Below are 282,161 nucleotides of genomic sequence, written 5' to 3' on the forward strand. Positions count from 1 at the left end.
AGAGCTCTGAGCCCTCAGCAGCTGCTGGGTCAGCCCAGCCCACCGTGGGCCACCACAGATCACCTTGGACAGTCCTGCATCCACTGGCATGAGCCTGGCTTCCCAGACAGGAAAAATCCCGAGATCTTGGCACCAATGTACACAATGGACTGGCCAGTGGGATTAGTGCTGCCTTTCCACTTTGGATTTAAAGCCAAGCTCAGGGGAGAGACTCTGGTAACCAGTCAGCTAACAGACAGAAGAACCAGAGGTGCAGTATCAGCCCTCGCAACCTGTGTGTTCAGCCAGTGCCCAGGATCTTCCTGCCTGGTTTCCAAGAGAAAGAGTAAAGTAGCTTCCCATTTAACTGAAAAATGTGCACACAAAGCCATTTTTCTCTGACTCAAGTAGAAACAGAAGGAAAATTCCCTTGCAGATATTTCCAAGTCTCAATTCGGAGCCAACGCTCTGCCTGAGAAACCTCTGGTTCTCTTGGCATCATCCTGGGGCACAGCACCATCCTTCCTGGGGGTTTTCCCGGTCTGTTTGCCACCTCTGACACAGATTCAGCCCCTATAAGCCTGCTGGGGTTCCAGCTGTGCACTCACAGCCACACTCTGGGGAAAACCTTCAGCTGACTCCGAGCTAGTTCAGATTCAGCTCTTCTGCAAGGCTGGTGCTTTCATAGGATGGGTTGGGTTGGAAGGGACCCAACCCTTTGAGTGGGGATTTCTATTGTTCCAGTTATCTTAGTCATAAAAATAAGGTTTAATTGTTTCTCTCACCAAGTTGGTGCTCTGAGCAGAGCAGAGGAACCTCCAACCCACTGATCATGAGACCCACTGTGGAGTCTCCACCCTAATTAGCAGTGACTGATGCTGGAAGCAAAAATGGGAGCAAGTGTGGGGAAATGCCATCAATTGCAACTCAGATCTCAAGGAATCACAGAATAGTTTGGGTTGGAAGGGACCTTTAAAGGTCATCTAGTCCAACCCTCGACAGCGAGATCCTAAAGAGCAGATGCTGCACCTCACACAGCCCAGCTGAGCAGGACTCAGCACTTGAGGCTCTCCCACATGGACAGTGTCTCTGGCTTATGCAACTCCACAGCCCTCATGACTCCCTTTGGCTGATGCAGCCTCCTGGATCCGAACATCAAATCCCAGCCATTGGAGTGAGTGCAAAGGGAACCCGACAGCAAAATAGAAATCCTTCATCCAAACACATCACCCTTCCTAAAAATCAGGCAAACACACCCAATTCCAGCAAGAGCCCAAACTTGATGTTTATTTAACATGAATTCCTCCATCTCATGAGAGATTAAATCCATCAAGCTGGACGAGCACTCCCATAACACAGGAAAAAAAGACAGACTCTGCTGTCCTACAGCAACAGTTTGGAGCACCAGCAACACAGGGTTATAAACCTCATAAAAGGTTTAATTCTTACTAGATAAAATATTTCTAATTATGTTCAAAAAACAAGCACCACCACTACCTCCCCCTCTCCCCCAAGCTGATTCCCAGCACAGGTTCTCCTACAATGCCCACAGAGCAACCAAAATACTTGTCACACTTTGTCATCACCAATTCAACGTGTCCAAATGGGGTTCATTTGTAGGTGCCTGTGTTATTGGACTGGTCTACAATCATCACAGCATTTCTAATCCACATATTGGCCTGGAAATGGGTTGATCTGTTCACATCTAACCCCATATAAAATAACATCTATCTATAAAGCAGGTAAGGGCTTTAGGTTGGGTCACTTCACTCAGGTAAGTCCCTGGACAAAGAGACCCAAACTTCGATAACTGAAAGAGCAGCCAGGAGTAAAATGTGGTAAGAGATGGAGAGAGAACAACACAATGACCATCCCTGCCATAGGCTGGACTTGATGGTCTTGGAGTCCTTTCCAGCCTTTAACGATCCTATGATATGAAGGACACAATTCATTGTACCTCACCAGTAAAATGATCATGGTTTTGCATTCATTTACATATTTTGAAAGCAGCACACAAAAGCCTCTCCAGCCATCACACCACATTCAACACCAGGAGGAAAAACCAAACCTGTGCTGACAGGTCGGTCTTAATTTTGTCCTGACACTCCAAAAACCGGGTCTAGTCTGGAAAAGGCTTTCTCCTCCCAGCTCCCTGTCAGCACACGAGAGGGCACTGTTCTGTAGGCTCAGGGGAGGGAGAGCAGCACAAATCCATCATGTGCTGCACATGCAAATCCTTGTGCTCGTGCCAAGCAATTAGAGCTCCTCTGGAGAATTCAGTGCGTAGCAAGAACCAAACCTGCCAATTAACTCGGCATCCTCAACACCTCAGGTGATTCTTCATTGCAGTATCCTTGTTTTGGGTTTTTGTTTGGTTTTTTTTTTTGCAGAAAATGCAGATAATCAAGCTATTTATGTTACCCCAATTATCAGCTGACTCCACCCAGGATAGCTTCTTGCTGTATTGCATAAACCAGGTGTGATGGAGACAACACACAGCTCAAAGACCTTCAAGAAGGCTCCCAGGTCCAGCCCAGGTGGGATAACCACTCAGATTTTGTATTTCAGGTTTAAAGACATGGATCCAAGAACTCTGATTAAATCCAATGGTGAAGTAACTGTTTAGAAATTGAAGTGACACGAAAGCTCCTCTGACTTGTGATTCCAACAGGTGCCAATACTTCAGGTGCCTTGTTCTACTACAAAGTGTTTCATAAGAAGCAGAAGGGACAGGAGCAGGGTTTTAGCCAAAAAGGCAAACCAGCCAGCAGGTGCAACAGGGCTTACAAGGCACTCAGAGCTGCATTTGCTCCAGACTAAACACTGCTGCAGTTTGCCCATTTTAGCAAAATCATTCCAGCTTCACCTTGCCATGAACCACACGGGCTGTGTTTGTTTTCATCCCCAAACACCCTTGTTACCTGTATTTCTAACACACTCTCTGCCCTCTGAGCATAAAAACAGTGTTCATTACAGCCTCCCCCTCCTACTCCTGCAAGTAAATTAACAGGAAAGGGTGTTTTATTATTTAAAACCCAGTCAGCTGCCTGATGTCAAGTCCTGGTTTGAGGCTTCTGTGTTTCTCCTGCAGCACGTGCTGACAGATGCAACATTCTGGGGGAAACACACAGGCCCTGAAACATAAGCAAGGCAGGAAATTGCTATCTGTGGGTATCAACAACAAAAAAACATCTATGCATGGCTCCTCCGAGGACAACAATGTTCCCACTGAGGAACTGGGACCAGCGCCTCCAGATCAGATTACCTGCACGCCAGAGCAGTTGATTTCCCTCCTGTTCACATTATAGCTTTCAAATCTTCGAGCTAAGTGGCCAAAAAAAAATATCAGTCTAGTCATCATGTCTGCTTTTTGTGTGCTTTTTCTGTGCTGGATGAGGGAGCACCACGTCACTCCAGCAGCACTTGGGAATCCCAAAACTGCACATTGTGGCAGGGGTACAGCCTGCCACTGCCATCCCCGTGGCCACTGCTCTGACATCCCAGTGGCCACCACTCCCTGCCATCCCCGTGGCCACAGCCAGCTCAGAACATCCCCAGGAACCACTTGGCACCAAAGGGGCTTTGCAGCAGAATAAATATTGTGTAAAACCTCTGGATTAAAGCCATCCTGTGAGTGCCAAATTGATTGTCAAGCGGAGGCTTCTCTTAACTTCAATAACCTGGAGATGTTGTCAGCCCAGCAGGGCTGTGTTACCAAGGACAGAGCGCGCTCCTGGAACACAAATCTCTTGTCCTTAGGTAGCCTGTGAACTTCCTGAACTCATCCTGGGAATCAGGAGTTCATCTCCACATGCCACACTGAGGGATATTCATGTCTCCCCTGCCAGTGTATTACTATGGAGTCATTATATCATCATCTGCACTTCACAGAGATGTTTCAAACATCTGGTTGGCTTTAAATGCTCGAAACCACATGCACGCACCGCTCGCTCTTCACGGTGAGCTGCTCCTCCCGTGGCTACGAGAGGCCAGAGCACGTGAACCTCAGTGACTCCCGATCCATGATGGACATTCCATTTACATTTCAGTTGACGACACCAAGGGGTTTCCTTTCCAGCTGCAAACAACCACAAAAGAGGAGAGAGAACACCAGCAAAACCCTCATCACGAGTCAGGGACTCGGCACCCGCCGTCTCCGGGCCACGTGAGCTCCGGAGGTAACAACATCACAGCATCCTTCAGCCACATTCCAAAGGGGTGCAAGATGCAGAACAGTATTTTACCTATTGCTTAGGGGCACTTAACCTCCAATCTGGAAACTATTTAACACAAGAGAGATAATTAAACTTGCTCAGTTTTATGGTAATAGAAGCAAAATGGAATTGGACTGAAAGGCAAGATGAGCACGTCACAGCCTGCAGGAGAAAATGGGACTCCAGGGAATCACTGGGATCAACCCCCCAGTGACATCACAATATAGCAAAGCACTGGATTAGAATGGGAAATCATCATAAGTCACATATCTGACCTGAAAACAGTTTTCTCCTGGTTTTTGCTACACGGGTCTGGAATACTTGCTTTCCCAAAACTTTTGGTAAGTGGAGAAATGGGCTTGGTGGGTGGGGGATTTATCACCACCCCCTGCCTCATCAGAAATGTCTCTTCTGGTGGAGCACTCAAACCACAACAAACAGAGTGGTACCTACAGACATGTCTTAAGATAAATCAGACAGACAGGAATGGAAGGAGAGACAAACACTGGGTTTCCTTTGCCTCAGCAAAACCAGTTTGCCCTTTTCAGAGCTTCTGGAGCAGGGCACTAAACTGCCCTCAGCTTCCAAAATCCATTCTGTAAAAACACCTAAAGACAATTCAGTAATCAACTGTTTTCCTTGCCCACTCTTTCATCTAAACATTATTTTATGTGATGCTCAATGAGAGAAAACTCATTAGAGTAATGAGAGAAAACTTATTAGGGTAATGAGCAGCAGCTGCAGCAGCTCCCTTGATGAACATACCAGGGAGAGAGAGGAGCCAGGGTGGGCTGAGTCAGCACTGCCTCTTGGGACACTCCATCCAACAAGGACATTATTGTGGCTGCAAGTCTCAATCTCTCCTTTAAATCTCCAGGAACAACAGTCCTTTCCACTACAATAGAAGAGGATTTTCACCTGCATTTATTCAGAAAGCTGTGAGCCCTGAAGGGACCATGATTTCATCTGGTTTGACCTCCTGCATCACCCCAAGCACTACATCTCACCCACTCACCTGGCTCTACAAAGCCCAAGAACTACGTAAAGCCCTAAAATTAAAGCTCCTCTGGGGTCCTGGCTAAGCCCCCTCCTGTGCAGGCCAGCCTGGTTTGCTGAGCACCAGGAGAGAGTGAATCCTCTGTGGCATTCCCACTGGGAAACACGTGGTCTGTATCTAAGTTAGAATGTGTCAGGGTTTAGCTTCCAGCCTGGATTCCATCTTTTCCTTTTGTTTCCAAAGTTTCCTCTCATGAAACTATCCCAGTGCACAAATACCAAGTCACTTCATTTATTATTTTTTTAGAAATGCAGTAGATTAAGAGTTTTTCAAGATCTTTCTTCCTCCAGCTCTCAATTTTTTAGCCCTTTTCCACACTGCCTTCTATTTTGTGACATCTTTTTGAAAAGAGATAAAAGGACCAAACCCACACAGGGCTCCCCTGCACACCCATCCCAGCATCACAGTGACCTTCCTGGGCCAGCCTGGATCATTGGGAATGGCAGGATGAGCTCCCAAAGGCATTTATTTCCGTGGCAGTGCCATCAGAACCTCTTGCCTGCCTTGTTCCCAGATGGAGAGCTCCATCTGCATCATCAAAGCCTTTCTGATTTCCACGGGCTGAGCTTCCCAAGCCTTCCAGACCACACGGCTTCTTGACTCACCCCTGCACTTCCCAGCCAAGGCATGAGCTGGACAAAAGCTTCATCAGCGGGAATGTTATCAGGACTTTAGGCCACTGATGAGAGGATGGAACAAGACCAGGCCAAGATCCAAGGAGCCCAACAACCAGCCTCTGATTTCACGAGGGCTCCCCAATGATGACTCTTTTTTTTTTTTTTCAGATGTGTCAGCCAATTCTTAATCCCTTTGCTGTCTGTTCTAGCCCATGAAACACTAATTGCTTTCCTCAGATACACATCCAGCACTTCAGAAGGACATCCAACTTTATTTCAGCTACCTTTGTCAACCAAATCCTTAAAGAATGAGGCAACTTTTGTTTGACAGTTGACCTCCATTTCAAAGTGTTCATCAAAAGCCACATTTGTCTACAGAACTGCAGTAGTTTATTAGTGCTTTTTCCTCCACTACAGGAAAATGGAGCAGTCAAGTGACACTTTACTCAATTGGGAAGCTCAATCTGAGCACTGAAGGCAACAGCTGCTTTTCCTAGTACTTTGCAAGGAGAGAAGCAGAAAACCAGATAAAAGTATCCATCCGTGCAGGGCACTGGGGGAGCTCTTGGGAGTCCCATGTTTTCTGCTCCATCATTCAGTAACAGCTCTCCAGGAGCACAGGCATTAACTGGTAATTGCTTCAAGAACCCTCCAAACTGAAAGGTAAACAGAGTCCTCACATTTCCCTAACATTGCTCAAATAACGCTCCGCTCATTTATCCGGCAAATCCAGCTCTTAGGATAAGTCATAACAATCCATAAACTCACTCTGAGCCTTCCAACTATTCCTCCAGCTCTGCTGAACAGCCTGAACAGACAGACCCGAGTCACCACAGACAGGAACGAGTTGCTCCGAGTCAGGGCTACCAGTGCCACCCCATTAGTCAACCCAGGCCCGATGATTTCATCCCCATCCCAGCCTCAACCATCAAAGGCTTTGACAAATTATGAGTCTTCCCAACTTTCTTGCCAGTTGCCCACCAAACAGCTATAAACACGCAGCGAGTCTCTTTGGTGAGTAATGGGAACAGAATTTGCTCGGCGGCCGCGCTCCGCTCCCGGCGCGGATCCTCTGGTGGATATTTATCCGCACAAATATGCAACGTGGTGCTGCTTTCCCACAACTGTTCCTGCCAGCGCGATTTCTTCGCTCATCCAAAGCGGTTGGGGAATAAACAGCAAAGCAGATCAGCGAATTCAAGATGGAAAAATATCCATCTTGGGAGGATCATCCCCACCACGTGAGGAGGAGCGGCTCGGTGCCGACGCGCTGGATCAGTTACCCGTGTTGGGCAAGAGGGTGAGTTGGACTCGCCCCCTTCTCCTCCCCTCTGTACTTTTGCAGCCTCATTTATAAGCGGAAATAGAGGTAACAAAGTAGTAAATACCAATAAAAACCCATCTGAAAGCGATCACGTAAATTGGTCAAGCCCTTCCCAGTCGGATCGCGGAGCCAGAGCTCGGCATCGCCTCGGGCTCTGCGGTCACCGGCTCATGCCATAACTCCAACATGATGAAAAGGGACGGGGGATCATCTTGACAAAAGTATTAAAGTATTTCAGACACTTTAGACATGCAGGATGTCTCAGGTCACACATGGGGATTTTCCTCCTGACATGTTACATCTGGGATAAGAAACAGCTGGGAAGGCGATTGTGTTACACGTGCACAGTGCTCGCCATTGTGAGCACAACCAGAGACACCCAGGCCCTCCTTCCAGCCCTCAGCACGTGCTCCCTGAGCAACTGGAAATACAGATCCATCCCGTGCTCCCTGAGCAACTGGAAATACAGATCCCGGGTGTTGCAAGGCCTCCAAGTACCACTCGATTCACTCTAAATGACAACATCCAGTCCCTGTTGCCAAGGCCCCCCAACACCACCCAAGTTTCAATCCTCTTGCAATTCAAATTTGCCCCCCTCCCCGCTGGCATCCCAAATTATGGAGCCCAGACCTCTGTAAGTCAAATTAAAATCCAACCACAGTAATTCTTGCAGCGTTCAAACCTCTGTGAAGTGGCATTAAATGGGAAGATAACACAAATATGCACTGAAAGAAATGAAGTACCTGGTGCAGGTGTTCAGGAGACGAATTCACACAGGACAGAGTCAGCGTGTTCAATCAGTAATCCTGCCTGGAAAAAGAGAAGAAAAATTAGGATATTTTCAGAATTTAAAGAACTTCTATAATTGAACAAAATGAAGATAGTTAAGTCATTAGAACTGTCAACACTTAAGCACACTTAGTAATCAAGAAAGACTTTGTGTTTCTTTTTTTCTTTACACCATTAACTTCTTTCTGCCCAATAAAAGAACAGTTACTAAGGTTTATAAGAATAATTATTCTGTCTTATTCCCTCCAAAACTATTTTGTTCTAGCAAATAGAAGGCCTGGGGAAAAAAAAAATCTGAAATACTCTTTTAAAAACCCTATAGTGTGAAAGTTTCATGAACAGGCTTCTTCAGCAGCTGGGTCTTTCAGGCACTGAAGTCGGTCAGGGAATTTCTTGTAGTACAAATACTAGCAATGGCCACACATCCCATTTATTCTGCAAAAACCTTATTGAAAGACCATTTCTTATTATTTCAATCATCACCATTTAAAGAAAAATTAAACAAAACATTTAAACACTTAAAACTTCAGGCCATAGTTGGCCTCAATGATCTTAAAGGTATTTTCTAACCTAAATGATCCTTTGATTGCCATTCCCAGCACTACCCATAAGAATTAATTGGCTTAATGACCAAGTATTTTCATTATGGCAGCAAGCACAAGGTTTAAAATCCAAAATCCAGCTAAGGTCCTTACCATTTGAGCCAACACTGTCTTTCTTGCATCTAAAGTGAGGGGACAAAAGAGAGTCTTCCCTGGGGAGCCTCCAGGCACCAGGGAAGAGTAAAGTCACCACCAGGACAAGCCCTGCTGACCCCACCCTTCTCCCTGAACTCCCTAGGCCAGTTTGTGTTGTTTTATCTACAAAAAACTCCAAACATTTGATGCATTTTTTAAAGTCTCAACACCCAAAGGCTCCTGTGTCAGTGAGTATTTCAGTTATTGCATTACAATTAAAGATTAAATACCAAATTGCTGGAGTTGCAGAGAAATCAGGAACCCAAGTACTGATTTCAGCCTGGAAAAGGTTCCAGAGAGACCTGAGAGCCCCTTCCAGTGCCTAAAGGGGCTCCAAAAGAGCTGGAGAGGGACTTTGGACAAGGGCCTGGAGGGACAGGACAAGGGGGAATGACTTCCCAATGCCAGAGGGCAGGGTTAGATGGGATATTGGGAAGGAATTCTTCCCTGTGAGGGGCATGAGGCCCTGGCACAGGTTGCCCAGAGAAGTTGTGGCTGCCCCATCCCTGGAAGTGTCCAAGGTCAGGTTGGATGGGGTTTGGATCAACCTGGAATAGTGGAAGGTGTCCCTGTCCACGTGGAATGACATGAGCTTTAAAGTCCTTTCCAATGATTCAGTGATTTTACCCAGAACCATGACTATTAGGAAGGAAGCCAACCCCCCTCCACGTTCATTAATTCATTATAAATTCATGATTTTTAGCAACCAACTCATGATTTCTATGTGTGCAGGGCTGGCAGAGCTGCAAATCCTTTTGACTCATAACATTCACGGGGGAAACCCCAACTGGCCTTCACTCCCCACCCACTCTCGGTGCTGATGCAAAGGCAGCTCCTACCAGGTCCATAAATATGACTGGAAGACAAGACCCCCCCCATTCCTGATGGTCACCAGAGTTCTCTGTCAGAGTATCTACAGCAAAGCTATTGCACAATGAGCAACATAAAGCATCCTATTAAATTACAGCCAGCATTTTGAAATCAGACAAAGAATGCTCCAGATATAAATATTTATGGGGGTTGATGAACCACTAATGAAATCAAGACTCAAATGTGCTTGGACTGTCCTTCACCCAAAATGAGTAAGACTGGAGTGTAAATATTGCTGTTCAATGAAACAGTTTGTGCACTGGCTCCAATGGCAGGGAGAGCACACATGGGAGATCAAAGGAACAGAGTGGAATCTTGGTTGAGCTGCAGCAAAATACTCAATCAGCTGTACCAACCACGTCCTCCTGAACACCCCCTGGCCAGCACTGACCACCTGTGCTGATGTCATGGTGCAGGTGAACACCTCAATTAGTGCTAATCCAGATAAGTGTAGCATTGGTTTTGGTTCCATTTCCCTTGGTTTGGATGCTGCCCAAGAGGCAGATGTGGAGAAGAGCCCTTCTGGGAAGGGGAGATGACAATCACAGGGATTACAGGGGTTGAGCAGAGGAAACTCTCGTGCATTGTGGTCAAAGGCTGAAGGTGGTGATTTGTCCCCTCTGCTCTGCTGAGATTCCACTGGGACACTGCATCCAGCTATGGGCCCCCAACATGAGAATGGCTTCCCACTGCCAGAGGGCAGGGTTAGATCGGATAGTGGGAAGGAATTCTTCCCTGGGAGGGTGGTGAGGCCCTGGCACAGGTTGCCCAGAGAAGCTATGGCTGCCCCATCCCTGGAAGTGTCCAAGGCCAGGTTGGATGGGGCTTGGAGCAACCTGGGCTAGTGGAAGGTTTCCCTGCCCACGGCAGGGGATGGGACTGGATGACCTTCAAAGGTCCCTTCCAACCAAACCATTCCACGATTCAGCAGCCAGGGATCCCCCTGTTCAAATCCACAAGATCCCAATAACTCCCATGCCTGATTTTCCACCTCAGTTGCATGTCAGGGAGACCAGGAGCAGCAGGAAGCCAAACCCTCCAATGCTCTGAAACCTCCAAACTCTGAAAGAGTTACAAACTGTGGAGCAGCACCAAGACTGAGCTCCTGCCCAGAGAGCCCTCACTGCAAACTCCCAGAGCAGACTCTTTTGCAGACATCCTGCTTTTCCCACCCTGTAAAATGTTATTCCAGAAATTCCATATAAACGCCTTTCACATCACATTACATTCCCCTGGCAGAAATAAGCCAGATAAGGAATGTCTGCCCATGAGTGTTGTGATCAGGCTTTCAACACATCTGAACTTCAAAGGGGCCAAAGAGGAAAATCTGCTCATCCCAGCAAATATTTGCTACAGATGCCACTTCCAGTGTCTTTCAGGTGTCTGATCATCAAATTAATGGATTCCCCCCAACCCTTCTAGGGGGGCTGATGAGCTTCTGAACTCCTCCAAAACAATCAGTGAGGGAAATTAGAAAAAAAAACCCCAACCATATGGTTTGAACACAATGGTTTTTAAAGGAAATAAAAGCTCTCTGTAGACTCCACATCCTCTAAATCCACTGTGAGAAAAGATAAAAGCCACATTGTAGTCAAGTCTCCACCTAAACAACTCAAGCAGAATCTAGGTCAGCGTTCCCTCCTGGGAAATGATGGATTAATCAGTGGTGCTTCCGAAGGGATTTTTGACTAATGCAGTGTTTTTATATAGGAACTGGCAACCACCACCTCCTGCAACTCAATATTCTCTCAAAGCCTCCAAGAGCCAAAAGTTACACTTGAAAAGTGCTTTTAAGCCCGCTGGAAAAAAAAAAAAACAACTGTGCCCTTATTCCAAGTAGAAACAGAAAGAGGAGATTATTCTTGGTAACAACACTTCCAACACCAGAGGTGTCCTCTCCTCCCAGGTGGTGACAATCCATCCATTCGAAGTTCCAGAGCTGCAGATGCAGGAGCCACCAGCCACAGCTCCTGAGCTCCCACCTCCACCTCCTGTTTGCACCATCCCTGTTAGAAATGGGAACCAGCCACGGGAAGTTTTCTGTGGCACTGGATTTAAGCAGGACCATCTTTGCTGGCTGGAAGAGAAGTTTCTCATCCCAGTTCTTTGGGATATGGTTCCTCTTGGCTGCACTGAAGGAACTTGATGTTTTCTGCCCAACCAGTCCACAGGGACACGTATTAATTCTGACAATATTTGGTGGAAAAGAATCCGAGGTCCAGCGTGAACCTTTTTGCTGCCTCCAGAGAGATGAAGGGAGGCAAAGTGGTGGGAGGGGGAGCTTTTCCTATCCAAAAACTAATGTTTTGACTCCATTCCATTCAGAAGAGGAAAAAAAAAAACCAACACCAAAGAACAAACCCTCCTGCTAAAAGGTCTTGTTTTCATTCCTCTGTGGAAATCAACCACAGTTTAAACCTTTATTTTTGTACCAAGCAGATTTTTGTTTTCTGGTCATTTTTAACTTGCCCTCCACCATCATCTCCCACCCTCAGAGTGCAGGTGACACCAAGGGGAGTCCCCAGCACAAGGGATTCCAGAGCCAGGAAGGGTTTTATTCCCCACCTGTCCCTCCAGCCCAAGGGATGAGTTATTTCCACAAGAACGTCAAAAACTCTGACTACAAAGGCAACTCACAAATATTTTTAGCCTCTGTAAAGACAAAAAGAGGAAAAAAAAAAAAAAAAAAGAATTGAAGGATAGCATGTCCCCTCTCCCTGTAGCTTCACCTTACAAAATTGAAATCCAGCTCTATCCCAGCTGAGCTTCCCACTCTCCTCCCTCTCCTAGGGCCACAAGTTTTTGGAGCTGGATTTGGGGAAGACACAGGTTTTGACCCTGGGGAGCTCCTGCACGAGCCACAGCACAGCAGCTGCAAGATCTGGGTCAAAGAAAGGCAAGAAAATGGGCACCAGGGGGAAGAAATTACATTATTCCTCAATTTTAGCCATTTTACAGCAGCTGGGGGTGCACATCTGGGGGTCAATTCTGCCACATCCCCGCGGCTTTTAAATCCCTCTAGGGATGGAGGATCCAGCACTGCCCTGGGCAGCCTCTGCCAGGGCTGGACAACCCTTCTGGGAAACAATTTATCCCAACATCCAACCTAAACCTCCCCAGCACATCTTGAGGCCATTCCCACTTGTCTCATCTCTGGTTACTTGGGAGAAGACACCAATTTATGATCTACATTATAAATGAACAAGAAAACAAGCCCTTAAGGGGAAACACCCCCCTCCAGCCTCCCAAAAGCAATGAAGAAGTGGTTGCACTCACACTCCCATCCTGTGTTTAGCAAATTTTTCCCATTTGCATCAATTTTATATCCATTTTGCTGGTTTTATTACCCATATCTCTGCCCCACTATCTTCTCCAGAGCCTGCAGTCTCTCCCTGGATGAGCCATTTATCTCCAAACCCAAATAAAGAACATTTTTAGGCTGTGCCATTGCATGGGAAAGATGCACTTTAAGTTAACAGCTTGAATTAACAAGGCAGTAAAACTTAAAATGACCTTCTTTGTAGTTCTTGGCATGAGAGGAAGCATCAAGTCCTCCCTTTCTTTGTTAGAATGGCAGAAGATGGTGAATAGAGCACTGCTCATGGTATCAAGTGATCCATTTCAGTTTTACTCTTTAACAAATAGAAGAAAAAAAAACCCACCTCCTTTTCTTTCCTAAAAGGGCTCCTCTCAGACAGGCTTTTACTGACTGATAAACAGGGTAATTATATTTTAACCAGGCTGCCCACAAAGAATCAGTATTCAAAACACCCCCTGTATCCTTCCCAGCTCAAAAGGTTTTGCAGGGACAATCAGGGAAAATGGAGAAACTATTAAAATCACATTTCAACAGGATCATAATGTTTCTCAGGGCAGCTCCATTAAAGAGATGGACTGATACCTCCATGTCCTGTCAGCATTGGGTTCCTCTACTTAGAGGAAATGGGATGTTCATTTACCAGGATTGTGCTGCAACCTGATTCTGAATGAAGTTCACATTTCCTCCACCTGGGAGCTCAGACCAAGTCCCCACCTGAACCAGCAGATGTGCCCCCACACCCCTGTGGAGCAGAGCCTGGCAGTGCCCACACTCAGCCACTGCCCCTGGGCATCACTCTGGGCCTTTTGGGCACTGCTCCTCCACATGCCAAGGGCAGTTGGAGCCCAGCGCGGGGAGATGGGAGCCCAGAATCCCCCTGGAGGGGCTGCCAGGACTTTGCACCACACAGGAGCAGCCCCTGCTCCAGCCTGGTCCCCTGCTCCAGCCCATCTTTCCAGCTGTTGATGCTGCCCTTTATTTAATCACCCAGAGATCTCCAAGCACTTCAAGTATTATTAAATTCAGTTCTCAGGTCCCAGTGCAGGACACATCCTCCATCACACCCACCTCCCAGACAAGGAGAAGGTTAAATCCTGGGCTACAACCACATTTCCCTCCATAACACAAGTGACAACCTCAGCCCCAGTGACATCACTGAGTCCAACCACCCCCTCACAGACAGGACAGGCACCAGGACAGTTCTGCCTCCAGCCAAGCCCATGCACTCTCCAGTGCCAGTATATCCTTGATCAAAGACAGGATTTGGATTCCCCCCCCCGCTCCCCCGAAGGATTGTTTTACTTCCAGTTGTGAAGGAAACACGTGCCCTGGAGATAGAGCAGCACAGGCTCAGCACAGTTTCCCAGCTGGAAAACCAAGCCAGTCATTCCCATCTTCAAAAAGCACTTTCAGGTGACAACCACAGCACAGAGTTTGATGCACCCCTGGGCTGCAGAGTTCTTGCTTCCCCTTTCCATGGCTCCCTCAAAACCAGCAGCTCCCCGTTCCAGTTCTCTGCAGTTCCATCGCTGTCCCACTGCTAATTACCAAATTAGTGCCTGCTTCCCTCCTCCTCTCAGCAGCAACCCCTGAAAGAACAGGAAACTTCTACAGGAGCTTAATGGAAAGTAGCTGCTGAGAAAACAGCTTTTTTCCTAGGAAAACATATCCAAGCACAGATATAAGCACTTGCTGCAGAGGTTCAAGAGTGCAGCCAAAAATGCCAGGAACCCTAAATCATGTTTTAAAAACTCTTCAAATACCTGACAGGTGAAGGCAAGTCTAAACTGAATCGACACAGAGGCTCTCGAAAAAGTAAAATAATTAAAGAAATAAATAAATCACAGCTCAGCTGTTGTTTAATCCTACAAACATTTAGGCCCTCTGGACACTTAGAGCAGATTTAAAGATCTCCAGGTATCCAATATTCCGCTTCCAGTCAGGTAGGATGAATTTTATTTGGGAGACCTCTGCAACTCAACCCCTATTTCCAGACTTGATTAAGTCATAATGATGGAGGAGACATGCAGGGAATGAGGATTTCCCACATCTGCAGAGCCCTGTGCCCTCATGCCAGGGATAAAATAGACACACAGCAGCTCAGAAACAAGCCTGGATTTGGTATTTCACACCCTCCTTTCCTCCTTTTTCTCTTCTATTTATGAAAATTCCCTTTGGAACAGAAAGTCAAGATTCAGGACATCCTGAGAAGGATCCCAAAAAGGCACGTGGCACTTTTTTCTTTAATTAGACCCAAAAGTGAAGGCACCTGTTTAGCCCAAGGGGCTTCATTACTTAATTGTCTGGGAGGAGTTGGGTGGTGATGCTCCCAAGTGATTCCAGCTGTGAGGAGAAGACTCTCAGCTGGGAAGGGAAGGCAAAAGAAATTTTGAAACAAAAGCGAGGAAAACATCACAGTTCCACTCCAAAGCCCATTAAATCCACGAGAATCTTTCAGGCAGCTTCCAAAGATTTTGGATCAGCCCCAGAAGCTGCTTCTCATCCACAATTCACAATGACTTTACTAGAAAAGGAACAAAAAGCCTTTTTGTTCACATTTTCCAGATGTGGAAACTGAGGAACATGGAAAGCTGGTGCAGAGCAGGTCAGGGTGGCAGAGCCTGGGACAGGATCACTCCTGCTCCCCAAAAAACAGTGGAGGGGAGACATCCAACCAAACCCATCCCCGTCCCAGAGAGCAGGAAAGGTTTGCACTTGTTTTCTCATTGCAACACAAAAAAGTCAATTTTTAGTGGCAGAAAGTTGTCTCTCTCCAAGGGAGAGCAGAGAAGCAGAGGGGGATGTGGTGGATATCAGAGACACCGCAGAACTAAAGATTCCAGGGGGCATTGCCCTCAGTCAAGTTTATGGATCACAAGGAGAGGAAAACAGCAACATCCAGCACAATAAAAGCAAAACATCTGACACATCCACCTGCCAACATTTAAAAATGACAAAAAGGGGGTTATAAGAAACAACAGACATACCTTTTGCTGCCACTGAAGAGCACAAGACCAAGAGGGAAGAGGTTTGGGCAGGAATGGAGAGGAAAAGCAAGAGCTGTTTTGCTACAAGGGAATACACCTCTGAACCAGGGATGGCTTCAATATTCTGAGGCTTCACAGCCCCAGGGCTGAGAGACTGGCACCAAACACTGCTCAGAACAAGGGGGGGGAAGGAGCAGGACGAGCTTTGCATCTCAGACAGCTCTAATCTCCCCTAACTCAGAGCAGCAGCACAGTAGCACAGCTGAACCAAGAGGGAGCAAAATCAAACCACAGCTCAGCCTCCCACCCACACACACACCAGGAAATCACAACCCATTAGACTCAAATCAAGGCAGTTTGGGGACACAGAGGAGAGAGGCACCTCACTAACCTGCTCAGGAAGGAAAGGACAATACTGGAAGATGTCCAGGGGTCCAGCCAGGTCCCAGGAAAGGTGACAAAATTTCAAAGCATAGCATCTCGAAGCCCAAAATCCAGGGGGTCAGGAAGACCAGTACAGACCCTCAGGAAGCAGAGAACTATCTTCCATCTTCCTTACGGCCCTTAGCAAGTTATTAAATTAAAAATAAACCCTCAGCTCCAGGCAGCACCTACACCAGAAACCCATCCCAAAGAGGGGAGCTAGTACTTATGGGTAATTTTAAACCCACTGCCAGCTGGGGAAAAGGGGCTGGGCTCTCCAATTCCTTTAATCTCCTCCAGCTGCCCATAGATGCTGATGGTCCCACCTGGGCAGCCCTGAGCTCTCAGAGGGGAGTCAGACAAGGGCAGCACCCAAGAAAGGGCTGGTGCCTCCTGCATCGTTCATCCCTATGGACTCCTCTCCTGGGAATCATTTCAGGACTTGTCCTTCAATGCTCCCTGGTTGTTTTTCCCATGGATGATTCCCTCCCTCATCATTCCCCTGGGAGCCTGAACACATCAGAGCAGCTCCCAGAGCCCCTCGCCCACCACGCAAACCAGGAATGAGGGGCTTGGCAAACAGTTCTGGCTCAGAGGGGTAAAAGGTCCATCTGTCCTTCCAACAACAGCGACCCCAGCAACAGTCCTGGATGCAAGGGGGACAGAGCTACACTTGGTTTTTCAGTTGTGGACTAAAGGAAAGGGAGACAAGGCAAAGCCAGGTTGGACAGGGCTTGGATCAGCCTGGGATAGTGAAAGGTGTCCCTGCCCATGGCAGGGGCTGGGACTGGGTGGGCTTTAAGGTCCCTTCTAACCCCAACCATGCTGTGATTCTGTGATCTCTGAGTCCATTCAGAGTTACAACAGGTATCAGTGCCTTGGGACAGTGCAGGGAATTCCCAAAATCTGACCCTAACCCTACCTTCCCCCGAGTTACGCTGCCATCATTCCTGGTTTGGGGATGGAGGGGGAAGCTGAGCACAGACTTGTGAATGTGGCAGTGTTTCAACAACACAAGAGCTGCAGAGTTGAGAAGCTGAGGGTTAATTTTCCACTGGAAAGGGGAGAGGAGAGCTCAGCCATGGGAATGTACAGAAAGGCAGCCCTGGCAGCTCTGGCTGTGTTGTTCCCTATCCCAAGCTTCCCTCCAAGTCCAAGTGCTTTGAAGCACAGGACTACACACTAATTAACTTCTAGTAATTACTGCCTAAACTCCAAGACTCAATGTATAGGGCTGCAGAGAGAACTTCCAAATGACAGCAAAGTGCTGCTTAAACTAAAACCCAAAACAAACCAGGAGGAGGGAGAGTGAAAAAAAAGGGAAAGAACCCCACATTTATTAGACATATGAGCCCTCATAATTCTGGACCAGCCTTGGGAGGTTGGAAGCCTGGTCTCAATTTATTAAAACCAAGGGCCAGCAATGCTGAGAGTGAGCTAAAACCACACAGAACAGAAGATGAAACATCCTCAGCTACTTGATGTGGTGGTAAATCCTTCACTTTGTTAATTAATTAATTTTCATGCTAATGGTGAGGTCAGGTGTACACAGAGCCCATGGAGTGAGTCTAAATGATTTCTGTGATCAAGAGCTCCATCTTTTAGGCTTGCAGCCTAAATAAGCCAATTTTTCTCCCTTTTTTTAACCAGCCAATGGTCTGGTTAAAGCTTTGCTCAAGGGACACACCGGTCCTGCTTTGTACTAAGCCCAGCCTGTGCAGGTCAGCCTTGCAAACAGCATCTCCCCCAGAGCCAGGCTGCACTCGGAAATGATCCTGTTTTCTGGGTGATTTCTGGTTTTATTTTTTTCGTGAAAAGAAGGAAAAATGGAGGCTGATGAATGTGGTTGTGTCTCAAGTGTTTCCTACCAGCACTGGGTTGGCACTGGAGGAACTCTGCCACCATCTCTCCCCAGTGCAAGGTCAAAAACCATTCCCCAGCTCCCAGACTGGTGCCATTGCCTGGATTCACCCTGCTGATGGAGCACAGCCCCACGTTATAGAGCCCCTTCTCTGCAGGGCCCTGTCTCTCCCACAAATCCTGTCCTTTCCTGCCAAACCCCTGTACAGGGAACAGGAATGTTTCTCCTTTACCTTCTTGCACCTGCACTTCATCTTCTCCCAGGATAAGTGGGAAAGCAGCTGCCTGTGTTCTGTGAGAGGTGAGAATGGTGTGGGTTGGAAGGGACCTTAAAGCTCATCCAGTTCCACTCCCCTGCCATGGGGACACCTTCCACTGTCCCAGGCTGCTCCAAGCCCCATCCGACCTGGCCTTGGACACTTCCAGGAAAGAAGCAGCCACAGCTTCTCTAGGAATTCCATTCCAGCCCCTCACCACCCTCACAGGGAGCAATTTCTTCCCAGTATCCCACCCAGGTCTCCCCATTTCCAGTGGGAAACCATTCCCTGTGCCCTGTCGCTGTGCTGAGCTCAGCAATCCTGTGGATGTGTGGAAAATGCATCAAAGGGACCCTGAGGGATCACAGAGGGAGAAGCTCTTTCTGGAAGGCAAAGCTTTTCTCCAGCCTTGCCTTTGCAGACCAACAATGGAGCTCCTCTGGAGGAACCTCCCGCCACCCAGCAACGGTGTCGGCTCTGCTTTTGGAAGAGTCATAAAACTCAGAATGGCCAAGATTCCAAGTTTTCCAGCAAAATGGGGCCAAGACAAAGCCAGCTGTGACACCCCTAAAATATGCTGTCTATGGATGCTGGAAGGCTCCATGGAAACTGCAGAACACACCTCTGGTATGTGCAGCCTGTGCATTTTTTTCCAAGATCGGAGCCCATTTTCATGGGATTATAAATCAGCTCTAATAAACATTAATTCTCAGCACAAAACACTCCCTAATCATAAATTTTAAACAACATATTTAAAAAAAAAAAAAAAAAGTATATATTCTTGGGGTCATATTTCCACAGGTTCTGCTCCTGAAACTTCCCACAGTTCTCTGGCCAGGCAGGGCAGGACAATACTGGGAATTCCAAATGAAATCTTGCAGAAAATGGGCTCACATTCAATAGTGTGGAGTCAACCTATAGGAAAATAGGAAAGGGAATGACTGCCCTTGGCAGGTCTGTTTTGATCCTGCTGTTGAACCCTGCAGAGTGTTCACTCACCACTGAGATGGGTGTGCTGAGTAAACACTGGGGAGCAAATCTGTGCAAGGATTAATGGAATTTCCCAACATATTCAGGCTCAGGCACTGGATTTTCAACCCCCCTCAGGAAATTCCAGCAGGGTGGTAGAATCCACGTTCTTCAACCTTCAGACACTTTAAATGACAGTTTGGGAATCAGCGTGGAATTTTGTCTTTTTTTTGTCTTTTTTTTTTTTTTTTCCACTCAGCAAATGAGGTCCCCAGAATTTTTCTTGTGAAAAGATTATGGGTTTGCATTATCACAGAATCCTGGAATGGTTTGGGTTGGAAGGGACTTTTAAGCTAATCTCTTTCCACCCCCTGTCATGGGCAGGGACACCTTCCACTAGACCAGTTTGCTCCAAGCCTCGTCCAACCTGGCCTGGAACACTTCCAGGGATGGGAAACTTTCAGCCAGAGACCCTGGGAATCTGCAAAATTACCTACTCCAAATGTGGGCAACTGCAAATTCCTGCTTCCAGCTGTCAAATCCCCCTTTTTTTCTCACCCCTGCACCTTTCTTTGCTTTGCTGGCAGACAACGACTTTGTCCTTGGCTTTGTTGTGTCCTTCCCACCTCTCCAAAAATAGTCTTATTTTTTCCACTTGGAATTTATTTTTAGCCATTACATTCCTTTCATCAAAGCAGGCAGCAAATGTATTTAAATATATTTATCTTCCTTTAGTGGCCTGACTCTGACCTTATACAGAATCACAGAATCCCAGACTGGTATGGGTGGGAAGGGACCTTAAAGCTCACCTTGTGCCACCCCCTGCTGTGGGCAGGGACACTTTCCACTATCCCAGGTTGCTCAGAGCTTCATCCAACCTGACCTTGAAATAAATTGGCAATAAACTCCCTGAAATCCAAGTATTGAATGGGGGTGACAGTAGCACCACCCTCTCCAGCAGGAAATGCTGCCACAAATTGTCCCAGTTTAACCTCACAGAGAAGAACTTTAACGCATCGTTTCTGTGCTTGGAGGCTGATTTGACCCTGTAAAATCTGCCAAGACTGGGGAAAATGGCATTTTCAGTCATGCACAAGTCTGATTTTCTGTTGGGAATATTGGTGGCCACAGTTAAAAAACACAACTTGCTCTACTTTAGTAAGTTTGGAGAAAATGCTTCAAACCTGGGAAATACAACATTTTTGTCTGAGAGATGAACAGCCTCAGCTCACAGGGAGAGTGCCACAGTTTGTGCTAATTCCATGACAAGAATTCCATGTGAATTTCATGTAAAAAGGCAAACATCAGGAAGGTTTTCAGCATCCAAACCTCCTCCAGAACCCTGTGCAAGACCCTCAGGAACAGATGTGAAGCAAAGGCAGCAGCTCCTGTTTTATAGCAGCAGCACCTGAGCTAGGTGGGTTTCCACCCACAGCAAATATCAGAGTTTTCAGAGAAAATGCCAAGAAACAGCAGGGAAAGGTTGAAATTCAAATAAAACTCAATACCCAGAAGGTGGGGAAGGTCAAACAGTGCCACTGCAGCACCATATTTTCTTTCCTTTTGGAAAGGAAGGCTGTGAGCCAGCCTTCCAGGAGGAACAGAACACTGGTGTCATCAGAGTTTGGCCTGATGCTCCTACATACTCACAAGGGTTTCACTTGGATGAGCTGGTAAAATTGAAAGGAAAGAACAAGAAGAGAAAGTTGAGTTGGAGGAGGAGGAAAAAAGCCTTTTTCCATCACCAGCCCCCTGGGGGTTCCCAAGCTCCCCTCTGTGCCAGCTCCAAAGCCCTGCCCAGCCACAGCCCTGCATCTCCTCCCAGTCCATCCCAGTTTAAACACCCTGGGAAGTGCCCTGAGTGCTCTGCCTCACTCCCTCTCTCCTCCCAGCTGGAATTGCCTTTGTGGCATTACAAAGTTCTGGCACAGGTTCCCCTCTCCCTCCCAGTCACCCAGCAGAGCCTTGGGAATAGTCCCTGGATCCCTCACTGGAATCCAGAAGATGCATTCCTAGAGATTTAGGGACTTGGAGAAGGGGGAGGTCAGCAATGGATATGGATTTCTTCCAACTCTGGAATCTTACAAAGGTGAGAAAACAGAACAAACAGCAGAGAAAGGACCTCTGTGATCTGAGAGCAAAACAAAGCTGGGGATGATTTCAAATTTCAGTGTTTGCATCATCCCTTCCTCATCTGCCCTTGAGCAAAGACAGATAGTGAAATACCTCTGAAATAAGAAAAAATATTTAAAATTTCAAATGCTGGGCAGTAGCACCAGGTATTTTATCTCAGCAGGACAAAAGGTCCATTAATCATGTGGCACTATTTTATGCACCATCTCTTATCTCCCCATTGCTCCCTGTGCTCCCTTTTACAGGACATCTGTGACAGCAGTAAAATATTGATTCATATTATTATATACCAATGGTCTTCACTGAAATTGCTGTATTATTTAGGAAGATTGGAACACAGGCATGAGTTTGCCCCAAAATGCAGCCAATTCCAGGGTGGGAGCTGCCCAGCAGCAGAGCATTCAGGATAAGAAATGGAAAATCTTTTAACAATGAGGAAAAATCAGAGAATAAAAGAATGGTTTGGGTGGGAAAGGCCTTAAAAGCCCCATTCAACCTTGCACACTTCCAGGGATGGGGAATCCACAGCTTCTCTGGGCATCCTCTTAAAATAGAAGGCCTGAAGGAAGGTGGGATTTAAGGACACAAGTAGGAATTAAGATGGAACTCCCCCCAAATCCCTTCTCTCTTGGGAAAGTGCTGCCAGACCTTTGGAGAACACAACTGAGCAAGACTCTGATCCTTCATTAGCTCCAGGAAATGGTGAATGTTCATTTGCATATTTTAGGGCTCAGCAAACAAGATTCCCCCAGCCATCAGTTTTTCAGTGCTTTTATAGCTTTTGCTGAATCTCTTGGCAAGAAAGTCCTTTCTCTGACATGTTAAATAGGGGGTGTGGTTAGGCCTGGGTTAGGAACAAGCAGATAAAGCTGATTTTTAGGAATCTCAGCAGGGGAAAACCCAAATTCCTATTTCCCATGAAACAACCACCAGCAGGGCTCAATCCAGCTGCAGAATCCCAGCTCACACCACAAAGGAGACGCTGAGCTCTGGGCTCAGCTTAACCTCTGCACCACCACCCCACTGCCAGTGCTTCAAACAGCTTCCCACTGCAGAGCTGATCCTGCAACACATGGGAATTGTTGCTTCTGGAAGGGCTTAATTGTATTCTCTAGCCAGGAGCAGCATCCCTGTGGCCATCCCTGGGGAAGCAGCTCCCAGGCTGCGGGGTCACCTTGTGGTAAAGCCACATGGAGCATGACATCCCACCAGGACCCCACCCAAGGGATGGAGATCAAGGGTAGGGATGGGCAAGTGCTGCAGGAAAACACTGGAAAACAGCCTCAGGGTTATTTACAATTAACAAATAATAGTTAATTCAGTTAATTAAATAAAACTGAAATTACTCACCCATTTCATTAATAATAAATTAATTAACATTAAATAATTATTAAATTAGTAATAATTAATCAGCCTTTGCAGTGCTGAGGCTGCAGCCTCACGAATTATTCTGGGTGCTCACACGTGGCTGCAGCAAAGGGGTGTTGGAACAAACATGGCCATGGTGGCAGGGCTGGGAGGTGCCACCAGACCCTCTGAGTCTCCACAGATGATCTCAGGAAGTTCGGAGCTATTTTTCTGGAGCACTGGGGAGATCCAGGTGGGATTGGGCACTGCTCCCATGAGATGGCACTGGCTCCACGCACACCCTCCGCTGGGAACACACAGAGCTGTCCATGGATAACACAGACCACTGGAATAATGCAAACTAGGGGCTTGCTGGAAAGAGAAATAGAGTGTTCGTGAAGTAATGACCTTCAAAGAGGTGGAGACTGATGCATTCTGGAGCCATGGCTGTGCCCCCCACCCCCACGCCTCCTGCTCGTGTCTAAACTTATGCAATGATTTATTTGCATCCTGCACGAAAACAAATGGATGTTTTACATATTTATATCATAAGATAGAGCAATATTTAAGCCCATCAAAGCCACGGCAGATCTGGAGGCGATTACAGCAAGTGTTTGCTTAGCTGAGGTCACGGCGCACTCGGTGCGGGTGAGGCTCCGGGTCTGCTCCGCACATGTGAGTGTGTGAGGAAGGTCAGCACAGACAGGCACAGGCTCCAAGTCCTGCCTTTCCAAGAGTGTGGACAGTTAGCAAGCAGAACTGAACCTGGCTCCTTGCATCGGGCCCTGGGACAAAATGTTGGTCAAGGGGATAAATGTTGTGCTGTTTGCAGGATCAGAAGTTGAGTTTGTGGAGTCCAAAGCTTTTTGTCTCCTGTGGAAAGGCATTTTGTGTCTGATCTGTAAGTCCTGACAGGAGCGGCTGAGGGAGCTCAGCCTGGAGAAAAGGAGGCTCAGGGGGGACCTTCTTGGTCTCTCCAACTCCTGACAGGAAGTTGGAGCCAGATGGGGATCGGGCTCTGCTCCCAGGGAATAAGGGACAGGATGAGAGGAAACGGCCTCAAGCTGTGTCAGGGGAGGTTCAGGTTGGACATCAGGAGGAATTTCTTCCTGGAAAGGATGGTCAGGCACTGGAAGGGGCTGCACAGGGAGGCGGTGGAGTCCCCATCCTGGGAGGGGATCCATCCATGGAACAACTGAATGTGGCAGTCAGTGCTCTGGGCTGGGTGACAAGGTAGGGATTGGGCACCAGGTTGGATTCCATGATCCTGGAGGGCTTTTCCAACCTCAGTGATTCTGTGATTCCATGAAACAAAGGGGCAATTCTGCCCAGCAGTTTCTGAAATCTGCCTCAGGACCTGCATAGATCCCATTATCCTGGGACTATGATTCCCTCAGTTGTCATCCCTCCGCTGAGCTCTGGTGACAGGCTGGACAAGTCCTCCTGAGCCTCTGGAAGTGGAAAGAAGCCCATTGCAGAGCACCCAAGTGACCCACCCCCCAATGGAGTTAGGAATTAGTCTGGATCACCTGGACTGCTCACGGTCACAAGGGTAGAAGGGTAGAAAAAGTAACTGCCAGAATCAGAGAGATATGACAACTTCTTCTGGTTTGGGATAATGCTCTGGCAGTTTTTCCAGGTGCAGGTTCAAAGTCCTGGAAGCCAGGGCTTGGATTTGAGAAGCTGAGAGCTGTCTACAGCACAGGACACTGATCCTTCACTGTGCAGACCTGGCATGCCCAGGGCTGGCCTTAGAGGGATTTTCCTCTTTGGCATCTGAGGTTACCCACTGAACCACACGGTTGGTCAGGTGCCCCTGTGGAAATGGGCACAGGATAAAGTGGATGTAACACTTCCCCTTGGAAAGCCTTGCAGTGCTGGTGGCTGGGCAGAGGCTACAAAAGCCAGGCATGACCAGGGATGATCCAGCTCAACAATAAACTGGGATAGACTGGAAATACTGATCCCCTGCCCTCCAGGCTGTGTCAAGGAGACTTTCCCAACATCCACCCCCATGGGAAACCCAGAGCAATGCTGATGTGGAGGGATGTCCATGGTGCATTCCTTGCCACTTAACTAAACATCATCCCAGTTTTATTTCTGTCTGCGCCTATTGAAACAGCAAATTCCTGCTCTTATACCAGAGCCCAGCAAAGCCCAATGCTGGAAAACCCAAACTCTCCCTTAAACAGAGTCAGGGCCTTGCCTTCTCCTGATTTTCCAGCCCTGCAAAGCCATGTCATGAGCTGCCACCCTTTCCACTCAGCATAACTGACTGTGCAAAGCCAGCTGGGATTTGCAATCCCTGAGAGAGGCAGAGCTGCTCTGGGATCTCATTCCCAGACACATCTGGGGCCCTGACGGCACCGGCACGATGCAGAACTGCTAACCAGCTGCTGGGCCGGGAACATTCCTCCTTCCGTTTAATGGGATGTTGAAATGAAAACCACGTCCTTATCTTCCACCTCCCCTGTCATCCCATCTCCCTGTGACTCCTTCCCTTTGCCCAAGCTCCTTCTGGCACCCGGGGGGTGCAGGAAGGGCAGTGCTTGTGGTTCGTCTGCACGGGGCACGTCACGTTCTCCAGCTGCAGCAGCCCAGCCAGCACATCCCTAATGAATCCCGTGTGTGCCACGGAGAAGACAAGAGGCTCCCTCTCCCTCAGAAGCCCGAGCCTTCATCACCACAGCTCCAATGTCAGCAGGATGAAAACACCCTCACCGAGCTCGTTATCAGCCTGTCTTGGGTGGGATCAGAGCAGCCGCAGCTGCTGCTCCAAAGGGGGGATTAACCACTGCTGATGGGAGGTCTCCTTTCAAACAGACTCACTGCAGGTGGAAAAGCCCCTGACAGCCCAAGAGTTCACAAACCACAGGAATTTTTGGCAAGTCTTTTCCTTAAGTGCCAGCCAAGGTGACTACAGGGCCACTGGCTCAATGCTCCGAACACCTCGGTGACGCTCTGGGATGGACACAAAGGGGCACAAAAGCTCTGCTCAGAGCTGCCTCCTCTCCTCTCCTCTGAGAAATGTCCTTGAAAACAGGAAAAGCCTGAAAATTTAACAGAAAAGCTGCAGGCTTGTCTTTTTGGTCTGTCTCAGCAGCACGCACAGGTTGGAGCAATCTGTCTGGGTCACAGTCTCTCTACCACGGAAAAGTCATTATTTGGTCTATAAAGGGATTTTGATACCAAATACGTGAAAGAACTAAGACTTCCTGTAGCCAAATTCCTGCATAAAACAGCAAAAAGGCAGGGACTTCAAACAGCATCTTTCAAAAACTTTCCAGCAGATAAATTAAGAGCCGTGTTTTTAAAGAAGCCAAGGGAACCGGGGCTGCCCCACAGCGTTTTGCTGATTTTATTTGGGAAATGTCATGTTTCACACCACCTACACTCACTAAGAAGGGCTCACCAAGAGTTTTAAGCAAATTTCTTTGCTTAAATGGCAAAAAAGGTGAATCCAAGCTGGGTGCAGCCAGGATTGGGGTGCGAATTCTCCACCTACCACTTGACACTGAGCCCTGTCATCCTACATCCCAACTCAGGAGACCGAAGATCCGTGTCTTTGGATAAGACACAGAGCTGGTGAAAGCAAGACATGTTTCCCCACTCACAGCAAAACCCCAGTGCTGACTCTGCAAATGTCCCTCTGTCCATCTCTACCCTGTTTTGGGGGAAAACCCCTCTCATGGAAGGTGCTCTGGTCAAACTCCATCACTCAGACATGCCTTGACCTCTCTGCTGAGGCTTTGGGCAAGGGTGTGTGTTGGCACTGAGGGTTTCCTGAGGTGGACACGAGCTGTGTGGGAACGGGATGGAGACCAGCATGCTTGGCTTCCCAAGATCCAGGGAAAAGAAAGACCTTTCAGGCTCTGCCCTTGTGCTTCCAAGACTTGTATCACCAGATTGTACCATCACAGCCTGTGTTTAACTGATCACACAGAACCACTTCTCAGCCACAATCCATTTGGGACATAAATGGGCAAATGACCTCAAATAAAGGCTTCACACCCATTTCCCCCAACCAACCCAACCCCTTTAAACATGTCCTTGCTCAGCCTCTGTGTTCTTGGCAAGCCTTGTCCCAGCTTCCCAACTGCATCCCCCAAACCCTCCGCAAAGCCCTCGGAAAAGAACAGATTTCATCGTTCTTATCTGAGCTCTGTAGACAACATTTATCTTCCCTGACAGAAATCAGCTTGATTTCTGAACGAGAAGACAAATTAAAAGGCCACGAGGCCCAGGAGGGCCTGGATTGTTTGAGCTGGCGCAGTCAGGGGTGAACTCCTGGAGCCCAGCATTTGTTTCCAGTTTGTCCCTGTGCACGTGGTGCACTGGGAACGTTCCAACACGGCGGTGCTGGCGGGAGACGGAGCAGATCCAAGCCCTGCACACGGAGCACAGACCTGGGAGGCTGAAAATGTGAGGTGTGGGAGATGGGAGCTCCAAGCCCACCTCATCCCAGCTCCCCCCACCCTCCCCACACCGCTATGGCTGCCCTGGAGCCACATTTCTGTTGGCTCCTGTGCCGGCTGGGATGCAGGACAGGGATGAAATAATCTTTGGACATGCTGGACGTGGACAGCAGGGGTTTGCTCACGGTAGTGCTGCAACAGCAGGTCCCACAGGGCCTTAGGGAAGAGAAGAAAGACCATTTGCCCCCTTTCATGGGTGGAGAAACAGCTCACAGTCCATTCTGACCTGGTAAGCCCCATTCTGGATTGCATCCTCTGCTGTGCCATCCTAAATGGTTTGGGTTGGAAGGGGCTTTAAAGAACAAGTTGTTCCACCCCCTGCCATGGGCAGGGACACCATCCACTAGAACAGGTTGCTCCAAGCCCCGTCCAACCTGGCCTTGGACACTTCCAGGGATTGGGGCTGGTGCCCTGCTCAACATGGGAATGATGGAACATGTCCCTAAAGCCAGCCCTGAAAGGGAAGAGGGGTTTGGGAAGTAATCTTGTTTGCCCCAGGTTTCTGGCAACCCCTCGGCTGCCAGAACCAGTCCCGAGCTGGTTTGCAGGGAGCAAACGGATCCCATGCTGGGCACCATATGGTCCAGATACATCTGTCAGCTGGGACAATGCAACACAAGTCAAGATTCAGACAGAGCTGGAACCTCACCATTTGTAGGATAAGTGTATCAGGGACAGCAAGAGAAACAAAGAAAATTCCCTGCCTGAGCTGGATATCCCAGTTTTTCAGCCTAGATCCATTCTTTTTAGGGAACCATCTGGCCCTACACAGCTGGATTCTGAGCAGGAGGGAAGAGAAGGACAAGAGACATCTGATGCACTCCCTGAGAACTATGCCTTAGTTGCCACCCCTGTTTGCATCAAATCCCTCTTGTTTGACCCAGCCTGAGCAGCTCCTGCAGCACGAACAGCCTCAACACCCAGCTCAACATGAGTCCCTCACACGCTCCGTGCCGTGCCAGAGATCTGCAAGCCAGGCAGAGCAGCCCAAAAAACACAGTGTCCTGCCACGGAGAGGGTGTCTCCTCTGACCTTACTCTATCAAAGCTTCCAGGTTTTGTTTGCTTGAACTCTCAGTTCCTTCTTTATGGCTCCCTGGAGGTGACACACTCAGCACACACTCCGCTCCCATCGCTCTGAGATCAAACAGCCAGACAGGCTCTGCAGGGGCCAAGAGAGCCCTGCCAGCGCCGTGCAAAACAGGTCCTGGTGGAAGCAATTCCCAAGGAAACAGCCCAGAAGGCTGCCCTGCTTTTAAAAAGCCCCTTGGGAGAAGTTTCTGAGCACATTAGTTCCCGTTGAGCGGAGCAGCCTGGGCTGGGTTTATATCCCCGTGGCAGGTGCAGCACATGGATCACACCCCACAGCCAGATCCAGAGCCTGGAGAGGCACCTGGAGGTTTGGCACGTGGAGCCCCAGCAGCACTGAAGTGTTTCTGCCTTTGGCTGAGCTCAGCCTCCAAATCCAGTCATCCATGGGGCCTTTCAGCCAGAGAGCTGCTCCCCTGCCTAACAGAGACCTTTTATTTCACTCTGCAATTAAATGAACGTGTGCAGGGCTGATCCATGAGATCAGGTCACTCCAGGGGGGGGTTTTCTTTCCTTCAGGGTACACTGCCTGGATTTTGGGTGGCACACACATTTTGCTCACACAACATTTGGCTGGTGGGTTTTGGCAGCAATTTTCCAAAGATCTGGAAAGGAGCAGGCACCAAATGCTCATAAACTGTGCATGAACAACTCAAGCTCCATGGAAAATCTCAGCTGCTACCCCTCCCTGCTGTGAGTATCGTGTCCTCTGAGCTCAAGTCAAGTAACAGCCCAAAGACTTCAACCTTTGTAGAGAACTTCCAGCAATGGGTTCCTTCTCCACCATCTTTTGAAAACAACCATCACCAATGCTGAAGCCAAGATACTAAAAAGATCCATGAGTATCTTCTAGTGGAGGGGCAGCTGAAGTCCCAGCCTAAGGGATTGCCCTTGGAAACATTTCCAAAGTAGACAACTCCAAGCAGTGGGAGTTCACCATACTGGAAGAGCCTGACTTAACTCCCCAAATTAGAAGCTGATTTTTTTTAAGGAGGTGACCTTAAATGACACGCTCAGTGCAACATATTGAATCCATCACAGAGCCAAGACTTGACTTGAACTCTCCTGGTTTCTGTTCCCTGATCCCACAGTCTTCTCCTCATGTTTGGTCCCTTACACATCATTATAACAAGAAGGGAAAGGCTCCCCCCCACCAGCAAGCTCAGCTCACTTGTGTTCAGTGTATTCCTTTCCCACTCAGAAACCTCAACTTTCCCATCAAGGGGTCACATTCCAGCCCCCAACTCCATGAAAATTCCCTCAAGCCAGCCCGAGGTTTGGCTTCCGTAGGGGTTTCCATGGGCAGATGTGCAGAGGGGGAAGACTGATGGACTCAGCTACCCAGAGGATGGAGCTTGTGGCTTTGGGGACCCCCTGAAGGACAACTTGTCCCCTCCCCTGATCTTTATTTAGAAATTCCATGGTCAGCCACCAATATTTCCCAACAGAGAGAAAATGGAGGGATATTGGAGTCAATCCCTGATGCCAACCCCATCCCTGGCAGGGGTTTGCCCAGAGTTAGTGGGGAAAGCCAAGGGAGGTCTGTCAGGACCCTCAGTGGCTCCCAGGGAGGAGCTGTGATCCTCACTTGCTGGCCCAGCAGGATGCAGGCCATGGTTTTCTGGAATGCTCCTGGGAAGAGCAGCCCTGCTGTGCTTCATGTGGAGCTGCCATCAGTTTTAATGCCATTTTGCAGAAATTCCCACTGCTGATAGGAACAAAAGCCACATCCTGCCATGGCTCCATTGGAGCAGCAGGAAGTGATGATGGATGTTCCTAAGGCACAGAGACCCTTTACAGAAAGGGCCAGGGAAGAAGAGGGAGAATAATCATCCCAGAAGGGTGTGGGTCAGGAATATGACATTGCTCAGGAATGGCAGAGACAAGAGGGATGCAGCTTCTCTGCAGGTTGGGAACAAACAGCACTTCCCACTCACTATTCTCCAATATTTTTTGAAGTGTTGAGGTAAAAAAAGCAACACTTTTAACCTTTCTCTATTTTTTACAAAGACTCCTGCAAATTCATGATTGTCAAAGCAAGCACAATCCAAGCCTGCCTTAGTGAACTGAACCAAGGATTCACTTGGCATAAAAATGACCCAAAAATATGTATCTTAAAAAAATTAACCCATATTCAAAGTCCAATCACAAACCCCAACAGCATCAGCAACAACTTCAATCCATTTCCCTTGTGTCTCCCCATTTCACTGGGACTTCCAGGGTTACCTCCACCCTCCCCAGTGCTCAGGGTTCACCAGACTGTGGCAGCTCCAACGTTGCTGGAGCGTCCAAATTTATGGAATACACATTTCCTCCTCCCTGCCCCAAGAACTTAATGCCTGGAGTAAAAGCAAAACTTCCTGAAATGAGGTTGTAGTGAGTTTGGGGTTTGTCTCTTCTCCCAGGGAACAAGTGACAGGACAAGACAGGGCAGTGGTGGAGTGCCCATCCCTAGGGGGATTTAAAAGCCATGTGGATGTGGCACCTGGGGACAGGGATTAGTGGTGGCCTTGGCAGTGCTGAGGGATGGTTGGACTCAGTCTTAGAGCCTTTTCCAAGCCAAATGACTTTGTGGTTCTACAACAAAAGAACAAACCATGCCTTTGGCTCAGCGTGGTCACCAACACCCCAATGCACTTGAAGTACCAGCTCAACCAAGCCTGATCCTGCAACAAACCATTCCCAACCTCTTGGAAGGGTAGTCAGCCCTTCCCCAAAATTGACTGAGGTGTATCCACAAAACATTCCATCAACTGAGCTCTGACCCAGGAATGCCAAGGCTGAGGAGCAGGGACTGCCTCGCTTTTGCTTTTTAAGGGCTTTTCTCCTGTTTTTGGACATGTTGGTTTGTTGATCCATCTGTTTGCAATTCTGCTGAGGTTTGGAAGTTTTATAGTTAATGAGGAATTGCTTGAAGCACCCCAAGCTATTATGAAGGGGTGGGGGCTCTTGGAAGCTGTTGCTGTGGAGAGCTGAGCACAGCACATTTCCTACAGGGCCCTTCAGGTTCGAGTCACAGCACTGGGGTCCTCCAGGGGATCTCACAGAAGTCTCTGCTCAGCACAGATTTTCCTGCCTCTTTACTAAGAAGGCCTTCCAGCTGGATCCATCCCTCCTGACCCAACTCATCCCAGTGCCACCTGGATGGGGATGGTTTCCCATCCTGCATTACCAGCCCCTCAAATGCCTTGGGTTTGTGTTTGCTACACACCCCAAACCCACCCACCACTAGTCCTGTGCTACTGTGAAAGGATTCATTGAGTTTATGACAATATAAAAACTAGAACTGTGATTCAAGATGAGGAATGGAAAGATCCTCAGCAACCCACGCACTTGTTTGGCTCCCATTGGCTTCTCCATCTGCATCCCACCCAGCTGAAAAGCTGTCTGGTAGCTCCCAGAGCTCTCCAGGGAAGACTGATCCTACTCAACTGCTTATCCTGGGTGTAGGATCAGCATAGCCTCTCCTTTTCTAACCATTTTCCTCTGCTTCATGAGCTTGATACTGAACCAAAATATGTTGGTTCTATTTGTTGAAGGATTAATCCTCTCCCTGCCTGGCTTTGGGAACGCTCGTGCCCCTCAGTCGTGGTTACACTGAGTCACTTCTTGGCCAGACACAAGCAAAACTCCGCTGAATGGACCAGCAAGGCCAAAGGCCCAGCTTGGGCCTTAATTTGATGACAAACAAATCATTCATCTGCTGTGACTGAAGTGTTCCCAACAAAGAGAGGGGAAAAGGTCCAGAGTCTGTGCACAGCCTTTTCCCTTTGGAAACTGTCCTTCCCACCACAGACAGCTGTGACTGTCACCTCTGTGCTTTGCACAGCTGTGTGGGACAGCAAGGACCTTGAGAGGCTTGATATGGCAGTAATATGGGAACTTGGGCTTGAATAACCTCAGATTTGGGGGGTCTGAGATTGAGCAACTCTGGGGTATTTTCTTGTTTTAAAAATTGGGCAAAATGCTGCAATTTCATCCACTGGGAGGTGTTCACTGCTGGAAAGGGATGGGAAGGATATTGGTGGGTCTGAAACTTTCCTTTGGCACCTCCACAAGGGTAGAGGAAGAGGGGCTGGAGGAGGTCACAGCTCTTAGTGCACAACCAATGAACCACCTGCACAACTCACATCAACACATCCATGGCTTCTGGGCAAAGTGGAGGAAAGCACTGCAGCTCAAAAACAACACACTAAAAATGCTAACAGCACAGAAACAGATTCCAGGAGAGAACATTAACCTGGCTTCATTTTAGCCACCAGAAACTGGGCATGTGGGTGCACCAGAGCTGCTACAGGAACAGAGGCAAGTCATAAATAACAGGGCAGAAAGAAACAAGAGATGTGGGCAAAGAACAGACGCACTTTTGGCTGAGACCTGGATGGAGGTAAAGGCAGATGCTGCTCCAGATGGCAGGAGCAGGAAAGAACAGACACCGGCAGAGCCAGCAGTTGGACTCAATGATCCTGATGGATCCCTCCCAATTCAGCATGTTCCAAGATTCTGTGACATACTGTCACCTGCTCCCTGGCTCTGTCTGGAGTTGGTTGGGCTTTATTTTGCCAGGAATTAATAGGACAAAAGAAAAACCTCACAGCAATACAGCAGTGAAGGGGAGCTTTCCCCATCAGTGGGAAGGAGACAAAGCCCCTCCCTGGACACAGCCTGTCTATCCCAGAGCAATTCCTGGAGGATGCTCCGTGTGGGGTGTTGAGGAACACCCAGGAGGGCAGGATGTGGGCAGGACTGGTGTGACTGGCAGCTGTCAGGGCTGCAGCCACACTCACCTCTGGCCCTGCAGCCCCCAAAGGATCCAATGGGATCAACAATCCATCCATCCCAAGCTCCTGCAAAGCCTCCTCAGCAGCCCTGGGGTTTCTCTTCCAGGAGGTTGTTCCTGGCAGCCCGCTGCAAACATGTCGAGGCAGCACCAGTGGGTGGGAGCCAGGGTGGGCTCTACATGTTTTGGAGACTGTTTTTCATGGCTTTTCTGGGGTGTTGAAAGAAATCCTCTCTTTCTCCTGCCTCTGGGAGCTCGTGGAGTACAAGGGGGTGCTGCTGGAGCTCTGGAGCTGATTAAATCCAAGCTCAGCAGTTGGAGAAGGCCTGCTGAGCTTTATTGGTGATGTCAGCAGCACAGAGGTGTCGGCTCAGCAGCTTTCCCTGGCTCCCCACGGGCTGCAGCATTCCCAGAGGGTCCCTCTCTGGATACCTGGATGGTTTTTCCATACCACCAATCCCTCAGTATTATGCCCAGGCTCCCTATGCTGTCCCTGTAAGGATGGGGTGGCACCAGGGGCAGCACATTCCAGGAATGACCCTGCAGTCGCAGCGGGAACGGAACGGTTGCTGGGAGAGGTCAGCGTGGGGGACTTGTAAAAAACTGGCCTCCATGACTCACCAAAGTGAGGGTTACATCAGAGCCTGGATCCAACCCCCTGTCCCAAATCCCAGGCCTTTCCCAGGCAAGGTTCTGCCTGACACAGAGCAGGAGCATGTGGGAAACACAAGGCTGTTTCACAAACTGGATCCATCTGTCGGGTGTCCCAGTACATCCCAGTTTATCAAATCAATCCTCCCCACATTTCCCACTCCCACTGAGCAAGTGGTTTTCCAGGTGGCACCAAAAAGAGAGAAGCAGATACCAGTTGGATGCAGTGATGGAGCTGCCCCTTGACTCGCTCGTGTCACCTCCTGGCCAGGTCTTTCCTACATCAACAGGGGCAGCTCCAGAGAGACCTCCAAGCTGTGCAACCAACTGAGACGAGGAAAACCAGAATTAAGAAAACCCCCTTTTTGTCCTGCTTGGATCCAACAGAGGGAGGTTGGTGTAAAAAGCATCAAGAACTCAAACAGAGGGAGAAGGTTCATTCCCTGCCAGTTGTGTTGTTCAAATCCAGCTCCCCCTTGGTAAGAAACACCCAAAGCCAAGACCATCCCTACATACATGTAGGAAGCAGGAATCCCCACACATCCCTATTTGCATTTTTCCAGGAGGTCCCAAACTGTGCCCACACCCACCCATGGCAATCACCCTCACTGCCCCAGCCACTGGGGACACCTCGTGCCCACCCTGTGCTGTCACCAGAAGGCAGGAGCTCATCAGAGACCTCCCTCCCTGATGGTTATTAATGTTATTAGAATTGTTGTTAATGATTTTTAACCCACTGCTGAGGAGGTGAGGCCAGCAGGGCTGTGGGGAACAGCTGTCTCCCATTAAATCCCCATCCAGGAGTCGTTTTCCTTTGGAAGGCCACAGCCAACTCTGATCTCCCTCTGGAAGACTGCAGTGCCATTGTGTGAAGGGGAAGAAAAAGGGGCGGGGGGTGGGGAAAGGAATAAAGAGTTCAAAATCTCCAGAGGTGATTAATTTATCATCTGCCTCTTGCTAAGGTTTGTCCACAGGGTGAACCCATCCCAAGACAGGGGAAGAACCAGCCTTTGGAAAGCCAAGCTGGAGATCTCCCCAAATCCCTGAGGAAAACAACTATCTGCTAATCTCAGAATCTCCAGGCCAGTGCTGAACATCCATTAGACTGGGGCAAAGCCAAACTCCAGCTCTAGACATCTGCTTTTCCTTTCTGAGATGGTTCTGTGCTGGTTTTTAGTGACTCTGCAGCACCAAACGCGTGTCTCACCCACTCACACACACCCAAAGCTCTGAGGCCACCACGACCTCGGAGGCACAGCCCAGATTTTCAAGGTCTCCAGAGGACAGAAGCTGATTCACCCCTCCAACACATCTTCCTCAGCCCTCTGAGAGCCGTGGAGACCTTCCAAAGCAGGAATTCCCCAGTGGAACAGACCACACAGATGTAACCAGCTGGAAAAAAGGGCTTGAATTTTTTTATATATATATTTTTTTTATGGTGTTGTTTTAACCTGCAGACAGTAATTCTAGGAGGTGCTGCTCATCTCCTTACATTTCCTTCTGCCCCATCTTAAATGGCATTCAGAAAACCCTCCCTGCTCCCTCTTGCCACCGACACAAACCACAAAATCCAAGGTGTGAAGCCCACAAAGGTACCAGCTCCAGCATCCCCCACAGCACAAGACCAGTCTGATCTCGCCCACAGACTACAAGTATCCCAAAACTCTCCTTTTTGCATGGAATTTTAGCTCATTTTTAAGACAGCAGTTGCATAAGCACTTTTGCATGTGGTTACTTGTAAAACTTGGCCCAAGGTTTCCCTCAACATGGCTCAAGTGTTATTTTAGGGGAGGAGGGAGGTTGTAGACACTGAAAAAACAGACCTATACAAGCTTCACATAAGTCTTTTTTTGTCCTGCAGACTAAAATTACTGGAGTTTCAATCACTGCTATTTTATGGAATAGCACCTGGGAGAAGGTTTAACCCTCTGAACAAGCAATACCTTCAAAAAAAAGGAAGCTTATTAGTTCTATTCTTTAGAGGAATATAACTGGATTATTAACAGCATTGGGGATTATTAAAAACTGCTGAAAGCAAATTAAAAACTAATTCTGTTCTCACCATTTCCTGACTTCTTGTGCTTTTCCCAACCTGGAGTGTGAGGGGCTGCAGAAGAGTGAATGGGGCATATTATAAAAAGGTGCTTCAAGTGTCTTCCCTGCCACTGACAACTCAGATTTTCCATTTCTGCCTAATTCCCTTTCTTGTCCACAAGTTCTGGAAAGGGAAACAACAGGAGCTCCCAGAGCCACAGGAAAAGGGTTTCAATTTCACCCCCCTCGCCTCCTAATTTGCATGAAATCCCCCTTTTTATGCATAAAGTAGTTTTCATAAAATAGAAAAGATGAGAAATCCAAGCTCTTGTGAGCAAGGAAAACTGATCACTAGGAGGAGACTCAGCAAATTAACTCCTTCTTGTTAGAGCAGAAACTTGTCATCAAACTTGGGATTAAACATCATTAAGTACAAGAAGCCCAACACTAAACTTGAGCAGGAGAATAATTTAACACCCAGCCCTGGTGTTGTTCCTTCTCACCCTGTCCTATATGGTACTGTCAAATTACATCATTAATAAAGCACTAATTACCTCTCTTGCAAGATGCAAACAAACTCAGGCTCCTCTTTCCATCCAGGATGGTGGACAGAGAGTAAATAAGGGAGAAAAGATTCCTCTGCTCACCTTGCCTTTATGAAACTCCTCTGCCCATCCCTGGGAACTCCCTTGCAGGGGATACTCATTCTCCAAAGGTAATTTCACATTCTGTTGCAGTTCCAAAGTTTTTTTTAAAGGATGGGACATAAAATCAACTAACCTTGAAGCCCTGAGGGCTGAGTGCTCATGTCACTCTGCAGCTCTCTCCCTCCTGAAGGAGTTTCCTGCAGGAAACCTTTTTTTTTTTCCCCAGTGGGAGAACCAAACTGCCTAAGAAGGACCAGGATGGGTTTGGGTGTTAACACAGCTCTGCTGGGACAAAGCTCCACCTCCAACATTAAAATAAAGAAAGAGGGGTTTAGAACAATTAGAATCAGGTGATTTCTCTTAAATTCTACAGGATTTTTCCTGGGCTGTTGCTCTCAAGACGTGCAGGATCTCCTGAGCCCAGACACGCAGGTGCCCTGAGTTTGGTGAGCACAGAAACCCCCATAACAACCCACAGATGCAGACACTCTGCCATCCCCACCTGGTTGCTTTTCACCTCTCTGCATTCACCAAAACAAGGGTTTGCAGCAAAGAGGCCATTCCTTGTGGAAATGTCCCATCTGTGGGATCTGGAGAGCAGGAGTTGTTGGTTTTTCAAGTGGCTTTCACAGCCCCTGTGATGGTAACACATAAAGACACCACGGTCTGTGCTGGCAGGTGGATCTGCAGCTCCATATGGAAAATTATGGGAGCACCAGGTGTTCCCAGGATATAGAACATGAGAGGATGGAAAATTCACACTCTCCAACTCTTTTCTTTATAAAATCCAAGTCACCCAGAGTTGAGCTAAAATGACCCCAGGCCCTTTGCTGCTGTCTGGAAGAGGATGCTGTGTGGTTTTCCTCTTCTTCTGTAGAGAATAAAGGGAAGTGTCCAGCCAAGTGTAAGGTCCCTGTGATGTCTGGAAAATAAAGATTAACAGAATTCTCCAAGGAGGAAAAGATGAATTCCCCAAGCTCACCACTCCAATCTTTTCCTCCTTTGTGCTTTTCTCACTCACAAACCCTTCCAGACAGGAGCTTGAGGGAGCAAATTTAGGGGGTCCTGAGCCAGACCCCAGTGACAGCACAAAAGGCTAAACCAGCCTTGTTTCCTGGCCTGAGGCCACTGAAGCAGCTGGAAGATGTTTATTTACCAGGATAATTATGAATTTAGTAAGGTAAAAGAGATGGAAAAGGCAGGAAGCCCCAGGCCAGCTTGGGGAGGGGGAGATGGGTCTTGGGGGGGACCCCCCAGCCAGGGGCAAAGCACTGAGAGCTGGGGGTCCCCCCTGGCATGGGGGACGATCTGCTGCCAAACTGCCTTCCCAACAAAAGCCCTACAAACCAAAATATACAGTGCAATTAAGGTGCACTTTGGGAAAACAAAGCTCTGCTTGGGGGGCACTGGAAGAGCAGCCAGGAAAAGCCAAGGCTGGAGCTGCAGGAGGCTGCCAGGACAAAAATGAGCATTATTTAGGAGCCAAAGAAGTCTTTTCCTTTCTTTTCTGTGCTTATAAAGATTACAAAACCCAGTCTGCAGAATGCTGGGGGGATCAGAGAGTTAACCCAGGTCGCTTCTTGTTAATGGTTGGACTTGGTTCAATGGTCCTGCAAATGTTAATTATTGGACTTGATGATCTTAGAGGTCTTTTCCACCCTAAATGATTCCATATTTACACATACTATTTTTTGTATGAAGCATGTCCTGGTGAAAGCCCTTCCCATGACTTTGGGGGCAGATGAGCAGCAGTGTCACCACATCCAGGCCTGGAGGGAACAGCAAGGACAAGAACTGCCACTTCCAGAATCCCTTTAGTTCTAGAAATCAAGAGATCCAAGGCTCAGCCTAAAGTGCACCAGTGCCAGTTAAAAATGAACTGGTTTCCATCTTTCCAAGGGTCCCAAAAAGCTGGAGAACTGGATAAAAGCCAAGAATGATTCCTCCATCCTGGAGTTACTCATTACAACCTCTGCTGAAAGAAATGTAATGTAGCCACTAATGTGGCTCCATCCAGGGACAAACTGGGGGATGATCCAGCAGAGCTGGGGTGGAGCCTTTGTCTCCCTGCTCTCCCATCCATTTTCCAGTTCTTTCAGCACCCACATCCCCGGGTGGGATCTGCTTTGATCATTTACTTCTTTACTGTGTAATCACCAATAATAATTTCTCCCCACGAGGACTATCAGGAATGTTTGCAAAGTGATTTCCCACCCCCAGGAGATCCTGCAACTGGACACCTCGTGGGCTAACCCCTGGATTTTCTGCACTCCAACATATCCAGGGGCCTGAGGCCTCGAGGAAATTAACAATCCAAACAAATTCTGCTGAGGTTTAAAGGATGAATTCTTTTAATAACACTGCACTTAGGTTGGATTCTGGGCTGGAGACAGCTCTCTGCAAAATCAGGCAAAACAGCCCAAAGAAAGAGGGGTTTGACCAAACTTCAGCTCAACTGTCACGTAGTTTTCTGCCTCCTTCCCTTGCAGTGCTGATTAACCAGATTACTTATGTCCAAGTACGAGTTCAGTCGCTTTTCCTTCTCCAGAAGCTTGTTCTTTCCATGAGTTCCAGAGAAAAATGAAAGTGAGGATTAAAAATAGAAGAAAAAAAATAAATAAATCTGCTATCTCCAATGGCTTTTACTTCTGGCACTTCCAGAGCTGTTCCTTGTTTTGTTTGCTTGATTTCTTGCCTTTTTGTCTCCCTCTTCTCAAGAGTGAACTGCAAAGGTCAGACACTACCACAGCTCTGAGTGTCTCCTGCAGCAAGAGCTGCTCTCAGATCTTGGCAGACACAGAAACCAGACAGTTCCTTGAGCGAGGTCACAGTCCAGGCTCGGGAAGAGCCTCCCAGAGCAGCACGGCGGGAGCAGGACATGGGAGCCCTGAGTCCCAGGCTGGGAGCTGCCCTGGCCCAGCTGGGTGGGAGATGCTGAGCAACCAGGGAAGGGGCACATCCAGGGGTAAATGAATTTGCAAAGTGTCTGTGGTGGGAGAAGAAAAGGAGCTCAGCTGCTCCACAGAGAAAGGGAACCATATAAATCATGGGCGAGGAAGAAGTTTCTGAACTGAGAATCCCAGAAACACAGAACTATTTAAGCTGGAAAAGCCCTCCCAGACCATCGAGTCCAACCTGTGCCTGATTCCCACCTTGTTACCCAGCCCAGAGCACTGAGTGCCATGTCCAGTCATTCCCTGACTGGACACCTCCTTGGGCAGCCCCTTCCAAGGCCTGACCACCCTTTCCATGAAGAAATTCTTCCTGCCCCGGGTCTTGCTGGGGAAGGGGAGGTTCAGCCATCGTTGCTGGAGTCCTTTAGAGCATCCAGAGTGTTTTCTCTTCAAATGGATCCCAACCATAGAATCATGGAATGGTTTGAGTTGGAAGGACCTTCAAGATCATCTCATTCCATGCTCTGCCATGAGAACCTTCCACCAGCGAATCACAGAATATCCTGAGTTGGAAGGGACACATCAGGATCATCAAGTCCAACTCCTGGCCCTGCCCAGGACACCCCAATAATCCCACCCTGTCCCTGAGAGTGTTGTCCAAACTCTCCTTGACCTCAGTCACTGAACAGTTAAAAACTTGTGTCACAGATGATGATTCCACAGTCTCACATCCCCCTTTCCCAGCTGTGGAGGGTGAGAACTTGCTGGAGCAGCCCAGGTTTGTCTCCAGCCAGCTAGAAGTGCAGCACAGCTCCAACCTGGTCCCAAACTGGAAGCAGATGGTTGCTCGGGGCTGCCAGCCCACCCTGCTTCTCTGCTGAAGGTCACTCCTACCCCAAAGCACTTCCCCCCTCTGCAGGGCTCCCAAAGTTCCAAAAGCTAAAAGAAACCAGCTACCCCTGCCCCGGGCTCTCTGCTTTGGTCTCAGCCTGGCACAGATCCTGGAGCAGCAGTTTGGGATCTTCTAGGAAAGGAAAAAGCTGTTCTTGTCAGATCCAGCTCCTTCTCAGCTCTCCATGATGAAGTGACAGCTGCCTACACACCCCAGGTTCTCACTGCTGTGGTTTTATCCCCAAACTCCCACACTGGTCCTTCAAGGTCTGTGGAGGAGAAAACCTTGGCACTGTCCTCGTTGGCTTTTCTGAAGTTCAGCTTTTCTAGGAGAAAAAATATTTTAAAAATCTTGTTTCGAAACCCCTGCAATGCAAAGTGCTGCTGTGAGGGACCTGTGTGACCCTGGGCTGCACAGCACAGCAAAGGGCTCAGCTCCAAAGTTCAGGGTCTGCTCAGCAGCTCAGGATCAGACAAGCTAAGAGTTGTCCCAGTGGCAGAAAAGAGCTCCCCAGTTTGGTCCCTCCATCACTGTCTATTCTGGGTGACAGCCAAGCCCCAAATGGAACTGGTGGCAGAAGACTTACACCTGCAGATGCCAAAATTTTGTCTTAGGAGGCTGAGGGGACCTTCTCCCTCTCTGCAACTCCCTGACAGCTGCTATTGCACATCACCGAGAAACTGGTGTTGATGAATTACAAAATGTAGGGAAACACTTCCTATTTTGTTAATGAGTAAAACAGAATCATGGAATGAAGATAAAATGGGAATTCAGCTGGATTCATGAGACTGTTAGTGGAGTGGAAGCTTTCACAGCTTGAAGTGAAGAACTCTTCTGGGAACACATGAAATCAAACCAAACCAAATTGGAAGTAGATTGCAGGAACCAGCTTTAGCTTAATAAAAGAATGGACTAGACCAGACCTAGAAGGGCTTAGAGGATCTGATAATGATGAGAAAAGACACAAAAATCATGGAAACTGAATTTTGAGGCCTGTACTTCATCCCTTGCCTTGTTAAAGAGCACACATGGTGAGTGAGCTACTGCTTCAAGTAGCTAAAACTGAGCTTAAAACACTGGGAGGAGTTGACTGAGTGTAGTTGGTCTTGGCTTCACTCCCCTGCCATAAAAACAAGTGAATTTAAAACACAGGATGAAAAGAGGGAGCAACAAGTGCAAAAGAAAGAGCGATTTCTGTGCATTTGCTGTTTATAGCAGGGTATGAGTCAGTCTGTCCCAGCAGCTTCCAGGAGGACCCTGCTCAGGCCTCCAGCAAATCCCCACCTGGAAACTGGAAAAAGCCTCTGTACATTGGATATAAATAGACATTTTCCAGACACATGAGGACAAGAGCTCAGACTTGCTGGACAGACATCGCCCCACAATGTACAACTGCCACCAGCTTTTATTATCATTACTTGGAATTAGACCTTATTTATGGCAAATGTGAAGAACTAAAATCATGGAAGAAAGGGAAGGGCTTGGAATGTTTATATACTACAGGCTTCTTTATTGCATGCACTTCACTGGGGTGTTGGTTGCTGAAGGTTTCTCTGCTCCCCCTCCCAAAGGATAAATGGATAAAGGTCATCTGTCCCAGAGACAGACTCTGCTTGATGTGGAGCCCAACAGGATTAACATCCCAGGAAGGCTGAAGGCCAGGACAGGCAGACTTGGTACCCAGTGATGATGATGATGATGATCACTCCAGTAGGAGTCTGGGCTTCTCCCATTGGAGTTTTCCTGGGCACTGCCATCTATCATGACCTTTTATCCCAACACTTGTGTCCCTTCCCCAGTCAATACAAGGACAGTGCTGCTTCCAGGTTTCTCTAGTCCATGTGAGATCATGGCTGAGGAGGATTAATTCTTCACTGGATCCAAGAACACACAGGTGATGGAATGAAAAGCCAGCTGCTATTGCACACTGAGTGATCCAAGCGTGGAGATCCTTGCTGAGCTCCCAAGGAAATCCCTCAGCTGCAGCCTCCTCACAAAAGGACTCATTATCCATAAAACTGAGCTTCCTAAAAAGCAGCTGAAGGAGTTCTGGGCTTTCCCTACAAAACCACAAGGCATTTCTGGGGTGTCAGTGATCCTGCAGTGCCTGCAGCTGCTCCCTGGATAAGCCATGGGCTGGGGAAGTCACACGTGGAATATTTGGAACAAGGTGCTCTGCTGGAAGGAGGCCCCATGAGGAACAATTCCAAAGGGTTGGAAACACATTTACAGGAGCACTGACCATGAATGCTGCACGTGCAAGATGGTCTTGGTAGCACTGACCCATCTTTGGTTCTGGGATTATTTATCTGGCTCTGTGAAACTACTTTACCAAAAGACAATCCTGAGAGGATTACCTTTTCCTGTGGGGAAAAGCTTTAGCAGAGCTGCAATCCACTAGAAGTGAATCCAACAGAAGGAATCAGTCACATGAGGAGCAGCTGAGGGAGCTGGGGGGACTCAGCCTGGAGAAAAGGAGGCTCAGCGGGGACCTTCTCACTCTCTACATTTACCTGCCAGGAGGCTGAAGCCGCATAGCAAAGGATAGGACGAGAGGAAAGGGCCTCAAGCTGTGCCAGGGGAAGTTCAGGTAGGAAATCAGGAGGAATTTCTCCATGGAAAGGGTTGTATGGAGCCAGCAAGAGAAGCACAAAGCATAAAGAAGTGAGGAAAAACTCGGGGTTTGGTGCAGAAAGCTCAGTCTGGCTGCTGGCACCAAGAGAGGCCATTTGTGAACCACAGAGCAAGCAAAAAAGTCAACAGATTCGTTGTACTCACAGGTTACTACAAGAAAAAATTCGGTGTAGGCAAAAATTGCACGAATATGTTCAAAAGAAACATTTTCCATTACCTACAGGGAAAGACATTTTTGGAGAGATGTCTCAGGCCAAATGTATTTCTGTGCTTGAGGCATCAGCTGCTCTGGCAGGTGCCCTGAGACAACAAAGTGCACTTGTGGGCATCCAACACTGAGAGCCACTCTCCTCTGCCTGGCACTTGGGCTGAGTTCAGCCCCAGAGGTGTTTGACAGGAAAATACAACTCTTTTGGGTTGGTGTAGCCAGGAGGGCTCCAAAGTCTACAGAGCTGGTGCTTCCAGCTGGGGAAAATCTGCAGGAAAGCCATGACAGGGAGCTCCAAGTCCTTGGAAAGAGCTGGAGCTGCTCAGCTAAAGCTCAGTTCCATAGACTGGAAATAAAGGAAAGATATGAGGCAGAGAAAAGTTTGGCAAGTGTGCCCTGCTGCCAGGAAAGAGGAGGAAATTCAAGGATTTCCTGGAATGATGATGTGCAAGCAAAGCTGCCCAACTTCAGCTGCTCAAAGCAGCAACCTGAGGGTGCTGACCCAGGGAATAAGGAGGACCTGCCCTTGGGTCATAACAACCCCTGCAGGGCTCCAGGCTGGGGGCGGAGTGGCTGGAAAGCTGGAAAAGCCCCTGAGGGTGCTGGTGACAGTGGACGGACATGAGCCCAGGCAGATGATTTTTGCTCAGTATGGCACCTGAAACAGTCCTTGTTGAAGGGCTCAGTCACCTGCAGCAAAACCATGGCCTGGAGTTTCCTTTCTCACTTGTTCCTCTTTCACTACCACAGTGGGCTGGTGTAAAATGCCAAAACAGAGAAGGACCTGCTAAAAAACAGCCCCAGAGCTGGAACCTCCTTTAAATGTTTTTATTTTGTTACTACTGTTGCTGTGTTGGGCAAGTGAAGGGGACTGGGAGCAGGGACACCTTTGAGAGGCACCTTCCAGAAGCAGTTGGACATGGCTGTGGTGCTGCCCATGTGTTCTTCAACCAGGATGAAGCCCTGAACACAACAGGGCTCTGCTAAAATCTGCTCCAAGTCCTCACTGACCAGCTCAGCTCCCGATTCTGCTGGAGCTTCTTAAAGCCAGAGACTTGAAAACATCATCCCTGGGAACGACTTGGTAGGAAGAGAAATTTTACAGGGCCTGTGGTGGCCCCCAAATATGTTGTTGATAAGGACTTGGCAGGTCAAATTTGTAAGAGAGGTTTTATTTCAGAAGATCAGTTGGTTTGATGTGCTCTGCAGGGCCCAGGAAAATTTTTACAGCAGAGTAAAATCCAGAGCAAGGTTTCTAATCTGTAACCTTGAGTCTTGGTTTTATTCATATGGTAACTCCAAGCTAATTAGGCTTAATCTTAGCCCAATTATAATGAAAATACAAACATTGTTTATGCATTAATGATCAAAGGCTCTGACCTGGGGACAAGTGAAACTCATGGATGAATTCCTATTTGTATCCTACAAAGAGCGGTAGGTGCTGCACAAGGAAGAAAGGATGGTCCAAGCCTCCCAGAGACAGGAGGTCCATGAGGACACGGAACACAGGGCTGGAAGGGACTAAAGGGCATGAAGTTTGCAGAGAAATTCTGTTCCTGCCAAGTGCAAGGAGGGGGGAAGGAAAAGATCTTAAATGAGCAGCAGGATCTGAGATGAGGCAAGGCCAAGAAGGCCAGTGAAAGACCAGACAAATTTTTGATGTGCTGGAGAAGCAAGAGCCAGAGGAGAGGAAGTTTGTGAATGGATCTGATTTGGGCAAGAGGCAGCATTAACCAAGGCCAAGAGCAAAGGATGTTGTGTTAATGGGGCTGTGGTGAGATAACAACTTGGCCAAGAGCTGGGAGGAAGAAAAGGTTGGATCCTCATGGCTGCAAACACTTGGGGCAGGAACAGGAAAACAGGAAGATGTTCACTGGCCAGAAAGAGGAGGAAAATCTCTCCCCACCACCTGAACTGCATCAGCTGAGACAAGTCCCCTCAGGAGACTTGCCTTCCCCTCCCACATTGTGCAGCTTCCTCCTTTAACTCTGCTCCCTCCCCAGCTCTCTGTTATCATTTGGATTCTGTCTGTCCTTCTGCACAGGACCTGACCCAGGCAAACCGGACTTGTCAACCCGCCCGCCTCCACGGGGCTTTTGATGTCTGGAGCACAGACAGGCTGCTGAAATTTATGGTTTCCAAGGAAGACTGAGAGAGGGAGAAATTTATGTTAGGAAAATGTGACTGTCATCTTCGTTTATCTCCCGGGTTTGTAATGGAAAACAGGCATTTTACAAACACATCCTCACAAAGCCCAGCGTGAGACGGTCTCTGAACTCCAACTTAACCAAGAACCAGCCCAGAAAGCCTGGCAATAATAATGGTAATAATGCAATAAATCACACCCCCAGCTGCCACATCACATCCCCATCACCTGGCAGGGGAGAAAGCCCCCTGTAGAGAAGCAAGGCAGCAGCATCTCTTCCCTCTCCCATCCTTCGTTCTGGATCAATCAGGAAGACTTTGGATCCTTCAGGCTGACCACAAACACCGTCCAGTCTTTATACATCACAGGCAGCAAATAAAGTGTAGAGCTACTTGGATTCCCTAAAGATCCTTCAAAGTTCAGGAAAGCCCATCCTCAACACGTGGATTACCTGGAAACCTTCACCTGCAGGAGGCGGATGAGGAGAGCAGCTCAAGCTGGAAGCAGTTAAGCCACTCAAACCGAAAGGCTCAAATTTGTATATTAAATACAGACAAATTTGCATTCCCACTAAATGTTTGTTTGCAGTCCTTGGCAACTCCTCTGGACTTTTGAATTTACAGCAGGAAACAACAGAGATTCTGCTTCAGACACCCCCATTCCTGGGGGCTGTTTGCAAGGAAACCTGCGACTTGCATTTAGGTAAAAGAGCTTCTCTTTGATCTGGCACCAAATAATCCCAATTCACCTCAATTTCTACAGTTCACACCCAACCATTTCAAAGTAATTAAACCAATTGCAAGCATTCAGCCAGGAAGTTTTTCCATACTCACCCTGGAGGAAGTGGTGGCACTACAGCTCTATGTCCTGCCCTACAGTAACTGTGGCTGTGGAGTTATTTATGTGCTTTTCCTGACTTCCTCTGCCACAGGAGTTTGGTTGCAGAGCTGCAGGATTACGTCTGCATCTCTGAATCCTCCTTTCTCAGCTGGAAAGTCTCAAGTTCCAAGCTGGGATTCCCTCTCCACCCCCTTCTCATGGACTTAACCCTCCTTCTGCTGGAAGTGTCTCGTCAACACCACCAAAATCTTGGGTACAAAAGGAGGTGGGATGGCAGCAGTTTATGAGGAAACCCCTATATTTCCTTAGATGCTCCCTGCTTATTAACTCTGTGCTGTACAGAAGCTCTTATTAATGATGGTATTTTTAATTATGGACCCTCAGAAACCAGTCCCAAAGGATTAGGAATTCCAATGCTTTTTTTAATTGTTTTTGCCTTGAATTCTTTCTCTTAGGATCTTGATCAGCCCCACCCCTCGTCCCTTAGTTCCCAGATCACCCAGACATTTGCTGTCATCTACAAACAAGGTCTGTGCACAAGAATCCACCACTTCTCTGTTTCACTGGTCCCAACAAACGCACTTTTAGACCAATTTAACCCTCACACATTGAGAACTTCAGACAAGAACATGTGAGCAAGTGACAGGACAACCTCCGACACCCTTCCTGATGTACTTGGTACCTCCATATGGGCATCTGCTTTCAGCTCATCACCACAGAGATGCCCTCTAGGAGAGGTTATTACCAACATTTCCTTAATTCAGGAACAATTTTTTCAGCAAAAGGGTTGTCCAGCCCTGGCACAGGCAGCCCAGGGCAGTGGTGGAGTCCCCATTCCTGGAGGGATTTAAAAGCCATGTGGATGTGGCACTTGGGGACATGGGTCAGTGGTGGCCGTGGCAGTGCTGGGACATGGTTGGTCTCCATGGTCTTAAAGGTCTTTTCCAATCTAAGTGATTCTACGAATTTAGGATATTTCATATATTATTGGCTTGTGCTTTCTGGCGTAGGAAGAGAACAGAGGGGATATTCCCTGATAAATGGATCCAGTGATCATGGACTGTGTGGATCCATCACTGGGAGCCTGGACAAGCTGCAGACTGTGGGAACCAGGGGTATCCCTTGGGATAACCCCTGCACACCTATCAGAGTGTGCCAGGCTGCCACAGATCCCAGCACATTCCCATTCCTGTCACAGGCACGTGGGGCTGCATTTGGGGCCAGCCTTGCCAGTGACAGCCAGTCAGGAGCAGAAGGTACCTAAAGGTGAGGAATCCACCACTCAACACTTGGCTCGGTCATCAATCCTCCTCCACACACTGTCAAACCCTCTGCCTCATTTTCCCACCTGGATTTACTGCCCTAAAGTTCCTGCAACTCCCTCCCTGCCCAAACTGAAGCTCTTTCCCAGCCAGTGTTTTCTCCCCAAGAGTCCAATCCGGGGCTTTTTAAACCTTACCCTCGACTTATCCAAATCTGCACACTGATCAGAGATTTAGAGCCAAGAGCCTCAAGCAGCTCAAATCCAAGGACACACTTCTTCCAGGCTCCTTTCTGTGCAGCACAGAGATGGGATTCCCAGCTGGGAATGACACAGGTAAAACCCAAAATAAAAGCAAAACCACACACAGAAAACCTGCCTCAAAATGTACAGCCACTCACTGTCTAAGAAGCTTTACCAGTGCCAAGCGAGCTGCATTTGCTCAAGGATTCAGCAGGAAAACTGTCAGTCCATGCAAAGACATTCCAAGTTTTCTAAGGGGATATTCCTACAAAGCTGATTTTCTGGCAGAAAAAAATGAATGCCTTCCACCTTTTACGAAAAGGAAAACAAAAGGAAATGATTCTTTTCACTCACACCAAGGTGCACTCAGCCCTTTGCCACACAAGAAAATTCCCATGACAACATAGGAAAATGTCAGAGGGGGAAAGTGTGGAGATGGACTATTTATTTTTCTAAAATTACTCTTTATTTTTCTAAAATTCTGAGACAGAACCTGCCAGAGAAGCTCCTGCTTTCGTTCTAATGGTCAATTTAATGAAACTCAGAGGAATTCCAGGCAAAACCCAAACCAGATGTAAATCCCCCCAGATGTTTACAAACTATTTAAAAACACAGTAAGGGATAAACAAAATTTAAACAAACAAAAAAAAAAAAGATGAAAAAAAACCCCAGATCTCCCCCTTGCCCCTGCCTACCTCCAGAGCTGCTGTTCCTGGGATAAACTGGGTATTTTTGGCACTATTGTGTGAACTTCTCCCTGGGAACCACCACGTTTCACTGCAAGAGGAGGGAAAGGCAACCTGAGCATGTGGAAAAGGAGGAATCAGACCAAAGCACCAAAATGCTCCTCTTTTTTTCCCTGGATTCCTCACTCCTCTTTTAGGAACATTTGGGGTTTTTTTTAAGTTCTTTTGCTGAGGAGGCAGGAGCCCATTAGAGCAGGGGGATTAAGAGAGTTGAAGGAGGATTGAGTAATAAACTTGCTGTTAAATAACAGGAATTATGCAAGGCACATGTGTCCGAGGAGAGCACGGCGTTCCGGGAGGGGACACGGAGCTGAGCCTCACAAATCCCACCAGTGGGGCTCGTTAAATCATTCCCAGTTGGGATGAGCAGAGAAGGGCCAACCCAAGAGGGCTGTGACAGGAATTTTAGGGAGAAACAGCATCAAATACTGAGTTTAGCGATGGGCAGCCAAAACTGGGGGTCAGCAGAATTCCCGGGAGCAGCTGCTGGGATTCACCTGGTGCTGGCAAGGGGAGTTTTCATTTTGCTGCCACGTGGGAACAGCAGGGAAAAATCTGATTATTCAGTGAAAATGTTATTAATTAACAGCAAGCACCGAAAATGTTATTAATTAACAGCAAACACTGAAAATGTTATTAATTAACAGCAAACACTGACTTTCCAACTGGGGCATTTTTGGTAACTAAGCCCAGCAAAGGAGCATCTTCCTGTGCACAGAGTTAAGGTCTAAAATGGCTTGATTTGTCCTGTTAAATGCAACTTAGAATCCAGCAGACCAAGAGTTTTAGAAATAAATAAATAAATAATTAAATATATAAATACATTCATTGTATATATTATGTATATATAAATATGTAATATCTATTGTATAAAAATTATGTTGTATATCTAATGTATATATTATATGATTATATATTTGTATTGATATAATATACACAATAAACACTCCATGTAGTATTTATAAATACTATATGCAGTATTTCTAATATAGTACTAATAATGTATAATATATAATACATATAGTATATATAATATATATGGCATAAATAGGATATATTATATATAAATATAGAAACAATATCTATAGTATATATAAATTATATGCATGTATACCATATATAAAATATATTATATAATTAAGTATAAAAATTTATATAATATATATAAAAAATAACTACTTAACTAACCAAATGTATCAAGCAAGCTGAAATGCACCTTTCAGCTACTCAAATACTGCTGGGCAGCTCCCAGGTTTTTTTCTGCTTTTCCCAGAAAGCCAGTGGTAAATTGAACATATAATTCCTCATTTAAAATCCGAATTATTTGCAATATAAGTCCAGCAGATCCATTTTCCCCATGGGAACAATAAAAGAGTAAAGTCCCTTTGATTTCAGTGTCTTTGCTTCAGTTCTCAGATCCTGCTTGGCAAACAAAGCCCGGGGCCTCTGGAAAATAGCAATCCCAAAGATTCCCAAAGCAGGGAATCAGTGTGGAACGTGGGGATGTTTATGATTTTCATTAATTTTTAAATACCATAAATACCCAGACCATAGAACAGTGAGGGACAAAGAAAACCATGTCGGACTAATCTCAGTTTTCCATCCAGGTTTTTGTTGTTCTGTTTTATAGAAAAAATCTGGAATGAACTATTAAGTCCAAGATTAAATAACATATAATCTAATAACCCAACATGATGGACTGTTTCATCATCCAGAGATGAAACTGGACTGTTCAATTAAACATTCAAACCCACAGATTATTAACTTGAGGGACCAGAAGAAATACAGAATTTTTCTCAGCCTCCTGGTTAATTAAAAAATCCATACTGATGAATTAAACCCCTTTAAAATAGATATAGGATATATTTTCTGCCTGAAATATAAAATTTTATTAAATATCATTAAAAGACTTTTTTATCCTTTGCAAAAAGGAAATTTAGAAAAAATGAAGAGGAAGAAAAGAGGAGAAAACTTTGAATTCACCCAAGTTTAAAAACAGGCAAAATAGTCGAACAGAGAGATTTGAATTGTATGACAGGTTGTAAATGGGGAAAAACAGGTTTTCATCCAGTTCCATCCCCTTTATCACGAGAAAGAAGAAGATTTGATTAAAAATCACCTTTAGAACGAGGAGTGTTGACCCTCTGCCTTGGCCAAAGTGCCTGTGGGCTCTGCACGGCTCCTCCTGCCTCCACTTGCTGCTGCTGTTCCTATTTTTGGGGCATAAAACACCCTTTAAATGAGTCAAACCTTGCTCAGCAGCAGCCCCAGGTCTGTGTGTTTGTAGCAGAGCATTGAACAGCCGGCTCAGTTTACCCAAATATGATTCCAGCTGAACGACTTCCTTATTCCCAGCTCCATCCAAGGAAATGAGCTTTGACTGCTGAGGGCTCATCTAAACCAGCAGAGCTTCCAGAAGAGCTTTGGGATCGCCGGGAATGAAAGGAACATTCTCACTCCTGATAATGGGAAACAGTTCTTGTTGAATTCTCGTCAGAATTTGCAGTGCCTGGATAATTAGGAATTCAGGAGGAACACTGATTGCTAACAGAAGTTGGTGTAGAGGGAGATCATGGAGTGATTTGGGGTTGGGTTTTTTTTTAGGTATTGGTTTTCTCACTGTATTTTCTAACATGATACTCCACATACATAGAAGTGGATAATAAAATCCAGGGCCACCAGAGAATATCCACACACCAGGATCTCCACGAGGGAGACAAACATCAGAGCACCAGAGCAAACTTTTGGCCACGATTCCATCCTTTACAGGCAAACTGTCAATACTGAAATGCCTAAAAATGCAGCTAATGAGGACATTCCAGTTTATTTGGGTCACAGGAGGGTGATGGCTTTTATAGATTTGTTTTGCAAGACAAAAATGCATAAAACTAACAAGAAATGGAAGAAAGAGAAAACCAGGAAAGAAATCACCCACTCCCTCACTTTTTTTTAGACCAATTTCTGGCTGTGCAATCCATCAAAATGGAATATTTTGATTAGTTTTAAATCAGGACCATGGAAGCCCTCAAGAATTCACCTTTTCAGGTGGGATCCAAGGACCAAGTAGGGCAACCAGAGCCTCTTCTCCCTCCCAAGCCTGGACACAGAAATATTCTTGCACTCAACCAAATCAACCCCATGAAAACAGGATTCTGCAGGTCACAAGGTGAATTAAAATCAATTAAATATAAAACACGCAGCTGATCCAAGTCTAACCTTACAAGAAACGTCTCCCTGAAGGCTCCTGGTCGTATGTTCTCAACTTCTCCTGGACAAAAGCAGCTTGAGGGGGAAAAGAAGAGTTAAAAATGTTGATTTTGGATGGTTTGTTGAGGGAAAAAGAACCTTATTAGTGATGAAGCTGTGAGTGACAGGAGACATAATGGGAGTGTATTTCAAGTTGGCCCACTGAAAATTGTCTTCCAGGACAGAACCACATCTGTGGTCAACCAACACCAATCTGCCAGAACTCAGAGCCAGGCAAACCCTCAGAACACCTGGAAGATGCTGATTCCTTGTTACCTTCCAATATTTTTAGGATTTCTTAGTGTTCTGTGGAAATGTTTTTATTATAAACTCTGTATGGAGATACCTTCACCCTGCACAGAACCTCCCAGACCATTCACAACCACTTCCCAAAAGGGAATTCACTCCTGAATGACTCTTTTTGGGAATGCCTTATTTGTAGGTGACACACCCTGTGATGCCCAGAAAACACATCAAACATTCTTGGAGATTCTTCTCTTTGAAGGACAAACACAGCTCAGACTCATGTAAACATGGACATAACGTGGAGGAACGTTTCCACCTGGAGGACCTTGAAGTCTGGATGCTGTGGAGGATCTTACTGAGCTGCTCTCCTTACCTATTCCAATTGATTTGACACCCTCCATTCCACACTGGAGCAGATTTCCTTCTCCTGGGATCTACATCAGCTACTTCTCCCCTTGATACACCTTTAGAGTCAGTTTTAGAAGAGAGTCGAGCCTGCAGCAGGTCTGGTGGCTAAAGGGAACCTCTCCTGAACTCAGTCTCATGTCCTGAACTCAGTCTGATCTCGTGCCTGAGCTGAAAAATGCAAAGAGAACAGAATTTTAGTTGTACCATGAAACAGAGCAGAGAAGAGGATTCTCCTCCTCCATTTGACAGGACAAGGGGAATGGACTTGAAAGAAAATATTTGAAAAAATATGGATTTGAAAGAAAACAGGTTTAGATTGAATATTGGGAAGGAATTCTTCCCTGGGAGGGTGGTGAGTCCCTGGCACAGGTTGCCCAGAGAAGCTGTGGCTGCTCCATCTCTGGAAGTGTCCAAGGCCGGGTTGGACAGGGCTTGGAGCAAACTGGGCTAGTGGAAGGTGTCCCTGCCCATGGAAGGGAGTGGAATGGGATGGTCCCTCCCAACCCAAACCATTCTGGAATTCTGTGTTAAACCAGCCACAGTAAAATGCACAGGCCTTGCTTATTTTTAGGCCTCTATTTGGATGCCAAGATCTTCAAAGATCCCCCAGACTGAGAAACACTTTTATAAAAAGAAACTGAAGAGCAGCCAAATTCTTGGCCTGGTACAAACCCTGTGTTCCATAAGCTGTGGTTCAGTTTGCATTGTGCTCCTGAGTCAAGAGACATCCTAAAGAGAGGCAGGAATTTATATATAAAGAGTAACACTTCCCAGGAACAACATTCCCAGAAACTGCCTGTGCTTAACCCTTCCTTTCATAAGATAAAAATAAAAATCCAAGTTATCCTGAATTCAACAACATGGAATTTGTGGCTATGCCTCATTCATTAATAAATTAAATGCATTATGAGCCATATATTGGCAACAATCATATAGAAATCAGCTGAAAATCAAATACAAAGCAACACCTTCCCCAGTAAAGTCTGTATTTTTCCCAAAAATCATTAAATAAGAATCAGGTTACAGCCAACAGGTTTCCTTCCAACTCAAGCTTAGCAAACAGGAAAATGGTGCTTTGTTGAAATCAATACCAAATTTCCCAGAGGTTTCAGAGGAGAGAGGCTTTCACCTTGCTCTGGACGGTGGATACCAGACTTTTGGATGGATGAATCCCAAACTGAGGCACTGCTGGACAAAGGAGGCAGGAGGAACTAAAAGGGAGAGAGCTCAGAAGAACTGTTCACATTTACCATAAATTTCATAAATTCATTGTATAAAATACGATTTGCAGACTCCAAAGCTTTAACTATCCCGTTTTTCTTGCACTGAAAATTTAGGTAATAAAATGATCTGAGATTGAGACCTTCCTTAGAGACTTAAAGTGACTTCCAGCAGAGCTTGCAAGTGGCATCAGCTCCTCCATAACTCCACTCCTGCAGCCACCAAACCATCCTCATCCCATGGCAGAGCAACTTAAGAGCTGCACTATTCATAAATACACATTTATTTTCCATTAGAAATGCATAATTACAGCATTTTAAAGCCTTTTCCCCTAGAAAAGTAGTTAAGCAACAGTACAAACAAAATTGTTAGTCTTCTGCAAGTACAGTTTTCATTACACTGAACAGAAAACACCAGCAAAAGGCCAATACTTGCTGTCATGGGATTTTCCTCTTTTTAAATATTTTTTCCATTTTTTGTTATAAACACCATAGCAAATAAAAAAAAAGCCGTTTAAACAGTGAAAAATAGCTGAGCTCTGGAACTTCTCTATGTGGTAAAGCAAGTATTGCAAAGCAGCAATACACCTCCTAAGGTATCTGCAGACATTCAAAGGGCCTTTTTCACAGAAGAAATGGGTGAGCAGGAATTGAGTCTCACAGTTTGGATGCATTAAATCTCCTTGTGTCTTTTTGCAAGGGTTGGTGTTTTGTTTTGTTTTTGTTTTTTTTCCTCTTTCTTGATTTTCTGATTTTTCTCCTGAAGACCAGATCTTCACTGGTGTTGTGGTGCAGCTCCAGCTGAAGTAGAAGGGTGCGAGTTATTCCAGGTGAGGACAACCAGGCCATGGCTGGAGATGTCTGAGGTGTGATCATTGGTTTTAAGAGGTATTTTTTGTCCTCTTGCACTTCATTTCTGCCTGTGGTTCACCCACAGCTCCCAGTGTTCCTCAGTTCCCTCACTGAATTTGGATTGCCCCGTGTTCTATCTGCATTTCTGGCTGGATTGCTGATTGAAGGCTGTCGGTGCCCTGCGAAGGGAAAGGGGACAGCAGGAAATGAAATCAGTTTAAAAGTGCTTTTCATTGGTGTAACCACGGGAATGGGAACTTGTTGTACTAATCAAAAGTTCTCATATATGCCAGTGGAAAAATCCCAGTGCAAAATCCACGTGGGTATCGGCTCTGTGACGGAGTGGGAATGGGAACACACTTACAGAGGCACCAAAAATAACCTCAGGGGTCCTCCTGAAGGCTAAATAGACCTTCAGGCTGGAAGGAGAATGCTGAAATAATGAAATTATGATAAAGATCTACAATGAGGAGTGGCACTTAGAAAACAATTATTCCCTCTCTCTTCCCCAGAAAGAACCAGCTGTAAATAAAGAAAACAAACCCTTTGTGTGGCACCACATGAAACTGTGGAAGGGCTGGGCCCAGCTCAAGGTATGGAGAGACACTGGGAACATGGAGCTGGATGAAAAGGCCACCAAGGGGATCATGGAAGAGCCAGGAGAGATTCCTGGAGTTACAGAACTGCTCAAGGTAAAGAGAGTAAAATTCCCTGTTGGCCTTGTGCTTGGAATTTCCCAGTTGCTGCAGGATATGGTCTAAAAATGCTGATTTCACCCACTGCAGTCTGTGTTTATTTTGTGTAAAATGAGAATAAAGATACAACAGTCAACTTTTCCTCCAATAAAATTCTTCCTGCAGGCCTGATTTTCCTCACTCTCCAAGGAAGAACAGCCCTCAGGAAAGAATTGACAGTAAAGACAATTGACTTCAGCTCTCAAGGGAGGTCTCCTTAAAAATGAAATTCCTCCCCCTGGGCTGACAAAGCAGGGGAAGGATAATCCCACTGCAAAATCCCTTTTAGTCAAGTCACTTGGAGTAAGGAAAAGGAGCTGCTGACACAAACTCCATCCTTGGAGCTGTAAAATAAACTTAAGAACAGCTGGACTGGCTTGGAGAAAGCCCCTCACACCCAGGAAACCTTCCCCTGACAGAGCCAGGATCACAAGCACTGATAAAACTCCAAGCAAAGGGCAAGGATTTAATGATAATTCTCTGGATTTTCCTCCCTCACATTCCAGAGATCTGCCCTTGATGGATTTTCCCCCCATAAACACATCTAATATTTGCTTTATGTAACACCCTGGATACAGAATTACATCTCTGACAGTATTTCTGTTGCAGAATAGTCTGATTTGAACTCCTGCTTTGTGCCCTCAGCCTTGGATCTGCAGGATGATCCACAAGGGTGGATTTTCCCATCCTTCAGATTTTACTGCACAGTCACAACTTATTTATTCAAATAAAAATACCAGAGGCTCAAAATCATGAAGTGCTGCTTCTGAATGAAGATTCTTTTTTTTTTTATAATTATTTCTCTCCATCTCTGCCTTGTTGTCAGTAATTCACGTGGCTGCAAGACTTTTATCCTGTTCAACTTGAAAGGTAATTTGGTGTTTGCTTAAACTTAAATTGCTTAAATTGTTCAATAAATTCGTGCCAAAGTGGCGAATAAATCTACCAAATTGCTAAATTTGAGAGGACAAGCACGAGGAATACACCCAGGAAAACTCCATGGGAAGTAAATCTGAGTATTTTCCAGGTCTGGAGTCAGGGCAGCAGCAGGAGAAACACCTCTCACTCCCTGCTGCCTGGCTACTTCACTTACTTGGCTTCATGATCCTTGTGAGTCCTGATATTCCATGACTCCATGATTTATTAACTGCACAGGACCAGCAGTGGAGGATTCATAAAAGGCCCAATCCCTGTAGCAACACTCTCTGTGTCCAGAGCACTCTTACAAGTGACTAAGAATAAAATCTTCAGGAGGAAAAAAAAATTCCACAGGCGCTTGGCATCCTCCAGAACAGAAGCCCAGGAAGTGGGATTTGCAAAACAACCCGTGACCATCTTCAGGAAAACTTCTTACAACTGTTCTAAGTCGATTTTCTTGCGTTGTCACCAAAGCTTCAAGTTGATGACATGCTTTTTCTAAACTCAGCCACACAACTGTTCAAACCGATTTAAAAAAAGACAGAAATACCCAGTAATTCCTCCACCATAACGGAGAGGATCAAGTGTTCACTTACAAATGCTGTGGGAAATCCAGGCTGTTGATCAAAACAACTGGAACTCTGCTGTCAGGGAGGGTATAACATTTTTAAGTGAAACCTCAGTCTAAAATATCCCTTTTGGCTGCATTCAGGCACGTTTCTTGCCCTGTCCTTTGCAATGGCTTTTTAGCCTTCAAGGGCACAGGAAAACAATGATGACCGAAATAACTGTTCTCTAGAGGCACTGAGAAGGAACACAGAAGAGGGAGTAGCAAAAGACCATTTCTATCTTTTTAAAAAATTATGTAAATGGTATTTTTTTTTAATGTTTTGGAAAAAGGATCACAAAGTCCTTGTTTGTGGGTAGACATACAGGACATGTGATGGATGTTTCAGTCAAGTTAAGCACATTCAGATGGTGAAAAGAGAGACCTGGACATACCTGGTTGGTGGCAGAGTGGTCTGTCACCGGTGTGAGCTGCACATACTGGACCTGGATGTCACTTCCCTGGAGTGGGGATCCATCCACCCCCCCGGGCGCGGGCTCGGCTGATGCCACGGCGATGAGCTGAGCGCCCTGCAGCACCTGTGGGGACAGCAGGGAGTCACTGCTCGGAATTCCAGGGTGGGGACGGCTGGAAGGGACCTCAGTGGGGCATCTCCTCCAACTGGGACATTACAGAGCCCCTGTGAGAGACTGGGATGTCCCTGGGGAATGGCTCTGACAAGGGACCATTTGCAGGAGCAGCAGGGCCAGACTCTTCCACCAGAGGACTGTGAATGATCCACAAGTTCCATCAGTTTAAAACCGCCCCCCTGAACCTGAGCACACATTAACCCACTGGACTTTGTGTTCTGGGGTCTTCCCCCACCCCAGTGGATCAAGACTTTGACCAACAGGCATCGATACTGCAACAATCGGGTCTCATTGCTGGACCCCCTGGTGGGGTGACATCTTTCTACTCTTATCCTTCCTTCCTCTTTCTTTCTTTTCCTTATACATTTTCCTAAGTGTTATTTTTATGCCCATATTTTGACAGATAATAACCAAAACAGCTACTTTTATATTGTTTTATTACTATGGATGATAATAACAACCAAAATGGCTCCACATCTCTCTTTTCCAGTGCAACCAAACTGTTCTAAAATAAACCCTACATATACATGTATAGATATATAAGTATATAGATATATAAACCCCAGTCATTCATTGTCTGTAACCTCCTGAACCAAACCAGATCCAACACCAAAGACCATCAAAAAGAAACCTCTTGACACACAAATCAGAATAAAATACATGTCTGCAAATAATGACAAGTCCTTGCTGCCATTTTTTACTTTCAGCTGAAATAGACACATTAATTAATATTAATTTAATTTCTCTGTGCCACGAGGGATGTATTTTTAAAGTACAGCATTTGACCCGCAGCGAACAAAGGGAACCTTTCAAAGGAAGGCAAGAGAACAAAGAGCAAAAATAACATTCCTAACAAAGGTTTTGCTTCCCAAAGTCTGATTTCTCAGCTGATCTGAGGGTGGGTGGCCAGGGAGGAGGGGGTGGACCACAATTTCTCTGGGGAGCGTGGGAGGCAAGAAGAGGCGACCCCAATAAATGACCTGAGGGGCGTGCTCAGGATTTTATGGGATCTTGGGGGTTCTGGGATACAGTTGGCATCAAACTGCAAAGGATGCTGCACTTTGTTTTTACAGGAGTGAGCAAAATTCTCCCACCCTACGGTGTTAGTGTTGGAACCAAATGATATAGACTGTTGGGATCACATCACATCTCTATTTATCACCTGTAGGTCTTCAATGGGGTTTTGTTTCTCTTTTATTTCTGAACTCTAAAGTTCACCATGACTGTGAGTGACTGAACAACCCCATTATCATGGAATCATGGAATGGGTTGGGTTGGAAGGCACCTTAAAGCTCATCTCATTCCGCCCCCTGCCACAGGCAGGGACACCTTCCACTGGCCCAGGTTGTTCAAACTCCATCCCCCCAGTTCTCCTCACACAGAAACTGTTTTACAACCCAAACCATTCTGGAATTCTGTGACTGTACCAACTGTATCATCCCACTGACCTGAATCTCTGCCTTTCTCTTTGGGTTTTTTACCTCCCCTCTCCTTCTTTTTTTCCCTTTATCATTCAAACTTTTGATGATTTGGGACATGCAAATTATTGATCTCCCAAACTTCTGTTTTTCGTCCCTTCTTCAGTGAGATGTTTGCCATACAAAACTTAATAAAATTAGTCTTAATAATGAAAACCAGCCACTTTCTCTGCTCCCTTTCTTTCCATGTCAAGCTCATTTTATCCCACAACTAATTGTTCCCATCCAACATTCAACTGCCAGGGCAGGAAACAGAATTTTCTTTAAAAAGATTAAAATTTAATGTTTTCTTTCAGTTTCTTCCAAAATTATTCAAACAGTTTCCAAGCATGGTTCAACTCACATCACACCCTCTGCTGATTTTACTTATCACTGACAATTACTCTTTTGGAAATTAATAACTTAAGCCTTTAAATTCCAAAACCAGGTGAATATTTTGGAATAGCTCAAAACTGCTTACCAAAACCAGACCCATTCCTCAGGCTGGTCCTTGCCAGATTGAACCTTCCCAAAGACATTTTTGAACTTTCTAAAACATGTTCTTGCTACTGTTGTGAGCCCTTTTATTGATCTAGGCAAGCACAAATGTTTGCCTACCTATAAAAGGCTCAAAACCAAGACACTCTGAGAATTTTGTGTCTTTTTTTCCCCATTTCTACTGCAGGAATGTAAAAACATACAATTTTTCTTTTTTTTTTTTTTAAATAAAGAGAGGTTTTGAATCGCTGAGTGGTTGTTTATAGAAGGTTCACTGAAAATCCTGTGGCACTGATGGCAAAACACATTCAAACAGCAAACACAGCTCCTTGAAAAGATAAGAAGCTCTGCTGATAAACACCTTCCCTTCGAAAAGATAAGTCCCTTTACCTGATTCTTTCCAGTCTTAGAAGTTTTCTTCGTGAAGCCTTAAGACTAAAACCATTTTATTGCCAACAAAACATTTAGTTTGTGCATTTACAGGCTCGTGGATGAGTTTCTATGGGGCAATTAGACCCTGTCTTTAGGTCCAGAACTCAAAAACTGTTTAGTATCAAAAATCAGTAAGTTCTTTGAAAACATCAGAGGTTTAGATTAATCCAGGTCTCCAACACCTTGGCATTCCCTAAGGAAGCTGGAGCAGGCAGTGCAGGGGCAAAAGAATGGAGCTGTATGAAAAAAAAATCCAAGACTCAAGGCCAAAAGTTTAATGTTTGTAGTTCTTAATTTCCCTTGATGAAGCAGAGCAAGACCCAACACGAGGAAACAATTCCAGAGTGGAGGACACTTGGTCCACTCATCCATCCTCAAATATTACAATATTACAATAGAAATTCAATATACAGTGTTGTGGCACAAGGGTTTGACAGAAGCTTTGGTAACACTAAGGTACTTTATTTAATTAATGTCCTAATTAATTTCTCTTAAAATAAAAGTGTGTTAAGGTAACTGAAAACAAAATAAAAACTGCTCTCAAAGCTGGCATCACTGGGAATTTACTGATCTACTTCCTAAAGCGTTACTTGGGGACCTTCCCTTATCCAACAACAACTTGTACCTAAATTTGCAGTTTATTCCTTACATGAAATGTGCCAATACCAAAATAAACTCAGCATAAATAAAAGCCCCACTCAGAGCAGTTCAGAGCGAGGGGAACTGTCCCTGCTGCGCATTTCGGAGCTGAACCATGCAAAAAAACGCCCTTAAATCTGTCAAAACCTCATCAGGGAAACCCCCTGCAGAGCCATAGAACTGGGAGCACCTCCTTGACATTCCCCAAATAACAGGCAGGAAAAGGGAAATGGATTTCAGCTCCACAGAGGGTGGAAAAAGGAACCGGATCGTTCCTGAGAGTGTTTTCATCGGGGCAATATTTCCTTGTATAACAAGGAACAAACATCTCGGCTGCTTTGCTGTGGCCACAGCTCTGCTCGGCCCTGTCAGCTCCCACATTCCCTGGATGTGCCTGGAGAAACACCTGGACACGACTGCAGCTACCGGGGTTTCAACTTCCAAACTGCAACTGCCCCCAAATGTCCCTTTTTCTGCCTGCTGAGGTTGGGTGGAGAGAGATCAGTGAGGGCAAAGCGTGGCTTGGTGGATTTAAACCACCTGCATCTTCATGGAATCCTGGAATTATGAAATGGCTTGGGTTGGAGGGGACATCAAAGCTCATAAAGTTCCACCCCCCTGACTCCCTCCACCAGACCAGATTTCTCCAAGTCAGGTCCAACCCGGCCTTGATGTCCTTCCACAACACCCACTTCCTTCCCAAGAGGTTCCTTTTGGTGATCCCAAAGGGAAACACGGCTGAGGGAGCACCAGGAACGAGCCTCAGCCTCTGGAGAGTGACTGTGGTCAGCAAAGCTCCGACACTTCCCAGCACTGGAATTTTATGGATTTGCAGCCGTCAGGGAAATGCTGTAACAGACCCTGAGCAAAGAAAAACGAGGTGCTGAGTGAAGAACTGAGGGAAGATTTGAAAGGGAAAGTGTGGCCGAGGTTCCTGATCTTTATGAACATTCCCTGCACGAGGCTTTTTTAGAAACAACAACAAAAAAAAAGCCCCAGAGAAAAACTCCAAAGAAACCAATTGGGAAAAAAAAAAAATCTAATAAAACCCAAGAAACAAAACCACAAATAAAATATTCTGGGGTCTTTGAAAACTGTTCACATCTAATTTGGGAAATGAACTGTGAAACATGAGGTGCAGAAAAAGATCAAATTAATATAGTTTATGTTGTGTTATTTTAAAAAGCACCTGCTCTCACCATCACTGACCCCCTGAGCTTTTCCTAAGCACAGCCCAACTAAAAGAAGCCATTTTTTTCCAAATACAGTATTTAAAAATACAGAATATTCTTACATTCATTATGTCTGTCCAGGCTAAATGCAACCTGTGTAAAATTAAGTGAACACCAACGGACAAAGGTGAAGCTATTAAAGGTATCTCAGACTTTCACTGGGTCTACACCTCTTCCAGGGCAAGGTGAGGGTGTAGGAAGCTCACATGGACATCAGCAGTGTTTGATTTTAACTCAATATCCCAGATGGACAGACAGGGATGTAAAGAAAAGAAAAGTCATGGAAGGAAGAGGGATTGTCTCAGGATGCTTTGGGGTCACATCCCAAGGAAGCCAAGCAGGGCCCTTCCTTTGACTTCAAGTAGGGATGAGCTCAGGCCCTGAAAAAGGATGTAAAATACACCAAAACCAAACTCAGAGTTCCACTGAAAATCCACTTTAAACCAGCACATGTGCAAGACTTAATTATACTTAATTGGCAGTTTGAGTGCAGATGTAATTTCAGTAAAACTGACTTGGTTACGGAAAGAGGAGTTACCTCATCTCAACTCACTGTATCAAATTCTAGGGGATGTTTGGAAGGAAGGAAATCTGGATCATCTGACTCAGCTTTTGTACCAAGATCCTCTCAGTGAAACAGAAACTTCTCCAACAGCTTTGAGGTTCACTGGCAGCTCTTCTCACCTGCTGAACTTCCCCAAAACGACCCCCAGTTTGATGTCAGTTGTCCCACAGAAGGTGCTCTGATGTCCCTGCACCTGCCAGAGTTCCCTCAATTAGGAATTTGGGTATTTCACACCCACCTTCCCTGCTTAATCAATCTCTTCTCTGGTGAACCCACGGACTATATCAGATGAACTCCACACACATGTGGGAATGGGACTGCCAGGTAGTCAATCCACCCAAAATTCTTCCATATATCCCCATAATCTTTTGGCAAGAAAGGAAAAAAAGAGACAGAAATATATAACTAAGCATTTCAGCTCAGCCTTCGGTGTTCTGTTATAGCTTGTAAAAACTCTGGAGTTAATTCAATCTGAGAACAGTAAATATTATTCAAATCTCATGGAATCATGGAATCCCAGAGTGGTTTGGGTTGGAAGGGACCTTACAAACCACCCAGTTCCACCCCCTGCCATGGGCAGAGACACCTTCCACTAGACCAGGTTGCTCCAAGCCCTGTCCAATCTGGCCTTGGACACTTCCAGGGATGGGGCAGCCACAAATCTACATAATGCCAACATTTTGTGAAGAAACAGCTCAGTGTCAGCAGCAAGTAGGGTAAAATCATGGAACTACTTCCAACAGGAAGATTTTTCAGAGTGGGCAGATCCATCTCCCCACGATAATCCACTCTTTGGAGCAGTACTAAAGGAGCTTTGGCTTTCGTGGTTTTTTTTTCCAGCAGAATGTTATTTTTGGGTTTTATTCAACATAAAACTGAGTGCTGTTAAGAAATGGCTGGATAGTTCAGAGCAAAACACTCCAGTGTCAAAGAAATCTTCCTCAAGTGGAGCTGCCGAGTGCAAAAGCCGAAGGAACGAGTGAAACCCGAGTGACCCCAACTGCTCCAAGTGACCAGCACGGCCAGAGGTCACCCCAGCGGGCAATGACCGTGACTCACACAGCATCTGGCTGTGGGAAATTCGCTGTTGTGACATAACCCAGCCAAGAGGGAGAGTATCCCTCCCTCCTCAAGGACTCTCTCCCTTTACATTTTGCTGTGGCAAATCCCTGCTACTCCAATAAATGTAAACAGGGCTTTAAATGTCGCCCTGCTGGGCCCATCCTCCGGGCTCCAGTTCCTGGTGGGATTAGTTACGCTCAAAACAAAAGGTCAGGAGAAATGCTGAAGGACTTTGAGCATTTACTATGAAATTCTGCTCAAGTCTTGAGGCAATTTCAGCAGAAGAGCATCCAATCCCTTCATAAAAAAACGCAAAGGAGGATTTGGACTCTTCGTGCTGATGAGAAGGTCCATCCCTTCCAATGAGGCTGGTAGTAAATATGCCACTTAAAAATAGGAAGAGCAGATCACTGAGGATCTCCCAGAATCACACACAGCTGTTATTTTGCTTTCAAATGTCCAAACCAATTCCTCCCTTTGCCCTCGGAATGGTGATTTCACTTTGATTCCAGAAAAAAAAAAGGCATTTAGGAGGAACTGCAAATGTTTACATCATAACTGGCAGGGTTGTTTTTTTTTTTTTAAAGTTGTAGCAAAATAACATCTGAAAGTTTGGCTCTTGTAGCCAGGGTAACAAAACACAGCTCCTACTGTACACGGCAGGATCCCATTAACTTGGAGAAATATGGATGGGGAAAAAAAAACACAAGCAACAGCGGCTCATCCACAGAGGGACAGAGAAGTTCTAGGATTGCAGTGGCCAGGAAAAGTCCTAAGGAAAAGCAAATTAATATTCTCCCTCCTCCACTTGAATTGTGGAATGATGTAACCGGCTCAAGTTCTATCCATCAGGATCAGAAGGACGTGATGGATTCGAAGGACAAGCAGGAGGAGGATGGCAGGAACAACCCCAGCGAGGAGCCTGGACTATAAATCAGCAGCTGGAGAAAGTTCTAAGCCAGGACTTGTCAATTAAAGAGCACTTAAATGAGAGAACAGTGCTCTGGAGAATTACCTGAATTACATTAATAAGTTGCTTAGAGAAACTTGCACCAAAAAAACCCTGCTGTGGATGTAATTCCAGAAAAAAAAACATTCCAGGGACAAGAAAACGTGGAAATTTGAACAAGTTAAACAGCACATCTGAACCCTCAGGGTTTTTTCCCCCACCCAAGGGAAGATGCTCCCAGATTTCACAGACAGGAAAGGAAGCCAGAGCTTGGAATTGTCTGTTGTCTTTAGTTTCCCTTTTCCCCCCAGTCTCGTGGCAGGAATGTCAGAGCTGGGAGACACCGGGACACGAGGAGTTCTCTTCATGTTCTGGGGGAATGTCCTTGTGTAAGGGGAATATGAATTCCAGAATTTAGGCTAAAAATAAACATGAAATGGCTGGGTTTTTAGAATGGAAAACATATCACAGAACACCTGGACTTCTCCAAATACTCCCAGAAAAGGTTACAGGATATCAGTAGGAAAGGAATTAAAATACCCAACTATAGCTCTAATCTTGGCTTTTATCTCCTAGGAAAGTTCATGTAAAAAGAATCCATAATAATATAAGCTTTATCCACTTTATTTCAATTATTGGCACTGAAAAGGCAAGTGTTGCTGTGAACTGCCCCGTGGGCTCCAGTGAGGACCAAACCAAGAGCAGATGGGATGGATATTAAATGTTATAGATCATGTTCCACCTCAGCAAATCTTATGTTTGATGTCTTTTTTTTTTTTTTTTTTTTTTCAGAAAAGTGTTCCCAAAGAAAAGCAATTAGGAAAGATGATGGATTTCCTCCACGGAGGTGGATGTCCTTACATATATCCACTGTCATTTTTAAAACTATCATCTTTGTGACAGATTTAATAACCTCAGAGCACTACAAATCACCACCCCCTGACTTCCACCGAGGTTCACAGATAAGACATGAATTATATATATTTTCTCCACCTGAAGCCACATCATTCCAGGCACCAGAAGCTGCTCAGCACCGGAGCTCCACATGTGCTTCCCTTTAGCCTGGGTACTAAGTGGCCAAATGTTTCCAATCCCCTGGAGAAAAGCTTGGGAATTGGTGCCTCTTTCACAGCAGCCTTTGGGATGATGCAAACGGCCTTTCTCTAATTTCAAGTCATAAAATGAAAATGAATCCTACCAGAGTGTCACTCTGTTTGCCTAAGTCGTGTAGTTATGGGGCTGCACATGATACTTACCCAATTTTCCAAATGAATTCCTGGTTACTGGATTAATTCCCTCCTTTATTTACTTTTCTCAAGTAGCCCAACATGTAAGAATTACACAAACCCTTAAAAAAATGTGGCTTGCCAGTTCCATTCCACCTTGAGAACACAAATAAAATGATTTTTAAAAAAATGTTAAAACCATGGTGGTGATTTTTAAATAATTTTTAAGTGGTGATTTTTTAAATCCTTTTGTTTGTTTGTTTGTTTGTTTGCACATACCGTGCTCTGCACGGGAAAGCATTCCCAGAGAAACTACTATTTTAACAGATAACCAAAACTTTGCTGCTGAAAACAGGAACAGAGAGGAACAAGAAGGGATTTGTTTATCCCCTTCACTTCCTGCACCGCTTAGAAAACTGCATCGAGTCATTCTAACCCCATTAGGTAACACATCCACCCTGTTCTGCCATAAATCATTAAAATCTCTTTGCTTTGGGGATGCAAAACAACTGGCACAGTAGTTGAGTGCCTGTTCTCCCCTGGGGATTGAACTCCAACCATATGTGTGTTGTCAGGGCAGTTTTACCCTTCCAGAGCATCCCTCCAACGTTCTGGGCTGTCACTTCTTTTCCCCAGTCGTGGCCAGGGAAATCCATGGCTGTGGGATGGGACGAGAGGAACCAGCCCAGCAGTTCCAGCCCTAAATCCCAACTTTGCTGTAGAGCTCCAAGTTTCACCTACGTGGAGCTCCCAGACACCAACAGCCTGTGCTTGACCCTCCCTCTGCCTCTCCCGAAATATATATTTTGCTACCAGCTGAGCCTCCAGGGCAGCCAAAGGTCTTTAACATCGATGCAAATGCAATCTGGAGAGGGAAATTAAACTTTCCCATCAGCATTAGCATTTTTTAAGCTGCATTTTTGAACCCCTCTCAATTTGTTTCCCTGGAATATGGAGTGCGAATTCGAAGCAGACATCAAGGAGAACTCGGGACCCAGAAGGATTGTTTTCTTAGAGTCCACATCTGCTTTTCCCCAACATGCTGCCAGTTCTGGAGCTGCCTTTAATACCCAGCTGGGATAATGTAAAACTAGTCTATAACCTGAAATAAATGCTAGAAGCACATATTTGTGCTCAGCAATACTTGTATGAATTAAGCTCAACTTGACTAATGTTCTACCCACTGAAAAGTTTCTCTCAATGAAGAGGAGGAGGGGGAAAATTCCCCCCCCCAAACCAGGCCCTTTCTGTGCGTGTGTGGCCACAGACTGGAAACCAGAACTAAAGCTCAGCAGAGCAGCAGAAAATCCCGCTTTTAGAAGGTTAAAATGACTTCTTTTTGCAATCAAACTCCGAGTTTTTCAAGCAAAGCCATTTAAAATGTGGTTTTCTCACAATGTCAGGAAGGAATTATCAAGTGGAAATCTTCTCCCTGACCAACTCCAAACTCTCCTCTTTCTAATCCATGGGAAGTACAAACGTCTGGTAAGAAAATTTTGAATTAGGAAACTCCTCTGGAGCGTGCAGAGGAAACTGCTGAGCAAAGAAAGAATAATTGTGTATAAAACATGTATAATTGTATAGAAAACCATCATCTTCTGGCAGCTTTGATGGGCAAAACATAAATCAGAAGTGGGGCAGCAATAAAAGTGATAACCTGATAATGTTATCCCAGAGGGAAGGAGCACAGGGAGGGTCCTTGACAGGGATTTCTGAGATGTTTAAAGAGTGGCAGTAAAAGTTATTCCTCCCCCAGCCCATTAAGGAATGAATTATTTTGCCTCAGGTTCCCAGATTTTTATTCACACAATAATTCCACAGCCTCAGTCTGAGCCTGACTCTCTGTCTGGCTGCTCAGAGGGAGGAATAAAGGCTTCAAATGGGTTCAGTTTAGTTTTAGGAATGAAAAAACCCCACATTTGGAGTTGATCAGCTCTGGTCCTGACACAAATTATGGCACTTCCAGCCCTCACATGGTTTCAGACACTGCCTTGGGAGTGTAAAATGCCAAGACACAATCAATGTAAAGATTCCTTACAGCATGTGCTCATAAAAAGCATTTTTTTCATGTCTAACACAGAACATGCTATTTTTTTCTCTTAAAAATTCAACTTATTAGACTCCAGAAAAAAAACAGATTAAGAAGAGACACACCTGGATTGACCCCAAATCTCCAGATAATACGGATATTCTGGAAATGTTTATAATATTTAAAATACATAAAATAGCATTTCTGGCAGTATTGCTGATTTCTGAATACCGAGGTGTTCTTTGCAGCCTGTTCCCCTCCCGGTCTCTGGAACAATCCAGAGGAAAATCCAAGTTATTTCCCAATTAAATCCAAATTTCACACTTTTTGATGCTTTTTGGGAGAGAAGGGGAAAATGGAATTTAAGAAGGAGGTGCTAAGTGGTATTTAAGCATTTGTAATATCGAGAAGATAAAAGCACAGGAAAGAAAGAGGTAAAAGCCTCCCCAAGGAGTTTTGTACCTTTGTACCAAGGATTCCCTCTGATACTTTTATTTACCTACATATTGTTTTTTCCTGTGTATTTCAGGACATAATTCCTTTCATATTTTCACTTCAAAATTAGATCACACAAAGGACTGTACAGCAAATATACCACAGAGGAAATCAGGAATGAAACAGCACTGGAAAAGATTTTTTCCCTCCCTTTTAACTGTAGTCAGATTAAAAAATCATTGGAGATAAATAATAAACCACTGCACATCCCAGAGAACGGTTGGTCAGTGTTACAAAAACAGCAATAATAGTTAATAATTTCAGTTTTAAGTTTAAATGATGGTAGACAGAACGGAGCAGGCAAACAGGGAGCAAGGCAAGATTTTTTAAAAGGCTTTGACTGTGAACAATTTAACTAAAATTTAAGTCAAAATGAACTTAAAAATTCAATTGGGAAAAATTTAGGATTTCATGGAAAGGAAAATTTCTGGCCATTTTCATACAGTAACACCCTGGATGTGACTGATTGGGGGTTAATTTTATTTAATACTCTCTGAATATCCCGAGAGATGGGATTGGGAGCTGAGGAAGACCATGGAATTGTGTCCCATCCTGTCCCACAGTTGGATGTGCAGGTCACCCCTGAGTCCATCTCCCCACTCGTTTTAGAGGAGCAAATCCCCCTTTTTTATTTTCAGGGCTCAATGATCCCACATTTTCTTCCTCTGCACTGGTGGGATCCAACCTGAACCCCCAGGAATTCAGCTGAGCTGTGTCACTTCCGAACAATCACATCCCCAACTTCCCCTTTCAAGTCCCATCTGATCTGTGGCTTTTCCCCCCGTTTTTCCCTTCAGGAATCCCTGAGTCTCCCAAGCAGCAGCAAAGCCCAGCATTGTCCTGCTCCTGACCTGCTGGATCGAGGGGTTCACCCTGGGTTTGTCGGGAATGTTGGATTAACACCCCCAAAATGTCAACAGGCAACTCGAGGGAAAAGAATCCGCTTTTTTTGGGTGAGCTCAGCACTGGAAATGGAAATACCACTGACAATGGAAACAGCTCAGTGTGAACCTCTGGCAACCTTTGGTATTTCTTCCCTCGGTACAAAACCCCACAGGGCTCATTCCTGCCCTTGGGAAAATGAGCTGCCATTTGGGCCCCATTTGGTGACATTTCCAGAGTCCCCCCCAGGCCATTCCCAGCCCTGGGACAGCTCCGTGCACAAAGAGCCCCTGTGAGAGCACAAAGCAGCTCCTACAGATCCAGCAGGGCTTGAACCATCCCAGATCTCAGTCCCTAAAACAGCTGCTGCCATTCCTGAAGGGATTTTAATGCCTTAAGGCACAGGGAAATGGTTCCATTATATATATATATATATATATATATATATATCTCCGTAATTTCAGCATTGTTATTATTGTTGTTGTTGTTTTTATTCTTATTGTTATTCTTCTTATTATTATTGGTTTGATATTGTTATTAATCTGGTTATCATTGTGTATTATTTTATTTCACATTATTATTATTTCATTCTTATTTTTTTATCTAGTTCTTATTTTCTATCTAGTTATTATTTTCTGTCTAGTTCTTATTTTCTATCTAGTTCTTATTATATATAATCGAATTTTATATATATATCTCATTATTTCATTTATATTATTATATCTCTTCCATTTATTATTATTATTTCATTCTTATTTTCTACCTACTTATATATTATTATTACAATTATTATTGTATAAAATATAAATAAAACAATAAAAGCATATATGTACATTTTAAAATAAAACTAAAATTAAAAATCAAATATATAGAGCACAGGGGATAGGATTTCTATCCAGTAGATGGGATTTATATCTCGATAAAGAGCTGAGAAATGCAGACATTACGCTGTTGAAATATTAATTTAAGATAATTCTGCGACATAGAATTAAAATTAGTTTTTGGTGTTAAGAAAAAACTTCAACACAGGGGGAAAGATCCGTACTGAGAAACAATTTGAAATAGTTAAAAATGCGAGAAATTCGTGTTAATTCTAAATGGAAGTTCCAAAGCACATCACGATAAACACCAAATTTTATTCCTGCAGCTCAAACCCCCTGAGCAGCAGCCAGTTGTGCACTGAAAACAATGTTACCCTTCAAAAGCTTCCAATGGAACACTTTAGATATGCAGATAAAATTCAAAATACACCAAATTTATCATGGAGGGGGAAAAGAGAAAGGCGGGGGGAGAAAAGCAAACATGAGTTTTATTGTTTTTACTGCGATTTCAGATTGAAAGGGAAGGACAAACAGAGTGGGTTTTATGTCTAAATGTGGTTTTGATCCAAGGAAAATAAAGTCACAGACCCGACCTTAAAAAAGGGTGAGGGAGATTTCAGCCTGTGCGATGTTAAGGAGACAAATCATGGTAAATTATGTGGGAATAAAGAGCCTTTTCGGAGCGTTCAGTCCCAAAATCTCTCACACTTGTCCCATATTCCGAATATTTCTGGCCTCGATCCTTCCCTGTGCAGATCGTGGACTCCCAGGAGGGCCAGGCTGAGCAATGCCAGGCACCTTGGAGAGCTAAGCCGGGTTTAAAATCGTTATTTAGGGTGTTCAGAAAGGGAGGATGATTTTGCTTCAAAATTTCAGGAGATAAAACCCAACGCAGACGTCAAAGACAGAAACGAAAATGAATGATAAGCTGCTAATTTCCTGCAGATTTCCAAGTTTTTCCTCACTCAGTGGTAACAAAAGTTAAATTTCTTTACTAATTTATTGTGTGTGCTGGTCATTAAGGACTAACAGTGCTAAAAGTCAGATGAATGATTTTTTTGGGGGGGATATTGCCTGACTTTGAAAGTTCTCTTTTCAAATCCTTTGACAGCATTATTGTCCATTTTCACAAAAAGCCAAGAATTTTAAAGGGGGGGGGATATTTACGGGGTTTATTTCACGTTCCTATTGTCATTTTTTTACTTACGGGGCGGCACAAGGACCAAAGATTTCGTTGAGAAAGGATTTTGAAACCTCTGCCTAATGAGTGACTAATTGTGGAGTAACTCCATGACTTCAGCCCCTGGAATTCCAGGTAAATAAGAACTGCCCAGATACAGAATGTTCCCAGCAAAGTGGCCAAGACCGGACGCTTTTCCAGTGGAAACTGGCTCGGGATGAGCCGCGTGTTTTCGGAAACACGAGGCAGAGGAAGGACTTGGGGAAGGATTCCTATGGGACAGGCTGAGCTGAGGAGAAGTTCAGAGGTTAGGGAAGATTGATTTTATAATGAAACCACCTGCGTTTTGTAATGTAAATTGCATTGTAATTTAAAGAGATGCCTAAATGGGGGGGGTTGGTTTTTATTCTCCAGAGCGGTCCCGTGGAATAACGAATTTTGGGGAAAGCAGCACAGTCACTGCGACAAATAAAAATAAAGCAAATAAAAGAAGAGCTGAGTGGAAAAGCCTTGAGCAGAGATTCTGAAGGACAGATAGTGAACCCCATTCTCAGAATTGTTCAAAGGTAAAAATGAAGAAAAAATAAGTCACTTTTAAAGGGAAAATCTTTAAAATTAAAATAACTAACTAAAAATAACTAATTAAATAACTAATTATTAAAAAAATAACTAATTAAAATAATAACTGTGCTAAACACTTGTTTTACAACACACCAACAGTGACAAACAGGTTTTGCCAATATTTCTCTCTGAAATTGAAGTAAAATAATTCTTCTTTCTTGCACTTCACTCTTAAGAAGGAACCAGTTCCGTTTCATCCCCATCCAGAGTCCTGAGTTTGCTTAAACCAGGCACTCAAAGACCAACTTGACACTGACTTTGGGGACCTGAAGCTTAAATTCCAGGTGGGTCCCTTGTCCTTACCCCCTTTTTTTTTTTTGGTTATATCTCACTAAATACTGCCAAGTGTTTTTACAGACTTCCAAATTTACTGCTCCGCGTTGGTTTATTGTGGTTGTAACCTTTTCATTTGCTTGTAAATCACTGATGCGAAAGTGAATAAAAAACAAAGATGAAGATAAACCAAAGCTGTTGGGGATTTTTTTTTTTTTAATAAAACCATTTTGAAGTATTTATTTTAGCTGAAAACAAATGCCTTTGAGCTCCTTTCTTCCTCTCACTCGCAGCTGTCGGCAAGTGCTCAGTGAACGGAATATTCTGCTCTCTAACAAGAAACAAATCTTTCTAGTTCGGATTTATTTAGATTAAAACCAAAACTCATTAAAAGACACCAATAGGTGACCCCGGGCCATTTCTGCAAACATTTGGTTGACACTTCAGAAGGGCTGCCAAGAATCCCTGAAATATTTCTAAAATCTCTGGACTTCACTTGAGCGCGAACAAGTTTTTCTCAGGGAGGCTCAAGTTTGCTGGAGAGGCTTTAAGGAGTATCATCAAAAACCCATCAAAAACCAACATTGAAACCCCTTAAATTAAAAGGGTGCAACAGCACAAAAAGCAGATTATTTTGATGGGAAATCAAACACAAAAGTTGTACAACGCCGCATTTTCCATCACAATAAATAAGTCGCTCCGTTTCGTTAACTAAAGTTTTCCTGAAGTGATTCCATTTGCAGCACAACGAAGGAAAATGAAATTAAATGTAACGTGGAAATCAAATTCATCCCAAAGGTTTTGGGAAAACCTGTTATAAATATGTCAAGGTCTGCTAAGAATCCCAAAGCATTTGAACGGATTTGGAGAAAAACCTGGACGAGGGGGCAAAGAGCTCCAAAAACACAAGGGAATGGGAAAATCTGAAGGTTTTTACACAACTGCCAGGTCAGGGGGCTGTGAACTTTCTATTATTTTCCTATCGTTTTTTTCCACTTTTTTTCCCCCAAAATCTCTCTCAGAACAAACACAGGAAGGTTTATAAACCATTTATTCCATGTGTTCTGCAGGACTATGCATAGAAGCCCCTGTAAGAATAAAAGGGTTTTATCTTCTGTTTGATTTATCTTTGGGATATTTTCCCTTTTCTTAGAGATAACTTGCAAGAACAGCAAATAAAAAGGCAAAAATCCAGGGAGAGATGATATTTTCGTGACAATAAATCCCCTCCTCTCCCCTTCCCGAGATTCTTCCAGCCTCGGGAGCACTATTTAGATAGAAAAAAATCAGGAACAAATGGTTCCATTTGTCACAAAGTGAAAATATTTCCAATATTCAGATTTTTTTATGGATAATGTGTCCATACATATTTGGCTCGGCCAATTAGGGCAAGTGGTTCAAGATGCTCCCAATTTCTCTTTTTAAAACAATAATAATACATTTTTAAGTCCTGCTGTTGTCAGACCTTCACATTTTGCCAATTTGAACCATTTTCTCCCTCCTCCCAAAACCCAGGGGGAAATTCACACGTATTTCATTCCTGGGCTCTGACTCCTGAGTCCGAGGGACTGCGAAAGGAGTCAGGGAATATTTGGGAATGCTTGAAGTTTGGGCTGATAAGGCAGCGAGAACACAGCCAGGAGCTTGATGCAGGACTCTGTCAGCTCCAGAGAGAAACAGAGGAAGGTAACAGGCTTTAAAGCCCACAGGAATAGGATTTGTGTTGCTCCAAGAATGGAACACAAAAATGTTGCAATTAGGAATGTTACAAACACATCCCTGAGCTCACGTGGAATCACACTGAGGTTGGAAAAGCCTCCAAGACCATCGAGTCCAACCGTCCTCCAGCACTGCAAAGGCCACTAACCTATGTCCCCAACTGCCCAAGGGTTAAATCCCTCCAGGGAGGGGGATTTCCCCCCTGCCAGAGCTGGATGACCCTTTCAGTGAAGGAATATTCCCAATATCCAACTTAAACCTCCCCTGGCACAACTTGAGGCCGTTTCCCCTTGTTCTGCCGCTTCTCCTTTGGGAAAAGAGCCTGACCCCTCCTGGCTGCACCCTCCTGGCAGGGAGTTGTTCAGGTCCCCCCTGAGCCTCCTTTTCTCCAGGCTGAGCCCCCCCAGCTCCCTCAGCAGCTCCTGGTGCTCCAGACCCTTCCCTGGCTCCGTTGCTCTTCAGGTCGCACAACAACCAACAACCAAATGTTGGATTCAATAACCACTCCAGATTCTACAAAGTAGAAAACACCCCAAAACCAAAACAATCCCGGAATCATAAGACGGTTTAGGTTGGAAGAGGCCCCCAAGCCCATCAGTCCAACCATTCCCAGCACTGCCAAGTCCCCCACGGAACCGCGTCCCCGAGCGACGCTCCCGCACGGCTCTGAAATACCTCCAACACAACCCGAGTTTTGTAGCCGGAGCTGAAAACTTCAAGGTCCAATCCAGTTCCTGTCAAATTTATGGCAAAATTCCCGATAGCTTGAAAGGGAACAGCAGGAAACGAAAGCGGGGAGGGAGAGCACAAAGAACCGATGGTCGCTCCGAGCAAACAACGCGGCTGAGAATATGAGTAACAGGCACATGAGATAAGTCAGGGAAACCCAAGATGCCCTTCCCAAAAGCTGGGGGAGCACGAGGGAACCTCTGGAATTAAGGTAAACACAGAAAGTTGTCTCCTGTCCAAGCCCCGAACAGCTTTTTCTGCAAGTGTGTAACTATAGATTCTGTAATTCCTCGGCTCTGCCTCCCAATTCCCCGACTTCAAATAATATTATTAGGAAAGTACAGCCACTGAGGAGTTAAGATAAAATATATATACAAACACACACCACACAAAATCCCGGCTATTTCCTTTTCCAGTTGCTGTGTGACACATTCTGAAAACAGTGAGTATATATTGAATATTTGGTTGATTCTATATTGACTAAGCAAAGAAAAAAATCCTGTGGTGCTTCTGAACAGCTGGAATTATCCAGCTCCAAAAAGCCTCTTCTTACCACACAGATTGTCCTGTCACATGGAAAAGTAAACATTTATAGCAGGACACAGGGAAAAAATATAATGGATAAGTTAAACTCCACTGAATCCCTCTGACTCTCATTTATAATTCAAGTGACTTTCATTAAATTCAATCTAATTAGACTGGAAAGTGAATTAAGATACATGGATTAAATCTGCTCCAACTCCGTAAAATAGTGTCCACACAGGGGTTTATTATGGTTTAAAATAATCCACTGGATGTAGATCTTCGTTAATTTAGATAAGCTTTTGGGAATACTCCTGTACAGAGCAGCCCAAAAGAACACAGGCTCCCTGGGAAGGGTAAGTTTAGGAGAATTATCAAAGGTATTTTCGCACACAAATCTACAATTTTTGGATGATGGTTTTAAAACATAATATAAAAATTAATCTGTCCACAATGTTATTGCAGGTTGGTCACATAACTGTCACCTGCTCGAGTTTGGGACTCCTGGTAATGTTTAATAAACACCTATCCAAGTGCTCTTCACCCAATCTCACACTTGCCCCATTATTGCTCATTCTTCCACGTCACCAAAGTCCCAAAATTCATAAAATCATACAGTAAAAGCCCTTTTTTTGGGTAATAAATCTGCCCCTCTAGAACATCATCTTAAAGGTTATTATAATCAATGTCCACAAGGGACATTTTTCTCTCTAATTCAATTATATTCCCTTTTTTCTTAGGAACTTTATTTACTGTACACAGCAGTGCCACGTCTGTCGGCTTCAATCCTCCCCTTTGGCTCCGTCCCTCTCTTAGATTTTTATGGAAAAGGACTCCCATCCCACCACCACCCTTTTGGAACCACATCATATGGGCTATTTTGGAGCCCAGCCAGTCCCAGCTCTAACTCTGCGAGTGCTGCATGTTCTCTCCATCCAAACAAATCTCTCTGGGTATTCCCTTCAAAATGGTCCTGGAATGTGGGAACCGATGCCAAAGACAAGTCCAGGTCCAGAGTGGGAACCAGCACCTCGTGCTTTATGAGGAATAGATTGAAAATGCCCCTGAGATCTCCTGGGACATCCTGGTTTTCTCCTCCATCTCTCACACCTCCAACATGAGGCTCAATAAAGGAGAAGGGAATGTCCCAAGGCATTCTGGAAAGACTGTTATTCAAATGATAACTTCAAATCTTGATGTTACCCTTTAGTAACCACAGAGTTTGGCCACGTTAGAAACCACAAATATCAGGCCAGTGCTCCATAAATCATCATCAGCAGGAGAGCAAAATATACAGCACGAAAATATTACCACAGATCACAGATCTACTATTTATTTACTCCCATCTAAAGCAAAACACAGCTTTCCAGGTGTTAAAAGCAGAGACAGCCAAGAGCACTTTACACTTCTGTGAGTGGAACCTATACGTGTTTTTTCAGTCGTATTTTCCACTTATCTCCTTTAAATCCCCTTTGAAAAGCAGCCAAAGCAAAATCTAAACCACCTCGAGAAGCCTCCTGGAGTGAATTTCCATCACACACCATCTCCACACTTTCAACAGCCTGAGAAATTACTGAAAATTTAATTAATAGAGGCATGAAATGTTTCAGGTTTCCTTTTCTCCGAGGAAGTTGATGCTGGAGAATCATTTTCAAGGAGACTCCCGAGCTCTGTTTTTGGTTTCAAACGCTTGTAGCCAATGGCAGGAAGAAATAACTCAGGGAAAAGTATCTTCCCAAGAAGAGAATTCACTGAAATATTGGGTTTACGGTTTCAGAATGAAACATTCTGGTTTCATTTCAATGCACTGTGGCACAGAAATTGGAATAAGACCTGCTGTGACTTTAATTCATTAATCTGTACAAATAAACACCACTTCAAGTCACAGGGGTGAAGAACCAGGAGCAAGTTACACATTGCTCGTGGCTGTCTCGGGGATTTTCCTTGAACTTATGGAGATATATGAACATAATCTTAAATTTTGGAGGATGATTTATTAATGAGAAAAATTCCCTGTCCAGAGCTCATAAAAAAGGCAGGAGAGACCAAGCCTAAAGGTCTCCCTGAGGGGGGATTTTTGTCCTGTTCTCGCTGTTTGGGGCCTCTTTTGGCCCCAGTTCACCTTTGCCAGACTCTCAGTTGATGTAAAGTTGTTTTTTGAGCCTTTTTTAGGATGTTCCTTGTGACTAATAATCACCAAACCTGTTTCCTTGACTCATTAGGGCTTGAATTTTATTTTTAACTAATTGTGGGAGGGATGGGTTTCCATTAAGGATCAATTCCCTGTGCTACCTTGGCTCTCCAAGATTCCTGGTTCTCTTTTAATATGTGAGACCAGAACATTTCTGCCTGGAAGAAACCCTGTCAATACTAAAGAAATCACAAATTATCCTCTGTATCAGGTTTTTATTATTTTGTTTCTATGCAAACTATTTCTGATAGTCAAATATTCTGAAAGTTGTTACCGAAAATACTTTTCCTATAGGATTTTTCCTGGGTTTGTTTTGTTTTGTTTCCAATTTCATGTTTTTCAAAATTCAAAAATTCACATTTTATTTCAAAATAAAAAATTGAACGTTCCCATTTCTCCTCCTCTTTATTATCTGAGTTTTCCAAAGAATTACTTCATGGAAAAGATGAAAGTTCTTCCAATTTCTCTCTTTTTTTTTCTTAAACAGATTTTAAAGAACACAAGGTTAAAGTTGAAAGATGCCCCTGCTATTGTTGGCTGGGTGTTTGTGAGTTGTCTGAAAAAATATATATGGACAAGTTTCACTGTAAAAATGACCTTTCCTTTGGATAACTTCAATAAGGATTTGCTTGGCAAGTGTTTTCAGAGGAAAAAAGCTTTACATATGTGATTTTTTTTTCCCCATAAAACAATACAAATGAAAAGAGAGAGAACATTATAAAAGGAAAAAACACTCAATTTTGAGAACAGAAAATTTAAGAAATTTAAGAGAAATTTAAGTCCCTTTTTAGCAAGGGCCTTCTTCAAAGTCTGAATCCAAGGACTTTGGTGACACTGGAGAAAATCCAAAGCTCATCTTTTCATTTCATGCCAAGTTTTGAACTGTCAGTTCAGTACAACAGACACACAAAGCCAAAAAAATCAATCTTTAGCACCCAGCTACTGTTATTCTGCCCTTCGAAATCCAGCTGCAACCAAAGGATCTCAACCCCCCCTCAGCCATCAGTTAACTAGGCCCTAAAAATTTGGACATGAAACCACAGCGTGTTTAGAGCAGTTTGGGTTGTGTTTCTGCACTAACAGGGATTTAATTGGGCACTTCATCTGAGTTGGAAATGAGGGATTGTAAAGGGGGAGAGTCATGGGATGGGGCTGTGGCTCCAGAAATTGAATTCTGCTTCAATTCTATGTTTCACATGAACTGGATTAGGCAAATATCTATTTTTTTAATTCCTGCTTTAGTAAATGTACAGGAATAATTACAGGCACAAGCAGGACTTAGGGCTCCTTATATTGAATTCTGTCTCTTTACTTGGAATTCTGAGCCTGCAGCTCTGATCCTGCACATCATCTGCCCGTAATTCCACACATTACTTCACACACACAGAATTAAAAATGTGTTGAGAACTTACTTCTACCTAAAATAGAGGGAGATAAAAGACATATTTCTATCTAAAAAGATAGATAAAAGATATATTTCTATCTAAAATAGAGGGAGATAGGAGATAAATAAAACAGGGAGATAAAAGACACTTAGAAAAACAATCCTCTGCCTCCAAAACCTCACAGCCAGTGCTACAAAACCCCAGCCCAGCCCAGAGCACGAGCATCCCCTGCATTAAAACAATGACTCCTTTGGCTTTTCTCATGTGTATGAATTTAGAGACTGAACTATTTAAGCAGATGGACCTAATTCTCTAAAAGTGATTTAAGAAAATTCATTTCTCAGGGGTGTTTTGAATGATTCCCCCCCCCCCCCAGCTTCCCCAAAAACAAGAGAAATGCCAGAAATGTAGAATTTACACACAACTTATCAAGCTCAGACTGGATCTGTTTAACAACTTAAAGGAGGAAAACAGTCCTTTTTTCAGCTGTATTGTATTTACTGGTGAAAAATAGAATATGGTAAAGTAGTTCACAACATTTTGACTCAAAATACTCTGTTTACAGAATATTTTTCTTCTCAAATGTATCTTAATAAAGCACAAGTTGTGATGAGAATGTGAAAGACCTGAGAAAGGTCAAATCTTTAGTCAAAAACTCTGTATTAATTTCTGAATAGTAGGAGAAACACTCTGAGATTTTTTAATTGTCAGGATCATTTTTAGCCTTCAGAATCTTCAGAAAGGTGGGTGAGAGTGCACTGAGAGATACTGAACCATTCTGACAAAGCAGAGCAGAAACTCCTGCACGAACCCAAACCAACAGGGCAACACTTAAAAACATCCCAGAAAATGCAGGTGAAATTCACCCCCAAGTTAATGCCACGTGGATTTCTAAATTACCCATTTAAAGTCAGGAAAAAGAAAACAAGCAGAGGTTGGAATGCCAAGCTGAGCTGCTGCGGAAGGCACGGCAAGCAGGGAAATGCCATTTGGTACAATCAAATTTCGGGCTGTGCCTGGCAATATGTGTCCAATTTTAACTTCTCAGTGTGAGAAACCAACCAAAAAAAAAAAAAAAGAGGCAAGTAGTAAAATATATGGGAGATCTAAATCTCCCATAGGTTGGGGAGTTTAAAAGATTCTCAAGGCAAACAAAAATGGGGCTGATTTGCCGCGCCGTGGTACTGAATAAAAACATCACAGACTTCACTTGCTTCAGCATCAGGAGATGCTTTTCAGCTTTGCTTTTTTTCCGCAGCATTTTAAGTCTTTCCCAAATGCAAATGGACATTTACTGCAGCCCAGATGGTTTGTGTATTCCCAAAGAGCAATTCCAGATATCAAATATTAAGTTCCACAGCGCGATACGGACCCGACCCCGGCTCTGGAGCTCTTCAGGGTCCCACTACAGTGACATGTTTGGTGAAGTCCCCTGGCTACAAAAACCACTTCCAAAAGCACCTGAGCCACGTGGGCTGAGCTGAGGGAACAGAGGACAAGAGAGGCAAAAAGTTGTCGGGAGAAAAAGGGGGATATTCTTTACACGAAGCCATATTTGAAACGACTGGAAAAGGCTTCGACTGTTCTGCCTTGCTGGTGCAAATTAAGGCAAATTCCAAGCGGAATTCGAGCAGCAGGAAGGTTGTTTTTTAAGGGAAAGATTTCAGCGTGGAATTGAAAGCCACATCTAAGCTCTGTATAAATAAATATGAAGTTATATTTGTATGTGACAAAACCCCTCCCGCTGACACCGCGGAGCCGCCTGTAACTACAGCGAGAGATGGCTGGGGACAGCTGAAGGGATTAATAACGATATTTATTGCTAATTAATAAATTAATAAACAATAAGAACCCCCCAAATCATTCATTTTGGTCAACGCTGAGACTATTGAAAACTGCTTTTCACAGCCTGACTGATGGATTTACTGCGCCCGCAACAACTAACAGCTGGGAAAACTGAGATTAAAACGCAATTATCAGATATTAGAAAATAAGCTCTTACCACTCTCATGCTCTTCACTATCTCAGGGTGGGATGCAGAAGCTAAACTAAGTGTAGGAAGGATTCCTCACTCTCAAATGGCTCATCCTTAACGTTCCTCCTGAAATGTGAGCACCCTCAGCCCGGTAATTCACTATCTGCTGCTAAAATTTTTAGGATGTTCCTTCCAAATCCATATTTCTTCCTGCACTGCTGAGCAGAGTTAACATTGTCAACTGAAACAAAGCAGACCCAGCTGGAAATGCAGCTCCCAGAGAACTAAAGGCATTATAGACTCAAGTTTTTAGTGTGCAAAGTTCTTATTTATTGCATTAATAACTCTCCTTGCAAGGCAGGTAGAGGAGAAAATGTTATTTTCTAATCACTCTCTATCATAGAAAAATTTAATCATCAAGTGTAATAAAAATATCTCATTCCTCCTTTATATTATGATTTTTTACCCACATAACACTTTTTCAAAACCCCTTAACCCACATGTTCTACAAGTATCAAGAGCAGATAAAATCACAAAGTTCAATCCATGAAAAAAATATTTGCCTCTATCAGGAAAATCCACAGAAAACAATACAAACCAGCTTATTTTTAACACATCTGTTTGACATCAAGAAAATTTCTTTTTTCAACTCCTTCAGCCCAGAGATACCAGTAAAACCAGTGGTAGTAAATTAGAGAGGATTTTTATGCAAGACCACGGATTTTATCAATACAGCAAAATCCCACCTCCACCCACATGGGGTTTCAACATTTTTAGACTGGATATTAATAAATAAGAAAACACTAACAGAAAGCATGTACTCAGTAGGGTATTTTTGCAATGTTTCTTTTCATCCATTAACTCCTGGCCCGGTTTGGGATCATTCTTCAAAATAAAAAATGGAGTTATCAAAAATGAACGTTGTCCAAGGAGTAAATTACTTAAGGGATCAGAAAAACATTTGTTATTCTACCATTTCTTAACAACAAAAGAACATCCAACCTGCAGGAATGTCTTAAAGCTTTGCAAAAACCAGCTTTAATAAAGCTGATTGCCAGTGTCCCTTTTCCCACTTAGGTTGTGGGACATTCTTTTCCCAAAATAATGGTTTGGTTGAATTTTTAGATTTTGGATTTAATTATGCACTAAATGCCAGTGATGTCTTTTTCCAGGATAATTCTGGAACACAAGAATCTTCCCTTTATTCCACTAAGGCTGTAGGATCTTCTTGGCCCAAAATGATGGAAAGGCTGAGAGCTCTGATGAGCATTTTATCATCCCTCAAATCTCATGGGATCGTGGAATAGTTTGGCTTGGAAGGGACTTTAAAGCCCACCTTGTTCCATCCAGGATACCTGTCCCTAGCCCAGGTTCCTCCAAGCCCCATCCAACCCCGCCTTGGACACTTCCAGGGATGGGGAATCCACAACTTCTCCGGGCAACCTGTGCCAGGGCCTCCTCAGGGCACAGACTATGGAATATGCAACCAGAATTTATCCCCAATTAGCCTAATTAGTGCAAGGTCAGCTCTTTCTCTGCCGTGCTGCCAACATTAGTGACAACTGGGCTGCAATTATTACAACTTAAAATAAACAATCAATTCTAGCTCTAATTACTGCCAAGAGCCTCAGAGGTGTTGAGCCGGGTGAGCTCCTCAACGCTGCAGACGGTTTGAGCCGACACAAAAGCTCATTGATAAGAGATGGCTTTCTAAAGTCACTTCCCCAGCCCATAACCAGCCTCCCCAGATCACCCAGAGGTCTGTGACCCACCACACAGCAGGTCCAGGGCCGGACACCTCAGCCAGGAGGTTCCCAGGGCTTATTTTTGGCTGGAAAAGCCGCCGGAGCGTCCGTGACGTGACACCAGAGAACACACAGAGCCCAACGTGCAAAGCGAGCCCAAAGCGGCAGCCAAGCAGCTCCTCCCCACCCACGGGGAATCGGTTGTGTAAAGAACACAAGCTGGCTCATGTCCTCACAAAGGGCCTGGCCACCACTGCCCTTAAAGCAGCACAAAATCATCTGCTGATTACCTAATTAATGCAATCCACTTGTCCGAGAGCAGAGCTGCAAGGACTGAGCCCTTCAATTAAAGTCAAGAGGACAAATTAAGAGTGTGTTTATTGCTTTTTCAGCACCAGCAACTCCATTCTTTCCATAAATTATTGGCAAAAAAATCCATAAATCATTCAATATATTAAGTCCAAATTTAAAAGGAAAACACCTATATAACCAAATTGTGTTGAATTATTTGTGCTACAAATTTAAGCACAGAAAGCCTTTTATAAAAAATCAAATTTTCTCAACTCCTTAGAACTATTTTTTTCCTTTATTTTTTTTTTCTTCTTTTCTCCCCTGGTATTTTTCAGAAAACCTGGTGTACCTGGTATGCAACCAAGAGTGACTAAGTGAGAGACAAGGGCAGGAGGATGGAGCTGGAATGTGTTTGGGTCACATGAACTCCTGACCCTGGGCTGGATGTCAGGTTTGCAGCCTTTGTTTGGTCTGTCTCACCGGATGCTTTCCTTGGCATCAGGACAGGTGAGGGTTTTTTAGTCTCTGCAAAACCCTGAGCAGGCAGTTTGATGTTGAAGAGAAGAGCCCTGACTGCAGCTTTGGCTGGGATATTAAATTCTAAATCCTAAGAACCTCATAAAAGACAAAAATAGTCTTATAAATATTTATAATTTATTCTTATTACATTTTATTTATTACTGAAGTCTGAACCATGGAAAATTACACCGAAGCCATCGAGCTTAGCAGGGATGTAAAAGGCCATTTTTAACAGATAAACAGAAAGGCTTCTAAATAAATCCTGTAAAGCTCCTAATCCAAGACAAACATGATGATTAGGATTGGAGGGTGCTCCTGCAGAGCATTGTTGGGTACTTTAATTGTTTCATGGGGCAGAAATAAACCCCTCCTGACAGGACAGAGACCGCAGTTAAAAGCTGGAGAACATCTGGGGATCTGACACACCCTTAAAATGGCTTCTTGTGCAATGACCACTAAAAAAGATTGGGAAACCAACTGATTTTCCTGTGAAAATAATTTGGGGATATTCCTGCTGGAACTCCTGAGCTGTGCCATTGTTTTCCCAGTGGCAGGAATGGGTTTTATGGGCCCAGGCTGTGACTACACCCTGGAGAAGGACGGGCTTTTCTGGGTCTCCTGCTCTGCTGGCAGCTCTAGTGAGAATTGGAAGTTCATGGAATCATGGACTATCCTGAGCTGGAATGGATCACTAAGTCCAACTCCTGGCCCTGCACAGGACACCCCAAAATCCCACCCTGTCCCTGAGAGCATTGTCCAAACATTTCTTGAGCTCTGGTGCCACAATCACTGCCCTGGGGAGCCTGTTCAGTGCCCAAGCATCCTCTGGGGGAAGGACCTCTCCCTGATATCCAATCTAAACCTTCACTGAAACGGGTTAAAACTGACAATCAAGAGGTCAGAACTGGAATTTCAGGATGTTCTTTCCAATATTATCTACTAATTGCAATTAAACTAAATTTAAAGACACGTAAAAAATTTATCTGCCACTTGGTCGGTCTTAAGTCTCACATGATGGATAAACATCTCCATGGCAGGACGTGGGCTTTAAGGTCCCTTCATCCCAAACCATTCCATTACTCCATGATTTTAGTTAAAACAAGAGTTCTGTTTGTTCACTCTCCTACCTGGAGCTCCTTGACTACAGAGGCAACATTATCATCCAAAAAATAAGTTGCACTTGAAGTTGTTGCAATGAAACACAACTGGCCACCAAATGAAACAAAATGCAAAAATATAAAGGGAGAAAACAGCAAGCTCAGACTCAGACTTATCCTCCTCCTTCCATGCATTTAACCTACATTTTTCAGGCAGGAAGAGGCTGGATGACAAACTGATTGCCTTTGATTTGTGAATCACCTCCATTCTGGACTTTTTTTTCTCTTAGCCTTCCCATAACCTTGCAATCCAATAATGATAAAATTCCAGAGATATTACGGAGATGAGTAGAGCACTTAATTGAAGTGAAGTGCTACAGATATGACATTTCAACTCAGGCCTGGACTTGGCTGGACAGATTCTCCAATACAATAAAAATAGCCCTTTCTTTCCCACATTTTACTATCTGTCTTTGTTTATTCAACCATTCAGCAAACCCAGCTGGATCACAGGCATTGTCATCAAAGAAACATTCTAGGTCAGCCAGAAGTGGATGCCAATTGTCTAAAAATAAATAGAGGCTTTGTCACTGGAGTATAATTTTAAGGCCCCTGTAATGAATAATGGAATAGAAAATCTTTCCAAACAAGTGGGATACACTGATTTCAAGCAGAAAGATTTCACAGTTGTTCTAAGCTCCAGATAACCTAATTTTTAGTTTATTTCAATAAAAATGATACACAGAGGAGCTTGTTAAAAGGTCTGGTATTGTTTTAAATGCTTAAAGAGCTGCAGAATAACCCTGGAAGACGAGCCCAGCATTTACCTGTCACACAGACATGGAGCTGAAATGCTGTGGGGAACCAATTTCCTACAGGTCACCAAGTGGCAGAACTGGGATCAGATTTCACACTTCCCAGCTCTTATCCCTGATATAATGCACAAATTATTTCCTCTAAGCTAAAAGAAGAGACAAGATAAGCCCACATGGCTTTATCAGCTCAGCCTAATTGCTAAAGATCTTAAAGGAGCTGAACAAGGAGCAGAGCACCTCCAGAAGTCCAAGATGTTGTAACAACCACAGCACGGCCCTGGAAATCTATTGATTTGAAGAAAATACTTAGCTAAATTCCTTCCCAAAAGTTTTTAAAAGCTACTTCCTCAATGGATAAATAGCAAGGTTTTCCAGCTGACATGAAGCCAAGACTCATCAGCAAAGCCGGGATTTTGTCTCGAGTGCCGGAGGAGTAAAAGATCATGTGGAAACCTGGAAATCAAAGGGAATTTTTGCTGCATTTTCTTTGGTCTTTGCTAAGTAGTATATGGAATGTTTTCCAATTTTTTCTACCCAGCTCGAGGTGCCCTAAAACAGGGTGGTGAAGGGAAGATTGAAAAAAAAATAGCCAAAAAGAAGTGGCATTGATATGAACAATCTCCTGAATATTTACTGTCAGTGTGGCAAAGCAGTAAAGGTTGAAGCAGAACCACAGAATCCTTAAGATTGGAAAGGACTTCCAAGATCGAGTCCAACCATCCCCCAGCACTGCCAAGGCCACCACTGACCCATGTCCCCAAGTGCCACATCCACAAGGCTTTGAAATCCCTCCAGGGATGGGGATTCCATGACTGCCCTGGGCAGCTGTGCCAGGGCTGGACAACCCTTTCCAGGAGGAAATTTTCCCTAGTATTTAATCTAAATCTCTTCCTCCTCTTGTCCTGTCCAAGTGCCAAAGAAGACCAAAGATTTAGGGTGAAGCAGCATCAGGGTCACTTCCACTGAGTTAGAAATGTTACCATTTCGATTTTTTTTAGAAAATACTGGGTTTGCCCCCCAATTCCTTCAACTTGCTGGAATGAATCCCCCCTGGCAGAATGAATTCAAGAATGAAGAAACACTACAAGCATTTTTAAGATTAGAATTTCAGAAACCTTAAGCTACACTCGAGGTACCTCTTTGTTTTCTCCTGTCCTCTCATAGGGGAGGAGGAAGAGGAGGAGAACCTTCCAGCTCCAGCTGTGCCAGGAGAGCAGGACAATGCCAGGACAGGCTGCACATTGTAAGGGTTCATGTCTTGTACATAAACTTTTGGACCAACTCAGTTTTTACAACAACAAAATACTACTTATTAAGAAGCCTCCTGATGCAGGAGTAGCCTCAGATTTTTTTATGAACACTTTTAGTGGCTCTGCTCCCTCAGACCATTAGTGAAGGCACTTTTCCTACAGTTCCACTTCACAGTGACAACAAAGGAGCTGAAAAGTAGCAATTTTGGCTTCCTGTCCAAAACTAAACGGATTATATGGCATTAAGGAATGGCCTCCATCCCCAAGAACCATAAATTCAAGTCCTAAAACAACACAGTCTGTCAATATTTCTTTTACAAATCAGTCACTACATTGATCTTCACTGAACTCATCGTGTTTTTTGCTTGCTCAGTATTTTGAAATCAGGATAAAAGGTCCAAAGAATGACACAGTAACTGAGTAAGATTCAAGGGAATATAATCCACTGCTTCATGTAAAACCAGGGAATTACTGAACTCACTGCTGGCCTTCTGGCACTGCCTCTGTGAGATATAAACCCTCTTACGCTTTTAACTTCTGATGTTGCTGTAAAATATTTTAGAAATTATCTTATATCTCTTCAGAAGGAAATCCAACCCTCCGTAAGCTGCAGAAATAATTTGAAATCTAAAGTAAACGATCCCAGACACAAATAATTTTCTTTTCTAATTGGCTGGAACTTCCCTGCTCTTTTAAACAACCCCTCCAGTGCTCTAATTCCACAAGTGTTACAACTCAAAAGTTTGTAAGGTTTCTTAAAGTGCTCATGATAAAAATAGTCTGGAATAAAAACCCTTTTCAACGCATTAAGAAAAGGGAAGAAAAGGTTTAGCACGTTTTTCTCATCAGGTTGGAGTTTTCTATTAAAGTTATTCCAAGAGAGAAATGATTCACACTCCCCGAGCTGAAATGCTGAGAAATCTGTGGTATCCTCCATCCTCACCCTGCCTGCTCCAACGAGCCTGGAGCAATGGGAATTGGAAGCCACAGGATTGACAGGAACGTGGAGCCAGTGCTTCCCAGCCTCCCTGGGAGAACATGTCGGATCCTTGCGACCACAAACTCGCCTTTGTTTACTCTGTTGTGAAACACTCCATATTCTGATCAGTGCTGGGGCTGAGAGAGGCCTAATGAATAAAATGTGCTCCAGAGATAATCCACAGGCTGTCGTGAAGGCAATTCCCTGTAAACACTGATACACAAACCCTGCCCTGAAGATCCAGGAGATAAAGGCTGGCCCAAGTTCCTCGCAGAACAACCTCACAGTGTTAATTGACACAAAACAAGGGAAAACATTTATCGATGCATTTATCTCTTCTGAAGGAAGAAATGGAAGTGGCAAGGACTCAGTAAACATCATTTTCTCCTCCTGAGGAGACACAGGCAGGCAGCACTCAAAAAGGTGACAAGATACCACAGGTTGTTCTGCACAGCTGGAAGACTTTATTCCTCCTAAATTAAAAGAGGAAAATGTAAGGAGCTGGACAATCTGGCCCTGTGTGGTGGTTTTGTGCCCCCCCCCCCAGTGCTGACACACTTTGCTGGGCCTTCCTTCCCCACTGGCTCCGTGCAGAAACAAAGACTTTCACACCTCCTTGCCCAGGCTGCAGCTGTTCCAAGGCCCTGACATCACATCCCCCTTCCAAGTGAGGACTTAGAAACACATTAAAAAGATTTCAAGCCCAACATTAACATAAAATGAAATATTTCCAGTCAAACCTACAGTTGTTGTTATTTATTTGCCAGTCAGGAAAACACTCAGTGCTGCTGCTGGAACCTTCTGGGCTCCCTGGTACTGCTGAGCTCCTGGGGATTCTCTCTGCTTCCCTGCCTTGGAATTCATCACCTCCTCCTACGCCCCTGCCTGTTTCAAAGGATTTCTGGCAAAATCACCTTCTTTCCTCTTCGAATTCGTGCATTTATCTTTTATCTCCCACTACTGTATATTGTGCCTTGCTGGGCTGCCTCTCACACACAACCATAGGACAGTCCATGAGACATCCTTGCTCCTTGTAATCCTTTCCCACTGCACCCACATGGTGCCTTTTCCAGAAGATAAAATCAGAACCACCATCAGTATGTTGGTCTCCTCAGATCTTTGAGTCCATGGCTGTCAGACACCACCTCCTACGACACAGAGACATTCTTGTTTTCACTCTTCCCTTGGACAAAACATTAAAAGGTGACACTTGATGCTTCATTGCTGCTATTCTGCAATTTAACAGTACCCAGGACAAGAATTTGCAAGGCTTTGCATGGGGCTGAGGCTACTGGAAAATTCTGGATTACAAAAGATTTAACAATCTCGGTGTATCTTCTCAAACACTTGTTCTGAACAATAAACTTAAATTTTTTGACAAGGGCATGGAGTGATAGAACAAGGGGGCTTCCCACTGCCAGAGGGCAGGATTAGATGGGATATTGGGAAGGAAGTTTCCCTTGTGAGGGTGGTGAGGCCCTGGCACAGGTTGCCCAGAGAAGCTGTGGCTGCCCCATCCCTGGAAGTGTCCAAGGCCAGGTTGGAGCCACCTGGGCTAGTGGAAGTGTCCCTGCCTATGGTAGGGGGTGGAACAAGATGATCTTTAAATTCCTTTCCAACCCCAACCATTCCATGAAAACCCTACTTTTCTACCTCAAATAAAATCTCCTCGAGCCATTACCAGGCCTACTGAACCCACTGGGGCTCAGCTGCCTCCTGTTGTAATGGTCTGGAGTATTTTCTGCACGATCCCAAGCTCTGTGGTAGCTTTGGCAGCTCCAGCCACGCTGGGTCTGGATCTGGCCAGGCTTTGCTTGTGTGTAGTTGGTTTTGATCAGGTTGACATGCACTAAATTTAACTCTGGTCTTTGTTCCACTGTGCTTTTGGCAAAAGCTCGAGAAACAACGTCTGTAGACATAAAATGTCTCCCAGTTGTGTGTCCCATTGGCTGATCATACATCTGCAGTCAAAACACAACCCTTCTCCTCTGCTGGGAGATCACCCGTTTGCTCTATTTGGCAATACCAGCATGGCCGAGGCTCAGCTGGACTCTCCCAAGGGATCATGGAAACCTTTCCCACAGCTGCATCAGAGCCAAACCTCCTCCTCCTTTTCACTGGACTGGTGCACAATTATTTTATAACAACCCCACGTCCCAGTCCCTGAGCTCTGGCTCCTGATTACACAGAGGGAAAACGTAAAAAGTCAGGAAGTTGAAGCCACTCCTGTCCTGTCACAGTCCTTGGGGCTCCTGTGTTTGGTTCTTTGGGGTTTGAGGGCTGCAGGGCGCAGAATTTTGGATTTCTAATTATTCCACAAGTTATCTTTATCCATCAGCATTCCTTGGCTGCTGATTCAGACAGTTCCTCACAGGAATCTCTTCTGCATCTCTCCCCTAGAGTGTCTAGGACAGCACAGGAGTCGTAGCTACACCTTCAGTGTGACCTTTTTGCACACTCTGTTGAGCTTCTCCACATGGGTTACAAACCCATTGCATGGATTTGATGCTCTACATTTCTTGTCTCTTTTTTTAAACTTTAAACTCAGCCTCAACATCTCTTCTGAAAGACATGGAAGGGCAGTGTTCCTTCCTTGCTCGCTCTTCCCTCTGCCCCAGGCTCACCCACCTCCAGACATCACCTTTCCTTCTGCTTCCAGACCTCCCCAGTGCACAAACTGACCCACAGCCTTGGCTTTAAACCCCACATTAGCTCCTGCCTTCTCCATGGGCTCTTCCCAGAGCACCACAACTCCAGAATGTTATTTCTTGCCGTTCCTCCCAGCTGAGAACACATCCAAAAATAGTGACAGAGCTGCTGAGGCTCAAAAGAGATTTTTCTAGCACAGAATACAGACAACAAACACGCATCCAGTCAATAAATCCTTCTGGCAGGGAAAACTGTCCCCCTGGGCTGTCCCTTGGCCATCACTGCTCTGTGTGAGCAAAACCAGGCTGTAACATTCAACAGAGCGTCTCTGGGGTTTAACTGAACTCAAATGATAATCTGAGAAAACTGTCTCTCTTAAAGAGATTAAAACACAAATGAAAATATAATTATGCTTTTTAGGGGCTGTTTGTTGTGACCCTCCTGTCCTGGGGAGGAGGCAGAGCTGCTGGATTCACCAAAATGAAATATTTCACAAACGGGTTTCTGCTCCACTCCAGCTCTCTGAGCCACATGGTTTGTGGCTCCAGGTCTCTTCTCCTGTGGTGGATTTTTCCTTAAGCCCAGAAGCCTTCCAGTGCCTAAAAGGGCTCCCAGAGAGCTGGAAAGAGGTTTTGGGCAATGGCCTGGAGGGACAGGACAAGGGGGAATGGCTTCCCACTGCCAGAGGGCAGTTAAGTGGGATATGGGGAAGGAATTCTTCCCCGTGAGGGTGGTGAGGCCCTGGCACAGGTTGCCCAGAGAAGCTGTGGCTGCCCCATCCCTGGAAGTGTCCAAGGCCAGGTTGGACAGGGCTTGGAGCAACCTGGGCTAGAGGAAGATGTTGGGCTTGGAACTGTATGAGTTTAAAGGTCCATCCCAACCCAAACCATTCCACGATTCTGTGCCCACAGCAGTAGAGCTGAAGCTGCAGCTTTTACCCCAGACCAAGCGCCTTGATTTATTGGACAAATTCTGCTTTGAACAACATTCTGCTTCTGAGGCTCCTCCATCTGATCGTTATCACAGTTTGATCTCTTATCATAGGGACAATAAGAAATCCTTTATAATGGAAAAAAGTGGTTCTTGAAGCTTTGATCAGTTTTCTATGATTTCACCCACTTTTAGTGCCTTTTGTCTTAAAAGTTAAAACTGCATCTCTTCCCTGTGTCTCAAATCCTACTGGAATGCAGCTCTGCCCCCAGTCCTTTGATCCCATTTCCCACTTACCTTTGTCTTTCAGAGTTAAAAGAAAATTAAGTGTCTCAAGTGTGTCCAAAGGAGCTATTCCTGCCCAGCTCTATTCCTTTGTGTTGGGCTCAGGCCATTTTTGTTTAAACTTCCCTGTCCACCTCCGAGATCACATCCACTGCCTGTTTTACATCCTCTGCTCTCCCACTGAGGATATTTTCTGTTTTCCTTTCATGCCTTGTACCACATGGAATTCAGCCATGGCAGCAGAGTCTTGAAAAAAATCCCATGTGCACATTTGTGCTGCTTCTTTTAAAAATTCTATTTCCTGCCCCGAGTTGGCTTTACAAAAAAACGAACATAACCTTCGCTACGTGTATTTTGTCTCCAAAATTCCGCTTTTAAGCTGAGTTATTGCACCTTGCTGGTCAGGGGCACAATTCAGATTTTTCCTGAAATAAGGATTTGGGAGCTCTCATGTTGCTACCAAGTGAAGCTGTGGAGGATGGATTGATTATATAACAGGACAGGATTGATTTATAATGAAAAATATGATACTGAAGTAGTCTCAGATTGTTGAGCTGAAACACCACTGACACGAGAATATCAAACCACCATGAGGAAAATGAGAAGGAAAAATCCCAGTGGTACCTTTGTATTTTCTAATCTCGATTACCACTCACCTCAACGCTGATTTTTACATGAAGTCATAATTTGAGATCACATTTATGGTGTTGTGCCAGACCCTTTGTGCTCCAGCTGCTTTGGGATAAAAGGTTTTTTACCTGGAATCCCCACGGGACCAAGTTGCCCAAATCCCTCTGAATTTGAGAAAAGCTTTGAGGTCTTTGAAAACCATTCCCCAAAAGTGGCACCAGCATATTCCAGAGGCATTAACACAGTTTATCCACGAAGGCTGAGCTCAAAGCACGATCCAGGGGAAATGTGAGGCCAGGCAGGAGCCTTTGATGGGGTATGAGAACACAGACCAGGGAAACCAAAGCACAGCCAAAATATAAAGATTTTTAAGGAGCCAAACTTTTCCTGGAGCAACACAAGAAAAAATACGCCAAAGACTCTCCTGAGGGAGGAACAAGCCCCTGATTAAATGTATGGATGACTACTGTAAATAAAATATAGGAGAGCAGAGAAAGTGTAGTTTTTGACCTAAAAAGAGCAGCTCAGAAAGGCTTCAAAGGACAAAAATCAAGGTTTTATTTAAGCTGAATCTCCAGACAGTTCTATATAATCCTGAGAACAGAAGATTCATTTTGGACCTGGTTTTCTACAGGTAAAACAAGCCCAGCACGAAAATGATTCTACAACAACTTTATCATTCCCAGCTCACACTGAATAAAATATTGGAGTCTCAGAAAGTCTGTGCAAAAACTGAGCTGGGCTCTGTCAAGGCCCAAAAAAACTCTGTTAACTCTCCAAAACAAAGGCTTCTGCTACCTGTCAGCACTGAGCCCAAAGCACAGAAATAAGGCCTGGGCTTCTTCTCCTCTAAAAAAGGCATCTGGAGCCTCAATTTCAGTGAGTTCCCTCTTCAATTCTTAGATAATTTTTCAGGCATCAGATATTAAAAGATGTGTTATAACTATTCTATGATTTAAACCAGAGATTTTATGTGAAATGTTGCCTCGTGTCCGTCAATATATATGAGGGTGAAGGAAATAAATCATTAACACTGAGAAGTCTCAGCAGTGAAAAGAAAAGCGAACAAGAGGAACACACCTATCTGTGCTGCAAACTTCTACACGAGGACAAATTAGGATTCAGACAGCAGAATTCTCTTTTATCCACATATATCCATAGAATTTTTCCTCTTTTACATTACATAGTTCCTCTGTATTTCCTACTGGAGTTTTCTTTGAGAGCTGGTTTGAACCACGATGCAGGGAGCACTATCCAAGTGTTTCCAAAATATCCCAGCCAGGATTATCTCCTTTGCCTTGAGATGCTCCGGAGTCCCACCCTGTGTTAACCTCCAGCCCTTGTTTTATGAGTGGATTGTAAAACTTTGCTCACCGAAACAAAATGTTTCCTTCCCAATCTTTCTGAGAAAACCCAGAGCTCCCAAATATTCCTTGGAATTGTTCTTTTCTTTCCTTGCAATATTGATTGGAAAAAAATAATGGGAAGTGTTCCTTCCAATTTCTCCCTTCTCCTCTTATCTACGGACTGACATCTTTGCACTGTCCAGAATTGCAGAGATAAAATAAAAATTTGAATTTTAAAGCAATTTTCCCTCAGAATAGATCCAAAAATGCCACGTGTGAGCCCACCTGCACCCCGCCTACTGTTAATTCCATGGGAATAAGGAGCACATATGTCAGGAAAATTGAACACAGAAAACTTTTTGCCTGTCCTGGATCATTCCTTCCAGTGGGATGTTCTGGACAGATAATGTCAGATCCACTATAAAAATTAATGGACCATAAAACCAAACACATCAGTCTCCCAGGCAGCTGCTCCCTCACTATGTGAAAGTTTATTCTCTTTTAAAAGATGATTCTGAAGCAGACTGGATTTAATTTTAAATTATTTTTTAACATTGAATACAATTGTTTCTTAATAATATTTTTTAAATTTTCTCTAATTACTTAATTAAAACTTGATTTAAATTTAAATAAATTTAAATTTTAAGAAATAATTTTTATTTTTTCCCCTCACAGAAACATTTCACTTTGATATAACTGGGGTTGAATGCTGTGAAATGAAGTATTTTGTAAATGTGTGGTTTTACTGCCATATTTCCCTCCTTTTACTGCTTATGAGGAGTAAAATGCCCAGAAAAGCAGTGGATGCCCCATTCCTGGAAGTGCTCAACCCAAACCATTCCATGATTCCATGATATTGCAGTTTTTTTATTGCAAGAACTTTCCAAATCAGGAAAAAAAGGAAATCTGGGAGTTTTTTTCATCTTTTGATTTTTGCACTTGGTCGGGTTGAAAGCAACTCAAGGGTTTTTATTCCATTCATTTTGCACCAATTTCTGCTTTAATAATAATAATTACAGGCCAAAGGCAAGCAGATGACAAAACAAGTTATCATTTTAATGAAATGTTTTACTTGAAGTGGAAAACAATTCTCGACAAATTCAACATTTGGGATTAATCTGGGATTTGTAGGAATTCAGAAAAAATCCACGAGAAATGTCAGTCCTTGTACTGACATCAAGGTCTGGCTTAATAAACCTCAACCCAATTAAGTGCAATGGCTCAGGAATGTGACTTTTAAGTCCTTTTCCTTGATCATTAATGTTTGGAAATGCTTGGAATAAGGGCTGCTGGATGCCCCTGGGCCAGAGCAGGATGGGAGCTGCAGAAAACCCACTTGTCACTTGTGTTTTCCCAGCTTAAGCAAAACAGATTTAAAGAAATACTATTAATTTCTAGGGAATTATTTAAATTTTTTTATGAATTATAGCTCTCTTCCTTACAATTATGCACTAACCCATAGTTTAAAGGAATTGAATTTTTCCTTCTAGGGAATTCTGAAGATAAAAAAATACATTTTTTTCCTGGAAATGTCAATTATTTAAGGAACAAAACAATGAGTAAGGTCAAAATCTCCCTCAGTCCATATTGCCAAAGTCTGGGAAGTTGGATTCCACTGTTAGAATTTTACAATTTATATTGATTTTAGACATGGGGCTGAAAGGAAAAGCTTTTCTACTTGATATTTCAGGCAGGGAAAAAATAAATTAGCAATAAATACTTATGAAACAATCCAGCTTAGTCTGATGTAACAGAACAGGAAATAAGATCAAAACTCTGTTAAAAACAGGGAATCTTGGTCCTTCACTGTGGAAAACTCTGGCTTTGTAAGGGTGTCATTCCTTACTCATTAACCAAGTCAGTGTTCATTTACTGTCACCAGTGAGACAAATTTCTGCTCTTTTAAAGACCAGGGACGGATTTTTGAAGAAATCAAGTTTGACACAATCTCCAAATCTATTCCAGTGTCTTCCCATAATAATAATGACCACGACACTCTTCAATGCAAGGAAAACTGAAGCATCTGTGGATCTACAGCAAAATAATCCAGAAAGGCCCAGATATTGCTAAACCAAGACTTGAACTTCAAAGCAAGTCATCTAAATTCAAGTTTCCTAAAGGAAAAGAGCACCTCTAATGAAAACATTTGCAACTGATGTACCTAGAAAATATTCTTGTATAATGATGTTTTCCAAAAGAATATAAGGAAGTGACTCCTGAACAGTTTTGTCTGCCCATTTCTAGGTCAATCATCCAGAATCCTGGATTTCCTCAGCTACTACTTCTCTACTCCAGATAAAGTAAATGAAGCCAAATGAAAATTATTTTCATTCGTAAAATCTCCCCAGAAGATGAAAAGCCCTCATGTTTGGGGCTTTTATAAACTGACAGGAATGGTCCTGCAATACAATCATGGAGCTTCTGAGTAATTTTTGATCCTTGTTAAGAGTCCAGTGTTGGAATAAATGGCCTCCAAATCCTGGCAAATCTCTTCACATCACTTGGAAAAGGATGTGGCCAACGACAAAATGTTTCTGACAGCTCCATTCCCATTACACAAGTCCAAGTTATATTTGGTTTAATTCAGAACAGATGATCTACTGATCATTCCTTTCTTCAGGTTTCAGATAGTGCCTCTGACACATCACCAAAGTCCAACCATGTGGTGTTTGCCCACGTGGCTTTGGAGATCACCAAAGTCCTGTTCTCTGGGACAGCACCCAGAGGCAGAGCTGTCCTTCCTCTGGGTCACTTCACACCGAAGGGACCCCATTAGACATCCACAGGAAAAATTCATCATAGCAAAAATTTGTTCTCACTCCTGACTTTGGCACAGCTCTGATGCAACACCCAGACTTGTTCTCTTCTCTCTACCCTTACAACCCTTCTCTGCTGTCCCACATCTTTTTTATGGATTGCTCCCTTATGAACAAACCTTGCAGGAAAACATGATCCCAAAGTCACCCCCAGCAGTCCCTGTGCCATTGTTGGAACATTGTCATTCACTTCTCAAAGCAAGGTCCCTGGGTCAGCCTGACTTTCTCCTCTCTACCCAGACATCTCCTTTGTTCGCACTTCCCCCCTGTCCTGGCCTTGAGCTGAACTCTGTTGAAGAAAAACTCAAAGACAAAAAATATCCCAGCACAGTTCCAGAAATGAGAAGTCCTGAGCAGTGTTTTCTCTTTGTTTGCTGTTCCATCTCCTGGCACCACCAACATCAGCATCCAACTGAATTCCCTCCATCACAAACCACACACGAACTGAATGCAAGGTGGGCTGGATTTGAGTCAGAGAATCATGGAATGGTTTGGGTTGGAAGGGACCTTCAAGACCATCTTTTCCCACCCCCTGACATGGGCAGGGGCACCTTCCACTATCCCAGGTTGCTCCAATCCCTGTCCAACCTGGCCTTGGACACTTCCAGGGATGGGGCAGCCACAGCTTCTCTGGGCAACCTGTGCCAGGGCCTCACCACCCTCCCAGGGAAGAATTTCTCTCCAATATCCCTCCTAACCCTGCCCTCTGGCAGTGGGAATCATTCCCCCTTGTCCTGTCCCTCCAGGCCCTTGCTCAAAGTCCCTCTCCAGCCTTTTTGAGGACGGTACCTCTCCTGTGTGATTCCTGTGGGATGAGATCCCTCATGGCCAGTGTCATCCCAACTCATAACAAACAGTTAACCAGAAATCCCACTAATGTGATAAGTAACACCATTCCAACACTTCCTCCTGGTGAACTCCGTGACACTTCTGCTGCTCAACACAAATATTTAACAACATTCCAGCAGAATGGAATGACATATTCCAGGAGTAAAAATAGTTGTAAAAAAAAAAAAAAAAAAAAGAAATAAAAAGGCAATTTGTAAATCAGATTCATTCATAATCACCCTTGGTTGGAGCCCAGAGTTTGTATCAAAGGAAAAGACTATCTCTGTGTGGAGGAGTTTTGCTTCCAGCCCAGGCAGGAACTGATAGATCCAACTGGATAATTGATGGAGTCAGGATACAACAACTAATCCCAGCAGACTGGATCAAATCAAGGGAAGCAAGTTTATCATTTCAAATACTTACTCCACAAAGAATTATGTTGTGCACAGAGCACTAAAGAAACGGCCACGGCCGATGGTTTTCCAAACAGGCTTTCCAAATGTTACTCAGAGTAAAACACTAATGCGCTCTGAATAAAGGAAATCTATCTCAGCTAATTAAAATAAAGCAGAAATTAAAACTGAGCTGTTGATGTGGAATTTTAATGTCTAAATTAAGCAACAAGGTGGTCATCTTGTAGTGGGTTTTTTAATATGGTGTGTTCCAACCAGCACGGAAACCTCCAATTTAGGATCTCTGATCATCCTTATTCAATTTGTTAGAATTTATCAGATGAAATTTTTTCATTCCCTCAGCTAGTCTGACATATTTTAAGGATTCCGGAAAATTGGCCTGAAAATAAAGTTGAGCTATGGAAAGGATTAAATATATTAACAACAGACAAAAGTCAACCAATTGGTCAAATCTCACTTGGTTTAACATTAACTTGTTAAGACCCTGAAAACTCTGTAAATCACACAGGTTTTCTTCTACAAAGATAAACTTACTCTTAAACTGAGCTACTGTGGTTGAAATTTTAAAAGGGATGGGTTTGGTGCCCCAAACTTGGTGAAAAGCAACTGTTTTAACAGAGGGGAGACAAAAAAGAGGAGCCATTTCCCAACTCCATTTACTTCAATAGGTCTCAAAAGGCTTCCAAAAGCCTTGACCACCATTTGGGAACCACTCCAAAATCCCATTTATCACTTAACTCAGACAAGCAATCTGGAAGCAGATTTGAATCATCAGGATTTGCTGTCCAGTTTAACAGAGAGAGAAGATTAATTAGGTTAATGGTCTGAATTGTTCATCTGCCACTAAGTGACCTGACCCCAGCCACGCGTGATTTGGGTTTTCCTGGGGATGAAGGGAGATCCCTCCATGTTGAACAGCTCAGGCTCTACCAGGAGAAAGTGGTTGGTCCCAGCTATGGATTTCAGGATTCCAAGGAACCCAGTGTCAACCCATCCTGGGTACTGACAGCCCAACTGTACCAATGGAATCACTGAGGGTGGAAGAGACCTCCCAGCGCATCAAGTCCAACCTGTGACTGATCCCCACCTAGTCACCCAGCCCAGAGCACTGAGAGCCACTTCCAGGCCTTCCTTGGACACCTCCAGGGATGGGGACTCCACCACCTCCCTGTGCAGCCCCTTCCAAAGCCTGACCACCCTTTCCAGGAACAAATTCCTCCTGATGTCCAACCTGAACCTCCCCTGGCACAGCTTGAGGCCATTTCCCCTCATCCTGTCCCTCGTTCCCTGGGACCAGAGCCTGACCCCCACCTGGCTCCCCCCTCCTGTCAGGGAGTTGCAGAGACCAAGAAAGTTCCCCCTGAGCCTCCTTTTCTCCAAGTTAAACATTCCCCAGATCCTTCCTGGGCTGGAATTTGTAACATGGAGCACTGATTTCTGAGCACATGATGAGACCTCCCTAATACCTGAAATAATTAAGGTGGCAGTGCTGGAGCCCAGAGAGAGAACAGGGATGGGCTGAGGGCAAACCTGCAGCACAAACAGGGCTCACATCACATGATGAGAAAAATCATAAATGAAGAGCACTAAAAAAAAATAAACAAAACAAAAAAGAAATGATTTCTCTAGATTAGCCCAGCAAGATAGCTTTGTGATCACTGCTATTCTACAAGCTGAGATTTTATTACCAAAATCTCTAATAAGAGGCAGCTTAGACCTCTGCCTTCTATCAAGGTGGAGAAAATTATTTTTCCTTATATTTAAAAGATTATCATTTCGTATCTCATCTCTTCTTATTAAGTTTACAGCAATATTAAAACATGATTTGGGTGAATAAAGAACATAATATACTCCAAAATAGAGAACATATTCTTTGGAGCATTATAAATGCTCCTGTCTGCTTGAATGGAATTTTAATGGAACAACCCACCTTCTTAGGAGAAACATAAAAAAATAAAAAAAGATGACAGAAAATATTATCCTTTTCCAAAACCTTCATTAAACAATCTTGCTTTACAACTACCACAGATCACTAGAAGTACTGAGGGATTGCATCAAAGAAATACCTGTAAGAGATTAACAAATCACCTCTATTAATTCTTTCCACCAGTCAGAAGGTTTTTACAAATGGAAAGAAGTAATTTAAGAGGTGGGGAAAAAACCCTAATTCATATCAGTATTAAAATAAAGGCTGATTTAACCCTCTCTCTGGCCATTTTGCTGCTTTTGATCAGCAGGGCAAAGAAAAACAAGTCTGTGGTGTGAGAAAGGTACTGGTGAAAGGCTCCATCATCCAGAGACACAGTGAACTGGGAACGGGGAATTCTGAGCAGGAGACAGAAATAGTTGCCTGACATAATGTCTAAATCTCGAGGAGCACCAGGAAAAAGCCTCTGCTGCAAACACAGCCATATATTCTGTGCTCACAGCCAAGGATCTGCTGGAATTCACTGTTTGCTCCCAAAGCAAATCTTCACCTGCATCACTGAAGGGCTGAAAGGGGCACATTCGATCCTGTTATTACTGGGAAGCTGTTCCTTTATTGTCACACTTTGCCAAAAGCAGAAGTGACAAAAAAATACCATAAATATGAGATTTTTGGTGCTGGAGACTTTGCTTACCTTTGCCTTCAGCAGAGATTGCTTTTTTCAGCATATAAAGCCCAAAAAAACCCCCAAGCCACTGTGTGGTTGCTGATGGATGGGAATTAATAATAATTAGTAGATAAGGAAAAACTTCTTAAACAAGATGAACTGAGAGGCACCTGCAAACTTTCTTACATGTCACCTCTTAGGTGCTACACTGAGATCCTGAATGGGACAAACATTATCACAGTAAAATTAAAGGCATCAAAATTACAGCTGCTCTAAGACAAGATCAAGGACTTCATATAAAAACAGAGCAAATGCCAGCAAATGACAATCACAGAGTGGCTGAGGGGGAATTCAATATAAAACTGAGCATTTTCCAAGGAGATGCTTGTTCTTTTACTGAACAGTAAAGCAAAAATGGCTTTATAAACCTCAGATCTGAAAAGCCTCAGTGAACTGTAGTGGACACAGAACAAAGGGCAGCCATGCCCATAATTTCCTATATTCACATTTTAAACTGCAGATTAGCAACAATTAATGAACTTTGATGGCTAAAACATATAAATATCCCCACAGCAAACCTTAAGTACACTAAACCAACTTCATATCTGCTTTATCTCCAGAGTAGCAACTCCTTTCTTCCACTCCTGATAATTCTGTTTCCTTCCTTTTCCACAAACCCATTTAAATTCTGCCCTTAAACTACATCTCAAACACATGTGTGTTATATGCACATTTATATACATAGACACTGAATATTTTATTACATCTTTTTAGTTAGCAAAAAGGAACACGAATTTTCCTTATAATATGAATATTAATTTTCCCAGAGATATTTTGTATTTTACTGATCACCAGGCAGCAGGTTTTTCCCTTAAGTTTTTTTTTTAACCCATACACATCTGTAAGTTTTAGGGTACTTCACTGCTTTAAAATTAAATTTCTCTCTTTTCATTTGCTGAAAATACCACTTTCTTTAGCAAACTAAGTTTTCAGACTAAGAGTGCTGTGGTTTTGATGAACTATTTTGAGGAACGAAGTGGAGACACCTCTTTTACAAAACACCAAATTAAAGAGGATGAGCACAAAAATCTTCAAACAAAACTCAAAAAATCTTTTCATTAAAATGTTCCTACTTAATTCCAATTAAGCATTTAAACACTCTTACTTTATCATAAATAGTATTGCCATAAAATCTCTGTGTTTCCACAAATACACTGTGATTTTACCTGAAATTTCCACAAAGCAAATGTTGTTTCCAAACTATTCTTTTAATTTTTGCTCCTAAAAACAGGCTCAGACCTGCAAGACTTCAGTACAATTTAGTAAAATTATTGAGGAAGTCTCAGTCAGAAATAATCATTTATTTTTTTCCAAATCCAATCAAGGAGTTTTGAGGTTCCAGCTGAACGATATCACGGTTTTAATTTGATTATTTTTCTTCTGACGGTCATTTTCCTGTGTGTGTTATTCCAATAATAAAAAATTATTGGAATTAATAAAACTCAAAGCTTTTCCAATCTTTCCTCTCTCTCCCAATCCCACAAGCACAAAGACTCTCACTCAGACCATCCCTGTCCCCACAAAAAGTACTTTCCAGGGGTGATTTCAGAGCAGTTCATTTCTCCCACTTCGATTTCCTCCTCATTCCTTCCAGCCTCAGCAAACAGCTCCGAATCATCTTAATTCTACTGCCCTCTACTGCTGATAAATCAGGGATAGGGAAAAAACTTCCTACATTGTGTTAATTATTGCCTGAGCAACTTGAATAAAGAATTTCAGTATATTTAAATCTAGAACTTTTTAATTAAATGCATTATATGAAAATTAGAAATTGCAGAAGATGATTCTTTTCTCTGTCTTGGATAATATATTATTATTGAAGTGGTTAATATTGATAGAAACTACAGGATCTATTCCAAAGGCAATTAAAAAGCATATTCAGAAAATATATGTTTCTTTCCCAAAAAAATGACATCTGGAAATTGCACAAACAAAACAGAGCAGCAGCCAAGTTAATGTGGAAATGTCAACAACATTTTTGTTTGTGTAAGTGAAAATTATAACTGAGTTATGGATTCGATTTGACCTTAAAAAATGTGGTGCCCTCACCAGAAAGTTGTGAACGTCTCAATAATGATCGGGGATGTAAATAGAGATACAAACCCCAGACGTCAGTGTTGGTTTGGACTGTCCCACACTTTGTGGAGAATTTGGAAGGGGCTGCCAAGGCAGGTTTGGAATCACCATCCCTGGAGGTGTCCAAGGAAGGCCTGGAGGTGGCACTCAGTGCTCTGGGCTGGGTGACAAGGTGGGGATCGGGCACAGGTTGGACTCGATGATCCTGGAGCCCTTTTCCACCCTCAGTGAGTCTGGGATCTGTGATTTCCTTGACAAATCAACCTACTTTCATTTCAGTTTGATTCAGTCACAAATAAGATTCACTGGATTTTACGTGGCATTACCAGGACAGGGGTTTTTTTTTCCCTGTGAACATTTCAAACCATTTCTTCCCCTTCTCCAGCCCTGCCAGATTTCTTGCCCTTTCCAAGACTCCAGCAGAGCCCAGGCCCAGGACAGATGTTTCAGACTGAGGTGATGAGGTCATTTCTCCTCCTGATCTCCACCACAGGGTCCGTGGGGGTTAACCAGGATCAGATCCAGACCCAGCTCCAACTCCTCCCCGGGGCAGCACAGACAAACCCTGGCTGATCCATCCATCTCTCTATCCCAACCTTCCAGGCCCAACCTCCCACCCTCAACTCTGCTCTATTTTCTCCATCACCAGCAGCTTTCCAAGGGTATCTTTCCCAGTCATGGATCTGCCCTCCTCCAATCATTCCACACATGAGGATGCTTTCCCTCCTCCACAGTCTGAACCCTCCCAGCACTCAGAGCTGTCGTGGAGCTCAGAGCATCAAGCTCAGAGCAGAAGGTCAGGAGAAGATAAAACAATCCCTGCTCCATTCAAATCCCTCAGTAAACAGCAGGAAAAACTGTAGGAACAAGATCCCCTCCCTCTGTCTGTTCCTGTAACTCAGCAGTTACTCAGGGGTCTCACTGCACCTCTTTGATCACAAACTTCCCTGGGATAGACTTGTATCTACAATTATATAAAATGCCAATTCTGGACATTTATTTTCTATACAGACAGATCCTAAAAAAGCAGTTTACACTGACTGGTTTTTTCCTACATGCTCCTTTGTCCTGGGTTCTCCTGTTTTTTCTACCTCACCTACAGATCCTGCTCCAAGTGAACTAAATGCTGCAATTCTTGTTAATTTCTCATTCATTCAGCAGGACAAATTGTCAGCTCTCCGGAATACGAACAATCCTATTTCAGGTTTTAAAGTACATTAACTTTTCAATTCCAGAGCTAAGGCTATTAGTTGAAGACCATTTGCCTGGTGTCATTTTAATTAATGCCTAAATTGGAGAAACGCTGGTTGGGAGGATGAACAAAATGTCTGAAATGCAAAATCAAGGAATGGCTTTGGAATTGTCCCGTTCCACCTCTTTATATCCCTATCTCTGAACACCTCACCTTGTGCAGGACACACACTGAAAACTTCTGGTAATTCATAAGGATCAAATGCAAAGTCCAAAAAATTCCCACCGCTCCGAGGTTTCCAGCATTCGTTAATACAAAGTCTAATTATTTTTGCAGTTTGGTATTTTTATTAAACGTGCACTGAAATATGAAACTCCCAGCTAATAGAACACATGTGGAGGTAGACAGAGTTCTTTTTGGAGTGATTTCATTATTCCATGGACAGTGATGCCAGAAAAATAAAATCTAAGTTCAGTGCAACTACCAGGACAGACAATGGGTGGGGGGAGGGAGTTAAAATCAAAGGGCAGAATTGTGCAGAGAAGCCAGGATTTAGTACCTGAACATCTATGTCACCTTGGGGATTTTCCTGATAAAATTTCATGGTACATTTATGCCATTTTATGCCTTAGTTCACATGGAGTTTATAAATCTCTGCTTTGCAGTCCCAGCTTCTTGTAAACCTTTCACTTGTGGTTGAGAGCGAAAAGCTGCATCAGCAGCAGGACCAAAGCTCACCTGGGCAGAGGGAACACCCAAAAGCTGCTCAGTGCACATAACACATGGAAAACAGCAGCAGGAGATGAATTTTCAAGGGGAATATTTAATATCCAAGCTAAGATTTAGTGCCATTATAAGTATATATTAATCAGCTTAAAACACTCAGGAAGTGCCACAATTTTCCTTGTTATCAATATCCCTCTGAGCCCCTTGGCTGGTGCATTGGAGTTCAAAACACACAAGGAAAAGCCAATCTCCTGAAAAATAATGGACAGGTTGGAAAACTACAGGAGTTTGTCTTTGATCCCGGGTCCTGAACAGCTACTGGACTGTCCTGCCCCTGCCCCGGGTCCCTGACAGGTTTTTGTGCTCTTATCCTGCTCCCAGTGCCAAGGAAAATGGTTTAGTTTCAACTCCCCTTCTTCAACCAGAAACAGAGTTTAGTTTAACTCCCTCTCCTTTGCAGTTTCATGAGCTCAGATAAACAAAGATCAGCTGATGAGCAGAAGCCACAGAGCTCGTGCAGCACAGGGATCATGTGAGTGCTGCTCACCCACTTCAGGGCCTAAACTGCTGATGAAGCTTCCAATAATTAATGCAGAAGGGAGCTAAAAAGTCCCCTAAATATTTGCTTGCTCCTATTTTATGGTCCACTGAAAAAATAACCATTTTCCAGCAAATACTTTTGGAGGAGTGTGAGGATTCCTGGGAATTGGCACAGCCACCAGTTGAAGTGTGACAATACCTGGCTGGTGATGCTCAAGACACAAAATGCAGCAAATAAAGAGAAAAAAAACAGCACTTCACAATTTGTTTCCTCAAGGAAAGTTTAAAAGCAAAGCTCAAAGCACAGTTAGTTAAAAAAACCACAAAAATTGGATGTTGAAGTGATTTTCTACATACACATGTACAGCCAACAACCACTTAGGCAGAACCAAGATTATCCCAAATATATATACTGTGTGATAGTACAGATATAGATAACATGATGTTGATTTAAACAAAAAAAGGGGCAATTAATCATGGTTTGCTTCCCTATCTGCTGTGTTCTTACACACTCTAACAACACACGTATATCCAGATATATGCACAGACACACCAATTTACACATGAATAGGTATTTCAAAGAGAAAAATAAAGCTATTAGGTTTTAATTAAAAACAAATTCAACTTAATCTACATGCCTCACTCAGAGAGACATAAAACTGCCTAACATTTGTCTTGTAAGAAGGTCCAATTTAGGTAGCAACATTTCACCAAGAAGGAAAAAAGAACAATAAGAGCTAAACTAAAAGTTCTGACACACAGAAAAAAATCACCTTCCCCAGCCTCACTTCTGCAAAAATACTGCTGATAAAAACCTCAGTAAAGAAGACTTAAAAGTGGTTTGTTTTGCTTTTTTTTTAAAACCCCCCAGAAATCCTGTACGTGGTCAAAAGTTCCGAGTGTTGGGAGCTTCCCTGAGCTCCAAACCCTGCTGATGTCAGACTGCTCAGTGCAGGGCAGGCCTCGAGTTCCCCCCAGATGTCTCACAATTTATTCATATTCAACAGCACCAAAAAAGATCCATAGCAAGTGGCCTGGCTTGAAGGTTTTTGTGCTGTGGGTATTTTAAGAGAACTCAACATGCAGGAAAGTGTGTCTGAGATCAAATGGGAGCGATTTTGCTGCCACCTGACACGGGAATTCTGCTAATTTAGCCCTTTTAGTGACTCAGCACTCCAAGTAAAAGCTGCTTTTTCTTCTCTCGTGTGTGCATAAGCACCTAATAAAGCCATTTTATCAGCAAGAACAAAAGCAGATGGGAAAAGATCTGTTTCTCCCAACACTCTCCATGTAATAAAAAAAGAACTGCTTAAAAATCAGCAATAAATGTGAGGTTCTGAGTCCACATCTGGCCACGGGGATAGTGGAGAACAGAGACAAGAACACACTGTACACACCATAATCAATCCAGTTCCTAAATGCAGGGGGGGGGAGAGGCCAAAGACAAGGAGGGATAAAACAGAGGGATGAAACATGTTGCAGGAATGATGAAATAATACAAAGACTTTTTGTATTTAAAATATTTCATGTGCATGTCATCATTTTTGCAAGCTGTTTATCTCAACAGATTTTCCTCCTTAAAACAGCCACTTGCAATGTGGGATAATTCCAACTGCAACATTAAAGACCAAAGGAAACGCTGCTTAAAATCGGTTTTGTTCCTACCTGTCCATCCTGACCCACGTGAACTTGGTGTATCTGCAGGTTTCCCTGGGGAAAAAAAAAAAAAAAGTTGACAATAAAGAAAAACTGGGAATTTAAAAAGTTGCTTTATGCTGGAAAAAGTCTGTTTCTCATCTTATTAATAAACAGCATCAATATTAAGCAAACCTATTAATTTAGGCAGTTCTCAGGGTTATTTTGGCAATCCAGCTCCAATCCCATAGTCAGCTCTGCATCCACAGGGAATAAACAGATCAAAAGCAGGGAAGTGTCTCAGCAACAGCATATTCTGCTTTTTGGAAGCTACCATATAATGTATTTTTATGCTAAGTTTCTCAATATTGTTTTTGAGGTAAAATTTTTGTGTTTCGTTATCTATATAAAACTGCAAATTTAAGTCAACTCCTTACTAAACTACAATTAAAATTTAACACTTTTTTATGTGTGGGGTGTTATTTACTTAATTGTTTGTTGTTTTATCAAAATTCAATACCAAAGACTAACAGTTCTATTACAGGAATTACATCTATCCCAAAAATATTTTCAATAATGGGAAGGATTTTAAAGGAAACTGGAGCTCCAAAGTCTAATAAGGAAATCTTTACGAAATGAGGCTTTTATTCATATGCTCAGAGATGCCTTTCCAAAAGCACAATTGGATTAAGGAAAACCAGGTTCCCAAATAGTGAAATAGCAGATTTCTTGGAGGGAAAAAAAAATAATAAAAAAATTTAAAATTAAAAAAAATCCTAATTCTTTGCTTTGCATGTTTTGGGCAGTGTCTCTTCCTGGCAGCTCCTGCTCTCGTTTGAAGCTGTACATTGGAATAAATTAAAGCCCAGATGTTTTCAAATGTAGCCCTTGAAAGTCTTACAGACCCAGCCAGCCAATGGACACAGGGGGTGCCTGAACCTCAGGATCAATCCCAACAGGAGCTGCTGAATCAGAATTTTTTTTTAGTGATTTTTTTACCCCAAAACTCCTTCAGTTTTCTCGTAGCACACTTTGCATTCCTTCAGACCCAGAGTATTTTAATCCTTTTTTATTTCTCTCAAGACAAGCTCTTCAAAGGAGAAGCCTTTAACGCTAATATTTATAGAATATTTATGATAATATTTATTCTTCAAGAGCTGCCTGTGTTAACAATATTCCTTCACAAAGTGGTTTTAGGAGATGTGATTTGGGTACTTTGGAAATGGATTAAAACAGCCCACATTCAGATACTCTTAACAGTGGAGAAAAACTTCTACAGGGAAATGGTAGAGATGAAAACTGTTGTTTGACTTTATTTTTCTATGCCTTCTTTATTTAAACAAAGAACACAGAAATCTAACAGCAGTTTTAGCAATCAGAAGTATCTATATATTCTTAAATAACCAATAATTGCAGTCCCATACACGCAAATCCACCTGGCTTTGAGAGCTGGTTCGCCTGAGTCAAAATTGGGGGGTTCAGGACTGAATTTATCCATTTCCATTCTACTGAACTATTTTTATGGAAAAAATTAGGGAGTGTAAACACTGCAGAGCCAAATTAGTTGGTCAGTAATGAAGGTAAGTTGATTCTGCAAAATCTCTTTACTAGATGGTGGCTGGAATTTTCTCCAACTCCTGTTCAAAAGTTCCCACATGCAAAGGCACTGACTATTCTGGACACATTTAGTTCATAAACCTAAATAAAATAATTTCATTTTAATGGCAGTGCAAGCAGCTAAACTGATTTCCTCTAGTATTCTGTATTAAATTTCCAAAGACCATCAGCTTTATACAACAATCATTAGCGTAGCACACACAGAGCTGGGTCAAGGAGGATAAAAACCCCCAAATCCCAAAACAAACAAAAACACCCCCCTCTCCAAAAAAAAGGAAAAAAAAGAAAAGAAAAAAAAGAAAACAACAAAACAACAAAAAACCAAACACACAGAGACAGAAACAGCAGGTTGCATTTACCACCCTAAAGCACATTTGATCCTGGTTCCACCACAGCCTCTCACTTCACTCGGATTTCAGAGGTGCAGTTTTGGAATCAGGACCCCAAATGCGCTCCAGGACACCCAAACTTTTGCTCACCTCACTGTCCTGTGTGATCTGGACCTGCTCCCCCTGGGGCACCTGGGCTATGTGGAGATGGCCCTGTGGGATCCACAACAAAAGAAAACACCAAGGAGCATCAGAGGAAAATCAGGACTAGAGGAAGCAGCTACTACCTTGGAGCAGCACAGCTTAAGGTTAGAAGCAAAGTGTTTATTCAATGAAAACCATTAAAAATAGCTGTAAAATATAAAGTGCATCTGTATTTGCCCCTCCTTTTATGTAAAGCATAAGCAGAGTGACTTTGAGCAAAGAATGGTTCATTTTCACTTAAGGGGAAGAAAACAGGCACAATAATAAATAACATTTATGCAGCGAATTTATGCAGAGGATCTGTGCTTTTGACTGGCACACAAGGCTTGGGGCTGACTTGGTGACTGAAACATTAATCCAATTTAAAGACCTTGCAAAGTCAGTTCTTAAAACAGACCCAGCAAGACAAATATCCCTAAGAGTGAGGCTTTCAAAGGCATCTAATTATCCATAGATTTGTGAACACTCACACAGTGAGAAGAGCACAGACCATGCCAAGGACTCTCAAACTGCTGGGATTTCAGAAGAATTCCTTAATTTGAACAGTTACTGCCCTAATAGTGTTAATCATGTAAATGCTTTATATTGCTGACCATAGCCCCCACTCCAGACTGGTACCAAGCCCATCCTTTGATCCAAACAGGGATAAGAGTGGATGGAATCCCTTGTGCATCCTGACTAGCCCAGCCAAGTCTTTGCTCCTGTGATTTACCTGAGATTGGATTCTAAATAACCTCCTTGAGGGTTTCTAAGGCTTTGTGTTCATTTTAATATGCCTGCATGAGATTAAAGATAATCATTTGGAATTCTGTCAAAGGCCCTTCTGATTTTATAACACAAGAACAATTGCATGTGATTTTCAAAGACACACAGATCCCTCTATTTCCAACAGTTTCATTTCCTTTGGAAGGAAACCATCTATTTATAGGGAGAAAAAAACACTCTGAAAGTCTCACTCTGACAATAGGGGCTGTATAAAAAATTAGAGCACTGCCCAGTTTGTGTGCAGATTAAAATCACTTTCCCCTCCTTAACGTGGAGCTCTCAGGGCTCCCAGGAAAAAGCCTGGAGCATTTGGAAGATCCATTTAGAGTGGATTTAAGTATAAGGAATCCTTTCTGGCTGGAGGAATGGGGAGAAGGTGATTTTATTCACCTTTTTATGATCAAAAAACCCTGCTCACTCCTCTTTTGCAGACACAGAACTGGCCCTCAGGGACAGTCCTTCTTTAATACTGATTTTTTAATATATATTATAAATAACTACTACATTACTAATGACTCTTAGCCTGATCTATGTGTATTATTCCACAGAACTGGAAGAACAATGCCATTTTCTCCTGTTTCCTCTATATGTCTAAATTATGATATTTAGAAAGTGGTTGTGGGTCCCAGGGGATTTTTCCTGGATTCCACAAGCAATTTAAAGGATTGTTAATGAGTCCAGAGCTTTTAATGAGGCAAATTTGCATCACTTACACCTATAAATGTAACCATTTTGTCTGTTATATTCACATATTTCATATAATTTTCCCTTCTACCTTGTCTTTCAAGACTTGAAAAATGGTTTACAGTCATCAATTATATCTCATAAAAATATCCATTGAGGAGTCAAGAAGATTTAAAAGCCACAGGGAAACCAAGAGACAAGGGAATTTCCAGGATAATACCGGCAAGTTGTGGCAAAAGTGAAGTGGAAATGGAACTTTTGCACCCAGTTCCTGCAGAAAGAGCATTATTTCACTGAGGACACTTTTTAAAAAATAATTTTAAATGAATTTACATTGAAGTTTGAATTTCAAACAGCCCTTGTATCAAACTGTGGGTTAGAGGGACTAAAGTGAAGGTGGGTTTTTTTCAGAGGACACTGAAACCACGTATAGAAATAATCACAGCCTGAGTTGTGTCTCAGGCTTAAAAAATGTCAATATTTATAAGTTTTACGTATATACACGTAGCTAAACGAATACATATGTAAAGGTTCAGCCAACAGATGTTCAAAACCAGCTGAGAATGCAGTTTTCAAGAAAAATAAATAAATAAATGCATTGCTGTTGTGTAATTCATGGCTAAAAACAACTGTGGTGTGTAAACCCTACACTTTGTAGGGCTGCTGGTGTTATGGCAAGTGCAGGAAAACAGGTAAATTCTATACAATAATGAAGGTGCATTTATTTGCCATAATTGGGCGAGCAAATCCTGCAGGAAGAGTTTTGTCAAGTCATTTTTTTTTTCTCCATAAGCCTCCAATGTTTATTTACTGAAAATCCTAAGTGATGGTAAGTTACTATTTAAAAATAAAACATTAAATTGCAACTGAAGCAAAGTTTACAAGAAATTAGAAGGTTTAAATGGAGGGGTTTAGAAAAAGCTGAGGACATACTACTTGGACTTGTCCATCCTCTCCTATCTGGTGGATCTGGACCTGCTGGGCGTTGGCCAGGGCGTAGTGAAGGGCCTGGGGCTGGTTCTGCTGGATCTCATTGGAAGCTGACACTGAACTCTGGGATCCCTCTGGAAAAAAGAGACAAAAATCCACCTTTATTACATGTGTACATCCCATCCCAGTGGCCACACAACAATCCAAACCGAAAACCCACAGGAAACAAATTTAACCATTATTTATATTCATATTCATATTCTTCTGCATGTTCACTGGATAATGTGCATGTGCTACAAATTCCATAGGAATTCCAAAGGCTGGTTTGTCTCTGTGAAAGCTTTAATTGTGTTAATGATGTGAAAGACAGAATTCCAACCACAGCACTTGTGCAGGAACTGAGGAAAACACAAGAAATCCATGTTTTTGCTGCCTGTTGGACACACACCTTTAATACTTCATGTCTGATGAGCAGGTAACTACAGAATGTTCCAGTATCTCCTGCACTGCTGTACAATAGAAGTTTGCTGTACAGAATTCTGGATGGGATTAACAAATCCCAGTTGGCCAAAAAGTCCTGGACTGAGTATAAAAGCTGTCCCATCAACTAAATAAAAATGGGATTTGTTCCCATTCAGATGCTCCGTTGCCAGTGACTTTGTCATGGGCACTGAGAGGAACAGAAACTCATGGAATCCCAGGATGGTTTGGGTTGGAAGGGACCTTAAAGATCATCTCATTCCATGGGCAGGGACACCTTCCACTATCCCAGGTTGCTCCAAGCCTCATCCAACCTGGCCTTGGACACTTCCAGGGATGGGGCAGCCACAGCTTCTCTGGGCAACCTGTGCCAGGGCCTCACCACCCTCACAGGGAAAAATTCCTTCCCAATATCCCATCTAACCCTGCCCTCTGGCAGTGGGAAGCCATTCCCTGTGTCCTGTCCTTCATGGCCCTTGTCCAAAGTCCCTCTCCAGCTCTTTTGGAGCCCCTTTAGGTGGTGGAAGGGGCTCTAAGATCTCCCTGGATCCTTCTCTCCTCCAGGCTGGACAAAGATCTTTACCAAGCCTCCGTCTTTCCCTTTCTCTCCCATTTCCATTACTTCTCATTTTCTGTATTTTCTATTTTACAAATGGCTAAGAAAGGCCACTGTGATTCAGGTGTTTCTCCAGGGCTCCCACGAATCCATTCCCTCCTGCTTTTGTCTTCCCCTTGTGCTTCCCAGTCTTTCACCGTTTAACTGAACTGAGCTGAGTTGAGCTCGACTTCTACCAAACCACAGTGTCCAAACACTCAATCCTTCATTTATAATGAGCATTTATTTTCTGATTAAGAAAGTTATGCAACCAAAGAGTATCAAAGGAAAATGAGCTGCAGCAGATAAATATATATTTTATAAGCACATATTGAAATACATTTTTAACTGTAAATCCAAAAGTCTTTATTTGTAAGTCATTTTTTTTGCTTCATAAGCCAGAAATTATGGTGCTTTTCAGAGGTGGGAAGAAGAGCCACAGCCTGAATGGAATCCCACTGTACATCTCACGTGGTCACCTATAAATAGGTTCTAGTTTGGCTTCACTGCAACAACCTCAGTTGGGTTTTTTTTTCTTTATTTTGTTGGATTTTTTTGGTGTTTTTTAGTTCTTAGGAAGAAAGAAGAGAGAGGACTCACCAGTGTCTAAGAACAAAACATCCTTTCTGAATATTGTTTTTCTCCTCTATATCTTGGAGCAGACAAAAGGAATATTTATCCCTTTTTAAACATTCCCCATTAAAAACAAACACAAACATGAGGAGCACACACAGCTTGAAGAGAGAATGTGTCAGCACTTATAAATCACAGCCCTGTAAAGCACCAAGCCTTATATTTACAATTTTGATCTCTTAGAGAACCCCTGGCACAGAGAAGCCACAGCTGAGCTCCTGCTCTGAAATCTTCCACTAATTCCAAAGAGGTAAGTTCAGCATGAACCAAACAGCTTTCCTAGTGCTGCCTTATCCATGGCATTCCCAAAACACCCTCTGCTAGATGGAATAGCTTTGGAGACACCCATGGGATGGAAGATGCTGCACTGACCACTCCAATACAGAGGAAAAAAAACCACAGCTGCAGAATATTCCTTTCTTTCAAGTTGAAATTGGACCCTGGTCTGGTGGAAGGTGTCCCTGCCCATGGCAGGAGGTGGAATGAGATGAGATTTAAGGACCCTTCCAATCCAAACCACTCTGGCATTCCATGATTCTTTTATGTTTTCCATTTCTTTGCTGCTTGTGCTGATGAGTCAAAGAAAATTGAGGCTGAGTGTGCTGAGTGTGTCTTTCAGCCCAATGCTCAAGAGTTGCCCAGATGACCCCACTGAAGCGGTTTCTCCTGTCACATTCTCCAACCCAACCCTCCTCAGACACTGCTGGGCAAGGCTGGATTTGCCAAAGGTAATCTTTAACTATTTCAAGGATATGTGTTTAATTCTCAGCTAAAATCAAATTTAAGACAAAGGCAAAACCTTTGGCCTTTCTAATTCATTACTATTCTACTTCATATTTATCTGCAGCTGCTCAGTTGAGCAGCTGAGTTTTCATTTTTCCCAGAATCACAGGTTGGAAAAGACCTTTAAGATCACCAAGTCCCCATCAGCACCATGTTCACCACCATCCATGTCCCCAGGTGCCACATCCACGTGTTTTTTGAACACTTCCAGGGATGGGGACTCCACCACTGCCCTGGGTGGATTATTCCAATGCTGGACAAACCTCTCCTTTCCATGAAGAAATTTTTCCTGATATCCCACCTAAACTTCCTAGAAGCAACTTGAGGCTATTTCCTCTCATCCTGTTACTTGTTCCCTGGGAGAAGGGACTGGCATCATTTTGGAAGTGGGTGTGGGTGGGACAGATTCTATGGCAGAGGGAATTCCTGCTCAGTGTCCTTGTGGTTTGTAACTATAAATTATTTTCCTAGTGCAGAGGCCTCTCAGCCTCACACTTCAAACCAGGATTTCTCTCCTTGCTTTCTGGCTGTGCAGCCCCAGCGAGGAAAGGTTAATGGATAAATTAGAAATCCTCAAACCCAAAAAGCAGGACAAACCCCATCCTAGAACAATAGAAATAAACCTGAGCACTGTAAACCATTATCTCCTCCTGACTCAGCCAGGGCTAAAAGCCTCCAATGTTGTAAAAAAACCTTTGAAGATTTGGCTGCACATCCATTTTTCTGTGTGACACCTCAGCACAGGCTGAGCACTTCAGCCTAAATCTCCATATAAATCCCAAAGTCAGAGAACTAATTAAAAATTCCAACATGGAAAACTGTGATAACAGCTTGAACAATCTGAAGAGAAATTAAAAGAAAGGAAGAAGGCACTTTTCAATTAATCCCCCTCCCAAACCCCTCGTTTCCTGCGGCTCTCCCTCCACACACTGCTGAGGTTTGAAAAGGAAGATCCAGTGAAATTCTCGTGGCAGCCACTCCGGTTGGAGAAAACATGAGGAAAACACACATAAGGTATTGAAATGTTGGCTCCAAGAGCAGAGCAACCATCGCAATCAACACCTCAACTCCAACCAGAGGCAACAGCAGAACCAGCTAAAATAAGGAAACTCAAGTTCTCCATAAATACAAGCCTGCTTGATGCAACCCATAAATCTTGTGGCTACTGTGACAATTAAATATGAACAACCTCAATCAGTACCTTTGGGGGTGAAGGATAAAGAAGGAATATCCATTTGTATTTTCCTGCCACCTCACTCAGACATGCCCTTGTTTGCAAATCTGCTTCTCTCGAACACAATCGCTGAATTTCAACACCAAGCCCTCCTAAGGCTCCATCAGGACTCTGGGCTCAGCCTCCTGCTTTTCTGTATCATTTGTACCATTAATTTTTCCATATGATACCAGAGCAGAGAGGAAAATCTGTTGCCATTTTGACCGTGACTCAAATCAAAGCCACGTGCTGCTCAAATTGTTAATCACAACAAGCAGGAAAAGCCTCCAAGTTTTGACATGGCCAACAAGTACATGAGAGTGAAGCTGAAGAACAATCCTCTTCTGATGTAATAATTCAGAATTATTTACTATGGGTGCAATAATTCATTTTAAAAAATCCCAAAATCACAAAATAGATGAGGTTGGAAGTGACCTCCGGAGATCTTCTAAACCAATGTCCTTCCTCAAACCATGGGCAATCAAAACCAGTTTCTTTGGACTGAATCCAGGTGGATTTTGACTGTCTCAAAGAGGTGGTGGCAATCATCCTCAAAATTCCTCAGAGCCAGAGAAACCAAAGTGGGGTCAGAGGCAGCTGAGCTTTAGGCTGCTCTAGTTATTTTTTATTTTTTTTTTTTAATAATTGCTGCTAAAAACCAGCTCTGAAAATCCACGTCTCCCAATTCCCAGGGGAGGATGTCCAGCACAGCAGTGACCACGTGGATTTGAGAGTATTTCAGAAGTGTCCAAGGCCAGGTTGGACAGGGATTGGAGCCACCTGGGCTAGTGGAAAGTGACCCTGCCCGTGGCAGGGAATTGGGATGGGAAGAGCTTTCAGGTCCCTTCCAAACCAAACCATTCTGGGATTCTTTGAATAGAATATGCAAAAAATTTACAATTCTATATCCCCACATCCTTCCCAGTGAAACCTGACACAGGTTTTCTTCTGCAGCAACCACAGCTGGGTGGAGACCTGTCCAGGAGCACCTGGAAGTTGGACTTTAAAGCTGTAGCAGTGGAAAAGGCAGTTTCTCAAGTAGCTGAATTTCAGAGCGTTCGAGGCTCACCTTAAATTGCCCCCTGAAACAAATGCTCCCATAAAAACTGTCTGGGTTCATATGGAACACTTTCCAAAGCCATATTTGACAGCTCTGTTGTCATAACTGTGAAATACAGAGCTCCTTTACTTCAGAGCTGTGAAATATTACTACGAGCTGGCAGCAGGAATTCTGCTCCCTCCGCTGTACAGGGGGGATAATCAGGAACAGATGCCTGGGAATTCTGATGCTGTAATTCCATTGAGGGGTTCCAGGGATGTCAAACCACAGAGGCAATATCTGAGCAGTTCCTGGAGTTACCTGAACACAGAGGTGGAATTACAGCCCTGTCATGCCACCTTTTAAAACCTGTGTGTATCTACGTTTTCTCTTCCATTTCTTTCCCCAATATCCTCACCGAGCCTCTCAAGCCACTCTCCTGTTCCTCCTCTTTCTCCAGGTGAAACACCACTCCTGCTTGGGTTTGGGTTGCAAATTCACTTTTCAAAGGATCACCTGATTCTGCAAAGTGCTCTGTTTTTATAAAGTGGGTCTGTTTTTCCCACCTTTCCAGCCTCCCAGAAAATGATGCCAAAGACATTCTTAGGGAGAGCAATATTTTCAAGAAAATTACCAAAAGCCTCTGACTCCATGGGAACATTTTCACACACTGTTACCAGAGGCAGCTGTTCCTCTTATTGCCTGGACTCTACTTTTGGCTGCACTTCTGGACAGCCCTGCCAAGGACATGCCAAGATGCCTCAGCTGACCTTCAGCATCATCAGGATCAAAGACACCCCTACAAGGACATGCAGCCACCTCTTTGCTCTTTGGGGGACTTGGGAGGTGAGATCCCTGCACAAGGAGAGATGCAGGTGCCATAAAAACAACCCTGGGGATTGTTGGACCACAGGCACACCACCAAAATTCCAAGGTGGCTCTTGCAGACCCACCTCATCTCCCATCTTTTCAGGCAGTACATGCTGAAATCCCACAATCCTGCAATGGTTTGTGTTGGAAAGGACCTTAAAGCTCATCCCATTCCAACCCTCTGCCATGGGCAGGGACACCTTCCACTAGATCAGGTTGGTCAGGAGTTAATTCAGGTGGTCATGTACTCATGGAATATTTTACTCACTAATTAATTTAGGGGAATTAAGGGGAAAAATGAGTTTTCAGCTTAACCCCAATAAAAGAACCCACCAAAACTTATCTTATGGCCTTCTGAAGGCAGGAACTCACTGAGCCTAGTCTGTGTTTTCCATCTCTACACTGGTGTCTCCAAATCTCCAAAGCAGGAGATTAAATAATAGTTTTTAATAATAAATCTCAACACCACTCAAGGGGTGCAGTCTAATGAGCACAGGCCCCTAATATCCACTTATTCTAAAATACTGATTGCTAAAAGACTGAAAATAAAGATCCCATCAACATATAAGGCTTATGGTTATCATTAGGTTGATTAGTTGTTTTAATTTGAGGATTTTGGATGTGATCCCCTGTTCCAGCACATAAAATTTTCCATTGAAAGCAGATTTTGGCTTTCTTTGCATGAGATACAGTGGTTAGTGTTAACATGCAACCAAAAATTTTATGCAGGCAAATAAACTTCCTTCCTTTTCCTTGGGCTCCCTTCCAAACCCCTGGTTTTAATATCTAATGTACAAATGTCCCATAACGCTGCTTTATATTAAAAGCAGGAGCCAGAAATGTCCTCTGAGAACACTTCTTGGGTCAGGGTTTTTCAGTTGTTATTATTATTCCTGCCTCCATACCTACATGGAAATATAGAATCACCTACAACGGATTTAATTCCTTCAGAGGAAAATCCTTCAGGAGCAACCTTTAGCACGTCCCACTGACTGGTGTGCAAGATTCAGTCACTGACTCCTCTGAGGAACAACAGTTGCAGCAACATTTTCATCTTCTACTCAAAGAACTGAGCATGGTGAAAATAAAACATATGAGAGCACAAAGCTGCATGAGCTGAATTTTTCTTTAGTTAACACATGTGGAGGAACTGAAAGAGAGAAGGGTTAGATGAGACATCAGGAAAAAAAATTGTTTATTATGAGGGTGGTGAGGACCTGGCAAAGGTTGCCCAGAGAAGCTGTGGCTGCCACATCTCTGGAAGTGTCCAGGGCCAGGCTGGACGGGGCTTGGAGCAACCTGGGCTAGTGGAAGGTGTCCCTGCCCAGGGCAAGATGATCTTTAGGGTCCTTCCAACACAACCCATTCCATGATTCTATGACTGTATGTTCTCAGCATCTCAGTGAGGCTAAACACTCAAACTAACATGGAGGTACGACAGAAAAGAAAGGGAATTTATTATCACCGCAAGTTTTCCTTTCAGTTGGGGTTTGATTGGCTTTGGTGGGGTGGGGGGTGTTGGTTTGTTACCTGAACCACTGTAGGAGGATGAGGAAGGTGTTCTTCTGGAAAAGCTTTTCACAGCCAGGCTCTGCCCCCTCTGCTTCCTCCTCCACGCTGTCCTGCACTTGGAGTCGATGCTCTGCTTGATTCGGTACCAGTCGGACTCTGTGATGCCAAACTTGTAAAAGAGGTGGCCTGGAATTACAAAGAAAAGAGGCAAAAATCAGCATAAACCTGGATTTCCAAGATGACACACCCAGTCCCACACACAAGGCGAATAAAGGAACATTTCAGAACTGCCCACGTTGCCTAAAGGAATACAGTGACCTCACAAAGACCCCCAGAGCTGCACAGTGATGTGATTCCAGCAAACTTTATTCCCAAAGTTCAGTAATCACACATGCACAGTTCTGTCTGTCAATCTGCCCTTCCATCTATGGGAGCTGCACTGTTACATCCAAGCTGTGCAACACTGACAGAGGATCCAGCCCTCTGAAGACAAACTGGAGACAGCTTTATTTCTCAGTGATAGTGCCCCACAATAAGTCTGATAAGCAGGAGACCATATAAAACTCATATTAAAACAAACAAAACCCATAAAAATCTTTTAAAGCTCAGCTCAGAATTGATCAGACTCCAATAAAAACACCACGAAATGAGACCCTTCTGCGAACGTTACTCCTGGAATTAAGTCATTTCAAGAGCCACACGATGCACTTCGGAGCCTTTGGTGTTAAGTTGCCAAAGTGTTCCATAAACACAGCGCTGACTCAGGAGCTCAGCTGGGTGTTTTGAAGCAAAGCTCACCCAGACTGAGCCCTGCTGCCAACTCAAACCAGGTTTATCACCACATGCAGCCCCTGAACCAGAAGGGGAAGCCCAGACAGAGCAGGGACAGAGAGAGCAAAACGATTACGACAAGAAATACTTGGTTTGACATCTGCACAAATGGTTTTAAGAGTGGGGAGGAAACGTAGAGCAGTGACAGCTGTTTAAGGTCCTCCTGTTTAAGCTCCATTTCAGTGTGAGCTCCAGAGGGGTTTGGATTTTCTTAAAAGCATCAGTGCTAGGAAAAATTCATAATGCTCATGGCTGCAGAAAGAAAACCACTTGAAAAATCCAGTCACTGTCTGCCCAGGTAAGAAGGAGGGAGAGGATGGAGTGGGGGGAACTTTTTGCAGGGACAGATAGTGCCAGGACAAGGGACAATGGTTTTAAACTGCCTGAGGGCAGGGTTAGATGGGATATGGGGAAGAAATTCCTTACTCAGAGGGTGGTGAGGTCCTGGCACTGGATGCCCAGAGAAGCTGTGGCTGCTCCATCCCTGGAAGTGTCCAAGGCCAGGCTGGACAGGGTTTGGAGCAACCTGGAATAGTGGAAGGTGTCCCTGCCCATGGAATGAAATGAGCTTTAAGGTCCCTTCCAACCCAAACCATTTTAGGTTTCTATAATTCTATGAGGTTCAAACCCCCTGAATTCAAGCAGATCTATTTTTAACAGTCTCTAAAACTGTGCTCTTAAACTTTTCAGATTCAGATGTGCAATCCCACAGTTAAAGCAGCCAAAGCTGTAACAGAAGCTTTTGCTCAACATGACAATGCTTGAAGTGTCTCTAAAATTCTTATTGTCCTTTTAGTATCAGTTCCCTTCATACCTTGCAAAGTAAAATAATCTTTTCCACTTACTGAGCTTTCAATCTTCCTCTCAAATGGGATCCTAATCCTGTGAAGTACTTGCTTAAGCTGTTGTATATAGAATATATAGAACAGGACATGCCCTGCTACTGCAAGACAAATGATTTGAAGCCTGGAGCCACAAAATTCCAGGTCTGCACAAGCTAAAAGCTTCACAGTTTCCTCTGCATTACAAAGGAAACCAGAGTCCTCAGAATGTGAAATCTGCAGTCACTGAGCTTAACAGAGCCAAGGGGAGAACTCTACCTTTTATGGCATCATTTTTGAAATATGTTGAATTTTTGATGCTCTGAGTTTTTTTGTAGATCTGTTTAAGAAGTCAGTTGAAATAAAGGAGAGAATATACAGGAGGAAAAAGACTGGCCCCAAAAGTGCCTCAAAGACCCCAAGATTTCTCATCTTAAAGTGACAGCAAGAACTTCACAACTCCTGTTGTGTCTCCAAAAAGGGGTTGGGAGTAAGAAAGGAGGAAAATGGGCTAAAATTACCATCTGCTGCTGTGCAACAGTTCCCTTTCCATAGGTGTCAGCAAAAGGGAAAGCACATTCCATATTGTAAATTCCGAGCCCACGTTTCTCAGCCTGATCTCTTACTAATGTGCATTACACAGAGAAATGGGCTCAGAAATGTTTGCAGGGATGGCCAATAAAAATAGTTGTGCTTTAACTCTTCACCCACCCTCAGCTGTCAGGACGTACAACAGCACTTGTGAGTCCCACATAAAACACAATCATGTGCTCTGTGGTTAGTTTGGGGAAAAAAGTCCATATTTCATCCACAAGTACATTTTAATGACTTTCACGTTGTGCTGCCCTGGTTAGGGAAGTGACTGATCAAGTGTAGTTACTCTCAGGGAAAAGCTGTCTGGTTTGGAATTTTAACTATTACAGTGTAATCCATGGGATATTCCAGGATGTCACTTAATTCAAGGAAAAATCAAAAGCAGTATCAATTATCTGGGACAAAAGATATCAGGTGCAGTGAGATGTTCATACTCCTGGAATGAGGAAGATGATGAGCCAGAGCTGTGACATAAAACATCCCAGAAATTGCTTTATTGAGGGAAGGCGGGAAAAGACCTTCTTCAAACAGAAAGAGAGTAGGTTTGGATTAGATATTGGGAAGAAATCCTTTCTTGGGAGGGGGGGGGGAGGCCCTGGCACAGAGTTATCCAGAGAAGCTGTGGGTGCCCCATCCCTGGAAGTGCCCAAGGCCAGGTTGGACGGGGTTTGGAGCAACCTGGGATAGTGGAAGGTGTCCCTGCCCATGGCAGGGGGTGGGATGAGATCAGCTTTAAGGTCCCTTCCCACCCAAACCATTCCACGATTCTACCTACTGATCACAAACATTATAATTTAATCAATGTAATTAAATGGCCATAAAGGGTTTACCATTCCCTTCCAGGAAAGAACAAGGCTCCAGAGAAAAGCCCAGAAAACAGGTAACAAGCTGAACAGGGCAGAGTCAGAGAAGATTTTAGACTACAGATACCTAAAGCATCAGGCAGATTTTCCAAGCCAGGCATCTCTATTTCTTTCCCTTAATTCCTCAAACTCCCACTTGCTGTTACAGCAATCAAAGGTGTAAAAACTGGTCCAGACAACCAGTGCTGTTTGCACTGATTTTTAGCCCAACTGCAGACTCAGCCACAGCAACTGTACGTGCAAATTAGGCATGAAAAATTAGCCCTTAAGTCCAAAGATAGTTGATAGAAAGGTTCAATAAATTTCAGCAGCAAAATCTGTGCAGTTGGGATCACAACCTAAAATGTTATTCAGCTCTTGAGCAACCATATTTCCTCACAGTCCTCTGGTGACTGAAGGAAAATATAATGTTAATGACAGTGGAGTAGTTTTGAAGCAGATAAAAAGTTCACCATAACATTAGAAATGTGATTTACCTGCACTGGAGAAGGACATCCTGCAAACATGTGCAAACAATCCCAGGAAATCAATGCGTGCTGCCTCTGTTCCCTATCCATAAGCGATCCCAGGCAGCAGAGCTTTCAGCTGCCTCATTCCCTGCATGTCAAACACCAAACACTAAAGCAGGATATTGGAAATGAGATGTTTAACTTGGGGAAGCCCAAAGCAGAAAAGGCAGGAATACCTCAGAGGGAAGGGATTTGACTTTTTCGGCCCATTTCCTACTCCAAAGCAGCACAAACGCTGGGATTTTAAACAGCCAAGCGTCTCTGAGCCACAAAGCACACATAAAAAATACATTCAGCAACAGAATTCAGCACTTTGACAAAAAGATGCCCGTTAAAGAAGAAGGAAGTGCAGGATTTAGGTGATTTAAGGCTGAAGGTGTTTTTAGGGATCTCTTCACGCAGGGCAATGGATCGTTGCTGGTAACACTCAAAACAAAGGATGTCCTTGTTTTTAAACACTAAAGGTCCAAAGTTTGCTTTTTTTGGGAATCTCACTTCCCAAACAAAGCTTTCTATGAAAACACACCAGAGACTTTAAAATAGTTCAGTTATTTAATAAACTGCAAGAGCTTGAGAGATTTCCATAAACCAGGTTGATCCTGGGAGTTTGGGAGACTGAAAGGTCTGCACAGGGAATTCATGGAGACATGAAAAAGGAGAAATCAGAAGCCAATATTCCAATCTCATCAAGCAAAAGTTCAGGAAGAAGGCAAACATGCATCAGGAAAATTTAAAAAGTCAGCTTTAAAAGCCAGCAGGTGCATCAGGCTGAGCTTTGCCTTCCACATCCTGGATTAGAAACACAGCTTTGAGAAGCTCCTATGAAATTAAAAATACTGACAGGACAATATTTAAAATAAATCTTTCTGTGGTTCAAAAGGGAAAAAAAAAAAAGGCTTGGAAATTCAAAGGAAGAAAAGTTTGAAAATGCAAAGAAAAAACCTTGGAAACATAAAGGGAAAAAAGTCTTGGAATGCAAAGGAAAAATTTGGAAATGCAAAGGAAAAACAGTTTGGAAATGCAAAGGAAAAAGAGCTTGGAAATGCAAAGGAAAAAGAGCTTGGAAATGCAGCAAAGATGATCTGCTACAAACAGAGGGATCGTCGGCACCGATGTCTGACACGATAACACATTCCCAAACTTTTGGGGCATCTTACGTACAAAATAAGGAGAGGAACGGTTGGGTTTTTCTACAAACCAGGACTAATTCTAAAATAAGAAAATCCCAGGAAAAAACAACGTTCCTGAAAAAGTAATCCTCTCCTTAAAGGTCAGGAGTCAGGCAGCAGACGAAACAATGCACAGAAAACATGAAACTGTAAAGAAATCTAATTAGGAACAAACTGAGGAGGAAGAAAAGACATTTGTAAGATCAAAACCAGACATGAAATATTCCATCCTGATAGTGCATTCAAAATCAGCTCCTAAAAAACAAACTCCGTGTCAGGAGTTTGCATTTGGAGACTGGATATTGTTCTCCACGATCACCACATTTCCTCAGAAAATTAAAAGGTAAATCATTATTTTCATGGACTTGGCAGAGTTCCCTTCATGCTGATATGGTCCAGAATTTCCTACTGGTTTTGCTACATTTGGAAAGATTAGGGAAAGTGTTACCACCAGAGAATCCAACAGCCACATGAATAAAATAAATACATATTTACATGATAAATACATAATCCAAACAGATTTGCTTCACTGCAGCTTCATTTTCAAATTTAACCTAATTTTCAAAGCTTAGAGAAAAACCAACAGGGTGTCATATTCATCACTCAAATCTTAAAAGTGATGAAGAGAATCTTTTTTAAACCGACAGGAACATGATGGATAATCCGAAAAACAAGGGCTTCGGATCTGCCTGCTCCGAGTCGTGGAGAGGGGCGATTCTTCGGGGCCTTGGCTCACAAGATGCATTTTTCCTCAGCAGGGTCATACATTTGGAGGCCTTTTTATTAAACCAATAGCACATGACAACAGAATCTGCTGCACTAAACACTGGAACAGCCGAGGGAAAAATGAAGCACCTCCGAAGTTCCTTCTCGCGCCTTCAGGCTCCGACTCCTCCAACGGAATCAAGGGCTTGCACTGCCCATCTTGAAATCATTTTAAATGGAGTCATTGTTTACTCCTCTGACAGCTGGAAGTTCTTCCCCCTCTCCAAAAATCAGAATGTTTAGGTCTGGGCAAAGGGATGCAGCGTCGTGCTCCTCCAAGGAAAAGTCACCCGTTCCAGAGGGATGGCAGAGCCTTGGAGGCTCCTCCAAGTCATATCCATCATGTCACCCAATAATCACTTTCTATCCCATTGTTCTCATCCACAGTGGCCAAAAAGAGAGCTGTTAGAAACTTGGAGAGAGGCAAAAGGGGAGGAAAAATTCAGCTACCAAGTAATTAGTCCGGTTTGCAACTTATTTCTTCTCATTTCTTTTTATTTCCTCAACAGTCCCTTTGTTTCACTGTCACATTTATCCCTTTCAAATTAACCCTTTCTAATCATCCCTTTCAGCCATAAATTCATAAGCACCACGTGCTGTGGTACAAACTGTTCAGGGGGTACTTTCCTAAACGGCACGAAATACAACTGAGATCCTCCAATTTTACTACACACACACATAAAGAAGGATTTACTAACCTGTGTCAGCAACCAGAATATTTTAAACAGTGGAATATGTAAGTATGAAACATTTACAAAAATCTGAACTTTTCAATTGTCAGCTTTTAAAGAAAAGAAATGCTCTCTCAGAAAAGAAATGCTCTCTCCTCGTTAAAGGAATGAGATTCCCTTCTTATGGAAGACATGGTTAAAGAGGATTTCTGCAAATAAATTTCCATAGAAAACTGAAGGTATTTCTGTTAGGAGTATCTTGTGGGATCGAAGAAACGCAGAAAAGTTCAACTACAACCAGCAACTACTTCTGAAATGCCGATGATGCTGTTCAGACCAACTGCTGTTTGCAATTCCATGCCCAGAGAACACTAAAACACTTGAAAGAACAGGCAAGAAAGTTTTCCTCAAAATAATAATATACGCTATAAATTATTACATGATGAATAATAATGAATTACTGTATCACACTGAGGAAACAATTCTGAAATTAACTTCTTTGAAACTGCCACGAGAGAGCAACCAAAGTGTCTGCACGGCTGGGCTGGGTCTGAAGGACAGATGAAAGTGAAAGTGAAGAGATGAGAAAATAGCTCTCATCCCAAAGGCAGGAGGTATCCCTTTCTCTGTAAAACACAGACAGAAGGGTTTGGATTTTCAAAGATTTTGAAATCAAACATTACATGAGCAAAGGAAAGTCCTTCTCGATGGGTCTCTGGCTCAGGAGTCGCTCTGGCCATACAAGAAATAACAGCCAGCTGCCAATTACCAGAATATTGAACAGCTAATTTAATTGTCTTGGAATGGTTTGGGTTGGAAGGGATCTCAAAGCCCATCCAGTTCCACCCCTGCCAAGTGCAGGGACACCTTCCACCAGCCCAGGTTCCTCCAAACCCTGTCCAACCTGGCCTTGGACACTTCCAGGGATCCAGGGGCAGCCACAGCTTCTCTGGGCAACCTGTGCCAGGGCCTCACCAAAGAATTCCTTCCCAATCTCCCATCTAAACCTACCCTCCTTCAGCTTAAAGCCAGTTTTACTAAAAGTTACTTTGTCTGATTATTTAATTAGTATTATTAATATTTATTTAGCATATTTGTCTGAATATTTAACGAATCACAGAACCAGAGGAAACATGAAAACTATAATTATTTTAAATGCCCTTCTTCTTCATGCTAAAAGAAGCCTACCAGAGGTTTCAAAAAGAAAAAATTAAAATTAATTAGGATCTAGAATCTCCAAATTCCACCGAGAAATCCTGTCCCAAAGCAGAAGAGCTCCTATACTGAGACACACCTCACACCTCTCTGGAAAAGCAGTCAGGCTGTTTTTACCTGTTTTACAAGGAGCAGAATCTGCTCTGTTCTGCCTTTTGGAGGGAGCCATAAGCACTCAAATATTGCCATCTAGTGGGGTGTCAAATTCCCACTCTGGCAAGAACGGATGGATTTTTATCCATTCCCGTGTTTGCTCATTCCCAAGTCCCTCACAGCTCCTGCCAAAAGCTACGAAAGGTCAGGGAGCTGCAGGACCAGAGAGGGGCTGTGGAATGGGGGTGAGTGAATTAATTAATCACTGCAGAAGTGGACTATTTGTGATGTTCCTGGTGCACCCTTGGGTGGAAGCTCCACATGGCACGTTATGGCAGCGGCTGGAGGGCATTCCCAGGAGGATCTCTGATGCTGACAGACTATCAACAGCTGCAGAAACATAACTATTATCAGAAATCAATCAATCAAGCCCACAAGAAAATAATTCTGAAATCAGAGGGTTTATAATCTGAAAAGTCTCCCTGTCATCTCCTACAGCCTTGCTACAGGTCACGAGTCTCACGAGGGTCCCTCCACTATGCTGACACCAGACAAAGGACATTTACTTATACTTTTTTCCCCCATTTTTAAAATATATCCCACATTTACTTCAATTTTTTCCCCCGATTTTAAAAAATGCCCAACATATCTTTTTCTTTTTTCCCCCCATTTTTAAACAAGATGTTACTTGTCTGAAAAATCATCTTGCAAAAATCCGAAGACAGGCAAATAAAAGGAGATACCTCAGAAAGAGAAGATCTGTGTTTCATTTCCTCCCCAAATACTCATGGAACATTCGGGTCCCAGGATGAAAGCAGAGCTCTGCACTCCCTACAGCTGGAGCTGGACAGCTGGAAATGGCAGGGGCACAATTCCATATGGGCTGCACAGGCATTTTCATCCGAAACGGCTTTTCCTGAAGATCAGGACCTAAAGACTCTGACACTTGTTTGACTTATTCAGCTACTAATGATCTCCTTCCAGATAAAACACCTAATGAGCTTGTGACAACCATTATTTTCCTTCTGCATAATTAAAATGCCCTCACAGGATATCAAACCCGGGGCCTTCAGTTAAATTTACCTCTTAGTTCTGCACATTTAAAATGCCAGAGCAGTCGTTTGTGATCACAGTAGGCTTCTCCTTGCCATTCCTTGCTACAGCCTTGACATTTGTTTTCTTCACTGGGAGAAATCCCACAAGGTTTATGAGACGTCCCTGTGCTGTGGAACGGGACACAGCTCAGTGTATGATGTGGTCATTGCCAAAGGATCAACTGCCTGCTTGCAATCAGAGCCTGTTGCTCCAAACAAATGGAATCACCTCAATCGAGGCAATAAATAAATAAACGCTTCTGATTTTAGGGAGCTGCTGCCAAAAACCACATATAACAACAAGCACATACAACAATAACCACACATGACATGGGGGTTGACAGGCACGGTTTTACAGAGAAGTTGATTAAACAGCTGTTTGTGTTTCCTGGAGCAGCACAGTGTGCTGTGACAGGAGCAGAGCCCATGGAAAAGGGGGGTGTTGTTCCCACCACCCCTTCCCGAGCCGGCCCGTTACACAAGCGCTGCCTCGGGAGCCCATCTGGATGGCAAAGGTGCTGCCAAGAAAAACTCCCTGGTGGATCAACAATGCACATCTCCCCCCTTCCCAAGGAGTTCGTGGCTTCAGGAAGGACCAGCCAGGCAGAAACCCCAACTCCATTCTCCTGGCAGGCAGCTGGAGGCACATCCTCCACCAGCTTTTTAACCCTTGGGACATGGAGAAAGGGAAGGTGAAAGTCAGGAAAGTCTGTGACTTTCTGGAATTCCGTTCAGGAGGCTCTGTGAGCTCCCAGCTCTCCCTGCAGGCAGCAATGCCTTTTCCAGATGAATATACAGAAGTTTTGTGCGGATCAATCCGTGGTTGGTGGCTGCGCTGCTTTTCCTCTCCAAGTGCCAGGGATCAAACACTTCCTTAGACTCTTCGTGTCTTCTAAAACCACATTGTAAAAGCTCAATTTGGTCGTTTATAGGCTTTCAATAGTAAATATTTCTTGTTTGGAGCCCGTTGGAAGTTCAGTAGGAGATTTTATTTATGTCAGGACTGAGCCTGAGTGACACTGAGTAACCAGCAGCGTCCTCTCCACGTGGTGACAGTAAAGCACACTCAGCATCCATCTGAACCAGGCCCTAAAGGGACACCAGCACTGCACACTGGAGTAACTACTCTGCAGACAGTCATAACACTGGAGCAGTTCCATATGAGGAGGAATGAGCCCAAAGAAAACAGTGATTAATACAAAGAGTTCTCTGTTCCACTTGTAACTTCAGAGCTCCGACGGATCTGCAGTGCTGATAAAGATGATCCTTGGACATCACACTCAATACACTGATCATGAACAGGCCAGTGCTTCTCACAGGGGTTGGGGATTGTCAATATATGAATATCTAACTATGTCTGAAATCCACACAAGACTCCCTTGATTGCCATTAGAAAAAAAACAGCTTCTGTTCAACTGAGTTACAGCAGTTGTAGCAATAACTTTCCCAATGAGCACATCTTCCAGTTGCCCAACTTGCTGGTTTTTTTCCTCAAACACTCCTAAAGCAGCATTTAAAGTCACTCAGAAAGCTGCTTTTACGCTCCCTGGTTTTAGCTGCCTCTGCAGGAGTGAAGACCTGCACACTTCAGCACGTACTTGAACGAAGTCTGGCCAAAGCGGGAAAGTATCAAAGGATGGAACAACTGTGGGAAGAGGTGGTCCAAGTGACCTCATGCATTCATTTTCTATTTTCTGCAGAGCCTGAAAACTCAGCAGTGCCTGACAGCACATCACACACAGTCAAGCTGGGACTGACAGCAGCTGCTACGTCCAAGTGTGGAAAATGTAATTCCTCGCTTGTATAACACCAGAACAACAAGAGAAGTGGGAGAAGGGGAGAGAAACCACACAATTGATTTTATTTCCCAAAAATCGCTGCCTTTATTTCAGTTTATAAACAGTAACTGGCCAGGAAATTAATTGAAATAAACAGAAGTGCCCAGGAAAGAAGGAAACACGAGGCAGCACTAAATTCCAGCCTGTAGGAAGTGCCAGCAGTGATGCCATTTCTGAGAACTGTGGTGCTGAGATAAACTCAATGGGTTCTCCTATTATCTTCCTGCCCAGCCTCAAAAGAGGTTATCACTGCCCTCCATGTGGCAGCATTTAATTGATTCACAAAGCAGCAGCTATTTGGAACTGAAGCCAGACTTGTGCAGCTCCGAGAAGACAACGTGTGTGAAAGGAGCAGCTCTGCTGCAGCACATGGCCCTTCCCCAGGGTGCTGGACCAACAGGAATTCAGGATTTTCAGAAGGGAGAAAATGCTTTCTGTCACTTCTTTATTTTTCAAGATGGGCTGAACTCTCTGACTTTGCTTCTCACTCTACTGAGTATGAGATAGTCAAACTCTCCCTCCTCTCTCCCCAAATTCTGTCCCCAACAACAGACACCACTCATGGACTTCACAAGGAACCAAACGCAGCTTTTAGGACATTGCCAGCTGGAGGAGGCCCTCTGGGTGAGACTCAGAGCAGAGGTTTTGACCAGCACACAGCTCAGGAGGACCTCCTTGCCCTCCCCACCTGGCACAGGCACGAGGCCTGCAGAACTAAGCACGTTCTTCTCTGCTGGTGCTCAGCCCTTCACACTGAAATGACATCTGCGCTCCCCCTCAGCCCTGACCTGGGGGAGAAATGTGCTACAGCACCTGATCTGAGCACCAGGGATAGTGGGAGGTGTCCCTGCCCGTGGCAGGGGGTGGAACCAGATGAGCTGTAAGGTCCCTTCCAACCCAAACCACTCCAGGATTCTGTGATAATACCACAGGAACAGGCAGAAGTAAATAATTACTTCCCAAGAACTACAGTCTGTGGGATTTATCACTAGGAGAAGAAAATGTTGGCAAAAAGGATTTCCAGGGACCACAAGATGAGCTCATCCACCAGATAGAAACCACATAACTCCTGTGCAGGCTACTACAGCTTGGAAGATTAACTAATACTCTATAGAATGAAGAAACAGATCAGAGATCCCAAGCAAATTGTTAGTTTGAGCACTGCCACTATCCCATATCCCATTCTCTTCCCCCCAAACCTCCAGAGTATCCAGAGCTACAACTGATTCCCAACTCAGCTGTCATCCCCTATCAAGGGGATGGATTGAAATGACAATTAACAATGTAACTCCAACAATCCAAATTACAGAAATCCATCAATTTCTAGTGCTGATGAAAGACTAAATTAGAGATAGGACAAAATGCCAACTTGGATAATTTTCCTGGAGCTCTCCAAGTGTCTCCTGATGGAATTCAAGGTCTGGATGCACGACTACAATTGCTGATATTCCAGACTTTAGCATCTTGGTGTAATACTGTTAAACCACTGTATGCTGCTTTGTATCTAAAAGTCAGTGACTAGAATGATAATTCAGAAATGAGACACAAAGAGCCCAAAATTATAAACAGGAAATGAAAGGAAGACAGAGAAAACGCAAAAAAAGTGTACAAAGGTCAGGAGGGAAATAAGGATATAAAAGGAAAAATGGGTATAGTTAATAAAAATACAGTAATAAAAAGGGTTTCTAAGTTGAAAAGCTAAAAAAAAAATAAAAATACTAAATATATTCTGAACTGATAGGGCATGTCTTCAGTAACTGAAATGTTTGCTTACAGCACCTGAGGGGAGACTACAAGAAAGATGGAGAGAGACTATTTACAAGGGCCTAGAAGGACAGGACAAGCAGGAATGGCTTCAAACTGCCAGAGGGCAGGGTTAGATGGGATACTGAGAAAGAAACTCTTCCCTGGGAGGGTGGGGAGGCCCTGGCACAGGTTGCCCAGAGAAGCTGTGGCTGCCCCATCCCTGGAAGTGTCCAAGGAGAGGTTGGATGGGGCTTGGAGCAACCTGGGATAGTGGAAGGTGCCCCTGCCCGTGGCAGGGGGTGGAACCAGATGAGCTTTAAGGTCCCTTCCAACCCAATTCCACGAGTCCATGATGAAACATTCTATAAAATAACAGCCTGGAGTATCTCATAAAACAAACTCACTGGTGAGAAACACCAGAGCCAGCAGTTCCTCCAGGAGAACTCACAGCCCTTCCTCCAATATTTAGGTAATAATACTTAAGACAGACAGAAATGTGGTGCATTTGTAGTTTATCCTGCATTGCTATTAAAGATCAACATCTTCATTCCAAAGCAGAAGCTGAAGCAGCAGTGACTGACTACACATCTTCCAGGACACCAGTGACCAGCTGCTTAAACTGGCCCAACCTGCCTTATGTTTGGGCTGTGTGCATGAATTTATATAAATATATATATATATATACATACATATATATCATCCAAGTGACATAAATTACCCAGCTGAATGTGTTTCCTATTAAGCAACTGTGTGTGGGCTGCTGTTGTGTCAGTTTGTGTGCTGCAGCACCAGTGTTTAATTCCATTTGGCCTCTGTTGAGGACACAACTTCTCTCACAGTGGATTAACATCTCTTACAACTAATCCACTAGGAAAGTGGGCCCATCCTGACTGGAAAAAATCTTACACATAACAGAAACACTGAGCTTTGATCACCAATTTCCTTCTATCCTACATTTTTTAATTCTGTCTTAAAAAGGGAAAACGTGCCATTTCAAGCAGAATATACATCATTTACAGGTAAAAATCAGATTTTATCATTAGGTATTCTCAGATAACACTTTATTCCTATGGTATGTAGATGACAAGGATGGATTCTGGATTAAATAAATATTGACTCATGAAGGAAAATGGGGAAAATTCACTCTACATGGAAATTTTGGAGGCAGATGGGAAAATTCAATAGAACTAATACGTATATAAACATATGGATTACACATATATGTATATATATCATATGTATATATATCATATGCACATACAAAATATGTAAATATGAAATATGCAAATATGCAAATATATTATTACTAATGTTATTTTGTTTTCATTTAATTAGATTATTGTGAAGAAGAAGAACCACTGAGAGATTTTCTATTCTGAACTTCAGAAATCCCCTCTCTATTTTCACCAATGACATGTAAAATCATTCTTTGTATTATCAAATTTCTTATAAATTTCTGAATTTGGGAATCTGTTTTTTCCAACTCACTCGTGGAAATTGCTGCAAAATCTCCAAAGAACTAAACCTGTATTTTCTGTTATGCAAAGAAAATTACAACTGAGGATGTTCTTGTATCACATTTCACCAGAAAATGTCTCCATTTTTAGTAGGGCTGAAGTAATGAGCTATTTAATAGCATATATTGTGTTTAAGTCATTTTGGTTTCATGCCCAAAAACTCTCTCCTTTACCACTGCCACCCCACAGGCAAATTCATCCCACAAGTGAAAATTTATCCTTCCAAAGATAAACTTTCCTCTCTCTTGTGGTGAACCTTGTGCAGCGGATCAAGAATTTTTAATAAACACACATCTCTTCATTTTCTATACTTTTTGCATATTATACAAAATATCTGCTCTATTAAATACAGATTTGCTTGGTGTTTTTCTTATAGGAAAAAAAAAAAAAGAAAAGAAAGGATGGAATAGCTTTCCACTGACAAACTGCAAGAAAAATAAAATCCTTTCTATGGGCTTGAGCTCCTCCAGCTGTGATTGGCAAGGCTGAGGCTGATGACATTGGAGTTTTCATTTATGTTTAAATTAATGCATCGAAGCCTCACCAGAGCAGAATCAAACCACACTGTTGGGACGACCACCTGAGGTAGAGCTGCACTCAGATTTTTGGTCAATTTTATGCAACAACAGTTCCCTGATAGAAACCAGCTGGTGTGTGGAGCGGTGAGGGGGATGTGGGATGGCAGGGCTCTTCCCAGGAACGCTCTGGCAGGGATCAGGGATGAAATCACGGCACAGATGAACTCACCAGGAGTTCTGCCACCAAACTGAGCATGGACACAACCTCCCCTGGAAAGCACCGACTCATCCACAGCCATGAACAGGTCACTGAAATCCAAGCTCACTTCCACTTAATTACTCCCAGTGATGATATATTAAGTTATTCTGTGGAATCATCATTTCTGGACCACTGTTGCTACTATTAAATCTGCTGCTTCATCAAGTTAACGTGAGTTTTCTTCATTTGCTGCCACAGAATTCTTTGTCATGGTGGTAGCAAATCTCAAGAACCATTAACATTTTGGTACCCAAACCAGTAAACTCTGGTCAGACTCTCACAGGGGGGATTTTTTCCACAGGATATCCACAGTCCCTAGTTTTTTATGGACTGGTTCCCAAAATAAAGCAACACATTGGTCAACATGAAGAAGAAATAAAGGTGTTCCTCAGACGCCTGCATCTCAAACCTTCCAAACCATGCTCATGACATCAAAGACAGACATTTGGTGCTCATGATGCACTGCTCCTACATCTGTGCCATTCCAGACCTTTTCCAGCTGCAGGGACCACTTCCATAATCCAGTTTCTTCATGGTCAGAATGCCTCACAGAGATGACATAATCCCCAGCTGGAGCACTTGGGCACAGGGGCACATTCCTTCTCCTTGCTCACATCTTCAAAAATCTGATTTTCCTACACAGCCAATTCCAGTTTCCTTCCCTGTAACTATCCCACACATCGTCCCAACAGAAGCATAAAAACATCCAAATCTTCAAACGCCAGTCCAAATAGGCTCTCTCTGGCCATGTTTTTAAGCTTTCACTGGAATTTTAAACTAGCAATTCCATACAGAACTCTCTGGTATAACAAATTATTCCTACTTCAGGTGACCCAACACAAAATGTGACTACAAAGAATCTTTTAACTACAAGATCTACTGGTTTATCAGAATCCAGTTCAAGAATCATCCAGTCCAGCTCCTGGCCCTGCACAGGACACCCCAAAATCCCACCATGTGCTGAGAGTGTTGTCCAAACGCTTCTTGAGCTCTGGCAGCCTTGGGGCCGTGACCACTGCCCTGGGGAGCCTGGTCAGTGCCCAACCACCCTTTGGGGAAAGAACCTTTTCCCAATATCCTGGATATTCTAATTTCCTGGAAATAAATTGCCGAGAACAGACTTGGCTGACTTCAGTGTATTCACCAAGTCATCCTCTGCTAGAAGTCATGCACATCCAGACCCTTCCTCACTTATAGCCACTGGCTGTGCCTACTACATTCTATATAAAAACGTTTGATTCCTTTTAAATTGACAAAAATTTTGCCTTCAATACAAGTAATATCTGTTCATTACTCCATAACAGCCGAAAGAATCAAAAGACTCGTGCACACTGGAACAGAAACAAGTCCATCAGCATCATGTGAGTCCCTGCTACGAATCCACAGATTTTCTGATAATGAGATTGCAAATTTCTTCCATCACAATCACAGCACATCTTTGGAAAAACACACATCAATGGGAAGTAAAAAACTAAGATTCAAGACCATCCTGCTTTGAGCACTTGAAATTTGTGTCCTTTGCTTTATTATTTCTTCCATTATCCAAGAAAGTAATGTTTCTATGATATTTGCTGTACTCACAGATGGTAGTTCTGAAAAAACCTGAATTCAGAATTCAACACTGAGGAATCTGCAGTGAACACGCACAGCAAACTGAGTTAAACCAGCCCATTAGGATTCCTCCCTAAGCAAAACCCACCAAAGCTTGCGACACCAACACACGCCCCGCTCTTACGACACACGATTTGCGTTCCAGCTCGGAATTCCCAGAGCAACACTCACAGCGAATGCCGTAAATCATGAGCGGGTCCAGCTGCTTCTTGCCGTGCTTGCCCTGGCCCGAGAGGTTGGAGATGGCCTGGATCTCGCGGTGGAACAGGTAGTCCAGCAGGGTCAGGGCCATCTTCTCGGCCGTGCGGCAGTTGGTGCTGATGTGCAGCATGTCCGCGGGCGTGATGGGGCAGCGCACGCGCATCTCGGGGTTGTTCTCGTCCCCCAGCCACGTCCCGTTGGGATAATCCTCTGCAAACACACACCAGACACGTTCTAGTTGTGCCACCGGTCACGGTCAACTTACGGCCACCGTTTCTTATCGTGACCTCTCCCAGTCTCCATAAACTTTCAAATTCAAGCGTGAAAAGAGGCTCATGGAATCTGCTACTGATAAAAATTACTCTCGAATCCTCATCACTGGTGACCAAAATTGTTGCCATTCACATTCTGGCCTTGCCAGGATCTGGTACAGTCAGTCCAGATGTCCAGCTCACTCTCAGATGCCTTTTGAAGTGCCTCACAGCAGAGAACTCTCCAGTCACAGTGTTCTCATGCAGCCTTAGTCATCCCCTAAAAATGAAGATTACTGCAATGCCGCCTTATTCTGAAAGTGCAGCTCATTTCAAGCAGCCAACAGCTTTGAACCACATTTCCCCCCCCAAAATATCAGACAAAAAGGAGTCTAAGCAGGAGAATATATTTAAGAAATTACAATCAATAGTGAATTTGTTTAATCACTTAAAAGGAGTATCTCAAGCAATGACAATCATTTAGAAAGTAGCCAGAGATCCCAACCAAAATTTCGGTCTCTCTTCAAATTTACTGGCTACATTACTTTCTAAACAACCAGTATACCAAGGAAAAGGCCCAGCATAAAGATAATTAATCAAAGACTAATCATCTGCCAAGTGACTACTCCTTTCTATTCAAGTGTAAGCTCATCAGGAGCAGAGCTATACCCACTAACACACACATTCTATATATTAAGGAGCTTTTTTATTTCTGTTCCTGCTTCTCAGTTTGGCAGGAAAAAAAAAAAAAAAAGGAGCACTAGGAATTAAATTGATTACATAAAATTAATTAAATTCAAAGGAACAGTATGCACTCACTTGAAATTAATCTGTGCAGATAATGCCAAAAGTTAGTGGATTCAAGACTAACCAGAAACTAGAACAGAGCCCAGGACCAATCCCTACTCAAGTGGAGGATGGAACACAGGACTGAAGATGAGACTCATTCCAGACAAAACCAAAAATTCCAGTAGAATTCTTGACAGAGATAATAGAAATGGGCAGCAAAACATCCCAGTAGTATTTCAGTGCTCACTGACAGGGACCATTTGGATTTGATTTCGATGTTTACTCAACTGTGCAGTAAAACAAGGCTGCCTGTCTCAGGGGTCACTCAGCCCTTCCATACCAGAAAGTTACAGTAATTTACTGTGAACAAGCCATCCAGTTACATGACTGATCCTGCATTAAGTGACTTTAGAGGAGAGCTTGGTGGTATGGACAGTCACAAATTCCTGGGACCCACGACACTTTGTCACCAAACAGGGTGACAGAGTTCACACCGACCACACCGAGCAGGACCCTGAGCAGCATCTGTGTTTCCAAATCCTGGCCTGGGCTAAGCAGCCTGAGTTTTATCAGACTACAAGCCAAAAGTAGTAAATAAAATATAACATAAAAGCAACTCAAACACTAAAAGCTGCTCTTCCAACGTGACCTTTGGGTTGAGTCACAGCACATGTCAGGGGCAGGTTTATGGCGATGAATAATGACAGGATGGAGCAAACGTTGGATTGTGCAACACTGAGATATCACTGGGACAGCAGATTATCAGCTGTAAGGCAATCAGGGAATCCTAAAATGGTTTGGGTTGGAAGGGACATTAAAGATTACCCGTTCCACCCCCTGCCATGGGCAGGGATACCTTCCCTTATTCCAGGTTGCTTCAAGCCCCGTCCAACCTGACCTTGGACACTTCCAGGGATGGGGCAGCCACAGCTTCTCTGGGCAACCTGTGCCAGGGCCTCACCACCCTCACAGCAAAGAATTTCTTCCCACTATCTAATAATTGGTAAGGAAAATTATTTTTTATTGATGTATGTGGCAACTCATCCTCCAACTTTTGTCTGTTGAAATCAGAACTTATATTAAAAAAAAATATAAATATATATACACATATTTAATTTCAGCCTTCCTTTTTACCCTGAGCATGTAACAGGGCACACTGGCTGATTTCTGCTCCCAGAACAAGGTGCTATCTAAAAAATAAGGTGGTTGGGATCAATTCCAGCTTGTTTTGAATGCCACTGTGTCTGGGCTCACCACAAGTCTGGTTAACATTATCAGGGAAAACAACAGGCTGTTCCTGAAGATAAATTGCCTGGTTTCTAAAAATTTGGGCAGAGCTGGCAAAGCACAAACATCTCCGGATAAATGTGTATGTTTTTCAAAGAAATTCTAGGAAGCCTGAATAAATTATTCTCATCCTATCACAAACTTATTTCCTTACCAGTTGACAGGATTGCTGTGGGATACAGGAGCTATTCCTCCTTATGGAACACCTTTTGCCTGCAGACTTGTTTAACAAACCCTGTTAACCTACGTGAACCAAAGATTTTTTTCAATTTGCAAAATAATCTCTTTTTTCTACTGGCACTGAGTCCAGAACATACTGTTTTTACCACATGCAACTGTTCTTTTATTGCTCACAGGCTGGAAAAAAAGACACTATCTTGTTATTCTGACCTATGACCACAATCCCCCCATTAAATTATCTCTTGCATTTTCCTCCTGCTCAAAAAGTTTCGACAGAAAGGGAATTTATTTTATAATCATCTTGCATTAAGCAGGGCTTGCATGACTGGAGTTAACCATGAATCTACTGTCTTACTGCAGGGCACAAAAGCTGAATTATTCTTTATTATATATAAAAATCATTCCTACCGGGCTGCCAACACATCTGGCACTTTGCAGGGAGCAAACACAAGATTGGCGCATCAAATCTGGTGAAAAGAGGAAATCCAGTGCCAGTTCTGAGCAAGGCAGAAACACTCTGAGCCCTGGTGTGTGTGGGGGGGAGATGGAATGAATAAGGGAAGAGAAAAGAGGTTGGCAGTTGGATGGAAATTCCCTCTGAACAAATAAGTACACGAACACATTAATAACTGCATTATTTGAAGTTCCTACACTCAAACATCCTTTAATGCTTTTGGAATGATTCTTTATTTGTATTATCGGGTTTGTGTGTAATATCTAAAGAGAATCTGGATGGGCTGGATTATTTAGTACATCCACTGGAATATCCACACACTGACTGGGCTCTGCACAACCACACTCAGCTGCTTCCATTCCTTAAAGACTTCCAAAAAATCAACAACTGGGGCTGGGAGGAAAAGCACATTCAAAGAACACACTTTTCTTAAAATTAAGGGAGCACAAATGTGCAGACTCTCCTGGAACTCAGTTAATCACCTTTCTTATTTTGCCCAAAAGTATTTTTTTTCCCTAACTCATTAAGAACTTCTTTCCATGAGAATGGCAGAGCACTGAACAGTTGCCCAGGGAGGGTGTGGAGTCTCCCTCTCTGGAGACATTCCAAACCCACCTGGATGTGTTCCTGTGTCACCTGCTCCAGGTGACCCTGCATTGGCAGGGGTTGGACTGGACAGTCTCCTCCTCAGTCTTCCAACCTCAACTATTGTGGAATTCAGTGAATTTTCCTAATGACCTCCCTGCATTTTGAGTGCTACGTGGAAAGCTACTTTCTTGCCTTTCTTCACACCAAATGTATCATCACAGAAGTGGCTCTTGATCATTTTTACTTTCAATGCAAAGTCCTGCCAGTTTAACCTGGTCCTCTCTCTGTACTCAGAACCTCATTGCCAGGACACACGAATTTCTAGTTCCTCTTCAGTGTTTTTTTTAAGATCAGAAAATTTCCCTTTACCTCCATTCTACTGAACCCAGAACTAATTTATTTTTCAAGGCCATTTTTGACTCTTTTTTTCTGTACTAAGTCCATTCTTTTCTCTCCCAACACTGCTGACCATCCCAGTGCTTGGGCAGGGATGTGCCGGGGCTGCCACGCAAACAAGGATTTCTGTGGGAAAAGGAGGAGCCAGTTTGAGCTTTGCAGCAAGAAAACCCCTGTCAAGAGAACACAAACCAGACAGGAGTTGCTGAGGCTTTCAGGCTCCCTCTGGACGTGTTTTCCTGCCCAGGGAGATGACAGACATCGAGCTGCTCCTCACGTTTTTCCATCGAGACACACTCCCCTGCTTTGACATGTGAGCCTGGAAGCAAAGCCCGGCTCTGCTCTCTCTCTGGGAGCTGTCAGTCATTCCTTCGAAACAAGGCAAAACAAAAGGAGACACCTGCCCACACAAGCACTTGAATTAACATGTTCCACTATTCCAGTATTGTGTTTATTTTACTATCCAGGCTGGGTGCAGAGCTGGCAGTGGCAGCAAACCACTGGTAGGTACAGAAAGGCAGAAAGATGAATTAATCTTTGAAATTTTTTTTTAAAATCCCAAATCCTAACCTACAAAAATAAACTACCATTTCTAGAGAAATTAAATAGCATTTTGGCTGATGTATAGAAGATTCAACATCATCATGTGGGGGGGTTGGAACGAGATGAGCTTCAAGGTCCCTTCCAACCCAAACCATCCCAAGATTCTGTGATCTTTTTAAATAAGCTTCTGTCAATTAGGCCCTGCAAGAGTTCACAGGGGCAATGATTACTTGTCAGAGACTACAGAGCACTTTATTAATAAGCAATCATTAAATCTATGAAAAGGAGTGACAACTGGGCTGTAGATTAACCTACAAATCCAGCAGTGGGGTTTAAAGCTGTGCTAAAAGAAAGGTTAAATAGCTCATTTGGATTTTGCCCCCTTTTTTTGTTTCTTGCCTCTTCAGTACATTTAACTTTACACAGTGGCCCATGTTAATTCCAAACATAACCGTGACAGACACCTGGAAGAAACCATCGTTCATTTGTTGGCTCCCAATAATTGAAAAAACATCAAAGCAATTCAGATTCTATAATTTTCTTTGGCTTTAACAAGTCATTGCAGCTCCTGAAGTCCCATCAGTGCCTTCACATCAGCTCTAAAATATTGGTTTAGGGTACAAAAGGTTCCCTATTGCTCCAATAGGGTTCATTCTTCCTGTATCTGGTCTTTAGGAGCTTGGCAGGAAAGGGCTGCAAATGCTCCTCCAACGTGTGAGATCTGATCTTGCCATGAACTGGAAAATCCTGTGCACAGATAAGTCTGGGCCACATACAAAGAGCTGCTTGAATTCACATTTGGAAAGCAAATTCTAAGTACCATTTAATGATACTATTGTAAAATGACTCAGGTGCCAAGTTGAAGAGACAATATGGGACTCCAGAATTTTCTTTGGAAAAAATATTATTCATCCTTTAATTACCACACAGTGCAGAGCAGTTTGCCTTATCTTCTCAAAAAATACACGTTTACATTTCTAATTTGATATTCTCTTCATCAGGATCTGGAGTGACAGGCCAAGGGGGAATGGCTTCCCACTGCCAAAGGGCAGGGTTAGATGAGATAATGGGGAGAAATTCTTCCTTGGAAGGGTGGTGAGGCACTGGAACAGGTTACCCAGAGAAGCTGTTTAGATAAGTATATTTGAGACTGTCAGAATGTTTTCTAACAGCTTTGTGCTGGTGCCAGGTCATGGTTTAGTCAACTGAACACCAGCCCTGGGCAGGATTATGGCCACATTCCTGCACGGGAGAGCTCATTCCAGTCAGGAAACAACACAGGTACTGAACAGAATGGGTTTAAAAGTCCTCTAATTTAAAACTAGTGTGTTTCCAATGTTCTTCCCAGTGTTATTTTTTTCCAGTGGAAGGCAAAATCCAAAAGAACACAATGTTAGGATGACAAGTGGTATGAAGAGAGACTGCTTGTGAGGCCTTACTTAAATTAGTGCCAAGAGCAGGTTGGATGGGGTTGGTTGGACCTGGTCTAGTGGAAGGTGTCCCTGCCCATGGCAGGGGGTGGAATGAGATGAGCTTTAAGGTCCTTTCCAACCCAAACCACTTTGTGATTCAATCAATATCTCCAGAGCTATGAACGCCTAAAGAATTGATTCACAAATTCTGTCACAGTCTGAAAGCTGATGATTTTTTGCCTTTTGCTGTGACTTTTGCCTTCTATTGCTGAAGAAAACGAGTCTGCACAGCAGCCCTATCATTCTTCATCCCTTGCTTTATTAATAATTTCATCTGTGACACCCTGCAGGAGAGGTCGCTCAGCAGCCCTGCTGTGCATGGGCAAGGAGAGGGAGGTGGGGATCACTGATCTGATTCTCAGAGCATTCATCCATCTCAGGGAGGTTTTTAATGGATGAGTGTTCTAAAGGTCTGAAGAAAATCAGATCTGAAGACATTAATGGATTAGTTGTTTCTCCAAAATTTGCATGTACAACAACGGCATAAAGAGCCAATGTCACGTTTGTCTGTGCAAATCTGTGCCACAGCAAGTCAGAAAGGGAATTATACAACGAATATCCTCCTGATGTTGGTAACTTTGTTCCTGGTATGTTTGTCTTGCACTGATGGGCCCAGAACTGGACAAAGAACTCAAGGTGTGACTTCACCAGTGCCCAGCACAAAGGGACAATCACTTCCCCAATCCTGCTGGCCACACTATGCTTGATATAGAAATATTAACAGACTCCACAAAAAGTACATTTTATATTTATTTTCACACTGAAATATCAGCACTATCTGCAATCTGGTCATTTTTTGGGGAGAAACTTCTCAGTCTCGATCTGCTTTTGATTCCCCATTGACCTAAAAAGAAATCCCCCATCCCTGCAACTGTTCAAAGCCGGGTTGGATGGGGCTTAGAGCAACCTGGGACAGTGGAAGATGTCCCTGCTCACTTAAGGGGTTAGAACAAGAGGATCTGTAAGGTCCCTTCCAACCCAAACCATTCCATGACTCTATAAAATACTTTCAAAGCAACTCCACAGCAAACAAACAGAACCTAAAGGCTGTTTATAACACGTGTGTGTTGTATGAATATCTACAAAAACTGCAGCATCCTGGGGTCAGGTGCCTTAGAACACGTTTTCAGCAAGCAAATGATTCAAATACATCCACCCTTATCTGATCTCACCGCACTGCCTAAAAATCCCGAGGAAAACCCACAACACGACCTGGGAAGCTCCCAGTTGACTCTCAGCTGATCCCACCCCCACATTCCCTTCGCTCCACGGCCTCGCAGCCAACGCACCTTCGGAGTTGAGGGTGATGAGGGTGACGTTGTTGCCGATGCTCTGGCTGCCCCCCTGGCCGCTGTTGGACACGGAGTCGCTGGCCTCAGAGCCGCTCTCGCCGTCCTCGTTGTGACTGTCATCGTGTCCCGGCACCTTCACCACGATGGTGTTCTGCCGGCGGCCTGGAACAGCACTGTGGGAGAGGAAGGGGTGGAACTTTGGGAAAACATAATCCTTCATCAGGAATAGCAGAGAATCACAGGATATCTTGAGCTGGAAAGGACAGAGCTTGTTCAAGGGATGACTGGGCATTGGGGGATCATTGAGCCCAGCTTGATGGCCCTGCACATCATTGCAAGGGAATTAAAACCCCTACCAAGATTAAATGTAGTATTAAATAAATTATTAAATCATTTATTAAACAAACTCCTTTAAACTCCTTAATCCAGTTCATAACCCAGAGCTATGTAGAAAAATGGAAGGAAAATAGCAGAAGAAATCAAAAAGTCTTAGATACAATGTCTAAATTTGAATCAATGGAAAAGCCTCAGCCCAGTGTGCAAAACAAACAAAATATTTAAATTACTTATAAAAGCATATAATTGAAGACCATTTTCTACCCAGAATCCCCAGTTCTACTTATTTAAAATTTGCTTAAGATAGTACAAGCCTTCCTGGGCTGCTGCTCATTCCTCCTTCAGAGGGTTAAATATGGGATTTTGGTACGTTCCCAAGTGATTGTGCAAAAAATATGTGGCTGTGGGCACTCTGTCTTTAACTGTCAGCTGTCAACTAACATGGGGCCAATCCCAGATCCTCCAGGACACTCTTTCCCATTGAGAGTGAAGCACTGCTCTCCCTCTACTGTCAGCCTGAGAAAATATCCAAGTCCAGGTTCAATGTTCCCATCACTCTTACCTTGAGTATTCCTCATTTTGCACTCCAAGTTGCACTTGAAAATTTAAACTGATATTGCTCTGTCAAAGCAGGGAATGAAGGGGAGGATTCCTGGGAATGCTACTAACTTGCTAAGGATGTTTTCCAGGGAATCCGCTGCTCTGCTCAACGGCTCTTCCTGCCCGACCATCTTGGCTACGATGGAATTCTGCCGGTCGTTGTTGAGGATCACTGTGGTCTGAGGGACAACGCTGCAAGACAGAGATCAGAGAGGAAATCAGGATGGAAAGGAGCAAACCTGACACATCATACACTGACACAGCTTTGCGGTTTCAATAGTCCTGACGTGGCCTCCAGGTCTGGCTCCTTCTCCACCATCGCGGCCACAGATCAGACGCTAAAGCTGCTCATCCATTGACCCTGACACCTGCACCATTCCAAGCACTCCCATCTTCTCAGAGGATGGATGGATGGTTCCAATGGAATTATAGAAAAGTCCGTGAGCCCTGGCAAAGTAATAAAGAATTCACCAATTCGAGATAGGCAGGGCAAAGTCTGTAAATCACAGCTCTGAAGATCCACCAAGTTCTTCTTCGGAGAGTCTGAGTGAGTGTTTTCAGAGGTACAATGGCCAATTAAATGGGAATGCACCAGTTTTAGTAGGATCATTCTCAGGAGAAAAAAAATTTAAAAGGATTTGTTGCAAAACTGGATGATGAGCTTGGTTAAAGAGCATGTGTTTTCTTCCAGGGCAGGGAGACAAGAGTGGCACAAGGGGTATCAGGGCAGACAGGGCCAGGCTAGAACTTTAAATAACAAGAGAATTAAACTATTTCTTGTGTGCACTTTGCATATATATTTAAAAAAATCTTAAAACACAGAAAAGCATTTCACGTGTGAGAAACCAGAAAACCTCTACCAATCCTGATGACAATGTAGAAGGAAATAACTAAAGAAATGTTGTCTACGTTGTACTGCAAAAGGAAATATGAAGTAAATAATTGTCTCCACATGCAGATTAGCATCCAATCTGTTTTCAGAGATTATTGACATTATTCCCACACAATTACTCAATATTCTGAGGGTTTGATAGTTAAGACTGTTTCTGCTCAGGCTGAACTTGAGGAAAGAACTTGGAAGAAAACTCGTGTTTCAGTGACAGGGAAGGTTTTCCTTTCTCCCTCTGCTTCCCTCAGTAAACAGTCCACTCTTGTTTTTACTGGTCCAGCATCTCAAACATGACTGACGGTCATTTATTTTCCTTTGGCACACAGTTGAAATACAAATTAAACAAATCTGATGACAGAAGTGTGTTTACTTCAGCTCTAACAGAGCACACCCTCACTTGAACATTCATGTGTCTACACAAGACTGAAGCACTAAATTATCCATCATCAAGACCTAAAGGAAAGATAAGAACCTGTCACAGGAGCAAACAATTAATGCAGCCCAATTTTGGCACAGATAAGAGGGTTGACCACAGGTTTTCTGGCTCCAGAAAGCCCCGGGCTCTAATGGGCTGCCTCCCCCTTACAGTAACTGCATCTGTCCTAGCAACATATGGGATTCCTCATGGACTGCCAATGAGCTGCTGGATTGAAACCTGGAGAAGCTCTGGAAGATGTTTGGCTGATCACAGACAAGTACAGACTGTACTATGGCTCTTCAAGTGCATGTAGAGCTTAAACTTCAGCAAGCAATAAATGGGGTGGTTCTGTTGGTTTCCTTTTGTTGCCGTCTAAAATATTGTCTAAAGTGGCTTTCAGAGTCACCTGCGCAAAATTTTCTCCATTATCAAGGGGGAAAACATTCACATACTTTGTTGGTTTTTTTTAAAAGGAAAGTTGTTTCTATTTTCTCAGTGCCAGCACTGAACATTTTAATAAAAAACCCCATCAAACACTTGACCACACAGCGATACGTGGCAATGCTGTCCAGCAGCAACGTTGCTCCCATTATATTTCCCAAATTGCCCAAACAGCTCCACTGGAATTTTTTACAGGCCAGTTTAAAATGTCTACACTTCCTTGTACACACTGTCGTTTATCACCATCTTCCCTGCAATCACTTCTGGCTGCCTGTTTAAAATGTCACTTACCAAAGCTTATTTTTAATGAAGACTCTGAATAATTAATTTCAACTGTAGAGATAAATGCAATAAAAATTACATTTAGAAAGTCCTCAGCATTTTGCTCTTATTAAGTTTATATTTGAAAAAAAAAAGTCTTAGCACTAAAAACTGGCATAAAATAAGGAAGAAGTTGCAGGGGTGTTGCCTTTTTTAAGGAATGTTCATTTTTATGAAGTTGCTCAATTCTTTCTCAGTCTTTCAGGAGAAGGAATTTCTTGTGTTTAATGTTTAACTCCTGAAGAATGATGCTGTCAAAAGTCTGCATGAGGAGGAGAAGGAGGAGGAGGGAACATTTCTATTGAAAACATCCTAAATGTTAACCAAGAAATGACAATTCTGCTCCGTGTGTTCTACGTGGAACAAGAACGGCCACGGGATTCGCTCACAAATTGTGACAACGAGGCATCGCCGAGGCAGAAACTCAGCAGAGCTGATGCTGTGAAACCTGAGCTGGGGGAAAAGGAAATAACCAGGACCAGCACAAAAAAGCCCCACTGTGTTTGAAAAGGAGAGTTCCATGGGGTTCTCCTGGACTCCAATCCACAACATTCCCTGCAGGTCACACAATCACGGAATCACTGAGGTTGGAAAGGGCTCCCAGCCCATCGAGTCCAACCCATGACTGATCCCCACCTTGTCACCCAGCCCAGAGCACTGAGAGCCACCTCCAGTCATTCCTTGGACACCTCCAGGGATGGACTCCACCACCTTCCTGGGCAGCCCCTTCCAAAGCCTGACCATCCTTTCCATGGAGAAATTCTTCCTGATGTCCAACCTGAACCTCCCCTGGCACAAATGGAGGCCAATTCCTCTTGTCCTGTCCCTTGTTTCCTGGGGGCAGAGCCCGACCCCCACCTGGCTCCCCTCTCCTGTCAGGGAGTTGGAGAGAGGGATATGGGAATTTGCTTCCCGTTGACTTCCCTGTGAGATGTTCTAATCTCTGTTTTCAGATTTATCTAATAATCTACTGAATATACACAAAATAAACACGGAATTCTACACAAAATCAAAATATCAGGCCAACCTGACAAAAATCCTTCAGAGGAACTCATTAAAACTCATTACAGGCAAGTGCATCCTCACTTATTATTCCAATTTGTTTTTTTACTCTGTCCATCTCTGAAGATGAAATAACTTTAAATCATTCCTTATGTACTGAAATACAGAAAACACCAAGAAGGAGGAGGAAGGCTTTTGATATTCACTGAGATCCCAAGTGAAGCAATTCTTTCTCTGAGTGCTGCCAGGACTCCTGGAGAAGATGGAAAGAAAATATTCAGGGGGTCAGGGGGAGTGTTTCCCAAGTCCAGCATGTCTGCACAGGCTGCAGAACTTTCCACTTGTGCTCACATATTCCTTTCCCCATAAGCATTTGACTTGGAGAGACTGGCTCTGCAATTTGCCTGTTCTTGGACACAACTTCGTAAAAAATTTTAAATGCATGAAACCTACAGATATAATAATATTTAGGGATTTTTTTTTTAAATTTAGTTTACTGAATAACCTGTTAAATTACAGGTGAAAATATTTCTAAAAAAATAAACCTACCAACTAATGATTTTCAAGCGTAGTTTTCAATTTAGCCTCTGATTTTTTTTTTTTTTTTTTTTAAAGGCCATTCTATATTTTGCATAAGAAAATCACTGCCAAAGGTAATTTTGAGTATGGAAAACCGTGTGAGTCAGAAATGCTCATTAATCTTCATGGTTGGGTTTCCATTGCCAATAACCTGCCAATCACGCAGAGTTGCAGCCAGTGACAAAAAAGAACTTTTGGCAATACCAGGCCCATCATCTCCTCCTCTTCCCAGCTGAGGTTTTCATTTGGAGAGGGAGAGAGAGAGAGAGAAATCTTCCACAAGGTGCAAGATCAAAAGTGTTTCTCCAAATGGATGAAAACGACTTGGAAAAAACTTGGATTGAACTTTTCAGACAAGTTGTTCTCCTCATTGTCCGAGCCGCAGCACGAGGAGCCGGCGCTGGAGGAGCTCGGCACGCGGGACGTGGAGTTCCTGCTGGCAGAGCCTCCAGCCAAACACAGCCTTGAGGAGAGCAAGTCTGGGAATGAGACCTTGAACTCTGGTATTTTCCAGATGAACATGAAGGCTTAAATGTATAGTTCATGCATGTGTGGGAGCTCGGGAGGAATATTACAGTTATGAAATTATATCTAAATATTTTTCAAATTATATAGACAAATATCGTTTTAAAAGTGTGGTGTTTTCCTCTTTTTTTTTTTTTTTTTTTCTGATTTATCTTTCACTAACACTTGTGTTCATCTGGAAGAACACCCACTCTTTGCATCTTTTCATCTGTATTCAGGAAGATAAAGTTAAAATGCTCCTTCCTCCTGATGGCCACCTGCTTCCTTTGCCTTCTGCACACACAGTTAAGGATCCCTATCCAAAGAGGAATGAGAAAACCCACTTATGAACTTGCACTACATGAACAAAACCACAAACTGGCAAAGAATACATGAAATCATATTGGATTTATGCCCCAAAAATTAAGGCAGCTCCTCAAGAGAGCAAACTTGTCAACAACCAAACTGTTCCCCAAGCAAGTGGGGAAACCAAGAGCAGTTAAAATGTTAAAGTCCCAACCCATCCATTTGCCTTGTTACAGCCAACTGCCAAAAAAGCAGCAGCGTCATCCATCATTGTCAGTGAGAGTTCAGTCATCAAGAATTATCTTTGGATTCCCTGCCTGTGGAACATCAGCCCAGAGCAGACATTGCAAAGCCAGCCCTAAGGATGAGGTGAAAAGACAAGCCAAAGTACACCAGCCATGGCAGGAGAGATTCATGGATCTGAGACCTGGGAGAGCTGCAATCAATTTATAATAATGATAAAGCAAATGAGGATTTATTAAAACACACTGGTAACAATTTAAGAACAGTCAACATCACATTTCCAACTGAACTGAGCACAAGCCAGACATTCTCCAGGTTACAGATACCTCTCTGCAGTTCATTGCACTCAGCCTTACCTACAGAGGAGCCCCTGAGTTGGCTCAGTTAGAAAAACATCCATTACCAGATTAAAGATCAACTTTACCAACAATTTTAAAAGTTGTTAAAAAGCTGTTGTGGATTATGCTGCCCTGGGAAAAGCTAAACCCACCTGGACAACCAAGTGGGATCAGTTCTAAAGGACAACATCCAAGAACGAGTTCAACAACTCCCCAACAATCAGGTAATGCCTCAAGTGACCCAAAACCCCCAAAAACCACCTCTTACAAAGACAGGTTCATTTCTTCAGGCATTTTCCACCACCTCTATGGGTACACAAGTAAATTTATACCTTGTTTTTCAAAAAACAATTTAAATTTAAAGATCACTTATTTTGAACACAAGTGAAACTCTGTAAAAATTTCACGTGGTGCCACATTAATGAATCTCTTGCCTTAAACAAATACACAAAACCAGGCCATGTGTGACATAATCAGGATTGAGAAATACTATACTAGAAATTACATGAATTATTAGTCTTCTGCTTTTGCTTATGGACAAGAGGAGGCCAGGTCATGACACAACTCACAGGTTAATACCAGCCTTTTTGAAGATAAACCCATAAAAATACAACAGAAAAGAGATCTTGTTTGCAGACAGTATGGAAAGAAATTTGCAGTTATTACCCTTCTTTGAGGCTTCACTTCCTGAGCCAGATAAGTAGGAGCAGTGCAGGAACTGGAGATTGAATTGAGTATAAAATGAGAGGCTGGACTGATCCTGAGCACTAGGAATGGAATTATTTACTAGAACACAAATTGCTTCATGTTTAGAAAACTCTGGGTGAAACAAAAGACTTGGAATACTTTATTATACAATTAACTCTTCTACATTATTTTTGTAATTCTCTTACAAATTCTAAGATCAGCATAAGTCTGACTTAAGCACTAAAAGCTCAGGGGAAAAGAGGCAGTGTTAGAAACTGGCTTTCAAGAAACTAATTATAGTAAGTGAAGCCTTGATGATCATCAGATAAACTGCCAATAAATCCAAGAGCAGGTTTCTGCAAACAGAGTGGTTTGTAAATAATTTCCATCAGGTACCTCTGGTTTTCCTTCTTTTCCTCATTCCCCAGTCAGTTTTGTCCACTTGCCATCACACACATGTTTTTCTAGGAAGGCCAAGGATGCTGCTCTGAGAGCTGGGACAGGATCTGGAATTTCCAGCTGCCCTGAAGGCATTTAAAGAAATGCCACTCTTCACTTTGTCTGAAGAATCCAATTCAAAAGGTTATTCGGAGCAGATTTCCTGCCTCATACTCCACCCTGTGCTATGGAACAAAGAGACTGAGCTAAAGATATGCAAAAATGTACAGTTCCCCAAAAAGGAAAAAAATCCTGTTTGGAAAGACAATCGGATTCCAACCAGTGTGTTTTTTAGTTTGGAAATGTATCAGTTAAATGGCACCTGCTGCCAAATAAAGCAGATGGAACTCTGGCTCTTGGCCACATTACCAACCTTGAGAGATGTTACAGAACCAAAAAGGTTGGAAAAGACCTTTAAGATCATCAAGTCCAACTGTTGAGGTCATTCCACCCCTGGGAAGCTCTGCATCCACCTACTGCTCTTTTCCCTCTTGCTTAAAGTAAAACTGGGACTCTCCAAAAACATTGGAAGTGATTTCTTTTTAAACTATACTACTATGGATTATTTTCCAAGAGATAAGCAGTTGGTTTTGCAACTTTTAAAAACAGAATTCCTGGTACTTCAATCTACTGTAAACTGGTAAGCAAATTAGTTCAAAAGACAACCTACATTTCTAAATCTTCATAACCTAATTTCTAATTTTTCCATTTCCAAAGGCAGAGGAAACCTTGCCCTTTAATCACTAATGGATTACCTGCTTTCCTCCTCACCCCTTTCATTTTGTTGCACTTGCAGAATTAAATACCCAACTTACAGGAAAAGTTTCTTACTGCTGGATTTTCAAACTCTCAGAGACTGGAACAGTCAAAATATTTAAGTTCTCAAGACTGGAACCTGAAAGAATATATAAGGCTTTTCTGCCCCCTTCTGTTTATTATATGCTTAATAAATTACTTCTTAAAATACACAGAATGTAACACACAGTTTCACATATAAAGATTTTTAGAGTTTCACTAAATTATAATCCCATTTTACAACATTCAGGAGGTAAAAACCATCCAATTTCATTAAATACAAGAATTTTTTTCATTGTTTATTTAGGCAGGAGAAAAAGCCATAAGAACCAAATTCCAAGTCGTGCACCTTTACATTTATTCCTGGAATGCAAGAGCTGCCTCTGCTCATGGAGCCATGGAATTAAATGTTCTGCTTCCCCTGGAATTCAGCTAATGGAACCATATGGGATTTGGCAAGGGGTCAGGTTAACCCACATTTTAATACTGTAATTGGGTTTAAATGTTCTTAGAAACTAATTAGATCAGTAAATGTCCCCCTAATTTGCGTATAAACTCAAATCCTGTTTGATTCCCAGCTATTCCTCTTCTTCTCTTCCCAGAAACCCTCACAATTAAAGGATGTTGGTTCTAAAATGAAACTAGAAGGACTCACAGAGGTCTCAGACCCAAAGTTCCTGAATTTCAGCTGAGTGGGAATAAACAAACTGTTTTTCCACATCTGGGTCAGAGTGATCACGAATTATTTCTGATCCTTCAAACCTCCCAAATTAAAGGATTTCACATTGATCATGGGCTAAGAGTGACAACCAGGAAAATTTACTGTAGGATTACCTGGCAAAGAGCAAAATACCAAACCTTGCAGTACATCTGACACCTTTGTCTAATACCTGAAGGAACTTTATTACCTAAAACTTCATTTTCTGTGTATATTCTATATAAGAATTGAAAATTAAATCTTTCTAAAAGTTCATTTCTAGCATTTTAAGCCTTACAGGCCCATTTTAAACACCACCATCACAACTCAAAACATCCAAGCCACACATTTTGCATGCGTTTCTCAGGCTCTGCTCAGCTCTCACTCGAGTCACTGGATTGTTATAAATGATATTTCTTGTTATAAATGACATTTCTTTCATTCACTTCAGAAAAATTGGACTTGGGAGAATGAGCCCACAGTTCAAATCTTGGTCAGTTTGCAAAGTTTTACAGATTAAGTTCCACCCCATCCACACAGGAATTATTGAACTCTACAAGACACAGAATGAACTGCTGGTATTAAATTGTTATTTTAATTCCATGCCTGACCTTGCACTCTCCCCCTAATGCTGTCTGGAAGTCAGACACTGCTTCTCAATTTATCAAATCCCAACACCAAATTACTAAACACTTGGCTCCCCAATATCTTAGTGCAACAATAATGGAATGTGAAATTCCAACGCAAACATTGCTGGACACATCCAAGATGCCACTTTTTAGTCCCGTGGGAATTTTAAATATATAAAATCACAGCTACTATTTTCAATATAAGGTTGTATTGACCATAAATGTAACGGATCACAGAAGTTCATTTAACTCCCAGCAGGAAATTCTGAAAGAAATCCACGTTCCTGTGTGGGTAAAATAAAAACCTGTAAACCTCCAGAGGTTGAGGTTGACAAGTTTTGTGACAAATTAGGAGACTTTGGAAAGCACTGTCATGGTTTTCAGGGAAACAAGCGTGTCAAATTTGGATTCAGGTTTTTTTCATACCAAAGCCAAAGAAATTAAAATAAGCAGGATAAGGAAAGAGGGGCTGACAGATAATCAAATAATTCCTTTATTTCATTAGTTCTGTTTCATAAATTGAATTTTTGAATGCAAGTCAGAACTGCAGTTTTCAGATAAACGTGTCTATTGCACCTCAGGAAGAACTTTGGGGGTTTCATCCATCCACTTACATATTTCAAGCCCCAACAACTCCTCCTGGCTGAAATGCTGCTCATTGCTGGCATTAAGGTGATGGTCACCAATTTCCTTCAGGTCAGAAAACCATTCAAAATATGTTTCACACATTCAGCTTGAAAACAGAGTGGGTGTGTTCACACATTAATACAAGCATAAGAAAGCCCTTTATCCCTTTATCAGTAGAACTGAAAACAGAGACCCCAAAAGGCCTGGAAAGTAACACCTTTGTGGCCCAACAAATGTAATTATCACTTCAAGTTCTGCCTCCCACACTCAAAATTCCACTTTGCCAGAATTTATCAAAAATTCCAAAATCTGGCTTCTATTTTTGTGCTCTTTAAAAACCTTGGGATTTAAACAGAATTTTTAAATACCTAAAAGGGGGTCAAATTCTCAAAAAGTCATGAAGTTTTAATGAAGATCTCACATCGTGTAAATATTGACTCCGTTCCCCAGTTGTGAGTGTAACCAAAGATAACATTATGAAAACAGAGCCCAGACAATTGTGCTATTTTCCTTCAGCCCCTTCCTCCCCAATCCTCGAGGAAAAACCCCATCACACAGGACTCTCACTGGGGGAAGCTCCAGACGGGACACCTGAACTGGGAATTTAAATAAACCTTTGCTCCCAGCTGAGTGATGACAGAAAGGAAAAGGTTGAGAATTTACTGATCCCAAAGGATCCATCCAAAGCAATGACAAAAGTCCATTTGTGCTTTTGTTCCAAACTTCAATTTTCGCACTACAAACGCCGCTGGGTGAGGCCCCAGGAAAGGCTCTGACCTAAGACAGGATAAATAAACCTGGATTGCTTAGAGAGTGGCAGGAATTTCTGAAAACCTGATGAACTCCAAAACTTCTCCAAATAAAATCTTTATAATACCTTCTGATTAACACCCCAAATCGCTGACTCAATTATCTGGAGCACTCCACTCCCTCTCACCCCCAAAATACATCCCTGAGTTTGTCTCCAGGGCTGAATCTGCTTCCAGGGAAATATTATTTCAGGCCTCGAGTTGAGTGTGTGAGCTCAGGCTCACAGCAGGCTGAGTAATGTACCTGCAACTTGAAAATAAACCTTACATCTTGCAGGATCCTCTGCTCCTCAAGCCATGCTTTGTTTCAAACTGGTTACTTCAAATAAATAAAGTAAAATATTCCCGAAAATTGAGGGTCCTCAGGTATTTCCAGGAAGGGACAATTAGCTCTTAACTTCAGTCTTTAAGGGCAATAAGGATCCTGAAGGTTTACAATGTTAATTTATTCATCAGTGAATGAAATAAAAGGAAAGAAAAATTAGCCATAAATTAAACTTGGAAAGTGGTTTAAATCACCTAATGAGTTAATAGTATCAACTGCAGTGAACACAGAAAAGAGGTGAACAATATCCACCAGAGACTGAACCACTCAGTGATAAGGGCTGAGGAATTACTCTTCTTTCTAAAAGTCTGGATTAGCAGAGGAGGATAGTTTCCTATAATCTATAAAAATGCTCCTGATAAAAATGCAATTAGGTTGGTAAAGGGGTTTGTAAGTCACAGAAAAAAGAAATACATAAAAAATTAAAAAATAGAATTCTGGGCATTTTAGGTTTTATACCAATACCTTTATTATATTTCTTTAGGTATGTTTGTTTTCCTAAAGGTTTTATGCAGGGAAAGAGAAACCCTGGCTGCTCTATCCCTGGAAGCGTCCAAGGCCAGGTTGGACAGGGCTTGGAACAACCTGGGATAATGGAAGGTGTCTTGGAAGTGAAAGGGGGTGGAACTGGATGAGCTTTAAGGTCCCTTCCAACCCAAACCATTCCATGGTTCTGTGGACACACTGACTGGCAGTGGAAGCTGCGTTGCCTTCAGTGCTGGAAGGGGAAGAGGGAAGGATACAGAGAGCTGATAAACCAGACCAGGCTTTAATTGGCAATAATCAACAAGTGATAAAGGTTTTTATGAATGAGACACAGGGAATTCAGGGAAACATTCTGTCCCTGTGAAACTGGAGTGTCATCAATGCCAAGTTAAACACATCCAGTCCTATTTTCTTTTGAGTCACAGAGGCCACGGCCCGCTCCGGAACAAAAAGCCCTCAGTGCTTTATTGGCACCACAGGTTTGATAATGTGCAACTTCAGACCAACACCAACAAATATTTGGGGCAGAGAATCTCAGAGCCTTCAAGAATTCAATCTAAATTTACTTTCAGACTGTCTGAGAAGCTGTCAGCAAAAATTGGTACGCCCAGAGCAAAAGACTAAATGCCAAGTTCCCCGTTAACACACAGGACAGATTTCTGATGGTTACAGAGATTTAAAAAAAACAAAGCAAACCAAAACAGCTCAGGTCTGACAAATCCCTGAAGAAACTCGAAATAGTACAATTTACAGAGGAAAGCATTCACTGAACAAGAATTAATAGAGTCCCAAAGGGGCCATTTCTAAAAAGGTCTCTCAAGTCTGTTGTGCACAAACAGTAAGTTCAGCTAATGCACAAGAACTTGAAGATTTCCAAAATAACGACAAAAATCCCACCCCAGATTTAAAGAAGGTTCTTTAAGAAATACTGGTAAAAAAGTAATTAGTATAACACTGGTGTGATACTCCAGATATTTGCTGTATGATCCAAGTAGTTATTCCATGCACTTTATTTCTTTTCTTATAGAACTTGGCCATAATTGACCTTTTCAATGTATGACTGTGAAGCTTTGAAGAGCAGAGGAAAAGGTAGACACAGCACCTATTTGAAAGAAAAATTAAATGCCTAAACACCTTTGTAATGGAGAACAAAAAGGACATTTTTAGAGAAGCATTAAGGATTTTCTATCTATAAAGAAATGAATGAGGAGGAAAAAGTTATTAGAGAAAAGAGTATTTTCATAAGCAGCTTCCTGTGTCTGGAATCATCTCCACAGTAAAATGACAGGAACATCAAGATTTAGATATTTAAAACCATATTAGGCAGCTCATACACCAAGGGACTGTAGGTCAAGCCTGCTCTTTCATCAAAGTGCATTAGATTATTCACCAGATTTTCCATCTCCAAATTCTAATTCCAAAATAAGCACAGATATTTTTCTAGCAGGAGCCTTTGGAAAACAAGCCCATAAAACAAACTCCATTGTATTTCTGGTGAATAGAAGTAAAATGAGAAGCAATTAGAATGATGATGAACTCATTAAGTCAAAACAGCTCCATAAATAAAAGCAACGCAAGCCTAAAAAACCTGTCTGAGGCTTTTCCAGAGGACGGATGAATGAGCCTGGTTTAAGTCAAAATGAAATGTGAGAGTTGCAAACTGTCCGTGGACTCGTTCTGAGTAACATCATGAAACTGGTACAGAAATTACCTCCAAGATAAATTAATTTTACCTCCACGAACAGCCTCTTGACAGCTCTGCAGACAGAAGGAAAGGCCCGAAGAGTGGATTGCTGTTATTTTAAGAGCTCAGTGGTGAGTGACGTGTCCTTACCATCGCACTTTGTTGCAGGTCTGGGTGGCGCCGAGCGGGGACCCGGCCACCATGGGCACCTGGATGGGGCTGTGCTGCTTGTTCATGACCAGGTCCAGCTTCTCCTCCAGGGATTTACAGGTGGCCTCCAGTGCCAGCAGCTTGGCCTCGATGCTGTCCAACCTCAGGCATATTGTCTGATTGATGGAATACAGGAATGACTGCAGAGGGGAGGAGGCAGAAGAGGCTCATTTTAAACACGGATTTATCTCCGGTGACACACGCGGGAGGAAGCTCCGGATAAACGTGACTGGGAAACAATTCTAAAGGAATTAGCAGTGACAAAACTCAGCCCTGTTCAAACCTGATGACATCCAGGAGCATTTTAGCATTCTCAGATTCATCCAGATCTTTATTCAGAAGCCAAAAGCACACGAGCCAAAAGCGTTTTCACCTAAGCACTTTGTAGGGATGATTTCATACACCACAAAATCATTCCCAGTGATGTGCCAAAGCCTTCCATTCCACATGTGAAAACAGAAGGATTATAAATCTATGAATGCATCCTCCTGGATGAAGTTAACTTAAGTTTTTTTCCTGTCCACACAGATAAATTCAGATGATTGCAGTGGAAATTGTATCAACACAAATAACCTTCGAGACAATTAAAGCCGCTCACTTCGGTTTTCTCCTCAACAGCAAATCAAGGAAAGCAAATAAATAAAATCTGTTTTCCTATGCAATCTTTTGCAAAAGAAAACATATTCTGCTCGGGTTCTCTTGGGAAAACAGGCCCTTGAAGGGAAAAGTTACACACACTGTGCTTTGCAAGCAGCAGCTGTGCCATCTTGTGGCCCTGCACTCACTGAACACCCCAAACCGCGCTGGTTCAGAGCTGCCGCTCCTTCAACAGATTCCATCAACATTCCAAAACACAGAATTACACACTATTTAATGTGTGTGGCATAAAATATTAGTCACAAACTTATGCTCCAAGACAAAGATCAACCTTAATGCAAACTAGTGAGAACAGCAGGGGAAGTTCTGAGCTACTGAGCCTGAACCAAATATGAATTGTCTGTTAGGAGAATGTTGGAGGTTTCAAATAATAATTTAAAACACGCTGAAAGTATCTACAAATTGTAACATAAATACATGGTCAAGTTTTAACTTTTCAGTCAACTTCACTGCCTTCATCACAAAATGCACCAATAGTGATGTTTGAGTCACCGGAATTATTCAGATATTTTATATTCCATATAAAATTCTTTGTCTGGACAATCATCCAGATTTTAAAATTCACGCATAAAACTGAACAAGCACTTACAAGAAGGCCATGAATAATTCCACCATTCTGCATAAAGAATTTATTTTACATCCTTTTAACGTATTTTCCTAAGGAAGTGAACTTAACTGGTATAAGAAATGACACCAAAGGCACTGTCACCTTAATGGAGGGGTCCTGGCAGTTGATCTCGATGCGCTGACGTTTCAGAGCAGGTTCCACGTCATCATCTGCCACCTCATGGTTCTCCAGCACAACTGCAAAGAGAAAGGAGCATTGCCAGAGCTCACAAGGCAAGAGGACAAGACTCAAATACAGTAGAAGGAGAAAACAAAATAATGCAAAATGTATCTAATTAACACACTGTAGGGATTCTCTTACATTTACTTGGCTTTTCTCTGAAATATCTGACAATGGGGATCTGACCAGGTTTGTTCCTGGACCAAACTGAGCACAGACTTGTCGAAGGTTGTCCAAAACCCACCAGACAATCCTGAACGCCAAGTCATCAGCAAGGCAGGCACAGGCTTCTCCTCCAAATATTTGGGAAAGTTTCTGAAGGAACTTTATCATTTTGTATCAGAAAAGCAGTTTTTTGGTCTGTGTTTTTCCACAGAAGCAGTTATTGTTCTTTCATTCACTTGCAATGGCCACAAAGGATCAAGATCTAGAGCTGATCTCAATATATTTTTGCTTAGCAGGTCAAGCTCTAAGCAAGGGATATCACAATATTTGCTTTCAGAAGTGTTTTTCAATTCTACTGTAGAAAGAATTTTAATAACGTAGGAGAGAAACTATTTTACAAGTAAAACAGCAATTCCTAATAGATGGATGACAGCTCCCATCTGAGGGACAGGAAAAAAACCAAAAGACTGCAGGAGGTCATATTTCATTCAGTTTTTGGGATAATCTATCCCTGCAAAAAAAGAAGCCCCAGGAAATAAAGCCTTTAAAAGGAAAGCAAAATAAATCAAATAATCTCATCTGAAGGGTTTGAACATACACAAATGAAGCTACTGAAAATGTGGGATGTGGTCTTTAGAAGCACCTTTTGGGAAAAAAATCTGCAGCACTGGTTTGTATTTCTAAGTAAAGCCCAGCAGTGATTTCCATCTCCCTGGGGGCACGGCTGTAAACAGTACCTGGGTCATCTGGATTCAGGTCCTCGACTGCAATTTGAACAACATCTGACAAATCCTGCTCTGACATCATTCAGAACCAGCAGCAGACCCCTCACACACCACTGCAGGTCCCCAAGGCAGGAATTGGACAAGTCATGCAATCCTGGAAAACAGCAGCAGGGAGAGTGTTAATACAGACACAGCAACACCGCCTTGATTTTTCATTCTCCTACTATAAAAGGAGATTCCCAAAGAAATGACCAACCTACAAAGTGATTATCCAGTGGCATCCATGGATATTTTACTTGGCTACCTCAAAGACCAAAGCACTGCACGACCTGCAGCACCTCCAGGAGTATATCCTGCTTTATCAGGACGGAGCTTTCCTTGCTGATCCACCTTTCTGCACTTTCCCAAGGGATAAAGAGAACGTGCAGGTTCAGAGACTTAGCAGCTCATTAGTGCAATATCCAAAATGAATCTTTTCTTTTGAATTGATTTTTTTTTTCCTTTTAGAAGGTCTAAGAACATACAAGACCATTCCTGGACCGCAAAGTTTTAACTTACAAATTATTACTTAGTTCTCAGAAGTGATCAGACTTTAGTCTTAATGTCACAAAAGCACATGAAGCTCCCAAGCCCCTTTAGATTTGCAGTTACTGCACATTTAAGTATGAATCTTTACAGGCCTCTAAAATCTTCCCAAATTCACTCAGAACAATGAGTTCCTCACAGCTAATTAAATTAGACCTGAAGCAAAACTTGACCTTTTTTCTTGAGTATGAACTTGCCTGGTTTTTCTACAGCTCAACTCTGATTAATCCATTTTCAGAATATGGTCCTGCTTTTAAAGCCAAAATATTTCTCAGGCCTGCTCCATTGGAATTCTCTGTCATGGTTATTTATGAGTGTTTTAAGAGAAACCTTCAGCCTGTAAAATTGAATTTAAATCACTGGAATCACTCATATCTGTGCCTTCCCACAGTTTATGAAGGGATGGACAAGGAATACCAAGAGACCAGTGGATTTTTTCCCTTTTTAACCTGAAATAAAGAACACTGGAGGTAATTTGAGGTTTACCAATGGAAATGATAATTCATCCCTTAATGCTGACACAGATTTTCCTCTTCCACTTGAGCACAAGAAATCCATTAAGCCAGACAGGTGGAGGATAAATTTTTAGGAGAAGAATCCTGAGCAAGCTCATCTCAAGAGACTTTAAAGTGTTCACTCAAGACACCAGCACTGCCAATACTGAGTCATTTGAAATTCTGCTCATGGTGAAAACTCTTGGGCCAGCACAGAACTGTGGCAGGAGTCCCAAAAAATCCCTGGCAATCCAGTTGTGCACATGGATGCCATTTTGGCAAATTCCATTTGCCATTTCTGAGAAATCCTGGTGCCCAGCCAGGCTGGACAGAACAAAGCAGCTGGCTCCTCGTGTCAAACACCACCTGGAATAGTGAGAACCCCTCAACCTGAGGGAAGATAGCCACTAAAAAAGGACAAACTAGAAGAAAACCCAACTGTTAAACACTTTGTTATGTGCTGGTGTGCTGCATTTAAATCAGTCACAGCTACAGATATGTCAGGATTTTTTTAAAGCATTCTGAAAGTGTGGCAATGGTTTCGTTTAAATTTTCTTAAAAACTTCATGTGCTGCAGATATTTATCATGGAATATCCTGAGTTTGAAGGGACCCACAAGGATTAAAGTTCAACTCCTGGCCCTGCACAGGACACCCCAAGAATCAGACTACGTGCCTTCAAAATTAATTATAAAAAATCACTCTATTAAATCATTTTTTGACACAAACATAAAATAATTTCACACTTCCAACACCAGTTCTCCCCCTCTCAAGGGTCACAGTCTGAAAGTCTTCAACCTCACCAGAAATACCAAAATACTCTGTCTCAGAGCCCCGAAACAAGGGAACAACCACCAAATTACAACTGGAACAGCTATGACACACATAGCAATGCATCTTCATCAAAATTTATTGCCATTTAAACAAATTCAGTACAATTTCACTGAATCAGAGACATCTTGTAGCCATCAGCCACCTCCTGATGAACACAACCCTGCCTTCTCAACAGGCAGAACCAAATTCCCTTGTGCTGTCACAGTGAGCTCCTGGATCAAAACATGAGGGAAAACCGAATAAGTTTGGTATCAACGTTGCATGTGTGGATTAGAAAAGCAGTGTCCAAGGAAACTGCAACCACAGCAGTTATCACACCCAGAATAAACTACCCCTCTTCCAAATTCACAATTTGAATTTATAGTAGTGAATTTTAGCAGCGGGCTGACCTTGCTTTCGGAACCAAGGGTAAAAGCCAGATAAAATTTAACAGGATGAGAGTTAGATCAGTTTATCAGCTGCAAAAAGCTTCAGTTAACAAATTCAAAATAACTTTCCCAACAGAGTTTCCATATCTTTAGTCAGTGAAGTATTTACCAGCATTTCTCCACGTAAAACACCTCTTTTCTTGAAATTTGCTCTATATTCCCTTTTTTTTTCCCTACTTTTTTTTTTTTCTGGCTGAAGCTCTAGTGCCTATTAATTCTAAATTAAGTATATGTACATTGGCACTGAGCTGCCAGTGCTGAACCATTACCTGGAACAAATATTAAGTTATAAAACAGAAATATTAGCAGAAAGCCGGGAAGCTGAGGATACTACACCGGGGACACGGAACGTACCCACTCTTCCTCCCACAGCCAGCATGTGGAAGTTGGATCAACAGAGATATATTTCATAGTCAATTATCTTATCTGAGGGAGGGTACGGGAGGCAGGTTCTCCCAGGGAATAGAAAATATCCCATTAATACACTGGCTACGTAGGCCTTGGCCAGCCAAGCTCATACTGAGCCAGCCGAGTGCTTCAAGTGGATCTACAGCGACCTCAGCGCTTCCCCCGGGGGTTCTGGGGTTGGAAGAGGCTCCTTCGACCCTCACCCAATGAAAACACCAAAACCAGGTTACGGTGTGAACTGCAGGGATTTCCTTCCACCTCCAGTCCCACTCCAGCCCTGGGTGCATTCAGATTGAACAGGCTGGATCCACGGGCCTAGGCCAATGTCAGGAGGGCAGCAAGAGGACATGCTGGGTCCTGTCCTTGGGTCACAACAAGGGAACGCTCCAGGCTTGGGGAAAAGCGGCTGAAACGATGGGAAAGGCCCTGGGGGTGCTGGTGACAGACTGAGTAGGTGATCTGGAAGACCAATGGCACCTGGATTGTACCAGGCATGGTGTGGCCACAGGATCAGGGCTCTGACTGCCCCTCTGTGCTGGCACTGCTGAGGCACCTCAGGTGTTGTGTCCAGGTCCGGGCCCTTTCAAGAGAGACACTGAGGGGCTGGAGCGTGTCCAGGGAAGGGTCTGGAGCATCAGGAGTAGCTGAGGGAGCTGGGGGGGCTCAGCCTGGAGAAAAGGAGGCTCAGAGGGGACCTTCTGGCTCTGCAACTCCCTGACAGGAGAGGGGAGCCAGGTGAGGGTCGGGCTCTGCTCCCAGGGAACAAGGGACAGGATGAGGGGAAACGGCCTCAAGTTGTGCCAGGGGAGGTTCAGGTTGGACATCAGGAGGAATTTCTCCATGGAAAGGATGGTCAGGCACTGGGAAGGGGCTACCCAGGGAGGTGGGGGCGTCCCCATCCCTGGAGGTGTCCGGGGAAGGCCTGGAGGTGGCACTCAGTGCTCTGGGCTGGGTGACAAGGTGGGGATCAGGTACAGGTTGGACTCGATGATCCTGGAGCACTTTTCCACCCTCAGTGATTCTGGGATTCTGTGAAACCTCAGTAACCCCTCAAACCTCTGGCATCACTCAGCCCATTCCCAGAGCAGCTCTTTCACTGTCCCCCTTTCCCCACCCCAGGTCAGACCTTACTTTGGTCTCCTCCCCTAATAAACCCACCAGACCCCTGTTCCTGTGGGATAAATAACACAAAGTTAAAATTATCTCGTGTTGCCTCAAAAAGCAGAGCAAAAAGCTTAAATCCTTCCCTACAACCACTTGCTTGAAGATGGTTCCAGTACTGGAACACTCAGAAAAACTCATCACAGACAACTAAACGTATAAATCTAAAGCAGATTAGATAAACTGCACTAAATATCTGCCAATACTCTTACTCAGAATTGATACACTTAACACAGAATTAAATCAGCCTTTGTTTAATTAAGTAAATTAATATTTGTAAGCAACTAAATTAAATGAATTCCAGATTAGCTTTTCCACACACAAGTTTAATTTAATTTAATTAATCTATTTTAAAACAGTAATTCAGAATAATTCTTCTGAGCAGTGCCTTGTAAACAAACCTATTTACTGCAATATCTGATGGCTTTACAAAGTCCTGGGGCAGCATTCCAAAGTGGATAATCAAAATCATCCAATGCCTTGTTAACACAGAAAAACATGCACAAAACACAAATCTTGTCTCTCATACTAATTAGGGCGGGTAAACATAATCTTTTAAAAAAATACATTTTTTCCAAAGCTTTGGTCTACTTGGAGTGTTTATTGGACTTCTCTTATGGAGCAGCTGATCATTTTCCTGGATAACATTTCTCAGTGCTATTGATAAATAAACAAACTTCTGCCATACTCCGACAATGCCAATATCTGGTGCTGATTGTGTAAGAAAAGGTGAAGGATGTCACTCGCCTTTGCCCAACCCCACAGTCCCAAATGTTTTTCCTCTTCTTCGTTCCACTTTTCCTTTAAATTAGTTAAAGTCAATTTTCAAACATGTCAGTTCTGTAACAAATATATTCCTCAGTATACAAACACATTTGGAATCTGGAAAGATTTGGGCTGGAAGGGACCTTAAAGATCACTGAGTTCTAATCCCCTGCCATGGGCAGGGACACCTTCCACTATCCCAGGTTGATCCAAGCCCCGTCCAACCTGGGCTTGGACCCCTTGAGGGATGGGGCAGCCACAACTTCACTGGGCAACCTGTGCCAGGGACTCACCACCCTCACAGGGAAGGATTTCTTCCCCATATCCCGTCTAACTCTGCCCTCTGGCAGTGAAAAACTATTCCCCTTGAATGAATTTAGCCAGTGAATTTCGCCCAGCCATTAGTCCAATATACACCATGCATGGGACAAAGTTCCTTATCCTCCAAGAACTCTGATTCACTGACACTAAAGTTTCCCAAAGCAGGTGACTGTGAAGCCAAGCCCAGTGATGGGAATATATTCAACACATGGCAGTGGATCAGTGCTCTGTGAGAAGTGAAATGACCTTATGCCGTAAAGGAATTCCAGTGTAAAGATCATCCACCCTCTGACAGGGCAGATCCAGAGGACAAAACTCATTAACTTTATTTTAGTCAGCCCAGCTTCCCTGAGGTCTCATCCCTGCAGGGAACCAGCCCATGGGGCCTCTGAGCTTTAAGTCTCTGTGTAAGGAAAAAATCCCCAGCTCAGTTAAATCCACTTGGGAAACAAACTATGGAATCCCAGCAAAAAGCACGCCAAGGACAGGACAAAATTGTTCAGGTGAAGGTCTGCCTGAAGAATAACCCCCTGGTGAGGCTCTAACCTGGGCATGGGTCTGCTCTGAGCACCCTGCGGGGTCTGCAGAGGAACTACCTCCATGGGCAGTCCCAGCAACAGAACCGGGAATGTTGGGATAATCTGAAGTTATTCCTGAGTGTTACACGGCTCAGAACCCAACAAGGCTCTGTTAGTCTTGCTCTCTCACTGGCAACAATTAAATAACCCAAAGCCTGGCTTTTCCCCCAGCATAAAGTCACTTGGGTTGGCAGCTGGAATGGAGCCTTCCTACACTAATTCCTGATTCCCAAAAAACCCACACCAGTGCAAATGTTACTGTAACAAAGGAGGAACAACAGGATAAAAAGCAACAATTTAAGAGCATTGCAAATACAAGAGCTGCCAGCCTCCCTTGTGCCCCAGCTCTCTGAAAAGAAGCTCCTTTTTCTGGGAAGTTGAAAATCAGTTTTTATGGGGAAAGAGATCAGATTTACATTTCTTTATTACTACCAAAACCTACAAAGGAGAATTATCTTCCTTAGCATCTGTTTAGCTTTCATCCTTATGCTCAATCCACTTTAAAGAGCAAGTAAAAACACTGTTTCAAATTTGACAGTAAAACTGCACAAGCATTTCAGTTTAACAGTTTAAAAATGAGTGCAACAAAATAAAGGCAGCTTTGGTTCAGCCAAAGATCAGAAAAATATCTGTTCTCCCCAAACATTCCTTATCTGGGAAAGCCCAGACAACAGCCACAACATCCTGGAGATGGACATATAAAATAAATCTCACTCCTAGGGATACTGAGCTCATGGACTCCAGTACAAGTCCTTAAATTCAGGAAGCAACCCAAAAACTGGAATGGGTACTCCAGGAACAAAGGAGCTGGAGACTTTCGGGAGTACAAAACCTCAGAGGGAGGCAGAAATTCTCAAGTACTACCAGGACAGCTCACATCATTAGTATTGTTTTATTGCTTTGCTTTTAGAAATATTCAGCTTTTTAGGACTTTTTTTTTTTTTTTCATTCCACCTGGTACAAGCTGCTGTTTTGCTTGGATGCCTTTTCCCAACTCTTCTACCATGCTGCCACTGGCCACAATCCCAACACAACATACAACAAGCACTCCAGGAATACATTTCCCTGCCTCCCAGTGTCCTCCCAGGCGCTGGACACGCTCTGGCACAAGGAATGTCAGTGGGTGGTCACACACCAGCAACTCCAGCCCGAATTCCCTGCGGATCTTGGACAAACACTCCTGCTGCTGTCATGTGCCAACACCTGCACTGCCACAGCTTGGATGGAATTATTCCCAAGGGAGCTGGGAAGGATTTGTTCACACCTGCTGCAGCTGCGCTTTCAGGTGCCTGGACACAGAGAAAGGGCTGAATTTAATTTTACAGCCATTTAACCTCAGTGAACTCCACGAGCCGAGCCCAGGGACTGGATCTAAATGTTTCCAGACTGGGGGCCTTCAGGCAGAGCTCAGCTCTCACCATCCTGCTGGAATTAATCCAGACACGGGTCCTTCACTCCGGGCACAATTTGTACAGCTTGCTGAAAAACAGCAAATAAGAGACAAGACCTGCCCTGACAGCAAAGTCTGTTCCGTTGTTTTCTTGGTTTCATCCACTAGATGGAGAATTTTATTGATAACAGCTCCAAAACACCTGCAGCTGCTTAAGGGGGAGGATGAGGCTGGATATCAGGAAAAGCTTCTTCCCTCAGGGGGTGGTTGGCACTGACCAGGCTGCCCAGGGCAGTGGTCATGGCCCCAAGGCTGCCAGAGCTCAAGGAGTGTTTGGACAACGCTCTCACGGACAGGGTGGGATTTTGGGGTGTCCTGGGCAGGGCCAGGAGTCCCTTCCAACTCAGGGTATTCCACAATTCCATGAAATTCAAATAATTTTCAGACTTAGTTTCATATTGTTTATATAAAACTATTTTTCTTTTCCACCTCAGTAAACTCCAAACCATCCTGCAGGTGTTGGGGACAGACCTATTTTCAGGGAGATGATCAGCATGAAAGCAATGCTGGCAGAGTGTACCCCAATAGTGAAGGTAGGTCCACAGTGTCAGACTCAAAACATCCCTTAAAATCATGGAATTGGATGGAAGAGACCTTAAAGTTCATCTCATTCCATGAGCAGGGACACCTTCCACTAAACCAGGTTGATCCAAGCCCTGTCCAACCTGGCCTTGGACACTTCCAGGGATGGAGCAGCCACAGCTTCTCAGGGCAACCTGTGCAGGGCGTCACCACCCTCACAGGGAAGGATTTCTTCCCAATATCCCATCTAACCCTGCAATTCCCTCTGTCAGCTTACTTAAAACAGAAACTTTAGTAAAAAAAGGGAAAAATTTATATTTTTTTATCACTTCATCTTTCCTAATAAATGCACTGCACATCTTTTATACGGGGGGAAAACTTCCTGATCCAGCAATTCCAGGGGTGTCCAGGACAGACCCCTGCACTGGCACAGGCTGCTACTACAAAAAGCAGGATGGCCAATATCAAACACACCACAAGTAACCTGCTTACTCCAGCTTTCTAACAGCTTTTCCTCCTATAGCCACGTAGACAAAGGTGCCCTTCCAGCTGCCCAAACAGACCTGAGCACTGCTTTAAAACAGGGATATCAGGATTTTAACATTCTTCCCAAAATACTTATGGAGATCATTTCAGTAGGAAAACATAAGAGTGAATTCTTAATGTTCTGAAGTATTTTCATAATCACTGAGGTTGGAAAAGCCCTCCCAGCCCATCGAGTCCAACCTGTACCCGATCCCCACCTTGTCACCCAGCCCAGAGCACTGAGTGCCACCTCCAGTCATTCCTTGGGACACCTCCAGGGATGGGGACTCCACCACCTCCCTGGGCAGCCGCTTCCAATGCCTGACAGTCCTTTCCATGGAGAAATTCCTCCTGATGTCCAACCTGAACCTCCCCTGGCTCAACTGGAGGCTGTTTCCCCTCATCCTGTCCCTTGTTCCCTGGGAGCAGAGCCTGACCCCCACCTTGCCTCACAGTTCTGCATTTTCTGATCCTGGTTTATCATTCCCCCTCCCTCTAAGTTAAAAAAACACAAATTAAACTCAGCTTTAAACTTACAACATTATAAATTCCCACGATATTAGAGGTAGGTTGGCACATGTAACACACTTGTGCCTGAGAAGCAGGGACATGAAGGGTGAGTAACTTCCCAGTTGCCAGGAATTCCCTCCATTCCTTTCCACCATAAAACACAGGCTCCAATTTTCAGAGGAAAACTTGAATTTCATGTATTTTTCCCTTAAGTGCTCTAAGTCGGGAGTTACAAACAGGAAACAAGATAAAATGATTTTGTTCAACAGACAACATTACAAATTACTTTATTCAAGTCCCAAAGGCAAAGGATGTGACGAAGTTAAACCTTCTCTGTATTTTGCAGTCCAACAACTGGGAGGGAAAACTCAGCACTGAACAGCAGCTTTAAAAACCTAAAACTGCAAGGAAACAAGTGTTTGATGTGACTTTGAAGACAGTTGATTCTTTTTATTTTTACTTGGGGGAAAAAAAAGATTAGTCTTTAAACGGAAAAAAAAAAAACCAAAAACAGAAAATAAAGTTACTTCAATTACTGTTAATCACTAAGTATCAAGTTTCAAAGTAAAAGAAATAAGTCTGTGACTGAAATTTTATTGGCAAAGTTTCACCTACAAAGATCTTTTACGGATCTAATTCTAATCTTTTTCCAATCCCAGCAACTCCAATTCAAGGATTTCTCCAATGAAATAAGAGGAAAACCTTCAAGTTCTGACAAAATGAAACCACGTGTTGCTCCTGCACAAATGGTGTTTTACCAATATTGGCAGAAGCTTAAGAAAGAGACACCCTTCTTAAGAAAGAGACACCTCAAGTCCTTGGAAATGGGAGCCTCTTCCCAGAATTCCCACGGGTCTGAATCCCAGGGACAGCCCAACTCCTTGCAAAGACAAAGCAAATCTGTAATTAGAGCTCCTGGTGACAGGAGCTGGGAGTCAAAGCTCATCCTTCCTCTCCTCATCACCCCAAAACTCCAGAACAGGGATGTTGTTCCTGTTAAAATCAGCGCAGGCAGGAAAGGAGCCTTTTCCAAACATATGTAGTGGAACAAGTGCTGGTGGAGCCCCTGCAGCTGTGGATCTTGAGAATCAGTACCACACTTAATGGTATTATTCAATTATTCTGGGGGTTATTAATCAATTTACCTTTAAAAAGCCTTCCTTAACACCTGGAACCACAAAACTGACACATGGCTAGGTAATGAAAAGGATAAAGCCAGTTACTGTAACACAAATGAGAAATTAAACAAACAAACAAACAAAAAAAAAGTATAAAGTGTTTTCATCCTCTGAAGGAGACAAAATGTTTCCCAAATCCAACCTCAATGGTTTTACTCTCTCAATAAATACATAATCTTTCTTCCTAAGAGCTGGTAGTGAAAACTGAACTCCTGCCAAGATGTTATTTAATGATGGGAAAAGGTGCTCACAGTATTAGAATTAAATCCCTCATATTCTGTTTCATTTCTAAGAACATCTATTTTATATATATATACACATACTTACATATATATAAATACTTTCTAATAGAGAAAACCCACAGTTTAAAAAGTCACTTCAAATTCAGTGACTACACTACAAAATTGAGACAGATGCATTTTTTTGCTTGATATTTAAACATTCAAAATTTCTGCTTCTTGAAAACCTGCCATGGATAGGGCACTACACCTCATAGAAAAGGCAAAAAAAGTAGCAAAAAAAAAAGCACCCAATTTCATTTAGTAACAATTTAAAGCTGCTTCCACTGTAGCAATCGCTCAGTTGCAAATAACTCTTGTTTACTTCAAAAAATCTTCCCTGGAGAGCTCCAAAAATAAACTGATCCATAAACTATCCATGCCATAGCAGGATAAAATTACTATATTTGGTGAAGTACACAGCTTCCCACTGTGCACGGATTTAAAAATAAAGCAAAACAAAAAAAAAAAAAAAAAAAAAAAAAAAAAAAAAAAAAAAAAAAAAAAAGGCAACACTTAAATTGCAAATAAGGGCAAAGGGAAGACCGAGTGTGTTCAAAGGATGCTGGAATGGGTTGGGCTGGAAGGTACCTGGAAGACCATCCAGGTCCATCCCCCATACATTCCACTAGCCCAGGTTGTTCCAAGCTCCATCCAACCTGGCCCTGGACATTTGCAGGGATGGGGCAGCCAGAGCTTCCCTGGACAACCTGTGCCAGGGCCTCCCCACCCTCACAGGGAGGGATTTCTTCCCAAACTCCCATCTAACCCTACACTCTTTAGTCGAACAGTTCACTGGGATGAAGAGGATAGAAAACAACAACCCCGATATGGATGTGAAAACGCCCCTCTCGCACTGCATGAGCACACACCAAGGCACGGCAGGAGGCGGTTTTCCCTCTGCTGAGGGATGTGAGGGATCCCAGGGATGCTCCCTGTCCATGGCCGCTCCGGAGCAGCGGCAGCACCGAGCGCGTCCTGCCCCAGGAGAAAGGATGGAGGAAGCACTCCCATCCCATCCCAACCCCAACCTGCAGCTCCAGCTCCGACCTGCCCGTGCCCCAAACACCCCCGGGGGGACACCCACCCCAGCCCTGACCCCGCGAGGGGTGACCCACAGCCCCGGGGAAGGGACTTTCCAGATCATTTCATTCCAATCCCCTGCCACGGGCAGGGACACCTTCCACTAGACCAGGCTGCTCCAGTCCCGGTCCAGCCCGGCCTCGGACACTTCCAGGGCTGGGGCAGCCGCAGCTCCTCTGGGCACCCTGTGCCCGGGCCTTGCGAAGGGTTTCCCCCCGGTACCAAACCGCGGGTCGGTGGGGGAGCCATGGGTGAGGCGGGGGGTGCGCGCGGCCCCCCCCGCCTCGGCCGCTCCCTCCCCGCCGGGCTCGCGGCCCGGGGGGCGCGGCGGGGGCGCGGTGCGTGTGCCGGGCTGTGCGGCGGGTGCGGCCGTGCGGGGCCGAGCGGGGCCGTGGGGCGGCGCGGGGCGCGGAGCCGCCCGCCCGCGGGGGCGCCGCGTTACCGTGTGAGGCGGGCGCCGAGTTCTCGTGGTGTTTTGTGCGGCGGCTGCGATAATGGCGTCCTTCCTCGCGAGAGATCCGCCGCGCTGCCCGCGCCGCGCACGCGCCGCGCCCGCGCGCATCGCCTCCCCCCACCCCGCCCTGCCCTGCGCCGCCGAGGCCGCCGCCAGGGGCAGGACCGGACTACAAATCCCAGAGGGCACCGCGCGCGCCCCCGCAGGAGCACGCCGGGACCTGTAGTACGCGCGGGGGGCGCGGGGCGTGCCGGGAAGTGTAGTCACGCCATCACGGAGTCGGGCACTCACTCAGGGTGGAAAAGGGCTACGAGATCAGTGAGTCCAAGCTATGCCCGATCCCCACCTTGTCACCCAGCCCAGAGCACTGAGTGCCACCTCCAGGCCTTCCCCGGACACTACCAGGGATGGGGACTCCACCACCTCCCTGGGCAGACCCTTCTAAGGCCTGACAGGCCTTTCCATGGAGAAATTCCTCCTGATGTCCAGCTTGAATCTCCCCTGGCACAACTTGAGGCCGTTTCCTCTCATCCTGTCCCTTGTTCCCTGGGAGCTGAGCCCGACCCTCACCTGGCTCCCCCCTCCTGTCAGGGAGTTGTGGAGAGGGAGAAGGTCCCCCCTGAGCTTCCTTTTCTCCAGGCTGAGCCCCTCCAGCTCCCTCAGCTGTTCCTGACGCTCCAGACCCTTCCTCAGCTCCATTCCCTTCCCTGGACACGCTCCAACCCATCCGTGTCTTTCCTGAAGTCCCCACCTCACTCACCACCCCACACCCTCCCCCACACAACAGCCCCCTCACCCCGTTCCCACCCTGAGCACACACAGAGCCCTGAGGGTCCCACACAACCCCCTGGCTCAGAGGGACCCCCCTGTGCTCCCCAGGACATTTCAGACAACACAGCCCAGTGCTGTGTGCACTGATCCCACAGCCTGCGATCACACCCTGCTGTTCCTCCTCCAGCAGTGTCTCAGGACCGCTGCAAACCCCATTATTCCATGTGTTTTTTACTGCGTCCAGACCTGCCACAGCCCTTGGCCAGCCAGGCGTCGCTCAGCAGATCAAATTGTTATCTGCACCTCGAAAGCCACTCACACACGTTCCCATCCTCTACTCCTTCCTCTGCTCCTTCCATCAAATTCCTCCCCGTTCCCACAGCTCCTGAGCACCTGAAATGGGATGAGCTGGGTGAGAGCTGTCATGTTAAAGAGGATAATGTCCCCGTGCTCGGAGCACAGCTGAGGGGACACAGTGAGTGGGAATTTGCTAAATGAACTCAGCAGCCTGATCCTGCTGCTGCTCCACTCCTGCATGTGCTGTGAGAACAGAAGGGCAGGGAGAAGGTGGCAAATGGTCTGTTCACCTCCTGGGAAGGATAAAAATACACAAAAGCACAAAAAAAGAAGCACAGAGGAAGCATGCAAGTGGCTCTGAAAGAAGACAGAGATTAGACTGCTTTATATCTTTATATATCACAGTGTTGCCCAATAAAGACCATCACCATACTTCATTTTTCAGCTTCGGTAGTGACTTTCAGGCTTTTGTATAAAAATATTCCTTAAATAAGATGCTGAATCCACTCTTGTTCAGCTGTAACTGGTTATCCTACAGATACAACTCCAGACCTAATGGGGCTGTTCCCTGGGTTGAAACGCTGTTCTCAGGTGCTGTAGCTTTGTTTAAAAGTGCTTCAGTCCCTTCTCAAGTCAGTTTTTGATACTAAAGAGTTTTCGTGAGCCTGGGGATTAACAACTGGTGTGTCAGGAAAAGCCTTGCTCCTGCGTCCAGATTTGTAACTGCTCAGCTGAGTCTGTTGATTTACTTACTGTGTTCTCTCCCTTCACAAGCAGATTAGGCAGTTCAAAGGTTAAACTACTTATAAATGACTTTTCACACAGGATTATTTCACACTTTGCTGCAGGAATTTGCCCTGTGGCAGTTTTGCTGAAGAGCTGCTGCTGAACTCAAGCAATTGCCAGGTCCCAGCTTGGAAAACAGGGATAGAAATATCAGTGTTCTACCTGGTGGAGGAAGCTGCTGGTAAAAGCCTTTGTCATCCTAAACCAGCCTGATATAAAAGCTGTCCTGATTTCTTATCCCCTCCCAGAGATTATTAACTCCTGTTCTGCAGAAGGTGTGAGATCCTGCTCCTCTGCAGAGCCAGGGAATCACTTCTCAACACAAACAGAAAAACTAGGATTGTCATAAACCAATTATGGTATTTATCTAAAGCACTCAATTTAACTGGAAACACTGGCGGGATCCAACTGATCTCTGCAACTTTAATCAGACATAACAGCCCAGTAAAACAATAATATAAAAAGTTATCACTAAGAAAGGCTGCAGCACCTTGGGCAAGGAAGGAAATCCACTCTGATCCAGCAATCTACAATTAACTTACCTCTTGTTTTTCCCTCTTTACCACAGCAATGATTTTGGATTTTTTTTTTCCTATAATTTTCCCAAAGCAGGGGGTGTTTCCTTTTAAAATTATGAATTACACCAATAAATCATGATAAGACTCCATTATCACAGCCTATCCCTTGTTCCATTGAGATGGACACAGCCAGACTTGACTAAAACTTCAGAAGGTCTGACTGCAAAACTTGGGAAACAGCAGGAGAAAGAGGATCTTTCTGTTCCCAACCTCCAGTGGAGACCAACATTGTGCTTAATCAGAAGGCCTAGATTTGGCTTTCAGTCTTTAATTCACATGAACACATGAATGACTGAGCTCAGGAGAATTGTTTTCAGTGCTTCACAGTCTCCTGAGCTTTAGGAGCTTTCAAAAATTGAGCTCACCTGACTCATTCTGCAATAATTGAATGAAATTCAGTATAACCCCTGTTCAGTGAACGAGGGCTTCACTTCACCATAGGATAGGAGTCTGTCCATGAGCAAACATGAGCAAGAAATTGATACACTGGAAGTTATTTGTGATTTAAACCATGGTAATTGCTCAATTGGCTACATCAAATCCATTCTTATTTTCCTTCTCCCATATAAAAATAACTGAAAACTTCAGAGTGTAATATATCAATTTAGTTTCTTAATTTTAAAGGAGAAAATACATTCTGTTGCCTTGTCAGTTTGTGTTTCCAAATAAAACAAGGTATTTATTTGTTGTTTTATTTCCTCATCTTTTTCATCCTCTTTTTCTAGTCTCTCTCTTGCATTTTATTTCTGTGCTACCATTTCTCTGTCATGTTATGAAGAATCATTTGGTTCCAGGAAATATCCAGCTTATTTTACCCTTGTATCAGCATCCATTTACCATTGTTTTCTGAGGAAGTTGCTGCTTTCACATGTTTTGTGTGGATCAGGAGAGATTGGTATCTCATTCATTGGTTTCCTTTATTTTTTTGTTAGGAAAAAAAAACCTTCCATAGCATCAAAGGTAAAAAATTAACACACTGTGCACACAATTTTGCAGCTGCAGCAGCAGCAGGAAAACAAAGGTTGCCAAACAAAGCATTTGTTTAAACAAGTGACAGGCATTCCTAATTATCCTCACTGCTGAGCAAGAGGATACAGGAACAAAGGGATGAAGAACACACAAGATGTGAGCAGGGCACAGAAGTAACTCCAGAGGATTTGCTGTAAGAACTCCATAGGAATAATTTTGGTTCCTCTGGATAAAATCCTCAACCACACCCTGTACTGTTAAAAGCAAAAAGAGTACTTGAAGTTCCTCTGTTTATTCAGCTTTTATTTGAGTTTATTAATTTTCTGTACATCTCTTGTAACTGGAGAGGGACACAAATCCAGCCTGGTGAACACAGCAGGTCCTATATTGTGACAGTGATTCTTAATGAAAAGTTACATAAAATATATTTTTAAAACAAGACAATATTAATATAATTTGTAAATGTGCTGTAGAAGCATATGAGGATCAACTGAGGGAGCTGGGGGGGCTCAGCCTGGAGAAAAGGAGACTCAGGGGGGACCTTCTTGCTCTCTGCAACTCCCTGACAGGAAAGTGGAGCCAGGTGAGGGTCGGGGTCTGCTCCCGGGGAACAAGGGACAGGATGAGGGGAAACGGCCTCAAGCTGTGCCAGGGGAGGTTCAGGTTGGACATCAGGAGGAATTTCTCCATGGAAAGGCCTGTCAGGCATTGGCAGGGTCTGCCCAGGGAGGTAGGTGGTGAAGTCCCCATCCCTGGAGGTGTCCAAGGAATGACTGGATGTGGCACTCAGTGCTCTGGGCTGGGTGACAAGGTGGAGATCAGTCATGGGTTGGACTCAATGACCTCAGAGGTCTTTTCCAATCTCAGTGATTCTGTGATTTCTCCTTTTATCAACAGAAACTTCTGTGCTCTTGAAATCTTGTGAGTATTCCTCCTCCAAAACAGGTCGCTTATTTTTCAGAGACTACATCCATTTCTAGTCCTCTCAGAATTGTTGTTTGATTTGTAACAGAAAAAGGTCAGGATCAAGTGGGTTTTGCTCCTGAACCTACTTCACCTGCCTCTGTAACATTCTCTGTTCCAGCTCTGATCTCACTTCTGGTTTATGCTGAGTAAACTCCATTTTATTCAATGAGGATACTCCTAATTTTCCTGGATGAGGATGAAGGAAAAGGCCTTGAATTCCCTCAGCAGAGAGAAAAATGTTGTTACACATTTTGCCATCTGGCTGGTGAAAGTTCATGGTCTTGCAGGCTCATTTCTGTCAGTCTGAGAAACAAGCCAAGAAGGGTCAGGGGTGATCTCAGTGTTCTCTTATTTATTTACATACTCTCCCATCTCCCTGGTACCCCATGGAAAAATAATGATGAGAGGCTATTTCCCTTCTGAGAAACCTGCCACTGTCCCCAGGCCTGTATTTACACTTTGCCTGACCGTGATCTTCCCAGGATCCCACTCCCAGCTGGTTCTGTGCCCTTTTCCCTCCCTTCCATAGCTGATGTTTGCCCAGATTTGTTCAGGTCTGCCCCAGCCCATGTTTACTTGGTCAGGTACCATCATCATCATGAGTCTTTTTTAATCCACCGGGATTAATAAAGTCTGAAAGAGAGCTCCTTACACCTACTGATTTTAGAGCACTTTATCCTTCTATCATTCTAAGCAGAATTTGATCATCTCCTAGTTCTGGACCTGCATCTATTTCGACATGTGTTCGAAACTCTTTGCAATGTAACCCTATTTTTTCAGGTGTGGAAAGTAAATTAAACTGCCAGATTGACAGAATGTCCCCTCCACATGTTTCCACACAGCTCCACGTGTCAGAGCTGCCCTTCGGAGCCATCCGGGCAATCCAGGTCAGCCGGAACCACAGGAAGCACAACAGAGGCAAATTCCAACCCCTGCACTTTGGGATGATGTAATCCTGTGCTTCCCTACAACCTGGGGACTGAAAAGTTCTGGAGACAGAGCTTTTCTCCAGCTCTGCAGTTCCAGGTGTTCTCCAGTAGATCCTGGGGAACACGTGGAACACGTGTCAGTAAATGCACCCTCAGAGCGAGGAAGGGTCAAGGCATAGTGGGGTGTATTGGAGCTTTCCAGCACATCAAGGGACTATTTCCCACCACCCAGCACTTGTATGGACACATCTGGAATGTTCTGTCCTGTTTGGGAACCCCAGTGAGGGAGAATGAACAACCAGAGGGAGGAGAGGTGGTTGCCAGGCTGTTGAACTGAGTCACACAAGGTGTCCCAGCAAAGTGTGGACATCAAAGAAAAGCTTCCCTTAGGCTGAAGTAAAATCTTCCATGGGAAGATTTCCCTGTGTGCTAAGAGATGACAGACAATGAAAACATCACCAAGCAGTTTCTCATTCAAAACAAGTTTGTTAAACAAACAAACAGAAAACCTCATACAACCCCACAAACAAACAAACAAACAAACAAAAACCACTGAAAAATATTTCATAGGTAATTTTATGATTTAAGGAACGAGTTGGGTTTATTGACAAATTTTTAATGTCAGAATGTTAATTTTCATAGTTTGATCATTTATCATTTCTTCTTGCTGTGTCATTGATAGGTTCTGTAGCTTTCAAAATATACCCACCTGTGCATTTAATGACAGAAAACAATCACATGGGCATTGTAAATTCTGACAAGGGAATTATTAAGGGCCCCACAATCCTTTTGCTCTGCCTTGACCCTGAGACCACCACCAAGTTTTAATGGCCCTGACAAGCCTCACCTGCAGCCTCCACCCACCTCCACAGGCCAGGAGCCCATTTAAACCTGAGCTTGAGCCTGGGCCCCTCAGCTCTGCTGTTGGGTTACTTGTCTTCAGGTTTGTCTTTCTCCCTCGCTTTATGAAACACTTTGCACCCTTGTTGCTCCTTGTCTTTGGCCCTGTCACCTTTTGCTCTGTCTGGGCCCCCTGGTTGGACTTTGGACCTGGTTTGTCACTGCCAGGGGACACTTTGGCTCTGCTGTGCAGGGTCATCCTTGGATCCCTGCTTTTCTGCCCTTGGGAAGGACAATTCTATCTTCAGTGGCTCCCCATTTTCATTCGCATTTGGCCTGTAATAATCTGTAACAGTGAGAAGTCTTTAGAGGAACTCTGTGCCACTGATGTGGATTTTGGCTGCGGGAGGGAGAGTAAACATCCCAAAGAAAATGCAAGGGTGAGATTTTCATAAACATCTTCCATGTAAGTCAGCAAAGTTACTGGAATTGCAGGTGAAAATAGGAAGACAATAACGTTTTTCTTGCTTTCGTCTCTAAGAAATGTGGGTCAGGGAAACATCTCCATCTGTTCTCTCCACTGCAGAAACAAACACTTCACCTGGTTCCAAGTGGTGTGTGAGCAGGGGAGTAATTGGGGTTTCTTATGCCTGTTCCTATTTCTAGTCTGTACAAAATTAGGGGATGTTTTTTGTTCTTAACAAAACCTGTTGTTGAGTTTGTTCCTAATTTCCCTCCTCGAGGCTGCAGTGATGCTGCCCAGAGCTAAAACGCTCCTCTCCCTGTTGTCATCAGCGAGCTTTGGATATCTCCCGGATTTCTGGGAATTCCTCAGTTTGAGCAGTCCCCAGCCCTCAGCATTCCAGCTGTTCCCGACAGCAATTCCTGGCTATCAGCATTCAAATATCCAACTATTCAATTGCAAAGCGTGTAGCCTGAAGTTGTGATAAGAAACTTCTCCTTGCCTACCAAAGAGGGGCTTTCTGCTGTTCTCTGAACCAGTTGAGGGGGAAAAACCTGGAAAACACGTGTAGAATAATCATCAACCAGTCGGGCCCCTCTGAGCAGATGCAGAGCCAATGAAGAAGACAGTCCGGGGACAAGTTGAAAATTAACCACTTGGTTGGCTCCACCTCTGAACCAGCAAAGGGTGTTCTCCAATATTTTCAGAAATAAGCCTGGCGACCCCTCAGTTCTCTTAGAGCTCTGTATCTATAGGGATCTTTTCCTCTTTGTGTTGATAGGTCCATCGAGCCTGGAAAACTTCTCTGAGTGAGGAAGTGAAGATTTTAAGTGCCCGGGTGGTGGCAATGAATGGTGTGAAGACAAATGCCCTGGGGCGTCTCTACCAGCAGCTGAAAAGCCTCCGGAGCCCAGCACGACCCTGCAGCCTGGCTGCCTGCTCCAGGAAAAACAGGAATGCTGCCTGTAAGTGCATTTCATTTTACCCAAAAATAGTGGATATGTGCCTAACGGAGATGCTGAGGTAGGAAGAGAACCGATGTAGTTAAGTGTTGTTCTTATTTGTTAGGTAATCAAAAGGGGGAATCTGAGAATGTGACTGAAGGATGAAAGGAAAAAGAGTGAGAGGAACTAGAGATGGAAATACCTTACGGAATTGCAGGGTTAAAACATTGTTCGCTATTTCTGCTGTGTCAGTGCTATCAGGTTGTTTGGGATTTTCACTTGTGACTGTAATGAAGAAACAATGCACAATCACTACTTTTTAATTTGGTCCTGCAACATTTGAGTGGTTACATGGAAATAAGTGTAATCCAAATACATTTAGCACAAGTTGAGTCTGACTTTGAATTTCATAGACACCACAATGTTTAATCTTGAAAATGAGGCCCAGTACAAACCAAAGCCTTTCCAAATGTGCTGTACAGAAATACAATAAATCACTGTGAGATGCAGGATACTACTGGAAGATGTTAAAGATTTAGTTACTTAAAATACTGATTAACTTGCCTACAGATAAGATGAGGCCACCAGAGATTGTGTTTCTACACAGATCATGTCAGCTGGAGAATAGTCAAGAGTCATTTTTTCCATCTAGAAAATCCTTTTGCTTCGTATTTTTTTTCCTCTTTAAATGTATTCGGTTTCACTTTTCCCAAAGAACAGCCAGAGCCTTCCTTGAATACTGAGGTGGGATTCCCTTCTTTTCCCATTACCAAACATTAAATTTTGTATTTACCCTATTGATGATTTTGTGGCACAAGGCTTTGTTTCTATTGAAAGCCACAAGAAATATTCAGTAGTTACAATATTTAATAGCTTTGCACTTGTAAATGCATTTTTAAAAGGTGATTTTTAAATCTATAGAAGATGCCTAATCCTAAAAGCAAAATTAGCATTGAATTGTTTCACCAGTGGAACAATCACAAGAAAGAGCCTAATTCCAAATGTAAAATGGAAATTATCCCACCTGCATCCATGACAGTGCTTTCCTCTTTTCTGAACTGTGCAGAGCTTTCTTAGCACAGCTCAGAGGTCTCTTAAACTTCCTTCCCTACCAGCTTTGTCTTGACAAGCAGGCTCAGAAACTTCATTTTCCCCATTAAAATAAGGAAAAAGACATTCTTCTATTCCAAGTAAAACACTAAAGTTTAGAAAAGCAATGTTTCAGCCTCATAAAATAATAGCTTTTCTAACAAATTAGTATTAATTAGGTGCATGTAATAGTAGCTTTTCTGCTGAATTCATATTAATTAGATGTGTTAATTAGTCTGTATAACCCACTGCACAGATGGGTGGATGCACATGAGGGGATATATTAACAAGCACTGTCCATATCGCTTCTTTATCTCCAGTTTGTGATAAACTTTTTAATTCAAGACAGATTTAAGAGCTAAACCCCAAACCTGTGCCAGACAGTGCAATGCTGGGCTCCTACAAACTGCTCATGGTGACAGGAGTTACTGCTCCAGAGGGGAAATCCAGAGAACTCCCTGGAACTGTGGTTGGAAAGTCATTATTCTGAATCTTTATTCATTTTTTTTTATATAATTTATTTGCTGTTTTTATATTTGAAGACATAAACTGAGAGATTGCTAGTGAATATTTATTTTGAGTCCAACAGCTTCCAATGTGGAGTCACAGACAATATAAATCCTTAAAAAGTAATGGAATTGATTAAAAGCCAGCACAGGATCCCTCTATGCAATCCCAATTCTTCTGCTTGTTCAGTGTTGAACATCCCACAAAATTCTATGGCCTATAGAGCTACGAACTTTAGGAATGGAATTTATTAGTGTGAAGTGTTCCCCTTCTGTTTAGTGAGAGAAGGTGTCACTGTAGGCAAATTATCTGCAACTGTTCAGTGGGGCAAGAAGTTAAACTGGAAAAAACCTGAGCTCTCTAGATTTCTACATGAAATGGAGAAAGGAATTATTTTATGACTACCCACCAGAAGACATTCCATTCCAGGAAGGGATCATCCCACGCTGCTCTACTGAAAGCCCACCGAATAAATAACTACAATTGGTGTCTATTTTTACTCACATTCCTCTTTTTTATTAAAGACCGACAAAATTCATTACTGAAATCTTTCTCTACTCCGTGCCATTCGTGCAGGAAATGCCAAAACAAACTGATTTAGGAAAACATTCTCTTTGGAATGGCTGGTTTTGGCAGGCAGGAGTAGACAGGAGCTCTGACTAAGACAAGCCTGGGGGTCACTCACAGTTAACTCAGACAAGGGTTAAACAACTCGAAGGCTGATACTTTTTAGAGCCTTTTTTTGATTTTTAGAGCCTTTTTTGGCTTCTTTTCCTGCACTTCTCTGGGAAAGAACTGTCAAAACACTGTTGAGGATCGTGTCATGTATGTAAAAATTCCTAGTGGTGTGGAGGCCCACAGTGGATGTCTGTGCTAAGCTCTGGGGCGTCTTGTGACTACACATCGAGGTGCTGCTTTCAGACATTATTTTATTACAATAGTTGCTGGAAAAGCACTCCATGGGGATTTTAAGCCTATGAATTTATTTTTAACTAAAAAACAAATTAAAATCAAGAATTGGATCATTTTAACCCTTACCCCCAGTAATTATTGCCAGAGCAGACCTGGCTTTCTCCTTTCTCACCCTTTTAGAAGTAGTTACAAGAAAAGCAGAATCTTTCAAGTTTTAATTTTTACGAATTGTGGAAGTCCAGCAGTGCCACCCAGTCCAGGTGTGCCATCTCCAGGACTGCACAAACAACTGCAGGGACTCCCCAAACTGTCCAGGAGATATCTCCCAAGCCCCTTCCATGCCGAGTTCCTAAGCCTGCATGCATAATTTTAGCAAATGTTTTTATACAGAGGAAGATAAAGCCTCTGTTTGCTTTACCTTGCCAAGTGGAATTACCTCCTCCTTATCTGGATTTAGCCTCAGCCTCTGCCTCCTCATCCAGCTCCTATCTCAGCCAAACATTCTGGAAGCAGAGAAAAGCTCAGCATTTCACAATCTATGCTGCTTTCCCGTGGAGCTCAGGGCCCCCTGTCAGCTCCATCCCTTTGATAAAAACCACTGGGCTGTTTATCAATAGACTGGCCCGAATCACAGGCCCCATCTGACACCAATTCAACAGAATTTCAACACCTTGTCACGATGAACCTCGGCCAACCATCGCTGTTATCCCCCAAAATCTTCATTCATACCAAAATAACTTTCAAAGAAATCAATCTATCCTGGATTTCCTTGGCAATATTCAACCCAAGTCGCTGAAGCAGAGTCCTTTAAAGTTTAAAATGGTTCTTTACTGAGTTTCAGGAATAAGCATAGTTTATTTTCTCACTCGGAATGTGTTGCTACGGCAAGCAGCCCAGCCCAACTTAGGACAAAACCTTATTTCCTTCCCCTGGGTGGTGTTTTTCAGCTCTTCCCACCCTGTTGTCCTCCCTGTTTTATCTTGGAGCTGGAGGAAGCTTGTTTGAAAATCCCTGTATAAACAAATCAAAGGACTTGATTCCACAGATCTTTTCCTCTTTCTTTTTAAAAGATTAAAACCATGAAGACTGAACTCCACTGAAGCTGAGTCATTTTACCCCTCATTTTTCAACACATATGTGAGATCTTCTCCCCAGGATGCTTAAATGGAATTTAACACTGAAGCCTTGAAAAAATGTTCTGTCTCTTTAAAACAAGTTTACAACAGTGTAAATTGGCAGTAAATCCTTTCATTTGACTAAATTTATTTTGAGTTTTTACCACAGAACTGTGGCCTTCAAAATATTTGCTTGGAAACTGTGCTATGAATTATAATAATTCATTAATACAGCCTGTATTTTCATACGGATTTTGACTCCCAGCCTGAAGATTTTGATACTTGTATCAGTGCTAAATGGACTTTTTAATTGCAGTTTTGGAGTAATTGTTAATAATAGAAAATAATTCCAAAGATTGGGACTATTTGGATGGCTCTATACATCCACTTCAGCTGGGAAATGCAGGAAAAGAACCACAATGCAAATGTAAGAAGCCTCCAAATACTATAAAATTAAATGGAACATCACTGTGTCTGTCTGGGAGGCTCAAAAACCGATTAAAACAAGCACAGATATTAGGTCTGTTTGTGGCAGATCTCTCTTCACAGGTGATTCACATCTTGCTCATGCTTTTTATATGACAAAATTTACTATAACTGCTCTGACAATAATAGAGATATGAGTGTAAGAACGGACAGACCCTTTCTCAGTGGGCAAAGGCTGCAAACTGCTCACTTCATTTGTAATTCCCACCTTTTCTTTAAGTAACTTTGGACATTTGAAAACAGATCTGCAGATGATGTTTCTAGTTCTCTTTCCACACAGATCCTGCATCACTTGAGCTCATCTCTTGGGCCAATTGCCAGATTTCTGGTTGTGGAAACCATTCTGAGATCAGGAACAAGAGAGAAAGGAGCTGAAAATCTCTCAGCTGGCCCAGAAATGTAATGATTTGGGGAAAACAGGAGAACAACATGGATATTGTAATTCTGGCTGCTGTTCTCTCCAGCTTTAGCTGTGTGAGAGTCATGTCTCCCCTGTACAATTCACCATCTCTAACCAGAGCATGGCCAAGGGAAAGCTGTTTCTGGAATGGTCCAGAAAAGAAGATTTTGGCCACATTGCCTAAGTGCTCCAAACAAAGTTGAGGGCTTATGTTTCCTCTTGCACAGGTAGTTTTTGTCTTTCTATCTGCAGGTTCCAACACCATCTCACTGCCACTGAGCATTTGGAAGGGTTTTTCTTTCACTCCTGAGAGAAGAAAAGGGGTTTTTTTAATTAAATGCTGGAGTTTCACTGACATTTATTCTCAGTAAGAAATAGCATGTGCACATAAAAACTGGATGGAGACTCTGCAAATGATTCAGAAGGGGAACAAAAGTATTGCAGGTCTGAGTTATTTCTCTTTAGTTTTGCACTGGAACAGCCAATTGTTTCTGAAAGCCTGTGCTGTAAGAACTTCCCTTTGGTTTTACTCTTCAGCCCACAAGAAGTGACTCATTCTGTCCAGCTTAGCAACTCTGCAATCAACTTAAACCTTGCAGGATCAACCCCCTAAAAAGCTTCATGGAGTTGGGTCTTCTCAGTGCCACAGTGTAAAGCAGTTTATGCTGTATATGAACTATCTGAAGCGTTATCTGAGCTGTGATTAAGCTGAAGCTCATCTGGGCTGTCCTGATGATCAGGAGGTACCTGCTGATCATCAGAAGTTTCAGCAGCAGACACGTCTGACCTGTGCTAAAGAATTGCCTAACCATGATCAATAAGCTGTTAAACTGTGTTTAAGCCTGACTGAATCACGATTTTTATGGGCAGCAAGTCTTTTCAAGTTTTTTAAGTACCTTTCTCTTCTTTTTAAGTTACAGGGAGCTCTATATGAGAATATTAAATTAGCCTCCTGAGATTCAAATCGAGAATCCATTTTGCTGCACTTGAACCCCACTATGCAAAAAAGACTGTGCTTTAAAGAAGGTGTGTCTTGGCAGGGAGGAAGCAAAATGAAATCTAAACACAGCTTAACATCCTAAGATCACAAGCTGTTTGTACACCTCCTGATGATCTGCTTTCTGATTGTACAGCCACTCAAAGCAAATAACTCACCAGATTTCAACCTCCTCTTACTCAACTCAGGAGTACTTTAAACTGTGAATGCAATGAAAACTTCTTACATGATGTTGTAAACCAGAGCAAACACTTCTTGGTTGTCTCTAATTGAGTCCTGTCTCCTCTTCAGTAAAACATTGTCAATCCTACATCAGGTTCCTCATGAAAATTCAAAAGTACTCATGCTGACAAAAGAAAAACATCCTTAAAAGATAAATGAATTTAGGAGAGTAGCTATGAAATAAGATTCAAAACAGGTGGTAAGATGAAGGCCAGAGGCTGAGGGAGGTGTTCTGCTCCTGGCTGCCCAAGAGAGCTGGCAAGAATGAGAACACTTTATCTCTGCCTTCACTGACACTTTCAGCTTTTTCCAGGCTTTTCTTTATAGTGTGTTCCTCACTGGCAAGTGGATAAGAGAAAAGGTGTGAGGAGTGACTAAGATTTTAAACAGTTTCTGCAATGTTTCAGTGCCTCAAGCAGTGTCAGGTGAATATGAGTTGAGTTGACCCCTTTTACCATCCAGGTTGGGAGTAGTTTGGCCTCCTGCCTTTGGAACAGCTAAGGAAAGTGACCATAATGATAACTTTTCCTAAGTTTCCTATGTACACTTTGGGGCAGGGACCTTGCTGTGCCAGGGCCACCCATCTCTGTGGGTGATGGGGATTCTCTTGGTGGGAGGTGACACACTTTTGGTGCGAGGAGATAGACTTGGTGCCAAAGAATCAGTTTTGGTGTGAAGGAATAAATACTATTTTGGTGTGAGGGGATACTTTCCTATTGTGAGGGAATGTACTTGGTGCAAAGCTATTGCTTTTGGTGTGAGGGAATAAATACTCTTGGTGTAAGGATGTGCAATTTTGGTGTGAAGGGATAGACTTGCTGTCAAGGAGTAAGTTTGGGTGTGAGGGAATAAATACTCTTGGTATTTATCCTCTTGGAGAGGATACAGTTTTGCTGTGATGGGATGCACTCGGTGCGAAAGAAGAAACACTCTTCTGGTGTGGTGGGACACACTTTTGCTGTGAGGCACAGGGACGAGCCTGCCCACGGGCAACGGCGAACACCCACACGCAGGGAGGGAACTGCTGTGGCTTCTCTACCGCTGTGACAGGATAGAACTCCGGTGATCTCGGCCCGCCCCTGGGGAAGCGCAGCGGGCCGGGCCGGGCCGCCCTCGCCGCCTCAGGCGGGTGCCATGGCGGCCGGGGGGGCGATGGCGGTGGAGGGGCCGTGCCGGAAGGGGCCGCGCCGGGCCGGGCCGGGCTGGGCGGTGGCGGCTCCGCGATCGCCCCGGCGATGCTGCCGCTGCTCCGCCGCGCTTGGGCGGCCGCCGCCGCCGCCTCCTCCTCCTCCTCCCGGCGGAGCATCCGCCGCTGCAGCCTGGGCGCCTGCTGCTCCTACCGCCTGCGAGACGCCCGTGAGTGCCAGCGACCCCCGCGACGGGCTGCCTCGGGCCGGGGCTGCGCTCACCCCTCCAGACCGGCGGCTCCCGGCGCCCCAGGAAGGCAGGGCGCTGCCCCGAGCTCTCCCCGCTGCCCACCCCGCTCTTCCCTCCCCTCGCTGCCCTGTCCTTCCTTCCACCGCTTCCAGCCCCCCCGCCGCTTCCAAACTTCGTGTGGGAGCGGCAGGGACGCCGAGCTCAGCCGGGCTTTGTCGCCGACTTCCTCGGCTGAGACGCCAGGAGGTGCCTGTGTTTTGAACATAGAGGGTATTTTGTACTGCCTTACCTGCGGCGGGTGAACTTATGTAGCCCGATAAAGTTTGCTCCTCGCTGGGAAACCGAGGGGGAAGGTTGTTTGGCCACCCGTCATGTGAGTGGTTCGTTAAAAGATTTAATTTGTATCTAAGGAAGTAAGTAGACTGTAATGTTTCGGGTTCAGTGGATGCACAGGGCACAAAAACCTGTCTGGGGGTCATCAGTGTCGGGGACAGCAGGTGAACAAGTGCTCCCCATCCACACAGATCTCAGGTGTGGTTTTAAACAGAGCAAACTCCTGTAGAAACTCCATCTGTGCTTTTACCCCGTTATTCTGTGTCCAGTGCAATACCAGATCAGCTGATGGTATTGTTGTCCAAGGAAAGCTGAAAGGGGGTGCTGAGACTCTGGCAAAGCTGGAAAACAGAAGCCACCTTAAAATCAACTGGCAATAAAAGGAAAAAAAATGCTTTTTTCCTGGGATATAAGGGGAGAGAATTTCTTTGAAGAGTATTTTCCAAGTGCAGAAAGGTATTGACACTGTCAAGTTACTGCGCTTGCCTGTGGTTTGGAGTCATGCAGCTGGAATGTAATATTTTTGTTTTACTTTCCTGCTCATCAGCTGACTCAAATTAGACTTTGGTGACAAAGCACCTTCCCTTGCCAAAAAGTTCTGAAGTGTTTAGCTCTGTATCGTGCATCACAGCCTGACTCTCCTCATCATCTTCCAGTGCATCCACTTTGGCAGAGCCCGCTGACGATTCCCGGAGGCACCCGACAGTCTCCCATCAATATCCAGTGGAGAGACAGTGTTTATGATCCCTTCCTGAAGCCTCTGAAGATCAGCTATGACCCAACAACATGTCTTCACATCTGGAACAACGGATATTCATTCCTCGTTGAGTTTGATGATTCTACTGATAGATCAAGTAAGCAAACCCCAGAAAAATCTATTTAATGTCTCGTTAATGCTTAGAGGGGAGAAAATGTTGTGTTATGTGAATCTCAGGACAAGTGTTGAAAATGAATCTACAGTAAAAAATGCTGTAGCTAAACATGGATTTATAGTGGTGGGAATTGGAATGAAGAAAGTCTATTTAGGCTTCATTTTTTTATGTTGCACAAATGCCCTGTTGTAAGCCTCAGTGCCTTGTCTTTTAGGTCATAGCTTTGCCTACATGAGTCAATCTTCAGTCATATATGTGTGTGTTTGCCTCTTTTAAATCAGATTCCATCACTGGACTTTATTGAAGTAATCTACCACTTATCTTTTTTGTGGTGTTAACAGTTATATTTAATGCATTTGAAATAATCAGCTGCCAAATTACTTGCAGTCGGAAAGCACACTTGCTTATCTCCATGGGCTTTTGGGGAGTTAAACAATACTGAGCTGCTGCCCAGGGAGCAGGTGTGTGTGTGTGTTGCTGTTGTTTCAGGGCAAGAGGAGTCGTGCGTGGAAAATCCAGTCACGGGTTCCAGCAATTTCATGGAATAATCTCTGACCTGAGCAGCTCAGTCTTTCTAAATGCTCAGTAGGGGCAAGTGGGTTAAAATCAAGATACCGCTCCCAAATTCCAGATTTTTTTGTTCCTTTTTCAAGTTGCCTTTACCAGAGGATATTGCAGGTACTTGTGAGGATATTTCATAAGGCAGGAGAACTGAGCACGGGATTACTCAGCTTGTCCTGGAGGGAGCAATTGAGAGACCCTGGGCAAGCTTGAACCTGTTGGATCAGAGTCATTTATGTTTAAGGTGACTGCTCACTGTGAGAGATCCCACAGCTTCCTGGGGGATTTAGTAATGCTCTTGGGAAGGGAGCTTCCAGCACACAAATATTTTGTGTTCACAATACCAGTATTTTTGATCGGTGCTTGGAAAGAGGCTGATAATGCAGCAAAAGTGGTGGTGGTGGAATACAGGGAGCTGGTATGACATTTGAGGCTTCTTTTGTTTTTATTGTTTCCAGCTCTTCACTCAGAATATCAGTTTCCAAGAGGGAATATTCTTGCCCTTATTTGAGAGCTGTTATATGTAATGGAGAAGCCAAGCCCTGCCCTTCTGTTTCTGCAGCACAAGCTGCTGTTGCATAATCGAGGTGGGATTAGGGAAGAGACATCACTTGTCAGTTTATCATTGATTTTAACTTCCTAACTTTAGGTTTGATTTTAACTTACTAACTTTAGGTTTGCTTTTAACTTAACAGCCTTTTGCTTTGTACAGCCACACCCTGCTATCTCTTGAGGGATATGATCCTTTAAAAGTGTTTGGTGGATAACAATTTTTTTTTTCTGCAAGAATTGATCTAGCAGAGAGGAATTTCCTTTTCATAATCCTCATCTTCCTCAAATGAATTCAAGTCCATGAAGGGGTGGGATGGCATTAAACAATCAGTGACAGGTTCCAAAACGATAGAGAAACACCAGATAGTGAGATGTTGCTGTATAACCCCCCAGTTTTCAATTGCCTGTCTCTCTCTTCCACCTTTCTCTCTTTACTCTTGCCATTTCTGGTTTTTCTTTCTGCCAGCTTCTGTCTAACAAGACTAGAAATCCAGAGAAGAAAGCTTGTGAATAAACAAAGGCAACACAGTTGAAACAGAAGATGGAAAAGACAAAATGAAATGTACACCCAAGATAGACAGAAATTCCTGAATCCTGAGATGAGGCAGAACAAGAGTTGGGCTAAAGCTGAAGGTAGTGCTGCTGGTGAGCAGAGCAGGAGGAGGAAGAGGGTGAGGGGAAGGTAGGTGCAGCACGTGGTCCTGTCTGTGTGTGATGCCATCAGGAAATGAGGCTGAAACAGAACCAGGGCTGCAATAAAAAGCTGGTGTGATTCTTTCCCCTGGTTCTTGTTAGAGTTCCTTTAAACCTCTGGTTTGTTTTGAGTTATCCAGATTGTAATTTGAGAGGAAATGCTTGTAAGGGGACTGTATTTGTTTCCTGCCACTTTCTGGTGTCCCCTATCGGAACCTGAGTCTCTACATCTGTGTGTCTGTGCCTAAAGTCAATTGTGAGGCAAATATTTAAGTGAATGTGACTATTAACACAAATTTAGTCACTAGTGGGTTTGCATCATCACCTGATCAGGAAAGGTTCATGTTAGAGCACAGGCACTTTAATTGGGAAGGATTTCGCACTTCTTCATCCCACCCTTTCTGCATCACAGAGTCAGAGAATGGTTTGGTTTGGAAGGGACCTTAAAGCCCATCTCATTCCACCCCCTGCCATGGCCAGGGATACCTTCCATTAGACCAAGCTCCATCCAACCTGGCTTGAACACTTCCAGGGGTGGGACATCATGATTTCTTAGTGATGGTCAGTATTATATTCATTCTAAGAGCTCAGCAGCAGTGGATGAAATGAATTAAATGCCAGTTTTCATCCCTGTTTAAGCTTCCTCCTTTACCACAACCAGGCCTGTCCAGTTAGAATTTCAAACCTGCTGGCTGGCTTTCAGGGGAAAAAAAATAAGATGTGAAAAGCTCTTAATGCCTCTCATTGTTTTCTCCTTAGCATGAAAGTGATTAACTTATTTTCAAAAGCAGTGTTGGAATTAGGTGCTTTAGACCATGGTTTGCTGTAAAACTTCACCATGTCCTGCAGTGAAGTGAAAATCAGCAGGTGCTCCTGGTTCAGTGGGGAACTTAGCAGTGCTGGGAGAACAGTTGGACTCATGACCCTAAAGCTCTTTCCACCCCAAATGATTCTCTGATTCTACATGTATTATTAGCCCTGTGGCAGTAATTATGGTTTCTCATTTACCAGATGCTCTGATACAATAACGAGCAAGATGAATTTGCAGGACATTCCTGGTTCAATTAGGAGGAAATGAGTAAAACCACAAAGCTGGGCACAGACTTTTTCATTCACATCTTTGCAAAATGGGGAGAGGCCTTCTGAAATCAGGAGAGCAGACTGAAGGTTTGCCTTTATACATAGCTAAAAAGTGCATTAAAGCTTCCAGAACTCAGAGTCTTGCCCAGGGGCAAGTTTAGATACTTCCTGAAGTATAGCTTGAATAGTTTGTAGGCACAATATTTGCATATTTTTGGCTGTGCAGGAAATCTTTTCCCTTTGGTTCTGCAGTCTGAAAGGTGTGTTGAAGCAGAATAGTGTGTTTGGAGTTTTGTAACTTGGAGGAGAATTGAACGTGTGACACGATATATGGATTTTTCTGGCAAAATTTGATTTTTGAAGCCTTGATTGTCACGAAAATATCAATATTTTTTCACAGCTATTGGGGCTTTGCTGGGATGTCATTTAGTACACGTGTCATTGCTGCAGCCAAGCAATAGGTCACTGTTTCAGTGTAAATGGTTGCTCTGCTTTATGTTTTTGTGTTTGTTTTTTTTCCTGGGCAAATTTTTGTCAAGGATTTCCTTGTCTGGACAGTTCTGAGTCTCATGTTTATTGATATGTGTGTCTTGTTGTGTTTTTTAGTAATCGTTGGAGGTCCCTTGGAAAACCAGTACAGGCTAAAGCAGTTCCATTTCCACTGGGGAGCTATAAATGACTGGGGCTCAGAGCACACAGTTGACAGTAAATTTTACCCAGCAGAGGTATGAGATAAAATGCTGAACAAATGCAAACACTTGTCTCAGGTGTAAATGTTTAAGGAGAAAATGGATTATTTAATTCTCCCAGCCACAGCTGTAAGTCAAGAGGCCTGATCCTCCTTACCTTGTACACAATAATTGTCTTGTGTGTGTGACCCCAGAGCCTTGGCTACTGTTCAGAAGTTTATTCCAGTTATTTTTTTGGCATTTCTTAAATTATTAGAATGATGTACAGCAGAGTTCTCTGGCAATATGGTGGTTATTATCATCACCTCATTGTCTGTTTGCAACTCCTAAGCAGTTATTAAAGTAGCAAAACTTTTGTGCTTAAGGGACTACTAAGGAAGAAAGAGTCAATAAAAAGGATGGAGTCAATGGGGAAAAACAGGACAGTGTGCTCTGTTCTTTCTGTTAAGAGAGGGACAATCCCTCCAGTTCCAGGAATAATAAGCTTTTTTTGTTCCTTTAACTATCGTTTCTCCCACAGACTAAATCCCTTTCATATATGGCTCTTTGCCTATTGTTTAAGGCAAAGAAAATAAAAAGGGAAAGGGAAGGACCATTTTCCAATAACACTTTGTTCCTCATTTTTTTTTGGTGTGGTTTCTGAGGCAACTCATTGCAGTGTCTCAAATTGCCAAGGACCAAATGTAGCCAAGATCAAAAGTGAGGTTTCTTTTCTGTGCTCTGTGCAGGTGCTGATTTCTCACATTTCTGTTTCAGTTGCACCTGGTGCACTGGAATGCTGTGGAGTACCCCACTTTTGAGGAAGCTGTGATGGAAGGGAATGGCCTAGCTGTTATTGGAGTGTTTTTAAAGGTAACTTCATAAGCTGTAGTGCTGTCTTTTTGTTTGCATTCTGTTAAAACCAATTCAGGGCAAAATACATCAGGATGCAGCACGGGCAGGGTCCTGCTCCTGGGGAGGAATAACCCCAAGTGCCAGCACAGGTTGGGGACTGACCTCCTGGAGAGCAGCCCTGCTGAGAGGAACCTGGTCCTGGTGGGTGACAAGCTGACCATGGGCCAGCAGTGTGTGCAAGGGCCAGGAGGGCCAGTGGGATAGATCCTGGACTGCACTGGGAAGAGTGTGGTCAGCAGCTCAGGGAGGTGATCCTGCTCCTCTACTAAGCCCTTGCGAGGAAGTGAAGTGTTGTGTCCAGTTCTGGGCTCCACAGTTCAAGAAAGATAAGGAGCTGCTGGAGAGGGTCCTGCAGAGCCCACAGAGATGATGAGGGGTTTGGAGCATCTCTCTGATGAGAAACTGTGAGAGCTGGGCCTGGTTAGCCTAGAGAAGAGGAGACTGAGAGGAGATCTCATCAATCTATACAAATTATCTCCAGGGGGTGTCAGGATGGTTCCAGACTCTTCTCAGTGACAGGACAAGGAGCAGTGGCTACAAACTAAAACCAGAAGTTTCACCTTAACATGAGGAAGAACAACTTTCCATGGAGGTGGCAGAGCACTGGAACAGCTGCCCAGGGAGGGTGTGGAGCCTCCCTTTCTGGAGACATTCCAAACCCACCTGGACGTGTCCCTGTGTCACCTGCTCCAGGTGACCCTGCCTTGGCAGGGGGGTTGGACTGGGTGATCTCCAGAGGTCCCTTCCAACGCTAAACATTCTGTGATTATTGTTCTCCAAAATATGTGTATTAAGATAGATAAGTAGAACATGAGCTTAATGATTGCCCACCTTCTCCCTGTCCCCTGCAGCTGGGAGCACGGCACGAGGGGCTGCAGACCCTGGTGGATGCCCTGCCAGCAGTGAAACACAAGGTCAGTGCTTTGAAGTGCTCCCACTGGAGGTGGGTGGGGAATTTTTAAGGAGCAGTTGTGCACTTGAAGCTTTCAAAAGCTCTTGAGGAAATGAGTCTCTTGAGATCGGATCCGCTTAGAAGGGCACGCACTTGTTTCGTGCTTGAAGTGGTGGTTTATTTACTGGGGAATTGAGGCTTTTTGATTTTTGTCTGGTCTTGGAGGAGGAAATTACTTGCTTTTTTATAAACACTAAGTTTTCTGCTACGAGAATAGGATTCTCTTCCTAGTTCATTCCCGACTCCTGCCAGGAGAGGGAGTGCTGTATCTCTGATAGTGCTCAGGAGCAGCTCCTACTCCTCCAGGGCCCTGTTCCCTTTTCAAAGTACACACAAAAAATACACATGGACAATTGTAACTTGTAAGCGCATCCAGCTGAAATCACCGTGTCCCTATTTCTCACAAGAAGGATTTTTAAAAATTCAAATAAAACAAATATTTATGGCAGTGCAGTGACAAATAAAACGCCAAACAGGTCAATTCGGTGCCAGAAGAGCTACAAAATCTGTGAACATACATCCATTATGAGAATGTAATGTTTTACAGCGTAAGAATTTGAAAGAAACCAAAGTCAAGATTTAAAAAAAAAAAAAAAAGAGTGTCAAGCATCAGGCTCATCAGGCTGCATGTGGACTGCTCAGAATGGGATCTCATTTCCGAAGGGTGTCACCCAACAACTCAACAGCACTTGGTTTAAAAACCCTTGTTGCCTTTCCAACATTATCACTGATTTAAGGACCAAACATCACCCTGGGGAGGAGGAGAAGGGTCAGATAATATCCGTTCTCATCTCCTTCCTCCATCTAGAATCTCTTCTCCAACCTTCTATTTCTGAACAATTCCTGACTGTAATGTTTCTCATTCTAAGTGGGGAATGGATAAAGTGGAAAGGAAAAACGGGATCTTCCTTTCCTGCTTTGCCAGTATATCCTAGAAGTCCCTCAGGAGCAATGTTTGTGTAGGACATCTCAGGCTCTGAAGTTCCTATGTGGTGTCTGATACCTCACTTGTGGGATTGCAGTTCTGGAGATGGGAATATTTGATATGATTTAAATAAAACTTTGCCTCAAATCACGTGGTGAACACTAAAATGCTGTTGTTTGCAGTCTTTTAAGTTGTTTCTGGTGGAACTACCTGAAGTTACTCCACCATTTATTCTTCCTTCTTCCTGTTTGCATCCAGCTCCCACAAAGCCACAGGCACTTGCTCCTTCACACTCCTTGTTTCTTCTGCACTGAATTCCTAATGACCTGTGAGGACAACTGAAATGTCAATTTATATATTTCAATATTTATATTGAATTTCAATTTTTTTCTGCGTGATATTATATTTTTATGTAGATCATCATTAACATCCACAGCACATAATTTCCCACACCATACGTAACACGTCCAGTATTTAATCTCACGATTAAGATCTTTTTTTCATCTTCTGCCTTTTTTTTTTTTTTCCCTCAAAATACAATCCTTACAAATATATTTTTTTTCTCGGTGTTTAGGACACTGTTATCGAGTTTGATGTCTTTGATCCCTCCTGTTTGTTACCTTCGTGTCCTGACTATTGGACCTACGCGGGCTCCTTGACCACTCCCCCCTTGACTGAATCTGTCACGTGGATTATTAAGAAGAAGCCCATAGAGGTTGATGAAGATCAGGTAAAGCTCAGTTTTACCTTTCACATCATCCCTGTTGCTGCCACGGAGGGGAGGATGCCCAGAAGCACTTCTTGCTTGCCAGCAATTCTCTGGGAATACTCAGAGGATTCAGGATTTGAGGAGGAATCCTGGCTAATATTGAAAGGCTCGAGATGTTTCTCCAGCTCTCCTCAACTTCATCAGCTCTTCTCAAGAGATAAACAATGCTGGAGCTGCCCCTTGAAAACATCAGAGGTTTTAGGCACTTCTGAGGTTATTTATTGGAGCGTAATTTTGTTCCCTTCACCAGGATGATTTTTGTGGAGGGAAGGATTTGTGAAATTCTGAACTCTGAGCTTTCTGTCTGTATTCTTGATGGCCACAGAAATCTTGGAGGCACTGCAAGGGCTGATCCTGTGCTGTTCATGTTGTAAAAGGTAGAAGAAAGTAGATGTAGGGATAAGGAAAGTGGTCAGAAGGAGAATCGTGGGAATTGTGCTACAATTGTGGGGTTTGTTGGAAGTTCTCAGGATTTTTCTGCCTCTTCAAAGAGGTGGAGAGGACTTTGAGGGGCATCACAGCATAGAACAAGTCTTGGGAGTTTGCTGCAAAGCAAGTAAAAATGGACAGCCCCCCAAAAAATCTACCATTTATTCACGGTTTAAAAGGAACTGAAAATCATCTGTGCATTGTTGCAGTTTTTTGAGGCTTTGATTAGTAATGAAGTGAGAATCCAGTGACATGAGGCAAAAGAGATATTTGGTTTTTTTAATACAATTTTGCATGTCCATAAAGAAAGTCATGCTCCAACCAAACACCAACTCTGAGGGATAAACCTGCATGTGATTTTAATGTTTTAGTTTACATAAAGGAACAGGATGGGAAGAACTGAAGTTTGTTAACAGAGCAGAGAACTGCAGACACAGGGTAGCAATCTCCTTTTAAATTGAAATTGTTCTCATTTTTCCTTTTTCTTGGCTCTGTACTCTCCTTCTTCTATGGCACTGACTTAACACTGGAATGCCCTTATGAGCATTAAAAGCTGATCTGCTGCATAGTTAATCTAAATCCCAGTTATAAACCACTGAGAGAACAACTACCTGGATTGTTGCTTGCTGAGGTTCCCTCGTTCCTGGCTGACAGCATGTCAGGAAGGGTGTGAATTAAGGCTGGACAGGTTTAGTTCAAGATGACACATGTTCCAGTATCTGAATAGGAATCAGGTCTCCCTCAGATGTGCCACATTGGGGATTTAATCTACCTAAAGATGGCAAGTGACTGACAATTCCTCTTCTGCATTGACAGGGATGATGGGATAATCTTCACCAGCAGGTGACAAAGAAGCGCCAGAAATTTTCTTGAGAATTTCTCAGAATACAAATGTAACAGTAACTTGGATTTTTATTTCCCCCCCCAAGAAGAAATGACTTTGTTTTATCACAACCTCCAATAATCTTCCCATGAGCCAAGTCACTAAAGTGGACATTTCTCTTTCTCAGCTGGAGGCCTTTAGGATGCTGCTCTTCACCTCAGACGGGGAGGAGGAGAAGAGGATGGTGGACAATTTCCGTCCCCTGCAGCCGCTGATGAACCGAACCGTGCGCTCGTCCTTCCAGGTCAGGCACCTCCTGGACACTGAGGCACAGCCCCAGGGCCACGCTGAGCAGGTCAGGCCATAGGTGGCCCATCAACATCAGGCTGCAGCACATGGACATAATGTTATTCTTCATTATTTTCCCCCTTTTCCTGCAGTGTATCCCTGCACTCTCGCAGCCAGCCAGTGGCAGTCCCACTAAGTGCCCTTTGACCTCCAGTAGAGAAGCTGTGGGGGTTTTAGTTTTGCTTTTCTAAAGAAGGAAATAATATTAACCCTTAACAAATTGACTTGCTTTGAGGCAGGGATCAATAAGGAATTATTAAGACAGCTGAAGCTAAAATAACGATGGGAGAGCTCTTCCTCTGCCTGTTCTCTGAATTGTTCTGTGTCTCTTCACATGCTCTTTCAGTGCCTGGCATGAGTTAATAATCCTGGCCAAAAACTTGTTAGCAAGGAGGAAGTTTGAAGAAGTACAAAGTATTAACACTGATCAGGTGCTTTCGTGAAATTGTTTGAGGTCTGGGAAGAGAACTGGAAGAGAAGTAGCTTTTCTAGTCACACATACAGAGATGTTTTACCTTCTTCCTTTTTCCTTGGATGAAAAGAGGAGAAGGACAAAAATGACTTGTAGAATAAAAGCTCTTTCAATTCCGTTGGCTGCAGGATCCCTGTTTGATGTGGAGGCCACAGAATGTCCACTCTGAATACATCACAAGCCAGAAGACCTTTTTTAAACCTTTTAACAAATGTAGAAGCTTTTAGCTTTGGCAGCTTTTATTCTTCTGTGTTAATAATGTATTAGGAGAAGAGACCAGAGGAGAATTTGCCAGTATCTCAGGACTGGCAAGAGCAGCAAATTAGGTGAAAATGTCCAATTGATCCCAGGAAACTGATCACATCAGAGGAGAGCGAGATTAGATAAGACTCAGCTGACCCTCCCAGTGGGATTTAGGGAAAAAAGGACAAAACCAGTTTCTGAAACCTGTGCTAGGACAAAATGCAGCCCTCAGAAAGGTTTTTGATTCCAGTAACTCGCAGAGCACCAGTGCACTCTCTTCAGAGTTTTGCCTAAAGGTGTATTTTCTTATAAAAAGACTTATCCAGCTTCAGGACAACTGGGGAGCAGTTTGTATTTTTAGCACCTTATGGTAACGAGGTCCAGTGGTGGTTGAAGTGTATTTGGGGACCAAACCAAGCTGCTGTGGAGGCGTCACCTGCAGAGTCTTATCCCGGAGCAATGGTCCAATTGCCACGAGCATTATCTACCTCTGCACATCCTACTACTACTAGGCCTAATTTTCTCTCAAGCACCTTCTTCCCTGGCTCTTTCTGCTTTGCTGGATGGTCAGATTTTCTGGTGAGGAGCAGGTCTGTCTGTAAACCATGGTGAGATCTTGACTGATTGTGTTTGATTCCTGAGGAACTGCTCTTACTCATTTGCTTCTCATTGCTGGTGTGATTCAGCACAAGGGGAAACGTGACACTGGCTTGTCAATCTGAATCCAGAGCTTTAGAATTAATACTTCTATTTTTTTTAAGTCCAAGTGTTCGGTTTAAAAGCACTTTAACACTTCTTAGTGGGACCCCGATGATTTTTAGGTTTTGGAATAATCCTGTTCAACCAGTTAAGTGCCCAGATCCTGCCTTTGCTTCCTTAATAGCTCTACCTCAGGCTGTTGTTACTGTGCAACAGTTGTGCCTTTTCTCCCCTGGCAATTTGGAATGTGGCCACTTAACTTTGGAGTGACTGCACGTGGTAAATGTAAGGAAGTCTCCCCTCTATCCCAGTGTGGGATGTTTTTTCTGTGTAGTGAATTCAAGGTGGCAACATCTCACTTTGGTTTCTTTGCTTCTCCCAAGCCCTCTCACTGCTTGGGTGAACCTTTCCATGTTGGTTGAACTGTGCCATTTCTCTTTGGATGGGGCTTGGAGCAACCTGGGCTATGGAAGGTGTCCCTGCCCATGGAAGGGAGTTGGAACTGGATGATCTTTAAGGTCCCTTCCCACCCAAACCATTCCATGATTCCATGATCTCAGTTGAACTGTACAGTCTTTGGCATCATCACACAGACTTTCCACGACATACAGAAACTCATCAGTGATGATTTTTGCTGGAAAATGAGATGTTCCAAAATGAATTTGGAAGGAATATCTACAGTTCTGGCAATAGGAAGAGGATGTTTTTACTTTTTGCCTGAATGCACATGACCTGGTCATGAAGTTTGAGGTTTTTGTTCAGTGCTGTTCTTGCAAACACTTCTCTGAGGAGGACCCTGTAGAAGGATGGCAGTGGTTCAGATACTGTGCTACTCATTATTAATAGGAAAAATTGTAATATAAAGACATCTTAATGTTGCCTTATATTTAAAAATAGAGCAGACTCAGCAGCACTGGGCTATAGGTGACCTGCATCAATAATATCCTTATCATATATAATATATTCCAAAAAGCTTCATGCAATTGCTCAATTTTTGAGTTGCCTTGGTAATTTTCTCAGAGTTTTTGGATGTCTCTGCTCCTCTGAGCTTGTTTCACTCCTGGGAAATACAAAATACAGATTTAGGGAACCACCAGGGTGTAAATGTTTGACCTTCAGGTGCTCTGTAATGCTGGGGTACTTCCCACCCACCTGAGTTCTCCATGCTGAGCTTTGCTCCACTGAACCACATTTTCTTCCTAGGCGTGTAAATCTCTTTTTAACACAACACCACCCCATCAGAGGCGATGCTGAATGTTCCCTTTTCCAGTGATCCATTTCAAGTTCTCATGGAGATTTGCTTTGTTGAAGTATTGTCATTTATTGTTAAAGAATAGGTGAATTATCAAGTCATATAGTTACTAAGCTATACTCCATAAAATCACATCTGTTTTTACTGCCATAAAATTAATAATAATTAATAAATTTCAGCACTGATCACTTCAAATATATGGAAACAGGGTCAATGTAGAAAAAATTAACTTTACTGTGCTACAAAAGTAAGTTTTCTGTTACAGTTATTTTGCTGTTTCTTGCACTTATGTGTAGTGTTTTAGCATGGCTGGTTAAGGCAGGAAGGAGCTCAGCTGCAGGGCAGATTGTTGTTGGAATTTTCACTTTGGAAATGGACAGAATAGGAATTTTGGGCGTTAATTTTAACTTGTATGTTACAATCACTTTATTGGCCTTGTGAGTGCTGACTTCAAGGAAAGGATTGTGTGCCTGCACATGTGTGTAAAACAGGAGATGGGGTAGAATTCTTTTGCCTTAATTCTCTGTTTTGTGTGTATAAAAATGATTTAATTGTTGGGTAAGAGCTGATATTTGTAATGATTTTGCACAATTAAGTTAAACTTTATTTGAAAGATGAACCTTTGGGCTCTTTAGGGTAGTACAATATGAAAGGGTCAAAGCACATATTTGAGTTTTCCTTGCATAGTAGTCACTTTTGTAACTTAGCAGTGCCCTGGGAGGCATTCCTGTGGCAATAAGTACTAGGAATTAAAGACTGTAATAGAAATAATTTTGGGAAAACTGACTGAAAAGGGAGTAGAAGGTTTTTGAGCATAGACCTGTGTCTGTGTTGGCCTGACTTCCAGCTGCCTTTCAATATTCCTGTTAAATGCTGCTCTTATCTCATTCTTGGTCACTTTGTGGTTGGAACAACTCCCTTTGGCATTGGAATGTTTGATCTGTATTCCTGCATTCCAGAACTTTCTCACTTAGGTGTAACCACCTCATACCCCTGACCACTCTTGTGCTGCCTTCTGCCAGGAATGACCCCAGAGCTGAACAAGAGCTGCTCTCAGAGTTTTAAAGTCTCCCTTGGCTTTGAAAGCCCTAGAAACAGAGATTGTTTTGATCTCTCTGCAGGGTTTTAGAGGACTGGAATTGTACTTTGGAGGAAGGGTCTGTTTGTGCCTTAATTTTGACTGGTTTAATCTGTATTTGTTGACACATCTTTGCTTTTTTTCTTTGTTCATTGTGTTTTCGTGGCTGTTATTACATTTTGTGTATTTTAATGTTTGTTATCTGCCTGATCATAATTTACTGAAATCACTCTTAGCAGACAACATCTGTAACAGGGAATGCCTTTTCCCTCAGTTTTTACCTGCTGTGTAGAACCTTGTAGCTGCTGGATTTTACACTGTTACATTAGTGTGCAACTACAATAAAGGACCAGAGAAACCTGTGCCTGGATCTCGTTGTGTAATTAAGCTCTTCATGTTAAAAACTAGATTTTCCATCAAGCAAATAATACAATTCCTCTTTGGGAATGACCCAGTTCATTAGGAGTGGAGTCTGATCAGCTGTCAGATGTGCTGTGATACTTCCAGGCTCTGAAAGGACTCTGCTGAACTGTGTTAGAATGGGAATGAAAGCACAATGCCCTCTCTGTTGCTGCTGTGCTGATGGAAGGGTAACTAATTATTTATTACATCCAGCCAGATGCAACATGCCATCTCCCAGGGGATTCCAGATTTTGAGGATCTTTGCTAAGCTCCTTCTTTTGATGCTGATCATTAAAGTGGACCTGTCAGCTGAGCTCCTTTCTCTGCTGTGTGACTGGCCTTGATAAAACTGAGCCCACGTGTAGTGTAAGTCAAGAGATTCCCAGTTTGTGGTTGTGGCTACAAGAATCTGGCCAAATAACCCTAAAAAAAACTTTGAGTAAAATAAATTACTTACCACAATTAAAAATTGATACAAGAAAGTAAGTTTAGATTAGACGTTCGGGAGAAATCCTTCCCTGTGAGGGTGGGGAGGCCCTGGCACAGGTTGCCCAGGGAAGCTGTGGCTGCCCCATCCCTGGAAGTGCCCAAGTCCAGTTTGGATGGGGCTTGGAGCAACCTGGGATAGTGGCAGGTGTCCCTGCCCATGACAAGGGGTTGGACTGGATGATCTTTAAGGTCCCTTCCAACCCAAACCGTGCTGTGATTCTATGAAGATTGGCTGATTAGCTGAAATGCGCATTAATTTCTCTGTCTCACTGCTGAGCCATGCCTGGAGTTTAACTATCAGAGAGAGAGGTGTTGCTTAGCTGAATTAATTCAAACAAGTTTGTACTTATTTTGATGGGAAAAATAGGAGATAACATTCCTGGTTAAGGAATCCCCCCTAAAATAATAGCGGATAATGCTTTATAGAAGGTGGTGCTGTTTGGCAGGCAACACATTCTGTTATGAAGAAAGAGTGGCACAGGTTGAGAGTGAGGCCAGCTCTGATATTTTTACTATTTAAGGGTTCTAGAAGCTGCCATCACTTCCATTTACCAGAGAAAACAAACTTCCAAGCTCTTTCTCAGTGGAGCTGAGGTGTTTGCTGAGGAAATGGCTGGTCTGGTTCCAGCGGGGTGGCTGGGTGTGATCAAGGCGGCCCTGCCGACACCTGCTCAAGAACATCCACATTGCTCCTGACAAATGGCCAATTTGCTCCTGCTCCTGGTAATTGTTTGTCCTTCTGACAAATCCTTCCTTCCTTCCTTTTTGATGTGACAAACTCCGAGTGCCTGAGTATTAACACATGGAGAACTGATTGGATAATCAAATAGTCTTCAAAGATCCTGCGGAATAACTTGGGGGCCTGAGGAGAGTTAATGTTCTGATAATAACACTTGGCATTTGGGAAGTGCTTTGAAGATATAAAGCACTCTGGGAACACACTGGCAAAGCCAGGATTTTCTCAGGAATACAAATGGAGAAACAGTGGCAGAATTAACTCCGCTGGATTAATTTGCAAGAGAGTCAAGTATGTGGTTGACTTGAAATAGGGCAGTTCAGTGGCTGCTACTCCACTGCCTCTGGATCCTGGGATTTCCACATTCTATTATGAAGTTCCCTGTCGGAAGAATTACAGAGAAGAAGATAACTCCATCCTATTCTTGTAAAACTCAGTGGAAATTTCTGGGCATTGGGTTAATGTCAGGTGTAAAATTCCAGTCATCAAGCAGGTCATGGAGGGATCACTGTGGTCGTCCTGTGCAGGGCCTGGAGTTGGACTTGATCTGAGTGGGTCCCTCCCAGCTCAGGATATTCTGATTCCTGTTAGTTTATTTGCCTTGAGGTAAGAGCTTGGCTTAGAGAACTGCTGGAGTAAATCCCTCCATGAATGATTCTCTTCACTCGAATACAGACCTAAATTGGAGCATTCATCTGGAAACACCTGAAGCCTAGATTTTATTTCTATCCCAGGCCTGTCTGCTGAGTCCTGTGCAACAAGGTCAACAGAGAAACAATCCCTTAACCTGTTTCTTTTTTTCTGATTTCATGGTCCTGTGAAAATTTTATCCAGCTTAAAGCATTAAATGCAGTAACAATTGCTTTAGGTTACAGCCATAGAGTCTATAATGTTAAGGTGGCAGACTAAAAAAGGCTTTTAGGGTCACAGAAAAATTCTGATATGCTTTGCTATTTAATTAACTGTCATAGTCTTTTCAATCCCTTCAGGTTCCCATTTCTAGTTGAAAGCTGGAAGAATGTGCTCGGTGCCAAGGTAATTTTTTTCTAAGCTTTCTTTTTAAGTCTGGATGTTTACATAAACCCAGCAGCAGATTTTTGAGCCCCTGGGCTGAGCAGCCACTAGATGTCAGGTTTGGATAGTGCTCCCAGGATTAGGCTGCTCGGGATTCCTGGAATGGTTGGGAGTAGTGGCGATGGCAATTACCAGTATGAGGTACCTGAACATGTTACTGAAATGTAACATCTTTCCCCAGAATTCCCATCTTACGTTTGCTGAGGTGTCTTGGAGAAAACCTTCTGATCCACCCGCTATCTGAAACCTGCACAGAGGAGGATGGTCCAGGAGGATGGACAACTTCGGGTTTTGGAGCTTGGGCATGACTCCTTGTGTGACACCAACTGACCCCTGCTGAGAAACAGCTCCTCAGAGGTACCACTTCCATGTCTCTGTGAGAAGGAGTTTTGTTGGGAATCAGAGCTTCCAGGCTCAGGGCTCCTCTCCTCTCCTGCAAGGGCAAGTGGGAATCTGAAGTTGGCTCCTTTGGCCTTACTGCAGTATCCAAGTGAGCCTTCTTGGATGCAAAACTTATGCCTGCCTGTTTTGCCTGCACGCTACCAGATTGGTGAATTATTTTATATTTTCAGTTTCCAAACAAGCCTTTTTTGGTGGTTTTGGCATCCGACATGGCAGTCAGATTTCAGATTGACAAATCAGTTTTGGTGGGTTTTTTGTGATTTTGGCATCTGCCATGACAGGCAGGTTCCTGCAGTGCCTCTGCAGAGATGCAGGTGAGGCAGCACCGGAGACTTGGGTGGAAGGAGGATAGAAGTGCAGAGCAAGATGGGACTGGAGGGGCCTGAAACACAGGTTCTGCTGAATGCAGGTTTAGACACACAGGGGTCCGTTCTCCTCTATAGGAACACACAGCCCGTGCAGGCAGGACAGCGGATGGTAACGCGCCCCTCTGTACCCGGGAGCAGAGATGTGGGGTGGCCGCTTCGCTTCCCTTGTCTTGGGGCGCCGGGAGGGGGTCGGGATGAGAGAGATGCGCCGGTAGGAGAGGGAGCCCCCGGTAAGGAGCGAGTACCCCCCGCACGGAGCGGGTACCGCGGTTAAGGGGCGGTTACGGCCGGAGCGGAGCAGGTACCCCCGGTAGCAGAGCGGGCACAGCCGGTAGGAAGCGGAGACCCCCGGCAAGGAGCAGCGGCCCCGCACGGAGCGGGCACCGCCGCTGCCCCTGGCGGGCGCTCAGCGGCTGCCGAGCAATCCCGGGGCGCTGCACCACCCCCCTTCCTCCTCCTCTCCTCCTCCTCCTCCTCCTCCTCGTCCTCTCCTCCCCCCGGAAAGGAGCCCGGCCCCGCCGCCGCTCGCCGCCCACCGCCGCCGGAACAAAAGGGGCGGCCGATGGTGGCGGCGGAGCCGCGCCGTGCCCGCCCCGCTCCGCGCCCCGCTCCGCCACCATGTCGGGCAGCGGCGGCGGCCCCGGCGACAATGCCGTGAAGAAGAGGAGCCCGGCGGGCTCGGCCGCCTCGTTGGTGCAGGAGGAGGACAAGCAGGCGATGGAGAAGATGCTGGGGGCGGCGGGCGGAGGGGCGCAGGAGAACGGCTGCGCCCGCTCGCCCTCGCCGTGCGGCTCCGGGGAAGGGGTGACCCTGCAGCGCTCCATCACGCTGCTCAACGGCGTGGCCATCATCGTGGGCACCATCATCGGCTCCGGCATCTTCGTCACCCCCACGGGCGTGCTGCGGGAGGCCGGCTCGCCGGGGCTGTCGCTGGTGGTCTGGGCGGTGTGCGGGGCGTTCTCCATCGTGGGCGCCCTGTGCTACGCCGAGCTGGGCACCACCATCACCAAGTCCGGCGGGGACTACGCCTACATGCTGGAGGTGTACGGCTCCCTGCCCGCCTTCCTCAAGCTCTGGATAGAGCTGCTCATCATCCGGCCCTCCTCGCAGTACATCGTGGCTCTGGTCTTCGCCACATACCTGCTCAAGCCCATCTTCCCCACCTGCCCCGTGCCCGACGAGGCTGCCAAGCTGGTGGCCTGTCTGTGTGTCCGTAAGTACCATTTAATGGCTTTGAGCTGACGGGGAGTAGGGTTAGGTTGGATATTGGGAAGAAATCCTGCCCTGTGAGGGTGGTGAGTCCCTGGCACAGGTTGCCCAGAGTAGCTGTGTCTGCCCCATCCCTGCAAGTGTCCAAGGCCAGATTGGACAGGGCGTGGAGTAACCTGGGCTAGTGGAAGGTCTCCCTGCCCATGGGACCGGGATGATCTGTTAAAGATCATCGCTGATCTTTAAATTCCCTTCCGACCCAAACCATTCGATGATTCTATGACCCTCTCTGGGTCCCTGCTGCCCTGCTACACGTGGCTCCTCGTTCACCGTCCCCTTCCCCAGAAAGTGTGCTCATCCATCACTTCGGAGGAGATGCCCCATCTCTCCCGTGCTGTGCATACCGAGTTTCTCTGGCTGTTTTGAGTGGCAGCAGAAGGAAACGTGGCCCCATCCCAAATAAATGGAGTGAAAAATTCCCCAAATGCCAGGTGCAGGTTAATGAGCCTCTCTGAATGCAGCGAGCAGTGGGCAATAAATACAGCGTGCATTTTTGCTGGGAGCTGGAATAGGATTTCTCATGCTCTCCCCCAGGACTGCGTTTGGGCAGGGTACGATCCCCTGGTGCCCCGCAGTGCTGCGGTGCCTGGGATGGGCGCTGATGTGCACACAGAGGTGGGGATAACGAGCGCTTGGGAAATTATCTGTCACGAGCAACTGGTGCTGAACGTGGCCTGTGCTCAGTGCTTGGCTGTTTTCAGCACCAGTTGGGAGATGAGCTGTTCCTGGGCTGCGAGTGCGCTGATACCACGCTCAGAACCTGTTTTTATGGGGATTTTTTTTGGTAGCAAACGTTCTGTCTCACGAGGCGTTGCCTTGCAGAGAAGTTCAGTCACGCTGTGATGAATTCAGGGCCACTGATGCACACAGATCTCTCTCCTGCTGCAGTTTTTGTCACCTCTCTGGTATTTTGGAGTCTGCAGTTGTGCTGCTCAAGCCTCATTTTCCGTTCCTCTGGTGAATGCAAAGTCACCCCATCCAAATTCCTCATCCTCTAAATACAGGACTATTTTCTGCCCTTCCCTCCTCATTTCCCATTCAGTCTGTTCTGCTCCACTGGTCTTCCTGGGCCTTTATAAAGCTGTATGTTGGGAAAGGATGTCATTTTTGGGAGGGCTTTATAAAGCGTTTATTCACTGTGCAAAATCACAGCCAGGTGATCTTTTTTCTTTTTGCATTTTGAAGTTGTGAAGAGAAGGCTGCTTGTTCGTGCTGCCCTTTCCAAGGGGATTGTGTTAGATTCCTTCCCCCTCTGAGGATCCCAGGCATCCAAAAGCTGCAGCACGTGGTCGTTACGGGAAGATATACTGTCTGTAAATATCTTTATACCCACACTGACCGAGGCTTTGGGAGGTAAATTACACGGCTCGTTAGTAATAACAGCATTAATAACAGACAGGGCCGTGGATTGTACTTTCTCTGGGCAAGATTAAAACTTCCTCAGTCCCCACATCAATTTTGAGGAATGTAAGGGTACACAGATAGGCATGTGGATTTGCATCCAGGTTTTTCACCACGTGTAGGGCACGTATGAAGGAAATACAGTTATTCAACTAAGAAAGCTTCACCGGGGTTAGGAAATAGTTCTGCTCCTGGGTGTCTTGCCTTTTGCAAATGTGGTTTTGGAGCTTTCCTGCCAGTCTGCACTGTGGTTTCCTCAGGGACCCAGAGGAGCATGGCACGGGTGGACGTGGCATTCCCGTTCCTTTCTGAAAAGCCAGGGAATTAGGGCATTGATTAGGGGCTTTTTTACTGCCTTATGGCAGAGTTTTGCTGTGCAAGCACGTGGTGGAGTTGCCAAAGCCTTCGAGAACGTGTTTCTAATAATAAGTACCTTTTAACCAGCAGGATCATTCCCAAAACAGGTAGGAGGAGGTGTCTTTTCACATTTCATTGGTCAAACCCCAAAGCAGGGGTTAAGTGTGGATTGCAGCATCCAAGTTCTTGAAGCCAGATCTCATTCCCATTCCTGCTTCTCCAGTAAATGTCTCCAGCTTTCCTTTGCTGGCAGTGAGGAGTTTCCCTGAAGCAGAATTTGTTCTTGAACCTTTGTCTTGAAATGCCAAGGATAGAGTTTTGAGTTCTCCAAATCTCCCTCAGTTGCATGTGTTTCTCCTTTAAACTCCACTCCCCCCACACCGCTGGCTCCTGTTTTGTTTATGCTTTGGGTTAAGTTTGGGGTTGTCTCCTTTGCTACAAAAGGTTAGTTCATCCTGCATCGCCCTCAGCAAGTCAGCTTTGGTAACTTTGATTTTTTGGAATGAGCTTTCCAGCCCTCTGCTGCCAAAACCACATCATGGTCTAGGAACAATAAATGAAGTAAATCTGCTCCAAGGACTCAACAGCCACACAACACTTGTGCGGACTAACAAGCAGCTTTGTTTCGTGGTTGTTCCAAACATCAGCTACCCAGGGAGATACTTATTTCTTTTCAAAAGCAATAGAGTAGAAAAAATGACCTATTTGTGCGTATGCTGTAGTACATACATTAATGAGTTTTCTCAAAGAAGGGAAGAGCAGTTTAGGAGGCAATAGAGGAGTCTGGGACTTGGGGCTGGAATTCAGTGTCCAAAATCCAGCTTTCTAGAGCAGTCCCAGCTCTATCCCTCGCAAAGTTTGTATCTCAACAAGAAATGCAGTTGCTGCCTGCTTTCTAGTAAGAGGAGAAATAACAGAAGTTATTTGTTTCCACTTCACTGGTGTTGAACAGTTGGATAAATAATGTGCTGTTTGGTATTTGCCACAATGAAGTCCAGAGGCTGAATTAGTGCATTAAGAGACTCCAAATCACAGTCTTGAATGAAAGAAAAAAAAAGTGGTTGGAATAGGGAATTTCCTTCTCCTGGAGGTGCTGAGGAAAACAAGGTGGGTGGTGAGTGGAATTTAACTACAAATAGGTGTTTTTTGCTCTGAAGATTGTAATCTACATACAGTTGGTGTGCAGAACTTCTTTCATGAGACACCATAGGGTGGGAATTCACTACAGGGAAGTCTTCCTGTAGCAAGGTGGGCTAAGCTGTTCCATCTTGAGCCTGGCTCATTTTATGTCCACTATGAACCCTACAGTGCTCCTTGGGTGTAGGAATTTGGGTAGTTCAGCTGAATGCTTGTCAAGCTGCAGATTATGGGTAATTCAGGAACTTCAGCATCTTCTTTTTTACCTGTGATATTGTATGGCTGATATTTTTAGAGCTGATAAATCGTAACAGCAAATGCCAAGGGACAACAAACACAAAGTCTTGCCGTGTAGGCAGGAGGAGCAGAAAAATTTAAAGTTCACGGAACAGAGTTTGTGCATGAAAACCCAAGAATAAGTTGAATTTACCCAAATCTGATCTCGTCTAAACCAGTTTTATCCCTTCTATGGCTGATGAGGGACAGCCATTAGGTCCTGGCTGTGCATATTTGCTGTACAGTGTCAACACTGTACATGGCAAAGATTTAAACTCCTGAGGGTTCCGTGCTCCCTGTCTCAGGTGCACGTGAGTCAGACTCTCTTTCACAGCTGCCACTTGTGTTAACATTTCTTAAATTCCATTGACAAATCTTAACAAAAACCCTTAAAAATCACAGCCCAGCACACCATGTCCTAGAGGTGGCTCAAGGATGCAAAGTGTCAAATTGGCCAGTTAAAGAGCCCCTGGCTATTCCTTTTTTCCACATGTTATTTTGCAGATTTCCCACTTGCACAGAAGCACCTTCCCATGTATTTTGAGGTGTCTGAGTTGTCGTACAGTAAATTAATTCCCTGTAGATCAGGGAGACGAGATAATGCTGCTGTCCCATAATTTACCCATTTCTTGACAATATAAACTGCTTTCCAGAAGCTCGAGAAACCAGGAGTTGGGCTTGATGTTTCTTGTGGGTCCCTTCCAACTAGGGATATTCTGTTGCATATAATTTTATTCTTGATCTGCACTGTCAAATCAGCAGTTTGATTGTTTGCTGCTCAGTTCTTTTCTCACTTGTTAATTATATGTGCAAATCTGGCACTAATAACCCCAGCACAGCAGTATCTGCTGCTTCCAAAGCCACAGTATTTTAATCTTCTTCACAATTTATTTAGACTTTCTTTGCTGCTTCTGAAATATTATTTTGGGCACTCCTCCTGCGAGCGTGGAATTCCGTGGAAATGATGATGAATTCCTCATTTGTCTCTTTTGTTTTGAACGGCCAAATAGTGAAAGAATTAGTAGCAGCCAGAGCAGAGCTGAGTCATGTGTAATAGCACATGTCATGTGGAAGTGCCTGCCACCCCTCTGAGTAACTTGTGAGTTAGAGGAGGAGAAGGGAATCAAAGCCAGGCTTTGGCAGGAGGGTACAAACACATCCTTGACCTCTTGCCAAGACGCAGCCGTGGCTGTAAGTGAAGGTTCGGTGTCAGCATCTCCCCCACAAGTCACAGATGTTGAAAGCAGGAAAATCTTCATTTGGCGTTAAGGATTTACTTCAAATCTGCCAAGCTCAGCTCTTTGCCCAGGTGCTTGAAGCGAAGAGGTGGATTTTCACCTCATCAGGTATCAGCTGGTGAGCAAGGCAAACACAGAATACATCCCATCCCATCCCATCCCTGTCTGTCTCAGGGGGGTTTATTCTGCAGCATCTCTACTTTTAATTAATCTGCCAGGACAAGATGGGTGTGAAGCTTTGAAGATTTATTTTTCTCTCCTTCAGAAAGGTGGATTAAGTGACTAAAGCTGCATCAATAAATAGGCCCTTGTTTGATCAGAGTAGAGGGAAAGGATCTGTAGGATCCCTGCTGGATGGCAAATGCTGCAAGGCTGAGCTTACCTTTTTAATCTGCCTTTAATTAGAGCAGCGTTAATGAAAATGGGCTCTGACACTCGCAAGACCCTCCTGAAATCAATGAAGGCTTGGAGGACTCTTGAAACACAGCAACCACTGCACTTCCAGCACCTCTTTCTTGGCTCTCACAATGAATGTCCCATTGAGTTTTATTGTATTTGGATGATTTATGTTATCACTTGAGATCCTTCAGAGTCTTTTCCTTTCTGGCATGAACAAATTGGGAAGGTTTTTTTCAGGGAAACCCTCCATGGCCAGTGTCATTCAGAGCAAAATCACTTGTTTTGAGCATTCCAGGAGTCTCACAGTGCCATGTCAGAGGTGGCCAGTGGATCAAATACAGCGAATGAGGAAGCAGTTTTTTCCAGCCAGGGTGCAGAGCTGAATTCTGACCCCCTGCATGGCACAGGTGACATGACTCAGCCCAAAACCTGCCTGGAATTTTTCATGGTGAAGCTCATGATCCAGGATTTGGCGCTGGGTGCTGTATTTCAGCCTCCTTCCTGTGGATTTGTGGGATCTAATTCAGTACAGCTGTGGGAAGGTGCTTCTGTGGAACTGTAACCTCATAGTGGGCCAGGTAGGATGGGTTTTGCAGGTCCATTTTGATGGTGATGTGTCTTTGGGGCTTAATGTGCATATTAGCAAGATTTAATTTGTCATATTAAATTAATGTATGAATAAGTATTAATATTTAGTAAGTGTTGCTCACTGTTAGGAAGACACTTCTAAAAGGTGGCCATGGTGGAGATGTTTAGCTTGTGATAGTTAATTTGCTGGGAAAGGAAGAAATATGGAAAACCTCTTTCTCCCTGTCTTTTCTCTCTGTATTTTGTTTGTCTTCCTGTGGGTAAAACGACCTTTTTTGTGGAATTGCTGCATCATGTCACGTGGAAACTTTGGCAGTAAATCACAAGCTTCTTCCTAAGGAGACAAAGTAGTAACTGCTACCTCTAGTTAGGAGTCAACTCCTCTAACGTTGATACATTCTTTGTAGTTTGCATGTGCCACACAGTTAGAATGAGGTGTACCGCTGTCATTATGGGATGTTGGTACCACAGCAGTGGGTGGGTTATACAGATTTGGGATCCAGCCTCTGCAGTATCTGGAAGTGGTGAAATTCCAGCCCCTGAAGCTGCCTCTTGGCCCTGGCTGTGCTGCACTGGCTGGCACAGCCCTGGAGAGAGATGGCAGGGAAGTGCTTGGCAATTTATTCTTGCACAATTTTGGGCACCGGAGGAGGCAAATTCTTCTGGGATCACAGGGTAACATCCCATCCCATCTTGCCCAAGCTTCTGTGTCTCCCAGCTCCTTGGAACTGAAAGGCAGGGGGGAGATGGAGCTGTGACACTTCCAGGGTATCTGGGGCCATTTGTTGGAGACACCCAGAACTTGTGGTCTTAGGGGGTGGATTTGGAGGTGATCCCTTTCCTTAAACTCCCGTGCCTGGGCAGCCTTTGCTTTCTCCTCTCATTTGTTGATGCCTCAATCCCCGATTCCTGTTTCGGGAAGAGAAATTAAAAAGGAGACTCTGACCCGTTGCCAGGTATGTTGATTATTATAAGTAGATTTTAATATAGACACATTTGCTCCGGGGCCAAGTGCTCCTTTCCAGCAGCCTCATGCGCCCCCAGGCCTTTCCCTGCTCCAGACTGACTGCCCTGGGTGTTAAATTTCTCCAGAGATTTGTCCTTGAAGAAAGACCTGCAAAGTTTTTTTTCTTCTGCTTTTTCTCTTCATCACCTTGCAGGGCACATTCAGTCAATACCCATCAAGCTGAAATTTTCTCAACTATTTTCTGCCTGCATCCTTGCACGTCTCATGTTGGATTGTGCTGCTGGAAGTAGTCACCTGAAACTTTTGGGAGACATTGTGGCATCATAGCCACCAGGATATAAAATTGGTGGGGGGGTTTTTTGGGGGTTTTTTTGCTTTAGTGAATTTATTTTCTCATGGTTTAAACCACTGTGGTCACATAATTCCTTGTTTGTCCTGTGTGGAGTAACTCCTTCTTTTCAATTCCAGCCTCTGGTGAGCTGAGGCCGCAGTTCCCTAAAGCCCACAGACTGTTCTGTGCCTGGGGTTTGTTCCTTGGTGGCCACAGGCTCAGCTTGTCTTGTCTCTGCCTCAAACCTGCTTGTACCATCACTGGTAGGAGAGAAAACTCCTTGTGTGTCACCTGCACTTCATAAGGAGTGAAAGGAGCTGTAGGATGGGGAATGGAGAGGAGCTGGAACCGTTCTGGGAGTAATTCTAATCTGGGAGAAAATCAGCATCATCCAATGGCAGATGGTAAATGGAAGCATCATCTTACAATTCCAAGGGCCAAGCACTTTGGAAATGTGAGTTACAAGCAGGGCTCATGCGTGATAGAACAATTTACAGTCCCTGTTTTCCTGGTGGGGAAGCTGAGGTAGAGAATTTCCCTTCATTCTTCCCCTTATTTTCCACAAGTTCCTCACCCTACTGTGCATTTTCACTCGGTGCTGTAGCACCACGCACAGGAATCCATGGACAACTTGCAGCAAATTAATGAGTTTACACCTTTAAAGCAGCTCCTTCCACACATTTATCCATGTTACAGAGGTGTACTTGGAAATACTCGGCAGTACTCCAGGTCAGGAGCAGGGAAACCTGTGGGAGGTGAAATGAAGGACCCAGGTGACATGTGCAGGGCTCCCAAGGGGTGTAACCCCACAGGCAGCACAAATTCTGGTACCTCAGCGATTCCTACACTCATTCCTGAGCCTTTTCAGCTGAAAAGCTGCTGAAGATCTCGTGCTGAGCTCCTGTTGCCCCACCAGGGCATGGAATTGGATCCTTTTCCCTGTGAGTGAGGGTGATGCAGAGTTGTGGCTCAGCTGCTTGTTTGCTTGATTTATTTTTCCCCAACAAAGCCTCCCTGAGCATTGTCTTTACTCTGTGCCCAGTCCATGTCCACACTCCATTATCCAGGAAAAGCTGCAGCCCTGCCTTTTCCTATAGGAATATTGCCAAGACTGTTGCATCATAAATGCCAGGCCCGGCTTTACCTGTCTCAGGGCTCCATTCCCGCTGTTTGCTTTGGGCAGAGCCCCACGGGAGCTGTTTTTCCATTCAGTGTGTCTGCCGTGGACTTGTCCTAGATAGGATTGTCCCAATCCCTTGCTGTGTCTGCTCTGTAGGCATTTACTCCTGTTGTCATCTAGGAATTGTGTTTTTGGGAGGGATCTTGGAATGCCCATTCAAAGGAATACAGCTATAAAATGTGACTTGAGGTGGGGGGGGTAAAGTCCTGGGCCTGTTGGATTAGTCAGTTTGTCCTTGTTCCTATCAGTCCTGGGAATTACCTGGCTGTGCAGGTGAGGGCCAGTGGAGCAGGTTCAGTGACGTGCCTGAAGGCAGCAGGGACTGCTAGGCAGAGTAAATATCGAAGCCAGACCTGCTGATGTCTTTAAAAAGCCAAATTTATCTTTGAAAGCTTCTGGCTTCCCCCGTGGCTTAAGTTACCTTGGAATGAAGATAAGGGATGAAGGATGGAGCAGGTGAAGAGCACCTGGTGAGCACGTTCTGCAGCAGTGAAACAACAGGATCTGTCCTGCTTGTGCCAGAGTGATCTGTAAATAAGGAATGAGATTTAGATGGGACGTAAGGAAGGAATTTGTTACAATGAGGGTGGGGAGGCCCTGGCACAGGTTGCCCAGAGAAGCTGTGGCTGCACCATCCCTGGAAGTGTCCAAGGCCAGGTTGGACGGGGCTTGGAGCAACCTGGGATAATGGAAGGTGTCCTTGCTCATGGCATGGGGTAGGACTGGATCTTTAAGGTCCCTCCAAACCCAAACCATCCTGAGATTCATCCTCCTGCTACATCTGCCATCCCTGCAGCTTTCTAGCTCTTATTATCCCAATTATGTAAAGCCTTTGGAGAGGGGCTGCTGGATCAGCCAAGCTGTGTCATGTCAGGTCATGCTGAAATCCTTATTCCTAGAATGATTCCTGGCCCGGGTGGGTCACTCCAAAGGTCTCCCTGGCTGGTGTCTGCCAGGGGCTGGTGGCTGGAGCCTTAGGGAAGATGCTGCAGGAATTAGGGCAGTGCAGGCTGATCTCTGCCTGTGCTGTATCACTGCCCTGATTTAGAGTAAAGCCGTTGCTGTGCAGCTTTCCCATGTTTTTCCTGGGAGCAGTTCATCTGAGGTGAGGGAGCAGTGCCAGGAGGAGCCCCTGCGTGGCTGGGCAGCATCTCAGATCAAAGGAATCAAACTTGCTGCTTTTAGACATCCCAGCCCTCTTGCTCTCCTCAGAAGCTGAGCAGCCACTGGAATTCGTCCTGGAGTTTTTACTGAAAAACTTCTTATCCTGGTTGTTTTTTTGTTGTTTTTTTGTTTGTTTGTTTTTCTGTAGGATTCTTCCTGATGGGAGAGGCTGAGGGTTTTTTCCAGCCTTTCCTATGTTGAAAGCGTTTGAGTGGAGTAACTCCCCCACGCTCCTTTAGGAAAGACAAATATTATTATTATTATTGCCTAGTGGGAAAAGCAAAGCAGAGGGGCTTTGCAGGGCTCTGGCTCAGGGCAGTGGCAGAAGTTCTCAGCCTTCTTCAGTCTCTAACCCCAAGTGTTTTCTTATTTTTAGGGAGCCTGTTTATCTGGCACCGATGGGATTTTAGGGCTGGGTTCAGACACTTGGACTGTACAGGAAGCTTTTGCCTTTTATTTTCACCACAATCTGTCTAGGGGAGTCTGTTCAAAACCAAAACATGAAAAACAGCCCCAAAAATCAGTATCTCAGTGGAGGCCAAAGCATCCATTGTCCTGGACACAGAATGCCTAAATGGGAAGGGAATGTCACTGTCACACCTCTCAGGGCTGTCCTCACCCACGGGAGAAGCTTTTAGCTGCCTGAGCTCATCCTTTAAATATCCCTCTGTAAACAAGGGAAGATTTATTTTTAGCATAATCGCTGGTCAAAGGCAATCCTGGATCCTCGGCTCCCTCCCCGTTAGGATTCACTGGACGTGCATTTAGTAGGAGAATTGTGAGCTGTGCTGTGTTTTCTTCTCTCCCTCCATGGCACAGACATAAGTTGACCTGCCTAACCTTTATTTTCTCCTTCCTTGTTATCTGACAACATCCCTTTAAGCTCCTGCTGGAGGCAGATGTGTCCCAATCTCTGTGGAGGTGACAGAGCTGTGACCCTGCAGCCCACAGATAGTGTTGGGCTGCTCTGGGTGCTGAAAAGCCTCCAAACCTGGGCATGGGATGACTTTGTAGTTGCTCCATATCTTCCTGGAGCAGTGTGGGGTGGAGGGACCCTGGGGCAGGGATGGGCACAGATCCTCCTCCTGCCCTTGGCCATGAGCCAGAGCAGCTCAGCTAGAGCCTGGTTTGTCCCTCCCCAGAACCAGGTCTGGGACCTTTCAGTCTCACCCACACTCCCCAGGGGGCTTGAAGGGCACGGTACAAAACAAAGTCAGTCTCAAATTCCTTGTTTACTTCTCACTTGTAGGACGTAGTGGATCATGGGGTTTGCTTTGTGAAGACATCCAGCTCTTTCATTTCCCCAGACTTTGAATGCTCTTATGTTGAAATGGCTCTTGTACTGAATGATCTTGTATGGAATAGTGGGGGGTTGCAAGGAGCCAATGATCCTGAAATCCATCATGTTCTGGGACACTGGCATAGAGAAGCTGTGGCTGCCCCATCCCTGGAAGTGTCCAAGGCCAGGTTGGACGGGGCTTGGAGCAACCTGGGATAGTGGAAGGTGTCCCCGTCCTGGCAGGGGGTGGAATGAGATGAGCTTTAAGGCCCTTTTCGACCCAGACCAGTCTGGGATTCTATGAATAATCCAGTTTAGGGTGGATTCTCCTACTATCCAAATCGATCCTCTCTCCACACCTGCAGGGCAGGAGGCTCCACAGAAGCCCCAGCCACTCTGTGATTCTGTGATCTGATACTCTGGGCTTTAAACTGTGAGTGCAGATCCAGCCCATGACTTCAGGAGAGGGGGATCTGGATGTTTTGGGGTGCAGCTGTTTGGTCTGTTCAAGGCAGTGGGGTCCTGGGAAAATGAGCTGCAGGGTGTGGGAAAAGAGCCTTTTCCCGAGGGCAGAGGCCAGCAGGAAAAAGATCCCGCAGGGAAAAGCCTCCAGCTCCCAAAGAAGAGTTGAGTTCTGCTCCTCCCTGAGCTGCTGGGGACCAGCTGGGCCAGGGGCTGCTGCCAAGCTGGTGAGGGGACAGCGAGGGGTGACTGTGCACAAGGGAGGCAGCAGGAGGGGAGGGCATCTGTCAACTCGGGCACTGTCACCCTTGGGGTGACATTTGCCCATCTCTATAAACAAGCAACAGGCTCTGGGCAGGGAGCAGGGCACCAAAATAGTAAGGGATTTGGAAGAGCAGCAGGTTTTAGCCATTATTTTCTCTCAGCCAGGAGCAGCTTTGTGGCTTTGGACAAGCCCTGGCTCAGGCTGTGCCGTGCCTGGCAGGAGGGTCACAGTGCCAGGAGCAGGATACAGAGCTGGGGGGAAATAAGGAAAAAAAAAAGGTTGGAAATCAGGCTTGATTGGTTCTATAAACCACAGGGCAACTTGTAGGAAATGGGAGCTCCTTGGCAAGCAGAATGCTGATGGGAATGAGCACAATCCTGGGCAATCCTCTCCAGCATCCCCTCTGTGTTTGGCCCTGGGGAGCATCTCTGAACCCTGCACAGCCATCCCTGGCACTGCTGGTCAAGCAGGTCAGGCACAGGATGAGGATTTCCACAGATCCAGCTTCTCTTCCCACCTGCCCCACTGACCTGCAGGTGTTGTTTGTGTTGTATCCCAGAGGGTCAGGATGGGGACAGCTCCTCCTTCATGTCCAGGCTGGGGCAGCATGGTCTGGCCTTGATTGTTTTTTGGTGCTATTGGTATAAAATAAGTATAAATCAGTCCTGGAAGCTTGTCCTGACATTTCTACATTGTTTTCACACAAAAGCAACATTAAATTGGATGGACTGAACAGGCATTGGGGCCGGGCACTTTGAACCTGACAAGTCCTTTTATGTATATGCCCTCAGAAGTGTATTTTTCAATTCAGGGCTGTTCCTTGTCACAAGGACTATGCAGATTATTCAAATCACCTATTGAGAAAAACAGGTGTGGAATTGTAAAGTGTGAGGCTGCAGAGCCTGGCTCTTGTCTAGTTTCTTTTTTAGGAAGAGACTTTCTGATGGGTTAAGTTTTAGCGAAAAGCAAATCATAGAATCACAGGATGGTTTGGCTTGGAAGGGACCTTACAGATCATCTCCTTGTAACCCATGCCATGGGCAGAGACCCCTTCCACTAGACCAGGTTGCTCCAACCTGGCCTGGAACACTTCCAGGGATGGGGCAGCCACAGCCTCTCTGGGCAACCTGTGCCAGGGCCTCACCCCCCTCAGAGCCAAGAATTCCTTCTCTATATCCAATCTAAACATTTGTCATAATTTGTCTTGCCCATGAAGTGTTTCCCTGGTGCTGATGTGTGTCCCTGTGTGTCCCCAGTGCTGCTCACAGCCGTGAACTGCTACAGTGTCAAAGCTGCCACCCGTGTCCAGGACGCCTTTGCTGCGGCGAAGCTGCTGGCGCTGGCCCTCATCATCATCCTCGGCTTTGTGCAGCTGGCAAAGGGTGAGTGCTGCTCCTTTTCCTTGGGGGAGTGCTGTGGACTCACAGCAGAATTAGGGAGAAAGCCCAGGAGTCCCACCCTGAGCGTTTCAGGGCTGGCAGAAAGGGCTTCACAAACCTTGCTTGTTCTCTGCTGCGCTCGGGGGGCCTTTTCCAGCTCGTGCTTTGCTGACCTTTGCTGAGGTTTTGCACTTTATTTGGGAGACTTTGTGTTTCTGCCACAGTTTAGGCTTGATTTCATACTAATGGAACCCAGCACGACTCAAGCTCTTTCCCACTTTCACAGTCACTGTGGCCCCTCCTTTTGGGATTGCAGGAAAGTCTCCAGAGAATGAAAATTTTGGTGCTGTTGCACTCAGAAATCTTTCTGATTCGGGCTGGTCATGGCTTTTTGCTAACAGACAGTTATCTGTGTGTAGAGATCATGTGTAAACCACTCCTGGTCATTTTAATCCTTCCACAAACTGCCCCTGCATGTTTCCCTTCATCCTGCTCTGGGTATGGAATAACTTGGTGGAGCCCGTGGGTCACCCAGGGCCACCTGGGTCGGGCAGGGCTGCAGGGACCACATGAGGAACAGAGATATTGGAGCTCTCAACTGGCACTGGCACATGCCTGTCAGCCAGCACCTGGAAAAGAGGATAAAAATGAGAAGATAAAGCACATTTTCTGGTGGTGTCACTTGTTTGCTTCCCACACACATAAAATCCTCGCAAACCCAGAGATGTATTTTGTTCCAAGCCCATCTGATTAGTTAATCCTCACAGATAAGCTTTTTTTTTTGTGTGTGTGTGTGCTAGTTTTGTGGAAATAAATGTTTCTTAGGGAACAGTACAATCCTTTTTTGCTAAATGGGGATCAGATCTCCAGGGAATCCTGTCTCTGCACAGTGTGTGTGTCTGTGTGTGCTTGTGTCCTGTCTCAGCCCTGGGAGCCAGTGCTGTCTTTGCAGAATTTCTTGCTTTGTCAGAGGTTTTATTTTCTTCCAGCTCGGTGCTGACACTCAACAGGGACATTGTTTGGGGCTTATCACAAAATACACCTCCCTCCACAACTGCCCAGCCTGCTCTGCTGAACTGTTTTTTGTCTCTTAGGAGGATAAGTCACCATAAATCTCTGTTAGTTCGTTAACATAAAGACCTTTACAACTGTGCTTTGTTTGCACACATAATCTTAATTTGCATCTTCAGAGCCACCTTCCCTCCCTCTGTGCTGTTCTTTTGGCCTTTTGTTCAGGTGGAACCACTTTCTGCTCTGGTTCCTCAGGTGTAAATCCATGAATTGTATTGTATCTGGAGCCAATAAGAGATTTCTGTCTTGTGCACAGAAACATTCACCCTCTGCTCTTGTGTTATTTTACTTCCTGTGAAGTTGATTTTAGTTTCAGCTCTGGGGAGGTACAAGCAGGGCCTTGCAGTACAGGCAATTCCATGGGATTTAGTTTCCTGCTAAACCACCTGGCAGCTCCAGGCAGGGTGAAAGATGGCCAGATCAAAAGCAATTCTTGAATAAGAACACCTGAAAACAAAGTCTGAGTACACAACACTCTACAGGAAGCAAGCTGGATCAGAGTGGGATCCTTGGGATCTACAGAGGCTGCTGGTTTACACCTTGTTCCTGTTTTACAACTGGGATTCTGCCTGAAGTCTCACATGGATTTTATTAATCTCCTTAGGGAAGTTCAAGCTCTCTGCTAAGTCCTTAAGAATGTACAAGCTCCTTTTCCTGTGCCCTTCCTCAGGCTGCACCTGCATTTTGCACCTTGCTCCATTTTCCTTTCAATCATGCCAGGTGACCCAGTGCTTTTAGCAGGGATACATCATGAGATTGTCTCTTTTCTTCTTTTTCTTTTTTTTCTTCTTTTTCCATCTTTTTCCTGTTCAGAACCACACTTCCACACCTTTACTGCTCCTCCACGTGGCCTTGTGTCCTGTGTTCCCATTCCAGTTTTTTTTTTTGGACAAAGAGGGCTCTCCCCACCCCCAGCTGGGTAGATCCATCCCCAGCTGACAGGTGGTTTTGGGGTGAAATCCTCTCCCAGCTGGTTTGTCTGGGGCTGCTGTTCCAGGGGCCGTGGGGTCGTGTTCCCCTGAGGAGTAACTGGTTTTACTGGTTCCTGTCCCACTGCTGGTTTGTGTTTACAGAATCCATAAACCTACAAGAGGAGCAAGACCACATTTTTTGCTCAAGTGTGGAAAGTTCTTCGATTTCACAGAAATTTTCTCTTTGTATTGACCTCCCACAATTCAGCTTTTGGCTTTTCCTGGGTTTATCCTTCCTGATTTTCAGAGGGGCAGTAACATCCCAAGACAAAGAACTCTGTGGCAATATTGCCACACAGCAAAGAGCGTTTCCTTGTGATCTCCCCATGGCAGCTGTTTTCCATCCCTCCTTTCATACCACTTCAAAAGGAGGGTGGAAATTGGTTTCCTGCTCAGTCTGTCAACTGCTTGAAAGTTTGTCTCAGTGTAACTGCCCCACTTGGGATGAAATTATTTTATTAATACAAAAGTTACACTTTTAAAAGCCTTTTGTGGGGCTGGAGGTGTGTTTTAAAATTTCAGAGCCCTGCACTTGGTGTGTTAAACCACCAGTTTGCAGCACTTAAATAATATAGATATCTTATAACATAGACAGGATCAGGATTTTTCCACTCCCGTGTTATAAAAATGAGGCTCATTTTGGTTCTATTATTTTACCAGCTCTCAATTTCTGATATTCTGTCATCAGAAAAGGTTTTGATGTCAAATAATTCCAAAACCCCAAAACACAGACATGTTTCAGACCTGTTTTTTTCTGTTCTGATGCCCCAGGGTGTCTGGAGTGTGTTGTGTGCCCTCAGGCAGCTGGAGCAGTGAGGGGCAGCTCTTGGCTGCTGCTGCAACCCTTGCTGTGATGCTTCACCAGCAGTTCTGCTTGAAAACCCAGGATTGGGCATTTGGGACTAGGGCAAATAGGATTTCACACTGATTTTATTGAATTCTTTTTATTGGATTTATTGTCCCGTTATTTATTGTCCCTTTTCCTTCTTCTTGCCCAATTTCTGAGCTGAAATTCCTCGTCTGTGGTGCCTCGAGCTCCTCTTTGGTGGTAGCAGCATTTTCCTCTCTCGACTCCCTTCCTTGGGCTGGTCAGAGACCAGTAGAGCAGGGGGTAAATCAAGGACAAAGTGGGCAAATTTAACTCCAAGTATCTGCCATGGAGAGCTCAGACTGGGCAGGGAGGTTTGGGGTTTATTTGGTGTTTTTTTTTTTCATAAAATCCCAGAATGGTTTGGGTTGGAAGGGACCTTAAAGCCCATCTCGTTCCACCCCCTGCCATGGGCAGGGCCACCTTCCACTATCCTAGGTTGCTCCAAGCCTCCTCCAGCCTGGTCTTGGACCCTTCCAGGGATGGTGCAGCCACAGCTTCTCTGGACAACCCTCTCCAGGGTCTCCTTGTGCATGATCTCAGCCAGCTCTGCCACCCTCACCCATACTGTCTGTCAGAAGGTGTTCAGAGATGATGTGTCTGGAACATCTGATCTTGAGACAGAATAGTTTTTGAAAGTACCAAAAGGAGGATTCAAGCCTTCAGTGTGCTGAGCTTGGCTCTTAAAAATGCCACTTTTAGTACCCCAGGTGCAAGGCAATGTCTGGGTGCTGTGGGTTTGGCACATCTGGGAGCTGCTTTCATTTATCAAATCCTTTTGTTAGAAAACGCCCCTTTGGTCTCTGTCTTTCCCTGTGAGGGTTATTTTCGTACTTCTCAGTCCAAACTTTTTTCTCCTGCCTTTTGTTGGTGATGAATCCTGTGATTAGGAAAGAGAGAGGGTAAGTTTACTCCCTCTTCCTTTCCTCACAGATTTTCTTTTCTTCTGCCAGAGGCAATGTCAGTTGAATGTCCAAAAAAAGCCCCTGGAGTCAGACCCAGAGTGAGACCCAAGTGAGCTCTGCAGCAGCAACCGAGGACACAGCTGGGCTGTTCCAGAGGGGTCCTGGCAAGAAAAGTGGAGTTTAGGGCTGGTAATTAAAATTTCAGGCTTCCCCAGGTCTCAAAGTGCAGTGACAGACACTGAAGGGGAACAAGAGTGGTCGTTGTCCAAATTCTCTGGGGTTTGCACCTGTGTTTAATCACTTTTGACCTTCGGGACGTGATTGAGGACTTTGCCTGGCTGAAGGAATCTCCATGAGTTTTCCTTTGAAGGGATCGTGGTGTGAACCTGATCAGCAGGTCGGTGTTCAGTACCTGAAGGGAGCCCACAAGGAAGGTGAAGAGAGACTATTTACAAGGGCCTGGAGAGGAAAGAGAAGGGGGAATGGCTTCACACTGATAGAGAGGGGGTTTTGATGGGATACTGGGAGGAAATTCTTCCCTGTGAGGGCGGTGAGGCCCTGGCACAGGCTGCCCAGGGAAACTGTAGCTTCCCCATCCCTGGAAGTGTCCAAGTCCAGTTTGGATGGGGCTTGGAGCAACCTGGGATAGTGGAAGGTGTCCCTGCCCATGGCAGAGGGTGGAACAAGATGAACTTTGAGGTCCTTTCCAACCCACACCATTCCAGATTTCACGATCAGTCGTGCCCTGCTCTCCCAGGGTTGAGGGCGGGTGCAGCAGTGCCTTTGTCTGTGCCTGGAGGAACCAGCTCTCCCAAGGGAGTGGATCCTGGACACAGCCTGGGATATGAGGAGCAACTGGTGATGAAGCTGTGATAGAAGTTTGGAGCCCAAAGGCAGAGCAGGTGGGTGTTCACCCAGCCAGCTCGTGACTAACTCACACTGGGAGTCAGGAGCCAAATCCAATGGATTGGATCAGAACATCCCTGAAGCCTCTGAGTGTGTCCCTGCATGCTGGGCCTGAGGCACCAAGGACTGCAGGAAAACATGCCCTGCAGCTGCCTGTGCTGCTTCTTGTTCCTGGGCATTCCAAAATGCCTCTGGGACGGGATTTTCCAGCAGGGAGCTCTGACGGGAGCTTTGCTGCACTTCCCTCTGGTTCCCAGGGCACATGGAGAGTGGAATACTGTGCCACAGACAGGGAAGCTGGGAAAGCTGCCAGGATCCTGCCCCGCTAAATCACATCAACCATATGTTGGAGATGAATCAGGCGTCAAACGCTGGAGGGCTGATACAGCAATTATATTTTATGGGCCTCTCACTCTCTAATCCTGGATTTCTCTTTCAGCCAGAGGTGGATGGCAGTGCCCAGCCCAGGTGCTCCTTGAGGGGAGCAGCACTTTGGTTCTGCTCAGACAATTCTTTTCTTGCCTTCTCTGCTCAGCAAATTTTTTGGCAATTAGGGATTCAAGGGTAGAGTTCAGCCTCTTTGGGCTTTTGCATTGTACAAGTGTGAAGTGGCCTGTCCAAAAATAAATAAATGCATTTAATAACAACAAAAACCCCACAAACCAAAAAACCAACCAAACTAAAAAAGAAACAACAGCTCAAAATACAGAAACAGTTCGTCAGTGACCTGTGATGATTGTTTTGATCACTGAGCTGGAAGCTCGGCCTTTAAGGGTGATGTGAGCTGTTGTTTGTTTAATATGGAGCTTTGAGGATGGTGTGAGCTGTTGTTTGTTTAATATTGAGATTTAAGGATGGTGTGAGCTGTTGTTTGTTGAGCTGTTGTTTGTTTAATATCGAGCTTTAAGGACCCTGTGAGCTGTTTGTTTAATGTTGTGAGCTGTTGTTTGTTTGACTTTGCAGATGGAGGCTCAGCGCTGTCTTAACTGGGACTGTGCCTTTGACATTCCAAAAGCTGCTTTAGCCAAGGAATTGTGCATTGCAGGGTGTTCATTCTGGATATCCTGGATGAAATGCCAGGTGCAAAGCTGGATCAAGGTGGAGGCTCAGAGGGCATCTGGGATGTGTCAGTGGGGACCCTGCTCGCCCCTGAGTGGGTTTTAGGGCAGCTGACACAGGAGGCTCCGTTGGCTTGTCATTTTTCCAAGTGCAGCTATCCCAGCAATGCAGCCACATTTAATGGGGAGCAGTTAATACTTTGGTATTTGCTTTGCAGCTCTGTCTGATCTCTCTCTGCCTCCCTTGAGTCTCTGGGTCATGCCAAAGGTGCATCAGTGCAGTTGTTGTCTCCACGTCTGTGTGTCCACATGGACTTTTCCTTGCACTTTAAATTCATCCTTTCCCACAGCCTTCGACTGCTGGGCTGAAATTAGTGGTGCTTGTGGTGCTGGAGGATCTGCCCTCCCCAAATGTTCTTGGCTCTCCTGCATGTTGAGCTGGTTGGCTCTTTTAGCCCCTCCAGTGGCTCATTCCTGTTTGTCAGTCTCAATCACGGGTTTTTATGGATGTGAATTGAACCTGTTGGTGCAGATATGAAAAGGGAAAACAAGCTCGTGGAAGTGGATGGAAACCCACTGGGTGGTTTGTTCAGGGTTTGCACCTTGCTGTTCCTCTGCCTGGATGGGGATAGACAAGGAGGAAATGCCTTTCCATGCTGTGGAAATGCATGTTTGTCCGTCCTGCAGGGTCTCTGCAGTGCCGTTGGACTCAGTGGCTCCTGGAGAGGCATCACTCCAGGGCTTCTGGGACTGCTGCCTTATTTCCCATCAGCAAACATTCTGGCAGCACAGATTGTGAAAATCGGGAGGTGTTTGCTTAGGAGGAGGAGGGGAAAAGGTTTCTGATGTATCAGCAGGATGCAGAGGAGGTGGGAAAGGTGTCAGCACGTTGTCTGGCCTGGGAGAGAGGCACTTTTGCACAAAACAGAAGGAAGTAGCTGAAATGGGGGGAAGGGTCATGGCCTGTCCACAGCCATTGGTGAGGACCGGGATGTAACCCAGGAGCTCTGACTTCTCCTTGGATGCCCTCCCTGCTCTGCAAGGTCATGGCTGTGTCTTCCAGGCCATAAACACCTCTGCTCCAGGACCCCAATTTAAAGGCTGCTGTTGAGAGCTGCCTGATGCTGAGCTGGCTGCAGAGGGGAGCAAACAGCTCCTGTGGGCACCGAGCTGTGCTTCCTGGGAGCTCCGAGGATGCTCCTAACCCTGGCCCCTGCCTCTCTCTTGTTTTTCTGACTCAGTCCACTGAATTCTCGCTGCTTTTCTCAGGAAATGGCTCAGCAGCTGAGTGGATCATCTCCTCTGGGGATTTTGGTACATACACCACGTTTCTCCCTGGCTGGGTTTCTCCCCCCTCCTCGTGCTGAGCTCTCTCCGTGGCCGTGTTCCCTCTCCTCGCTGTTTGGGCAAGTTAAAAATCCTTAATTATCATGAAATGCTTTCTGCAAGAGTAGATTGCTGTGCCATTAAAACCGGAACAGACATGACTGGGGAGCAAATGAACATTTTTAAAGAAAAGGTCTGAACATGCAGCTCCTCGACCCAAAGCAGTCCCTCGCACAGCAAGGCCCCGGCTGACCCGGCGCAATTACTGCAGTCTTGGCAGCTGGCAGGATCAGCAAATGGGGTTTATGTCAGAGCTTGTTACCTTAATTTGGTTAATTGTAGAGCAGAGTGCGATTGAACAGCCAGTTCAAACCAGGTTCCAGCTCTCCAGGGTGCCGGGCACGGGCAGGGAATTGCCTGGAGAGCGGTGGCGGCGGCAGCATGGGATGGGGGGTATGGGGAGCTGGGGGTGCCAGGGATGTGCTCTCTTACAGGCCTCGAGCTCCCCTGGGGGAGTTGAGGCCGTGCTTGGCAGCGTCACCTGCAGATTTGTAACCCTTGGTTTGATCCAAAGTCTGCAGATGAAGCCTCCAAAAGCCCGGAGGCTGGAATTGCACGTCGAGGCTTGAGGGATGCTGAGTGTCTGTGTCTGGGAGGTTTTGTGGGCCATTAATACATGGTCCAGCACAGTCACTTGTCCCTCCTCCCTCCAATACACCCTTGTCTAGTTGACAAGGTGGTGTTTGATCAAAGGTTGGACTCGATGATCTTGGAGGTCTTTTCCAACCTTAATGATTCTTTTGGCAGTGCCTGTTGCAATAGGATGAGGGGCATTGGTTTTAAACTGCAAGAGAACAGGTTTAGATTATATAAAAGGAAGAATTTTCTTATGATGAGGGTGGAGAGACACTGGTATAGCTTGCCCAGAGAGGTGGTGGATGCCCCATCCCTGAAAACACTCACGGTCAGGTTGGATGGGGCTTTGAGCCCCCTGATCTGGTTGAAGATGTCGCTGCTCATTGCAGGGGTTGGACTCCATGGACTGGTGTTTGTTAAGCAGCCCAGGCTCCTCTCCTGCAACCAGGAGGTGATAAAACATGGAAAAAGCAAAAGAGGGCCCTGGAGGATAAAAGCCTGGCCCTTTGGAGCAGGATGAATCACAGAATCATTTATATCAGAAAAGACCTTTAAGACCATGGAGATGAACCATTCCCCAGCACTGCCAAGGCCACCGCTAACCCCTGTCCCCAAGTGCCACATGCACAGAGCTTTTAAATCCCTTCAGAGATGGGAATGGGCAGCTGTGCCAGGGCTGGACAACCCTTTTGGTGAAGAATTATTTCCTAATACACAACCTAAAGCTCCCCTGGCACAACTCGAGATAGATCTTGATTCCTCCGTTTGTTCAGTCGTGTCCTGACACGTTGCTGAATCCATTTTACCGTGAGGGCACAGAAATGTGAAATTTAGTAACTCTCTGCGAGTTTTTGGGGAGCTACAACTCTCTGTGGGTGAGGTGGGGAGAGGGCATCGAGGTGTTGGCTCCTCACATGCTGAGGAGGATCAAAAAGCCCCTTTCTTCTTTCCTTGCCTCCTTCCTTGTCCCCTCTCCTGGCTGCCCCTGCGCTGACTTGCTCCTCCTTTGCCCGCAGCAACATTCTGATGTCTCAAAGGGATGGGTTGGGTGCAAGGAGAGGTGTGTGAGTAATTAGTTATGCCCCACCCATCCTTCCCTCCCTCCATCACCCTCACCCACCCTCAGGGAATGAAATTACAGCCTTTGATTTCATTCCTGTGCTTCAGCTCTGCTCCAGACGGTCCTGCTGCCTTTGCTGGAGTCATGGAAAGCCCAGATGGGTTTAGGTGGGGAGGGACCTTAAAGCTCATCCCATTTCACCCCCTGCCGTGGGCAAGGGCACCTTCCACTATCCCAGGCTGCTCCGAGCCCCATCCATCCTGGCCTTGGACACTTCCAGGGATGGGGTGTGGCCTTGGACCCTCCCTTACCCAGAGGCTGAGGATGCCTGTGGTTGCCAAGTGGGTGGCACATCCTCAGTCCAGGAATGTGGTTTTGGGTAGGGACCACCAATGCTCCCCTCTCCTCCCCTCCCATCCAGCTGGGCCAGGGCAGCAGCTCAGCCCTTTCTTGGCAGCACCAGGACCGGGGTTTGTGTGAGGGTTGGGGAGGCACCAAGTGAAACCTGCCGCTGCCTCAGGAAAAGGAACCTCAGAGGGTTCTGTGACAAACAGAAAGGAGGTTTCAGGGGGGGCTGGTGACCAACTGTGGGCAAGAAATGGAGTGATCCTTGTGGTGTTTCTTGTGCCCCGCTGCTCATGGACTGGAGCGTCCTCCTGGTGTGGTGAAGGTGATGATCCATTGATCCTGGTGCAGAGCCTGAGAACCTTTGAGAAGAGACATCCTTAGGGGTGTTAGAAATGTCAGGAGAGCCTCCTGCTCTCCTAGTCCATCCATGTGCTGTTCCAGTAGCTAATTACAGGCACTGTTAACAAAAAGTGTATCTTATTCCCATAACAAAAGACCTGGAAAGAACTAGACTGGTAATTATTCAGGAAGGGCAGCAAATGAGCTCGGGAAAGCTGAGCCCAAGGGATTGAGCAGATTGTGATACCCTGCACCCCCCTCCTGCTCAGCCCTTTATTTATTTGTGCTAAATTAGGATTCTATGGCTGAACCCATAAGCCAAGAATTAAGGTTAAACTCAGCATTAGATCAGTCTCTGCATTTCCTGGCTTTGCTGTTACACTTGGATGTGTTTTAAAAAGGATTGGTGCCTTTGGTCTGGAGGTTCACTGGCTCCAGGGGCATTAAACACATCCAGCACATCCCAAGGTAGATGCAGAACAGACTTTCCTGCTGCAAGGAGATGCTGGGAGAGAGGGACAAAGTGACTCCAGTGAAGAACAGGAATTGGAACTGGGATCTGGGCAAGCAGAGCCTTGCACACCTGCGGGACATCCCTGCACTGGGTTTCCCACTCCTGATGGATTCCCAGATGGTGGATGAGCTGCTCCTATGGCCCTGGCTCTCCTACAGCTCATACCCACAGCATCCCCTTGCAAATGGCATAGCTTCTGCCAGGGAAAAGGCAGAGGGTGCTGGTTTCCTGGGCAGCTGGGTTAGCAGAGAGCATTTTGCACACCGTGATAGGGAATATCTGTTTGCCTGGTTAGGATTCAGCAGGAGGGAGAAGGGAGGGAAAGGGAGCAATCCCCAGGGTGGAAAGGCTGGGATGGAACTGGAGGGTCAGGGAGAGAGAAGGAAAGAGAAGAGGGAGCTCTCCCACTCACACAGGGCAGCTCTGTGTCTCTGGCACAGGTTTGGAGCAGTCCCATGAGTGACAGATGCACCTCAGACTGATGGTGCTGTCAGGAAAAATCCCTCTTTCCCAGCACTGGAAAGATGAGTGGGAGGTGTTACAGGGTCTGTGCATCCAGGTTTGTCACCCAGAACCTGCAGCAGTGGCTTTTGGTGGCGTAGGGGAGGGAAATATCCGAAGAGAGGCCATCCAGAGGGAAAGTGCCCGGTGTTTGAGCATCCCCTTGCTTTTCCCAGCAGCACATCCTGGGTTTCCTTGTGCTGAGACATGAAGGGTTAAGCTCCAGGCCCTGCTGACAGCCATGTGATGCAGTTGCTGGGGTGATTAGTAAAGATCTGTGCCCTAAGAGGAATCACATGGGCTTCCACAGGGCTCCTGGATGCAAAGGTGCCCCTGGACCCCACCACGTACCGAGGGGAGTGGCAGGTCTGGGAATGGGAATGTGGCTTTACCGTCCCAGCTCTACACCCAGGCCCCACATCAAAAGGCAGGGAACAAAACAACTGCAGAGCATTTGAAAGCAAAATAAATAAAGCCTGGGCTGCTCTGGGGCAGTTGGGAGCGGAGGGACAATCGAGGTGCCTATTTCTGGCCGTTCCTTTCAAAGGCAGATCCATAACAGGAACTTTTCATCGTGGGGCCCTAAAGAAGGTGACTTCTGATATCCAAGCCCCAAAGAACCTGACTTCCCCCAATCAAAGGGATTGCCACAGCCCTCTGCTTTATCAGGTGGCTGGTGGGACCGGAGGAAATCCTGGGTTTCTGCTTTATTGGGTGGCTGGTGGAAGTGGAGGAAATCCTGGGGCTTTATCGAACGCCAGCAGCCTTCAGTTGAGAGGACAACGTGACAATATCTGTGTTTGCAAAGCATCTTCCAGCAGGAAGGTCCCCAGAACGTTTTCTTCACAGGGGAGAAGGTGTCGGGAGATCACCTTGGAGATGGCACGTTGCAGTGTGAGAAAGTCTGGAGGAGTCACTCGTGGCCAGTTGCTTGAGACACATAATTCTGGGGCTTGTTATCAATGCAGATGAATTAAGCACTGTAAGACTGGAGGAATCAGCCCAGCAGGAAGATGTGCACGTGCTCTCAGCATAACCTGAAATTAAGATAATTAATCCTAAGAGCAGCTTTTCCCTCCAGGTTTCTCTGTTTCAATCCCCACAGAGGCCCTAAGGGTTCACAGCCCATCACTGATCCTCTCCTGTGTCCTGCAGGTGATGTGTCAAACCTGACTCCTGAGCACTCCTTCGAGGGCACGAATGTCGATGTTGGGAACATCGTGTTGGCTTTGTACAGTGGCCTCTTTGCCTATGGAGGATGGTAAGATGCTCCCTCTCTCTCTTTTTTTTGGGAACTGAATCCCAACACCAAACTGAAGCTCCTGGAGGGCTCCTTTGAGCACCTGCAAGCACGAGGAGCTGCTCAATCTGTTGTGGAAACAGGCTGGTTGCAGCCTCCTTATCATGGAATCATGGAATGGTTTGGGTTGGAAGGACCTTAAAGATCATCTTGTTCCATCCCCCTGCCATGGGCAGCGACACCTTGCACTAGGCCAAGTTGCTCCAAGCCCCATCCAACCCGGCCTTGGACACTTCCAGGGATGGGGCAGCCACAGCTTCTCTGGGCAACCTGTGCCAGGGCCTCACCACCCTCACAGGAAAGGATTCCTTCTCAGTATCCCATCTAACCCTGCCCTCTGGCAGTGGGAAGCCATTCCCCCTTGTCCTGTCCCTCCAGGCCCTTGTCCAAAGTCCCTGTCCAGTTCTCTTGGAGCCCCTTTAGGCACTGGAAGAGGCTCTAAGGTCTCCCTGGCTTGCTCCTTGCAGGTTTGGTCCTGTAGGTCTTGGAATTAGGCACCAGCCATCCCAAGTGTTCCCACAGGCATCTCTGTGCCCCTCCTGAAATCCCTGTGCAGATGAGTTAAACTGCAGGGCTTTATATGTTCCATGGACTAACCAGAATGAACCCCTGTTCTTTTTAAATTCCAGGAATTACTTGAATTTTGTGACAGAAGAGATGATAAATCCCTACAGGTGGGTGTGTGTCTTGGGATGGCATCCCTGGGAGCAGGACCTGTATTTTGGGGAAGCCTCTTCCTCGTGCGTGTAACAGGGGTTGCTGATCAGCCCAGAAGCCAAGGTCTTCATCTGGGGAAATAAAAAACAAGATAAATTAATGGCCTTTTTTCCTCCCTGGAATCAGGGAAGCGGAATAATAATCTCTGTAGGAGAAGGGCTGTTGTTTACGCTGCTTTCCTGTCCCACTAATATCAGCGGTGCTGGAAAGCCCCGCTTCCTTGGCGTGACACCTCAGTGAGTTATGGGCGAGGGAGAAGCACTCAGGGCTTTATTAGTGCCTTGTATAAACTCCCAGCAGAGGGTTTGTGCTGCTGTCCATGTGTTTGTCCCGTGCTCTTCCCATCCTGTTGAGCAACAGCTGCTTCCTGCGCCGCTCGTGCCTTTCGGGGTTACTCGGGGGCCTGGCGAGCTCAGGACAGGCCACAACAAAGCAGGACAATGCTGAGAAATCCCTTTTGCTCATGGGATGGTCCCTGTGAGCCACTGGGATCCGAGTCTCAGGGTCACTTGTGCAAAGAACCCGTTCTGGCTGACCCTGGGGGTGGTTCGTTTGTGCTGGGAAGGATTCGATACTCCCTTTCCTTCAGAAACAGTTCGAAAAAGGGGGGTTGTATTTTGCAATTCTTTGCATGTCTGCTGAATGCAGTCATGGGATTTGACTCTCCTCCTGTGGCTTTGAGCTCCACTGGACCAATTAGACGTGGCACCAAGCAGGGTTTTCTTTTTCAGTTTCCATTCGCAAATGAAGTTAAACTGCTTGGAAAGGCAAATTTGTACCGACACAGCCTGTTTACAGACCCACTCAGGCTGTGTCTGGACTCATTTTCCTCGAGTTTCCTCAGCCCATCCATCTGCACAGAATTAGAGGCTAAAAACTGCCTGCTGGGTCCCTGAGCTCCCCATCTCTCCCAAGAAACCCAGCAGCACAAGTGAATCTCCTTTGCCCAGGAGAGAATGCACATGCTAATGCCACTGGGTGTTTTTAATTAATTGCCATTGCAGTGATCTTGGATTGCTGCTCAGTCAGCCAGAGCCTCTCCATGGAAAAAAGTCCCTTTTGCCATCGCCCTTCACTCTCCATCAGGCTGTTCAGAGCATCATGGAGTTGTTAAGGTTGGAAAAGTCCTTTAAGACCACCAAGTCCAGCTGTCAGTGCAGCACCGCTAAACCATGTCCTCAAGTGCCACATCCATGTGTTTCTTGAACACCTGCAGGGATTCCACCATTTCCCTGGGCAGCTCGTTCCCATATGGACATCTCCTCTGCCCTGGGAGCAGAGCGTGGCTGGGAGACCTGACACTCTGAGAAGCCAAAGAGCAGAGGGGCTCAAACAAACCTTGAGCGAGCACAGGAGGGTGGCGATCCCTGGGATCAGCAGCTCCCTCCTCTGAACTTCTCCATGACAGTGTATGTTTTTCCCTAGGAACCTGCCCCTGGCCATCATCATCTCCCTGCCCGTGGTCACTCTGGTCTATGTGCTGACCAACTTGGCCTATTTCACCACGCTGTCCACGAATGAGATGCTGATGTCTGAGGCCGTGGCCGTGGTAAGATGGGGCTGCTCCGACGGGACTGTTTTCCAGGGCAGGTTAAATCACACTTGCAATCTCTGCTCACATTTGCTTTGTTCCAGGCTGGTCATGGCTGCTTACAAAAAAACCCTGATGTTTAAACAGGAGACAAAGAGCAGCTGTGATGGGAGCAGGGGAGAGCAGCGTGATACCGAGCGGGATTCATGGCAGACAGCGAGGGTGGGCAGCAGATAGTGCTGCTCTTAGTTCCCAAATAGGGAAGGTGGCTGCTGGCCTTGTGACTTCTCATCAGTTACCAGAGCATAATATTTATGGGGAAAGGTCATTCAGTCAGTACTGAACTAGATCGTTGTCTCTTCTGTATCTTCCTTGTTTTAATTAAGAGAGGTAAATAACACTTCTATTAATTAAAATGCCACGGCGGTCAGAAATCTTGGTTGCTTCAGGAAGGAGCAGACCTCGCAAACAGCATGACCGGGATTGTTCAAGGCTTCAAAGGGAATCTCCTAGCCCAGGATGAGCTGGTCTGGGCCACTCAGGTGACAGTGCTCCATCCTGTGGGTTGGCACCAAGCCCCTGCTCCAGCCCACAGTGATGTGGTGCTGAGTTTTTGGGTTTGCAGCCTGTGTTGCACTGAATCATAAAAGGTTTGAGCTGGAAGGGGCCTAAAAGATTATCATATTCTAACTGCCCATGGCAGGGACACCTTCCACTAAACCAGATTGCTCCAAGCCCCATCCAACCTGGCCTTGGACACTTGCAGGGATGTTGCTGTAGTTGTGTCCATTGCTGCAGCCGTGAGCCTTTGCAAGGCTGGAAATCAATATCACAGCAAAGGCTGCAAATCAATATAAACTGGAGTAAAACCACAGTGGAGCAGCCCAGGGTCACTCTGTGACAAAACACTACAGCCCCAGGACACTCCATGTCCCCAGGGCTGTGTCCCAGGTCCTGACTCAGCACTTGGCAGCAGCTCCGTGTTTGAGGCTCCTCGGTTTCCGTTTGATCTTGAACTTCCCGATGGCTGTTCTGATAAATGTTGTGTCCTGACCCCGAGGGAAGGGCTGGCTGCTGCTTTGGTTTAGCAGTTCCACAATATGATTTTTCAGGAAAGAGGGGCAGCAAATGGCAACATGGAAAACTTTGTAACAGCTTCAGCACTGAGCCCTGTGCTTTGCTCAGATTTCTGCAAAGACGAAGCCTTTGTAGGCAGCTGTGAGTTCTTTTGGACGTTCTGGGTTGTGAAATGTCCCTTGTTGTCCCCCCATTTAGGATTTTGGGAACTACCACCTGGGTGTCATGTCCTGGATCATCCCTGTCTTTGTTGGCCTGTCGTGTTTTGGGTCGGTCAATGGATCTCTCTTCACTTCTTCCCGGTAGGTTTGTTGCTCAATCCTGTGGGGTTTGTTTACAAGCTGTGCTTAGTTCCTCTTCTTTTGGAGTCGTCCCCCAGAGAGTGGCTGTGGGCAGACACAAAGTCTGAAGGGTCTGGAGGCCATGTGGGGAATGCAGGGGGAAAAAAAAGTCAGCCTTTAAAACCATATCCAGATTAAAGGAAACCTTCCAGTGGTCCTAATCTTCTGTTCCTCAGGCAAAGTGCTGTTGAAGTCAATAAACCAGAAACAGACACATGCTCGGTGATGATGGGAAAGTGGCTTTAATGAAAAGCAGAAAGTTGTGAAACTTCAGGGCTGAGAGTCCCTCCAGGAAGAGGAGAAAGGACGGGTCAGGACGGGGACTGAGATGGTTCTGGCTCTGACACATCTCCTGGGTTGTCTTAGGACACTCACTTAATGGCTGTCTCTGGAATGGAGATAAATACATCTTTCCTGCGTTCTTTGTCCATCTCCAGCCTCCCTTCTAAGTCAGGGATTGGCATTTCAGTCCTGCTGCCTCGGTCTGGGCTGAGCTCGGGCTATCCCTGTTTGTGCTGCAGACAATCCCCAGCTGGGTTGCAGGGGTGTAACTGCTCTGTGTCCCCCTCCAGGCTGTTCTTCGTGGGATCCCGAGAGGGACACCTGCCTTCAATCCTGTCCATGATCCACCCCAGGCTCCTCACTCCTTTGCCATCCCTTGTGTTCACGGTAACACCCAGGGCTGGGCTGGGCAGGAAGGGGTGGGGGTGGGATCCCATCAGAGGGGTTGGAGGGAGGGCTGCCACCTCCAGTCACAGCCATTCCTGCATTCACCTACAGGAGAGTGACCCTTCTCGTCATATCCTCATAGTCCACTTCTGGTTTGAATTCTCCCCCAGCCTGTGCCAGACGTGTTCAAGGCCAGGTTGGACGGGGTCTTGGAACAACCTGATCTAGTGGAAGGTGTCCCTGCCTATGGCAGGAAGTGGGACAAGATGAGCTTCAAGGTCCTTCCAGCCCAAAGCATTCCGTGATTCTATGCAATCATTCCAGGCACCAACTGAAAAATAGCTTAAAGAAGTAAAAATTGATGAACAGGATCCTTTTCCTGGCAGGCAGTTCTTCTAAAATCCCCGTGTTTAGTGTTGTACTATAGGTGGTTTTGCCTCCTCCCTTTGCTAATGGCTTTTTCCCTCCTCAGTGTGTCATGACCCTGCTCTATGCCTTCTCCAACGACATCTTCTCAGTCATCAACTTCTTCAGCTTCTTCAACTGGCTGTGTGTGGCTCTGGCCATCATCGGGATGATGTGGCTGCGTTATAAGAAGCCGGAGCTGGAGAGGCCCATCAAGGTGAGAAGGGTGGGAGATGGGAGGTGGGTCCTCCCCGAGTGCTCCCTCTCAGCACCAGGGAAGGTTCAGCTGCTGCTCCTGGGTGGGAGAGGGACTGGGATTGCAGGGAGAGGTGGGGTTGTAGCTAATGGAGATGTTGCTGCTGCTGAATGGGAGTTGGTGCAGGAGGATGAAGAGCTGCCATGGCTGCGGGGACAACAGAGTGAAGGAGCTCTGGGTGCCAGGGACATGGGATGTTGTGGTGGGATAACACAGCGGGAAGCTCTCCGTGACTGACCCGCTCCCCAGGGCAGAGCCCAGGCTGTGGCTCTCAGTGAAACACTCTGTACCATCAGGGAATTCACCTAAAATAGTTCTCTGCTGAAACAGCCCCTGCACTGGGAGCTTTGTTCCCTGTGTCCTTGGCCAGCTTGGCAGCTCCGTGGCCCATCTGGGAGGAGGCCAAGATCGTGTCACCCCGGTGTGTCTGATGGCCTTCAGGGCATGTTTCCCACTCATCCCTCAGCACAGTCGTGTCTCTGCCAGGCAACAACACCCAGAGAGAGACAAACCCCCAGGCCTGTGCTGGTGCCTTCCCAAAGTGACTCTCTGTGGGGTGTTTCCTTAGTGGTTTTGGGTTTCTTAGTGGGTGCCCTGCTCAGAGTCCCCCGAGGAACAGCCCTGAGGATAACATGGCTTATGCTGTGGCTGCTGCTGAAGCTGGGGCTCTTGGTACAGGTGCCTTGTATAAGGCATCATGGAAGTATGGAATTGGGATCCAGAGGGGTGCTGAGAAAGGCTTCTGGCTCCTGGCCATGGTGGAACATGAGCTCTGTACCCCCCTGGGCTGTACAGCTGGATAAACTTCCCTGGAAAGTGTGACCTGTTGCCCTGCCACATCTCCTGACCTGTTCCTTGGTCCCTGCTCAGGTGAACATCTGCCTGCCCATTTTCTTCATCCTGGCCTGCCTGTTCCTCATTGCTGTTTCCTTCTGGACGACGCCAAAGGAATGTGCCATCGGCTTTGCCATCATCTTCAGTGGGATCCCTTTTTACTTCTTCGGGGTCTGGTGGCAGAACAAGCCCAAGTGGGTTCTCCAAGGCATCTGTAAGTACCCCCCAGGGAGGAGCAAGGGTGCAGCTCTTGCTCCAAAAAGAACAGTTTCCCAGTTACATCCTACGGCTGGGAGCGCTGGCTCTCCTTCCTGTGGAGGAGGTTCCAAAGTCTTGGCTCTGATCCATTCTTTAATGATGACAGTTCTAGCCTGATGATTACCATGTCTATCAAGCGCCCAGAATGCACCCTGACTTGCAATAATTGCAAAGTTTGGGACAAATACCATCTGCTGGGGTTTTTTTATCTTGGAAAACAGGTGGTTGTTACTCATCAGAGCATTCTTCCCTGAGCACATTGCTCCTCCTCCTGGAAAAGCCCAGCTCCAAGGCTTTGCTCAGGAGAGAATCCCTTTACAGGGGTGTAAGAAGGAGAAAAGAGGAATGGAGCTCAGTTGGCCTCTATTTGACTGCTGAAAATTCACAATTAATCCCATTCCATGGTTTAGCCAGTGCTAACGTTTCAGATTCGGGCACAGCTTTCCTTGGCATCACACCATGGCAGCAGAGCAGAGGGAGGGGAAAATCCCCTGGATGTGTTCTCTCAGGAGGTTTATTTTTAAGGTATCTGCTCTAAGGTTTTCCAACAGCTGACGCTGCCCCACAGTGTGTTTAGGGATGGAGAGGCTGTGCTTGGCACATGGAACCTCTGCCTGAACAACTGAATCCAGAAAGTCAATCCATGTTGTCCAAGTAACTGAACTCCACCAGCTGCCTCCCAGCTCTCCTACAACGGGCTGACCTAGAAAAGCAGACAAGGAGAAGTGCCCAGCCTTAGCTGGGTGTTTTATGAGGAAGAAAAAGGCTTTCAGAGCAGTGCTCAGCACTCCTTACTCTTTTTTTCCCCTGTTTCTGTTTCCCTCTCCCACACTCACTTTTTATCCCGAGTATTAGGCTCAGTTCCTGGAAAAGCCATTTTTGCAGTGCCTGGGTGGCAAATTACCATATTCATTGTTTTTCTCCACCAAAGGCTTGTAAGGAGAATATAGAAAATATTCTGGGAACAGAGACTGATAATCCTGCAAATTCTCTGGGAACAGAGAATGATAATCCTGCAAACATCCAATTAAAAACATATGACATTTAAACCTGTATTTATTGATGCATTGCAGATAATTTGAGCACCTCCAACTGATTTGAGTCAGACCTGGTTGTATTTAGTTTTACCAGGCAGGAGTATGTTGTGATCTCCAACCACAAGAGCAGCAGGGAGCAGAGGAGTGTTTGGATGTCGGCCACCAACACTAATGGGTGGAAAAATAAAGTTCCTTCAGTTTAACACCTTTTCCTGGGCAAACCTGCACCTGAAATGGTCCCTTTGTTCCCACCTGCCCTGGGCCAGGCAGTGGCCTCTGCCCTGTGGGCAGGACAGGTGGGTTTAGGTGGGTTTGTCCTTCCAAGAGGCCATGGGCTCACATAGATTACAAAATAGGAAGTAAAAACTTCACCTTGGATTTTCCATACCCGTTCCTGACTCAGTTTTGGCTGCTCACACCTAACGGCATCCAAAATGAGCTACCCTGTCACTGTGCAAGTAGAAACTGGTGTCCAGAATCCCAGAGCCTCTCCTGGAGCATCCTTGCTGCAAGAGCAGAGCTCCCACTGTTACATGTTGGAATTCTGGGAACGAGTAGGGAGTGTCCCATGGGTTATTTCAAGGCTTAAATTGGAAGGCAAACGGGTCAGCCCTTCTCTCCTGAGCCCAGACCAAGCTTTATGTCGGGTCCCTGCGTGTGATCCCTGATCTTTCTTTTGCTTTCCTCCCCAGTCTCTGCGACAGTCCTGTGCCAGAAGCTGATGGAAGTGGTTCCTCAGGAATCCTAGGCAGGAAAAGCAGAGACATTCAGCTCGAGGAAACGCACAATTTTATTTTAGGACGACACAAGAATCTGCTCCCTCACACCCAGATCCCAGGCCCCAGAGCCCCGCGGGAGCTGCTTCCTGCTGACACCACATCCCAGCTCTGCCTTGTCTCCTCCAGCCCCTCCAGCCCCACCTTCCCCTGGCACATGGGCGACCCTGCGATGAGTTCTTGGTACGGACACGAACCAGGAGGAGGAATTCCAGAGGGCAATTCCAAAGGGGTCCTTCCTGTCCCATCAGCATCTGTGTGTGTGACACTGAGGGCTGTACTTGGTTCTGGGTGGGCTCATCTGGTTCGGGGCTGGGATGTCCCAGATGAGGATGGATCTGCTCAGGAACCTGGTTTGGGTGTTCAGACACGCCTGGGGCTGTCACAGAGCCGGGGGGGTCCTGAGCCTGCTCCACCTGCCTTTCCTGGCCAAGGGGGATGGTTGGGAAGCAAAGGTTGGCTGGTGTTGGCTCACACACACACTAACTCACACCAAAATGTGCTGCTGGACACTTTGGGCTCTGTCCACTGGCAGTGGCTGAGGTGAGACAAGGCAGAGCAGAATTAGTGTCAGAGAAACGACGTGGGGAGGCCCTGCCTGCCTGTCACTGTGTTCCTGACAGAGCACTCCCCTGCCAGCACCTGGGTTTTAACTCCCAGATCAGTCCCCTGCTGTTGAGCCAGTTCTCCAGGATGCTCTTCACCAGAATGCCCATCCCATGGCCCTGTGAAGGAGCAGGTGCAGGTGCAGGCCTGAGGGTGGAGTTCCTCTGGATAAACCGAGGGAACTGCAATCAGCAGAAGGCCAAATCCTTGGCTTGCTCATTCCATGCTTTTCTGTGGACAGGCTTTCATCCAGCATGGGATGAGCAACACTGTTCCCTCCACATGGCCCTGCTCATTGCCCTTGGTGTGATCCGTGTTTGCCCTGAACCATCTGCAAGGGGAAATAAAGGGTGGGGTGCCCTTGGCACGTTCCCTGGGGTCTGTCCGTGCGTTTCCTGGTGCTGTGCCTTTGTCACACTGTGTCTCTTCTGGAATGTGCCAGAGATGGGACCAACCATGTCTAGGGTGTAGAAAGGGCAGGAGGCTGGAGCCTGGCTTTCACCTCGGGCTGCTGTAGATCATGGGGTGGTTTGGGTTGGGAGGGACCTTAAAGCCCATCTTGTTCCACTTCCTGCCATGGGCAGGGACACCTTCCACTAGACCAGGTTGCTCCAAGCCCTGTCCAACCCGGCCTTGGACATTTCCAGGGAGGAGGCAGCCACAGCTTCCCTGGACAGCCTGTGCCAGGGCCTCTCCTTGGAGTAACGATGGGAGATGGTGTGTTTTGCTCGGAGGAGCCTGGCCTGGGGCCTGGGCCTGCTCTGCGCATCAGGTTTGGCTTGGCGAGATCCTTCCACCACTCTCCCATCCTGGGAGTGATCCATGAGCACAAACCCTGATCCGCACGTGAAATCCTCTTTGGCTGTCGTGGGTGGTGCAATCCCATCCCCTGAGCACACCCAAAATCCCTCTAGTTCCCGAGTAATCCAGCTGTCCTCTTAGGAACACGTTGCTTTATTTGGTCAAAAGCTTCGCCTTTTCAGCAAAGCTGCAGTTCTTGAACACTTTGCTCATTGTGCCTCTGCTCTCTGGTATCAGTTGGAATTCAAAAGCATCTCCCCACAGCTGAGCTGCTTCGCTCTCTGTTGCAGATCTTTGTGCTCGTGCTTTGTGCAAGTGGCTCGTTGAACAACTACTTCTCCTCAGTGTTTTTATAAACTCGGCCGTTGGGATCCTCCGAGAGCTTTCTGCTGGATTCTCCTCGTTAGCATGGGGTTATTTGGGATGGAGAGGCATTAAGGACACCATGGTACTCGCTCACACTTTGTCCTTTGAAGCTCTTTAGTGCTGGGGGTGTCAGGGCAGGTGCAGCTCCTGTCCAGGTGTGTGGCCGTGTCCACGTGAGCTCTGTGCCGTCGCTTTGCCAACCAGCTCTTGCTTCGAGCGCAGCAGGAATAGGTGAGACAATCAGCACATGGAGAACCTTGGCTGTCAGCTTGTTTATTCCATGGCAGCTCAGCGTGGAGATCCCCAGACCAGCTCAGGTGCTGCTTCACCTGCGTGAGGTGCTGAGCTCTCCTGGAGAGACAAACCTGCAGCTGGTTTGTGTGGATCTCCAGGGCAGAACCCAAAGTCTTTGGCCAGTGCCTGGCTGTGCAGGGACCTACGTGCAATGAACTGGAGCATCTCGGATCCGGTGCCTGTGGGGAGGTGTTTGCATAAGTAAGGTGGTGAAGCGTAAAACCCGAACTTTTTTGGCATCTCTTTCAGCTGAAGGCTGAGATGTTTCGGCAGGGTGGTGGTGGGAGGTCACTGCTCCTGCTGGACTTTCATGGAGAGAGAACCTCAGTCTGTCATCTCCCACTTGCTCTGCACATTTTCATCTGTGGTGGTATCGGGGCAGCTCCTGCAGGGCCTGGATTCAGTGTAGGGGCTCCTGGTGATGAATTCCCAGCAGAGTCTCTTGGGATGCAAAGCAAAGGGATTTGAACTCTCAGCCACCTCAACCCAATGTCAGTTGGCACCAAGATCCCATCCACAGAGCTCAGAAATGGGTCCAAACCTCCCAAAGGTGGGGGGTGCTTTGGACACATCTTTGAGCAGTGATGACCATCACTACATGATGTCCTCCTGGTGACCGTTTCATGCTGGTTTTAAAGAGGAAACATCACACTAAGAAATATTTTTTTATTGATTACCTGATCTTAATGGATTCCTTGACTTGCTTGCTTTGCTTTTTATGAATTTTCAGTATTTTTCCCTTGCTGCTGAAGATCTTTCTCATGTACTAACCTGCAGCTCTGGCACTGATCCATATGCTCACAGTGATCTTGCCAGCATCTCCTTGGCAATAGAGGTTTAGGAAAAACCGAACCAGGTACCAGCACAAAATGACAAAAAAATGTTGAATTTGCCCAGCCACAGGTCACATCTCAAAGTTTAAAATACCTGATTTCTTTCTTTCTGGATTCATTGACCCCCACAGTTCCCCTCCACCAGAGCTTGGTGACATGGCTGGAAGAGGTTGGGTTATTTTTCCCTGGAGGTTTGGGAGATAAATGAGCGAAGGGGTAAAAGTGAATTTCCTTTGCTAAAGAAAACACAATAAAGTAGATTCTCCAATGGGAGAAACTGCTTCCAACAGCATCTGCTGTCCGGAGTGACATCCTGTCCCTTAGATCAGCATCAGTGGCATCTGCTGCCCTTGATTTGCCCTGGTCAGCTGGATTTTGGTATGGAAAGGGGAAAACTCATCCTTGTGAAAGACCTTCTTGCTGCTTGTTTTCCTCAAATGTGGAATGGGATGTGTCAGGGAGGGCGAGGGGAGCAACAGAGACTTCACAGAAAATTCCTTGTCCTTCCCAGCACTGGATGTGGGATTTTTGTGTTGTTTCTCTGTTGGTTTCTCTTTGGAGCTCGTGATTGGTCACGGCTGCGACACACCGAGGGAGATAAACCCTTCCCACAAAGGGCACTGCAACCACAGGGACCTGAACGAGGTTCCACGTGAACCTATTTCATATGAGTGTCCTGCAAGTACAGCTGGAGCCATTGTGTCCATGGAATCAGGGAATCATTCAGGTTGGAAAAGACCTTTAAGATCATTGAGTCTGACCGTGGGGCCGTGGCTGCTCTGCAGTGACCCTGTGGTCCTTGTACCAACCCCCCGCTTCAATTATTGCCCTTAACTTGTTTTTAAGGATTTAGCCTCCCAGGCAGGCAGTTGTTTTGGGTGTTCACAGAATAGCATCCTGCAGGGATTGCTAAACAGAGCTGGAGCTGATGGCCAGGCACTTCCGTGCCCGTTGGGTTCCTCTTTCAGAATGAGAAACCTGCTTCCGACCAGGAGGGGACCCAGCCCTGCTCAGCCCTGCAGAATGCTCCCAGCCAAAAATCTGGGGGATTTATGTCAGCCTGGGTGGATTTTTTTATGATTCTTTTTTTTTCCCAGCATCCTGCAGAATTTGCAGTGTTTTCCACCTCAGATACCACGTTCTGGTAAACAAGGCTTTTGTTTTCAGCAGCTCCCTCTATGGCTCCAGAGTTCAAAGGGACTCTGGCACAGTTGAACAAACTTTAAAGACCCTTCAACTGGATTGAAACTCCTGAGGAGTGGCTTTGTTGTCCTCCAAGGCCTGTCCTAGTGGGTGGCTCAGGCATTGGGCTCCTCCAGGGGTTCCTCCGTGGTGGTTCTGAGTGGGAGCGGAGCCCTCGAGGAGAAGCGGTGTTGGAACAGAGCTTTTCCCTGTAGCTGTGACTTCCCAGCCATGGAGAGATGTTCAGAGTGGCAGAGTCCCAGTCTGGCTGTGGGGAATCCCAGGGAATGTTTCCAGTCAGTCTGGGAAGGTACCCGTGCCTTCAGCCAAGGCGACAGTGTCCTTGGGCTTTAATATAAAATAAAAATTAAAAAAAAAAAAATTAATGAGGAAACTGCCAAATGTTGTCATTACACAACACTCTGGCTGGTCGGGGTGTTCCTGTGGGATGGCAGCTTTTCCATCCCCCCGTTGTGCAACTCCATTGCTAACGAATCCAAGGGGAGGGAGGGTGATTGGGAAAGGGCTGGAATGAAGCTCCCTCCCGGAGCTTGGGAAAGGGCAGCCCAGTGGGCAGATGGCTCAGGTTCCCCCGGGGCTGGTGCCGGGGCTGTGCCACGAGGTCTGTGCCACGACCCCGGCACAGCCCACATGCTGAATGGTCGCCTTGTGCCGGCCCTGGAGCGTCTCTGGCTGCGGGATGGACCGGCACAGCCCGAGCCAGGGCTTGGCTGCCGACCAGGGAGATCCCTGCAGTGATGGGAATCTGCTCCCTCCTCCATGCCAGGGCATCCCAGGAGACCTCAGCACTGAGGGATGCTCGGGGAGGGTGGTTCCAGTTCGGGTGGCTTCTTGAGGTATTCCGGAATTATGCTGGGTTTGCCTGAACTTGAGGAATTTCTTCCCAGTTTTCATGCTCCAAACTGGAACTGGGAGCTGGGTGGGGGGTGTGTGTGATGATGCTGGGCTTGGTGGCACTGGGAGCTCCCTGTTTGGTGCAGATGATACACGAGATGTGGTGGTAGGAAACGTGGCTCGGGGTCGGCCATCCCTAAGGATCCAAAATCCAGAGGATTATCTCTTTGCTTTGCCCCCTCCCCGTCCCTCACATGAGAAGGGGTGTTGCTTCCTCCAGCTGTTGAAGTGTTAATGAGAGAAATAAAAGTATTTTTTTAAACACTGAATTAATTTCTAAACTGCCTAAAAGAGACTTTATAGCTACACCTGAGTTATTCCCTTGGGGTGACGTCCAGCTCAGCCCAGGGGATCTCCCACATCCAGCAGGACGTGGGGCTGCAGCTCCTGTGCTGGGATTGACGTCACACGCAGGGAAAAACATCCTTACTTGTTCAGGGGACAGGGAGAGATCTGTGTCCCACCTAAACCCTTCCAAAGGGAGGATTCAGAGTGGCTCCCAGACCTCGCCCTGACCCACAGAACAAAGGGTGACATTCACTCCTGGTGCAGAATCTGACTTTTCAGAGATATTTTTCTTTGTACTTTTGTTGTTGGTTTTTTTTTTTGTTTTTAAACACACACACAAACACTCGAGAGCCTAACACACACACAAGAAAACCTAGATCTGATTGACGATTTTGTTATATTTGGTTGCTTTAAAAAAAAATTATTTTACTAATTTAAATGTTGCTGTAGATGACAATTCTATTTATTTTAAGGGGTAAATATCTTTTAGTCTTAATACTTCTCCAGTAAGCGCTGTTTATTCCCAATGTTTGTGTTCCTGGCAACACAGCTATTCCACTGGTCAGCCAGTAGTTCCTGAATCCAATGGCCTTGTAAAACAAGATGTCTCTTGCAATGTATTTTTTGTAGTATTTCTTGATTCTTTTATGTCTGTGGTTTAACAAATCTGTTGAATGTTTGGGTTGTTCTATGTTTTGGGTTGTTTTGTTTTGTTTTTTTAACAAAGAAAGCTGAATTACAACTCTCTTGTTGCTGGTCTTTGCCTCTAAAACTTTTCTTTTACGTGAGATTGCCTCGTTTATCCCACATCCCAGAGCCCTGGGTTTTCAGATGTTCCTCTTGCAGATGGATTTGGGAGCATGGCAGCATCCAGGCCTCCATCACTGTCCTCCTTTTGGGAATCCTAGATAACTTCTCTGGTTTTGCCTGTGTTAAAACCAAGGGAGTGGGAAAGGGGATGAGGCTTTGGGCATTGGGTAGGAGCAGAGGATGGAGGTCCCAGGTCTTTGGGATCTCCAGGCTTTTTTATATGCTGTAGCAGAATTAATGTCCAACAGCAGGCAAGTATCAAGCTTCATAAGAGGAAAGTGATCTTCTGCTGCAATCCCTCCTTCCCATGTCCCTCCACCCTGAAGAGGAGGATATTCCAGTGGGAAAGGGCCAGGGCAGGGATGCTCAGGCTCACAGAGGTGGGTTGGTGGAAGAGCTGATTTTGGGTGTGCACGTGGCAGAGCTCAGAGTTTTTCTTTCCTGAAGGAGAGGGTGGTGCCCAGGATGTTCTGTTGGCACACACACATCCCATGGGGAAGAAATGGGCAGGGAATGCTAATGGAGCTTAGAAAGGCCGAGGAGAAAAAACAGGAGTAAAGCCAGTGATGCTCAAATGAGCTGAGTAAATGTTACACACAAATTTCATGCTGAATTTAGGTGTCACAGTCAACCAATGTCTTGAACAAGGAGAGAATTCATGAGAAAAAGGCAATTCTTGATTTACTCCCAAGTGTTGTGGCTGTTTTGGGAAGTAACACTGGAAGAGAGAATCTGCTTAAGCCCAACCACCTCATAAAACCAAACCCTGGGACCGCAGTAGCCTTTAACTAAATACTTATTTATAAAAGGAGGAAGGTGGAGATGAGGAAATGAGAATGGAGTTACAAGAACCCTGTGTGTGACAGGGCTCTCCCAGAGGCCCTTCCAGGGGCTCTCCCAGATGGGATTAGAGGCTCTTAGTGAAGGAATTAGAGTAATCTAAGAAAAGCATCTCCCTAAGCCAGGGTGGAATAGCCTGTGCCATCAGTGATTTAAAAGATACCATTCCAAAAGTGACAGTTGTGGCCAAAGAAGGAAACCAGGGGAGAGAATAAACTCTGGCAAATTAAATATAAAACCTCAGTAAGACAAGTCAGCAGGACACTCAGCAGTGGGACACTGGATGGCACATGGAGGAGCAGGGCCGGGACACCTCGGGATGCCTGGCAGGGCCATGGAGGGAAAAGCACTTTACCAGGCAGATAAGGCAGTAGCACAGAGATGAAACGAGTTTTTCACATCCATGTTTGCTACGGGCTCGCTTGGAAAAGTTCCTGTGCTGGAGCATTGCTTCCCAGGGAGCAAGCTGCCAGAGGAAGCGTGGTGGTTGGGAGCAAAGCTCCAGCTGTAGGATCCTGAGGCCTTCCAGAGCACATCTGGAGCTTCCAGCAGGTGTGTGCAGCCACTGCCCAACACTGCGATGCCCTTGGGGGTGGAAGGTGGAAAACAATGTGCTGGTACTCCAGGAGCAGCCAGAGGGCTTCCAACAGGTTGTAGTGGGGAATACAGTGAGCAGAGACATGGGGAGGAGCATCCTGGGGGGAGAACACATAGCTTTCCTACAGGGAGGTCCATCCTCAGCAGACCACTGAGCTGCCACTATCTCCATCCTTGGATTTTCAGCAGGCTCAGGACTCACTGAGCTTCCCATGGGGTTTGAAAAGGGGAATTATATTGGAAAAAATTGTTTGGGAGAGAGGGAACAGGTATCTCTAATGGAGGGAGGTGTCTGCAGAGCTTTGCCTGTGGATCTTCTCCGCTCAGGCCAGTCCAGCACACAGGATCTGGAAAAGGAGACAGGCACGGTGGCAAAGGCTGGGGAATGGGTATTGTCAGCATGAAACAAAAAGGGAGTGAGAATGAAAAAGAAAATTCCCAGTAATGCTGCTCCATGCTCCTGCCTGAGCACTGGGCTGGTCCAGCCACCCCTCCAGGCCTGGGCTGTGGGTGGGAAGCAGGAGAGGCCTCGGACAGCCAGACAAAGGCAGGAAGTGTTGTTTGCTCCCAGCCTCGTTAATCATGCGCTCGGTGTCAGGGGATGTTGCTGAGACCACTTTTATGTGAGCACTGAAGTTCAAAAAGCCCAGATAAAAGGGTTTGTTATTGACTGCAGGAGTCCTGGTGCAGCCTCAAGGAACAGTCTGTGAGTCCAGGGAAAACCTGGGCAGGGATCAGACCTCATGTTTCATATGAGCTTTCCCTGAAGGTCACTGTTGTTGGCTGCTGGAGACGTGGTCCTTTGGCCATGGCTGCCCCACAATTGACCTTTCCTTGGTGCCACTGTGGCAGCTGTGTCTGCACAGAATCATGGAATCATGGAATGCTTGGGGTTGGAAGTGACCTTAAAGCTCGTCTAGTTCCGACTAGACCACATTGCTCCAAGCCCCATCCAGCCTGGCCTGGAACACTTCGAGGGATGGTGCAGCTACACCTTCTCTGGGCAAACTCATCCCAGAGAATGAACATTGATTCTTCAGTGGTGCCAAGGGTGGCAGAGGAATCCTCGTGGTGGGATTTGCCCAGGAAGGACTCGTGGCATGAGAGCCAAATGTGACCCAGTGCTGTCCAGACACGTCCTCAGCTCCGGCCTTGTGGCTGCCGGGCTTTGTCCTGATGGCTGGAGGTGATGGGAGAGAGAAAACAGCCCTCTGGAAGACACACAGGCAGCCAGACTGACAGTCTTCCACCCTCAAACCCAAAACATGACGTTTTTCCCCCCAAACCCAGGAGCAGCTGTGAGGGAGTGACACGGAGAGCAGGACGGGAGCTGCCACCAAGGAAGGGAGAGCCCTCGGAGCAGCAGGTGGAAATGGCCCTGAGAACTGGAGGCAACCCAGCAAAAAGCCATAAAACTGTTGTTTATTTGAAGATTTGTGTGGAAGATGAAAGGCACTGAGTATGTTTGGGTTGGGAAGAAGCCACTAAGGGGTGTAACATGGGCTGGGAACAGCCTCAAGGGTGCACATCTAAATCAAAGCAAGGAGCTGACAAGGAATCGTGGATGGAACTAATAAAGGGATCCTCCAGGGCAGAGAAATTAATCCAGTGAGAACAAGATACAGGTATGAGGAAAATTGGATAAAAGGGGAATTGATGTTGACAAACTTCCTTGCAGCAAAAGGCACCCAATAACAAAATTGTTCCCTAAATATTGAGGCAATGGAAGTTTTGCCTGGAAGGGTTTTTTTTAATCATGTTTTAAAGGAGTTGCTAATATTTCACCTATTGTGCAAAAGCCATGAAATAAAGGTGTCCCTTCAGCATGTGCTGAGTTTGCTGGAGACCTTTTTTAGATATCAGAGTTCAGTGGCACAGGATTTGTGGAAAAGTGGGTGTTGGAGATTTTTAATAAAAGAATGTCTCCAACCCCCTGATTCCAGACCTTGAAATATCTCAGAGGGATTTTTTACAGACACCTATAAGGGTTTTTCCCCTGGCATAATTACTGACTATGCAAATTGCCTGCCTGTCTTGGACTGCCCTTGCCCAGGCTGGGGATGGTGGCACAGGAGATGGAGGTGTGGGCAGGGAGAACCTGGATTGTGCCTGGCTGTGCCTCAGTTTCCCCATCTGTGCACGGTCCTGCTCATCTGCCAAGAACAGCTTAAAGCTCTGTCTCAATCAGGTGGGGCAATAAGTGCTGGAAATTCCCCTGGTCTTCATCCAAGCTGCACAACACGAAAGATAAATCCCTACATCAAAAGAGAGACCAGGGAAGCAAGAAATGACAGTTCTTCTTGCCTGAGCCTCTTTGATAATTTAACTGATGGGTCCTTCTGGGGCCACCGTGCAGGACACCTCGTGTTCACACGGAGAGCTCTGCCAACACCCTGGCCCCCAAAATCAGCTTCCAGTCAAGGTTTGCTGGAGAACAAAATGTACCTGTTGCTTTAGTCCTGTTCAATCCGTGCCTTGGGGTGCCTGTCCCTGGATTCAGTGTGCTGAAAGTGCTTTCAGCACAATCCAATTACCCACGTGTGCCTGTGGAGAAGTGTCGGCCAGGAAAGAGCCGGAATGGGAAGGAGCTGGCAGGGCACTGAGTGAGGGACAGTGCCTGAGACAACGGAAACAGGCAGGATGACACATCTTGGAAGAAAAATAATGCTTTTTTTGTATTAAGAGCTCTTTGCAACACCTCCTTTTGGAAGTGATTCCCTGTTTCCCTTTGAAACCAGGACAGTAAGCACTGGAATGGTCCAGCTCGCAGATCCTACCCTGCTCTCCCAGTTTTTCTGCATGAGTTGGCATCACTTGTCACTGTGTCCTTCAGAGCTTAGAGCACATCACCAGCAGTGGCAGGGACATGCACAGGTCACGAGTCACCTTTGGGATGCATTTGGAGCAGACCAGTGGGAACTCTTTATATCACAGAATCATGGAATGGTTTGGGTTGGAAAGGACCTTACAGCTCATCCAGTTCCAGTGCTCTGCCATGGGCAGGGACACCTTCCCTTCCCTGTGCTCTAAGTCGTCCCAAGTGCTTTGAGCATCATCACAGACCTCTCCAGACTTCTGGAAATGAGATATTATCTGTAACAGCATCAGGTTATGAACCTTGTAGCCTCTGGAGCAGACAACAGAATTACCACAAAAACGAGCGATAAAAATCACCGGCCCAGAGCCTTGTGTGCCCCGAGCCATGAGCAAATCCTCGGGATGTTGCAACATTCCTGTCCAAACCCTGCCTGCATGATGGGAACACGAGTGTGTGCTCCACCTTGGACCAGCTTTCTGGCTGCTTTGGTCAACGTCTCCAGGAGCTCTGGCTCTGGATTTCAGTGAGGTCATTTCTGCTCCGACTTGCCTGGGAAAAGCAGGGGCTCCCTCCTCTCCACGTGCAGCTCCTCAACTTGTGTAACCACGGAGTGCTGCGAGGGCTGAGTGCTCATCCCTTTGGCTTCCCAGGGGCTTATAAATCAGGTCTGGGCACCACAGGAATTTGGGAGGTTTGTGGTGTTTGAGGTGCATGGAGATGCTGGTGCCTGTTGGATGTGGGAGCACAAAAAGCCACCGGCTCAGTTAAAAGACAAATCAAATGTCTGGAGGGGACGTGCTCCCTGTGCCAGGAGGAGGGCGGGGGGTGAAGCTCCTGCTCAGCCCACGGGGGATAAAGCCCTGCAAGGTGGGATGAAGAATATGCAAAACACACCTGGGGCCTGTGAGGGCTTGAAATGAGGTTGTGCCGGGCCAGGTTTCCAGCAGCCAAAAGCCGCCAGAGCAATTGCATGTGGCTAATAGAACCACCATCCATGGAATCTTTCTGCTTCAGGGCTTGGGAAACCAAGCTGAACTTTCTGGAGTTGTAGCAGCAGCAGCTGGGGAGGGGTTCTGTAGGCACAGGGAGATCTGGGCAGCCGAGGACATGGTCAGAGCTCAGCTTGGAGATGTTCTGCATGGACTGAAGAGGATGCCCAGACTTGGCAGAACATCCTGCCCAGCCCCTCTGCCAGGCACTGGCAGCCCTGGAAGCTGCCTGCAAATCTCTGGGATGTGGGACTGCTGGGAGGGAGCTGGATCAAGGAAAAATCCACTATAGCCACAGGGAATGTGCTTTGGTGACCATAAGATGCCCGACACCCTGGGCATTACCACCTTCTCATCATGTTTGAAGTCAACTGATCTTTAAAAGGTATTCCAGCTGCCCTGACACTGCAGGGATTGCAGGGCTGGGAATGCTGGGAAGGCTGAGCTCCCTGCTGTGAGCTGCAGTTTCCTCACCCTGTCTGTCCACAGCCTTCCTTCTGCCAAGTGGGGCTGAGCCGTGTGCCAACATTGTGTTTGCATTAGGGAAAAAAGAATAATCCACACTGACAAAGTTGCTTGAAATAGGCTTTTCAAAGAGGCACTGGCTTCCCACAATGTAAAGAGTTTAAGCTCTCACATGATGGATCAGGTTGTGCAATTCCTGCAGGAATCAGTACTGGCTCTGCACAGTCCCAGGGAGAGCAGGATCCTGGGAAAGCAGCCCCACGGAAAGGTCTGGGCTGCAGAGCTGATAAAACTGGGGAGTCCTTCTGCAGGTACAGAAAATAATGGCTTCAAAATCAAAATCCCAGTTCCTACAACAATGTAAAGCCACAATAATCCCAGTGTAGATCAGACCCTCTGAGTAACCCAAAATTACTATTGCTGGTCATGTGCCTCCTTCAGACTATTCGGGGATGGAAAAATCCTTTTGTCACCTATGCTTGTTTTCTTCATACACCTCTAATATTTTCTAGAAAAAAACAGAAGCCTGGCATTACCTAGTCAGAAATCCTGCAAGCCTCTCTCTATTTTCCACATTTAAATAAAAATAATAAATTAAAATATAAAGTATTTAAGCAAAATTAGTCTGTCTTTTTTTTCTGGTACCCCATGGAATTTCTGAGCAGGTGCTATCACTGCTGAGCAAAGGTTAAACAGGCTTTGTCTGTCTTATTCATTAAACCAAATTTGAGAGGACCTCCTGCACCCAAGTCAAACAAGATAAATCCCAAAATCCTGCAAAATATTCTCTTTGGGATTTGCTTCTCGCTGTGTGGGCCAAACACCAGCTGGATTTCTTCCCTGCCCTCCACACAGAAAAATAAGCCTGAAAAAGCACTTTTATACCCTCTTAATTCTGGCCATGGCTTGCAGCATCCTCAGGGACTGATGCAAGACCCTGCCAAGGGCTGTTGCATCAGAAGAAAATAGCAGAGACCGGTTGGCTCTGCCCTGTTTTCCCCCCCAAAATTGCAGACTCTGCTTCCTTCCTCACAGGAGGCTCTTTTTTGGATGAAAGGGACTTAAACTCAGCCCAGCAGCCACGAGGCTGCTCCAGGCAGAGCTGTCCTGGTGTCTCAGGGAAGGGAAATTCTGCTGCAGAAGGAGAATTCCTGCAGAAACACAGTTTATGGCAACTATTGGATTTAAGCACCTGCCTGTTGTGGCCTGTTCTCCTCTGGGAAAAAGGCTCCAGCCTGGAGCCTCTGGATGCTCTGTTGATTCATGCAGGGGATTAGGCAGGGAAGGATGCTTTCATTTGATTTTCCTCGTCTTATTAAATGAATTCCAGCCTTTCTGTGGAGCTGCACACCCTGTTTTGTGTGCCACAGTCTCCCAGCTGCCAGTCCTGATCCTCTGAGCTTCGACTTGCTCCATCCTCACTCCCCAAATCCTGCCAGGATGGGGAGCTGCAACTGGAAACCCACCCACAGATGTGGGGGAAACTCCTCTCCCACCCATGTCTGAGAACATAGCACGGACCTGGAAGGTCAAAGTTAACCTCAGGGGTGGTTGACTCCAGTCATTGTGATAGAAACAAAGATTGGGAAGAGAGAGGGAATAGAAGACAAAGAGGAAAATTGACCTGGAATGAAAAAGGGATCTTAATCCTGCTTCAATCAGAGAGTAAAAGGCACATCAGGGTGAGATTCCATGCCAGGTACATAGTTTGGTGGTGGGGAAGGAGGAGAAACTGGAAATCCTTCCCTGTACACATCACCCCAAAGGGGTGGCAGAAGGGATTGGGCCACAACCTTTGGAATGTGGTGCCTTGGGAAGCAGAGGGCTCTGGATACAGATGCCCAAAGGCCAGCCCAGACTCCCTGCACCCTTTGGGTGGCATTCTCCGTGTTCTCAAGGTGATGGAGTTACCCCTGGAGCTAAAGGATTTGTTGAGGCACAGGCAGTGCATTGACTCACTGCCTCTCCTCAATAAACAACCATCAGCTCCTTCCAACCCTGCTGGACTCCAGGTGCGGGGATAAAGGTGAGGGATTTGGGAGGAATGAGGAACCCCAGCACCAGCCCGTGCCTGCCTCCAACTGAGCCCTTCTCTAGGCAAGTCTGTGCCTGGGGAGAGCTGCAGCCTCTCCTCGGAGCTGCTTGCAGCTCAGAGCATCCCTAGCTTGATGCTTTTGTCTGATATGCTCTGATTCCACTGATAAAACTTGTCCCACGGCCCTGTGACCATCCTGGCAGGATGTGGCTGTTCTCTGATAGATGTCCCATGACGGTGTGTGTGGCACAGAAGGACTCTGTGCCCTGTGTGGGCTGTGCAGCTCCTTTCTGTGAAATATCCAAACTCTTTCTCATGGACTGGCATCCCCCAGTGCCACAAGGGAGCAGGAGGAGCCAGTCCATGAAAGTAGATGGGAACGGGCAGCTGGCATTGCACAAACACATTCCCTGTGTTCTCCTCTTCCAGGTGCCTGTCCTGATCTCTCCCTTTGCACCTGGAAAGAAGGGAAGAGCCATTGTATTAAATCCAGGAGTTGGACTTTGATGATCCCTGTGGGTCCCTTCCAAATTGGGATGTTCTGTGATTCTCTGATTCTAAATCACAGCACGGGATAACCCTCTGCTCCCACTGGTGGGTGTGGGGACAGCCTGGAAAACGGGAGCAGCACCTCACAGACATCCTGCAGCCCCAGGAACTCGGCCACCATCCTGCTCCCTCCTGGGTGGCTTCTCCCCTTGCCCTGCAATGGGACAGTTCATCCCGTGGGAAGCGTGGAGCTGTCCCGAGCGCCAAGAGCCACCATGGGAACCCCCTTTACCCTCCCAAGCAATGCCAGCCAGCCCTGCACAGCAGAGTAAGTGTTGGTGTTCAAACGGGACCCAATTTCCATCTGCTTCCTCAGGGGGTGGATCATGTGTGGTGTGCCAGGATGTTCCCGGGGTTACAATGAAACCTGTGCTTTCCACGGAGGCAGAGCAGAAAAACCCCCGTTGTGACACCTCACTGGCATCTGGGGTTTGCCTTCATGGGTGGCTCTTTCTTTTCTAGTGACAGAAATGACATCACGGGGCAGGAAACCAAGGTGGTTATTTTCAGAGAGAGCAGTTCCTGTCACCGTTAACAGGTGTTGTTTTCACTGGGATTGAGGGTTAATATTATACCTTTTCTTTAAAAAGCGAGTCAGTGATAGACAGATATGGGACGATCACCTCTTACATCACATCTGTAAAACACCCTGAGACATGTTCAGAAGAGGATGTGATGTGTTTTAAAAACTAAATTACACTAATTGCTGGAGTGTGAATCCATTCAAGCAGTCATGCAGGAGACAGTATTGTGAGGAGGACAATACTGTGTCGTGCTGGAAGGAAAATTTTAATTCACATTTCATGGTCCCTAAATTGCCAAATACCCTTGGAGGGTCTGCTGAGGCTTTGGGGGCTCACAGGGAAGGAGGAAACTTGATATAATTACAACCATGGAACAGGCATCTCCCCTGTCTCCTGCTCCATGCATGGTTTCTCACGCCCATCACAACCAACACAATCACACCAGGGCACAAATACCACTACACAAACCCTTAGGAGAACATTCCTGCTCAGGAGGGTGGTTAACACACCCAACTGCACCTTTTTAAGCCCTTGAGAATGAGCAAATATTTTCTTTCCTTCTGCAAAACCACAAAGGAATCTTGCCAGGGTCATCATTTCCTGAAGGTAAATGTTTAGCAAGATAAGGGATGGATGGAGATATCTTTACTGAGGGGCTCAACAAACCAGACCAAACTGGAGCAGGACACACCAAATCCTCCCCAGGGCCTTGCTCAGACTGGTAAAGCCTTGTCAAATGCCTTGACAGCAGCAGGGAGGGCAGTAAGTCGATAATCTGATCCCAAAGGGTGTCACAACACCACCAGGAAAAGCAGTGCCAATCAGCTGTGGAAAAACCTCCTCACCCATCAGGCCCGGGCCAGTGGGTTTGGGGAAGATAAACAAAATAATTTCATCAATGTCACTGTTATCAGGGCTGAGGTAGGTAAAAATCAAACACTAAGGGTCAGTCCTTGTCCTTTAAGTCCTCAGCTGTAAAAGCCGGGCACGGGAGGACAGGCAGAAATGATTCATATGCTCTCTTTGCACAGGGCAGGTCAACTCACTCCAATTATCTCTACTGGAAATCAGGGGCTTAGACATGGCTTTGGAAATTCCACAGCCACCCCTGTCAGCCTCTTCTCATGTCTCACCCTCCTGGAAGTCAGAAAGTTTGCTATAATGGTTAAATTAAACCTTTTGCTGCTGATACATAAGGCGGCCTCCCCACACCCTCCCTGCCATGAGATCCGTCAGCCAGGTGAGCCCAGGTTGATGTGCTCCCTTAGGAACTGACCCCGGGAAGTTGATGCTGGAGAACACTTGAATGAGGGCATTGTATCCCCAACTGCAACAAAAGCCAGCGAGACACCAAACCCTGCTCTGCCACAGGGTTTATCTGTCTTTATCTCACTGGTGATGCCATCTGCCCCAGCACTTCCTTCCCCATTACAGTGAAACACTCCTCCGAAATGTTCAGAGGTCCTAGGAGGGTTTGTACTGGGAACAGTGTTGGTTGCATGTAAATGGAGAACGGATTTTCAAGTGAATTTGTATCTGCTTTCCGAGGGCAAACAGGACTGGTAACTATGGCCAGTCCTTTCAGCACCCACCACACACTCTGCTTGGGAGATGCTGTACCCCGATAAAAGTGTGGGCTATGCAGGCATCCCACAGTACAGTAAATCTCCCTGGGTGAAATGAATGTGCTTGGACTTGCTCTCCAGCAAAGAACATGGGATTAACAGCGAGTCTCTGCTGGAACTTCTTACTCAGTCACCTAATTCCTGAGGATTGAAGAAGAGGAAGGCACTACCTGAAAGCAGTGAATGGCGGAGAAATTGAAATACAGAGGATTTCTCCATCTGAACAATGTCTCGTCCCTGTTTCCTCCTCGCCTCCTGGAGCCTGGGAACCTGAATCCCGCTCTCCAGAGCTCTGTTCCTGCGCAGCTGATGCAATTCCTCAGCAGTTGTTGCAGCATGGAGAGAGCCCTTGGCTGCACTGGAGCTGACATCTGGTGGGACTCCAAAGCCACTACAACCTTACTCCATCCCAGGCCGGGTTGCATCAGACTCACAGTTTGAATAATTGGAAGGAAAACTGCTCGTGTACATAAGGGCAGGGGTTTTTAAGGTATTTTTGGCTGCTTTGCTCTATGAGCAATTTGACCTTTATTGTCTGGGACTTCCTTCTCATTTCTCAGCCCAGGCTTTCTGAGGTTTCCTTTTACTCACTTCATTTCTCTCAGGTTCACCCAATTATTTGTACTCCTCTTAAGAAATGACAAAGTGGGTTTAAAGATCCCCTGGGTGCTGTGAATGGGGCTGAGCCCCAGATTGCACCGCTGGACCCACAAAACCCTGACCCGAGGGTGAGGAGAGCCAGGAACCTATGCAGTGACATTGGCATTTAAAGTACTTTTAAGTCACCCTGGTAGATAAATGAGTGGAAAAATATCAAAACTTGTTCATAAATAAGTTGGGAACCGAGCAAAACAAGCCTGGTGACACGTAAGGAAAAGAAGTTTCAGCTGGTATCATCCAGACTCCATCCCTGATACTGTGGATCCTGCTTGCACAGGGAAGATTAAGCATCACTAAAGAAGCTTATGTAGCCTAATTAATGGTTCACCAGCCTAATTAATGAAGATCCAGGACAGACATAAAGCCAGTCTAAGATTTCTGCTTTCTCATCACCGTTCTGGGAACTGGATATGACTGGAACAGATTGATGGGGGCCAAGGTCCCAAAAGGTGTGACAAGAACTGGACAGAGCTTTTCTGGGCAGTTGCTGGAGCATTTTAATCAGGAGCAGCTTTTCTGCTGGGCTGGAAAATCCTGTCATGGCTCAGTGACACCTCAGACACCCGACACACTTGAAATACTCCCATTAAAGCTGCTCTGATGAAACAGTGGAAGCAAAACCCAGTCCCTGCAGCGACCCCTGATGGATAAAGGACAAGCAAAGGAAGGCAGTGACATGTGCAGGGGAATTTGGCTGCTCTACAAGGAAGTTTGACTGGAATAGCATGAAAACAATCGCTCCCTCAAGAGCCCTTGTCCTCCTGTGCTCACTCAGAGACATGAGCACACACGTGTGCTGGTACTGAGTTACCAAAACCTTTCTCTGAGGAGAATTTCTGCATTCTGGTGCTTTTGAGGGTGGTGGTGAATTGGAAAGCCACGTTCAGCAAACAGTGGGAGCAGATCTCTCCCACGTGGCAGCTGTTCAAGGGGAACAGCTGAAAGAATTCAGCGATTTTGTGCTGCTCTGGAGGAGAAGGTGAGTGCTCCATGCAGGATCCCTTGGCAGCACAGTCAGCGTTCCCTCAGCACCCTCAGAGGCAGGTCCAGCTGTTTTACACAAATCAGACACTACAAAGTTCTCCCAGTTAAAACCAGAGCTCGGGGAGGGGGGAGACACAAACTTTTTTGCTCTGGCTCCATGGTGGAGACTTCCTTACTTATTTGCTCCAGTTTTCTTTTCAAAAGCACAGAAACCCCAATGAAATCCCACTGGAATGGCAAAGGTAAGGGCTTTCACAGATGCACTGGGAATTTGTGCCTCAAGTAGGCAACTTGCTGATGGATTTAGATGAATGTCCCTTGGGATGTGGATCTGAATACAGCCACGCTTTGTACTTCCCTCCAGGGAAGCCTCTGCCTTCCTCAGCTTCCTCTGTTTCCAAGATATTAGAGCACCGATTTCCAAACAGAAGATCCAGGAAGCCAATTGAATGGCCCTGAGATGTTATCAGCTTCTGGTTGTAAATGAGCCTTGAATGGAGCAAAGGGACTGTTGCTGCCTTGCAGCAGCCGCCTGCCTGCTCCCAATCCACTTCCAGGTGCTCCAGGAATAAGCAGGGGCTGAGGGGCCTCTGCTGGACTGTGAGCACAGCTGGGATAAAAAAGCAGAATTCCCAACTTTTTCAAAGTCAAGCCTTGGTTATAGACATGCCTTTGACCCTCAGTTGTATTTGCCTTCAGAGATGAATGACTCTGGCTGTCACCAGAGCCCAAAGGCCTATTTTGAGTAGTTTTCCACCTATTTTGCATGTGCAGAGGAGGAACATTGCAACCTGAGCCTGGAGGAGATTGAGGGACCTGCATTTGGACTCATTACGTGAAGCTTTCCAGCAGGAAAACTGTTCCCAGGTAACAAGTGACCAGATGAGAGGAAACGGCCTCAAGTCGCACCAGGATAAGTTTAGATTAGGTGTTAATAAAACTTTTTTTCCATGGAAAGGGTTGTAAAACAGACTGTCAGGGCAGTGGTGGAGTCACCATCCATGGAAGTGTTGTGGATGTGGCACTTGGGGACATGGTTAGCGGTGACCATGGTGGTGGTGCTGATGGTTGGACTCGATGGTCTTAAAGGCCTTTTCCAACCTTAATCATTCTGTGATTCTCTGAGTTATTCACCACACAGCAGTTAAAGAAAGTAAATTCTTCCTGGGCATCCTGACATGTCCCAGGGCACACAGAGCACTCGGAGCCCTGTGTCTGATGATCTCCTCCACCACGCTGGTGTTCCCAGGTGTTACACTGGCATAACTTTGTGTTCCCTTGTAGTGCTCTCCTCTCGCTCCACAGGCCTCCACCAAAATCCAAAATCCCACCAGCATGGTTTGACTCTTCATCCCTGGAACTGTCCAAGACCAGGTTGGATGGGGCTTAGAGCAAGCTGGGATAGTGGAAGGTGTCCCTGCCCATGGCAGGGGTTGGAATGAGATGAGCTCAAAGTTCCCTTCCAACCCAAAACCCCAAACCACTGCCCCACATATCTCTCTGTTTGCAGGGTTTATCTTTACCCTCATCTTTCTATACAGATGGAGTTGAAATCCTCCCAACACCAGCAATTCCAGCCACTGCAATGCATGTTTGGTTGATTTAGTTACTGTGCTGTCAGCATGTCCTCCCGCCTAATCTGTGGCATTAATTCTTTCCTTGCTACTGGCTTCAGAAAGCATTAACAAGGGAAAAATAAATCAAGTGTTAGAGCACAAAGAAGACTTGTGGGAAAAAGCTTTTGAGCCTTTTCTGAGGCTTTCATGCCTGTTATTCTTTACTTTGCTGATACAGCTGGATTTACCATCCTGTTGAACGAGCATATTCCAGACTATAAAAAAATAACAAAATCAAACCACGTGCTCTTTGTATAGGTCAGAGCTGGAGAGGGGCTGCCAGATACAACAGCCCAGGACAACTTCAGAGCAGCAGAATGAAATGTGCAGACACAGGCAAAGTCCACGCTCCTCCAAACAAAGTGGGAACAAAACCTGGGACAGAACAGAAATGAGAGCGGGGACAACTCTGCGTGGGAACGTGTGTGTGGGCCTGAACTCGGAGCCACATCTGTCTGCCAGCTGTGTGCAGATGTTTGAGTGAGTGTGGGACTCCATCCGTGCACAGCGTGTGGGAATGTGGAGCGGCCTTTCCCTGTGAAAAGCCTGTGGAAAGAGCTCGCCTGAGTCAGTTTGGGAGTCTTAAATTCATGTTTTAGGGCATATTGGTGCTCTCATGTCTTCAGTGTCATCTGTACACTCACAGCATCCATCAGATTCCACTGAGGAAGACTCATCTCTTAAGGTACCATCACAGATACAGAGATTTCTCACCATATATTTATATATTTATCCCTGAGAAGTTCATGTCCTGTTTCATGCTTATATCATGCTTTGCATTTTCAAAGTGCAGTGCAAAGCTTTTGTTGCCCTTCCATCCTCTTTGTTCACATCAACCGTGAGAAACCAGGCCACAGAGTTCAAAGGATCAGAGAACTCACACCAAGAATGTTCTGCCCCACGCAGTTCCCCACGTGGTGACCCCAAACATCGGAAACTACACCCAGAAATATGGAAAATAAAGGTTGGAGAGTGCAATTTGAGCTCAGAGGATCTCTGAACACCCACTTATGGAAAAAGCCATGAATGACGAAGCACTAGAAAGGGGGCAACTGGAGCATGGTGTGCAGGACGACTTCTTGCTCCCTCAGGGAAAGCCTGGTGAAGGCTTTGAGGGTTAATTTCATAAAGATGCAACTTTTTTAATTTCAAAGTCCCCCTAAAATGAGATGGAAGATCTGGCCCAGAGGAATCAGTGACCTGTAGACGTGAGGATAGGACATGTTTTCACACACTGGTGTCTTTTTGAGGTCGAAGACCAAGAAGCAGCAGGGAGACTTCCCTGTGTGTCCTTCCAGGGAACTCAGCAGAGCTCCCACATCTTATGTTGGCTGAGAAATTGCCCCATTCACTTGACCTGGTCTCTCTGTAGTTTCTGTTCCCTTCCTGCATGTAAATATTGACACGCTGCAGCTTCAGTTGTAACCCTGATGTTTCCAGAACAAACAGAAAAACAAAGCACTGGTCGGGACGTTTGTTGCCTGCAATAACTTTCCCAGCTCTCTCCTTTGTGCTTCAGGGCTGTGTTTCCAAGGCCTGAGGTTCAAGTGTGGGTGGATGTTCAAAGCAAGGGATCCATCCTGCAATTCCATGGTACGTACTGGATGTTTGGGATAATTTGGTGGGTGTTGAGCTGTACCTTCGTGGATGTCCTCACTGGTTTGGGGCTAGGCAGTAGGTTGGAGTGATGAAAACCACCCTGCTTCCCACACCCTGCAACCCACCCTGTGGGGTTTTGTGGGAATTCAGGGAAAAATATAATGATTTTAGTCCTTCTGTTCCACGAGAAACAATCATGGAGGCAATTTGGATGCACAGTGGGATGAAACTCACAGCTAAAACATGTCTTTCAACTCCTATTTAGAGCACACATGCTGGTTAGGTGCTCAAAGGAGACGTTTTCCCAGGAATTTTTCCCTGGGCTCAGCATCTGTATGAAACTCCATTTAAAAAAACCCAAATCATCATTATTCCTTCCCCGCCATCAAGGGAAAAAGGAGCTGCCTGGCATCACCTTGCAGTGCTTGCCGCTTCCTTTGGCTCTCCACACTGGAGACTGGCCTGGATAAACCCCATTCCCAAAAGTTTGCAGCTGGAAATTAAAACGTTTGCTCAACAACCCAGTCCCCAAAGAATTCTGCTGTGGTTTATTTTATTTCATTTTGTTTTATTTCTGCACAGAGCCTCCACGAGGTGACACAATCATTTAGGTTGGAAAAGAGCTCTGGCATCGAGTCCAACCTGTGCCCAATCCCCGCCTTGTCACCCAGCCCAGAGCACTGAGTGCCACATCCAGTCATTCCTTGGACACCTCCAGGGATGGGGACTCCACCACCTCCCTGGGCAGACCCTTCCAATGTTTAATCACCCTTTTTGTGAAGAAATTCCTCCTAATCACGGAATCACAGAATATTTAGGGTTGGATGGGTTATCTGGACAGCTTCCAGTTCAACATCCCTTGCCAAGGCAGGGTCACCTGGAGCAGGTGACAAAGGAACACATCCAGGAGGGTTTGGAATGTCTCCAGAGGAGGAGACTCCACACCCTCCCCGGGCAGCTGTTCTACCTACACCTCATGGAAAGTTGTTATTTCTCATATTAGGTGGAACTTCTTGTGTTTTATTTATGGCCACTGCTGCTCGTCCTGTCACTGGGCACCGCTGAAACGAATCCGGGACCATCCCCTTGTCCAACCCGACCTGACCCGGGCGCCGCTGGAGGCTGTGACCCTCCCATGTCCCCCCTCCCCTGAGGGGGGGCCATTTTGTGTGAGGGGAGGGGGCCATTTTGTGGGCTCCACTTTCTCCTCGGGGCAGGAGGAAATCGGGTCGTGTTCAGGCGTGTCCGGGCAGTGCGGCAGGTGACAAACGATGTGTGGGGCCGCATTAAACCCTCTCCCGGACCCTGCGGGGCTCATAACGCCGGGTCGGGGCAGTCGCAGCGCTCCCTCAGCGCTCCCTCAGCGCGGCCGGTCTGTGGCCGCCATGAGTCCTCCGGGCCGGCAGAGGGCGCCGTCTCCCTCGCCCGGAGCGCCCGGCGCGGGGTTGTGAGCGGCCATCCCGGGTTATCCCGGGTTATCCCGGGCCCATCCCGGGGCTATCCCGGCCCCGCCGCAATGGGGAAGAAGGGGAAGCGCGACAAGAAAGGGAAAGGCGCTGAGAAGACGGCGGCGAAGATGGAGAAGAAGGTGTCCCGCCGGGCCAAGAAGGAGGAGGTGAGGGCGGGACCCCCGTGCCCCCCGGCGCTGCGGCCGCTGTGGGGGACGGGGAGGTCGCGGGAGCGGGTTGGAAGCAAAGGAGCGAATCCAGAAGGAACCTGGGCTGTCCAGGGAAACTGTGGATCGTAGAATATATGAGCTGGAAGGGACCCTTTGGGATCATCCAGTCCGACTCCCGGCCCTGCACAGGACACGCCAGGGATCCCACCACGTGCCGAGAGCGTTGTCCAAACCCTCCTTGAGCTTGAACTTCCAGGGATGCCCCATCTGTGGAAGTGTCCAAGACCAGTTTGGATAGTGTTGGAGCCACCTGGTGCGGTGGAAGGTGTGCCTACCCATGGCGGGGGGTGGAACTGTGTGATCTCCAAGGTCTCTTCCAACCCAAACCATTCTGTGATTCTCTAAGTGGCTGTAAATTAAATCCCTTGTATGTGACAGCAGGAGGAGGAGAAAATGCGCTTTAGGGGTCCTTCTTGCTTTCCATCCACCCCATCCTTTTCTCCTGGTATTAAAATCAAATTAAATCTTCTGTTTCTCTCACTCCTGGAGTCGGGGCTTGTATTTAAGCCTCAAAACACCCACCTTGCTGTGGTCAAACCTGGGTCTTACCAGCATACTGCAAAGTTTAAGGACGTGGGAAGTGCCACTGTAGGTGTGTACTGGCTGCAGGGAGAGCTGATGCCATGCTGCAGAGGCAAAATTCCCAGATTTCGGAAATGTCTGGTTGGACCACGCCTTCCAAATGATGAACTGAAGGGAGGTGATGAGCAGTGGGGCTGTGGGAGAGTCCATGGATCAGAACCTCCCTCCTGCTGCATTCCAGCTTCTGCCCTCGAACTCGGTGTATCTGCAGTTTGGGAGGCAGATCTTATTTTCAGTTTGGTGAAGTTGAAAGAGTATAAAGATAAGTGAGGTTTCTTTGGATACAAAAGAATTTCCAGTCCATTTTTTTTTAAAAAAAGGGGAAATCATGAGTGTGAGTGATGGTTTCCTGTGGGGTGCAGGTGTCTCTGTGCACCTCAAGTAACTCACGTCTCTTTTTATTTCCAGGAGGATCTTGAAGCTCTGATAGCAGAATTCCAGAGTTTAGATGCTAAAAAGACCCAAGTTATTGAGTCATCCTGCCCACCCCCCTCACCCAGGTAAGAGGTTGTGTGAGGCTCTGGCTGTCACTTGTAGAGCAGTTGAATCCCTGGTTAAATGAGGGACTAAAAGTTTTTTTTTTTTTTTTGGCCTTAAATTCACTTTTTAAACATCAGCACAAAGGAGGCAAAGCAGGGTTATATTACAGGACTTTGAGGAAAAATAGAAGTGAAGGGGAAGTTTTGCAAGGCACTTCAGGGGCAAAAAGATGAGATAAAAGACACTTTATCAGTGGGGGTTCACAGACTTGGGGTGTGTAGGAGAGCAGTGACAGTGGCAACTGCTGAATAATGACGCAGAAAACTTGAGAGAACACAGCCCAGTTCTGCCCCCACTTCTGTGCCCTCATAAAACTCATTTTTGTTCCTGACACACCAGCATTAAAATTCAGGAGCTCACGTCAGAAGGCGAGTTAAATGACAGTGTAACGTGTGCTCCTAAAATAGGAGAAGGTTTCAGACAGTGGCCAATTCATCTTGCTGCAAGTTTTGAAGAAGTTAATTTCTTTGGGGAAGTTTTTAGCCCTGGGGTGAATATCACAGCCAAGTCATTTGGCAGATGATGGAGAGACCTTTGTGGCTGCGGGGAAGAGGTGCTGGTGGCAGCAGAGTTGAAGGTTCCAAGGTTCACAGTTTTACAGGACTTACACATCTGTTTTGTCCTTCCCTCTTTTCTTTGCAGGCTGAACGGTTCCCTCTCTGCTCACCCTGAGAGAGACGAGTTGATCCTTTTTGGAGGTGAATATTTCAATGGCCAAAAAGTAACGTATACTTCCATTTTTTTCCTTCTTTATTCTACCCCCTCCCCACCTTTTACTGTAATTTGCACGAGTCTCATTTGAAGGGAAATTTGAGGCAGGAGTCATAAAATATGGATTTGTCCCTGAATGAGAGCAAAATAGCCTTTTAATTCTGCCGTGGCTCTGTCTCATGCCTGGGCTGTTGGCAGGAAGGAGACACGCTGGAACCCATTAAGGAGTCAGAGTGATTGTCTCAGCATCAATATTTCAGGGCTTCATAATTTCTCCAGACTTAATTGTAGCCATATCTGCCCCTCATTTGTGATAACTGGTGAAGAATCTCTTCTCTTTCACTTCTCAAAACAAGATAATTCTGCACCTTTGCTGCTGGCAAGGCAGTACCTGCCTTGGAGGTGGGAGCAGTTGCAAATATTTGCACGTGGCCACTCTTGTTCCTGAATTTCTGCAAGTTGCAAGTGTTTATTGTGCTCCTGGAGACAAACTGGTGTGGAAAACTCCAGCCTGACAGTGACTTTTGGCTGCCTCAGGATCACCCGGTGTGATGTGCTAAACTAATTCTGCTTCCTCCACTACTCGAAGCTGTTCCTGGCCCTGGATTTAAACAACTTTAACCTGAATATCTCTGTTAAGCTCCAGCTTAAGTCCTCATATCTCAAGCTGTCACCAAGGGTTTGGGAAAGAACATTCCAGTCCGGTGTGTTAGTCTGGAACATCTGGTGGAGGGGGTGGTTGTCCTCCTTTCCTGCCCAATGTGCTTTGCAATTTTCACCCCAGACTCACAGATAACCCCGTGCAGGCTGAGCTGAGGTGGTGTTTTCTCTCCCTGTCCCACAGACGTACCTGTACAACGACCTCTACATTTACAACATCAGGAAGAACAGCTGGTCCAAACTGGAGATCCCCAACCCCCCACCACGGCGATGTGCTCACCAGGTAAAGCTCTGGGTGCCAGAGCAGCAGTTGGAATTGTTCTAAAGCTGTGCTGAAGGTGATTGGGAATAGGTTTTTGATTTTTTTTTTCTTCCTGAGGGTTTCTTCATTCTTGTTCTAATGGGCTGCCAGTGGTGTCACTTCATCTGCTCTGCTGAGGGGCCCTGTACAAGCTTGTCTAAGGTGCTTGTGCTCTCTGATCACATTCAGTGTGGAGTGAAGCTTTGGGGGACCAGCTCAGCCTCCATAATCCTAGGGGGGCACTGAATTAATAAGATAGAATTTGACCAAAAAGCCATAAATGAATGGCAGAGTTGCTGTGAATGATTATTTCCTTAAAGCCCACAGGCCAACTTCCATGAGCATTACAGATACTACCACTCCTGCTGGCAGGTAGAATTTGGGCTCTTTTCCACCTCTGGATATTCAGGTCACTGAACTGTGATGATTGTGATGATGAAAATTTTAGGTTTATTTACTTTATGTGAACACCTGGACATTAGAAACTGGACCAAAGACTTGTATTTTTTGCAGGTCTTTGGCCCTCCCCAGCTGATAGATTATTTTAGATTATCCAGCAAGTGCCTGGGTGACTGTTGCCTTCCAAAAGCTGCTGTACAGGATGTGAATGTCATTTTTCTCCCCATGGCCAAAGCTCTTTAGAGCTCCCTGGTAAGATCCAACACCCCAATCAGGGTTCATATACCCTTGCTATGCTGCTCCTAAGTCCCAGTTTGCTCTGAGCTGTGTGTCCTTTCTTCAGTTGAAAGATTCTGACTTGATCTTTGGGTTACTTTGTGATAAGATAGAACTTGATTTCAGATGCAGAATTCCAGTAGCCAGCAGGTGGCTGTCGAGCAGCTGAATCGAAACTGAGCAGATCAGGAGCTGCAGCTGGATTACAACAACAATAAAAGGAGAAACCATCCGAGCAGTCTTGCTTCAGCGGTGTTTTCTGTCTGATAATTAATTATAGTTGCACAGGAGACAGTTCAGCCTCATTAGCTGACTGGTTTGTTGTCTTCCTCGTGGCTTCATTTTTAATGCACATTCTGCATTAGCTCAGAGGTGAACAGAAGTGTGGCTGTGGGTGTCGTGTACATGTTTTGTTTGTCATCTCTGGTCTCTGACACACAGTGCTCTAGGTTACATTGGCTTCATCGCAGCTGTTCAACAGGAAGAAATTTAGGAAAAAATTCTTCCCTGTGAGGGTGGTGAGGACCTGGCACAGGTTGTCCAGAGAAGCTGTGGCTGCCCCATCTGTGGAAGTGTCCAAGGCTGGGTTGGACAGGGCTTGGAGCAACCTGGGAGAGTGGAAGGTGTCCCTGCCCATGACAGGGAGGTTTGAATAAGATGAACTTTAAGTTCCTTCCCACCCCAAATCAGTTAAGGATTTTATGAACAGAGCTGAGGTGAGAATAGCTATGGATGGATGTTGTCACTTGTTCAAGGAAAAGGTTTGGTTGTGGGATGAATTCCAAGCCAGCTCTTGAAAAGGTCACCCACAAGTATGAACAGGCTGTTGGATGTACCTTCCCTTAAGTTTTAAGCACCTGGTACCCATGAAAACCAGGCATTCATCCCCTTTGTTTGGATAACTTCATGTTCCCACAAATCCTTCCTGAAAGCACACACTGGATTTTCTCCTGTGTTTTATCCTTGCATGTATAGGCTGGTTTATGTCAGGGCATGGCCATGTGTGATGCTAAAAATCTTGTTTGCTGGGAGAGAGAGGGAACGAAGGCCTAGTGAGTAAAGAGATTATCCCAGTGTTGATCTGTGATGGGTACCCTGGAAAAAACACACATAGGAGATGTTTACAGTGTAAATAAACACACAGTTCCCACTCAAGGAAGAAATCTGACAGCCACTTAATTTCTTTTTTGGGATTCCTTCCTTCTTCCTTAGTCCTTAACAGATAATTTTAATGAAGCAGAGTCTTGCTCTCCTTCCTGCTTTTAACTGGCAGTTTGCATCCCAGAGGTGTTTTGGTGCTGCTCTGTGCAAAAAAACTACAAACCCCCTCTGATACTCTCCTCCCTCCCTCTACTGCCCCAATCAAAGCAGTAACAGTCTTGTCCAAATGCTGCACATTTCCTCCTGTGCTTTGAGGTTTTTTCGGTTGGTTGGTTGTTTTTGAACAATTATTGTTAAACTAATCCCACGATGCTTCCTTGGAAACTTTGAACTTGCAGAAGTGATGCCAGGAGGTGGGAAGAGCCCAGCTCCTTGGCCAGCTTTCCTTTCCTATAGGGAAGGTTTGCTAAACAACAAGTAACTTGGATTTTAAATTCTCCTTCCTCCAGCCCCAGTGAGCTGCTGTTGTCCAGCAAGGCAGCTGATTAAAACTGATAAAGTTCTCCTATGTCTGGTTCCTGAAGCCTTGTCTGATCCAGCTTTTCCTTCCCCTGGCAGGCGGCCGTGGTGCCCACGGCTGGGGGGCAGCTGTGGATTTTTGGAGGGGAGTTTGCATCTCCCAACGGGGAGCAGTTCTATCACTACAAGGATCTCTGGGTCCTGCACTTGGCTACCAAGACCTGGGAGCAGATCAAGTAAGTACTGGGCCCTCTTGTCTAGACTTTTGCCAGGAAAGGTTGGACCAGATGATCCTTGAGGTCCCTTCCAGCCTGATGTTCAGTGACTCTTCGATATTGTCCTCCCAACCTTGGTGGTGTAATGTCTGACTTCAGAATAGTTCTTGTTGCTTCATCTTCCTGGGCTGTACAAAACCAGTGCAAGGATCTCCCAGTTTTAAAATGCCTTGAGAAAACAGTTTGTGTCTCTCCACAGAGCCAGCTTTCCTCCTGATAACTGGCCTTTGCTGCCTCGAGATTCCTTGGGATAAACAAGCCATTAATTCAGACCTGTCAAAAGTGAAGAGGTGCCAGAAGTAGTTTTTGACAGGAGTGAAGGTGTAAATACCTTCGGTGGAACTGTCCTGAAGTCCCCTGCTAATGTTTCCTCAACCTTTGGCTTCTCACTTTTACTGCTCATGTTTATATTTGCATTAAAGGAGTTCTGGTGTACCGTCCAGAGAACTGAGGCACGACATGTGACTTTGGTTCTGACTTGGGCATTGACTTCCTCCTGGACTTGGGGATTGTCTTGACTGTGGCATCAATAAGAGCACAGTTTTATCTGTGCAGCTGGTATTTGAGATGCACTGGGGAAAGCAGCAGGTTTTGATCACTTGCTTATCTGCTGTTTGACCTGTTGAACTCCTACTTAAAAACTCCATGTCCTTCCTTCAGGTAGGAAACCCTAAATCTGCCCAGGTTGTCACTTTTCCCCCAATTTACAGAGTGTGCTGTTGTCTGTGTCTCCTCTTGCACAGTAATTGAGGGTAGTTTAGGATGAGCTGTGCAGAGATGGATACCCTGGCTCTGCCTTGGCACTGCCCGAGGCCACACACTGAGTCACTGTGCCTGTCTTACCTTTTTCCCTCTCCCTGCAAAATGGGAGCATTGATCCTGCCTGACAAGGGGCACTGTGTTAATTCCCTGCCAGTCTCATGTGAGAGGAAGTGATGCTCCCCATCCATGCTGCGAGAAAGGTTTGATTTTTCAACCAAACCCTTGATTGGAAAATCCTCACTAGAGAGCAGTGGTGACATCCAGCTGCAAGGAGAGCGAGGGCTGGAGATGGACTGGGTTTTGTGAGCCATTGGAGAGTAACTCACCCTGCTGGAGCACAGCTCTGGAGCTCAGGATGGAGTCCCCATGTCCTGGGAGCTGCAGGATGCCCTCAGCATTCTCAGGCCCTGGTGGACTAAACCCAGGAGATTTTGTTGTGTTGGGCTCTTTCAGCTGGTGAGGACAGAGCCATGTGGACTAAGTGAGCTCCCAATCCCACCTTGGAGCAAATTGGAGGCACCACACCCTTTGAGCCTCCCAGAGCTGCCCTTCATCCCAGGTACTGTCACATGTCCCCTTGGCTGCCACACCACGGTGGGAGGAGGCCTTTGCAGACATTGATGCCTCATTGTTTCCTAGTAGACAAAAGATGGACATTTTTTTAAGTGAGCATCATAAATTACATGGGTGGAAGTGCCCTGGGGAGATGATCTTCTCTCTCTCCCTGCCCCATGCAGGATCTGCTCCGTTTGAGCTTCCTGACGTATTTGGGTGGACGTCTCTTTCTCAACCCTGCTGGAATTTTGGGAACGCCCGTACCCCAGTCCCAGGGTTGGAATCAAACAAGGCACATCTCCCCATCCGTGGGCAGAGCTCCAGGAGCTGCATTAATGAGGCAGCTGGTAGAGGAGCCTGAGAGGGGATGGCTTTGTTTTAATCCTAACCTGGCTGAGCGTGAAAATCAGCTCTCTGCTGCCTCTTTGCTTTTCCATATGGCATCTTGATTACAGTCTGCTTGGGAAGGAGAAGGGGAAAGGGCAGACATGACTTTGAGTTGTTAAAGGGATTTTTTTCCCCCATTTCCTTTAAAACTATGATCATAACGTGTGCTGCATTTCACTTCCTTCAGCATTTTGCTTTTCTTGCTGCTGTTGTTTTCCAGAGAGGTTTCTCGTGTGTGTCTGAAGTCAAGCACTTAACTTATTTTGGATTGCCATTAACCTGGGATAAGTGGTGACAGTGAGGGTCAGCTTTGGGGATAGTGGTGTTGGGAGAGTGAACACATTTGGGAACATAAATGGAAGGGGCAGCTTGTGTAGGTTTGGTGGATCATGGTGGGGAACCATCCCTGGTACAACAAGCCTTCACACAGCAGACCATAATTCCATGTATCCAATGTGGTGGCAGTGTTACCTGACATTTGGGATACAGGCTTGTATTAAGTAAACTTAGTTGGTTTGGAAGATGTCATTTTAGTGCAAATAACGGAGTAACAATTAATTATTCATTAAGAAATGTCTGGGCAAGAGAGACAAGGTTTCCGTTCCTGTTCTCCTGGGAAGGGTCACGTGTGCCCTGGTTCAGGTGGGTTTGATGTGTGGGTTTGTTGGATTGAATAGCCAAGATGACCCCTGTGGGATCTAAACTTGCAGTTCTAGGAAATCTAGTTATTCCAGCCCCACAGTTTAGATTTCAGACAGTTATGTTCTCCTTCCTGGCCTACAGTTCCTGCCACGGAACATCTTGGTGCCGGGAGAGAGGCTTGGCTGTGAAACCTTCATGAAGAGAAAACCTTGAATAACTGTGAAAAACATCCCTGTGCTGTGTCTGCTGGGGAAGTGGAGCTCCATTTTCTCCTAGCACAGAGCACAGTGGTGTCAGGCTGCTTGTCAGAGTTAAAAGTTGCTATATTTAGCAAGATGGAGCTGTATTTCCTTGCATTTTGCATGCACAGAGATGATCCAAACACAACAAATCCCAGCCCGTTAGAAGCCGTGCCAACAACTGACTTTGACTTAGTGGAGCCACCTTATCTTGTGTGTGATGCTGGAGGTTCCCTCAGTCCATGAACTGTTTGTTACTCTGCCTTAGAGCAGCAATATTTTAACCTAATTGCCTCATTCCTTCCTAGAGAGAACATCCTCACTCAGCGTGGCCCAGAGAGGAGGAGACAGGGAGCATCACTGGGCTTGGGAACTGGCAGATCCCTCCTCTGGAATTCTCTGCCTTGATTCTGAGCCCGTGCAGCTCCCTTCCTTCTAATTCTGGAATGTTAATGATCCTTCCTGTGGCAGTTCGGTGAGATGTGGTGCTATAAATATCCCAGGGTAGCGTTTCACTGGTGTATGTTTAATGGTGTTTGCAGAGAGAACTGGAGCAGTCACTGCAGAGCAGGAGCACTTTCAGCACAGGTTTGTGGCTGATTGACGCCTCTTCTTGCTCTCCTGCTCTCACCAGAAAGATCAGGCCCTACCACATCAGGCAGAAAAGGGTATTTTGATGTAAATCAAGTAGATGATCAACCCAGAAGCCTTGTGAGCTTTTTCTTTGGTAGATCAGGGTGTGCAACTGTTGATTGACTTCCCAAAGGATTTAAATTGAGGATTTTGTGCCTTGTGACGCTTGTGTGTTCCCTTCTGTCCTTCCTACCTGAGTGTGCAAACACAGTGTACACACTGACCCCAGTGCAATCACAAGTGTCAACACTCAACACAAATCCTGAGCTGCAGCTTCCTCGAGCACTGGAGGATGAAAGTGCTTTGTCCTGGAGTGCCCCTTTGATGGGACGTTCTCTGCAACATCCCTTTTATTAGTATTGAACATTTTTAAGATTCACCTGAGCATCCTTTGGATGAAGGAATGAATGGGAACGTAACTCGTGCAGTTCTGTAGCCACTGGGACATGGCATTCTGGAATCTGGAGGCTTAATTCAGTTTTTGGTACGTTACTATAAACCCCAGAGTAACTCCACATGCAAAAGCAAATTCCTCATGGAGCAGTTCTGATCAGACTCATGCTCTACATGTGTAGAGCCAGCCCTTATCCAGACTTTTAATCTATTTTTAAAAAAATCTGGAGAATTTACAGCTCCCTCCTACACGTCTGCTTTCCAGTGTCAACCCCATGAAGTAGAGCATTAATCATAAAGCCTGGGAAACCATTTCCAAAATGCTTGTTTTGGACCATGAGGGATGATACAGGTAAAAGGGGACAGTTTGCAATTGGACAAGTCTTGGAGCTTGCAGGAAGGTCCTGGAGTTGCCATGAGGTCCTGCCTGACTGTTTGTCTGTGACTTTGAGTTAATTGTACTTCTGTGGCAACTTATTTATTAAAACACACACATCAATGAACAAACCTTTTATTGTTCAGAATTGATTTTTAACTTGGAGGAAACCTGCCTGAGAAATATGGCACAAGATACTTCTCTGAGAACAGGATTTTATTGTTCATGTTGGTTTTGAATTCCTTCTCTCCTTAAAAGAAAAATAGATTGTTTAAAAGGTGTCATCCTTCGGAATAATAATGTGGGAGCTTTGTTACAGAAAGAGAAAATAATGATTTCAGGTCTTGATGAAATTAATTCTAGAGGTGCTGTTCTGCAGGGGGGTATTTAAAAACTCAATAAATGCCTGGAAAACCCAACTCTTTGTTAGAATAAAGACTCCAAGCAATCAATATTAATTCAGTCTTCCCCAAATGCTGCTGTTCTGCTTGGAGTTTCTCATTATGACTGGTGTGAGGTTGTCATTTTCGATGGGGAATAAGGGCCCTCATTTTCTCTCTCCCCAGAAATCCATCACCACAATTCCCAGCTCCCTGCTGCCACTTCAAGAGTGGCAGGAGGGCTGTGGCTTTAGATTTTGTAGCTTTTTTCATCTTCTTTATTTAGGCCCTGATTCTGCAATCACTTAACACACGTTAATGCTGCCTGTTTGGGAAGTCTTGCTGGGTTCAGTGGTGGCAACTGCGTGGACTTGGGAGACTCCTCAGGGAGTGAAAATGGGATGGATTAATCCATGGGGGCAGAAAACAGATAGCAAACCCATGTTTTCCCTGCAGATTGGCCCAAAGTTGCCTTTGTTTTGCAAGTTCCTGAAGTAGTTTTTGCTCTCTCTCAGAAGGTGCTCAGGCTGTGGGTGAACATGAAGGAAGGTGCATCCTCGTTCCCCTCAGGAATGGCATGTCCAGCTTCCTGGGAGCCTTTGGATGTGACAGATGGGGGTGTTGCATGTTTCTGGAGATGGAAGCAGCACATTTAACTGAAAGGTCAGGAAGGCTTGAAAGAGGAGAACAGTGATGTGTGGCTGCTTTTTAGTGTGTGGGATTATAGAATGAATCATAAAATCATGGGATGGTTTGGGTTGGAAGGGACCTTAAAGATCATCCAGTTCCACCCCCTGCTATGGACAGGGACACCTTCCACTATCCCAGGTTGTTCCAAGCCCTGTCCAACCTGTCCTTGGACACTTCCAGGGATGGGGCAGCCACAGCTTCTCTGGGCAACCTGTGCCAGGGCCTTTCCACCCTCATAGGGAATTATTCCTTCCCAATGTCCAGTCTAACCCTACTCTCCCTCAGTAGGATAAGATAATAACAATGACTTGTTTTGCTGCAATGCCTTTGTTCTTGAGGAAATCTGAGTGATTTATAAAATCTTTTCACTAGTTTGGTGTTACATCCCAAGTGCAGGTGAATGAGTGAAGGTGTTATGGGAACGTGATTGCCTGAGATATTGAAGAAAGGTGGATGTCAGAGCCAGTCTCTGGCTTTTGGTACTTGGAGAAAACATCTCTTGTTTGGAGTGTCTTTCTTGCAGTTGTGCAAGTTGACTGTTATTCATTAAACTCTCCTGAAAAATTAGCTCCTGACTCACAGCAGAAGAGACTTCTAGACTTTAGGTACTGTTAGGGACTTATCTAGGAATAAAATTGCCTGTGTTGCAAATCCCAAGAGTTCCTGGAAGAGCACGCACACTGTTCTGGGGAAAAACAGTTCCTCATGGTTTCCCATTCCAGGAGAAGCTGAACTCAACCAGCTCAGCTGCCAGTTACTCCAATAAAAATGGGCTGATTCACTAACAGGAATTTTACTGACAAATGGAATTTCTTTGTGTTTCAGGGCATCAGGAGGCCCCTCTGGGCGAAGTGGACATCGAATGGTTGCATGCAAAAGGCAGCTGATTGTCTTTGGGGGCTTCCACGAGAGTGCCAGGTGGGTCACTGGGATGGCTGAAGCTCAGTAGAGCCCTTTCAGCCTGTGAATCTTGTCAGAGCCTTGTCTTCTAGAAACATCTTCTCCAGTAGGCTCTCACACACCCTGTGAGATCACAGCTACACTGTCATGGGGACTGTGAAGAGGCTGAAGTGATACTTTCTCCTGTCCTAAGTGGTGACCATTACAGAAAGCTGTGCTGTGCCCTTTGCTCTCCCCAGGGATTACATCTATTACAATGATGTGTATGCCTTCAACCTGGACTCCTTCACCTGGAGCAAGCTGGCTCCAGCAGGGATTGGGCCTGCTCCAAGATCCGGGTGTCAAATGACTGCCAGTCCTGAGGGCAACGTAATCATCTATGGAGGCTACTCCAAACAGGTAGGGGAGACTTTGGGGTAAGTCAGAGCATTCATCCACAGCCTGAGAACCAGAAGAGGCACCTTGTCTTCTCATTGTGCCTTCATGCAGCTCTATGCTGACTGAGGGGCTAATCTTGGTCAAAATTAATTTTTACTTTCCCTGCTGTTCTAATCCAGTGTGAGGAGCTGACATAACAGAGGTGAGAATGAGCAACGGTGGTGGCTGCTGCCAGCTTCAAACATTCTCAGGTAGTACTCATTTGTGTTCCAGCACTGGCAGGTTAAAAGCAGCAGTTGCCAGGAGACTTGTGCTTTCTTCCATCAGTGAGAGGTGAGCAAGCAGCACTAGTTTGCCAACTCAGTAAGCCCGAGAAGACTTTTGATGAGCACCACCCTCCCTTTGCTCCGCTCCTTGCCCTGTTAATCACGGTAATTTACACCGGATAGCCCTTCAGCCACATAACCAAGGATCCCTGTCTCCGTGCTGGGCAGCAGGAAGTAAATATTTCATTGAGCAAAAGGCTCCTGCAAAAGCTTTTCATGTTGCAAGTGCAGACAGAAGCCCCGAATCCTGCTGCTCCCGTCTCCGTGGAACGGCAGCGCTTCCAGCAGCGCGTTGCTGGGGGAGGAGGACGCCTTGTTCTTCTGGTGGGAATAAATGAACAAAGGAGGAAAGCAGGGAAAGGGGAGAGAAGGGAGTCAGTCTGTCTGTATATTTAGAAGCGTTTGTGCCTCCTCAGGGCCTGTGCTTTGAGCTCTGTCTCATCAGATGTGCATTTGATTAAATGGCAGTAACAACACAGAGGCATTTTCTACCTGAAAGGGCTTTGTCCTGTTCCATTCTCTGTCCTGTTCCCTCACTCTTGAGGGTGGGAAGGAAGCGTGAGCCTACATGTTCTGCTGGATGTGGATCTCCTGGCTACTGAAAGCTGAATTTCAAGTGCTCACTGAGCCTCAGGGAAGTATAAAAATTGAGGTGTGTCTGCAGTTGTTCTGTTCCACTTCACAAGGGTGGGCTCTGTCCCACTGCTCTGGGTTGGTTTGGGCTCATACAAATGAAGTAGGAGGGATGGGGGGAGGCAAAGCTGCCCTCAGCTTTTGCAGGGCACTGGGCAAGGATAAGAGCTGGGGGAAGTTCCTCTGCAGCTTGGAGAACAGCTTTTAGATTAAAACAGCCATTCCTGTTAGGAATCTGCTTCCTTTGTAATATAGAGAGGTCACTGATGCTTCTCTCTGATGGGCCATTCCTGACAGACTCTGGTTTTGTAGCACAAACTGACCAAAGCACTGGACAGAATTTTCTCTACAGCTTTCTGGAGCTGCAAAGGCAACAAACCTTTAGCATGCTCTTGAAAATTAAATTCAGCAGGATATAGCCCCTCTAGGAGAGACACGATTTCATTAATGTGTGGCTGTTTAATTCTTGTTGTATCTTTGCTTATATTGTGGAGCTGAGTGTCTGGGTTTGCTTTAAAGTGGAGAAAGTGTGTTTGGCTTGTGTGTCTGCCTGGGGAACTCTTGGGAGAAATCAAAATTTAATTGGAGTTGGGCAGGTACAGGAGAAGACCTGTTCCTTGTCTCCAGCTGCAGAGGCAGATACTCCATTCAGGAGTGCTGTGAAGACATTTTGAGGCATATGAAGACATTTTTGCACATGCAGCCAGGCAGGTGTCCAAGCAAAGCACTGTTCACCACGTCATGCAGGAATTCTAATAAGAGGCAGGACGAAGTTGCTCGTGTGCTGTAAACCAGGGGCAGATTTATGTGGGGGCCTCCTGAGGCCAGAGCTGTTCCAGGCTTATATGTGGTAGGAATTGGTTTGGAGGGAAGAGGAGGGATAATCCTGATAGCTCTTGTGTTTTAATATGGACATAATGTGGGTGTCCCATTATGGAAGGTTGTGATGTGACAGGTCTGTGTCCTGTGACAGGTAGGGAGCTGGGAAGGCACAAACAAAGATTTGGGCTCTGCTTTGATTTTTTGGATGTGGAGAACTGAATGTGGAGAGTCTGTTTTCGGTAATGTCTGTCAGTCCAGGCCATGTTGCTGAATTCCCTTCATGTGACCTGAATAAGAAAGTCTTTTTCATGGCTGGGGAAACAGAGGCAGAAGAGATGAAGTGACTGGTCTCAGGCACTCCAGCACCAGAACCTCGATCCCAGCCATGCCTTTGCTGTGCCTGCCACTGGATTTTGCTGACCAGGTGGTGACAAACAGGGTGAAAAAGGAGCTTCACAACCCTGAGTGTGACTAACTTGAGATGTTGGTGCCTGATATTTTAAAATGCAGGATTCTTAGCACAGTGGTTCATCTGTTTCATCTTCAGCCTAGAGATGATAAAGGCAATTTCTATGATCTCCTACGGAAGGGGCTGCTGTGGGTGTTGTCGGCTCTGCTAAAACACACCTCAGGATTCCACCAGGAGCTCAGCCTTGCTCTCCTGCTGATCTGAAAGATGTCCTCTCCCATTTCTCGTGCTGGGGCTGGGGTTTGCTGCAGCAAGCTGCATTTTTGGCTGTGTGAGGCACCGAGCCCTCTCCATTGCTAGGCAACGTGAGCACAGCGAGCCTGACTGGCACCGAAGGGCTGGAGCTGATGCTGCTCCACCTTGCAGGTGCAGCCTCCAAGCCATGGGTGTGCAAGGCTTTGGGATGCCAATGATGACCAGCATGTGGGAATTTTTTGTTATTGTTTTGGGGTGGTTTGGTGTTTTTTTTTAGTGGCAGGCATTGCAAAGCTGAAGTGGGTTCTGCTGGTAGATTGCTTGTGGCAGGGCTGAAGTGTTTGCCTGAATTGCAAGGTCTGGTGGGACTGGTTCCCTCTGTAGCTCTGCCTGCTAAAGATTTCTGCTAATTGGGTGTATTTTACCACTGCTGAGCTCCTATGTTTAGCATGTTATACATGGAGAATCCTTATTCCACTTCTCGAGCTCTCTGTGTCTTGGTTTCCTTGCTGTCTTTTTAGCTGGATGTTTTTAGTTAATACCTGTAAAGCTCTTTTAACTTCCAACTGCACCTGTATGTGCAAGCAGTGGGCTGTGCATATCCAAACCAGTTTTGTACTGGAAAACAAACATCTGGAACTTCAAGGTGGGAAGGACAGTGGGGGAACAGGAGCCTCTGTGGCTGACAGGATTTGCTCGGGGCAGGGGGGTGTCCTGGGTGTTGTGAGGGGGTTGGTCTCTACAGCAGCTGGTGAAGTGTCTGCTTAGAGCCAGTGTGAGCTGAGGAAAACAGGCATCTCTTTGACAACAAATAACTAACTCCCACTCCACCTCATTGGGGTTTTCTGAGCCCAGGGAGCTTTGTCATGTTGCATACGCGGCGTGTTTACTACAGAGAGCTCTGTGGTGTTCAGGAGAAAAATAATGCACTTATTCCACACAGCTTGTATGATAGTGAAGCAGCTGCTCTCCCAGTGTTTATTCCCCTTCCTTTCATGTAGGCAGTGCCCATCCCACTGTGCTCCTCACCCTTGACCTGTGTGTGCCCTACACTTGGGAATGTGGGCTCTGTCCAGCACTTCAGGACAAACTGCAGCCAGCCTGGGACTGGGGAGGACAGAACCCCCACTGCTGTTGTCCTTGGCAGACAAGCACTCTGCAAGGTGTGAAACCTCTGCCCACCCATCCCTGACAGCTCTTAGCTCAGGTGAGCCTTGTAAGGGTGTTTAAAGTGAGGGACTGACTAAAGAGCTGCTGGATCTGAGCTGTCCACGGCCTGCAGTGACTTCTGCTCCTGGCCCGTGTGACAAACACCAGAGTGTGACTTGGCCAGAGCGTGGCACTTGCTCAGCACAGTGACTCACAGCCCTCTGAACTCGAAGTGCCACAATACCTGCTCTGCCAGGCTGTGAAGGGTATATTCCACACTTCAGCACCTTTCCTGGAGGGTGTTTCTGTCCCTTCCTACCCTGGCAGACCTCTCAAGGGTCTGTTCACACTCCCAGCCCCTCCAACCGTGTCTCCAGCACCAGAGCTCTTCCAGCCGTGCCTCAGAACCACTCACCTGTGCGAAAAATGCTTTGTTTTCCACAGCCAGTGGCTGTGGGAGTTTTCCATCACTGTTTAACCTCTTATTCAGAAAATGGGCCTTTCCCTGGTGCCTGTTCCTGCAGGTTTCTGTCCCTGTATGCCTGATGTCCTGTTGCTCAAGGACAGCAGGTAGAACAGCGGAGTTGTTGACTTTGTGGAAGTGGTTGCACAGAACTGGATCTCTCCAGGGGGGATATTCTGTCCTGAAGAGTGGTGTGTGTCTGTCACTTCACTCATTAGGTGTGTGTGGAGAGCAGCAGGACATGTAGCCCAGCCCCAAACTAAGAGATTTCCCAAGTCAGCCCTTCAGGCAGTCCCTGCTCCTTAAATGAACTGTAGCTTCTTTCTTGCTGCTCTGTGAGCACATTTCTCCTGTTCCTCCATCACTTCACCATCAGCCTTCCCTGAGGCTCCTCTGCATCATCCACATCACAGCGTTGTCATGCAGTGCCTCAAACACACTTTCCTCTCTTTTCCCTAAGAATTTAATGCCATTCCCAAGAACTGGATACCAGGCTGTGCAGCAACACCACAGCAGGCCCTGCAGTAACAAAATCCTGTCAGGTGCAAGGCACAGGCGTGGGGCAAGAACAGCCAGTGCAGTGCTCTTGTGTTCTCAGGTGCACTCTGCTGCTCATCTTCCTGAGGACTGGACCCTGGGATCCACTGCTGGATCCTGGAAGCAGCTACACAGCAATGCTGTCACCCCAGGGAGAAGGGAATTCCAAGGAAGTAGGAACTGTGCATGAAGGATGGGTGGATAATGGCATTACTGCAGTGGTGTGGCAGTGCTGCCTTCAGTGCTGCGTGTGGCTCTGAGTGCTGGGACACAGGGCTTACAGAGAGGAGGGAGGAAAATCCTAGAGGGCCTTGCAAGCCCTGTGGAAAGTTATCGCGTGCCACTTTGGGGAGTAGGATTCTGCTCTCTTTACAGCTGGAGAAGGCACAAGGTGCTCTTCTTGATATCCTTCTGTGGCAGAGTAAAAAGCAGGGCCTTGGGTGTCCTGTTTCCTTGGTGCTGCTCATCCTTCCTTCCTTTGTAATCAAACAGTTGGTTTTAATCCCCTGTGGCAATTTATTTCTCTTATCTGGGTGCCAAAATTCCTGCCCCTAAACTGCATCCCATAGTCTTCATAGGGCCCCAAGTGCCAGGTCTGCAGCCTGGAGAGCCCTTCCTGGCTGTCACATCAGAAGTTGTGGCTCATCACAGGAAGTTCCTGGTTTGAACCCCATGGGTGTGATGCTTCAGGGCCACAGCGTGGCCTCCTGGCTGGCTTCTCCTTGCCCAGTCCCAGTGTTTGCATTTTCAGTTGGACCTCCTATGATTTTTCCCTAAGCATTCCTGTGTTTGCCTTCCCTGCAGAGAATTAAGAAGGATGTTGACAAGGGCACCCTGCACACGGATATGTTCCTGCTGAAGGCTGAAGGAGTGGGTAAGGAGGAAGGTAAGCAGTGTGGGCTGTGCTGGAAGTGGTGCTGCAGGACTGGCAATGCAAATCCTCTCCCTTCCTTTGAATAACACACCAAAAAGCCCTGGCCCTGAACAGAATTTCCCTCTCAGTGAAAAGCTCTGCCCCAGTGTTTCCTCTGGGGGTCAACACAGGAGATGAGTTGATTTAAATGTTTTTTCTTTCCAGGAGTAGCTCAGTGCATTTGTGTTCTGACTGTAGCTTAAAATGAAGGGAAGGGTGAAGGGAACAGTACCTTCAGGAGCATGTAGGAATGATGTTCTCCTTGTGTGCTGGAGAAGGAAGATGGACCATCACACATGCAGAATTCTGAAGGGAAATGGGAATTGGTGCCTCTTGCTGCAGCAGTGGTTCTGTCCCCTTGCCACAGTCTGTTTTACAGCCTGGTAGGATGAGGCTGTGTCTGCTTTGCTGAGCGAAGCTTCCAGGGGAGCCAGAGGCTGGAAGGAGTCAGAGTTCTCAGCTCCAGGTGACTTGGTTCCAGAGCTGTGTAGTGTTTTACTCCAGCACAGTGAAACGCTGGGAATTGGAGCAGGGTGAGAACCTGGCAGAGCTCTGGAGGAAGGCTGGGATATTCTTTTTGTCAGACAATCACTTCTAGCTCACAGCTCCTGGAATACTCTGAGGTGGAGTGGAGGGTCTCCTGCCTCCTTGCATAAATGAGAAGCTCTGGCCTGCACCAGCAGCCTCAGGAAACACTACAAGGGATTTTTTTTTGGTTTGTATGTGGGAGGGAATTAAAACAACATTTCAAAATTCCTGCTTCTGGGACATTTTGATCACTCCTTTTCTGTTTCACAACAACAGAAAATCTTTGGGATTTCAGAATTTTCCCGGGGTGGGTTGGCCCTGGCTGGACTCCAGGTACCTTCCAAAGCTGCTCTATCCCTCCCCTCCCTGACTGGACAAGGGGGAGAGAACCAACAAAAGGCTTGTGGGTTGGGATGAGGGCAGGGAGAGATCACTCACACTCTTCCCATGGGTCCCTTCTGTGGGGTTACAATCCTTCAGGAACAGACTGCTTCAGAGCGGGTCAGTGGTTGTCCCCAGAAATGGGAATTCCATCGTTTTCCTTAGTATAGAGAGTATTTTGTCCTTGACTGAGGGAATGGGGCAATTTTCTTCGAGCTAAATGTCTAAAATGTTAAAATTGTGATTGATTTCTTCAATCCTGAGTGTCTGGAAGTGGGATTTGGGGAGGAGGGTTGGTCACAAACACTGTCTGGATTCCAGGCCCCGTTTGCATCATGTCCTGTTTATAGCTGTGTCTTGTTGAAATTGAGGTTCCTTTGGCAGCACAGGGCCTGGGCAGTGCATGTGCTTCTCCCAGCCTGCATTTTAGGGGATTTTCTCTGAAGTCAGAGTGGAAAGGATTGGAGCAAAAGCAGAGGGATAGAGCACAAGCCTTCTCCTGCTACTGAGCCCTTTTTTAGGGCATGGCTGGGGCTCCTTAGGATGAACTGTGCTTATTTTGGGGGTTCAGGCAGTGGTGCAGGTCGGGTAGATAAGGTGGACAGAACTGATGGAAGGTGGGTGGGCTCTGTGGGATAACCCAGGGAATTTTCCTGGGTGCTTGAAGGCTACATGTTATCAGGCCTTGTCTGAACTCCAAAGCCAAGAGGCTCCTTGCCCCAGAAAGCTCTGGAGATAGTTTTGAGAATGTCCAAAACGGGGCATTGATTTATTTTCTGGAATACTGAAGGGTCTTGGAGTACACAAATCACTCAGGATCCTCTTTTGCTGATGCTATATTTGCTTTTCTCCATTACCAGAGAAGTGGACGTGGAGTCGGCTCAACCCCTCCGGAGTGAAACCCCCTCCCAGGTCTGGATTCTCCGTGGCTCTTGGTCCCGGTAACCGCTCCCTCCTTTTTGGGGGGGTGCAGGATGAGGAGGACGAGGAGAGCCTTGAGGGGGACTTCTTCAATGACATCTATTTCTATGACATGGGGAAAAACCGCTGGTTCCCTGCACAGCTCAAGGTCTGTATATTCAGATCTGTTCAGTTCATTGTCCTTTGCACCTCTTGGAACTTTCACGGAAACATACTGTATTATAGGCTGGTTTGGGCTGGAAGGGACCCTAAAGCCCTTCCACCCCTTGCTGTGGGGAGGGACTCCACTCACTCAGGTTGCTCCAAACCCTGTGTCCAGCCTGGCCTTGGACACATCCAGGGTTGGAGCAACGAGCTTTCTCCCTTTAGAGGAAGCCTTTCTAGTAACTCCAGTTGTAAAAGAGTGGCTCAGGAGGCAATTCCCTTCCTCCAGGATTTAGGCTGTCTCTGCCTCGTTGTTGTGTAATGCAAAATGAAACCAAGCAGCTTGAAAACATATTTCTGGTGTTTTACTGGAGGATGTTTCCAGGTCAGACGTGCGAGTCTGAGATAGTGCAGTAAAAGCTACTGTGTAAAGATCTTGTTGGGATCAAAAACCCTCCCTCTTTTCCCCATTGTTGAGCTACCAGAAGAGATGAAATATTAACCTTGGCTCATAAGGGCTTCAGAACTGAGGCCCTCTGCCCAGCTGGGCTCTTTGATTGTGTTTGAACCACTCACAAGGGGCAAGTGAGGTGCAAACGACCTGCTTGAACTTCTTCTTCTCCCGCCTGTGTCTGGCTTTGTTCTCAAAATGGAGAAGTCAATCACGTAATAACAGGCAAACATCCACTCAGAGGTTTGCTTCTGCCTTCCAAAACTGCCTGTTTTCCAGCTCTTTCATACAGTACTCCCAAGACCTGGAGTGCTGCCTGGTAATGCACCGTAATTTAGCACCCAGCAATTGCTGTGATTTCAGGAAATCGTGGGTTACTCTATCTTGCTCCTCTCACAGAGCAGTGGCCTCTCAGTGTGTTTGTGGCACCTGAGAGCAGAAGAGCTGTTAGGAAGCAATTCCGTGCTATGGATTCTCCAGGATTTCCACTGCTCCTCGTTTTAGGCTGTTAGAAATTCATGCTGAAGTTGCACCTATCACCTGAGACTCAGAATTGTAATGAAAAATGACAGTTCTCCCCCTCCCTCCCAGCAGCATCTGTACTATTTATGTTAAAGTGCTCTTCGGTGCACACAGTTCACACCCAGTCTCCTTTGGTTCCTGTGAACAGGGACCAAAATCAGAGAAGAGGAAGCGGAGACGAGGCAAACAAGCCGAGTCAGAGGCTGCTGGAGATGAGGAGGAGGAGCAGAGACCTTCCCAGGGCCCCCTGGAGATCATCAAAGAGGTGATGGCAGAAGACGGGACTGTCATGACCATCAAGCAGGTGATCTCTGGACCTGCAGAAGAGAAGGAAAGGGCTGAATCTGAGGAGGAGGAGGAGGAGGAGGAAGGTGGAGCCCTGGGACAGCAGGTGGAGCCGTGCCCACGTTCCAACGCCATGGTGGCAGTGAAACACGGGGTCCTCTACGTGTACGGGGGGATGTTCGAGGTGGGCGACCGCCAGTTCACCCTCAGTGACCTGCACAGCATCGACCTGCACAAGATGGGGGAGTGGAAGGTGCTGGTGGAGATGGATCCAAGTAAGCTCATGGTGGGATCTGTCCCTTTGCCTTGAGTGTAGCAACACCACACCAGGGAAAAACCCAACGATGGAGCTTCCTCAAGGGGAGGGATGGGCCTTTGAGTAATGGTTTTTCCTAAACAGGAAGTGTGTGATAATGCCTTACCAGAAACCTGTCTGGTCCAGAGCTTTGCTGTCACTGGTCTGTCTGCTTTGGAAACTGAGACCTGTAAACAGTATCTTTGTTCACCGGTGGCATGTGCTGTCCTGGCAAGTCCTGGTGTGCCAGGCTTGTCCACTTGGCAGAGGACAGGGATGCTGTTGCCTGTCCTCACGTCTCAGGGCAGTGAGAGTCTTGGGTCCTTTGAAGCACATGGGCATTACCTGGGGCTATGTCTTCATACCTTAATTATCTCTAGGGTTATGTCTTTGTACCTTAATTATCTCTTTGTATTTCTCTACTGTTTCTCTTCTCATCAAAGAAGCCCAAGAGTGGCTGGAGGAGTCAGAGTCGGATGAAGGGGATGATGATGTGGAAGGTGCAGAGGGAGGAGAAGAGGAAGAGGAGAGCTCTGAAGAGGAGAGTGAAGATGATGAAGGTAATGGTCAAATGAATGCCTTCTCCATACTAATCTAAATAATCTACAATAATTAACTAATTTACAATGCCTGGTTCTGCTGCCAGCCTGGAAAGTCTCACTGACAGCCAGGTGAGTTTTCCAGCAAAAGCAAAACTTTCATAGTACACTCCTCTTGGGGTAGAAGAGAAATTTTATTGGTTACTGCTAGATTTTGAGGGTGTTACGTTTGGACACACAAGTGTTCTTGGCCTGGCTGTGACTTCTCCATGTGTCTCCCTCCCATTGCACCAGGAGAGGAGCAGCATCCAGCAGTGGAGCCCGGTGAGAATCCTGAGGAATACCTGTCCAGGACAGAGCAGTACTGGATCAAAGTGGCCCGCAGCCACATGGGCCCCGAGGCCAAGGAGAAGAAGGTGGTCAAGGTGGCTCATGCCATGGCAAAGACATTCCATGAGGATTCGGTCTAGACGGCAGTGAGGCTGTTCCAGGAGTGAACAAACGTGCTGGGAGCCATGGCCAGCCCTGCTAAACCCAGCCTGATGTCCAGAAGGCATCCTAGGACTTCAGCCTTTCCCTTCCCTGAGGGCCTCTGGGCTGAGCAGCCTTCTTGCTTAATGCTCTGGATATGTTGTTATTCCTGGGAAGGTTGTGGGAGGGTCTTGAGGAACAGGATTGCTGTCCAAGCACCTGTCCTGCTGAGGCTGGGCTATACAATACTGACTTCTTTATGTTCAAAAAAGTTGTTTTGAGTCTTTCAAGACAAACTGCACATCACTATGTTTACTGGTCCCAAATTTTGCACCCTGACTGGGGCCAGAACGTGTCTCCAAGGGTTTCTACAATAAACTTACTTGGCTACATCATCTTGGTTTTCTCAATTCATCCAGTCCCAACTTTATTCTACTTGTTTTTCTCCCCGTGTGGAAGAGATACACAGGTGCTGGTTGTAAGGTGCACCAGTAGCCCTGAGGTGTGTCTGCCTTGCCTGGAGAAACCTGGGAATCCTTTCCTACCTCCTCTGTATGAGAGCCTCTGTAACCCCTGATGCATGAACAGAATCCTCTTCCATTTTCCTGTCCTCTGGCCCAGGTTTTGCCTTTGCTTGGGGAATTTCCCAGTTCAGTTTCTCACATGTTGGTCCAGTTGTCCCACAAGTGAGCTCTTTATGACCAGTGAAATGTCCTACCTAGTGGAGTGTTGAGGACAGGAGGGAATGGGCTGACACTCCAGGGAATTGCTTTTCCCCACTCAGCCTCTCTCTCTTCCTCAAGGCATCACTCCCTTCCCAGCTGAGCAGTGCAGTGTCCACAGGGACAACAGATGGGATCCAAGTGTGTGCTGCATCAAACAAGGGATGACTTGAGGTGCCACCAGGACTGGCTGTCCTTGTGCAGGGAAATCCAGGTGCCAGGGGTATTGCACTGGCAGGGACATCACCGGGGAGCCAAATCCCAGGAGAGCAGGGCTGGGATCTGCCAGGATAATTAGAACAGAACGAGGATTAAACAGAGCAGGCTGCCAGAGGGATGGAATTGTCAAGGGAAAACCATGTTTGATAGGGAGGGACCTTCCCCACAAACTAACAGGTGAGAGGTGAAAACAAACCGTTTATTGATAACCTAGGAAAGGTGAAAACAAAGCAAACCCTTTATTGATGACCTGGGAGAGAATCCATCGTGCTCAGTCAGTCCCCCTGGGGGCCCTTGGTGGGTTTACCTTGGTCTCGTCGGCATTTGATCCTTCCTGTGTGATGAGTCCATGTCTTTGTGTGCAGAGTTTTGGGGAATCTGCCACTGAGTTGCACGTGCAGATTTTGTTTGAATTGTTATTTTTACTAATTTTTACTAATTTCGTTTTGTTTGAAAATTAGTAGCTTTAATATCACCCCAGCCCAGAGGTCAAGCCAGTCAGGGTAGAACACACTTCTTACCAGATGTACTTCACCATTGCTTCCCTTTGCAAATCCAGATATAGGCACTACAGGACTTTTTCCCTGGAGTTGAAGCTGGATTGCAGCAGTGCCAAGGATGAAGGATAGGTTTGTATAGGGAAAGATTCTCCCTCACCCTTCTCTGGTAGAGGGGAACTAGAGGCATCTGCTGGTAAATTTGCCTTGATCTCACCCTTCCTCCTGCAGTCTGGGTTCATTCGTGGTCTGGTTTGTATTGGCAAAACTTCCACTCTCTTGCTCCGGCAATACTGCTGGGTGGGTGGATTCAACCAGCCCTAAACATCCCAGAGCAGCTGTGGCTGCCCCATCCCTGGAAGTATCCGAGGCCAGGCTGGACAGGGCTTGGAGCAACCTGGGATAGTGGAAGGTGTCCCTGCCCGTGACAGGGGGTGGGACTGGATGAGCTTTAAGTTCCTTCCAACCCAAACCATCCTGTGGTTTTATGATCCTACAACTGATATAGCTCATGTAGGGGCTGTGCAAGGAGTTGATGTGTTTCCTTAAATCAGGAAACCCTGCCAAAATGTCCGGGTTCTGCAGGGCCCCAGTTCTGTGCAAACACCTCACCCACATGCCCCAAAGCTGCAGCACCGGCAGGAGATCCCAGCCAACTGAGCCTCTGCTCAGTTCCACCTTGGCACAAACCCTTGGAGCCAACCTCACCCTCTGACAGCTTCCAAAAATTCCTTTTCCCACCCTCCTTAACTTGGCAAAGCCCGTCAGGCTGTAATTAGTCCTTAGGTTTCAATTAAGACCTTCACCATCGATTCGACATCATTTCTCCTCTTGCCCCTCCCCTTGTGTTGCAGTCTGGATGGTTTTTTTCCCAGCAGCACTTCCCAGCTCCACACTTGGTAAATAGATGCTGCCACAGCTCAGTTTCTCTGGAAGATCAGGCCCTGGAGAGGCCCCGAATCTGGGTCTCGGGTACAGCAAACCAGACGCCAGATGGGCTGGTGAGAAGCTGACGTGGCAGGAGCAGGCAGAGGGTTTTTATCTTCATTCCCTTCCTTCCTTCTTGTCTTCCCCAGGGCTGCACTGACAGACCAGCCCATCCCTCACACAGGTGGGGTCTGGCTGAGGTCCTGAGTCTCCCTGGGGAGGGGCAGGTGCCCTTTTCCCAGTGGATCTGCTGTGACAGCAGGTGGGATGGTTCCCTGAGCCCCAGCCCCTCCTCGTGCTTCGGGTTCTGCTGTAGGAACATAAAAATTCCATTGCAGCCTAAAAAAATGATCTAAACCTCAAGTGTCCACGTGCATCTGCCAGCATGGACATAAAACAGCAGGTCTGGACAATTTCCATGGATTTATGTGCCCTGTTGATAGACATTTTAATGTGCCTCAGGTAGATCTGCAGGAACCAGGGCTCATAAGATGGGGAAATACACTGAATTACCTCTCTCTCTGGGCTACTTCTCAAGAATATTTCTGGCCTTGGGCAAATGTGAAAAGCCCAGGACTAAGACAAATTGCTCAGCTCCACAGGATTAAGTAAGGAATCATTATTTTTTAACCACGTGGTTTAGGAGCCAATTAATATTAGCCTTTGACTATCTTTCCTAACTGAGCTCACAGGAACAGAGAGATTGAAAATCCACATTGGATTTGTGCTGGTCCAGGGGCAAGAGCAGCAGTAACCAGTCAGTCACTAGTGGGAAAAACTAGTCAGAGAATCACTAGTATTTTTATTAGATTGATAATGAGGCATTTTTGTGCTGGTTTATATGTATCCAAATATCCTACTGCGTTTGCAGGGATCTGTTTAACCAGCTCATGATGGGACCTTTGTGTCATGTGCACTCGAATGCCAAAAAAAAAAACACCTTCCTGAAGAGTCTTTGCAAGGAGTAAAACCAGAATCACAAACCCCAGGGTGAGTTCCCAGCGCTGCAATCACGACGTGTCGTTGTTTGGCTCATTTCGGGTGTGCAGGGACCATTCAAGAGGGAAAAAATGATGACTAAAGGACCCAAAAGGGAAAACCAAAACAGCAACAAAAAAGGAAGAGGTGGGAAGATGATGGACAGTTACTGTGGAAATTTAAATTTCAAAGTTCTCCTTTCCCCTGTCCACCCATAGCCCTCTGCCAGGAAAGGGAAAGGAAGGAAAAGAGGAGGAAAAGCTGCGACAGGAGGGAATCAGACCATGTAAGGAAAAGAACTGAATTTAACTGGCACATGCTCTAATCCTTAGTTTATTTCTGGTTAAAAATATAGCAATCCAGTGCAGTGTAATAAGAAATCTGCTGAAAAGGTAGCAGAGAAACAGCTAAAACAGAAGCAAAGCAAAGCTGAGTCCACAAATCCGGGCTGTATCCAACAACTCTGGATGTGAATGTCCAGGAGGGATTTCCCCCTCCTTTCCCACCCCCCCAAATATCCACGTGAGGGTTTCCTCCCACCCTCGAGTGCTGCCACACTCGCACAGAGCTGCAGTGGGGAGAACTGAGGGTGGAATTTGGTCCCTGGACGTACCAAATCCCAAAGGAGCCACTGGAATTGTGCCAGGTGGTGGTGGAGCACCGGCAAAGCTGATCTCCACCCGTGGGGAGGGAACAGTCCCTTGGGAAAGCGAGGGGCCATCGGCCACTTCCGAGGAATGGAGCTGAGACCACGCTGTGATTGGGACCATGACAGCTCAGAACAGGGATA

General features: G+C 45.5%; 4 protein-coding genes across 8 annotated transcripts; 3 read left to right on the top strand and 1 right to left on the bottom strand.

Annotated features, from left to right (window-relative positions):
* Window positions 1–53,809: 53,809 nt before the first annotated feature.
* On the bottom strand, window positions 53,810–168,127 carry BANP (BTG3 associated nuclear protein). Of its 3 annotated transcripts, XM_027890375.1 has the most exons (14): window positions 168,021–168,106; window positions 165,067–165,256; window positions 156,472–156,613; window positions 155,492–155,586; window positions 154,066–154,265; window positions 141,767–141,889; window positions 140,759–140,934; window positions 133,480–133,719; window positions 117,213–117,380; window positions 110,073–110,203; window positions 107,637–107,708; window positions 105,571–105,615; window positions 57,048–57,191; window positions 53,810–54,572 (listed from the first exon to the last, which is right to left on the bottom strand). In XM_027890375.1, the coding sequence occupies exons 3-14, from the start codon at window positions 156,539–156,541 to the stop codon at window positions 54,501–54,503; spliced, it is 1,536 nt and encodes a 511-aa protein (XP_027746176.1). In that variant the 5' UTR covers window positions 156,542–156,613; window positions 165,067–165,256; window positions 168,021–168,106; the 3' UTR covers window positions 53,810–54,500. The 3 variants fall into 3 exon arrangements, with proteins under 3 accessions (XP_027746176.1, XP_027746186.1, XP_027746168.1); XM_027890385.1 differs by lacking the exon at window positions 165,067–165,256 and having other exon boundaries at window positions 107,637–107,699; window positions 168,021–168,127; XM_027890367.1 differs by lacking the exon at window positions 165,067–165,256 and having other exon boundaries at window positions 168,021–168,127.
* Window positions 168,128–175,311: 7,184 nt separating this feature from the next.
* On the top strand, window positions 175,312–199,508 carry CA5A (carbonic anhydrase 5A). 3 transcript variants are annotated; one of them, XM_027890426.1, is made up of 9 exons: window positions 182,539–182,659; window positions 183,670–183,867; window positions 187,378–187,496; window positions 188,217–188,312; window positions 189,206–189,268; window positions 190,806–190,961; window positions 192,440–192,556; window positions 198,961–199,006; window positions 199,227–199,508. In XM_027890426.1, the coding sequence occupies exons 1-8, from the start codon at window positions 182,539–182,541 to the stop codon at window positions 198,976–198,978; spliced, it is 888 nt and encodes a 295-aa protein (XP_027746227.1). In that variant the 3' UTR covers window positions 198,979–199,006; window positions 199,227–199,508. The 3 variants fall into 3 exon arrangements, with proteins under 3 accessions (XP_027746218.1, XP_027746227.1, XP_027746209.1); XM_027890408.1 differs by lacking the exon at window positions 198,961–199,006; XM_027890417.1 differs by lacking the exons at window positions 182,539–182,659; window positions 198,961–199,006; window positions 199,227–199,508 and adding an exon at window positions 175,312–175,596 and having other exon boundaries at window positions 192,440–196,706.
* An 844-nt stretch (window positions 199,509–200,352) lies between these two features.
* Window positions 200,353–239,252, top strand: SLC7A5 (solute carrier family 7 member 5). The gene is made up of 10 exons (XM_027890397.1): window positions 200,353–201,028; window positions 213,385–213,510; window positions 225,166–225,271; window positions 225,940–225,984; window positions 227,453–227,576; window positions 228,834–228,937; window positions 229,549–229,645; window positions 230,118–230,267; window positions 231,177–231,354; window positions 233,128–239,252. The coding sequence occupies exons 1-10, from the start codon at window positions 200,434–200,436 to the stop codon at window positions 233,181–233,183; spliced, it is 1,581 nt and encodes a 526-aa protein (XP_027746198.1). The 5' UTR covers window positions 200,353–200,433; the 3' UTR covers window positions 233,184–239,252.
* Window positions 239,253–256,018: 16,766 nt separating this feature from the next.
* Window positions 256,019–278,423, top strand: KLHDC4 (kelch domain containing 4). Its single transcript, XM_027890354.1, has 12 exons — window positions 256,019–256,222; window positions 257,276–257,367; window positions 258,050–258,128; window positions 258,963–259,061; window positions 261,474–261,610; window positions 267,532–267,624; window positions 267,846–268,005; window positions 273,383–273,464; window positions 275,261–275,469; window positions 276,587–276,998; window positions 277,462–277,578; window positions 277,852–278,423. The coding sequence occupies exons 1-12, from the start codon at window positions 256,124–256,126 to the stop codon at window positions 278,025–278,027; spliced, it is 1,755 nt and encodes a 584-aa protein (XP_027746155.1). The 5' UTR covers window positions 256,019–256,123; the 3' UTR covers window positions 278,028–278,423.
* Window positions 278,424–282,161: the final 3,738 nt, after the last annotated feature.

This window comes from Empidonax traillii, unplaced genomic scaffold (genome assembly GCF_003031625.1).
Source record: "Empidonax traillii isolate 1590-97213 ecotype Southwest subspecies unplaced genomic scaffold, ASM303162v1 scaffold13:size3042203, whole genome shotgun sequence".
NCBI lineage: Eukaryota > Metazoa > Chordata > Aves > Passeriformes > Tyrannidae > Empidonax > Empidonax traillii.

Coding starts and splice junctions, on each gene's coding strand:
- BANP (XM_027890367.1), bottom strand. CDS start 156,541: ATGATGTCAGAGCAGGATTTGTCAGATGTTGTTCAAATTGCAGTCGAG. Junction 110,204..117,212: donor ATCCTCCTACAGTGGTTCAG/GTAACAAACCAA, acceptor TCTTTTTTCCAG/AGGGATCCCAGAGTTCAGTG. Junction 105,616..107,636: donor AGATCACACAGGACAGTGAG/GTGAGCAAAAGT, acceptor TTTTTTCCCCAG/GGAAACCTGCAGATACACCA.
- SLC7A5 (XM_027890397.1), top strand. CDS start 200,434: ATGTCGGGCAGCGGCGGCGGCCCCGGCGACAATGCCGTGAAGAAGAGG. Junction 213,511..225,165: donor CTTTGTGCAGCTGGCAAAGG/GTGAGTGCTGCT, acceptor TGTGTCCTGCAG/GTGATGTGTCAAACCTGACT. Junction 228,938..229,548: donor TCTCTCTTCACTTCTTCCCG/GTAGGTTTGTTG, acceptor GTCCCCCTCCAG/GCTGTTCTTCGTGGGATCCC.
- CA5A (XM_027890408.1), top strand. CDS start 182,539: ATGCTGCCGCTGCTCCGCCGCGCTTGGGCGGCCGCCGCCGCCGCCTCC. Junction 182,660..183,669: donor CTACCGCCTGCGAGACGCCC/GTGAGTGCCAGC, acceptor ATCATCTTCCAG/TGCATCCACTTTGGCAGAGC. Junction 189,269..190,805: donor TGCCAGCAGTGAAACACAAG/GTCAGTGCTTTG, acceptor CTCGGTGTTTAG/GACACTGTTATCGAGTTTGA.
- KLHDC4 (XM_027890354.1), top strand. CDS start 256,124: ATGGGGAAGAAGGGGAAGCGCGACAAGAAAGGGAAAGGCGCTGAGAAG. Junction 256,223..257,275: donor GCCGGGCCAAGAAGGAGGAG/GTGAGGGCGGGA, acceptor TTTTATTTCCAG/GAGGATCTTGAAGCTCTGAT. Junction 273,465..275,260: donor AGGAGTGGGTAAGGAGGAAG/GTAAGCAGTGTG, acceptor CTCCATTACCAG/AGAAGTGGACGTGGAGTCGG.